At 43.9% G+C, this 288358-nt stretch overlaps 1 protein-coding gene across 2 annotated transcripts; it reads right to left on the bottom strand.

The window, feature by feature from the left end:
* Positions 1-83605: 83605 nt before the first annotated feature.
* RGS9 (regulator of G protein signaling 9) lies at positions 83606-216211 on the bottom strand. 2 transcript variants are annotated; one of them, XM_029597560.1, is made up of 17 exons: positions 216094-216211; positions 197401-197451; positions 195021-195127; positions 189433-189484; positions 175939-175997; positions 175080-175156; positions 171685-171766; positions 148816-148891; positions 144796-144818; positions 122949-123010; positions 122279-122392; positions 119656-119771; positions 113302-113389; positions 107500-107638; positions 105892-105978; positions 104137-104138; positions 83606-83759 (listed from the first exon to the last, which is right to left on the bottom strand). In XM_029597560.1, the coding sequence occupies exons 1-17, from the start codon at positions 216209-216211 to the stop codon at positions 83606-83608; spliced, it is 1407 nt and encodes a 468-aa protein (XP_029453420.1). The 2 variants fall into 2 exon arrangements, with proteins under 2 accessions (XP_029453420.1, XP_029453421.1); XM_029597561.1 differs by having other exon boundaries at positions 144796-144812.
* Between the last annotated feature and the right edge of the window lie 72147 nt (positions 216212-288358).

Raw genomic sequence — 288358 nt, 5'->3', positions numbered from 1 at the left:
CAATCAGGGAAATTGTGGTCCTTGCCCAGAAGTGTGTCTGAATGTAAGCTTTAATTTTGTCTGGTTTGCTCTCAGCCAAATACAAGGTTTGCTGGTTTTCTTTGGAGGAACCTGTCAGTGAATGGCACTGCAATCCAGAGAGCTATGTGTGTGTGACTGGGACGTGAGAGGGTGAGTGAGTAAGACAGGGGCATGCCAAGGGGTGAGTGGCAGGAGAAATGTATTCCAAAATAACATCAATAAACTTACGGATACTCAGGGCACAACGGCTGAGGAGGGAGAGAGGAGCAGGTACCCCCTACAGACAGTATACAGGACCAGGGCACAGTTTTTGAATCTGTCTGAGCAGCAAGTCATGCGCAGGATCAGATTCAACTTCTATACTTATGCCAGCAGTTAGAGCAGGACCTGCACTGCTCCACCAAGAGGGGCCACGCCTTAGCCAGTTCAGCTCAGGTCACTACGACTCTGGCCTTTTTGGCCACTGGCACCTTCCAGACATTTCTAGAGTTCTTGGGTGAAATAAACCAGTCAGCCATCTCCATATGTATTGATCAGTTTCTGGCTGCTTTTCTCAGGAAAACACATCAATATATATCTTTTTCCCAGAGAAGACAGTAAGAACAACAAATACTTCCATTCTGTTTTGGGGACTATTGATTGCACTCACATCCCTATAAGGACACAGTGGGAAATGAGACTACCTACTGCAACTGCAAAGGCTTCCACTCTCTCACTATGCAGATGGTCTGCAATGCCAAGGGGATCATCATAGACATAGTGTTGAGGTTTCCAGGATTCCGTCACAATGCATACATTCCCTCACAGTCAGGAATTCATGACCGTTTCCAAGAAAGTTACATCACTAGGGGGTGGCTTCTAGATAGGTATCTGATTCTCACTAAAAAGACACAGCTATTATAATCTTCCCCTTTTCTCTCCCTGATATCTAGGTGGACATATCGCTTAGGTCCAGGAAGCCAACTCAAGCCTTTACCAGTGAACAGTACCACTGCCTATCATCATGGGATATCTCACTCAACTTTTCTTTGCCTTCTCCCTTACAGGTGACTGAGGATATCCACTCAAAACCTGGTTCATGATCCCACTGGCACACCTACAAACTATAGCAGATGTGTGCTACAACAGGACCCACCAGCAGATTATGGCAGCCATCGAGAGAACATTTGGCCTACTCAAAACATGTTTCCACTGTCTGGACAGATCTGGGGGATGTCTTCTCGACAACCCCACCAAGGTCTGTGAGATCTTTCTAGCCTGCTGCATGCTTCATAACCTCACCAAAACCAGAGGTCTGCCTCCTCCAGAGGGACTAGATGATCATCTTGATGAGGAGGATAGGCAGGCATACGACCTGAGTTCTGAGGAATTGCAGACTAACCAGCAGGCTGTAGAGGAAAGGAATACTCTGTTTCAAAGACATTTTCAATGGTGAAGGTGCATTTATTTTTTAGAAAATGGTGATATTTGAGCAAAGAAATAAAAAATTAATGCTTCCTAGGCTGTCCTCCCTTTTTGGTGGGAGTGTCTGGTACCTTGGATTGGCCTAGTCTGGTGCTCCTCTGCTGCAGTAGCCGATCACTAATTACAGTGCCTTTGGGGGACACAGACAATGAGGGCAGTGGCAGGGGGGAGGGGTCAAAGCTGACATGGGGAGGGGGGGGGGGAGGCCAGAGACTGAAGGCCTGCTGCTAACTGTCCTGTTCAGCAGCGGCACATGAAAATTCCAACCCCATGATAGTAGAGGGGGAAGCCCCTCCTGTGTAGTCATAGAGGGGGAAGCCTTCCTCTGAGGTGGTACAGGTGTAGCTAGACAAGGCATTGGTGTAACCAGTAGAGGATGAGGCATGGGTGGTCGCAGACCCATGGAGGATCCATCCACCAGGCTGGTCAAACAAAAGCAGGCAGTGAAACAATTCAGGGTGGTGGTGGCGGTGCTGCCGCACATGCTGGGGGAGGCAACATCCAGGAGCCCAATGTGGCTGCCATGGAGCATTCCATGCAGGTTGCAGTTCACAAGGTGGCATCCATTGCAGTATCTCCCTCCAGACAGTGGTCATACCCTGCAGTTCCTCCTGAAGCATTCTACCAAGGTCCTGGCTCTCCTGATGGACACTCTACATTTCTTCATGGAACACTTCCCTCAGGCCCTGGATGTCTTGTCATCAGCCTGCAATCTGGTCTCCCACTTTCTCATTTAATTGCAGCATATGACTGACTGCTGGAATACAAAGCACCAAAGTTTTTCTATCAGAGAAGCTGCCTTCTTCAAACTCCCTGTTCTGCCCCTCATCTCCAGCATGCCACAATACCTCAGGAGTAAGTGGTTGGGTATAGGTGGCCCTCTGTTCCTCCTCTTCATCCTCCTCCTCCAACAAAGTCTGGTGGCACTTGATGTCTATTGCCACATTCCTTTCGTTATCCTCTCTGTCAGCCATGGACTCTCTTGACCCCTCCTCTTCATCCTTGCTATCCTGAGTTTTCTGGCAGCAACAAGTGTACGCTGTCTAGCTCTTCCAAGACCACTGGTTCCGGGACCGTCAAAATCTTGGTCAGCCTCTTCCCCTGCAAAAAGATAAAAGTATATACACTGTCACTACAAACACTGGGGGTAATTTTCAAAGGAGTTACGCATGTAAATGTGACATACTATCGTAGCAATTTTCAAAAGCTATTTACTCGAGTAAAGTGCACTTACTTGAGTAAATCCTATGGACAATTCAATGGCATATATTGTAGCAATTTTGAAAAGCCCACTTACTTGAGTAAAGTGTATTTACTCGAGCAAAAACCAGTTTTGCTCGAGTAAATGCTTTTGAAAATCTGGCCCACTATCTAGCAGTTTCTCTTTTCTACCACTGTACCTTCCTTATAAGCATGGAGAACAGCTCAAAAATTCTAAAGTCTAGAGCCTTCTGCTACTCAACTAACTTCTAATCTAGGAATCCCAAGGGTGTCAACGCTTACATCGTATATTTTTTTCTCACCTACAGGTATGCACAAAAAGAGGACAGACAGCTTGGTGTGGCTATTGACAGCTGGACCTAGCACCCTACAGCAACATATCTCAACAAAGGTAATATGTATTTATATATATATGGTATGATACATTATTATTGTCATGATATGCAGGATCTTTAACACACTTTGAAGGGATTTTTTTTAATAGCAAATAAAAATATTCAGTATACTTTCAGTAAAAGTTCGCACCTTGTTCTATGGAAAGAGAGCAGAGTATTTCAATTCTCTGAGAACGTTTAGAGGAGAAAGGCAAAACACAATGAATAATGAATACAAATGGTTGTGTTCTTTATACCTGATCAGAGGAATGGAGCTTTTTTCTTTTTTTTTTTTAATATCACATCTATTACTATCTACGTGACTATTACAAAAAGATATATTCTTTTCATTATGAAACTCTTGATGATATATGGAAGATCCAGAGATGACCCCCTTAGTTATGTGGGGGAAAAGGGACTTAATAAGGCTTAGTCAAAAGACTCTGAGGGACAATGTGTGGGTGTTCTTCATTTATCTCATGATTTCCATAAGTCTGGTGCATTAATGATGGCTGCTGTACCCCTTGACAAAGTCATATTGAACTAAGGAAAAACGCAGCGTCTTCTGAAATCTATCGTTTGCATTTTTTTTTTTTGAGCCTGAGAAAGAAAACGCTGGAACATGAATGATCTCTTATTAATGGTGAGAGCACCAAGTTTCCATTGGTGACTTTTTTTCTTTCACATCACTATTGCCACACTCAAACAGGTGAGCCACTTATCTCTAGATCCAACAATTTATAATCATTTTATTTTACTAAGGCCCCAGAAGGGTCCTTGCCATTGCTTGAGGGACGCTGGGACTAGGAATGGTGAAGCAAATTTGAGCAGTCCTGCACCCAGTCCAATACAGGAGAGCACTTTCGACTGGTTTTGGTAGGCTGCAAAAGTCCAACCTTAAAAAAAATGTCTTGTATGTCTCTGCAATGCATAAATTCTGTTTTTTAAAAGTTGTATGCATGTCGCTTTCTCATTTCTTTATGTTTCTCTTCATTTTCAGTGTTACTTAATGTGACAATTTTAGGCTTCCCACTGACATTTAGATGACTTACAAAAATTGGTATCTATTCAAATGGATAAAGAATTGGACTGAAATCTACAGAACTGCTCAAAGCACTGTACCCTTTTTTGGCTGGGGGGGAGGGTGAATTCTATTAAAAAAGATAGCTAAAACAATTATTAATCCTCCACATTTTAGAAGCTTTGGAAAAATGGCAGCAGTGAGACACAAATAGTTTGCATCTTATGTCATGATAATGAAAAAAAGGTAAAATGCAGACTTCCAGCTGTGCCATGTTGATGACTCAGAAAGCCGCACGTTCTCTAGAATTTTTCATAGTTAGGGGAACTAAAGGTCCTAAAAAAAACTTATCCTGCTTTCTGCCTATTAAAATAAATCCTTACTGAATATAATAATTGAATATATCTTAGCTTGAGAAGGCATCCGTACATTTAGTTTGACCTTTTTCTTATACCCGTAACCTGGAGTGATGATGGAAATGGGAAATTCCATTAGCATAATCCAGTCTCCAAAAACTCTTGTAATTGAGATTCTTGGGACACCATCCAACGCTGTGGCTGCTTTGGAACTTTAAGTACTTTTTGTACATTGATATATGAGTAACCGATGCTGTGTTGCAGTGGGGGGTTACGTATCTGACCTTTCCTACCCCCTTAGTAAATCACAGTTAGGTACTAAGCTCTTAGTGAGCACAGGGGCCCTCAGTCAGCACATGCCAGTAAATCAAACATAATAGCTTTTCTAGGGGATAAACCATCTCGTCAAGGTTTCGGGATAAAGTAATTGCACACCGTGAAGACTTGTTCTTCATCAGGAGTACCCACTTCATAACTCAAGTCACTTTCTTCTGATTTGGGGTAATGTTTCCTTCACAAGAAGGATGTTTAAGTTCCAAGAACCCTACCCACATATCCATTTTCTATCACCAGGACTTGTTAATCATAAGCGCTTTGGAAAGAAATCTATAACCTGTTATGTACTGTGCCATACTTTAGAGGGAGTACTAATGAATAGCCCACATCGAGGCTCATTGACTCAAGTGTGCAGAATTATGCATGCTATTTCCATTTTAGTATGTGCTATTTTGCAGTGGGGACTTATATGCAAATAAGCCCAGTAGCAAAATAGCGCAAGTAGTTTTCCTGCAGAAACGTTTGCTAAATCTTTTAACTACACCTCATTGAGATGCAATTCATTTTTTTCATGAAATTTCATTTGCCAAAGGGGTTTTCATGCATATTGTAGCTATGCTTTCATAGCTAATTAGCTGCTTTGCATAATGGTGCATTGTAATCACTCATTATCTATGAATTTAAATACAATTTCAAAAGCATAAAACTATGTGCAAAAAATAACCATTTGTGAATCATATACTACAATTTTGTTTGCAGAGAGGGTAAAGTCTGCAAGTAATTTCTATCCACAGATTTTAGCCCAAATTTTCAAAGTTGACTTAAGTGCTTTAAAGAGAAAGAGTGCATTTGATTCTGGGCGAGGTCTTTTTCAATTATTGCACCCTACTGGTACTACATTTCCTATTGATATCAGATTGGAATAGAACTAATATACATTCTGGAAAAGGATAAAGGCTTGGTTTTTCCTACAACTTGGATGGTAGGAGATCCTTCCCCTGGGAGGAATTGACAATAGTGAACACACAGCTCATATCTTAAGGTCGGGTGTGCACTAATGAATGTTCATTTTGTGGAATTTCTAAAGGGGGGCAAGTGACTCTGGTTAGTATGCTAGGGTTATAACATCAATTTGTGAAGTCCACTGTCATGTACTGATGTTTGTGTGGTTCTGCCAATTTTGTATTTTTAATGTCTGTTTGGTTTTTTATGTATTGTAATTTTTTGGCCCGGAGAGGCATTTAATAGATATTTATAAATACATAATTTGCAGATTCACTGTTTATGTGCGAGGACACACACACACACACACACACACGCACTCACAGTTATACCTGCTCTCAGCAGGAACAGGGAAATACCTATGGCACCTGAATGTAATCCACTTTGACCAGTCATGAAAGGCGAAATACAAATTTAAAAAGATTAAATTAAAATCATATTAAAGTGACTGAGCCATGTTTGTGTCTTTTTGTTGCAAGCTATGATTATTTTTATCAGCCAAAGTCAATATCTTTTGGTAAAAACGTTTTCTGAGTCCTGAATTTGGATGAACTGAGTCCTGATTGCCTGAGGTGTATGTGCAGTAATTGTTGACACTGCCGAAAACACTGCTCCCCAGGGGTCCCCGAGGAATTACAGAGGAGAATATTATCTTTAAAAAATGTAAAAGCAAAAGTTTAAAGTAATTCAGCATAGGTAGTGCTATGTGCAATATCTACTTTTGAAATATTATACAATACCTGCTGTGTACCATTTTCATTTTTGTGACATGAATTTTAATTTTCAAGTTTCTAGCATCTTTGTAATTCTTGAGACTTCCAAGCAAACACTTTTAATAGGCTGAAGGCCAAGCCAGAATCAAATTATCAGATTTGGTGGGGAGGGGGTAATTTTCAAGCTATGCCTTTTGGGACAAAATCCATGAGCACTTTTCCCCCTTGGAGGTCAGACCCCAAGTTTCAAAGAGAATGCAGACAGATACTTTTGCTTTGAAACCTGTCACAGGTACAAAATTTAGGAAAATCGGTTCTTACCTTCTAATTTTTGATCCTGTAGTACCACAGGTCAGTCCAGACTCCTGGGTTTTGCCTCCCTGCCAGCAGATGGAGACAGAGAAAGTTTAACTGACACTGCTACATATCCTAGTGTGCTACCTGCAGTCCCTCAATATTGATCTGTACCCAAGCCAAGATGAAGGCACCACCAAATAAAACCTAAACAAAACCTTTCCCTCCCAAAAAGTAGGAGAAGGAGAGATTACCCAAACTGGAAAACTTTTTCCCAATATAACTTAAGAGAATAGCATTAAAAAGCTCCAACAATTCTGTACTATATACACCCCACAGAACGAGCAGAAGACTACTATTAGGGTAGGTCTCTGGACTGATCTACAGGAACAAAAATTAGCAGGTAAGAAACAATTTTCCTTTCCCTGTATGTACCCAGATCAGAGAAAAGACTTAAGGATCCACCAATGTAAATATAAGAAGAAAAAAATGGTTGGTTTATAATGGGAATAAATTGAAACTACAATCTGAATTATGCTTTCATGATTTTTTTTATAAACAGTTTTTAACAAGAATTTTTAACAATTGGAGGAAAAGACTCAGAGCTGGTTTTTTTTATCTGAATCAGTTATCAGGTTATAGACCAATAGATGCAATCATCGGTCATAAGCCCAGATCAGTCCAGACTCCTGGGATGTACCTAAGCTCCTTCATACTAGGTGGGACCTTGAGAGTCCTGCTTACAGAACTCTCTCACCAAAGATCATGGAAGTCAGAGCTCTGACATCCAAGCAATAATGCCTAATGAAAGTGTGTAGTAAACTCCAAATAGCTGCTCTGCCAATCTCCTGCAGCTACACTTATTGGGACTCTGCCCAAGAGGTTGCTGGAGAATGAGTCAAGAGAGCACTCAACCCCTCAGGCACAGGGCAACCCTTAGAAATATACTTCAATTCGAACATATCTTTCAGCCACCATGCGATCATAGTTTTTGATGCTTTGCCTCCTTTCTTTGGACCACTATTTATTTATTTATTTATTTTGAATTTTTATATAACTGACATTCCTGTAAAGAATACAGATCACACCAGTTTACATTGAAACAGAACTTTCGCTGGGAGGCGATACATTAAACAATGAACATTAGCGTATTATAACATTCAAACATTTGGAAACAAGGAACAATTACAAACCGAAAGCAGCTTCAACGCAGAATTAATAAAAAATAAAAATGAGAATAAAAATAAATATAAATACTTTAATACAAGATACATTAAAACAAGTAGGAAGGTTAAGTAGCTTGGATAAGGGGGGAGAGAAGGAGGGAAAGGATGGCAAAGGGGGTGGGAGGGAGGGAGCAGGAAGGAATAAGGGGTAGAGCCTACGGAAGAAAACTATAGGAGGGAGAAACCCGGATGAGTCCTGGGAGGGCTGTGTAGAGAAAACGGTGTGCCCATTAACTGTTGGCCTTAGGCCTTAGTCCATGTCCTAAGACCAGCATCAGCGAGAACTTGGGTTTTCAGGGAAAGCTTGACTGAAAAGCCAAGTATTTAAGTCTTTCTTGAAAGTTTGGAGACAATGTTCTTGACGGAGGTCTGGTGGGAGAGTGTTCCATAGAGTCGGCCCTGCTGTAGATAATGCTCGTTTACTTAGAGAAGATTTAGCAGGGGGGGCATACAGAGAGCCTTTGTAAGCTCTTCTGACTGGTCTTTCAGAGGTGTGCGGACGGAATTGATTACTGAGTTTGAGAGGGGCGATGTTATGGATGTCCTTATGTATCATCATGAGTACTTTGAACGAGATCCTGGCTTTGATGGGAAGCCAGTGAAGTGACTGCAGTATGGGAGAGATATGATCTCTTTTGTTTGAGTTGGTGAGTATTCTCGCAGCGGCATTCTGTACCATCTGCAGTGGTTTTATTGTTATCGCAGGGAGACCAAGCAGGAGGGAATTGCAATAGTCTATTTTAGAAAGGATAATGGACTGCAGCACCAGACAGAAGTCTCGAAAGTGAAGGAGAGGTTTAAGTTTTTTTAGTATTTGTAATTTAAAGAAGCATTCTTTGGTAGTGTTTTGGACAAATGATTTAAGATTGAATTGGTTGTCTAGTTGAACCCCTAAATCTCTGACATAGGGGGAGTGGTTGATAGCAGTTGTGACTGATTGTGGCGTGTTTAGGGAGTTGAAGAGAACTTGGTTTTCATCTGGAGATATAATGAGAATCTCTGTCTTGTTTGTATTGAGGATCAAGTTAAGGCTGGTAAGCAGACTGTTAATTGATTGCAGACAGATATTCCAGTGGGACCAGGTTTTATGAAGAGAGTCTGTGATAGGGAGAAGAATCTGGACATCATCCGCGTAAAGGTAATACGTTAATTTTAAGGTGGAGAGTAATTGGCAGAGTGGGAGCAGGTAGATATTAAAAAGTGTAGGGGAAAGGGCTGAACCTTGCGGGACTCCTAGGTTTGATCTGATGGGGTGAGATACCTTATTGTTAATCCTCACCTTGTAAAATCTATTGTCCAGGAAGGATTTAAACCAACTGAGTGCCACTCCTTTGATACCAATGTCAGCTAGACGCTCCAGAAGAATGGAATGATTCACAGTATCAAATGCCCAGATAGGTCGAGTAGTACTAGTAGGTACGACTGTTTCCTCTCAAGATTTAGGAGAATGGTATCCGCCAGTGATGTTAGAAGGGACTCTGTGTTTCGAGTTTTGCGGAATCCAAACTGGAAAGGGGAAAGGATGTTGTTCTCCTCCAGGTATTCTGAGAATTGTTTGTTTACCATTTTCTCCATAATTTTGGAGATCAATGGTAGGTTAGCTATAGGTCTGAAGTTTGCAGGATCAGTAGTTGTAAGGTTGGGTTTTTTTAGTAGGGGTTTAAGTATGGCTAGTTTTAGTTGTTCTGGAACCATCTCTTGTGTCAAGGAGCAATTATTTATGTCTGCTAAAGCTTTTGAAATAGTGTTTGGGATGGAGAGCAGGAGGTTTGAGGGTATTGAGTCCAGTGGGTGGGACGAAGGTTTGAACTTCCTGAGGATGTTTTCGATTTCCAGGGAGGAGGAAGTCTCGAAAGCTTCTAGGGTGGAGTTTCGATTAGGAATATTGGGTAAAGATGGGGGGGTTCCCACGTTAGAAGCGGTAAGTGGCTTTATGAGGTTTGCTATTTTTCTCTCAAAAAAGATGGCCAGCTCTGTGGCTTTGTTAAGAGCTAGGACATCTGGAATGGTAGGAGGGGAAGGTTTTGTGAGTGATTAGACGTAAGAGAATAAGGCTTTGGAATCGAAGATGAAATGGTGGATTTTTTTGGAGAAGAAATCTTTCTTAGATCTAAGAATGGCATTCCTGTAGGCTTTCAACAGTGATTTGTAGGCTGATAGAGTAGAGGTTGATGGGTTCTTGCGCCATCTGTGCTCTTTGCTCAGTAGCTCTTGTTTGAGGGCCTTTAGTTTTGGGGTGAACCATGGTTTCCTGTTATCCTGGTGTGGGTGTAGCGATTTGGTAATGGTTGGACAGGCTTGTTCTGCAACTTTGCTAGTTATCTTGAGCCAGGAGGAAATCGCGGTGAAAGGGTCTGAAAGATCAAGTTCAGCTAGATCCTTTGAAAGCATATTACTTAGGTAGTCTGTGGAACAAGGTTTCCTGAACTGAATAGTGGTGTTAGGGAAGACAGGCCGGGGGTGATCTTTAATTTGTAGCTCTGATGAAATGACCTGATGGTCTGACCAAGGGACTGCAGTACATGTTGGGCTGGTAGCAGAAATAATGCCTTCGTTTATGAAAATAAGGTCCAGTGTATGGCCTGCTTTGTGAGTGGGGCTTATAACAATTTGTCTAAAGCCCAGGTGACTAAGTGCAGAGAGTAGAATTTCACAATTGGGGGAATGCGGTGAGGCATCCACGTGAAGATTGAAATCTCCCATCAAGATGGATGGTTTATCTATGTTAAAATGTTTGGTTGTCAATTCGATCAATGGAGAGGGGTCGGATTCAAGAATTCCTGGGGGTGCATAGATGAGGCCAAGTTGGAGATGATCTGATTTGAAAAGGGCTAGTTCAAGGTTGTTAGTTGTGGTAGATAGTTGCAAAGAGAGGCCAAGACCTTTTTTTACTGCGAGCAGTAGTCCTCCTCCTCTTTTTTTAAGTCTTGGGATTGAGTGGATATCGTATAGTTGATTGGGGAGCTGATTCAGAAGTACTGTATCCGTTGGTTTCAACCACGTCTCTATAACTGCACAGATGTCTGGTTTAGAGTCTAACACGTGATCATTGAGTAGGTGAGTTTTTTTGGAAATGGACTGAGCATTGAATAAAGTAAGCGTGAAGAGAGAGAATCCGAGGAGTTGAGTGACTGGAGCAATCATGATTGGAATTAGCCTTTGTTGTCGGAGGCCAATAGCTCGAGGCCTGTTGATTCTCCGATTGTAGTAAATGGGTATAGTAAACGTGCACATATTTAGAAAGGGACGATGAGATGTAACGGTGTAAGCAGTCAGTTGCTAGAGGTGATGAATGAGATACAGGGTAAAGGTGGTCTCGCAGGGCCAGGTGTCAGTGACAATATTTAGGATGTGCCCAGAATGATGATAGATATTGTTAGCTCGGTCGAGGAGGTGGGTCCAGGCGAAGGAGTGATACTTGAGGGGACATAGTACCCTAATAGCCAAGACGTGGATCGAGGAGGGTTGAAGGTGACACTGTTGCCAAGGTAGAAGAAGCGGCCGAGAGAAAAGTAGCGGGGTAGCACTCTGGGGCTGCACGAAGGGGCGCACAAAGGGGCCTGCCCCTTTGACGCGCTCCTTCGGCGCACAGCGCCGAAATGGAGATTGAAATTTAAAGCTCCACCGTCACCAAGAAGATCCGACTTACAGAAAGCATAGTAACCTTCAGATAATGCAAAAAGACTTGTCAAACATCCAAGAGCCTATGCTCCCTCGCAAGAGGCAAAGAAAATTCCAAATCTGTTAATGATGGAAGATCCACTGCCTAAGAGGGAACGCTGAAACCATTTTGGCAGAAAGGACAGTTCCATACACAGTGATATCTAGAGATGTGAATCGTGTGCCCGATCGTCTTAACGATCGGGTTCGGCTAGAGGGGGGAAAAAAATCTGATCGTGGGTGATGTGAATCGGAATTGGTTCCGATTCACATCGTTATTTTTTTTTTTAATGAGGCCCGACCCTTTAAAATTAACCCCTTACCTTCCCCCACCCTCCCGAACCCCCCCCCCCCAAAGCTTTTTACGAGTACCTGGTGGTCCAGTGGGGGCGCGGGGACCGATCTCCCACTCACGGTCCATCGGCGCCATTTTGGCTGCCACTCAAAAATGGCGCCGATGGCCCGATAAAAAAAACCCCCACCCGACCCTTTAAAAACGACCCCTTAGCTTCCCCCACCCTCCCGAGCCCTCCAAAACATTTTAAATTTACCTGGTGGTCTAGTGGTGGTCCTGGGAGTGATCTCCCGTTCTCGGGCCGTCGGCTGCCACTCATAAAGATGGCGCCGATGGCCCTTTGCCCTTACCATGTGACAGGGTATCCGTGCCATTGGCCGGCTCCTGTCACATGGTAGGAGCACTGGATGGCCGGAGCCATCTTTAAAGATGGCAGCGGCCATCTTTACGATGGCGGCGGCAATCTTTAAATACGGCGGCGGCCATCTTTAAATACGGAGGCGGCCATCTTTAAAGATGGCGCTGGCCAGCCAGTGCTCCTACCATGTGACAGGGGCTGGCCAATGGCATGGATACCCTGTCATATGGTAAGGGCAAAGGCCATCGGCGCCATCTTTATGAGTGGCAGCCGACGGCCTGAGAACGGGAGATCGCTCCCGGGACCACCACTAGACCACCAGGTAATTTTAAAATGTTTTGGGAGGATCGGGAGGGTGGGGGAAGCTAAGGGGTCGTTTTTAAAGGGTCGGGTGGGTTTTTTTTTATCGGGCCATCGGCGCCATTTTTGAGTGGCAGCCAAAATGGCACCGATGGACCGAGAGCGGGAGATCGGTCCCCGCGCCCCCACTGGACCACCAGGTACTTGTAAAAAGCTTTCAGGGGGTTCGGGAGGGTGGGGGAAGGTAAGGGATTCATTTTATAGGGTCGGGGTGGGTTTAGGGGTTTTTTTGGTGTGCCGGTTTTCCCCGCCCTCCCCCCTCCCCCGATTTATGATTTTTCACGATAAATCGGGGGAATTTCTATTGTATCACGACTCTTAACGATTTTTGACGATTTAAAATATATCTGACGATTGTTTTAAATCGTCAAAAAACGATTCACATCCCTAGTGATATCCCCAAATCCAAGATCTGAAGAAAAGGATCCAGACATGACAAAGTTTGAATCCTTAACATACACCTGGCCAAAGCAATAGCCACTAGAAACAACTCTCTCAAGCATTCAAGCTTTTAATGTGCCCTCCACAGGAGTTTAAACAAAACCTCACTATTCCTTGTAGCACCAGACTAAGATTCCACAATGGCCAAATCTTCCTCACTGGAGGATGCAAATACTTAACCTCCCAAAGGAAGTGCATGACATCCGGATGAGCCTACAGAGGATACCCCTGCATCTTACCCCGGAATCAGGCAAAGGCCACTGTTATAATCTGGTATGGTTGTGGACCCTGGATCATAGTGAGAGCTGACTCCACCCACATGGAGGAGCCCTGTGGGGACTCACTACGATGGGCGTGATCTCAGCAGAGACGGACACAAATATGAGAGACTTTATTGTACTGGAATTGTGGGTGATATCCACAGCATGGAAAGAGACACAGTCCAGAGTAGTAAGGCTGCTCAATGTTGATATCCCTGGTAGTGGCCCACAGAGCGGGGTATGCCAGGGAACTCCTCTCAATATGATATCCCTCAGGATAGATCCAGTAGTGGCCCGCAGCACAGGGTATGATGAGGATCAGCGAGTAGTAGTTCAGAGAGGTGCAGAAGGTCAGCAGAGCGAAGTAGATGATGGTACTTACACCGGAGTGTAGACAGGTAGCTGGGATGAGCACAGTAGTGGCCCGAGGCATGGGTTACATTGGTGGTTCCATCAGCAAGATGGTGGAAGCGATGATAGAACTCACAAAGCTGAACTGGCAGTGTCCTGAATAAAGATGACAGGAATCTCCAGGCAGGAAGGCCCTCCGAGGAGCGGATAGCCAGAACGTAACAAGGCCCCCGAGGAGCGGGTACCTAAGGCGTTCTAAGTTCAGGAAGCAGTTCAAATAGTGAAGCGAAGCGTCTCCGAATAGAGTGGAATAAGCAGGAAGGAAGTCCTTGCTAATTCGAAGGAAGCATAGTCAGGATGAGTTAAATACATGTGGCGGGTGATGTCATGAGGAGGGGACGCCCCCGAAGTTCCCGCCATGACGTGGATAAGAGAGGGCCTGGCGCACGAGCGCGTGTGCGCACGCCCTAAGTAATCCCCTACTCAAGATGGAGGACGGGATCACCCACGCCATCCCGGGGATGCCGAGGAAGGCGGCGTTTGCAGGCTGAGGCCGCCATGGCCTTGAGAATTGCTGAAGTAGGGAAAAGAGAGGTGATCAGCAAAGGTCGCAGCCATCTGCGACCGACGGGAGCAACAGTACCCCCCTTCTTAGGGTCCCTCCCAGGGGGTTTCGGCTTCCTTGGGTGAGTTAGATGAAATTGTCGAATAAGATCCTTGTCAAGGATGTTATTAGCAGGTTCCCAGCTGTTTTCTTCCTGCCCATATCCTTCCCAGGATAATAGGTATTCCCAATGCTTTCCACGTTTGCGTACATCTAAGATTTCATCCACTTGGTACGTAATGTCCTTTTCAGCAGACAGAGGCTGTGGATCCGGAGTCTTTTTTGAAAACTCGGAGAGGATGAGTGGCTTCAAAAGAGATACGTGGAAGGCGTTGTGTATCTTCATGGAAGTGGGTAATTGCAGGATGTAAGTTACAGGTCCCAGGCTGCGGAGAATAGAGAGAGGGCCAATGTAGCGTGGAGCGAATCGAACAGATGGCAGCTTGAGATGGATGAATTTGGAACTGAGCCATACCTTGTCTCCTGGTTGGAACTCAGGGGCTGCTCTGTGATGAGTGTCATAATATTTCTTGACCCATTGTCCCGTCTTCTGCAAAAGGCCTTTCGTTTGTTCCCAGAGATGATGGAGTTCCTCAGCTGAAGCCTGGGCTGCTGGCGATGGAACTGATAAGGGTATTGGTAGCGGAGGTAATGGCTGACGGCCATACACTATCTGGAAAGGTGTTGATTCAGTTGCGGCAGATGGGTGCGAATTTAGGGCGAACTCAGCCCAGGGGAGCAACTCTGCCAGGTCGCTTTGTCTGGAGTTGACGTAGGAGCGAAGGAACTGTTTAAGTGTACGATTCATTCTTTCGGTTTGACCATTTGACTGAGGATGGTATGCTGACATCAGGTCTAAAGAGATATCAAACTTCTTGCAAAGAGCTCTCCAGAATTTTGCACTGAATTGTATGCCTCTATCTGAAAGGATATGCTTCGGCATGCCGTGCAGGCGAAAGATATGCCGTATAAACAGCTTTGCCAATTCTGGAGCAGATGGGAGTCCGGGTAATGCCACAAAGTGCGTCATTTTCGAGAAGCGGTCTATAGTGACCCATATGGTGTTGTTTCCGCTGGACGCTGGCAGGTCAACGACAAAGTCAGTCACGATGTGTGTCCACGGTTCCTCTGGAACTGGTAAAGGCTGGAGAAGGCCCCAAGGGCGACTGGCCGGAGGCTTTTCTCTTGCACAGGTGACGCAATATTCTAATCTACGTACACTTATACATCCTTGTTCATCGAAGGCCACCAGTAGTAAAAGATATTAAAAATAAATAAAATAGTATCTCTCTAGGGTGGATAGCGTACGAGCTTGCCCAGGGTGACCGGCAGGTCGAGCATCATGAGCCCATTTAAGAAGTTTCTTTCTTAAGGTCCAAGGAACTACCGTCTTCCCAGCTGGAACGGAATGGGTAGCAGCAAGAATCACTTTCGGGCTGATTCAGTAAAGTCCGCAGGAGAACGGGCGAATGCCCATTCTCCCGGCGCACGTACAGGCCACTCACCTGTGCACGCGATTCTGTATTTAAATTAGGCCCGGCGGTAGAAACGGGCAAAAGGAGGCACTAGCGCATCCCTAGCGCCTCCTTTTTGACAGGAGCGGCGGCTGTCAGCGGGTTTGACAGTCGACGCTCAATTTTGCCGGCGTCGGTTCTCGAGCCCGCTGACAGCCACGGGCTCGGAAACCGGATGCCGGCAAAATTGAGCGTCCGGTTTTCGACCCGACAGCCACCGCCTGACTTCAAATTTTTATTTTTATTTTTTTTACATTTTTTAGCCTTCGGGACCTCCGACTTAATATCGCCATGATATTAAGTCAGAGGGTGCACAGAAAAGCAGTTTTTACTGCTTTTCTGTGCACTTTCCCGGTGCCAGAAGAAATTAGCGCCTACCTTTGGGTAGGTGCTAATTTCTGAAAGTAAAATGTGCGGCTGAATCACGCGTGAATACCTAATAGGGCCCTCAACATGCATTTGCATGTTGAGGGCGCTATTAGGTTTGGCGGATTGGACGTGCATTTTCCGCCCCTTACTGAATAAGGGGTAAGGGAAAATGCATGTCCAATCAAGGGTTAACAGTGCGCTCTGTCAGAGTGCACTGTACTGTATCGGCCTGTTTGTTAGGGTTGATTATATGGCGAGGTGCATCCGGAACATCCTCAGCAGTGAAGGATCTTAAGAGAGCATCTGCACGTGTATTTTTGTTAGCAAGGCGGTACTTGAGTAGAAAGTCAAACCAATTAAAAAACAAACACCATCGGGCTTGTCTATGATTAAGTATTTGAGCATGATGCAGATTTTCCAAATTTTTGTGGTCTGTGCATACAATTATCTGATGTTGAGCCCCCCTCTAGCCATGGGCGCCACTCTTCAAATGCTAGCTTGATAGCCAACAGCTCTTTATCTCCTATGCCATAATTTCTCTTGGCAGGAGAAAAATGCCGGGAAAAAAAAGAGCAAGGGTGTAGAGTATGGGTATCACTGTTCTGGCTAAGAACGGCCCCTACACTGACATCGGAGGCGTCCATCTCGACTATAAATGGACGTCGAGGGTCCAGGTGGTGGAGGCAAAGCTTTTTTGAGGAAAGCCTCTTTGAGGGTTTGAAAAGCTGCAACAGCTTCTGGAGACCACTGTGAAGGGTTGGCTCCCTTCTTCGTCATGGCAGTAAGTGGTGCAGTCAAGGTAGAGTAGTGTTGGATGAATGTACGATAATAATTAGTGAAGCCAAGGAAGCGGCGGAGTGCTTTGAGATCAGTGGGTTGAGGCCAGTCTTGTATACTTTTGGTCTTTTGTGAATCCATCTGGAAACCTCTGCTGGACACCACGTAGCCCAAAAAGGGAACAGTTTCCTGATAGAAAGCACACTTTTCAAGCTTGGTGTAAAGACGGTTATCACATAATCTTTGCAGGACTCTGGCAACATCTGCCTGATGAGTTTGTAAATCCTGGGAAAAAGTCAGTATGTCGTCTAAATGCACAACCACACATTGGTAAAGCATATCTCACAGAATCTCATTCATTATATTTTGGAATATGGCCGGGGCGTTACACAGGCCAAAAGGCATGACCATGTATTTGAAATGGCCATCGCAACTATTAAAGGCTGTCTTTCACTCATCTCCTTGTCGAATATGGACCAGGTTGCATGCCCCTTTTAGGTCTAGTTTCGTGAAAATCTTGGCTGCCTGGAGTCTGTCAAATAACTCTGAAATCAGAGGTAAAGGATATTGGTCCTATATAGTAATTTCATTAAGTCCTCTGTAGTCTATACAAGGATGAAGAGATCCATCCTTTTTGCCAACAAAAAAGAATCTGGCTCTGGCAGGTGACTTGGAAGGCCGGATAAAACCTTTTTGCAAATTTTCTTAAATATAGGCCGACATGGCCTCAGTCTCTGAAAGAGAAAGTGGGTAAACTCTTCCTCTAGGGGGCTCCGAACCAGGTTTTAAATTAATAGCATATCTGCTGCTTGTTTCGAAAACACATCTTGAAATGATGATTATTGTGATGGCAAACCAGGGAGAGAAGTAGAGGTTGACATGCAGTGCATAGGTGTTACTCTTTTCAGGCATCGGTTGTGACAAGCCGCTCCCCATTGTGATAGTTCCAGAGTGCCCCAGTCAAACTGGGGTGTATGGTCTTGCAACCAGGATAGTTGCAGAGCGGGGTATGTCAGGGTAGTTGCAGAGCGAAGTATGCCAGGGAACTCCTCTTAATATGATATCCCTCAGAATGGATCCGGTAGTGGCCCGCAGTGCGGGGTATGCCGAGGCTCAGCGAGTAGTAGTTCAGAGAGGTGCAGAAGGTCAGCAGAGTGAAGTAGATGATGGTGCTTACTCTGGAGTGTACACAGGTAGCTGGGATGAGCACGGTAGTGGCCAGAGGCACGGGGTACACCAGTGGTTCCATCAGCAAGATGGTGGAAGCGATGATAGAACGCACAAGGCTGAACTGGCAGTGTCCTGAATAAGGATGACAGGAATCTCCAGGCAGGAAGGCCCTCCGAGGAGCGGATAGCCAGAAAATAACAAGGCCCCCGAGAGAGGGTACCTAAGGCGTTCTAAATTCAGGAAACAGTTTAAGTAGTGAAACGAAGCGTCTCTGAATAGAATGGAATAAGCAGGAAGGAAGTCCTTACTAAATCGTAGGAAGCATAGTCAGGATGGGTTAAATACATGTGGCGGGTGACGTCATGTGGAGGGGATGCCCCCTAGGTTCCCGCCATGATGTGGATAAGAGAGGGCCTGGCGTGCACGCGCGTGCCCTAAGTAATCCCCAACTCAAGATGGCGGACGGGATTGCCCATGCTGGCCCGGGGACGCCGAGGAAGGTGGCGTTTGCAGGCTGAGGCCGCCATGGCCTTGAGAATTGCTGAAGCAGGGAAAAGAGAGGTGAGCAGTAAAGGTCACAGTCATCTGTGACCGACGGGCGCAACAGCCGCTAATGAAACTCTCAAAAGTTGAAGGCTAGACCTTTGACCAAAACTTCTTGGAGAAAGGTCAAGATATGTGACACAGTGGTTTGAACTAGCTGCTCTCCGTTAGTCACACACCAGGACTCACAGTCCCTTCAAACTCTACAATATACTAAACATGCAGAGGGTTGCCTGGCCTGCAACAAAATGGAAATAACTGCTACAGAATATTCCCTTCATGCCAATCTTCTCCTCTTAAAAGCCAAGCTGCAAGACAGAATAGCCTAGTGCGAACATATTGGGCCCTGATGGAGAACATCCGACAGGTGGCCAAATCTTACTGGTTTGTCGATGGCCATATTCAGCAGATCCGCCGAAGAAGCCACTCCAAAGCTATGAGAATTACTTTGCCTGAATGCTTTACTATCTGGCATTGCCTGAATTATCCACTATCTGGCATAACACCTTGCCCAATAGAGGCCAAGGAGGGAAGACAAAGGAGAATTCCTTGAGGCCATGGTAGAACTAGAGTGTTGAATCTTCTGCACTATGTTTCCTCAGTGGCGTAGCTACCTTGGATTTATGTCTGGTCACCATTAAGTCCATAAGGGAATATCCTCATCTCTGGTGAATGAGATACATTGTTTCCTCCCCTAGGTCTAATTTTCTCAGACAGAGAAATCCACCGGAACCTTTCCTACCCTAGGGATGTGAGACGCCTCCATCGTCGTCAAGTGATACTCCACCCAGAGAACCAACCTCTGGGCCTCCTTTAGCTCTGCCTGGAGAATCAACTGCCGGGTTTCCAAGCCACCACTGGACACTGGGTTCATCCATGCCAGATGATGAAGACTGCCATCATTGCATTGAGTGATAAGATTCTCCTTGCACAACCGTGGCTGAAAGGCAAGCAATGCGCATTGTACCACTTCTGAAAACTGCTGGTGCTTCAACCTGATGGCTAAATGCTAGTAAGCCTTTGACCAAGCCAGAAAGGCCAAAATCCACCTCTGGAATAGAGGAATTATCAGAGCCACACTTAGCTTTCTCCAAACCAAAAGTCAGATGAAAACATCCTTTCCTTCTGTGGCACGATGAAAACTAATGGAACATCAACATGTTCATTGTTCCTCTCGGGGAACAGGCTCTAATGTTGTCAGTCGCCAGAAGCAATCCAGCATCTCCTGAATGGTGATCACTTGGCGAGAGAAGCACAAGTGAAAACCGGATGAGCAAATTCAAAATGTGCAGCCATCTTTAACACCTTTAGGACCTACTGGCCCTTGTTAATTTCGGCCCACTCTTCGCAAAAAAACAGCGTGAAATGCTGTCCAGTGGCAACTGACTAGTAGACTGTCCTCATTACATCGTGAGGACCTTACTTCTCCTGTTTCTGTACCTGGGTTGTCTCAGGGAGGTGCCTCCCTAGGACTGAGCGCTGGCCAAGGTTCGCCTGTGAGGACCTGAAGAATATTTAGCCCGAAGAAAAAGCCCTTAGTCCTGCCTTCTGGCACGTTATGCACCTGCACCTTAGACTCTCCCAGATGATCCGTTATCTGCTCCAGGTTGTCCTTGTACAAGAGCCTGACCTTAAAAGGAAGAGCTCCCAGTCAAGAATTGGACCATCTCCCTTGACCAGTCGCACAACCACTGCAGTTTTCTGGCCAACCTCACAGACATCTTGATCTCAAAAGATGATCTAACCAGGCCATACAAAGCATCTGCATCATACACCAGAGTCGCCTTAACCCTTTTTTTTTTTGGCTGCCGCACCTGACGCAGCTTGCGACTCCAACACAGACATTCTCTCTGCATAAAACTGCTGCAAATCATAGTCCTTATGCTCAGGGCCAAGTCTTCAAACCTCCTCCTGAGGCGAAGCTACACATCTCCCAATGTAGTGGGCCCTGTTGCGCCCCTGCCCGCGCTTCACGCAGACAGGGCCTTACCTCCGCGGCCTGTGCTGCTGCCGACGCTGCTCTTCATGGCCAGGAGGCCGCAGCTGAAGCCAGGACCTCGCCTGAGGCGGCCGTCGCCGGGTGCACCCGCAGCCCGGCCGCCATCTTGCGACCTTAGAGAATCCAGGCCTTAGTCACAATTTTATTAAATTCTGGCTCCAGAGCATCCACTACTGCAGTTTTAAGCTCCACTATAGCCATCTTATGGATAATATCTGTCTCAGGACTCTGCCATTATGCTCTCCCCTGTCTTCACCTTTTCTTTATCCTTGTCTTTTTTAGCTAGGCAAGCCAACATTCCACTGTGGCCTCCCAGAGCCTTCACCAGTATATCTTTTCTCACATACAGTCTGATACAGTATGGTATGCTTGGCCAAGTCCACCATTTAGCACGCGATTGGCCGCACGTTTTCGACATGCATTTATTACCCCTTACACTGTAAGGGGTTTAGCTCGTTGAAAAAGCGTGGCCAACCCCCCCTGAAAACTAATGGCGCTCATCACATGCAAATGCAAGGGCAGGCGTTAATTTCTGAGCAACCCGGAAAAGTGTACAGAAAAGCAGAAAATACTGCTTTTCTGTACACACTCCGACTTAATATCCTAGCGATATTAAGTTGGAGGAACCAAATTTTTTTTTTTTTTAAATCTGCCCGCAGGTCAGCAGGTTAGAAAAACGGACGCTCAATTTTACTGGCGTCCATTTTCCTAACCCGTGGCTGTCAGTGGGTTCGGAAACCGATGCCAGTAAAACTGAGCGTTGGTTGTTGGAGCCTGCTGACAACCACCTCTACGCTAACAAGGAGGCGCTAGGGATGCGACATTGTCTAGCGCTTCCTTATTATTGAGACCCCTCATTTAAATAAAGAATCGTGTGCCCAGGAGAGGTGGCTGGGCATGTGTCGGGAGAGCGGGCACTCAACATGGAGCACCCGCTCTCCTGCGATTGTTACAGTATCGGCCTGTTACTGGTGTAATTCTGAGCAGGTTTAATCATGGATGGAGGGGGACTGATTGGGTGGAGGCACAGAGCAAAGTGAATCACACCTCCCTTCACCCACTACATCACATGATCCATGCAAAGGGTTTTAAATGGTTGCATTCTTGCTTTTGCTGTGGTTCTTTCCACTGGGCAATATTTCAGTCTCCCAGAGGGCTGCCTCATCAGGTGTGTTGCAGAGAGGAGAGGGGGTTGGGGGGGGGAAATTCATTTGTCTGCTCAGTCCAGGAAAATGAGCAAAGACTGAGAAAAAAAAAAAAAAAAAAGCTGCAGCAAGACCATTAATCCGGCCCAGGTGCACAGGGAAACTGTACGGACATTGTGTGCACTGTGAAATCATTCAGAGTTCAAAGCCAGAAGAAAAGGTAAAAAGCCAATTCCATTTGTCTTGCAAGGACTGATCAAGGAAAGTGTAGCCAGAGAGAAAGCTCCTAGATATGATTTATGAAATTGTTTTTAATTATTAGCCTGGCTTTCAACACTCTTTCATAAGATGAATATCATAAAGCCTCTGTATTGATCCAAGGTGCAACTGCACCTTGAGTATTACATGTGGTTCGGGTCACCTACTTGTGGCCACTGTCAGAGACAGGATGCTGGGCTCGGTGGACCCTGTTATGATCCAGCATGTCACATTTTATTTTCTTTTTTTTTTTTGTTTTTATTTCTCAAACTTTCACATATAATACATGAAATACAACATAATAAGATTACGGTACAATATCTGGAAACAAGGTGAAGACACCTTTCCTTATTTAGAACTAATTAACAGAAAAATTTTACAGATATTTTATACCTTAATATAGGTAACTTGGGGGCAAGTGAAACAAAAGGAGCGAATAACTTGCAATTTACTAAGGAAATAGATAGGAGAGTACCCTATTCTTTATTGTCGATTACGCTTCTGGAGTAATATTAGGATGTCCCACCAAGAAATCTCACAGTTGTTTGGGGTCAAAGAAGACATAATTATTACTTTGATATCTAACACATCCTTTACAGGGAAACTTTAATACAAATCGGGCCCCCATACTTATAACCCTTTCTCTTAAGGCAAGAAATTCCTTCCTGCGAAGCTGTGTTGATCTAGTAAGATCAGGATATACCCAAATCTTTGCCCCGTAAAATAATGCTTGCCTATTTCTCAAAAACATTTTCAATATGTAATTACATTCAGATAAGAACGCAAAAGATATTAGCATTGATTTCCTTTCCCTTATTTCAGTTTCTATCGAGAGTTCTAAAACTTGAGATATATCCAGCGAAGGTAAATCTTCTCTCTCTGCCTGAGGTGTTGCTCCTGGGAGGTAGTAGGCTTTTGTACAAACTGGGAGAGCCGCCTCTGGAATCTTAAGTATTTCTTTCATATATATTTTGAATAATTCAATAGGTGATATCATTCTAACCACCGGGAAGTTTAAGACACGGAGGTTTAATCATTTTAAATTGTTCTCAAGTTTTTCTATTTTCCTTTCCATGGCTATTTCAGATGTTGTAAACTTTTTCTGTAAAGTCTCCAAGGCACATTTTATTTTCTAATGTTCTTATGATCGATCTGGGTGATAAATTCCTGGGTTTCCCCAATTACTTAGTTATTTGATTTATATTCTGCCTTTCAGACACATCAATGCATGAAATAACTCTCAGCATAATTCCCAACAAAATACTTGCAAAAATCACATTTTCTCGGTGTAAGAACATTAAGAATTGCCAATTTGGGGTAATGTGAAAGGTCGATTGTGCCCCGTGTTCTGCCTCAGACTGTGGCCAACACTGATATAACTTTCCAGGTTCCAGTAGTTTTGTATCATCTGCAGACTTTGCTTCCACACTGTTTACTCCCTTTTCTAGATAGTTGACATTCATTTCAATATTATATCCTGCTTTTTTCAAAAAGAGCTGAATGACTAGGCGCAGAATAAGAAACAATAATAAGAGCATTAAATCATATCAATACAATTAAACACATTTCAGTATATCCCAAAATACAAAATAAAGCACTGCACAGAAAAACCTTCCTACCCTATCATAAAATCTCTCCAATTAGAAAGGGAGTCGGGATGAAGAGCAAACACCCAGCCAAAACTAAAAGGCTCTAGTACACAAGCTACAACACCCAGAGCATAAACAAATCCCCACTTCTCCCCACTGGATTCAGCACAGATCCAGGGGTGAGACACCACTGCTCACCTTTCCTTACCATGTTGTCCTATCTTTTGTTTCCCATCTTTCGACCGGCTTTCGATCCATGAAAGGGCTTTTCCTCGTGTCCTAAAACTATTTGATTTCATTTAGCGGGGGGACCTTATCAAAAGCTTGTTAAAAATCTAAATATATTTTTTAGTTAGTTGGATTTATTACCAGCCTTTGGGGTAGATTTTTAAAAACTGCGCAATTGCGTACTTTTGTTTGCGCAGCAGGCGCAAACAAAAGTACGCTGGATTTTATAAGATACGCGCATAGCCGCGCGTATCCTCTAAAATCCTGGATCGGCGTGCGCAAGGCTGCCGATTTTGGGCAGCCGGCGCGCGCCGAGCCGTGCAGCCTGCCTCCGTTCCCTCCGAGGCCGCTCCGAAATCGGAGCAGCCTCGGAGGGAACTCTCTTTCGCCCTCCCCTCACCTTCCCCTCCCTTCCTCTACCTAACCCACCCCCCCGGCCCTATCTAAACCCCCTCCCCTCACCTTTATCCATGGATTTACGCCTCCCGGAGGGAGACATAAATCCACGCGTGCCAAGACCCGACCCGGGGCGGTTCCGGAGGGCGCGGCCACGCCCCGGAACGCCCCGGCCCGAAACCACGCCCCCGGGCCCGCCCCAAAACGCCGCATCATTCGGCCCCGCCCCCGACACGCCCCCGTCCAAAAACCCCGGGACCTATGCGCGTCCCGGGGTTCTGCGCGTGTCGGCTGCCTATGGAAAATTTACGCGAGCAGGGCTTTTAAAATCCACCCGTTTATGAATAAGAAATGCACCCAAGGCAGGGTACAGCAGTGAAATGGCTACATATAGGGGTAGATTTTCAAACAAGGCGCGTTGGCGTACTTTTGTTGGCGCTCCAGGCGCAAACAAAAGTACACGGGATTTTAGTAGATACGCGCGGAGCCGTGCGTATCCGCTAAAATCCTGGATCGGCGCGCGCAAGGCTATCAATTACGTATAGCCGGCGCGCGCCAAACCGCGCAGCCTACCTCCGTTCCCTCCGAGGCCGCTCCGAAATCGGAGCGGCCTTGGAGGGAATCCTCTAACGCCCTCCCCTCACCTTCCCCTCCCTTCCCCTACCTAACCCACCCGCCCGGCCCTGTCTAAACCCCCCCCTTACCTTTGTCGGGGGATTTACGCCTCCCAGAGGGAGGCGTAAATCCCCGCGCGCCAGCGGGCCGGTTGCGCGCCGGGACGCGACCTGGGGGCAGGTACGGAGGGCGCGGCCACGCCCCCGGACCGCCCCGGGCCGTAACCACGCCCCCGGACCCGCCCCAAAACGCTGCCGACACGCCCCCTAAACGCCACGACAACCGGGCCCGCCCCCCGACACACTCCCGACACGCCCCCCTCGGAGAACCCCGGGACTTACGCGAGTCCCGGGGTCTGCGCGCGCCAGTGAGCCTATGTAAAATAGGCTCACCGGCGCGCAGGGCCCTGCTCGCTTAAATCCGCCTGGATTTGGGCGGATTTAGGCGAGCAGGGCTCTTAAAATCCACCCCATAATCTGGGCTTATGCAGCATGACTTTGAAAAAGTGCATAACGTCGCTATTACTTCTGCTTCAGATAAAGACATATCAACAGCCACAAGCTTAATTTTGGACTAAATATATATCAGCTGGGTCCCCTTTCTCCCTGTGCTTCAGATTTTATTTGGCTGAATCGGGTATGCTGGCCTAGAAACGAAGCTCCCTGCAAATGCTTTGAGGGGGTCATTTTCAAAGGAGTTACGCATGTAAATGTGACATACTATCGTAGCAATTTTCAAAAGCTATTTACTCGAGTAAAGTGCACTTACTTGAGTAAATCCTATGGACAATTCAATGGCATATATTGTAGCAATTTTGAAAAGCCCACTTACTTGAGTAAAGTGTATTTACTCGAGCAAAAACCAGTTTTGCTCGAGTAAATGCTTTTTAAAAGCTACCCCTGAGAATTTAGTAAAATCTTCTAGTGAGGTCATGAGCAATAAACCGAAGGTCCCTCTTCCCTCATCCTTCTACCCCCTCCCTGAACTGATAAACTAAAATCATTTGGATATTCTTATTTCTACTTTTATGCTGGGATGGAGGCAGGGCTGGGGCTTTTATAGGCTAGCACAGTGTAGACTCCTGTATAACAGTAAAGATAAAAGAGAAACAAGAAGCAGAGTTCACAGAAGCTGAAGATCTAACAGACAGCAGTAGCCTGCCGAGATATGCTGGCCCAGCCACTAGAATCCTACATATAGTATTCTTGAAGAGGTCCATAATACAGTGGATCCACTACCCTCAAAGGAGAGAAAAAATGCAGCCCAGTCTGTATTTCCTCTATAGACCCTGCAGACTGCCAAACACTAAGGACACCTCATACCACGAAACTCCTGGGCAGAGTGCATTGGCATTTTTTTTTTTTTTTTTTATTCTTGCAAGTTGAACGGATAGTCCTGTGCAATTGCCTTGGAGAGAAAACACTGTGGTTCCCTCTAAGATGCCTTTATTCTTGGGAAGGCAGTCCATGTACTTATCTAACAGGTTGCTTATGGCCTTTCCTGGGAACTTTTGGGGAGGGGAGAGGAGAGCAGAGATGGGGAGGGGGAAGTGGAAGGGGGAGTAGGGAAGGGTGGTGGTATATACACACACATTTTCACTCTCACACACATTCAGTACATATTCATTCTTCCATAAACACTCCCTCTTATTCTCCCGCACAAAACTCACATATGTGCTCTCTTCTCTCCCTCTTTCATGCACATGCCCGCTCGCTCACGCATAACTATTCTCTCTCATACGTGCCCATACCATCTCATGCTCATCTCACACATGCCCATACATACTCTGCCTCTCACTCACTCTTTCTTTTATAAAAGCTCATTCATCCTCTCTTTCCATCCTGAACCCACCAGAAGCAGCAGTTTCCTCCTCCTTCAGGCCCACTGGACAATGCAGCAGCCTCTTTCTAATTATTTTTGGCCTGCGAGGCTGAGCAGCAGCATCCTCCTTCGGGCCTGCGCAACTGAAAGTAAAGTTCCTTCTGTTTTTGGCTGTGGAGGCCGCTGCTCTCACTGCTGCTTCCTCCTTCCTGCCGCGTGACTGTCATCTCCTCCTCATTCATGCCCATGTGGTCAGGAAAAAATTAACCTGGGCCACACTGGTGCTTTCTTGGCCTACCCGGAGCTTTCTCACATTGGCCTGGAGACCTGGCAATTCGTTTAGCATTACGGAGTCTCTGGGCCAAACCTGGAGAGTTCCAAGGTATGCTTATGGCTCCAGGCACACTGACTCCATGACCTAAAGGGAACTACACGTTCCAGCAGTTTGCTGACCTATATATTCTTCTCAGCTATCTGTGAACTTCTGCTTTGTGAGTTTGGAATTTTAAATTCAATTCTTGATCATTGAAGACTTTGGTTGTCATCAAAATTCTTCTTAGGGCTATAGATCCATTTTATTAAGAAATCCAAGATAAAAAAATAATCTCAGAATGATTTTAGATGACTGCTACTGTAGGATAAGTCTAGGCAAGAATGTGCTCGTGTTAATGAAGTCAAAAGGTTGAACACAGCAGAGGTTGCTGGGTCCTCTCTGTCTTCCGCTAGGTAGAAAATTACATTCTGCAGGTAGGGGGGCCTGTGTTATTTCACCCCAGATCATTATTTCTCTTTTTCTACCTTAAGTCACTGGGCTTATCATGTTCTGTATCAAGAATTACTAGGAGGGTCAGACTAGTGTTGCAATGGTGCTTTAAAAATGATGAGACCAGGCACTTTTTAGACTAACCTATTTATTGAGGCATATTGGAGTTAGTCTATAAGATACCGCCTGCCTCTTGTCATTTTTTGCCACACCAGACTAACCCGGCCATCCCTCTGAAGAAAGGTGTCAAACCTCTCATGCAAGTTTAGTTGGGATCTATAATGGTGTCACCAAAAAAAAAAAAACCTAAAAAATGTAATGCAAACAAATTGAAGCTGCACAATGACAAAATTATATATAAAGGGAGAGTCATAGAGTAGGAGTTAATTCATTGAAGAAAAGGTGGATGTACTCTTGGGGTATGGTTACCTGCCCAGTTTTCAATTGATTACTATAAAGTGTTCATAAAAAAATAATGTGCATTGTGCAACAATTTCTTCATGAGAAAACTTCTTAAATTCAAAATTATTGTCTTTAGATCGCTGCAGCTGTTCCACTTCTGCTGGTCCTGACATGGACTCTGTTTCGGCACATCACACCTGCCTCAAGGGGACAGCGTTCCCGCAATCTCATGCAGACTGCGACAATGATGCATTTGTTTATTTGACAAATTGGCCTCTGAAAAACCTGAATCTACCACTAGTAGAAATCTCTGTGATTCGGTAACAACAGGTAAGTGAAAACTCGTGGAAGTGACACCAGGGTTGGGGTAGTGAGATCTTGGTAACCTTATAACCCACTAAACTAGGATGAGCACTTTTCATAGTAGGTTAGCCAGGACCTGTAGCCCCATGGTAGAAATTGCACAAAAGTCCAAGGGTTTAAATCCCAGGAGGGGAGATGAAAAGTCAGCAGGCTCTATTGCACCAAATTCTCAAAGTAACTTTCTTTTTTTTTTTTTTAGAATTTCACTAATAAAGCATGACGGTCAAACCTGTCAAGAAAAATCTAATGGAAGGGGAGGGGGGGGGGGGGTGCTCCGGTGCACCATGTTCACTTGCTTCCCCATCCTTTTCCAATAATCCAATTGAGCTTCATGCTGAAAAGACATAATTTTGCTATTGCCTGTTCATGCTGTGGCATTTGTAGCAAACCTAAGCAAAAAATTAAATCTCACTGTCATTCTATTAAAAAACGTTCTGCAACCTCATAAGTCTTCTTTTATTTTTCCTAGCCTCAGTACGGAACCCTTTATTGTGATAGTCCATTTGCATTTACCTTGTGATTAATAAACCTTGTATTCATTACTCAAATCTATTACATTCTAAAATCAGTTCTGGTAGCTTTACTTGACCAGACATTCCGTCCAATTATTATTTCACCACTTTATAATATTTTTGTGTAATATATTCTAAGTTTTCTCCCTCTTCTCCCTGAGCATGGGGCCCTGGCACAACTCTGCCCTCAATGCCCCAATCTCGTCAGGCCTCACGACAGCACATATTGTAGGGCTATTATCAGACCTGTCAGGCTCTTGAAGACACTCTGCCAATGGCCTTGAGCCTCACCACACACCTGAAGCATGCGATTATGGTGAAACAATACACTTCCTTGTTGTGCCTGAGAGATCAAATATAAAATGCTAATGCCATGGATCAAAAAGGCAGCATATTGGTGTTAACCCCTTCCCTTGGTGGTTTAGAATATCCTCCATAACATAACAAGTGGGAAAGTGCACACTACAAGCACTGCAGAGAGGTACATGTTCCTTCCTCAGTTCTGCTGCTACTACTACTTAACATTTCTATAGCACTACATGACATATGCAGTGCTGTATAAACACCACAAAAAAGACAGTCCCTGCTCAATAGAGCTTACAAACTAATCAGACAAACATACAGGACAAGGGACTTGGGGCATTTCATAAAGCAAGACAATGGTTAAAAAAGAAAAGAAAGTTAGTTAATGATGCTATAAGCAGACAATTAGGCCTAAGATTTAAAAGCAGTCTCAAAAGGGTGGGTTTTTAGATGGGATTTAAACATGGTGAGAGAGGGATCATGACGTACCAGTTCAAGAAGACTATTCCAAGCACACAGTGCAGCCAGATGGAAAGCAGGGAGTCGGGAATTGGTGGTAGAGGAGAAGGGCACGGATAGTGACTTGTCCGATAGAGTGCATGAGGAGGAGTGTAGAGAGAGATAAGAGATGAGAGGTAGTGAAGGTGCTGCAGAGTGAAGGCATTTATAGGTGAGAAAGAGGAGCTTGAACTGTATGCGGGAGCAGAGAAAGAGACAATGCAGTGACTTCAGAAGAGGGGTTATGTGTCTGTAGTGACTCTAGAGAAAGGTAAGTCGCGCAGGTAAATTTAGGACAGATTGCAGTGGAGAGAGATGGCTTGCCGGGAGACCTGTGAGGAGCAGGCTGCAATAGTCTAAGCAAAAAAAAGATGAAAGAATGGATATGGTTCTAGTAGTGTGCTTAGAAAGGAAGGGACAGATTTTGGCATTGTTATAGAGAAAGAAATGGCACATTTTAGCTAAGTTTTGGATATGCATAGAGAAGGAGAGAGAGGAGTCAAAGATGACGGATAGGTGACGGGCTGAGGGGACTGGGAGGATGACCGTGTTATCCACAAAAGTGGAGAAAGGAGGAAGAAGGGAGGTGGGCTTTGGGGGAAAGATAAGGAGCTCGTCTTGGCCATGTTGAGTTTAAGGTGGCGGTGGGACATCCAGGCAGCAATGTCAGACAGGCAGTCCTTGTGAAATTCGGCATGAGGGGGGGGGGGGGAATTAACAGTAAAAGTTGTAAGGCAATTATCATGTTTGCACCAATTCCAACCAAAGTTACAATTCCCTGACAACTTTTTCTTCCGATCCTCTTTGCCAAATTTCAATAACATCTGTTCAGCAGTTCCCAACTTCCACCACACAGAGAGACCAAGAAATAAACCTTCGACAAGAGGTGCTTTCGCTCCAGCCAAGAAAATGACTGTGCCACACTTAACGTGGGCACGCAGCCTCCTCTGGTAGGGACCACTGGCTTGGATTCTGCATTAGCGACGGGAGAAGAAACCTTGTATGATCAAGTAATTTTCCATCTGATTACCACTGAGCAAGCTGTGCCACGGGGAAGTCGAGTCACTTTTACAGGTCATGCAGAGAGAGAGAGAGAGAGTCATTAAGCAAAGCTGGAATCAGAATCCGATGAGGTTTCGCTTCCCCATTCCTGTGTTTTAAATACTGTAGCCCATTATTCTGTCCTGAAATCTTTAGTTATGTGTGACTGATACAGTGCCTCGTTATTACTAAACATGTTACACAAATCATATGAGTTCATACCTTCAGTCGCATGAAAGGCTGGGAGAACTATACTTACATAAGCAGTAGACCTTAGCAGATGATGCTAAGGAGGAGGGGAAGTGGAGGTTCTTTGAGATTTGTTCAAACATTGTAATCTGTAACAATTAGATAGATACACAAGAAACAAAAAAAAAATCATTTAGAAGTGTTTTCGGGTCCTCTTTCTGATCCCACGTGCTCTGTGAGCAGCCTGTCTCTCATTATCAATAAGGAGGCCATAAAAACCTCACCAAACAGGAACTCGGAGACTAAAGACATGTAATTTAAACAGGCTCAAAGCAAAGAGGCCTTTTTAGTGTGAGGGTGGTCTGTGTAAAAGTAGGAGGCACCTGCTAGGAAGTCCTGGGACACTGGCATCTGTGTAAACGTGCCCCCTCCCTGTGCCCACAAGCCTTATAAGGTGTTGAATGAATTGGCTTCATGAAACAAGCACTGTTATAGCAGAGCTCCAAAGCCTATGTATATACCTAAATAAAACAGGACGGGTGCTGTGCTGCGCTGGGATGGATTACAAGGGACCACAGGGAGGCCCATTAATTATTGTGACAAGATGATCTACTCCCTGACTCATGGATTGGGTTCCAGGGGTTTTCCAATAACAGACTCCTCTGTGCAAACCCATAAGAAAGTGCAGTAAAGTTTAAAGGGATTTGGGGGAAACAAGAGTATGAGATTAGAATCCTGAACTCAATACTTGCCCCGCTCCTCCTGCCTCTGGAATCCCACTCTGCAGAACAAGGTCACTGCTGAGTCCTGAAGATTTAGTATTTCCCAGAATCCTATTTGACTCTCTGTAGTACATCTGGAGGTGAATGGTTATGGCGCAGCCTTTGGAGAGTGAACTCATATTGTCTGGCACGGTGAACATTTTCCGCTGTAGCCTGTTTTCTTCTGATGCATTTTATTGCATCACAAACCTTATTATAACATGAGCATAACCAGTTCTTGCCTCTCTCAGCTGCTATGTACCTATGTGGAAATCTCTTTTACCGAACAGGGTGCCCCATGCCGGCTTGCCTTAGTGAAGAAAAGGCACAGTCCCCAGTGCTGTGGGGAAAACACAGTTCTGAAGAGAATAGACTGCAACATCTCTTCACTAAAGAATAGAAAGTGAACATGGCCACACCCTGATCTGAAAGACTTTGGCTCACCATCATTTCGAAAAAGACAATATCTAACATAACACACAGAAGCAGTGACTTCCTATATGTGAGTGCAGTCATTAAAAAAAACAAAACAAAAACATAAAGAAATATTGAAACTTTTTTTTGTTAACTATCAGCCCTGAATTTAAATTAACGAGGATATAGTACTTTAAAAAAAAAAAAAAAAGACCTGGAATGTTTACCGCTTTCTTTCTCCCTTTTCCTTGGTCATCAGAAATCAAGATCTTAGTCCCCAAGTGGCTACTTTTTCCTCGTAATATGAAGTGTTGCTTTGTCAATAACGTCTAGTGCTCTTCTTTCATGTGTCCCAGAAGCTGGTCTTAAATGAGAAATGACCACGATTCACAATCACATCCTAACGAAGACGGGAAAGCCTCAGCACTAAATCGTTTTGTGTGTGTGCGTGTGTGCTGTGACTGTATCTCTGCTACTTTTCTCATGTTTCGGATGACAAAATGGGAAGCTGCCCCCTCCTAATAAGATAGGGCCATGCCAAGGTGCACAAATACTCACTAGCGGATGGTTCCCCTGGGATTATCATTTCATTCCTCGGGTCTCAGACTCTAGACGCCATCTGGTTCCAAACTAAAGGTACACTGTTCCAAGCAAACTCAGAATAGGTCAGGGCTTCTTTACAAATTAAGTATTGAATGGACCACCTAAAAAAAAAAAAAAAAAAGCACAAACTACCCTAAAATATCAGGCAGCCAAACTCCCAGGTTATTTTAATACCTTAGAACAGAAAATGGGACCGTAAAATGCATATATATTACCAGAGAAACTTCAAAAAAGACAGATAACGATGTTACATTGAATATTAAGTCTTTATTTCAGCAGTACTTCACATATAGGGCATGTTATATATCTTAAAGGACATTTTCTTCTTTCTTGTCTGGTAAAATTGTCAAATAACACTTTGTTGAGAATATTGAAACATGGAGGTCACACTGAATCCAACTTGAAAAGGGGGGAAAAAAATCCCTTTCGTCTCTGGTGAGGAAAAAAGTTCATATTTGGAATTTTATATGTAAATTCTTTGGAAAAAGGAGAGCTTTTCTGGTGGCCCAGTTTAGTTGGATCATTTGAAAGAAGATTTTGCAATAGTTTTATGACAAGTGCTATGAATAGGTACTGCTCTCAGCTTTGTAGGAAAGTCAAGGAATGCAAACTTTTTTTCTTTGAAATGGTCTTGTAATGCAGCAGCAAAACATTCTGCATGGCCATGTTGGAAACCTCAGTATAAGAGCAGTCTGGGACGATCAAATTAGTAGTGCAACTGTTGACTGATGGTGAACTCACTGAGTCTCTGTTGAGCGGGTACTTGGTACCCTGGCTCCTTTCCTTGCTAAAACGTTAGAAAATCAAAGGCCTGGTGAGTAGATATTTATTTATTTATTTATTTTTAATTTTTATATACCGGAATTCCTGTATACAATACAAATCAATCCGGTTTACATTAAACAATAAGTTACCCTGGTTGGGACGGTCCAACCTGGGCTTATTGCAAGGAACATTGAAAAGTAACCATAATAATTAACAATTAACATTAAACAGAACGTGTGTTCAACTTTTTACAAAGAACTATAGTAGCGACAACCGGGCTACCAAACATTATACAAGAATACAATTATATATTATATGATTTGTGTTTGTTAAGATCAAATTGCGAATAAGAAGGTGTAAAATTAAGTGACTGTGGTGTTAGTGATATGCTGCAATGAAAGGATCTGAAAGTCAGGAGGAGGTGCTTAGTTACACTCTGGTGATTGGAAAGCCTGCCTGAAGAGCCAGGTTTTTAACCTTTTTTTGAACTCTGGTAGACTGGGTTCGAGGTGTAGGTCTGGTGGGAGAGCATTCCATTGATGTGGTCCCGCAGATGAGAGTGCTCTTTTTCTTAGTGTTGATTTAACTGGAGCTGCGACTAATGTGCCTTTGTAGGCATTTCTGATGGGTCTGGAGGATAAATGTGGACGAAGTGGAGTAAGTAGTGATATAGGTGCGACATTATGGGTTGCTTTATGAATAATGGTTAAGGTTTTATATAGGATTCTCTGTTTGATGGGAAGCCAGTGGAGACTGCTCAAGATGGGGGTGATATGGTCTCTTCTATTCGTGTTAGGATTCTGGCTGCGGCATTTTGTACCATCTGTAGGGGTCTGATGCTGTTGGAGGGGAGGCCAAGTAGGATTGAGTTGCAGTAATCGAGTTTAGAAAAAATAATGGATTGTAGGACGAGGCGAAAGTCATTGAAGTGAAGGAGTGGTTTTAGCTTTTTTAGGACTTGAAGTTTAAAGAAGCAGTCCTTGGTGGTTGTGTTTATGAATTTTTTAGGTTAAGTTGGTTGTCAAACCATGCTCCTAGATTCCTGACATCTGCAGAGAGATTCTTGTTTGAAGATGTGGATTGTGCAAGGCTAGGTGTAAATTGTGCCATGTTAGTAGTGTGGGTGTTTGGGTTATGTGAAATAAGAAGCATCTCTGTTTTGCTGGAGTTTAGAATCAGGTTCAGGTTGGAAAGTAGTTGTTTAATTGGTTGAAGACAGTTCTCCCAGAAGGTGAAGGTTTTTTGGATTGATTCTGTGATGGGGATGAGGATCTGGATGTCATCTGCATAGAGGTAATGAGTAAGCTTTAGTTGTGAAAGCAGATGGCAGAGGGGGAGGAGGTAAATGTTGAACAGGGTGGGAGAGAGGGATGAACCTTGTGGTACGCCTTGGTCTGATAGAATGGTCTGATAGAACAGATTCCTTGTTGTTAATTCTGACCTTGTAAAACCTGTTTGATAGGAATGACTTGAACCAACTTAGGGCTGTGCCTTTTATTCCTATGTTTGATAGTTGGTCTAGGAGTTGTGAGTGATTTACCGTGTCGAACGCTGAGGATAAGTCTAACAAAACCAGTAAGAATGACTGTTTTTTCTCAAGGTTCAAAAGTATTGTGTCCGTGAGAGAAAGCAAGAGGGACTCTGTGCTTAGTGATTTACGAAAACCGTATTGTGCAGGGGAAAGAATGTTGTGTTCCTCGAGATAATCGGAAAGTTGTTTATTTACAGCTTATTTACAGCTTATTACAGTTTATTTACAGATGGGTGGGAAAGCTCCCAGGTATGTTGGGCACTACAGAAAGAGGTGTTATTAAGGCTCAGATGAACCACTGCCCTGACATGGTGTTAATGGGCACCTTCCTCTCTGGAGCTGGTGCTTAACCAGTGCTCCAGCATGGTGTTAGGGATCACTCTGAGCTGCTGCTAAACCAGTGGGCCTGCTGTGATGAAACTCGGTAGGAACGTTTCAAGGCAGAGACATTTAGCCATTTGGACTAACTAATAAAATAATCAGGTTAGTGTACCTAAAATATAATGATTTATATTTTACGCATAGCATGAATATTTCTGTATAGCATGTGTTTTATCCCATGTCCATTGTTTTTCAAGACTTTCTGTAGGTTTCTGGTTCAAGTGACTGAGGGGTGGATTTTCAGAGCCCTGCTCGCCTAAATCCGCCCAAATCCAGGCGGATTTAGGCGAGCAGGGCCCTGCGCGCCGGTGAGCCTATTTTACATAGGCCTACCGGCGCACGCAGAGCCCCGGGACTCACGTAAGTCCCGGGGTTCTCCGAGGGGGCGTGTCGGGGGCGGGCCCGGTCGTCGCGGCGTTTAGGGGGCGTGTCGGCAGCGTTTTGGGGGCGGGTACGGGGCGTGGCTACGGCCCAGGGCGGTCCGGGGGCGTGGCCATGCCCTCCGTACCCGCCCCCAGGTCGCGTCCCGGCACGCAAGAGGCCCGCTGGCGCGCGGGGATTTACGCCTCCCTCTGGGAGGCGTAAATCCCCCGACAAAGGTAAGGGGGGGCTTAGACAGGGCCGGGTGGGTGGGTTAGGTAGGGGAAGGGAGGGGAAGGTGAGGGGAGGGCAAAAGGAAGTTCCCTCTGAGGTCGCTCCGATTTCGGAGCGGCCTCGGAGGGAACAGGGGTAGGCTGCGCGGCTCGGCGCGCACCGGCTATACAAAATCAATAGCCTTGCGCGCGCCGATCCAGGTTTTTAGCAGATACGCGCGGCTCCGCGCGTATCTACTAAAATCCAGCTTACTTTTGCTTGCGCCTGATGCGCCAGCAAAAGTAGGCCAATTCGCGCTATTTGAAAATCTACCCCAGAGGGAACTGCCATACCTTGAGAAAGTAAATTTCGACTAGTTATGGAAGTATTTCACCATAGTTTGTTACAAGGTTAACAGTTTGTTCCTATCTGACCCATATACTTATAAAATCCATGCATCACACAACATCTTTTCCATTTTCCTTCTCCACGCGGCGACCGAAGACCTGCGCGACCGGCGCCGGAGCCCCACCGGGGGAAGGTCAGGTCAGTGCTCGGCCTCCCCACCCGGGGGACCCCAACGCCAGCCGCGCGTGCCGAGGCCCAATCCGGCGAACAAAACAAAAAAGGGAAAAGAGCTTAGGCCCGCCCAAAAAAGAAAAAATCAGCCAACCAGATAAAGCCCGGCAGGGCTTTAAATTCAGACTGCAGGCGCCATTTCCTCCTTCTCCACGCGGTGACCGAAGACCTGCGCGACCGGCGCCGGAGCCCCACCGGGGGAAGGTCAGGTCAGTGCTCGGCCTCCCCACCCGGGGGACCCCAACGCCAGCCGCGCGCGCCGAGGCCCAATCCGGCGAACAAAACAAAAAAGGGAAAAGAGCTTAGGCCCGCCCAAAAAAGAAAAAAATCAGTCAACCAGATAAAGCCCGGCAGGGCTTTAAATTCAGACTGCAGGCGCCATTTCCTCCTTCTCCACGCGGCGACCGAAGACCTGCGCGACCGGCGCCGGAGCCCCACCGGGGGAAGGTCAGGTCAGTGCTCGGCCTCCCCACCCGGGGGACCCCAACGCCAGCCGCGCGCGCCGAGGCCCAATCCGGCGAACAAAACAAAAAAGGGAAAAGAGCTTAGGCCCGCCCAAAAAAGAAAAAATCAGCCAACCAGATAAAGCCCGGCAGGGCTTTAAATTCAGACTGCAGGCGCCATTTCCTCCTTCTCCACGCGGCGACCGAAGACCTGCATGACCGGCGCCGGAGCCCCACCGGGGGAAGGTCAGGTCAGTGCTCGGCCTCCCCACCCGGGGGACCACAACGCCAGCCGCGCGTGCCGAGGCCCAATCCGGCGAACACAACACAACGAAAATATAAGAAAACCAAAAAGTAAACAAAAACAAATCAGGGAAACACGCTAAGACCCGCCCAAATTAAGGAAGCCGGCCAACCAGATAACGCCCTGCAGAAATTTAAATCCCACCCTGATAGGCGTCGCGCGCCGAAGGAGCACGACAAAGGGGCCTGCCCCTTTGTGTGCCCCTTCGTGTGTTCCTGAGCATAACCAGAAACAACTACGCTAAACGACTCTGCCACGTTACTCTGCCTCTACAACCAAAGCACGCTACATCAGCGTCACCCAAGCTTTCGTCCAGTGATCTCATTCTCCAGGTCTCATACACATACCTGCCCCTCTAGCATTCTTCCAGCCTCTCCAGCACTCCAGCATCCATCCAGCCTTTCCAGCTATCATCCAGCCTTTCCAGCTATCATCCAGCCTCTCCAGCATTCATCCAGCCTCTCCAGCACTCCAGCATCCATCCAGCCACCCCAGCTATCATCCAGCCTTTCCAGCATTCACCCAGCCACTCAAGCACTCCAGCACTCCAGCCACTCCAGCATCCATCCAGCCACTCCAGCTTTCATCCAGCCCCCCCCAGCTTTCGACCAACCTCTCCAGCATTCATACGGCCACTCCAGCATTCATCCGGCCACTCCAGCATTCATCCGGCCACTCCAGCATTCTTCCAGCCTCTCCAGCATTCATCTCAGCTAATACCATCTAACACCACTTTCGCTCCTAACAATGCAAACAATGTACCACGGTCTCCCAATACCGATTCTCCATCACAGAACGCTACTCACAGGAAAATCAAACATAATCTACAATCAACGCACCTACAAATCACTTATCCCCATCATGATTACTCCAATCACACAACTTCTAGGATTCACTCTGTTCTCATTGATATTATTTAATGCTCAATCACTATCCAAGAAATCACTAATTTTAAATGATCTTCTCCTAGATGCAAACCCGGACTTATGTGCTATAACAGAAACGTGGTTTAAATCTACAGATATAGCTTTAATTAATCAACTACCTACTCAGACATACGACTTTTTCTCAATCCCACGACAGAAAAAAAGGGGTGGGGGCATTCTCTTAGCAGCTAAGAAAGATCTTAGATTCACTCATCTCCCAATCAAATCTGACTCGAAATTAGAAACAGGTCTCTTCAAATCAGACTCACTACAAATCCTTCTAATATATGCCCCTCCAGGACTTCTAGAAACGGACCCATCACCCTTCCTAGAAATCCTAGCATCTTATCTAAAACCAAACTTCCCAACGATAATCCTAGGAGATTTCAACTTGCACGTTGATAACCCCACACTCTCAACCAGCTGCGAAACCATTCTTACAGCCATGTCTGCAATGGGATTCAAACAAATAATCAATGAACCTACCCACAAGGCAGGTCACACACTGGACCTTATCTTTGTGAACTCAGGTATAACACATTCAGTACATCCCACTTACAAAAAAGTTCCCTGGTCAGACCACTCTTTAATCTCCACCACCTTCTCAATGACCCAAATGAACAATAATCACGCCCCACAACACTCATTTCTCTACAGAAAAGTATGCGCCTCTGATGAACTCAGCAATCATCTAATCACAGAACTTTCACACATGGACTTCACATCACCCAATGCAGCCGTTAACTCCTGGTCCTCCATAACAGAAACCGTGGCAAACAAACTATGTCCGTGGATAACAAAAAAAGTCAAACAAGGTGCGTCAAAAAGGCAGCCATGGTTTACAAATGAACTTAAAAACCTCAAACTCGACCTGCGTCAAAAAGAAAGTAAATGGCGTAAAGCCCCTTCCCCCTCCACACTCTCTACATACAAACTCGCCCTCCAATCATACAAGAGCTCCACTTTAAAAACAAAAAGGGACTTCTATGCACACAAGATTCATAACATTATATTCGATTCCAAAGCGCTATTCACATTTGTCTCCAATCTAACTCAGGCAAACCCTCCTGACATACCACCTAACCAAGCGCAAACAAAAGCTGATGAGCTGGCACTCTTCTTCAGTAATAAAATCACCAACCTACTAACACAAATAAAGCATAATACCGGCACACCAACCAGCAATTACATTCTGCATAATAAAGACATCTCCCTCCAATCTCTTGAACTCACCTCCTCCTCAGAGATCCAAACACTTCTTAAGAAAATGAAACCCTCATCGCATCCACTAGACCAGATTCCGTCTAAATTACTACTGCTAATCCCGGACACCATAACCAAAACCCTAGCAGACATTATAAACTGCTCATTCATCCAGGGTTTCTACCCAGACGACCTCAAAATAGCATCCATCAAACCGCTACTTAAGAAGCCTAACTTGGACCCCAAAGATCCTAACAACTTCCGTCCAATCTCAAATCTGCCTTTCATTGCCAAGGTGATGGAGAAACTAGTTAACACACAACTAGCAGATTACATAGAAGAACACAAAATTCTCTTCCCCACTCAATTCGGTTTTAGAAAAGCCTCAAGCACCGAATCCCTTCTCATCTCACTGACTGACTACATTATTTTGGGCCTCGATAAAGGACAGGCCTTCCTTCTGATCTTATTGGATCTATCGGCAGCGTTTGATACTGTGAACCATGCCATATTACTAAATCAACTAGCGAACATCGGTATTGCAGGATCAGCACTAACATGGTTCAAAACATTCCTAGAAAACAGAGGTTTCAAAGTTAAAATTCACAACAAAGAATCCTCCAGATACCCATCATCACAAGGAGTTCCTCAGGGTTCCTCTCTCTCACCAACACTTTTCAACTTATACCTTCTCCCGCTCTGCCAACTGCTAAACAAATTGAACCTAAAACACTTCATATTTGCCGACGACGTCCAGATTGTGATCCCTATCAAAGAATCCATCACTAAAGCGCTAGATCTTTGGGAAAATTGCTTTCAAGAAATTAACGAGCTCTTATCCAGCTTAAATCTAATCCTAAACCAATCAAAAAGTGAATTCATTCTAATCTCTCCAGATAACTGCAAAATCACTACAAATCCGCCAGCCAACTTGCAAACCTCAAAAGTAAGAGATTTAGGAGTCTCCATAGACAACAGGCTAAATTTGAAATCGTTTATCAACCAAACAACCAAAGACTGCTTCCACAAACTGCACGTATTAAAAAGAATAAAACCCCTATTTCACTTCCATGATTATAGAACAGTGCTCCAAGCAATAATATTTGCGAAAATTGATTACTGCAACTCCATCCTACTAGGCATCCCATCATCACATACTAAACCGCTCCAAATGATACAGAACACCGCAGCAAGAATTCTAACAAACAAAAGAAGAAGAGATCACATTACACCAGTCCTTAAAGACCTACACTGGTTACCAATCCACTACAGAATAATTCATAAATCCCTCACCACAATCTACAAGAATATTCATGGACTGGCTCCACTCCATCTACAAATAGCTCTTAAAAAACACTCCTCCAACAGACCCATCAGAGAAGCATATAGAGAATATCTACAGGTACCACACAACAATACCACCCAACATATAACATTGAGAGATCGGGCCTTCTCCACAGCAGGTCCCCCACTGTGGAACTCCATCCCCCTAGAACTAAGACAGGAACCATGTCTTCAAACCTTCAGGAAAAGACTGAAAACATGGCTGTTCATGAAAGCATTTCCGGACCCTTAAAGATTCACTACCATCAAATGCAGCATTACTGATCATTTCCTATTAAACTGAAACAGTCTCTATCTACCAATCATTACAATGTTTTACTTCTCGTTAAACTGTTTATCTTTCCTCTAACTCTAATCCCAGTTAGAATGACCCCCGTTTTATTGTAACTTTTTTCTTCCATGCACTTGTTTTACTTTTTAATGTATACTCTTATGTTATTAGTTATTTACGTTATAATGTATTTCTCACCCCTTGTTTTATGTAAACCGACATGATACGAACTCCATGAATGCCGGTATAGAAAAATACAAATAAATAAAAAAAATCTTATCTTAGTAAAGGTGTAGACAGCCTGTTTCATTAGGCATATGCAAACATGAACCACCTGAGAATCTGAAACACCAGGAAGCGCTACTCGCTTCCAACCATTCTGTGAAACCAGTCTCTATGTACATTTCTGCCTTCTGCATGCCTTGCTGGAACTTCTCCCCGGACAGTACTGGAGTTTATTAATGAATTGTTATGCTGTGTTGTTAGGATTATTATATGCCTTTTATTTTACATTGTATTTTGATACATGTTTCATGAAACTCGCCTACTGGTCCTTTTGAATATAAGATGAGAGAGCAATATGATCGATAAATAAAAAAAAATAAATGTGGATAAATAAGATTATAAGAATCAGATGTACTAACGGATCTCTCCCATTTCGTGTCTATGGGAAAAATGCTTGGTGCATCTAGCCCATATCTGACACATGTGGAGAGATTGAATTACACTTCAGTGAAAAGAAAACAAATGTGATAGGGCAGTATAAATCCTGCTGGAAAACTTGCAAAGAGCACCACAGTTCCCACATCTGAATCATTTTGCTTTTCACTCAGAAAAAGAGAGAAAAAAAATTGGTTCAGATTAAAACCATTTTATTTCTTTTAAGTCACAAATTGGATGTAAATCAGAAGAACGTTTCAGCGTTGTAATACCTGCTATTTATGAGCAAAACAACATTGTGGAATTGTTTTTTCTATAAACAAACTGTTATACCGAAATATTCCCCTACAGAAATCCATGCCTGCAGTGCACACTGATTGCTTTAATAGCATGTGCTGTGTATTATTCTGGATGCATTCATTTCTGTAGGGGATATAAGGTTATGCTATATAATTAGTGAGTTTTCTTATCTAATGCTGAAATGTGCCCTCAAAAGTTCAGTTTATATAATGTATATAGATATATACTGCATACTGCCATACAGCAAACCCTGTCAATGTTCACCATTGGCTGTACACTTGTGCACTATTATGCAGATTTCTCAGTACTTATTTGCTGGTAAAATCCATAGTACATCCAACTGAGTCTTTTATCCCAGGACTCTCTTCGTGACAAGTAGCACAGGTTTCATTGGGCACATGGATGCAATGTTTTCTTCACTGCTGCCATCATTAGCATAAAGTCCTTACCTACTACAGTATAACCTGGGGAAATCCTTCGCAGCGGGGTGTTTTTCTGTAGCTCTAGTGTCTGAGGGATTAACTGTATTCTACACTTATACACAGAGCAAAGTTGAAGGGGGTCTCAGAATGCAGCGTGATGGGGATGGGAGCAAATCAGGACACCATCAGCTTATCTGAAGCCACAGGCTCAGGTGGAAACATGAGCACACTCTGTGTTCGACCCGCCTACCCACAATTCTAGGCAGTTTACAAAACACATACATAAATAAGAACAAACTCAAAGCATAAGAATTGTTAAAACCATTGTCAAACAGAAGTCATAAATAATACTTTAAACAAATACATAAAACATGTAAATCAATAAAAAAAATTCTAAATTACATATATCATAAAACAAAGTAATGAAAAACAAAAATCAGCCAAAAGACTACAAAGATCCAAAGGAACAGTGTCCAAATGAACTCAGCCCTTGAGAACAAGCAACAGAAGCTTGTCAAAAGCTGTATACAGGTAGGTGGTTTCCAGTAAAAATTATTTTAATAGGTGTCTGTACTAACTCTGAAATATAAGTCATTATTGATTGATCTTTTCAATTCCAATGCCTAACAAGGAGATAAGGAAACAAAAAAACAAATACTAGCCTGCAGAAGGGCCAGAAGAATCTTTAACACTTCTCAGGGATATCTCTTGTTCCAGAGCAGAGGGAACATGTAGCACTCATTGCTCTGAGTTCATGCATGGAACACTCTAGGCAGGCCCCTATTCGTCTCTGTAGCTGTGGATAAGAAAAATCAATTGTTTTCGCATGAACTCATCCATGCTGACAACTTATGTGCTACTTTCTACATTGACAATCCCAAGTCCTGGTTTCATTAATTGCCCCTGAGGCAGCTCTGTGCAAAGAGCGAAACTCGGCCAGAGTCGGGCGTTTCAATAAAGGGCTTGTTTTTATCCGATTCCTATTGTCGTCACTGCTATACAGCTCACTGGATCGGCTACCGATTTGTTTTTTGGGTCCTAACTTTTTACATTACCTTTGATTTTTTTCCATGGTTCCTGCTTTTTATTGGCCTAGTTTCCTACAGGGAAGCAAATTTTATAAGCTCATGTCTGTGTGTCTGTCTCCTTACCATAAGTATGCCCCTCCCCACACACCAATAACTTTTATACCGTGCATCCAATTTCATTCATGTTTGTGCCACAGATAGTAGAGCACCCAGTAACCCCTGGTTCGCACTTTTCATGTGCCCTCAATGCTCTCAGCACTTAATATCCACACTTTTTTTTTATTTCCTGGAGGGAAATCATCTAGTGTGGTTCAGTTAGAATCTCAGGGAGGCCAGAGCACACTGTGACATCACAAAGCATTTTGAAAACTGCCCTGCCATTGGTTAATAGTCATAACTATATGTAAATTCTCTACCAAAGAAGAAAACCGGGCATCATGAAATGTTCACATATCTCCCTGTTTGAACTTTGTTAACAAATGCCCTCAGCTGACCTAAAGATCATCTTTCTACTTTCAAGCTTTTGTTTGTAATGGTATAAATCTTATATTGCTATTTGAAGATAGTGCTCTTTTCAAATGCCATAGCTTTCAAATTATTTTGTATGTTCAAAGCACCTTTTAAAAAGCCAGAAAAGCATAAGAACATAAGAAATTGCCATGCTGGGTCAGACCAAGGGTCCATCAAGCCCAGCATCCTGTTTCCAACAGAGGCCAAACCAGGCCACAAGAACCTGGCAATTACCCAAACACTAAGATGATCCCATGCTACTGATGCAATTAATAGCAGTGGCTATTCCCTAAGTAAACTTGATTAATAGCAGTTAATGGACTTCTCCAAGAACTTATCCAAACTTTTTTTGAACCCAGCTACACTAACTGCACTAACCACATCCTCTGGCAACAAATTCCAGAGCTTTATTGTGCGTTGAGAGAATAAGAATTTTCTCTGATTAGTCTTAAATGTGCTACTTGCTAACTTCATAGAATGCCCCCTAGTCCTTCTATTTTTCAAAAGTGTAAATAACCGAGACACATCTACTCGTTCAAGCCCTCTCATGATCTTAAAGACCTCTATCATATCCCCCCTCAGCCATCTCTTCTCCAAGCTGAACAGCCCTAACCTCTTTAGTCTTTCCTCATAGGGGAGCTGTTCCATCCCCTTTATCATTTTGGTTGCCCTTCTCTGTACCTTCTCCATCGCAACTATATCTTTTTTGAGTTGCGGTGACCAGAATTGTACACAGTATTCAAGGTGTTGTCTCACCATGGGGCGATATAGAGGCATTATGACATTTTCCGTTTTATTAACCATTCCCTTCCTAATAATTCCTAACATTCTGTTTGCTTTTTTGACTGCTGCAGCACACTGAGCTGACGATTTTAAAGTATTATCCACTATGATGCCTAGATCTTTTTCCTGGGTGGTAACTCCTAATATGGAACCTAACATTGTGTAGCTACAGCAAGGGTTATTTTTCCCTATATGCAACACCTTGCACTTGTCCACATTAAATTTCATCTGCCATTTGGATGCCCAATCTTCCAGTCTTGCAAGGTCCTCCTGTAATGTATCACAGTCTGCTTGTGATTGAATAATTTTGTATCATCCGCAAATTTGATAACCTCACTCATTGTATTTCTTTCCAGATCATTTATATATATATATTGAAAAGCAGATTTGTTATAAAAAGAACATCACCATGGCTATTCCGAATTTTCCACATATGACTTTGGACTTTTTAAATTATGACTATTAAAGTTTATACCAACCTTCCACTTCCACCTGGCAGATTTAGAGTGCACTGAAATAACACTGCATGCTCACAGACTGCAAAAGCAACAAACACTGCATCGATAAAACTGAAAAGGAGCCAGTTTGCCTAGAGAATGTAAACTACAGGACCAGATAATTAGGAAGCTCAGAGGATATTGTGATCTCTTAGATAAAAAAAATGCTATTATATTATTATATAGTAGGGATGTGAATCGTTTTTTGACGATTTAAAACAATCGTCAGATATATTTTAAATCGTCAAAAATCGTTAGAGCGGCGATACAATAACAATTCCCCCGATTTATCGTCAAAAAATCGTAAATCGGGGAGGGGGGAGGGCTGGAAAACCGGCACACCAAAACAACCCTAAAACCCACCCCGACCCTTTAAAACAAATCCCCCACCCTCCCGAACCCCCCCCCAAAATGTTTTAAATTACCTGGGGTCCAGTGGGGGGGGGGGGGGGGGTCCCGGCGCGATCTCCCGCGGGAGATCAGATTTCCCTCCCCCCCCCAGCCAAAATCTATTAAGTTCACTTAGAGAATAGCCACTGCCATTAGCAATGGTTACATGGAATGGACTTAGTTTTTGGGTACTTGCCAGGTTCTTATGGCCTGGATTGGCCACTGTTGGAAACAGGATGCTGGGCTTGATGGACCCTTGGTCTGACCCAGTATGGCATTTTCTTATGTTCTTATGTTCTTATATAGTATTATATAATATATATTATATATTAAGTTCTTTTTTTGGTGAGGGGAAATAATATTTTGTCATATAAATAACTAAACATAATACCATTACCTATGATCCTTTACACATGCAAAAAAGGGGCGGGACAGAAGAGAGTAAAAGGTATTAGCAGGGGTTAGCTGAAAGTGAAAGGCTGAGTGTAATTCACCTGAATCTTTTTTTTTTTTTTAACAGGGAAACTCATTGATAAGGAAAGAGCCTGATGCTTTCACAAATTAAGAGGAAAAAAAAAGATAGCACTGCCCATGGGTTGACATCTATCTATCTATCTATCTATCTATCTCCTTGCTGCCCCCGTCCCCAATGACTGAAGTGCACGCTCCGTGAGGCCCCTTATGCTCCGACCTCATCGGTAATAGTAGCAATGCTTTGATGTGCCCTCCTCATTCAACAGAGCGCTCTTTGGTTCAAAGCAAAGAACAGAGGCGATCCCTCTGCTTTTAAATTATTAGCCTCCCCGAGTCTCCCGTAATGATATAGTTCGACTGAAGTGTGCAGTTTATTAACTACATAAAGACGATATTATTAAAGCCGTGAAAGGCGGCTGCAAGTTTTCAGCGGCAGGGGTTCCTGGGACTTTGATCTCAATCAATGCTAAATGGCTTCTGTGAGGCGGGAGGGAGCAGCTGAAATTACCTTGGGCACTGCGGCTTACATTAATTATTTAGCTCCCCCTCCCTTCTGCCCCTTACAAATTAAAGTGTTCTTCAACTCCCCCCCCCCCCCCCCCCACACACACACACACACACACACACTTTTTTTCGTTACAGAAGATGTGTGATTCGAATGAAGATCCCTCTGTGCTAATAATTCCGGTCTTTGGTTTGACCTTTGTGGAATTCTAATGCCATGCGTTCTGTTGGAGGTAGGCATCCCCCCCCCCCCGGGTTAAACAAAGGATTATTAAGGGGGGGGTGGCTTTTGTTTCATTCACGTTCAGACCACGTTGCCTGCTGCTGAAAGCACTTTGAGGGATTCTGTGCCTCATTACACCTGGGTGCAAGCAGTCGGCGTGCAATGGCAGAACGGCGCCCTCCAACGCGGCGACTGTATTTTTAAAAGCAAGTCCGCGTTCAACGAGGAAAACCCCATCATATACTTTGCGTCAGGACCACTCATCCAGGCATTCTCATTTCCAAACGTGGCATAGCATTAGGCAGGCAACGAGAAGTTTCATTTTTAAATGTCCATATAAAATGCCTCCCTCAGCTGTACCCCATAACCTGGCTGCAGTGCTGTGGTATATATAGGGGACTTGGGTCTGAGTCTCCCAGCCCAGCCCGGGGCCAGCGGAGGAGAACATGGCTCTAGCCCAAGAAGGAAGGAAAAGCGGCTTCTGCTTTGATGGGACCCCCTTCTGGCACGAGGCAGGCACCGAGAGCTAGCCCTGGGGAAGAAGCTAGCTGTTACCATTGTTGGCACCTTCATTGGCATCATTAGGAGTTCGTTCATATTTGTAGGCCAACAATTTGCAGGTTTTTTTGGTGCTATGTAATAGAATCTGTGCAGCACTGCTTTAGACAGGTAAATAATTGGGGTTAGGTTGATTTTTGAACTGGAAAAAGACAGCAGTGCTTTGGGATTGGTGGGGAGGGTCCGGCCAGCGGATGTAACAGAATTGATTTATGATGACATAAGGATTCCAATTATAATGGAAACACGAAATGTAGGGATTTATATTGATTGTTAACTTAATATGAAATCTCAGGTTCAGAAGGTTGCTAAATCTGCCTTTTTCAAGTTAAAAATGATGAGACATTTAAAATATTATCTGTCACCTGGGGACCTTTGGTCAGCGATGCGGGTCTTAGTACTTTCAAAAGTGGATTATTGTAATTCCCTTTATATTGGTTTTCCTAAATATTTAAAAGCATTGCAGTTGGTGCAGAATGCTTCTGTCAGAGTAATTTCAGGCACAGGCTTTTGACAGAGAATTGTGCCAGTATTGAGCAACTTCATTAGCTGTCTGTGAAGGGAAGGATTCAGTTTAAGGGGCTTTGTCTGCTACAAAAGGCTTTGTACAATGATGTACTGACTTGCCTTTCATCTGTAATATCTCCTGATGTAGCTGTTAGACAGTTACAATCAGCATCATAAAATATGGGACTTCATTCACTAAGGGGGTCATTTTCGTAGCGTATCGCACGCGATAGCTAGATCGGGGCGGAGTCGGCCCCAGAAGAGGAGGAGCTGGGGCGTCGGGGCGGACGCGGCGGAAACTTCGCTGGCGGCGAAAAGGTATGAACCCTTTTCACTGCCAGTAGCGTGCCCACTAGCACCACCTTTTAAGATGGCACTATTAGGTGCGAAAGCCGGCAGCGATCGCACCGCGGAGGTGCGATCGCTGCCGGAGTTCGCAGGTCCGCCCCCCCGCTTCGCGCCCCCCGTTACTGCTGGATTCTCTAAGGTCTGCGACCTTAGAAAATCCAGGCCTAAGTTGCTCATTTTTAGCACAGTAAATAGCTTAACATGGGGACAACCCAAGATATTTCAAATATCTCATGTTACTCCAGGCCCGGCTCCACACATATTTAAATTATCTCATTAGCATGCAAAAGCATGCAAATGAGCTCATCTATACTCTAAACTGTGCAAATCAAATAATGCCGCTTGCTGAATCTAGATGTGACTGCATGACCCGATGCATCTACGTTCTAGCCTTAAAAGGGCCACTCTGCCTTGAGAACACCTCCTGCCCAAAGTAATGTAAAAACCTGGGGGTCTGCATAGATTGCCTGTCCCAAACCCCCTGCCACCCTTGCAGATGGCCTGCAGTAGTGAAAATAAAAAAATACATTTTTTTTTAGGATGAAGGAAGCCCCGCCCCTTCACACAAGAAATCTTGTCTCCAGAAGCTGGGGACTCCTTCCCCCCATTTAGCCCCCCTGGACCCCTCCCTCACACACAAGAAGATCTCTGGTGGTCTAGTAGATCCTGAATCCGACCTCCACGGACCCTCTTTACTTGTAAAATATGCAGAATGCCTCCTAGGCTCTGGGCCCAGGTGGCAGCCATTTTCCAAAATGGCACTGCCCATGCCTTTGCCCCTAAAGAAAAATGGCTGCCATCTAGGCCAGGTGCCCATCAGGTACACCTGGACCCCACTGGGCCACTGCTGCACATTTTACAAGTAAGGGGGAGGGTCCAGAGGCTGGAGGTTGGGCATCCATTAGATCACCAGGGAGCTGCTTATGTATAAAGGAGGAGTCTGGGTGGGTGGGGACCAGGGTGCACTCCACTAGACTGCTAAGGAACTTGTGTGAAAAGGAAAAGTCCTGAAGGGGGGCTAGATTGGGGGGAGGGGATCCCAGCCTCTGGAGGCTGGATTTTTTGATGTGGAGGCGAGTCTTCTGTCATCCCAAAAAAGATTACTATTTTTTATTTTCATTACTGCAGACTACCTGCAAAGTGGTGGGGGGTGGACAGGGGGACTACGCAGACCGCTGGAGGTTTTTACATTACTTGGGGGGGTATTCTTGAGGACAAGCTGCCCCTTTAAATAATGGTGGCCCTTTGATCCTGGGGCTGCCATTGCTCATTGGTGGGGGGGGGGGGGCTTTTGCTGAACAAAATGTTTCCTGCAGTATTTTTCTGCAGGGTCATTTACCGTGGCTTGGTGATTCCCACAGATTTTTTCCCCTTAAGGGGAAATCAGTGATGCCTTCTGATCTTGTAGGAGAGGGGAATTTTGCAGCTGCAGGGGTGACTTCTGCTGACAAACAGGTTTGGACTTCATGGAGGTTTCCCAAGCAAGGAGGCTTTTGACATTGGCCTGCTAACTATCCTACAAGGGAGGGTCGAAAGAGGGCAACAAATACAAGCAAGATGCAGCTCCAGTATTGAAAATGTTCATACTTCAGTGCACTCGAGAATAAGAGAGTGTATATGAATGTGTGAGAGATGGATGGATTGACTAAGCGTAAGGAAGACCAATGTTAACCATTTACTTTAGTGAGTAGAGTACTCTTGAGTTGAAGATTGATTGTAATGTTGTGTAGCACCATTTGTTGTTTGCACTGCTAAAATTAATAAAATTGATTAAAATAAAAAAAAAACTTTGAAGGTTAAGTGACCCAAGCCTCTAACTTTCATATTTGCATGCTCTAAGCATGAGACTACACTTCGACTAATTAAAGGATTAGCTAGGAAGTTGTTTGGTGAGTTCACACATCTCAAGACGCTTTCTGATATCCCAATATTAAAACATCTTATAATGGTACTTGAAGTTTTGAGGTCTTTTTTTTTTTTTTTTTAATTGAATACATCTTAAACTAGAACAACCAACTTATTTACATCCTTGATAGCTGCCATCACGGTTTTATGCCACTATATGTCATCATTTCATGATGAATGAATTGATGCTCTGTTAGACTGAGTGTAGATTCATCAACATTGCCGGACCTTTATTGGTCCTACTTCATCAAAAGATGAATCATGATGAACGGAAATTGAGAAGTTCACCGGCACAAAAACTTGCCATTCACTGGTCTAGGGTGTAAGACATGTGGAAAAAAACTGAAGGGGTGGTGGGTAAAATTTTTCAAGTATGAAATGTTATCATAAATAATGAAAAGTCACAAAATTTCAACACACTGCAATCATTTACACTGATTGTGCAAGCCTTTAAAATCTTCACTGGTACATTTGTATGCCGCTCTATTTTTAGGTTCTATCTGTGAAAGAAAACACATTTTTTTGGTGAACGAATTGATGCCCCATTATTTATGTATTTATTTATTTATTTATCTATACAGTTTTTATATACTGTTGCACAGAAACCAGTTCCATCTCTACGGTTTACAATGATTCATATAATAAAAACATGATAAAAGGAATAAAAATGAAACAATACAATATCAGTTAAGATCAAATTAAAATAGAAATTAAATTAATATTAAAAGATAAGAACTGATTAAGAAAAATAAGATACTCATACAGAAGACCCAAATTAAACATCACTGTCCATTTCAAAAGTTTGCCTAAAAAGCCATGTTTTCAGATCTTTCCTAAACCTCTATTAGACACAAGTCTCTGCAGGTCACCTAGATTTTGGGATTGTGCGACATATAAATGTCGTAAACAATCAAACAAGTGTCAGAGTGCAGAAAGAAGTCAAACCACCTCAAAAGATGAATCAGGATGAGCGCGGAAATTAAGAAAATTCACTGGCACGAAAAGCATGCCTTTGGCAGTTCTAATGTGTAAGACATGTGGAGCAAAAACTGAAAGGGTGGAGTGGTAAAATTTTCAGGGACTCAAAGGTCATTATAAATGATGAAAAGACAAAAAATTGTAAACCTCTGCAATTGTGTAGCTGATTGTGCAAGCTTTTAATATCTTCGCCGGCACGTTTTTATGCCACTATATTTTTAGATTCTATTGGTGAAAAGAAAACAATTTTTTTTTGGTGAATGAATTGATGCTCTGTTAGGCACAAGTGTCAGACTGCAGACAGAAGTCAAAGCATCTCAAAAGATGAATCAGGATGAGCGGAAATTGAGAAAATTCACTGGCATGAAAACATGCTGCTGGCTGTTCTAGGGTGAACGACTTGTGGAGTAAAACCTGAACGGGGTAGGGGTTGGGGGGGGGGAATTTTCAGGAATCAAAGGTCATCATAAATGATGATGAAAAGTCATAGAATTGCAATGCGCTGCAGTCATTTGCATGGATTGTGCAAGCCTTAAAACCTTCACTGGCATAAAAACGTGCCAGCCAGTTGTTCTAGTTAACAGACAAAACTAAACTACTGGTGATTCTCTGACTTTGGATGCTGATGGCTAAAAATTTCAATGTAATTGATCAGTGAAGAACCATATCGAAGAGAAATATTTTGATAGCTGCAGTTTATCCCATCATGTCCTACTGTTTCATTGCTGTTCAGGTTGGAGGAGAATATTGGAGACAATTTTTTTTTTTGCCTATAGACTATTTTATTACACAGAATCAAACATAGGTGAATAAGCAGGGTGAAGAAAGCTGTGACTCTTCAACCTGGAAAAGAGAGCGAGTAGCATCGGGGTGAACAGACCTTGATTGAACTGTGAGGAGGCTTTGGCAATGAGTGGAGATATAGAGTACAACGACAGCATTGATGGGATGGTAAGAAGTGTAGGAAATCTGGAGAGATTTGGCCACAAATAAAGTCAGAGAAGGTAGGGCCACCAAGAGCACATGCAGAGTTTTCAAGAGAGGCCAATTTGGACCTGGACTTGTAGACAAAACAGTCAACAAATCGTCTGTAGGTGAGTAACACCATACTTGTAACTAGCTTTCAAATGCTCATCACAAAAGTTAAGTTAGTCCAATAAAAAGGTTTCACATGCAGAATCTTTCTTGAGCTATATTTTGAAAATGTCCAAGGGGATTAGAAAGATGTCGACCAGTTGGACTCAGAAAGGAAGAAGCGAGTTCTCACTCGAGAACCAGAATAATCTGATTGGACACCAGAAATCTTACAAATTCCCGAGGTAAATCATGGTTCTGTCATCACGGTGATCAAAGTCTTGTAGGAAACAGGGAGGGTATAATGAGTTGTAATCAGTTGCTATGGCAATGGGGCAATAAAAAAATTGTAAACAGATTAGAAAGCGCTTCTTCTCAAAGCCTTGTAAAACATTTTCCAGAGCAAATACAATATTTATTATTTATTTATGTAGGGCTTTTTATACCGACTTTCTTGATACAAATCAAATCAACTCGGTTTACAGAGAACAAGATCTTAACAATAACAATAGAACATTAAACCATAACTCGAAGAAGAAAAGTTACAATAAAACAAGGCGATACAACTGGGAATTGAAGATGAAGGGGGGGGGAGAACTTAATACTAAATATTTGATTAAACCAGAGAACTGCAGATAGAAGTCAGACATTATGATGTACAGTTATTCTTCAAATGCCCCAAATGTAGAGGAGACAAGGAGTAGATTTTTTTTTCCAAATGACAAATTTCTTGCTACTTAGGGAGAGCAAACAAAAAATACCTTCAAAAAATGTTCCCTCGGCTCTCATTTTTTAGTAATCAAAATTCATGTGCAAAGCTGTTTCTAAATAGCATCGCTAATCAGAGCATTTAAACATGAGCTTGGCATGCCTCCGTTTCCGACGTCGCCATAGAGTAGGTGGCAAGCAGAAGCAACGACAGGAAACAATTAATTTTCTTGGGCAACTAGTGACTAAAATTTCTAGGCCCAACTGAAAACTTGTATCTGGCTATTTGATGGCAGGATAGAGGCATTATTCGATGTAAAGCCTATCGATGCAATTGCTACACAGTAGAGCAAAGAGCTGTCCAAGTGTGGGGGTTGGGGTGAAGAGGCATGAATAATAAAAATAAAGGTTGTTCCCTGCCCAACATCTGCAGTGAATGGAGAAGACATGCCTGGAACCTGGCTTTCCAGCTTTCATAGCTCTGGGGACTGGGATAGACTGCCAGACCAAGCAGCAAAAACAGAGTAACTGATTCAAATGCAAAAACACGAAATGTCTAGGCCCAGGAATAAGCCTTGCATCTTAAATCAGCCCTTTTACCCATGGCATCTATTTTTCTTCCATCCCACCCTGTTTTATTCTGTTTTATTCCCTCTTGTCCTATATTATACTTGCCTGTTCTACATCAATTCATATTTACATCACACAGTTTCCACCAACCTTGAATAAACTGACCCTACATTCAAGCCGATACAGTAAAATTCGTGGGAGAGCGGGCGAGCGCTCGCTCTCCTGTGCGCGCGATTCAGTAAAAAGAAAATATTTGGATTAGGGCCCGCAGTAAAGAAGAGGTGCTAGGGACACTAGCGCGTCCCTAGCGCCTCTTTTTTGACAGGAGCAGCGGCTGTCAGCAAGTTTGAAAGCCGACGCTCAATTTTGCCCGCGTCAGTTCTCAAACCCGCTGACAGCCACGGGTTCAGAAACCGGACGCCGGCAAAATTGAGCTTCCGGTTTTCAACCCGTGAGCGGCGGGCCGATTTTACTTTTTTTTAAAAATTATTTTTAACTTTTGGGACCTCCGACTTAATATCGCCATGATATTAAGTCGGAGAGTGAACAGAAAAGCAGTTTTTACTGCTTTTCTGTGCACTTTCCCGGTACAGGCAGAAATTAACGTCTACCTTTGGGTAGGCGCTAATTTCTGAAAGTAAAATGTGCGGCTTGGCTGCACATTTTACTTACTGAATCGCACGGAAATAACTAATAGGGCCATCAACATGCATTTGCATGTTGCGGGCACTATTAGTTTCGGGGGGGTTGGATGCGCGTTTTCGACGCGCTATTACCCCTTACTGAATAAGGGGTAAAGCTAGCGTGTCAAAAACGGGGGTTAACAGTACACTCCGCCGGAGCGCACTGTACTGTATTGGCCTGATTATTAACAGGGAGGTTAAAGGAATCCAAGGAGCAAGATAAGATTATTTTGGAAAAGCAAAATGTAAGGGATGAGATTTCAACAGCGATCTAAGGGAGGATGGAGAGGAATTAGAAGGGGCAGAAAGAATCAAAAAAGGATGAGACAGAAAATGAGGGCCGTAGAATGTTTAGTGATGTCAGCAGAGAGACAGGAGGTTATATAGGAAGGTAGAGGGATGATAAGCCAGGGAGGGCATGGAAGGCTGTAAACAAGAACTGAAATTATGGAATTGAATGAGAAGTCAGAAGAAAGAACAGGCAAGGGGAAAAAGCGAAAGGCTATGGTTTCCGCTGAATTCTGGACAATCGAAAGTGGAGAGAAATAGGATTCAGGGAGACCAGCCAGAACTGAATTACAGTAATCTGGACAAGTGATCACCATGGAGTGCAAAACTGATGCAGTGAGTAAAGACCATGTACAAGAGCAATTGGAATATAAAAACACTGTGGTCAAAATGAGAGGGGAAAGCAAAAGATGACACATTGAATTTGTACAGAGCAAACAGGATTTGACAGAATTAACTCCCTTTTGAATGCAAAGATTCAAAAACACTAATGTGCTCAACATTTTCCCCATGGATAAAAAATGGCATTTCATTGTTGGGTTGTTTTTTTGTTGTTTTATTTTAGTTTTGCTGTCGTTTCAGATAAGTGACACAAAACATATACATTATTATTTGCCCATGTGAAATGATATGCGTGGGCAAAACTAAACGACAGCTGCGAACAAGAATGATCGAACATAGATCTAATTTGCTAACTAATCGGGTCAATGCACCTCTTGTGATTCACTGCTGCGAAATGGGGCATACATTCGAAGAATTGAAAGTATGTGCAATTGAACAGGTACTTCCACACTGGCGGGGAGGAGATTTTAATAAAAAATTATTACAGGCTGAACAACAATGGATACACAAATTAGATACATTGCATCCAAAAGGATTAAATGCAGAGTTTGAATTGAATGTGTTTTTGTGAATGATTGACAGTGCACGATACATCATTTTACGTCATTACACGAATGTATCCCCTATTGGATAGTCGAGGTGATTTAAATTGACAGCTGACGTCTAGACGGTCTCTGTTCCTCCGTTTGGTTTTGAAGTTTCGTTGAGACCGGACTGGCCCAGATGAAAGGTTGGAGTGGATAGCCAACAACAGATAAGTGATGTATTCTGATTTAAGATTCTACACTAATAGTATTTTCTCTATATGATGCAGATAAATGAACAGAGAGAAATGAAAGGCAAATGAACAGAGGAAAATATAAACGTTGATTTAATCATGATAGAAATATACTTGGTCAGCTCCTGATAAAGCAGAGTTCCTGCGAAACATCGACCGTTTGTTGAGCTGAAAAAGTTTGCACAACTAAAGAGACTGTTAAAAATATTATTACTTATATTTGTGACCGCAAATGATTAGAAAACCGGACGGCCTCCGTTTGAGTATCAGGTAGGCACGTTGTCAGGCTTGATGATGTGGCCATAAAAATGATATACAAAAATTACATCAATAATAACTATACAAAAAATTATATTAAGGAGTTGTTCTTTTGAAAAATTGTGAGTGGCCATTGAGAGATAGATATTTTGATTTCCTTTTTGGAAGAATCAGTCATTTTGAGTGGAAATCATTGCTGTGCTCTTTTGGTTTTGTTATATTTAAATTGCTAACATCTCAAAATATTTTTTTTTTACCTTTGTTGTCTGATCTTTGTATTTTTCTAATTAGTTGGTCCTGTTCTCTTTTTTCCTATTTTTTCCCTTGTCGCTCATTTCCTAATTCCTTTTCAGTGTCTCTCTTCTACTGCTGTCTTCATCCCTTCCACACAAACACACACACACACACGTGTGCTTTCTCTCACGGACTCCTTCACACACTCAAGGTCTCACTCTCATATGCCCTCCCCCCACAAGCTCACATTCTCTGCAGACACTCACACAAGCTCTCACTTTCTCACCCCTCCCCAGACTCCCATTCTTAAGCACACACAGATGCACATCCAGGCACCCATTATCACCCACACACATATATATTCAAGCTCCCATTCTCACCCACACACAAATACATTCAAGCTTCCATTCTCACCCACACACATAAACCCAGACTCCCATTCTCACCCACACATACAAGCTCCCATTCTCACCCACACACCAAGGCTCACCCACACACAAACCCAGGCTCCCATTCTCACCCAGACATACACACATTCAAGCTCCCATTCTGACCCACACACCAAGGCCCTCGTTCTCACTCACATATATACATATTCAAATTCCCATTCTCACCCACACACAAACCCAGGCTTCCATTTTCACCCACATATACACACATTCAAGCTCCCATTCTCACCCACACATGCCCACATTCAAGCTTCCTTTTTCACCCACACACAAACCCAGGCTCCCATTGCCACCCACAAGCACACATATTCAAGCTCCCATTCTCACCCACATATGCCCACATTCAAGCTTCCATTTTCACCCACACACAAACCCAGGCTCCCATTGTCACCCACAAACACACATATTCAAGCTCCTATTCTCACCCACACATGCCCAAATTCAAGCTTCCATTTTCACCCACACACAAACCCAGGCTCCCATTGTCATCCACACATATACATTCAAGCACACGTACAGTTTCCACTCCCCCACAAAGCAGGAAGATCGGTTGGCCTCTCCTGCTGCCACCGGCCTTATGCTATCTTCGGGCTATACGGCCCACCGATCTTCCTGGTTGGGAGGGGGGGAAGGGAGGGATAACTGTGCGCAGCACTTCCGTTCTCTCCCCCCCCCCAAGCAGGAAGATCAGTGGGCCGTACAGCTGCATACAGCTGCATTCAGCCACCGACCTGCAGCCTCTCCTGCTGCCACCAGCCCTCTGCCTCTCCATGTGTGCCATTCCATGGCCGTGCAAATACACAGAATGGCATACCCGGTTGCACCGGGCCTGGGTCCACCTCTTCGCCGTCGCAGCAATGGGATCCCACAATGGCCTTGCAGTTCCAGCGCTCTTCTTCCTGTTCCAGTTGGGTGGGCCTGGGTCCAAATTGGGTAAGCAACTGCCCACCCAGGGCCACCAGTTGCTATGCCACTGCCTCTAATCCTTGACAATCTCAGGGTGACTGGAAATCAAGAGTTTCCAGGTATGGACAGCAGTGGCTTTTTTTTTTTTTTTTTAAATCCTTATTAGTTTTAATTATTGAGTGTTATTTAATATTTGTGCTGTTTTGAAATATTTTATTGGAGCTTGGGAAATTTTAAATGTATATGACTTCAATTAATAGAAGTTATTCTATTTTTCACTAGTTTTAAAATATTCTTTTATTAGTATGATTTTACTAATACAATTGATGCTTTATGTTTCTTGATTTATATTTGTTTTATGAGAAATAGTGGTTCTGTTTTTCCATTGTTACACACAGCATCTGGCTTCTTGGGATTTCCTTTTCAGTTTTTGTCTGCATATTGCTAGTTTTAATTTGTAATCCTTTATTCTGTAATTGGTGAGAGTCTATCTGTATTCTGCAAGTGTAATTGAGGTTAAATATTCTGCTAATGTGTCATTTCTATGTAAAAATCTATAGAAGGTTGGTTTGTTCAGTTTACCTAATAGGAGTTATATTGGTGTTTTAGGGTCTAGTTTATGTTTGCAGGGTCACCTTTTCATAGGGTTGTAACTATTTGAGTGCTGATGGATAGTCCTGTTTTGGAAAGGGAGGTTTATTATATTGTAATTGTAATTTAGGGGGTTATTTTCTAAAGGCTTATCACATGCGATACGGCCCTATCACGTGCAATAAGCCTCTATTGCACGCGAAAAGGCCCTTTTCGCGTGCGATAGCATGCAAAATGGAGTCGGGCTGGAGTCAGGGCAGAGTCGGGGTGGCAAGGGGAGGAGTCAGGGCAGTGAGGGGGCGGACTCGGCAGTGTCTTCGCTGGCGGCGATAAGGTTAGTAACGTTATCATCGCCAGTAGTGCGCTGAATAGCACCACTTTTCACGCTGGCGCTATTCGGTGCGAAAGCCGGCAGCAAACACAGCGATGAATGATGAATCCAGGCCTTAGTTTGCTCATGGCTTTCTGAAGACCAAGCCCACATCCAACATGTGTTACAATAGCCCTAATACCATATGTGTTACAAGGGTCTTTTTGGCTTTTCTGCAGGGTTTTCTGGTTGACACCACAGCTATGCATGTAAATATAATAAAGCAGAAGCCGATCCAAGATGGCTAGCAGCAATGGACACGAAGAGATGGATCAGTAAAAAGGACTTTTATTGAATTTGGCCAAGTTTCACTCTTCTAGGAGCTGCCTCAGGGGCTATTGTAAACAAGTATAAAAACACACATACATAAATATGTGTAACAGCAAATTAAATACAATAAAATAAATATAATAAAATATAATAAATCCAAACCATAAAAACGTACGAACACATAAATACCTAAATACTTCCAAATATAAATTTACATTTGTATGTGTACAGACATATAAATATTGTAAAAACATATGTGTGCGTATAAAATATCAGAATCGCAGATAAGAACAAAAATGAATAAAAATGATTGATGAGAGGGGAGATAACAGTATGTATGCATAAACAACTTGAAATGGACAAATAATATTACATAAAGTAACAGGTATTACATATGTTATATATTATAAGAAACAGTTTGGTATTATAAAAATATGAAATAATCAAAGATATACAAAGGAAAGAAAAATAGGAAACAAAAAATATGGGTGTATTTAGCCAAATAACTCTTTTAATGACAATGTGGCTGATAAGGTACTTAATATATATGTTTTCTGCACATATGTACACTAAAATATAATAGTCATTGAAAGAGTTATTTGGCTAAATACACCCATATTTTTTCTTTCCTATTTTTCTTTCCTTTGTATATCTTTGATTATTTCATATTTTTATAATACTGAGCTGTTTCTTATAATATATGATGGCTTTATGATGAATCCGAATGACGGTATATAAAACGTGATAAATAAATAAATTTGTCCATTTCAAGTTGTTTATACATACATACTGTTATTTCCCCTCTCATCAATCATTTTTATTCATTTTTGTTATCTGCCATTCTGATATTTTATACACACACATATGTTTTCACAATATTTATTTATATGTCTGTACACACACACGTAAATTTATATTTGGAAGTATTTATGTGTTCGTACATTTTTATGGTTTGGATTTATTATATTTTATTATATTTATTTTATTGTTCATTTATGTATTTAATTTGCTGTTACACATATTTATGTATGTGTGTTTTTATACTTGTTTACAATAGCCCCAGAGGCAGCTCCTAGAAGAGCGAAACTCGGCCAGAGTTGGGCAAGATTCAATAAAAGTCCTTTTTACCGATCCATCTCTTCATGTCTATTGTAAATATAATATACATGCTGTTGTGATATTCTTACTTCAAAAGATTGCTCTTTGAGTGTGTTTTTTTCATGTAAAATCTTTTATTATAAATGCATAATTTGAAATTGTGTGTGGAGAAGGCCATGGTAAGGGGAAGGCTAGGCACAGAGCTGTAAGATTCACTTAGGGTGGCTAATATCCTTGCACTGACCCTGATTAGTAAAAGAATACAAATTAAATGTTAAAAAAAACGAGACAGAATGAGGAGGGGCCAGCCTAGTAATTGTTTGCACAGGGCTATAGAAAAGTTAACATTGGCCCTGCATGGCATTGCCATGTTGTGATGCATTGGCAGGGTTCCCATCCCTCCCTAGTGAAGAGAACCCATGCAGTGATGCACTGGTGGCTGATGGGGGGAGGGGAGAAAGAGGGGGGGCCCCACAGAGGAGACAACACTGAATGCTTTGAAAGGAATATACATTTTAATAAATAAATAAATTGGCCCCTGTGTGCCGGAGACCCTCACTATGCCTCTGCTCATCTGTAATAGGAAAGAGGAGTTGCAAGAGAAACATTGAGCTCATGCTAATACTGCTAGATCTCCTGAACCTGCTTATGTTTACTGTGTAACTCTGCATGTTAAAATGGAACTTAATGTGTTAATGCCAAAAATTTTACCGAAGCCACTACCACGGCTCTCGATATCATGGCCTCACTACTTACATAAAAGTTAACACAAAAAAATGTAATGTCCGCATTAGCTGTGGCTCAAAATACTCTATGCCAGTGGTTCTCAACTTTTTTTTCCATCAGGGCACACCTGAGAGGAGATGATGACATGCGTGACACACTGAACACATCCACAGGAGTCCCCCGCTTCCTATGGGTGCAGAGCAGAACTAAGACAATTCCCAGTACAACTCACCATACAAAAAAGACATCCTGATTCTGGTGTCATCTTAATAACAGCAACACAAACTCCCTCTATTACCAGGTGCATTGTAAAATAATACAAACCCCATTCTGTACACGTCTATCAAACCTACCCTACCTCAGCAGCACTAACTCCAAGAAATGAAACAAGCAGCATAGCCCTGCCCATGAAAAGGCAGCAGTTCACCACTGGTGCAATATCATATTGAGAAAATACAACAAATAAGGCTGATACAAACCTCTAGTAAAGTACCTCATCTCAGTCACATACAGACAGACCTGCCTTCACCAAATATAGAATAAAAGACCACAAATTACAAATATGGAAACAAAACCTGGAAGGGAAATCCCAAGACATCTTCTGCATGCAGTGCAGAACTGGAGACCAGAAACAAATGTATGTCCTTCTACACTAATCAAAGATCAAAGAGAGAAGAAATGCATATTCTCAAATCTGACATAGTACGGCCCTTGTACCCCGTCACTCCCCTCCACGCCCCATCACCCCTCACTTCTCCCAACTACTCAATTGTCCCTTCACATGCTCATATCCCTGTCCAACATTCCCAACACCCCCACCCCTGCATCCTCTTCCCTGTGCCGCCTCTCTCTCCTGCTCAACTCTTTCTGCCCTACCCTCCCCCTTCCCTATCCAAAATACCTCTGACCATCTCTTTCCTACTCCTTCCTGCTCAGCATCCCCCACTCCTCTCTTCCCCAACTCAGCAGCCCCACACCTCCATTTCTCTCTCCACTTCCATCTCTGTTCCCTGCCCAACCCTTCCCAGAAACCCCAACCTCCTTTCGCCTACCCCTTCCTATCCAGCAGACTCCAGTCTCCTTATCTCCCCATGCCTTCCTGCCCCAGTACATGTCCCCCTCCTCCTGACTCCCAGCCAGCAGAAAAGGCTTCAGTCCAATCCAGAGTCTCCCTGCCTCTTTATCAGCAGTAGATGAGGGGCAAGAAGCATGGGGAGAGGAAGATGAGGAGGTAGCAGCAGCAGATCTACAGAGATTACTCCTTTCTCATTTATGCTCTTGCTTTCAGATCCAGGTCCCATGGGGTTAAGAGAGCATCAGCAGCCTCACTGCCAGGCCAGGCAGGGGAAGATAAAGTTGGTGTCCTGCTGGGCCCATATGAACAGGAGTTGGTGATATTGAGCTCTGACCTAAGTGAAGGAGGAGGGAACAACCTCCCACTGGCCAGGAAGAGGAGAAGAAAGCAAGAGCAGCTTCCTGTCATACCCAATAAAAGAGAAGTCAGCCAACTCCTGCCCAGACTGATGAGGAAAGATCAGTCTTCTGCTGGATCTATGACACACCTCCCGGGACTTCGCAACACATTTGTTGAGAACCACTGCTCTATGCTAACTGGTCCTTTCACTTTGAGCTAGTTAGCATTGGGAGATTTCCTCTCCACCCAAAACATAGTGAAGAGAAATGGCCACTCCCCCCCCCCCCCCCCACCCCTTGAGCACCATCAATTCTCCTGATAACTCTCATCTTGATAGACATCCCTCCCCAAATAGGCATTCTTCCCCTGCCTCCTGGCAAAAGAACCTTTGACTCCACCCGTCCCTTTGGAAACATGCCTTACCATTCTGGAGCAACTGATCTTCATAGGCGGGAAGGACCTTAGAGCCCTCCTACTGACACTGCTGCTAGGGGTGTTTCATCCCTGTGTGGGCTGCAGCAGTGCGGGCAGGAGGGTTTTGATACCCCTCCAGCCCATCCAGAAAAGAAAGGCATGTTCCTGGAGGGACCGGATGGGATTTGGGGCAGGTTGGGGAGGGGGAACTTTCTCATCGCTGGGATTTGAGGGGAAAGGAAATCCTCCCCATGCCAACAAACCCAATGTGAAAGGATCAGTTAACATAAGGGATTTCAGACCACAGTATAAATGATTTGAGGTAGATATTAAATTTTTACCATTACTGGGCATACAGTAAATAGTGGATGGAGGGTTGGAGGAGACTAGGTAATGGGACAAAGTGGGCCATTTTTGAGAAGCGGTCAATAATGACCCATATTACAGTATTTCCTTTTGAAGGAGGCAGGTCCATGATTAAAATCAGTATAGAGACTTGACCAGGGTTCTGTGGGCGCAGGAAGAGGTTGGAGGAGGCCCCATGGGCGGCCAGTTGGGGGTTTTTTGCTGCTTGTAAACTGGACAGGAGTCCACGTATTCGTGGGAGTCCTTTATCATACTAAGCCACCAATAGTACCTTCGAAGCATCTTGAGAGTCAGGGCTCGGCCGGAGTGACCAGCTTAGAGTCATGAGCCCAATGGAGCATATGCTCACGGAAATGGCGGGGACCACTGTCTTCCCGGCTGGTACTGTGGTGGTGATTGCAATTGATATGTAAGTTGGATCGATGATGTGTCTAGGAGTCTCGGATGTATCTTCTGGCTTAACGGAGCAAGAGAGCGCATCTGCCCAGAGGTTCTTAGCTGCCGGGCGATAGTGGAGCTTGAAGTTGAAGCATTCGAAGAACAGGGCCCAGCGGGCTTGTCTGGGGTTAAATAACTGGGCCTCCTTTAAGAGTTCTAGATTATTGTGGTCAGTAAATATTGTGAATTTGTGTTGTGCCCCTTCCAGCCAGAGGCACCATTCCTGGAGGGCTAGCTTCACGGCTAGGAGTTCGCGGTCCCCTACAGTATAATTTTCTTCAGTGGAGGAGAATTTATGTGAGTAGAAAGAGCATGGTACTAAAGTTCCTTTAGTGGAGTATTGACTCAAGTCCGCTCCTGCTCCGATGGTGGAAGCATCGACTTCAACGATGAAGAGACGGTTGGGATCCGGATGACGTAGCATGGGCCGGTATAGAAGGCTTCCTTCAAGGCGTGGAATGCTGACTGGGCTTTGAGACTCCACACTCGGAGGTCACATCCCTTCCTAGTCAAGGCGGTAAGTGGAGCGGCCAGAGTGGAGAAATTAGCGATAAAGTTTCAATAGTAGTTTGTAAACACAAGGAATCTTTGTAGGGCATGGAGGCCCACTGGTTGAGGCCAATCTCGAATACCCTGGAGTTTATCGGGGTCCATGGTGAAGCCACGGTTGGAAATGATGTAGCCTAGAAATGGAAGACTGGGTTGTTCAAAAATACACTTCTTTAATTTCGCATAGAGATGATGGTCTCTGAAATGTTGGAGGACTGTTTGGACATGAGAACGATGGGACTTTAGGTCTTTGGAGAATATTAGTATGTCGTCCAGATATATCACGACAAATGAGTATAAAAGGTCCCGAACGATCTCATTCATTAAGCACTGAAATACTGTAGGGGCATTGCAAAGCCCGAAGGGCATTACTATGTTCTTGTAGTGGCTGTCTCTTGTGTTGAAAGCGGTCTTCCATATGTCTTCTGGTTGGATTCGTACAAGGTTATACGCCCCTCGGAGATCCAGTTTTGTAAAGATTTGTGCGCCCTGCAAACGATCAAAATAGTTCACTAATCAGTGACAGTGGATAACGGTCCTTACAAGTTACTGCGCTCAACCCTCTGTAGTCTATGCAGGGTCTCAAGCTGCCATCCTTCTTCTTTACGAAGAAGAACCCGGCTCCTGCCGGAAAATTAGAGGGTCTGATGAATCCTTTATCCAAATTCTCCTTGATGTACTCTGACATGGCTTGTGTTTCAGGAAGTGAAAGGAGATAGGTTCTGCCTTTGGGAGGCATGGTTCCGGGTAATAGTTCTATGAGACAGTTAAATTCTCGGAGTGGAGGCAGGATGTCAGCATTTATTTTGGAGAACACATCCTTGAATTCCGAGTATGGAGCAGGTAACCCAGGAAGGATTGTAGAGTTTAGAACGGTCACGGATGGAGACACTTGCCGTAAACAGTGATTTTGACATTGAGGACCCCACTGAGTTAGTTGTTTATGTTGGTTCAGTAAAAGGTGTCCAAAATATTATGAGGTTGACAAGCATTTCAAGCCACAGAAATGTGTGTGGGGGGGGGGGGGGTTTGTGCAAAATCTATGAAAATGAACATGTCTGAAAATGAAATGTTTGGGGTTTACACCGAATTTGCAGAGTACAAGGCCTTAGATGCAGGCTGGCTGGGTCTATAGAAACCCTGCAGTCCTGAGGAAGGCAGGATGATGTGAATCTTACAATGAACTCCTCAAAGAAAAGGGCCTTTTCAGAGCTGAAACTCCTCTGTTTCAAAATGCTGTAAGATGCCCAATTCAAAACACTAAGGGAAAAATCTGTGCCTTAAATAGGTTTTCCCCTATATAACTTCATATGCAAAAGGCATGTGATTAGGCTCACCTATATGTCTTATTGGATTTAATTCCTATAAGACAGTGTGTGTCATAGGAAGCTCATGGTACTGAATACTAGGGATGTGAATCGTTTTTCAACAATTAAAATTATCGTCAGATAATTTTAAAATCGTCCAAAATCGTTAGAGTGCACGATACAATACAAATGCCCCCGATTTATCGTCAGGGGCATTTGTATTGTATTGTTAAATAGGGCGCGGGTCGCCCGTATGACATACTGAGGGCAAAGGTAGCGCCGGCGCCATTTTGAAGATTGGCAATAAGGCCCGCGTGCAGGAGGTCGCTCCTGGACCCCCGCTGGACTTTTGGCAAGTCTTGTGGGAGTCAGGAGGCCCCCCCAAGCTGGCCAAAAGTCCCTGGAGGTCCAGCGGGGGTCCGGGGGCGATCTCCTGGATGCGTGACGTCGGGAACCAGGAACCAAAATGGCGCCGGCGCTACCTTTGCCCTGTCACATGATAAGGGCAAAGGGCCACCGGCGCCATTTCTCTCAATGCAGTCGTGGCCAGAGAGAGGGAGATTGCGTCGGGACCCCCCCACTGGACCCCAGGTAATTTAAAACATTTTGGGTGGGTTCGGGAGGGTGGGGGATTTGTTTTAAAGGTTCGGGGTGGGTTTTAGGGTTTTTTGGTGTGCCGGTTTTCCTGCCCTCCCCCGATTTACGATTTTTAACGATTTTTAAAAAAAAAAAAAAACACGACGATAAGATTTCCCTCCCCCCCCCCCAGCCAAAATCGATCGTTAAGACGATCGATCACACGATTCACACCCCTACTGAATACCATTTTGGTGTATTGAGTTTATTGAGCTGCCACACTGTGCATGGGTAGAAGAACTTTACTGCTCAGCAAGGTTTTGATACATCCTCACAGCCCACAGAACTAAGCTACCATAAAGGAGAAAAGAGCCTACATCCCTGTTCCAAGAGTGAAACTCCCTGATCACCAACACATTTGTAGAGGATTGGTCAGGAAGCCCTTCAGTGACCTATAACCCCCTAACAAAGCTGAAACAGGAGCCAGAGCAGGTACACAGAGTGCTATTCACTGGGCAATGCAGTCCACACTGAAATTCAAAAGCTGCCATTTGCTGTGTGCATCTTACGTCAAAGCACCTATTTTCTTTCATGCATTAATTTAATCCATACCAGACAAGTGTACTTACGCCTCGTTTCCAAGATTTATGCCTTGTGGGAGAAGTGCTAACCTGATAAAAAGCAAATGAGCAGTCATTAGGGATTTGCATGATAGCTCTCCCGCAGACAGGATCCCACAGTGCTCAATGATCGCAGCATTTTGGAAGCACATGTGTGGCTATGTATAGGGCAGAAGTAAGGGTTTGGATGCAGAGGGGAGCAAATTTGCAATTGTCCATCTGACCACAAGGTACGTGGGCACATTTGCACGTGGTTAATTTTCAACCTAGGTAGTTTCCCTTTGGAAATAAACTGCACATGCTTGCGTGCAAATGGCATGTGTGCTTTGCACTCCTTTCTGCAGACAGCTGATCAGGGGGTATAAAAAAGCAAGCAGAAATTTGAAAATCAAATGTGCGCGAGCCGTTTTCCTCTCCGCTACCTAAACATCCACACATACACCCAGGATTGCCTCTTTTTTACCCGGATAAAAGTGTGCCATTGTGAAAACCTTGCACACTTTGAGGTGGGCAAAATTTTCAACTGGGTCATTCTAGCTGGTTAAATGCCCTTGCAAATTGTCCTCAGAAAGCGCATCAACCTGATGGTGTAAAACTCCATCCTTATGGATTGAAAATAGGAACTGTGAAATGTATGATGTATTGATAGACTATATTTCATACAACATCATAAACACAAGCTGAAACAAAATTTTTTTCAAAATATTTTTGGCAAGAATGTGATACCTCATATGTCAATTGAGCTTCTCAATGTTTATCAGAGAATGCTCACAGTGAATATGTCAAACTTGCACAAATACTGTTCGCCAGTATGTTTGAGAGCTGTTTGACTAGATTAACCTTGATTTTAATCATTGGTATCCACATTCTATAGTTTGCATTTTTTTCTTTTTTATGTTTTGTTATTTTAAGAGACAAGACGCTTATCGTTTTGCGTAGCCTAGGTGGTGACAGCTTTTTGACAACACCGGCCTGACCCGACACGATACGTGTTTCGTAGGCTTCTTCAGGGGTAAGACATTGTTGCGCTGTATTTATGAAGTCTCTTGTCTCTTAAAATAACAAAACATAAAAAAGAAAAAAAATGCAAACTATAGAATGTGGATACCAATGATTAAAATCAAGGTTAATCCAGTCAAACAGCTCTCAAACATACTGGCGAACAGTATTTGTGCAAGTTTGACATATTCGCTGTGAGCATTCTCTGATAAACATTGAGAAGCTCAATTGACATATGAGGTATCACATTCTTGCCAAAAATATTTTGAAAAAATTTTTGTTTCAGCTTGTGTTTACGATGTTGTAGGAAATAAACTCCATCCTTAAACACAGGATTCAGCATGAAATGAGCTAGCACAAAAGTGGAAGGCCATCTGATATTTGACACGAGAAAGGGATGTTATGTAATAATACGCAACAGATCACGCAAGCTGCAAAGGCATTGGTACCTAACAGTTTATTCCTGTTAATTTAAAGGTAGCAGGTACAAAATACAGTGGTGCTGGCAGTGTTTGGACTGAGCTGGTTACAGTTACTTGATACACATTACAACACACCTAGAAACGCTTTCTGATCCTACACTGCTCATTCATGGTACTGCTTTGCTTTTGCGTTTCATGAGTCAATCACAAAAGCAGCCTGCCAAAGAAGAACAAAGAAACCAAGTGCAGCGTTAACAGTATTCTCGCTCGTAAACAGATTCGGTGCATTATAAAGATGGGATATGTCTCAGGATTCAAATGCATTGCGCCAATGGTGCTGCAGATCCCATCTTCATCCGCATCTAGGGAAAGAATGGTTTTTTTTTGCTGAACTTTAAGCAAAAGACCCCCCTGTGCCCCTCTCAGCTCCCTCCCTCCCTAAATAAATTATTTTTAATTTAGGCACCAGAGTCATATTCTTTTGCCCCCCACTCAATCTTAGAAACAGAGTTTCACTTGATCTACATAAACTTGAGGTTTGAAACTGGGGCCTCATCCATTAGATCCCATTGTGATTAAATGGAATATTTAAACCCCTACCCATCTGCATACATAACTGGAAAGTAAAGCAGGCAAAATATTATAGGAGGTATATGTAAGGTACAATTTAGATTGCTAGTCCTCTTGGCAGGGAAATACTACAGTGCCTGAGTAGAAATTTACCTTGAACTCAGATTTGGAAAAGGTGAGTAACTGAATCTCAAATCCAAATCCGCTTCGTCTATACAGTATATTTCTATCCATTAATAACTTGAAGATAAATGTGTATATATTCCTGTACAAGAAGTAAGGTGGACACAAAATCCTCTGTACCATTAGCCTAGAGTGCTTAGGAATCCTGTCCTGGTGGCACACTTAACTCATCTGGTTTTCAGGGTATCCACAAAGAATATGCATGAGATAATTTTGCATACATAATAGACTCCGTTTATATAAATCAGTCTCGGGGAAACACTGACAATACATTTAAGACACTGATACACAGCTAGGTCCACAGCAAGATTTCAAACTATTTTCAATTGGTCTTTGGAGGGTTAAAAGTCCATAAAACGGACTTCCTTCCTTGTTTAAACAATCAAAGCATTTTGCACTGCTGGAGACCTGTATAAGAGAACGCTCTTGCTCCTAAGGTTGGATGGATGAACATTTAAACATCTTTGAGTATTTTTGCTAGCCCGTAATAGAGCAATATTGGGTTTAACCCCCGAAGAGCCTTGCCATTCATCAGCTGGAAGAGGCATAAGGGAGTAAAATGATGATGATAAAAATTTGGTGGCCTCCATTAGATGAAACACAGGTAGAGGAATTCTTAGGGCTTCACATCCTTTCAGCATCATTTCCTCGACACAGCCGGAGCTTGATGAAGGGCCCTGGTATGTCAAGAGGAAGTTTTCATGCAGTATTTACCACCAAGTTACCTGCTCCTTTCTAGCAGAAAGCCACAAGGATTCGCTGGTCCTACCAGAGGGACACTATCACATGGTACAGAGACCGGGATTCTTCTCGGTCAATGGTCTTAACCTGTTTTCCTTTTTTAATTTGCTAGTGCTTGCTTACTAAATCATCCATCCTTCTGTTCTAAACTTCTGCACCTTGACTGAGTCATCTGTCATTAATGCATGGAGCATTTTATGGACTTTTCAGATATTCTTGGGATAACAGGCACTTTGAAGGGGAGAAAGCTAGCTTCCAAAGGGCTAATGTGGTTCAAAAGGGGAGTCACATAGATATTTCCATTATTACATACTAACGAGGCTACATACATGTACAGTATTCTGTGAGTGTACGTATATCTTGCGCTACCATTGAAAAGGCGCGAGCTAAATATATAAAATATATAAATATATTTCATCTGCTCATGGTTTCAGATTCACAGTGAAAACAATTAAAAAAAAACAAACCCCAAAACAAAACAGAATCTCATTTACTTCTAAGACACACTTTAGCAAATATAATAAGGCATTAAACATGTCCCTAACTGCTGGCCTAATTTTCCAGAGACATACAGGAAAAGAGAATTCAACTCACAACACATGGACTGACTCGGGACGGTCACTAAACTTATTAATTCACTACTGGTGTGTCCTGTGCTTCCTTGAAAACCGAAGCACTGCCCTCTTGGACATCTTGCTCATAGACCGAACCACCGGGTGTCCTTTGTAGTGTATACATCTTGAAAGAAATTATCCATTTCTAAGAAAGCTCCATCCTGAGTGCCCCAGGCCACTTGCCATTATCCTGCCTTCCCTTCTTCCGTGAGATTCTCCCAAGGGCAGATTACTTCTTTCACAGAATCCTTAAGTTCATGGCCTCCATCCTCCTCTTCCTCCTCCGAGTCAACTGGATAGATTCGACACTCCAAAGGAATGTCCACTTTTATCTGGAAGAAGCTGGGTTTAAAAAATGAAAATGCATAAGATGGCATAAAAATACAATACATCTGAGACAATAATGTGCGTGTAGATACAATGATAAAAAAAATAACATGTGCACATTTATTGTATGTACCTGTATATGGTAAACTAATGTACATTTCATTTTTTTTTTGTGCTTGATCCCCATCCTTGGCCCTCATTTCTTCACTTCCTACTGCATTGAACTTCACTTGATAAGATCCATGCAGACCTCCTTCCAGACTAACCCACTCCTCTCCCTCAATTCCTAATGCTTGTTTATCATCCCTCATTCAGCTACTACTCTATTTCACTTAAGAGTTAACTAACCAGCACGTTCCTCTGAAAGCTGCCTCCTTTCCACCTGCCATCTTTTTAAGCCAAGAAACTATCCATTTAGTCTCAAACCTGCCAATTTTGGAGGTGTGCAAAAAGAAATCATGTAACGATGTAGAACTCCATGGGAGAGCCATGCATTCACCTAACTGGTCCTAATGTCTTTTCTTGCGACATGACAAAAGTTGCCAATAACCGAGTGTCTCCAGATATGCACAGAACTGAGGCCTCTGTCACTAATGAAATGGAGAGCAACAAAAAATAAGCATTACGAGTGGCCTGGCAGTTTCCTCCTACTCCTTTAGAGTTTCAGTTCAACCTGAACCGGCTTCTGCTGGGCAGCATGCCACAGACCTTCATTTGCTGCCACTCTGGGCATTTTTCTCTCTCTTCATAACCTTCCCTAGCTCGGCCTTTGCAGTGACAGTCCTTGGCTGGGAACCACAATTCCCACCGTAGCCCTGTGTGCACTCAAACTAGCTCAGGGATTCCCAAGCTTTTGGCCTCTGAAAATGCACACGACCCCCCAGACAACAGACAAAACAAATTAGCAGGGGAGCAGTCCTCCAACAATCCCGCTACCCTTGCCCTCCCCCCACTCCAGCTGATCCCCTCTTGCATCCCCCAGCTTCTCTCTCCTCCTCAGCCTATCCCTCCTCTCTCACATCACCTCCAGCCCTTTTTGCATCCTCCAGCTGATCTCATCCACTCCCAAAGCCCCTCTTATAACTTCTCTCACCTCTCAGGCTCACCTACTCCTCTCCCAACCTTCCCTCACATCCCTCCCCAACTGATCCCCTCTCACTGCCCAACTCCTCTTACATCCTACAGTCAATGTGTGATTCCCCCCTCTCTCACCACCTCCACAGCCAAGCCCTCTCCAGCCGATCACCCTTCTGAAACCCCAAACTTTGCAGCTGATCCAATCTTCAAAAACCTCCTGCACCTGATCCTTCCCTTCAAATACACCTCCTCCAAACATCCCCCTTGACCAAGGTCAGTGGCAACATTAATTTTTGGGCCCCAGGCCAATGGTGGATGACATTTGGTGGGAAGGGAGGGCCGGCTGATGCAAGGGCAGCATTTTCTCTTTTGGGTAGGTTCAGCAGTGGGTGAGGAGAGAGGAGCAGTGGCAATCTCCACTGAGCTACGCACACTGGGATTACCCTTCCCTCCCACTCCCCTCCAGTCCTAATCCTGATGGTAATCTATATGCGGCAGTGGCATTAGCAATGAAAGTCAGAACGGGGGCCTGTGAGCCAGTGCAAGTCCACAAACTCTGCAGCAGCTCTGATCCCTCCTCACGCATGGCTTCCTTTTACCGCAGAACCCCCATGTAAAGGCAGGGCCAGTGCAAGACTTCTCAGCGTGTGCTGGCTTACAAGCTCCACCCGGACCTCCACTGCCACTGCTGCTGCTGCTGCTGCTGGTATCCGAAGGGCACTGCTGTTTGAGGCATTTGTGACCCCAGCTGAAGGTTCTGTGACACTCTGCCTTTGGGGGGGGGGGGGGGGGGGTCACAATTCACAATTTGGGAAGCAATACCCTAGCTCCAAACAGTAAGAGGTCAATCTCCAAAACATGTTCAGCACTATTTAGCCGTATAAGTATAGCTTATACATTCAGCAGCTGCTGCTTAGCTGCATAAGTTGTGGGTATGTAATGGGCAGATCGGGCGGAGCGAGTTAGCCATATAAGTTATGCGGCTAACTAGCCATGTTTGGGGTAATTTTCAAAAGGATTTGCATGTTGAAATGTAATTACTATTGTAATTTTCAAAGCCATTTACCCATGTAAAGTGCACTTACATGGGTAAATCCTAGGGATAAGTTTATGGCATATATTGTAGCAATTTTCAAAAGCCCATTTACATGGGTAAAATTCACTACAAGTATAAAACCCATTTTTAAGCTTGAAAATCAGGCCTATGCAGTCTTAGCCACATAGGTCTAACTTTAGCCGCATAACTTGTCATAGAACAGGTCTATTCAATGCATACATTCAAAGGCTTAGCCATGTCATTGGATATCGCATCTAAGTTAGCTGCATATGTCTATCCAGCTTAGAAAAACGGCTAACATTTGAATATCTACCCCTAGGGATTCACTTTTGACCAATGACTGGGAACTACCTCCTCTCCAGAGGCTATGAATGCTGCCCCCATGACATCTCCAGATGACCCAGAGAAGGAAATGTGGCTCTGGGAATTAAACCCGGGTCTTTTACACAGCACAGCAGCTGAGCCACTGGGCCAGCTGAGAGAAATTTTGAAAACAAAACATATTCCATTAAAACTCCAACTAGAACATGTCAAGACAGAATCCTTACAAACAGAATCTATAGACCCAGTCTATTCAGACAACTGGAGAGAAAAGTGATCAACCAGAGAGAGTCTCACAGGAGACGTTTCCGACCCATTTTATAATTATTAGCACCCTGCATTGTAATCTTTTGCATAACAGGCTGTATAAGGGAAAATCATGCAGTTCTTACTTAGACACTTTTTTGGATGTCTGCCGTAGTTGCTGCTCTAGGTCATTCAATGGCTGAACCTTCCCATGGTTCACTGTAGGGCACTTTGGCGAAAGCGTTGCAAAGACTGGCGAGTTGGCACATCCTCGTTTCAAGAGCTTGCTAAAAGACAAGGTCATCCTGGACTTTGGTGATGGTCGGGCTTCTACAGGCACGCAGAGCTGGCTGCACGTACCGGATTCGGAACCCGTTGAGACATCCGTGCTTTCGGCGATGGACGGAAATTGGCTGGAGTTGGCACCGTCTCCTTCCCACTTCCTTTCCGGGACTGGGGTGCTGTCTAAAGCTACATTAATAGGTGAGGGGCAGGCAGCACTGTTTGGCAGGGTGATATGTCCGGGGGACTGGGAGGGAAGGTCGCTTGGGGCATGGCAGGATAAGAAGAGGCTTGAAGGAGATGGAGGAATGTTGGCACCGGTGTACACGGTCAGGTGAGGGACAGGAGCTGTAAAATGACACAGCTGTAGGGAAAGGAGAGGAGATATTTTTATAGCAAAAGTACAATCTATCAGGCAAGGGGACACGAGGTGGAGGCAAACTGGGCTCATGCTAGTGACTAGAAGGCTTGAAATAAAATAATTGTACATTTTGATCAGCACTCAGTTTGATTGCTAGAAAAATCAGGGAAACACAGGAACAATTCACACTAGCTGAGGTTAATGAAGTCTTCTCTGCAGTAACCAGTATATCATTAACACCTGCATCATAAATTCCTATAAGCAAGAGAGACATGCAGACTTAACCCATCTCAGCATTCCTTCCAAACCCCACAAGATGCTGGGGCCCGTCCGTGCCACACGGAAGTTCCTTTTTCCATAGGCACTAATGACTTCCAGTTGTACCAGGGTGCATCGCACTGCTCTGGTCATGCCCTGCCCTGTGATGATGTCAAGTGAATGCTTGTGTCTGCTGTACAGCTGAGATGTGAGTCACCTTCTTTTTCCAATTACCATAACAGAGCATTTCATAAGATGCAAGATCTGGACAATTTCTTTCAGCAGAAGAGATCCTGCTGATCCAAAATAAATAGGGTAGCATATTTCCATGGTAGCATAGGGCCATGCATCCAGATACTATTCTACAGAAACATATGAACTGGTCACGCCAATGTTTAGCCACATCCATCAATTACTGCAGCCAACAAGAATAGTCTGAGTCTGCTTATTATAACATATAGCATGGGACCTGGGAAAGGGGGTCTGCAGGCCATGGGCCCAGAGGGAAGGCCCTCTTGGTAGCCATTGGCACATATGACTGATGAAAAGGCAGAAAGGGGATGTATGATTTACAACAATTGCCAATTTTGGCATTGGTCCTGGGGTTTGTTTGTTTTTCATTCCCTTCTTAAGAAAGTCTGGACTTGTAGTCTTGCTTTTCTGTGTCTAAACCAGAATTTTGCTTCCCATTGGGCCTTTAAATGAGCATTTTAAAAGCCAGCATCCAGCAGCATATCTTTAAACTTTGAAGGATTTGCAGTAACCTGTATTTCTCTCTCTTTCTCTGTCTGGGCAATGGGTGGCAAAGTCCTTGATAAGCAAGGCTTAGTTTTTGAAAGGAGTTCCCAATGGTATAAACTAAAAAAAAAAAAAAAACAACAAAAAACAGATTCCAGCAATATAAGGAGATGATATGATGCAGACATGGGAAAAGATGCACACAGCCAAATGAAAAGCAAATAATGCAGCACAGTGAATGGATTTCTTTATTTTATAAATTAGCTTAAACAAAACATAAAATACTTAGGGATATACAATTTACAAAATAAAAAAGGGATTTTCTTTCACTTTCAATGGAAACAAAATATTTATAAATATTCTGGATTTATCGGTTTTGTACACAAACTCCCCAAATTACTGTTTGCAGTATTGAGGTAGTAATTACAAACACATCTCAAGAATTTCTACACAGCACTTGTAGGCAGCGGATCCGGTCCTGGTTTTGCCCTGTGGCATGCAGGGAGATCTAGTTCTGATTTCCCTACAAAAGAAGCAGCGCTTCATCGGACTGCACGCGGTGAGGTAAGCCCGGGACCGGATCACCCCGTCTTGAGATAACTGAGCCTCCTGGCCATGCTACTACAATTATATATCTATAAGATCCTTGCACTTGACCAGCTTGGTTTGATGACATCATGAGTCAGGCCAAAGTTGTGCTCTACTTCAAGCAAATTCATGCCATTAGGACTCCCACCTCACCCTGTCAAACCCGAAGAGGCTGATCCAGGTTTGGTTTTGCCCCGCACTGCATACACAGAAATGTAATCCAAAGAAAAGACTAACACACGCAGACCCAAAAAACAAACAAAAAAAAAAATCACAGAAATGTGTTGAAAGCTACCATGCAATGTAAGAAAAGTGGAAGACCCAGGTTCAGGAACAATTGCCCTGTCTCTGAAATGCACAGACCCCCCAGCTTCCAGTTCCATGCCAGGGTCTTCCTGGAAGTGCATTCCAGTAGTTTAAAACAAAAATAGTGCATCAGTAAAGTGCTCTTAATCATTGTGCTCCTCAGTTGCTGGGTGCACCCTGGAGTGGAAATGGTGATGGTGGCTCAGCAGGGTGGGAGGTAAGAGATGATGTCGCCGCTATGGACCCATGCCATCTGGATAAGCCGAGCCAGCCCTAGTTTTACCCTCTCAATATCTATAGACTGATTGTATAGCTCTAGTTCTTAGGGAAGGTCATTTTCATAACAGCCCGCGTAAGGCCGCAGCCTGCATGCAGAAAGTCTATGCGGGCTTTAGCGTGTAAGCCCGTTTTGAGAATTAGCGGGCAGACGCTCACATATTTACACTTGCTTGAGAGTGGGTGTAAACGTGCACGTGCATGGTTTCCCTGACCTCCTCCCTCCCGCCGGAATGTGTCCTTGCAGTGCATGTAAAAAGTAAGCGCAGAAACCGTTCGGTGTGCGCTTTTATGTCGCAAACCCCCAATTTTCAAAAAGCCTGATCTGAATGCAGAAAAAAAACAGGTTTTATCTGCTTAGTGATTTTGAAAATTCAGCCCTAATGGGCAGGAGCACTGAATGGGATAAGGCTCAGCCTGTCCAGACAACACAGAGCCATCATTTAACCCTATACACAATAAGAAAAAACATAATTTTGATGTCAGTTTAGTGGAAAATTCTTTTTTAAGAACAAAAATGTGTTTAAAATCATATACAAGTTGTGTCTTGAGTATGGCAGCAGGTTCTTCCAGGAGTGCTAGTGAGCTCTAAATATGAAAATAAGATTTTAATATTAATGTCATTTTTCATAATCCGAATCATTTTTACAATAGAAGACAGCGAGCAAGCGAAAATAAATTTTCCATGTACATAAGATGTTTCAGCACAGATGAAAGCATTCCTTCAGAGTCTGATTGAATATGATAATGCTTCTGCTGACAATCACACGAGGCATGTACTTCAAAGGGGAGATTATCAAAGAGATTTCCACCAGTAAACCGGTGTTTACTCATGAAAAAAAAAAAAAAAACAACTTTAAAAATTGTCCTGCCCCCTCTGCTCATGACAACGTGGGTACTTTTCCCTAAAGGAGCTGGGGATGGGGGCAGGGACTCCTGAAGTACATGCTGAGATTTCAAAATATAAAATATGCAGAGTGAGAAATCCCCGTGGCACCAGCCCTGCCAGCAGATTTTTAAAGGGAAACCCCTGTGGAGAGTTTCCCTTTAAAAATTGGCTTGCTTGCTCACAGGCCTGCAACCTCCCTTCAGTCTCTAAAAATTGCCCTTTAAAAAACCAATTCCCCAATAGGATGAGATAGGGCTTTGGTGCTAAAGAAATCCATGAGATAGAGCCCTTACTGGATAGATGGTTTCTAAATATGAGAATTAAAAGTTTCAATACTAAAAAAAAAAAAAAGTATTTTTGCCAGTGCTCTATAAATCCCCAGTTACCTTCTCTTTTGAGGGAAACAGCAGGACTGTGCAGTGATTCAATTAACAGGACACAATAGGATACACTGTGTTCTAAGAATAACACACCTGGAAGAATTGTGAGGCCCAGGAATACACAGTATAAGCACTACTGAATCAATAAATAAAGTAAGCTTTTTAACATAAACACAGAATGGGAGAAAAGCCTTCGTGAACCAGACCGTATGAGTTTGTTCCAGCTTGAGTGAACTATTGGGGCTTTGTGATGCCATTGTGTAGGTTATTGACTTGTGCTAATAATGAGTATTGTGTATTCGGCACTTGAGCACCAATTAGATTGCAGCATTTCCACCCAGATTCATGTATAGCTGCAATCTGATAACTTACAATTTCTTTCATCTGAAAATGGATTATACCCAGACATCTACTGGGCCTCTCTTTAGAAGGGGTATTTCACGCTATTCTATGTTAATTATAATCCAGTGTTTAAAATAATGCAGATCTTATGTGAAAATTTGCTTAACTGGAAGGTGTTTTACAACATCCCAGAAAATTTTATTACACCATTTGAGGTCTTGTTGACTTCACCCAAACATTAAAACCAGCAGTTTCCTCCAGGACTGACATTATTCGGGTTTATATAAGCTGCCGTCTTAGCCAAACAACTAAGGAACACATATCCCCTGTGCAAGGAGCAAAACTCACCACAAGTAATAATACTCAAGCTATCTCAATTTAAAACATTATTAAACTTATTCTTTTCAAGATGTTAAGCCACTAATTTTCCTGAGCCTGCAGAAGCAGCCCCCATTGGAAACAGAGTCACCAATTTCCTGACTTGGTATGGGATCTGATTGCAATATGTGTATAATCGCATAGTACAGATCAATTATATTCAGCAAGTGAAAGGCAAATAGATTCTCCAGCTAACATACAGCAGTGGAATGCTTCTGAAGATTTACAATTAAGCTGTTTAAAGAGGCTCAAAGAATGACAATTAATAGTAACATGTTACTGGCTAAAGATCCGGTATTACAGAGATACCACTTTATCTTTCTTTATGACCTGTATTGTGAATTATATGCTTATTTTTGAATCTCTTTAGTCTCTTTTATGTTATTTTTGGAGAATCTTAATAAGTGTATCTTGCAATTTTATGTTATGATAAAAACTTTAATAAATAATAAATTAAAAAAAAAAAAAAAAAAAAAAAAGAAGATCCGGTATTACTCCTTGCAGAGTTTTGAAATACTGAGCAGTACACATATTAAGGAAAGTAAATACCCTCATAATAATACTTTTTCCAATAATTGATGTACATGCTCAGCAACAGTATGCAACATCTGTCCACCAGAAACCATCTTATCTAATTTTCTATTATCCATTGAGAGAGACACCGACCCATATCAAAAGGCCAGACAGAAGTGGAAGAGGGGAAAGTTACAACTTCAAGACAATAGTGATGGGTTAATAATGCTGCAAACCAAGTGGTGCTTATGCCTGAGAGAACCTGAAAGCTGCTAGGCTGAGTATGCCACATGTGGAATGTAGCCCATGGTATGAGGGAGGCATGGAAAACGAAGCAACGGTGACACCTTGTGGTAAGAGAAGGAATCTCAGCTCTGCTCTGGGTCTCCCTCTTGTCTCCTTGTCTATTTCTGCCCCCTTTGTTCTGCATTTCCACATTCTGCCACATTGCATTTTATGTAGAACCCTTCATTTTCAGTTTGTTTGTACTTGTTTTAATAAGTTTGCCTAGGCCTTCATCAACATTTACCACTAAAATTTTCCAACACATGGTAAAAATTCATATAAATGATTTCTTCACAATATTTTTGGGCCATGAGAATAAGAGTTAATAATTGCCAGAATCACATACAGCTGCTCATTTTCAATCCACCGATAAAGATGAAATGAAAGAAAAAGTCCAGAAACAGTAATAAATGTACAAAATCACTGCAAATCGTCAGAAGTTTTGTCCCATGCATTCTTCAATGTTAGGGTGAACAACTGTCTTTTGTAAGAACAGATTCAGTCATGGTTTTACCCTGCCCTGTCCCAGTACATGATGGGACTTATAGTTCCCTCAGAACGTTAGGACTACAAGTCCATACATGCTTGATCAGTTCTGTTACAGAACAGACACGCTTAAGGGAATAGACGAGATGAGACGGGATCCAAGGAAGCTCAAAGAGCTAAATTTTAATACTAAAAAATTCACAATTATACATTTTGGAGTGAATTTAAAAAAAAACATTGCCTGCATAAAAATTAGCATATGCGTGCATAAGTAGCCTCTACTGGCATATTCCATATTTTATAAAAGTAGAAAATTATTACGTATTTTCAGTTTTGCATGCACACATATGTGCATAAAAAAAGGGGAGGCCTAGAGGCTTTCTGGGGAAGGCCAACACTTCCGTGCATAAGTTGCTGTTTAAAAGACACATGCTAATTATTTATTTCCAATACTTATATTGTGCTTAAATCATCACAGTTGTACAAAGTGGATTACATATTTATCTGGCATGATACTAAACATAATTATTGTGTAGAGCTGACTGGGCAGGAACTGGGGGAAGTTCAGGTTGAAGAACCAGGAAGCTCTCAGTGGCCTGGAGAAGGACTGGGCAAACTGGTGGACTAATTGATAAACTGACTAATTTCACTTACACGAGCATGTTTTAAAATTGACCAACTTAACGCAAATCCTACTTTACTTTCATGCATAAAATATACAAGAAATCTTTTTGAAATAGGTAGGAAAAGTATTTGCATTTAATGCATTGATATATGTGGTTTCAATGCATTGTCTATATTCGCGCAGATGTATGTCGTGGGGTAGAGATATTTTATATGCATATTTTATAAAATGCACATATATCATATGCGTGGATTATAAAATACTTGCATATATCTGCTTTGGCCATATACACACATATGTGCCACTGCATACATTTCTTTGGGTGCAGAAATCTGAGATGCAGTATATGGCAGGGAGTGAGTTTCTGATGTCCACCAAACAGGAAACAGACCTCAGGGTGATTATATATGGTGATGGCAAGGTAACAAAACAGTGCAACAGGGCAGTGGCCTGAGCTGGAGGGATGCTAAAGTGCATAGGGGGATGCATAACTAGTTGAAAATTGGAAGTGATTATGCTATTGTACAGGTCGTTTATGTCCCATTTTGGAGGCTTTACCTCCAGAAGGATGTAGACAGAGTGGAAACAATCCAGCGAAGTGCTACTAAAATGGTGCAGGGTCTGCATCAGAAGCCCTATGGTATGAGACATAGGGATCTAAATATGTATATTCTAGAGAAGAGGGAGAGACGGGAATATGACAGAATCATTTAAATACCTGAAATAGTGCACAAGTTGCAAACTTCCTTCAATGAAAAGGAAGTTTTAGGACAAGGGGTCATGATGTGAGGCTCTAAAGAGGAAGACTTAGGAGCAACATCAGGAAATATTTTTTCACAGAAAGAGTGGTGAATGTGTGGCAGCCCTCCTAGAATGGACGGTGGTGGCTAAGATGGTAATGGTCTTCAAGAAGGCATAGGATCAGCTAAGAGGTTGCACAGTTGCAAAAAAGTGAAGAGGCAGCAGAAGATTTAATTAGCAGCTGGGCCTGTTTGACAGGCTGGAAGCACTGTAATAACAAGAAATCTTAGTGAAAACACGAGGCATTCACCTAGCCAGGTCTTCCTGTGTTGACCAAATCAGCACAATAGATTGGTGCTGGCAGGTAACCATCTGAGAAGGTCATGGGGGACCTAGGATGCTGGATGTTCAGTTAACAGCGGTGCTGGTGTTGGCGGCTGTTTGGATTATTGTAGGACCGTGTAACCATTTAGAGTATTACAAAGCTTTGGGCCTGATTTTCAAAAGCCTTTACACGTGTAAATGCACTTTGCCCATGTAAGTGGGCTTTTGAAAATTGCTACAATAGTATGTTACATTTACACACGCAACTCCTATGAAAATTCACCTGCTAGTTTATTTATTTATTACTTGGATTTATATCCCGTCTTTTTGTTGTCAGACATGGGAGGGGAAGAGTGCTAGATGTAAATTAAAAAGGGATCGTGCATGCCCATGAACCCAAGAGGGTGGAGACCAATGGAGGAAAATGAAAAATATTGTCTTAGATAAGGAGTGACATCCTACAGGTAGTCACACTCTATGGCTGGCAGTAGGCATATATTCTTGGGGCATGTGGATGGGAGGAATTAGCCAGACTGAATGGAACGCTTGGTTTTTTTCTGCCTTCATCTACTATGTTACTATGTTAATGGGTAAAAACCAGGAGTTAGCCCTGGGGGAATTCTGCCCTACTGCGGAGCGCAGAATTTGCACAGAATTCCCCCCTCCCCCCCCCTGCACAGAATTGCCATTTTCTTCACAGAATTTGGCAATTCTGCGCAGAAAATGGCAGAGGAGACCCTAGCATGCTGTGAAAGGAGCGCACGATGACGAAGGCCCCGGTGCACCATGGGACGAGCTCTGCTTGCAGCGAAGATGAAGGCCCCGGCGCGCCAATCGCAGTGAAAATGAAGGTCCCCCGGTGCCATGGGACGTGTGCCGTTCACCACAAAAATGAAGGCCCCAGTGTGCCGCAAACAGAGTGTGCTCCGCTCGTGGTGAGTGGAGCACACTCTGTTCGGTGCTAGAGCCTATATGAGGAGATGGTGAAGGAGTGAGTATGTGTTTGAGAGACTGGGAGCTCGTGTGTATGAAAAAGGGATTGTGTGTATGTGAGGGTGCTAGCCTGTGTGAAGGGATTGTGTATGTGTGAGAAAGAGCCTGTGTGAATGGGTACATGAGAGAGAGACATAAGTAGCCTGTGTGAGGATGTATGTGTGAGAGAGAAAGGGAGCTTGTGTGGGTGTCTATGCAAGAGAGAGGGCCCTGTAATGAGGGGATGTGTGTGTGCGAGAGAGTGAGGGAGCCTGTATGAGGGTGTGTGTATGTGTACCAGAGAGAGGGAGCATGTGTGTGAGAGAGGGAGGGACAGAGGGAGCTTGTGTGAGGGGCAGTACTGACAACGGGGTCAAACTCTGATACTGGCGATAGAGTGGAAGGGGTTGAGCCTAGAGGTGGAGGGGAGAGATACTGGCAGTTGGAAGAGTTGGGGCCTGAGAGGGCAAAGTGGCCAGGGGAGTAGGGAGAGCGAATGGAAGGGACACTGTTACAGTGAATTTCTATGGAAATTCTGCTCAAAATATTTAAAATTCTGCATCTCTAAGTAATAACTTTTTTCTGTATTAATTTAAAATGTAATTACTTAAAGACTGTCATGTAAATTGTGTTATTTTGACCAATATAAAGTTTGCAGAATTTTGCAGAATTTTTAATTTTTGTGCGCGGAATTCCCCCAGGACTAAGGAGTGGATAAGCCTGTCCTAAAAAATGGAGTCAGTTGCTAACCCTAGTTTGCCAGTATCGCCCCCTTTTTTCAGTACTGTGCATCTGAGTCTCCAGCCAAATTCCTGAAAACTCTGCAGCCTAGTCCTGGAAGTCTTTGGAAGATGTAGTGCCAGATATTAGAGATGTGAATCGGAACCGGAATCGGTTCGGATTCCGGTTCCGATTCACATGTGGGTTTTTCTCCATCGGGCCTGATCGCGTTTTGTTTATTGGCTGCGCCCCAGCCGATAAACAATAAACCTACCCCGACCCTTTAAAAGTAAGCCCTTAGCTTCCCCCACCCTCCCGACCCCCCAAAAACCTTTTTACAGGTACCTGGTGGTCCAGTGGGGATCCCGGGAGCGATCTCCCGCGATCTCCCGCTCTGGGCCGTCCTCCGGCTCCTGGGCCGTCGGCTGCCACTAATCAAAATGGCGCCGATGGCCCTTTGCCCTTACCATGTGACAGGGTATCCATGCCATTGGCCGGATCCTGTCACATGGTAGGAGCACTGGATGGCTGGCGCCATCTTGTGCTCCTACCATGTGACAGGGGCTGACCAATGGCACCGATAGCCCCTGTGACATAGTAAGGGCAAAGGCTATTGGCGCCATTTTGAATACTGGCAGCTGACGGTCCGAGTGCAGGAGGTCGCTCTCGGACCCCCGCTGGACATTTGGCAAGTCTTGTGGGGGTCAGGAGGGTCCCCCAAGTCTTGCCAAAGGCCCCTGGTGGTCCAGCGAAGGTCTGGGAGCGATCTCCTGCACTCAGGCCATCGGCTGCCAGTAATCAAAATGGCGCCGATAGCCTTTGCCCTTACTATGTCACAGGGGCTACCGGTGCCATTGGTCAGCCCCTGTCACATGGTAGGAGCACAAGATGGCGCCAGCCATCCAGTGCTCCTACCATGTGACAGGATCTGGCTAATGGCATGGATACCCTGTCACATGGTAAGGGCAAAGGGCCATCGGCGCCATTTTGATTAGTGGCAGCCGAAGGCCCGGGATCCGGAGGATGGCCCGGAGCGGGAGATCGCGGGAGATCGCTCCCGGGACCTCCACTGGACCACCATGTACTTGTAAAAAGGTTTTGGGGGGGTTGGGAGGGTGGGGGAAGCTAAGGGGTTACTTTTAAAGGGTCGGGGTGGGTTTAGGGGTTATTTTTGTGTGCCATTTTTCCCGCCATCCCCCAAAACGATAAGGGAACCCCCACGATCAATATCGTGGGGTTTTCCTATCATTTTGGGGGAGCCCCCGATTTCTGACGATTTTGAAAATATCGACGGTATTTTCAATCGTCCGAAGCCCGATTCACATCCCTACCAGTTATAGATACCGTATTCCAAGAGCTATGTAACACGCTCGCTGCAGGCCAATATTAACCTTTCGGTGTTACTTTAAAGTACTCAGATTGTTTTCAGTAAACCATGACAGATTTGTCCTATGGTCAGAATTCAGGTAAAAAAAAAAATATCATTAAATTCCCAAGGCTAAAATTCTAGATGCCCAGGTATTTTACAGTAAACACTGAAAATGAAGGGTGACAGTTTTAGGTTCGTTTCGGGGGCTCCTATCTGAGCTGACTCCTACGGTCTAACTTGCTCAGAACCTGGGTGATGTCCACTGTATTTGCCGCCTCTCTTGCTCGGGCCTCTTCCTCCAGCTGCCTCAGAATCACCGGGCTAGGGCTGGACCGGCGGTGACGGCGCATGAGCGGGAAGTTACTGAAAAAGAAAACAGCAAAAAGGTAGAAGAAATAACATGTGTTAAGCATGTGAGGAAGAGGAAGGGAGAGGTAACAGAATACCAGTCTAGATTTCAAGTGAAAAAAAAAACAGTCGTATGCAAAATTAATCCCATGCAGAGCTGTGGTATTCAGATATGCCACATACATGTGAATACTGCAGATTATAAAAACTTACTCAGAACTGTCCAGGCTCAATACCACATGTGAAAAGCTGCAGCTGAAACTGGAAGCTGCAGGTTAAAAACCCCCAACTTGGAGGCTATACAGCCAGGGCTGGTACAAAGGTGTTAGGCATCCTAGGCAAATGTTACAGTTTTTCGTGCACCCCCCCACACACACACACACATAATTAAAATGTTATGCTTTTATAATAGATTTTACATGAAAAAGGACATAGTACAGTCTTCTGAAGTAAAAATATTACTTACAACGAGATGTATATTATATTTACAAGCACTGCTTTGGTGCCATTAAAACAAACCTACAAAAAATACGCACAGAATCCATATGGCATTAGGCCTATTGTATATAAGATGGTGGACACAAAAGGTTCAAATGGAAAAGAGTTATTTAGTGATATACTTCTTCTCTTCCATTAGGTCTATTGTAATACATGTTGGGTATGGGTTTGGCCCTCAGAAAGCTATGTGTAAACTCAATTAGAATTATAATATAGTAAACCTCCCATACCAAAACAGAACTGTCAGCATTCAAAAAGTAACAACCTATGAAATAGTAACACCTCAAATATTATATCAGGCCCTAAAACACCAATATACTTCCTGTGTATTGGTGAGTGCACACATGCGTTCTGTTTTCTCAATAATATTAATAATATTAAAACAGAACAAGCCAGGCTGCCTACAGATCCCTACATAGAAACTACATGCTAACAGAATATCTCACCTCAGTCACATATACACAACATAGACAGATCCTCACCCAAAGCAGAATAAAGAAATGTGCACACAAACTGAACTGGAAACTGCAACAAGTCAGACTCTGTATGCAGTGCAACAATGGAAAAACAGAAACATGACTATTCCTTAAAAATATCAGACAATAAAATCAGGAAATATAAAACATCAATCAAAACAGTAAAACCATACTAATGAAAAGAATATATATTTCAAACAAGCTGATGACTAGAATGTCCAATAATTAAAAACTTGTAACAATTTTCCAAACACCAATAACATATTTCAAAACATCAGACACAGCAAATATCTATAACACCCAATAATGTAAAACTAATAAGATAGAAAAAAAATCCACGGCTCCACACTTGGGAACTTTTGATTTTGAGTTACCCTGAGATTGTCACAGATTAGCATGGGGGGTGGGTGATGCACACAGACTTTCTCTCTCTCACCCACACAGGCTGTTACTCATGCATACACATATAGGCTCTTTCATACATATACACACACACTCTGGCTCTCTAACACACACATACACAACTTTCTTTCACTTTCACACATGCTTTCTGTTACTTGTGTGCACACACACACACATACCAAACACATGCACATGAGCTCTCTGTCACACAACACACACAAACATGCTCCCAATCATACTCACACATATGCTCTTTCACAGACAAATGGTCTCACAAACGCATACACTAGCTCTCTGACTCTCACATACAAGCTATCTCTCACACATCCTTAAAAATATCAAACAATAAAATCAGGAAATATAAAACATCAATCAAAATAGTAAAATCATATTAACGAAAAGAATATATATTTCAAACAAGATGATGACTAGAATGTCCACACACACACACACACACACACTCTCTCTCAGTTACATACATGCACAAACACACACGCTCTCAGTTATATGCACACATGCTCATTCACTCATACATGTTCTCAGTCTAACACACATACTCTCTCAGACACATATTCTGAATCACACACACACAAATGGTTTTTCATTCACTCACCCTCCCCTCCAAAAAAAAACTACATCAGGCAGCAGCAGCAGCCTCCCCCTTCAGCCCCCATTGCCACAGAACTCTTCCTGTGATTTTTTGGGCCATGGGGGTTGACAATGCTCTGCCTCCTGCTTGTACCCGCATGCAGCCCCCCCACCCGCTGCTTCTGATCTTGACTGGGTGTGGGTGGATACCTAGTCCGCTTAGTGCTTCCACTGGCCCTGTGAGCACAGCACCCTACACCCTTCAAAGGAGAAAATGGGGTAATTCTACAGTAAAAAGTTACTTTGTTTATACGGTAGTTTAGGAATCACACCAGGAACGTGTTTTTTCTATTCATTGCTCCCATCAAGACATGCAAGTTTGTCGAGCTACTCCCTGCTAACCCCAAGAAAGGGTCAGAAAGGGGATGGCAACATGGGACCCGCAAGCATTCGTCGATCTGTGAGGGAACTTTAAACATTTTAATCTTATGCAGCTCAGGAAGCAAGTGGCTTAGGGGAGATGGATGCAGACCATGAAACAAGGTTTCCTTCCTCTGTCCCACACTCAAATTTTCGGGCCGATGCAGTGCAGTGCGCCCAGCCTAGCGCACAGGTTAACGAGTGGTTGGATGCGCATTTTGGACATGGTAGACTAACACCCCATATCCCCCCCCCCAATGCAACAAGGGGATCAGTTCATCCAAAACACGCATCCAAACAAAGACATAGCTAATAACATAACATAGTATTGTCGGCAGAAAAAGACCAAATGGTCCATCCAGTCTGCCCCGCTTGTCTGTGTGCGTTTCAAACACTCATTGCTTTGCGGTTTCTGCTATAACATCCATCCTAATGAGTTATTTGGGTGGATTCCTTTCCTTAGTCATTACAAAAACATAGAACATGATAGCAGATAATGACCATATGGCCCCATGTGGTCCATCCATCCACATCTGCTCAGCTTCATAGTCCCGTCCTCTCCCTCAGAGATCCTCCCTGCTTGTCCCATGTTTTCTTGAATTCTGATCACTGTCCTCATCTCCACAAATATTTCCTCAGATTACTTTTGTGTCTACCCCCTTTCACCCACAATTCCTTTCTGTTGAAAGTGGCCCACCTCCTGTGGTTTAATTCCTGGGAGCTATTTAATACTATCACACCTTCTTTTCCTCCTTTCCTCCAGGGTATACATTTATTTATTTATTTAACTCTTTTTCTATACCAACATTCATGATGCATAGAAACATATAGAAACATAGAAACATAGAAATGACGGCAGAAGAAGACCAAACAGCCCATCCAGTCTGCCCAGCAAGCTTCACACATTTTTTTTCTCTCATACTTATCATTTTCTCTTAACTCTTGGTTCTATTTCCCTTCCACCCCCACCATTAATGTAGAGAGCAGTGATGGAGCTGCATCCAAGTGAAATACCTAGCTTGATTAGTTAGGGGTAGTAGGGGTAGTAACTGCTGCAATAAGCAAGCTACACCCATGTTTATTCCCTTTACCCAGACTATGTCATACAGCCCCTATTGGTTGTTTTTCTCCTCTCCTGCCGTTGAAGCGGAGAGCCATGCTGGTTATGCATTGAAAGTGAAGTATCAGGCCCTTTTGGTTTAGGGTAGTAACCGCCGTAACAAGCCAGCTACTCCCTGCTTTGTGAGTGCAGAATCCTTTTTTTTTTTTTTTTTTTTTCTTCTCCCCTGCAGTTGAAGCTATTCTGGATATGCGTGAAGCCTCAGCTTTTCTTATTCCCCTGCTGTTGAAGCAGAGAGCTATGCTGGAAATGCTTGATGTATCAGCCTCTCCCATGCCATGAAGCAGAGAGCCATGCTGGATATGCATCGAAAGCGAAGTATCAGGCACATTTGGTTTGGGGTAGTAACCGCCGTAATAAGCCAGCTACTCCCCGCTTTGTGAGTGCGAACCCTCTTTTCTTCTCCCCTGCCGTTGAAGCAGAGAACTATGCTGTATATGCTTGGAAAGTGAAGTATTAGGCTTATTTGGTTTGGGGTAGTAACCGCCGTAACAAGCCAGCTACTCCCCTCTTTGTGATAGCAAATCCTTTTTTCCACATTTCCTCTTGCCGTTGAAGCTTAGAGCGATGTTGGAGTCACAGTAAGCATCTGTATGTTTATTTAATAAGGGTATTGTCTCCGGGCAGTAGCCATCTTTCTGGTGAGCCACCCACTCTACATTGGCGGTCTCTTGACTTTATGGATCCACAGTGTTTATCCCACGCCCCTTTGAAGTCCCTCACAGTTCTGGTCTTCACCACTTCCTCCGGAAGGGCATTCCAGGCATCCACCACCCTCTCCGTGAAGAAATACTTCCTGACATTGGTTCTGAATCTTCCTCCCTGGAGCTTCAAATCGTGACCCCTGGTTCTGCTGATTTTCTTCCTACGGAAAAGGTTTGTCGTTGTCTTTGGATCATTAAAACCTTTCAAGTATCTGAAAGTCTGTATCATATCACCTCTGCTCCTCCTCTCCTCCAGGGTGTACATATTTAGATTCTTCAATCTCTCCTCGTACGTCATCTGATGAAGATCCTCCACCTTCCTGGTCGCCCTTCTCTGTACCGCTTCCATCTTGTCTTTGTCTTTTTGAAGATACGGTCTCCAGAACTGAACACAGTACTCCAGGTGAGGCCTCACCAAGGACCTGTACAGGGGAATAATCACTTCCCTTTTCTTACTCGATATTCCTCTCTCTATGCAGCCCAGCATTCTTCTGGCTTTTGCTATCGCCTTGTCGCATTGTTTCGCAGACTTCATATCATTAGATACTATCACCCCAAGGTCCCTCTCCTGCTCCGTGCACATCAGCCTTCCCCCCCCCATCGAATACATTTCATTCGGATTTCCACTCCCCATATGCATGACTTTGCATTTCTTTGCATTGAATCTCAGCTGCCATGTCTTCAACCACTCTTCCAGTTTCCTTAGATCCCGTCTCATTCTCTCCACTTCTTCCGGCGTGTCCACTCTGTTGCAGATCTTAGTGTCATCCGCAAAAAGACAAACCTTACCTTCAATCCCGTCCGCAATGTCGCTCACAAAGATATTGAACAGGACCGGTCCCAACACCGATCCTTGCGGTACACCACTTATAACCGCTCTCTCCTCAGAGAAGGTTCCATTTACCATCACACATTGTCTTCTGTCCATCAACCAATTTGCAATCCAGGTCACCACATTGGCACTCACTCCCAAGCTTCTCGTTTTATTCACCAGTCTCCTGTGCGGAACCGTATCAAAAGCTTTGCTGAAATCCAAGTATATGATATTGAGTGCTCTTCCTTGATCCAATTCCTTGGTTACCCAGTCAAAAAAGTCAATCAGATTTGTCTGACAGGATCTTCCCCTGGTGAATCCATGTTGCCTCTGGTCCATCGATTCTCCGGACTGTAGATTGTTCACTATTCTCTCTTTCAGCAGTGACTCCATTACTTTTCCCACCACCGAAGTGAGGCTAACTGGTCTGTAGTTTCCAGCCTCCTCCCTGTTGCCACTCTTGTGAAGCGGGACCACCACCGCTCTTCTCCAATCACTCGGCACCACTCCCGTTTCTAGGGATCTATTGAACAGGTCACACAGTGGAGCCGCCAGAACATCTCTGAGCTCCCTCAATATCCTTGGATGGATACCATCAGGCCCCATGGCTTTGTCCACTTTCAGGTTCTTTAGCTCTTCCCACACATTTTCTACTGTGAAAGGATTTTCATCTATTCCACTTCCCTCCAGTTTCTTGTTGTGTAGAGATGGTCCTTCTCCAGGGTCTTCTTTAGTGAACACAGAGCTGAAGTATTCGTTTAATATTTCTGCCATTTCTTCGTCACTCTCCACACATTGATCATTACCACCTTTCAATTTTGCTATACCACTTTGGACCTTTCTCTTTTCGCTGATGTATCTGAAAAATGTTTTGTCACCATTTTTTATCTCCTTGGCAATCCTCTCTTCCGCTTGACTTTTTGCCAACTTGATTAATTTCTTTGTCTCCCTCAGTTGATTCAAATATGCTTCCTTGTGCTCCTCCCTTTGGGATCTTTTATATATCTTGAATGCTGTTCTTTTAGCTTTAATTTTGTCAGCCACCTCCTTTGAGAACCAGATAGGTTTCAGTTTCCTTTTGCTTTTCTTTACATTTCTAACATATAGAGCAGTTGCCTTGGTGATTGCAGATCATATCATATCGGTTTACCTGTTTAGATCTTTAAATCTATCCCCATATTCTTCATGATGAAGACCAATGACCATAGTATTAGTTGCCCTCTGGACCGACTCCATCCCGAATTGTACACAGAGACTTATATAGAGGCAATATAACCTTTTTCTTGCTGGCTATTCCTTTCCCTATGCACCAACATATCCTTTTGGCTTTTGCTGTCACTTTGCCTGCATGTTTCGTCACTTAAGATCACTGGATATCATCATCCACAGATCACACTTGTGTTTTGTGCACAGAACTTCACCCCCTATACTGCACCATTCTCTTGAGTTTTTGCAACCCAAAATGCATGACTCTGCATTGTTAGCATTAAATTTTAGTTGCCAAACTCTAGACGATGCTTCTCCTCCTGTTTCCCTTTTTGGAGATTTTAGTATCATCTGCAAAAAAGGAAAAAAAACTTATTGATAGTCCTTTCACAATTTTGCTGATGAAAATGTTGGAGAATCAGACCAAGGACCGATTACTGTGGCACACCACTGATAACTCCCCCTTCCTCAGACTGAACTCCATTCATCACTATCCTTTGTAGCTTTCCATTCAGTTTCTAATCCAGTCACTTTAAGGTCCACATCTAAGATGCTCAGTCTGTTTATAAGTCATCTACGCGAAGCCATGTCAATGGCCTTGCTGAAATACAAGTACTTAACATCTAGCACTCTCCACTGAACTAACTCTTTAGTCACCCAGTCAAAGAAATTGATTTGATTTCTCTGAAAAGGCCTGCTTCTGGTGAAACCATGCTGCACTGGATCGTGTAATCCACTGTATTCCCAAAATCATACTATCCTCTGTTTTAAGGCTCACCATAGTGGGTCAGTCCAAGGATCCATCAAGCCCAGCATCCTGTTCCCAACAGTGGCCAAGCCAGGTCACAAGTATCTGGCAGGATCCCAAAGGATAGATAGATTCCAGGCTGCTTATCCCATGAATAAAGAGTGGATTTCTGCAATTCCAACTTAATTGTTAATGGACATTTCCTCCAGGAACTTGTCCAAACCTTTTCCAAATGCAGCTACACTAACAGCTTTCACCACATCCTCTGGCAACAAATTCACTCATCACATGTAAATGCCATGTAGACGAGGCTATTAGATATTATCCCTGATGCAAAAAATCGCCGTGCACCTGCTGCACACTTTTTAACACGTTAAATTTAATGCCTGCCCTGGAGCTGGCGTAACGTCTTGCCCCGCGTCAAGGGCTCATCTAAAAAAAAAAAAATACTGCTTTTCTGTGGTCGCTCCTACTTAGCATTATCGCAGCATACTAAGTAGGAACAACCACAGAAAGCAGCATCATGAAAAAATTAAAAGTCTTGATGGAAAAAAAAATTTCTGGGCGCATACTATACACACGCTCCAAGCTTGACTGGAGCGTCCGTTTTCCTAACTCACACACAGCCACGTCTCCTGGGCACCCAATGCCGCGGACGCGCTAGGGACACACAATTTATCCCCTAGCGTGTCCTTTTTACTAGCACGCTGGCTCATTTGACTATTGCATTGGGCGCCCGGGAGTGGAAGACGTGCGCGCGTTGAAAAATCGGGAGCCCGGTTTGGAAGCGCGTTGAACAAAACGGGCGCCCAGTTTGGACGCAGGTTTTTACGCGCAGGATATCGCATCGGCCCCCTCCCTTTGTCCCTGTTCCGTTAGCTCGTTGCCTATGGGTCTTTTTGGCCAAGATCCAAGTGCAAGGTCTGAGCTGAAGGTGTTCCCTTCTTGGCCCCATTTGGCTGAGATTGAGAAGCTGTGCGACATGAGGAGGCTACTGCCCCACCACCCCGACTCCATTTAGGACACGATTATTTTACGACCCACAGCCAAAGTAGGACGATAAACTTCCTGTTATCAAAAAAAAAAATAAAAATAAAATAAAATTCCATCAAGAAGACGACTCCCTTCCACCCCCCTTTTGCTTAAAAGGTTTTATTTGGGGGAGGGGGTGGAGCAGCAATCTCTGCCATCAGCCTCCACCCAGGACTGCCCTGCCAAGTACAATTTTTTGCCTTTCTAATCCGCAAAAACAAAAACAAAAAAAAAAAAAGTCAAAATAACACTTCAATGCCCTTGAAATATATTGTACAGTAAGACACTAGGACTATGTGCTAATAACAAATTTAGAGAACTGTCGAGTAGTTATCGCACCGAGGGACAACAAAGCGTTACATTTATTGGGGACATAAAATAAAATGCACACAAAAGTCCCTGTCCTTCATTTTTATTTATTTATTTTTTTTCAAAGAGTTTCCCTGTCGATTCAGACTGCCCAGACTAAGGGGGGATCAGAAGAACGAGGCATTTTTGTGGGGCGGGTTCAAGTTACTCGAACAATAGCATCTGCAACATGCATCTGATACTACCGGCGTAGCAAAGCCAGGTGCGCTGAGCTAAAGAACCCAGGTAAATAGACCAAGAGAGGCTCCGGGAATACAAAGCTTGCACTTCAGTGCAGGTGCATCCAGCGCAAACACTTCCCACTGGCCTCAAGGGCACCTTTGTGTCAGGTATATTGTGGGAGCCCTGCAGACCTCTGCCAGCAGGAGGAATATATATTCCAGTGTCACCACTGTGATGGGCGCTACAAGTCTGTTCCCACCTCTCACTCCCTTCTTGCTAAGGGATGCCATTCGTTCTACAGTTAAAGCACACAGGATGCCCGATAGATGCCTGGAAACTGCAAAATGAGACAAAATCTCTATATGTAGGATTGATTTTTTATTTATTTATTTGTTTTGGGTGGGGGGAGCATTTTCTAAGGCTGATTCCTGACATTAGGTGTAGCAGTTAGTGAAGTAATACTAGATTTGTACGCGCGCACACAAACACACACACACACACACACACACACACACATGATAATACACTCTGTTACGAGAAAAAAAAATCGAGCTCCTGTTTTTCATTCTGAATTTTATTCCATCTTTGGGGGGGCAGCAGGGATATTAGCGTTCAAAGTTTTGAAAAGCTTCACCTGACCTATCTATGTATTATTGATCTAAGAAAAGCTGACGTGCAGTAGAAACTCGAACAGGGGGGTCACACCAATGCGCACCGGCACACGGAGAGGGCAATATTCCAATGCCTGCGGGGTAGCTAAAAGTCAGTCGGTGCTTTTCCCCGTGGATTCTGCATTGGTTCTCCCCCGGAAAGTGCTCGCGTTGCATTCCCTGTGAACATTGCCTCACACAGATTTCCAAACGCTTTATTTTTTTTCTCCTGCAGATACTATTTCCCTTCAACACTGCAATGCCCTGTTGCATTCCCCGCCCCAACTCCTGCCCCTGGGAATGCACATATCCATGGAGAGGATGGGTAATATTCAAAAGTCCATTGGCCCACACTATTGGTCTCTTAAAATTGCCCTTGCACAGCACTAATATTTTAAGAGAAAAAACTCTGGGGAGGAGGTCATTTAAAACAAAATGCATGGTTGTAAACAAGTGATGCAGGCTCCCTCCCTCCACCAGGGTTAAAATACAAGAAATAAACTAAATTTGGACCCCCAGTAAAAGGAAAACTAGGAAGAAGGCAAAAGGGAAAACAATAGAACCATGACATAGGCAGGTGGATATTTTAAAAGATCTTCCCAAGTAAGAAATTTTTCAAAGCCGTTTCCTTGGGTAAAATAAAAGTATTTTACCTACGGAAATGGGGGCTTTGATAATTGCCCACCCTCCATGTTGTCAAAATTACCAGAGGAGTCCTCGCAGGTAGGAGAAAACACGTCACACAATGAACATACAAAACTGCGCACAATCAGAACTGTGTGCATTGTTTCCAAGGGAAAAAAAATCACCCTCAGAAGGAGCAGGTGCACATTTTTGTGGGTAATTTTTTTGCCAGGGGGGCAACAATCAAAGCTAAACTACCTACATAGTTTAACGCTGAGTATTTATGCAAAGTCCATGGGTAAACAATATCCAAGAGGTTTGCACAGGTGCAGGTGGTTTGATTATTGCCCTCTTGGTTTGCATTCATTAAATGGATTATTCTTTTTTTGTTTTCCTATTATAATTTTCTTTTTGGAGCTGAGGGAGATTTTACCTCTTTCAAGTATTTTCTTTTACTCAGCAGACTTCCTCTTTTCTTCTTCCTGTTAAAAGTAGGTCAGGGCTCATGTAGACCCTGCTGTCCCACCTGTGGATGGCACCACAGCTAAAGGGCAATGTCTCACATCTCTCCCTACAGTCAGCAGGGGCAGTGCTATGAATGTCCTCTTACTCACTGTTGCCCTAAAAAACCTCCATCCATTGACCTTTTTTTTTTCTGGGTTAGTAGTGGGACCCTTTCAATGCACAGGTTTCTAGGGACCCCCTTGGAGTCTGTCCCATTAGGCTGTACCCTAAGTAATATCTATTTTAACAGACAGGAGGAGTTAAACTTCTGACCCCTGTTGATAGAACTCAAGCCTGGATTGGTGGATCAGAGATGGTTTAGACTAATTCCACACGCTCTGGGAACTGGGTTTCCGGTACTTTACTAAGAAGCAAATTAATAGAATCTGAAACTGAGATTTGAAAAAAATAAACAGAAACAATAATGAATACAGACGCAGCTGACTACAGAGCTCCCTGACTGCTGACAGAAGGCAGAAATAGCTCCTCTCCAGCCCGCCTTCCCAGGCTTTGATATGTGATATTATTTATAATAACTGTGAATGTGATGTTAAGTGTGGGCCAGCTGCTCCATGTCCTCTCCTTGACCCCTTAATCAGTAATGTGTCATCTTTAAATTCCAAAATGTCTATTTGTAACCTGTGAGTCTACATTGAATCCACCCGCTGAGGATAATGAGAGTAAGTTTTTTGTTAGGTGAGATTTTGTGAGTGACCTAAAATAACCACTGATCAACCTGTCTATCCACCACAGAGTACACGCTGCCACAAATACCGATATGTTTTTTTGTAACCAGTCCTGTTCCTTTTCATTTCTATCCTAAAGTATTCTGGGACCTGCTTTTCATTCCACTGAGCCAATAAGACCTCAAAATATTTGAACAGTTGTGTGTTAACAAAAGAGAACAGAAGGAATTCCACCACAGAGAGCCATCTTCAATGATTACTAAAACAGTGACATTTATATCCTTGTGGTAAAACACCATCAATACCCTGGTGCACATGTAAGGGTGTCACCAAAGTGTCTCTTACTATATGCAACAGAGTCTACAAAGATGCTGAACCAACAATATCAAAGAAAGTAGGGGTGCACAGGCATCTTTTTCATTTTGTTTTTCGTTTCAGTTCTTTTCATTTCGTTTCAGTTCTTTTCATTTATTTAAAATGAAAAACAAAGAAGCTAATATTCCAAGCTACTTAGCTGGATAATTTACAAATTATCCAGCTAAATGGCAAGTTTTGGAATATTTACCCACTTATCCAGCTAGGAGGGTACCTCGCTCCCAGCTGGGTTTTTCACTATCCGGGGTGGGGGGTTCATGTCAGGAGGATGGGATAGAGGTGGAGGGTTGGGAGGACAATAGGGACCCCTTTTAAATTTGAAAAGAACCAGGAAGGGGGTCAGGAGTCCCAACCTGTGGTTCCCACAACATTTTCTTTATGACAGTTAGGAGGGGATTTGTGGTGTGTGGAGTGCATAACCTGGCAGAGTCTTTTGTGAATTTTTTTTTTAAAGATATCCAGTTAAGGAGCAAGTTATCTGGCCATACAAACAGGCCGATACAGTACAGTACGCTCCGGCGGAGCGCACTGTTAACCCGCGATTGGACGCGCGTTTTCGACGCGTTAGTGTTACCCCTTATTCAGTAAGGGGTCGAAAACGCGCATCCAACCCCCCGAACCTAATAGCTCCCGCAACATGCAAATGCATGTTAACAGCCCTATTAGGTATTCCCACGTGATTCAGAAAGGAAAATGTGCAGCCAAGCCGCACATTTTACTTTCAGAAATTAGCGCCTACCCAAAGGAAGGCACTAATTTCTCCGGACACCGGGAAAGTGCACAGAAAAGCATGGCGATATTAAGTCGGAGGTCCCGAAAGTTACAAAAAATACAAAAAATAAAAATTTGAAGTCGGCTCGCGGCTCGTGGGTTGAAAACCGGATGCTCAATTTTGCCAGCGTCCGGTTTCCGAACCCGTGGCTGTCAGCGGGTTTGAGAACCGACGCCAGCAAAATTGAACGTCGGCTGTCAAACCCGCTGACAGCGTCCCTAGCGCCTCTTTTTATCTATTTTTACCGCCGACCCTAATTTGAAATCTAAATCATGCACACAGGAGAGTGGCCTGCTCTCCCGCGGACTTTACTGTATCGGCCCGAAAGCCAGATAACTTTAACTCTTAACTAGTTATATTCAGATATAGTCAATTACGTTTTAAAGTTATCCAGGAGCATGTGTGCACGCGTTCACCGGCTCATGCACATGGACATGGCAATTTTATAACATAGGCATATATATTTGCACACCTGTTATAAAATCGGCTATATGCATGTACATTTTATTCTATTACCATCCCTTTTACCCTATTAGCCCCGACCCTTAAAACCCTGCTAACTAGCCTATTGTTTTTGTTTCATCCGTAGCAGAAGTAAGGTTTCGCAGATAGGGACCCCAGGTGTGCGCTGGTTCATTCATATTTCATGGAATGCCCACGCCCTGCCATGTGCAGATCACAGCCATGCCATGCCTCTTTTTATTTAAAAAAAAGCTATTTTTACTCACGTACCAGGAGATACACGCGTAACCGTGAACATCTTCAAATCCACACGGTGCGCACTAGGCTAATACAAATGCGTATTTCCCAGCTTTGGCATGCCCAGGGCTTTTAAAATTCACCCATTATTAAAGAATCTACAACACTGAGTAAAAACAAAAAAAAAAACAAACAACAAAAGGGAAGGAAAAATAACAGTGTCCAACAGCCATGAATCTATTCACAGAGAAACCTGGGTGTCTAACACCTCAGAATCTTAAGGTTCCTTCTTCGGCTGCACCTATCTTAACTAAGGCTTACTATTTGCCTCAAGCCCAAAACGTAGAGGCATCTAGAGATGATACGCATTTGGAGTCGTCATTAGATTTAACCAATTTGCTTCAAGATTCTCTAACAATGGAGATTAAACATCGTGGAACCTTACTGGTGACGTTCGCTTTTCCTGCAGATCGTGATACTACTTTGCGGTTTTTCCTGCGTAACCGTACAACGCTGTTCTATGGCCAGAAGCTCTGGATGTATCCAGATTTAACCAGGGTTACCCAACTTCGTCGTAAGCAGTTTCTTGTTATGTGGTCAGAAGTTATAACTAAAGGGGGCCATTTTTTGCTTCGTTATCCCTGTAAATGCTCTGTTAAAATTAATAATGTAAATGACCTTTTCTTTGAACCATGGCAACTAAGGGCCTTACTTGACGCTCTACCTTAATTGACTGGCAAGTAAAAGTAACTGGCTGTTTTTCAATATTACTATTTTATTTTTTAAATTTCCTCTAACTGCTCCCTCATCTCCTCCTCTTTTTCCTAGAAACATTTCTGATGTAAACTTTTATTCTGTCAAGTATGATGTGTAAATGATTATTTCTGTATACCTCATTATTCAATGCAAGGAATTCTTGTATGTATAATTAAAACTGCATAAATAAAAAATGGAAAAAAAACAATCTACCAGATTCTAAATAAGGAGACTCCCCCTTCAAGGTTAAACATATGGCAGCATGGGAGGAAGATATGGGTGTGCAATGGGAGAAAGAAAAATGGGAGGAATGTTTTGGGTGTTTGAGCAAGTCCTATTTATCGGCTGCTATGCCAGAAAATAACTATAAGGTACTTTTTAGATGATACCTTACACCGATAAGGATGGCTCATTGGTCCCCTTTAAATAAACCCACTTGGTGGGATTGCCACAAAATTAGGCCTTTTTGGGAGGATTGTCAGCATCTGATAGGTGAGGTGTTACGACACCCAGGTTTCTCTACGAATAGATTCATGGCTGTTGGGCTACCACACCCGGACCTAAACCAAGATCAACAACGTTTGTTTTCTTATTTTATAGTTACAGCTAGAATGCTGGTAGCGGCAAATTGGAAAAGCGACAAGATCCCTACTAGAAGCCAGTTATTAACCAGGATGCAAAGAGTTGCGTATATGGAAAAATTGATAGCTATCCGCAGGGACAAACTACCTAAATTTTATAAAACCTGATCACCTCTGGATAAATAGAAACATAGAAACATAGAAATGACGGCAGAAGAAGACCAAATGGCCCATCCAGTCTGCCCAGCAAGCTTCACACACTTTTTTCTCTCATACTTATCTGTTTCTCTTAGCTCTTGGTTCTATTTCCTTTCCACCCCCACCATTAATGTAGAAAGCAGTGATGGAGCTGCATCCAAGTGAATATCTAGCTGATAAGTTAGGGGTAGTAGGGGTAGTAACCGCCGCAATAAGCAAGCTACACCCATGCTTATTTGTTCTACTCAGACTATGTTATACAGCCCTTATTGGTTGTTTATCTTCTCCCCTGCCGTTGAAGCAGGGAGCTATGCTGGATATGCTTGAGGTATCAGTTTATTCTTCTCCCATGCTGTTGAAGCAGAGAGCCATGCTGGATATGCATCGAAAGTGAAGTATCAGGCACATTTGGTTTGGGGTAGTAACCGCCGTAACAAGCCAGCTACTCCCCGCTTTGTGAGTGTGAACCCTTTTTTCTTCTCCCCTGCTGTTGAAGCAGGGAGCTATGCTGGATATGCGTGAAGTATCAGTTTTTTCTTCTCCCCTGCCGTTGAAGCAGAGAACTATGCTGTATATGCATAGAAATAGAAGTAACAGGCTTATTTGGTTTGGGGTAGTAACCGCCGTAACAAGCCAGCTACTCCCCCCTTTGTGAGTGCAGATCCTTTATTCCACATTTCCTCTTGCTGTTGAAGCTAGAACGATGTTGGAGTCACAGTAAGCATGTGTATGTTTATTGAATAAGGGTATTGTCTCCAGGCAGTAGCCATCATTCTGGCGAGTCACCCACTCTTCATTGGCGGCCTCTTGACTTTATGGATCCACAGTGTTTATCCCACGCCCCTTTGAAGTCCTTCACAGTTCTGGTCTTCACCACATCCTCCGGAAGGGCATTCCAGGCATCCACCACCCTCTCCGTGAAGAAATACTTCCTAACATTGGTTCTGAATCTTCCTCCCTGGAGCTTCAAATCGTGACCCCTGGTTCTGCTGATTTTTTTCCTACGGAAATGGATTGGATAACAACCGCTGCCGAATTATAGAGAGAATCCCTAATGTATTATCATATGCACAGTTTTACTATGGATTATAGTGTTTGGTAAGATGTTACACTATAATAGACTCGGCTTTTTATCTAGGTTATTATAGCTAACATGGCTCCCTTAAGCACAGGGAGCGTGGGGAAGGGTAGATTGGGGGGGGGGGGGGGGGGTAATATGGGATAAATTAGACTAGTGGAATAATGCTATGTGCATATGACTAAATGTTTTCTAGGCTCACAATACTTGGTTATGTTTTGCCAGATTGGGTTCTTTCATTTGTATACCATGAATAGCTGTTTGTATGCATATTTCCCACAATAAAAATGTTAACAAAAAACCCAAAAAAAACAATGAGTCGATCTCGTTATAACCTCAGTTTCCTCTTCCTTTTCCAAAGCAGCTGAGACATCAAGGAACTGAAGAGAAAGTTGGGGAACCTCAACTTGGTCTCCTGAAGCTTCCTTCTTCATTTATGGAAAAATATAGTAGGCCTTAGAAATAGGAGAGCATGCATTCGCAGGAATTTTCAAAGTCTGCGTGAAATAACATTTGAGGAGAGCCAGAGAGGAAGATGTAGACAATCATGGAAAATTAACAAGATGTAAAGTCTTGCTTCTGACGATATTCTCTAATTGTTCCAACTTGTTATGAATCAATAAATTGTCCTTTACTAAACATTGTTCGTTTTCTCTAATTTTAGCCAAATTAAGTTCCAACTCCTCAGTTTTCTTATTCTGTTCTCACTGATTTATTTCAGTCTCATTAATTTTACCAGAAAAGCTTTGAAATGTATTTATTTACGTTAAAATTTTATTTCCTGCACCCTCCAAAGTTCAGAAATTGATTGGAAACATTTGAATATGGGAGATACAAACTCAAGGATTAGATAAGCAGCTAAGAAAACTCTGGTGTTCGGTATCTCTGTGCGGGGTCTCACGGGCATGAATTTATAAATTCAGAGGTAAAACGGTACCTGCTCTTGCTGGAGTCTCAACCGATATATGTGTGAGACCCAGGGGCGGATTGGCCTATTGGGGGATCGGGCATCCCCCGGTGGGCTGGTCGCTCTGGTCACGTGGTCTGCCGAGCGTGACCGCAACAGCGCTCGGCAGACCACGGGGTATCTCCTGGGCCGACCTGGGCGGAAAATCCCCGGGCTGATCTTTACCCAGAATCTGCCCCTGGTGAGACCCCATGCAGAAATACCAGACACCAGAGTTTTCTTAGCAGCTTATCTAATCCTTGAGTTTGTATTTCCCATATAAGTAACCAATGTTTGTTTGTGTAGCCACTTAAAATTAAGAGCACACATGCAGGGGCCTGGAATATTTTAAAAAGTACATGTGCAATTGCACAGCTGATTTAAAATTCCAGTGTAAATATGCTTGCACGCACATATGCACGGATATGGGTGCCCACTCGCTCATTTTAAAGTTACCATCCTAGTATATATGCCACCTATGCGGAACAATATCAAAGGCCTTGCTGAAATCCAAGTACAGAGTGTGCTATTTGCTGAAACAAATGATCCCAAGATTTTCAGACATTTTCAGATGAATTAATGTTTTAGTTTGGTTGCAACGAACTGAACCAAAAATTGACTCATTCATCACATTTTTCACATTCAGAGCATTCTGAATAACTCCTATTAGCAATGTTTGCACCAAAGCAAAACTCTGCTAAATGGACCCTCTGTGTCTGTAAGCACTTCCCATAGTCTTTTGGCATCATGTTAAACACTGCAGGAGCAATCACATGTACAGAATTCCTGCAGGCACAGGAAGTGCTCTTCTCTGAAATCTGCGCTGCCTGTATGGACTTTCAAGATACATGTGTTGAACGATCGCCTTTATACAGCTGAATCACTAAGACTGCCTTTCTGTTCCATGATCCTTTGAGTCATGTGAAATTTGCTGTCCCACCAACATCCCGGATGCACTGGTGCCACTGTCAGCCGCTTCCTACCTATTCTGCATAAAGCGACAATCCATAAAAATCCAAGTCTGTGGTGCAAATCAAAGCTTTGAAGTTCCTAACTTTCCCAGCATAGCTCTGAGCAACTGTACTCGTTTCAAGCAGTGATCAAAGCAACAGATGTGGAAGCAGCCAGACTCCCATCCCCTGTCCTCCATCCTTCCGCTCCTGTCCTCGTGACTGAACCATTTCATCAAGAGTGAAATCCAGTAAACATAAAAATAGACAAAACTTTGATCTGAGTCACTGGCATATTTTAGTCCTTTTAGCTTCTTCAGCATGTTGTCTAGAGCTTGACTGGTTGAGGAACTTTGCCATCTGAGAGCAACAGATGGCAAACAGAAGCCCAATCTCCTTCTCTTTAAGTAAGCAAGGTCCAATGGATTCCGTGGCCTGGTGGCATCTGCATTTTGTGGGTAAGTTGCATATAGTTCAACTCTGCTTCTGGTTTGGACCCCCTGGATCCTCTGCGACTTTACTAATTGAGTTTGACATTTGTGAGGGGGGAAAGGTAACATTTTGACCTTCTGTCCAAAATGTCCTCAAAGCTTGGGAGGCTCGGAGAGAGGTCTGCGCACTTTGAGGGCGCTGCCGGGGTAGAATGCCACAGTTTGACCAGCCACGTCCTGAACATCATCGAAAAGGGACAACTGAAACCCGCCCAAACTCCAGCCCGAAGCAGCCCAAAACTCCTGAACCGAGCTGGCACCCCCAGCACCTAACCAGAGGTAGAGGAGGAGTGTGAATTTGGAGGGCGCGGGCAATAAGTAATTTTAAATAAATAAACAAATAAACGTAAAAAACAGCCAGGCCATCTCCTCGTACTGTATCACTACATCATTGTGGTCGATGGAGAAAGAAGAGTTTGACTGATTCTATGTACCTGAAATACCCTTTACAGGTAGGACAAAAAGCCTTTGTTCTTCCCTTCGCAAAAAAAAAAGGATTTTCCATTCGGAGACTGAAATGCAGGTATTTGCTTAATCACAGAACAGAATGTAGGAGGATTGCAAACTCTGGCCAGAGGTGATCTGCCTTTCTTTCTTTCTCCTCACAAAGACCTTCCGTCAGCCTCCTGCCATGATCTGGCGTTGCAAGCTGGTTCTCTCTGAAGCGACAGGACAAAACAGCTCCTCCTGTCTCTTTGGTAGGAATGGGGAGGAGGGGCTCGCTCCTGAATCCCTCCCCCCCCCCCCCAATTCTTCTTCTAGGGTGGCAAAATCAAATGTTGCTTCCAAATCCGCCTGCTTGCATCCATACACTGGAGGACTCTCTTTTCTGCAGTGGGAAAACATGCAGACCTTCAGCCCATGCAAAAGGTGGGATGAAGAAGTAGGCCACTCAAAAGAAGTTGCCCTCTCATTCTCTTTGGGGGCCGACGCAATAAATCAGCGCGGGAAACGGGGGCGCAGGGCTTTCCCAACGCGCGCCCAACCACCTCTCTGAATATTTAAATGAGAGGGGGGTCGCGCTGCCAAGGAGGCGCTAGAGACGGATGTGCGCCCCTAGCGCCTCCTTGGCAGCGGGCGCCCAGAAGAGGTGGCTGTCAGCGGGTTAGGAAAATGGATGCTCAATTTTACGAGCGTCCGTTTTCCTCACCTGTGCACATCCATGGGTTTAGAAAATGGTCGCTCGTTAACTGAGCGTCGTTTCCCTAACTTGACTGCTTGCACGATTTTTTTTTTTTTTTAACTTTTGGTCCTTTTGGTCCCTCCGACTTATTATCGCCTCGATATTAAGCTGGAGGAAATACAGAAAAGCAGTATTTTCTCTAAATAGCTCTCCTTGCAATTCTCTGGTTCCCTTGGCTACCAAGTTGCCGAAGGTGTCACAAATTGTATCCCATGGGCTGGATTCAAATGGTCCATCATGGTAATGATGTCACAAATGGCGCCAGACTTACAGAATGGATCAGTTCAGGCAATAACATACATGATGATATTTGGGAATTTCCTCAAAAAGGTACTGGATTTGCTGAATCAGTGGAAACAATGGGTGGCCAGTTAATGAAACTCAAATGGAAGACGCAATAAGGTGATATCTTAAAAATGAACAAAGCTACTTGTAGTACTGTGAAGGTTCTACTCTGATAGGCTGATGCAATAACCTGTGTGCTGGATTTCAGCACACAGTTTTAACGTGCAGGTTAATTTCTTTTTAACACCCGATGCAGTAAGCTAACGCTATGCTAATGCATTAGCGGGCCTATACAATATCATGCGCGCAAAAAATGTGCGTCCGAGTTGGACACACATTTTTTTTGAACGCCCGCACATCTCCTCTCTTGGGCGTTCAATCTAATAGTCTAATGAGCTGGCACGCCAAAAGGGACTCGCAATGGACAATTTGCACGTTCCTAGTGCATCCATGTCATCAGGCGCCCAGGAGAAGTTGTTGTTCATTGGTAAGGAAAACAGACACTCAATTTTCTTACCATCCATTTTCCTAGCCCGTAAATTGAGTGTCCCTTTCCCTAACCGACTGCTGTCAAGATTTTGTTTTTGTTGTTGCAGCTTTCTGTGGTTCCTTCTGCTTAGTATCACAACAATATTAAGTAGGAAGAGCCACAAAAAACCCTGTATTTTTTGCTCTTCTGAGCATGGCTTGGGGGTGCCTCAAAACTTAACGACAGCTCTGGCCTGGCGTTAATTTTTGAGGGTTAAAATGTGCACATCGGCCGCACATTTTTTTAAAATCGGGAGTACTAGCTAATAGCGCCCATCAACATGCCATTTGCAAGTGATGAGTGCTATTAGCTTCGCACCGGTATGGACGCACTAATCTCGATATTGCATTGGGCGTATGTCTAGCGCGTCCAAAAACACGTGTCCAACCGGGTGTTTAGCAGTGCGCTAAGCTCAGCACCCGATATTGCATTGGCCCCTAGGAGTTTAAAAAAAGTGAGCAGACCGTAAAATGTACAGTCAGTGCAGACTGAATGCACATTTTGGGATAGGAGCACTAAGAGGTAGTCAGTAAACGTGCTGACTACCTCTTAGTGCTTAGTGAAAAGGAGCCTTCAGTAAACGTGCTGCTGCCCTCTTACCGTTTTTTTGGTTTCTGTGGCCTTGCCTTTAACAGCAGGGTGGGAGGAGCTTCAGCAAAGGCACAAGTTCTGGCCGGGAGAGGAGGAGGGGATTGGGAGTCTGGGGCTATATCTGTCCAGGCTTGAGGAGGATTGGGGATGTGGTCCATCGGGGTGTTACCCCCCTCCCTTTGCCCTGCTCCTCTGTTTAGTGCCTAGTTTTTGTTTTTCGGGGGGGGGGGGGAGAGGGGGTTGTGTATTGAGCTGTCAAGTAGAAACAGAGACTTTGCAAAAGTCAGCAGTGGGCCTGTTATTGCACTTCTAATCAGCACTCGAAACTTAACTCCTCTGACCTGGAATTAAGTTTCCAGCATTAAGAAAAATCAGGTTAGGTCACTGCACTGCTCTACATCGGGGAGTAATGCTTAATGCCCTTATTTGCTTGGGATTTCCAAGCAAATGAGGGCATTAAGCATATTTTGTGCAGGTAAAACTCCTTCCTGCATTAGCAATAAGCGTTACCTGCACAAAATGTGCATTCAAGTGACGGTAAAATGGTGCATAATGCACCTTTCTGCAGCAGCCTGTTAAATTGCATACTCCTTAGCGCATTTTTATTTTCAATTGCGGATGTTGGAATTTGAAGCGTGACTGAGCTAGAAATGGATCTGGCTGCTCACGTAATCCCTTCTTTCCCCACCACAGCACCCCAATTTATAGTCACCGACTGTAAGACAAGTGCAGAAGTTTGCAACCAAAGAACCCCCCAGCTACTTGCATGCTCCATTTTTTTACTCTCCAGCAGTCCCATGCATCATTCAGCAAGACAAGAAAAAGGATATGTGCAAAAGGAAAAGATGAGTGTGACACACACTCATCTTGGCCACTGGGGATCACTGGTTTGCTCCCTTTTGAAAACAGTGTCCAGAAAGGGTGGTGAGAAACGTTCCCCTTAAGTGTAGTGCCCCTTCATATAATTGCAGGTAATACAGCAAAACAAATGACAGACTTCAATGCTGGATATACCTTAAAAATGATAGGTAGAATCCTAAATTTCATCTCAGTCAAATATAACTTTTCTCTTTTGTCCCCCACAGTTGTGAATTGTAGAAAATAGGTCTGCCTGAACAAAGAACTGCCCTGGTCCTATGTTTCCTTTTGCAATGCAATCACACTGAGGGATTGTTGACATCATAACTGTGTGCATGGAAACAGAATGTGACATCATCAACACAGAATTATGACAAATGCACAATTAAGCAGAAGACAAAGCTGGATTAAAATTCAGACTGATGTGACAAGATGGAGAAAACAGACACGTAAACTTGTTGTTTTATCTTTCCTCTCATTGTCTTACTTTTTCCCCCATTGTAACCTATTTGACCATGCATCCCACCCCTTCCCCTATGAAAAGGAAGATGCTGATATAAACTGTAAGCACTTTTCTCACTATTATTGTGCAGGTCTTGCTGGTGTGCCTACAGCTTTCCCGACAGCATCTCTAAATTATTACCAAGTAGCTATGGATTTAGAACATGCCTGTTTGAGTGTCAGCGAACGGGTTATAAGTAATTCTCCCCTGTCACTGAAGAAAAACATGCTTTAATTAAATAAAGGTCTTAATCACAGTCATTTTGCTTGGTCACGAGTTTTTTTCTGTGTGTGTGGGGGTGCCACCAGTACAACAGGCAGCGTGTAACCTACAATTAGAAGCTTTCAGACTTGCCTTTTCTTGGTCTCTTGAGGGAATATGGCCTTAAACAGCATTTCCTTGTATATCGGAGACTTTAAATAACGAGCGTAAGAATCCTACTGGGAACAAAAACAGAGAGAGGTGGTTATACGCCGAGATCAAGACAGTAGCTTCCACAAAGAAGATACCCACTGAAGCTATGTGAAGTCAACCAAAGGTATCTATCACTTAATGGTAAATCCTAATTATAATACTAATGCAGATTTATGGAACACCTCTCCACTAAGTGCACCAGATATCTTTGTGACTGAGAAACATAGACAAGACCGCTCGCCTCTTAGTCAAATTTCTAAACTCCTGGACTTCAAGGAAAGAAAAAAGAATATCGGACAGGTTTCCAGTGGGAGGAGCCTCATTTGTGCACGGGACATTGGTGCTGTCCTGGCTTAGAATCTCAACAGTGTTGGATGGGCTCTTCTAAGGGAATTCTCTGGCAACTCTACAGATATATGCACACATATCAAGGGAATTGTTATTCAGGTCTCCTGTCTGGCAGGGTATGATGGCGGCGAGGTCCCATGCACAGGACTAGCGGTGCCACAGGGAGGGAGGGGCAACCCTTGCGGGTGCAGAGCAGCAGCAGCAGAGTGTTCATTTATTTATTTATTTATGATTTTAATCATTTCCATTTGATGTCCCATACAGACCTCATCCAGCAAGAGGCAGCCTGTGTTACCCCAGCAATCATCCTGGGGAGGGTACAGGGAGGAAAAAGATAGACAATGAACCCTGGATTGCAATTTTTTTTCTTTCATGAAAAACAATGTGCCCTTCTTGCAGTCTTCAGAAAAATTAAGTAAGGTGGGGGGTTTGCTGTGGGCCCAGGATAAATGCCTGTGCCAGATTGCTTTATACATAGTGCTTGCGGTTCTACTTAACACCAAAACAAAACCACATTAACATGAAAAAACCTGCGCCTTTTTTTCTGTTCAAGGTGACTGCCAGAGCCTGGGTGTTTGCACCAACCAAAAGAGCACAACAGCATTCTGTGGATATTAACATACTAATCAGCCACTGCCTGTGCAAGGGAGAGTCAGCATTTTGCAGGGTCATCCTTGGGGGGGGGGGGGGGGTAACAGGCGGGGACTGACCTAAGCCCCACACTTTAGAGGGGCCCTGCTCCACCATGGTTGCCGTATCCCCAACACTATCCTTCCTAAGGTCGGCCCCGAAGTCCCATTTTTCGTTATCACTCGCCCCCGTTTCTGCTTTTCATGCGTAGATTGTTTAGAATGCGGAGGGACCAATCTTTCTTAGCTCTGCTCAATTAAATCCCATCTATAACCCACCTGGTCTAGTTCTTCCCAATCATGTCCTCATTGGTTTACCCCAAAGCTTCTTTTCTTTTGGTCTGGGAGTCTTTTTTGACTAGGATTGCAAGCTCCAAGGGGCAGGGACTGCTCACTGCATATGCCTGGTAGCGCTATGCAAATTGTCATAAGGAACGCGGCTTCTGTGCATAATGTTAACAGCTTGCAGTAACAGACCCTGCTACTGCTGCAAAATGATCTTCTCCCCCCCGGACACAGCAGCTTGAATCACTTAAGGGCTCCGGATTCTGAAAGCAACAGACAAACCTTTTTCATAAGCATATAAATGTGAGTCTGAGCGGCGTCCAAGACATAGCGGTGAGGATGCTTCAGACCTTTTACGGTGACGTCCATGGTTTTGCCATCGATGTTAATCCACCGCCTTGCTCCCGGAGCCAAGAAAAGTCTAAAAGTCAGAAAAACAAAATATTTAAGTCAAGCAAGGTCCCCAGAAGGGAAGAGATGCCACCCCCTGCAATGCCATCCCTAAGCGGGATAAATCAGAGACGCTTCAGGCAAGGGAAGGCCCTGCTCATTCCACCTTCAGGCCTAACCCATAATTCACCTCTTTGGAAAGCATTTGCTGGCCCCAGGCTAGCGTTTCTCTTTGGAGGAGGTAGGGTCAGGGTAATTAGCTCTTTTTCTCAGATGATGATGGATGCCAAGAATCAAAGCCATAGCAAAATTCAAGAATTGCTTTGGACAGAGGCATAAGGAGGAGGGAAGGGCAAGGGAAGAACATGAGTGGACACTGAGCAGACTCTGCAGATACATAGTGGGCAGGGATAACTGAGCAGACTGAGAGGGTCGAGTGGTCCTTATCCACCTATGGCCATCATGCTGTTATGTTTGCTGAAAAACACAATCTGTTCAAAACAAGTGATGGAATCTTATACTGTGAAATTTCTAAATGCTGAGACATCCATGAAGCTTTCCCTGTTTTGTTACCTTCCCTGTGTACCTTGTCTCTCTTCTCTGAAATTGTAAGCCCTTTCGGGTAGAAACCTGCAGACTGTTGTGCATGGGTGTCTCTTTGTTGTCTGTTAAGTACTAACTCTTGGCGGGTTTTCTTTAACTTGTCTTGTTTACCCTTCCTTCAGGTGTGTCGGACAGCTGTCTAGCAGAGGTTTCTCCAAAAAGAGTGGCGTAGCCAGAAATGAATTTTTGGGTGGGTCCGAGGTTAACTTGGGTGGGCAGTAGACACATAGATCTAGGCCCTGCTAGTTGTACTCTTATCAACCTAATAAACGAAGCTTGACCGATGTGCCGCAAATGCGCAGTAGAGAGCAGCTCTACTGCGCATGTGCGGGCAAGCACGTCGGTCTCAGCGAGCGTCAGCTGGATATCAACATGGCAGCGTCGGGCGGCATCGAGTGGTAGCGGCGGCGGTGGTGGCGAGCGGCGGCGACGAGGGGCGGCGGCCAGTAGCGAGGAAGGAGAGAGTGAGAGGGAGGGAGGAGAGAGTGAGAGGGAGGGAGGGAGGAGAGAGTGAGAAGGAGGGAGGGAGTGAGAGGGAGGAGGGAGGGAGGAGTGGGTGTGTGGGTGGGGGGGGAGGGAGGAGAGAGTGGGTGGGAGTGAGGGGAGAGGGAGAATGAGGGGGAGAGGGAGAGGGAGAATGAGGGGGAGGTGAGAGACAGAGGGATGTAAGTAAGTGCAAGGGTAAGAAGTTGTGGAGCAGAGAAAAAGGGTGTGGAGGAGGGCTGAGGGTGAGAGGATGGGATTGAGAGAGGGTGGGGAGTGACTGAGGGAAGGGGAGGGAGGTGAGAGTGAGGGGAGGGAGGCAGTGGGAGACAGAGGGTGAGTAAGACTGAGTGGAGGGAAGGGGGTGAGTGAATGAGGGGAAGGGGGAGTGAGGGAGAAAAAGTGTAGAAGGGTGCTGTGTTCGAAAATGGACTGAAAAAAAAATTTAATGTAGCCCGTTTTAACGGGCTTAACGGCTTGTCAATAAATAATGTCTTAGCGTGCACCCTACAATGGATTTCTGAGTAGTCTGCAACAGCCATCGTGCATGAGTGACATCTTGAAATATTTTAATTCTATTACTTCAAGCATTTGCTAACATTAAAAATGCCTTATTAATCTGTATTAATTTTATAAATACACATTATCATGAAAAAGTAAACAAAGAACATTTAACAGAAACATCAGATCCAATCACAAAATAAAACAAATATCAATATTTTCTTTTATGAATCCTCTTTCCAAAAATGCAAAAAACTACAATAAAACAGCAATAATCACAATAATCATCATAAAAAGATTTGCAACAGGTGCAGAACAGAACTAGGACATGCAAAAAAAAAAAAAAAAAATCAAATTCTCTTGTCACCTCAGTGACAGCAAAACAATTCCGTTCACTGCCAAACACTTTGAGAAATAACACAAACCCTGCAAAAAAAATAAAATAAAATAAATACCTAGAACCTTACCATATCATAACAGCAGTAACTTTCAGGACTCAAAGAGCAGCAACCTTACTTATGAAAAGGCAGTAAAGGCAAACATTACACCAGGCCCTAGAACATTAATATACTATCTAGTGGGCAAATAGAACATACCAGACTGTTACAAACCCCTTCAGAGAAACTACATGCTAGCCAAAATACTGCATTTCTGTCACACATGTGCAACACAGACAGACCCTTACCTGATACAGAATAAGAGACTACAAATTAGAAACAAACATGTAGACAAAACTGAAATGGAAAGCCTGAGAAACCATACTCTGTGAGCACTAGAATACTAAGGAATCAGCAAAATACAAATATATAAGAAATGCACGTTCCCAAAGATGGCATATTCCAGTTGCTGAAAGGCAAAATATTTTTTTTTACCTTTGTGGTCTGATCTTATTTTTCTAATCAGTTAGTCCCAGTCTCTTTTTTCACCGTGTCTGTCTTTTCCTTATTCCTTTTTCAGGGTCTCTTTTATTCTGTTTCTTCTCTCTCCTTCTGTCTTCTCTCCTTCCTCCTTCATACACACACACAAACTCTCTCTCACATTCTCTCATACACACATGCTTTTTCTCACACAGGATTCCACTCTTCCATGCTCTCTCTCACATACACATAGGCTCCCACTCCCACAAACACACATAGGTTCTCATTCTCACATGCTCTTACACACATGCTCCCATTCCCACAAACACAACACACATGCTGTCTCTCACAGGCAGGCTTCCATTCCCTCTTACAGACACACACAGGCTCTCACTCTTACATGCTCTCTCACACACAAACACACAAGCTCTCACATGTTTTCTCACACATGCAGGCTCCTACTCCCAATCATACATAAACACAAAGGCTCTCACTCTCACATGTTCACACAACAGGATCTCACAAGCTGTCTCCAATTCCTCCTCACAGACACACACACAGGCTCTCACTTTTACATCCTCTCTCACACACAGCTTCATCTTCCCACACAAACACACAGGTTCTCACATGCTCTCTCTCACATGCAGGCTCCTGCTCCCACTTCCATACATATGTATACACACAGGCTCTCACTCTCATATGCAGACTCCCACTCTCACACAAACACACAGGCTCCTACTCCCACATGCACTCTCTTACATGCAGGCTTTCACTCACACATGCTCTCTCTCAGACATACACACACTCCCCTAAGTAGGCACCCATTCAAACATACCCTCCAAGCAAGCACCCATTCATACCCCCTCCAGCCCTCCAGGCAGCTCCCATTCATACACCCCCCTCCACCCCCTCCCCCAGGCAGGCTCCAATTCACACACACATACACCCTGACAGCTAAAGTTCACACACACACACCCAGGCAGGCTACCATTCACACACATTCACCCCCAGGCAGGCGAAAGTTTTCATACAGGCAGGCTCCCCATTGGGAGCACAAAGGGGAGCCTGTTCTGCTGCTGCTCCTCATGTGCCTGCCTGTGGCATTCAAACTCACAGGGCTAACTCATCCTCTATGCTGATCTTGCGATGCACAAGATCAGCACAGAGCACTTGCTGGCCGCATATGTTTTGAATGCCCCAGGGCCAGCGCACATGGAGGAGCAGGAGAACAGGCGCCTTCAGGTGAAGGGATATTTTTCTTCGACCGCCAGCCTCCCAGTGCTACTCCTCTTTTTTGGCCACTGGTCAGATAGGGTGCACCGGCGGCCTTGCGGGCCTCATCCTCTTCTCAGCTGCCGGTGGGATGGGGTGCACCAGTGGTCTCGCAGGCCTCATCCTCTTTTCAGGCCAGTGGGATAGGGTCCACTGGCAGCCTCGCGATCCTGTCTTCTCGGCCACAGGTCAGATGGGGTGCACTGGTGGCCTTGCGATCATCTTCTCGGCCGCTGGACAGATGGGGGTCCACTGGCAGCCTAACCCTTTCCCCACTCCCGTCCTGCAGAGCTTTATTTTCGAGGGGGGGAGGGGGGCTGCTCCTGAGGCTCAGTCTTTGGGAGGAGAGCAGTTGAAGCTGAATGTGAATGAGCCGGTGTCAGACTTGAGTCAGGACTGGCTCCCATTCAGGAGCCAGGCAGGGGGTTGGGGGCCATGGCGGGCCCCCCCGAGAGTGGAGCAAACATTGAATCAGTCTCCTGCTGGCTTGCTAATATTCAACTCCTCTCACAAGAGATTGGGCCTCTGGACCGTCCCTGACTGCAAAATAAATCCAGAGGGAAAGGTATTCATTGTAGTAATGTTTCTGGCTTGCAGGTGGGGGAGGTGGAGAGAGGGGGGAAATTTCTAAACTTTGTCGTCTTTTAATGAAAAGCTGACTGGGGAGAGAGATTTTTTTGTTTCAGTGATCAACTAGGATGGAGAAGTATGTGCTTTTTCTCTTTTCTGGTGACAATACTGTTGATTGGCTGGGGGAAGGAATGGGGGAGAGAGAGGGGGGACTTTTTAAAAATTGTATTTTAATAAGAGCACTTCTTAAAATAACACAGACCAACTGCATGAGATTAAAGGCCGGGTTGGGGAGGGGCTCTATTGTCCTTACCCCATCCGTTCTTTCATTTTCCGGGTGACCGCTGTGCCCACCCCCACTCCTCAGCACTGCACTACAGGAAAGTAGCTAGCCGGCCCCTGGCATATAAAAGATTGAGAAACAGGTCGACTAGAGGCAGGGGGAAGTGGAAAGGTTAGGATGAGGTATGAGAGGGGGCTGTTTCTTGAGCTAAAATTGAAAAGAGAAGTTTAGAAATACAAAATAAAAATATTAAATCATTTAGAAAAAACAAACGCCTTTCAGCTGCAGGTTCAAAATCTTTTGACCTTAGTTGTATAATTCCAGAAAGCAGAGTTATTTAAAAAAAACAAAACAAAAAAACCCAGCTCCCTTCCTACAGAAATACATGCATTGCACATGCTTTTAAGATGTGTAGCATGCATGCGGTTTGCACATATTTCTGCAGGCATGTACATAGAAGATTGCCTCAAAGCTCAATGCAATGAATTTGTGTTTTGTTTCTAGGAAGGAACTTCCGCTGTATACATCATTAGCCAGACTGGAACCAGCAGGCTGTGAGTTCTCAAGGAAGCAACCGGATTGATTCAGGAAGGGATTCAGGCGGGGACTGGGGACTGTCCAGCAATGCAGCTGGAACTTGGGAGGCCAGATGTTCATGCAGCAACCCTGCCAGTTTTGGGAGCTGCATAGATTATTACAAAACTCGGGGGCAAGACAAGGTGGGAGGTGGGTGATGAAGGGACCCTGAATGATGGATGGAGTATGGGAACCGCTACGCTCCTGTAGCCAGAATGTAATAGAGAGCCAATGAGGAAGACAGCACAAAGTCACTAGGAGAATGAACTTGTATCCCACAAGCACCCAAACAGCTGGGATAGCTTCTTATCCAAGTAGACCAGGCTGACCAGCAGACCAGATGGAACAATTAATCTTTATCTGCCATCATCTACTAAGTTAACTATAAATGTTACGAGGATGACTCCGTCTTTCGAAAATTCATGGGGCATAAAAGAGCCGCAAATGAAATCCTTGTGTCTGCTTCATGGAGAAGTAGGTCACGACGGCGCATAGCAACGAACAATCAAGGACTGTGTCTACGGAGCGGTTCATCTGGCTAATGCTCACTTGTAAATTTCTTCTGCTTTTTCTTTGACCTTGGATTGATCTCCATACTTCAAATCTTCGCAGGCTTCCCAGAAGCCCATATTCTCACCTAATTAAAGTTATAAAGAGACGAGGTTTAAAAGGAAAGAAACCAGGTTAATTCAAATGCCGTTTGTTACTGTTCGACTTGCTGCTGAATTCGACATTCTTGTCACTCTATTTTTCATTCTCCACTTCCCAGAACATAGTGAAATGTTACAAAGTTATCACTGTGCTTTACATTTAAAGAATCCTTCCCCTACAAAGGATTTTTGGATTGCCTTTTTCCAGCATGCTGTTTTTCTCTCGAGCACAACCATTCAGTTTTCTCACATACATTGAATATTTAAATTATTTCGAGGTTTGCCGTGGACAACGATGCCACATGGTTTTGCATAAACTGGCTCGTCCTTGGGAGAGAAAGAGCAGCATTATACAGATGTGAACTAAACTTTATTTAATGAATTTTAAGCTAACGGCAGAGCCACCCTGCCACGTGGGGCAAAGTCAGGACTGGAAAACTGCCTTCTTTCCATCGCCTTCTGCCAAAAATAACCCCAATGCATTCTCTGTTCCTATCATTTGGGACATCAGTAAATATGTGTTTTAATACATATTTAATAAGGGCGATGGGGGGGGGGGGCTTTTGTGTTCACACATTTTTATTGAATTTACCTACATTTTTGTATACCTGCGTATACATATAGTTAATATAACCTTAACTGGTCTGGGAGGATACTGCTACCCAAGAGGTAGATTTTAAAAGCCTGGCGCACGCATCAAATGGGGGGTGCGCGCACAAGTCAGGCTTGCGTGCGCCGATCAGATTTTAAAAGCTGGCAAGATGCACGCAATATCTCCCGCTGCGCGCACATCTCACGTGATTTCAAAAAGGGGCGCGGTGTGGGCAAGGGATGGGTGTTATGGGGCGCGGCCAAGAGCTGTGCACGTAAATATTTATGCACCCAGGGTCCTCTGCCACGTAACTTTACTTCTCTTATGGAGGAGGTGTAACTGTAAATAAAACAAACAAAAAAAAAAAGACCCAGCCATTTCGAAGGAATTTAAAGGGTCTGGGGTAACTGGAGGGAGTGCAGGCTGTTAACCATGGGAGTTTGGAGAACCTAGCTCGACACTGGGTGAACTGGTGTGAAACTGGTGAAACTGGTCATGGAATGGACAGTTTTAAAATCCCCTGACTTACTTGGTAGAAACCCGATTTAAGCACCTGTGCATGTACACGGAGAGTCCATTTTATAGCATGTACGCATGGTATAAAATGGCCATGTATCTGGGCACGTGCCAAAGTGCACCCGCATGCCGGTTTGAAAGTTATCTAATGAAGCAAGAAAAAGTCTGCAATAATAGCACTCATAATAAATAATGATCCATAAGTTTCCAGATTTCTGTAAATTTTCAAAGTCTGATATATTTTTCAGCTGTATCAGCTGGCGCGCGCATGTTATAAAATTAGGGGTCGGTGCGCACAAGGCGGTGCACAATTATGCACCTTGCACGCGCTGAGCCGCGCCTCCTTTCCCCATTCCCTTCCCCCTAACCTAAGTTTCCCACCCTTTCCCTGACCTTCCCCCCTCAGCCCTACTCTAACCCCCTAAATTATTATCTTACCTTTTGCACCTGCCTACAGGCAGCTTGCCGGCATGCGATCCTCCAACACAGCGGCAATGGCCGCTCTGTCAGAGGCCTATGGCTCCGCCCCCACCCCCGGACCGCCCCTTTAGTAAAGCCCCGGGACTTATGCGCGCCGCCGGGCCTTTTTAAAATAGGCCTGGCACGCGTAAGGCCGGTTACATAAGGCCAGAGGACTTACACGCGTAAACCTTTAAAAATCTGACCCTATATCTTTAATCCTTTCCCATATCCCTGTCCAAAATGTCCTTATATTGTTACAGAAGATGAGAACGAGCGGTGATTCCCACAGGCCTCAAGAGAAACTAGTATGTCTCCAGCCTTTCTTAAAAGATTAAATCTTTATTACAGCTTCAATCATGTACACAAAAGTAAACTGCCTTTACCTTCAGACAGTGTACTCTCTCTACTCACAGTTTGTATTGCTTTGTCTCCACTCAGTGTTTGGACAGTGTTACGTTACAGGAGCTGCCTTCCTCCCGGAGACCTCCATCTGGATCCCAGCTCTTATTCTCGGGTTTCTGAGCCCCACCTGCCCAGCAGGATCCCACCCATGGAGCATACTCTCCTTAAGGTATTTAAGGTGGACCAAGTAAATAGGGGAACACTAGAGGCACTGCCCCACACAGAAATATAACATAGGTGAGAACATTCCTATCTCTGTGTGGCAAAAAACCCATCATTAATTATCTTCCTAAGCACTTTGCCTGGAGAATTTTACTGGTGTCCAGACTAAGACAATAAAAGCCAACATCTGAGTGAGGGGGACAGACACTGAAACCCAAAATGACTCGCTCCTAAAATACAGCTGATTGTGCTTGTTCCCTACAGACGTCTAAGTCCTTTTCCCACACTTTCTACGCCGTCGGCAAGCTCCAGGAAGTGTTTTCTGCAAACCCTGATGGAACCCCCAAATCTCCCTCACATTTTTGAAAGGCCACGTGCACAAAAAAATGTTCTTTTGTGCAACTTTTTATAAGTTGAGTTCAAATTTGTGTGCTCCAAGGCAGTTATAATGCAAAACTCATTGAGATTTCTTGTGCACACTGAGACGGTAACTTTTAAACCAGTGCACGGCCGCACATCTGCACGAGTGCACCCATTGCTATAAAATAGCCTGGCTGTGCACACACGTGCACCCAAATCCCACTTCTACCGGGTAAGCCGGGGGGATTTTCAAAAGGGAATGTGCCCACACCATTTCCAGTTTACCCAGTTAATAGCCAGCTCCTCCAACCACCCTGGCTTGTTAGCCTGCACTCCCCCCAGTTACCACAGACCCTTTAAACCCCTCACAAATGTCCAGATCCTTTCATTTTATAACTTACACGCCATCCATAGCAGAAGTAAAGTTACGCGGCAGGGGACCCCAGCTCGTGTCAGGGCACATAAGTATTTACGTGCACATCTTTTGGCCAGGCCCCAAAATGCCCATGCCCCGCCCAGACCATGCCCATGCCCCCTCCCCCCCCCCCTTTTATAAACTTTTGAGATGTGCACGCAGCAGCATTTACATGTGTATCTGGGGGCTTTTTAAAATAAGATTGGCGCGCACAAGCCCGACTTCTTCGCGCATCCCCAGCACACGCTGGGCTTTTAGAATTCATCTTTAGGTTTTGCCATCAGTGCAGGGTTCATGACCTGTGTGCATGTGCACAGCTTAAGATGAAACAGTGCCCACAGCTGGCACCTTATCACAAGTTTTAAAAATCTCTGATACATCTCGCAATGAAAGGATATCGGTTTTTTCCTGCTCATATGCAGTGCCTCACCTGAAGCTATTTAAATTGCTGTAAATTCACCTTTATCTCTTGGAAGGTTATAAGCAATTTATCTTATAATAACTGAGCCAGTTTATGAAAGGGTAAATAATAGCCTCTGATTTCAAGGTGCAGACCAGCTAGCACAAGTTATGAGAAATCAGTTTTCATAAAATATTCCAGAAGTCTTGGGTGCCTCACGCACAGCCATTTCCTCATTTAAGGTAGCACTATGGGAGAGCATGTTTCCCTCAGAAAACCTTAAAGGACTGGGTACAGCTATCTGTACTGGTCCTCCTTAACGCTCAAGCCTGCAAGGGATTCTGGGATAGGGTGGAGCCCTGCAAAATGGGACAAGAGACCAGGGCCAGAGAGATAAAGGAGGTCCAGAGCAGAGACAGAAGCCTCCAGAATGCAAACTGGAAGATACCATTGTTTTTGATGAAGTGCTCAAACCAGCTAACTGTTTTGTTTTGTTTATTACTGCTTAACAATAAAGATGCTTATAAAGATTATTGCCAGAGGCTAGCCTGGAGTCTGTTCTCTGGCTAGTCCTGACTGCTGGGCATCAGAAGCACTTACTCTGGAAGTGATTTCCTGCCGGGGCCTGGGATACTATCTGCAAAATCAGGCATGGGATGCTGGGCCAAAAATGGTTTTAGGATTTTTACATATTAAACTTTTTTTTTGTTTGTTTATTCTTTATCTATGCCTATACAATGCTCTGAAATTTCCTCCTGTGTCTTTGGCCTGCTAGCTCAGATGGAAGTGGCCTCTGCTGGGGCTACAGTGTTATGAGACTTCATTCACAACTACCTGTGGTTTTTCTCCATTTTCTTTTTAACCCTTTGCTCCTACCATCTATCCACGTGGCTGTGGCAATAATTCTCGATCAGGGACTACAGACCACTGCACCCTCCAGAACAAAAACAAAAAACAAAACAGGGATGGGATCCATCAGGTCTAGAGGACACATATAAAGAGCAGGTAGTAAAATACTGCACGGAGCGGCAGTAGCCACAGAGGCATTCACGGAGCGGGATGCCAGTGGCCAGTGGTAGGTGTCCATATAAAGAGCAGGTAGTAAAATACTGCACAGAGCGGCAGTAGCCACAGAGGCATTCACGGAGCGGGATGCCAGTGGCCAGTGGTAGGTGTCCACCTTCACGGAGCGGAAGGATGGAGGGCTGTCATCTCCCAATTAAATAAATAATAAAAAAACCCAGGGATGGGATCCATCAGTTCTAGAGGACGCATATAAAGAGCAGGTAGTAAAACACTGCATGGAGCGGCAGTAGCCACAGAGGCATTAACGGAGCGGGATGCCAGTGGCCGGTGGTAGGTGTCCACCTTCACAGAGTAGAAGGATGAAGGGCATCCATCTCCCAATTAAAAAAAGAAAAGAAAAAAAGAAAAAAAAACAGGGATGGGTTCATGGGCTTATAGGTATTACCAATTATTAGGCTTTTCAATATTTGATGATAGTTAATGTGACTTTCAAGGCATTCTTCACTTTCGGTGCATGTCCGGCATGACTCCTTGCTTCAATGACAGGGGAAAAGAAAAACTGATACTTCACACATTTCCAGCATTGCCCTCTGCTTCATGGCAGAGAGCTATGCTGCCACTTACCCAACTAATCAAACTTAATATTTCACTTGGAAGCAGCTCCAGCACTGCTCTCTACATTAATGGTGGGGGTGAAAAGAGAATTAGAACATAAGGTTACTAAGAGCCAAGAGAAACAGTTAAGTATGAGAACAAATGTGTGAAGCTTGCTGGGCAGACTGGATGGACCGGTTGGTCTTCTTCTGCCGTCATTTCTATGTTTCTATGTTTCTATGTATGTACCCTGAATCCGGCCACTAGAAATCACCATCGTTGCACACACACACACACCCGTCCCCAGCCCTAGCTGGGTATTATCTGGGTGCTTAATAGAAGCAAGGCTAACCATTTTCTTTGTTTACTATGAGAAGTTTTTCATATCTGTCGCCATTAGGTGGCAGTGCATTCCCTGACTACAGTCTTATTTTAACACTGCACACTTTCCTAGTCTGTGTCTCTAGGGGAAAAAAAAAACCCCCAACATCTTTATTGAATAAATAGCTGTGTTCAAGTTTTCAAAACAGATCAGAAAAAAAAAAAAAGAGTTCTTCTGAACCAAGGGATATAAGTTGTTAAAACTGTAAACCGGAGTGAAGGCAGCCTGCTATACTTCGGTATATAAAAGAGTCCAAATAAATAAATAAGATATGATTCACCAGCAGGCCCTCTTCAGCATCCCCATGCTAATCACACGGGTGTTGTGTCTAGTTAGTGTTACCTGACTTTTCATGGGAATGTTTTGTTTGACAAATTTCTCCTAAATGGCTCATTTTGCCTTTGCATGTATTTTCCTTTTTATCACAAAGTCAACAACCCAGCTAATAAGCCCAGCGTCACTCTTCAGGGTGTTGGCTAAACCATGTGCCTCAGAATTTTGCAGATCCAAGCCAAACGCCCTGTGGTGCCCAGAGATACTGTGCGCACTGCTATTGCCTTCTATATCATTCCAGTCTGCTGAAAATGAAAGCGTTTCTCAAAGGCAAGGATTCCCAAACCTGTCCTCAGGACCTCCCAGCCAGCTGGGTTTTCAGGGTAACCTCAATGCATAAGATAAATGTGCATACATTGTAAACTCAATATATGCAGATTGATCTCATGGGTATCCTGAAAATCCGACTGGCAGTGGAGTTACCCAGGAAAGATTTTGGAAGCCTTGACTTTTGGAGAACACGTATTGGAGAGATTTGTCCCCATAATGTGTCTTAATATCAAAGGCTGAAGAAAAACGCCCCCCATTGTTTTTCCCTACTATTTGTTCCTCTTTACTACACGAATGCCGTCTAAAAGGTTTACAGAGGCGGAAGAAGTGCCAGCGTACCACTGAATTCTTTCTTCAGGAAAAGCTGGAAACTCTGCCTCCCTTTGGGGTCCCGGATCAGTTCGCTGAAGTTAAACGCCCACCGCTCCACCCGCAGCTTGGTGGGCACCTCCACCCTGAAAGAAAATGAAAGAAGAAGAGGAGAAGTGGAACGATGCCCTTGACCAGCACTGGGCGACTTGAGCAAAAGCGAAAGGACGCAAGGCTTCCCATTAAATGCGGTAAACCATCAGGGACCCGCTGTCATGCTCAGTCCAATTACTGGCACTTCTGGTCAGTCCGGCCAATAGGCTTCAGTTACTGACCGGAACTGGGGAAGCCAGGGTTCAAATCCCACTGATGCTCCTTGTGACCTTAGGCAGGTCACTTCACCCGTCATTGTCTTAGGTACAACCTTAGATTATAAGCCTTCTGGGGACAAGAAAGATGCTTCCTCTCCCCGAATGTAACTTGCCTTGAGCCTCCAATATGAAGACATGAGCTAAATAAATAAAATAATACTGTACACAGAACTGATTGGTGGGAGCCAGGGCTAACACACACACACACAAAGCTGAGCTCTTAAATCTGTCATCAGCAGAATGCAGCCAATCGCACCACAGAATGAGGGCCGACAGTAAATAGGGCGGTTACGGCTGCACGTGCAATTTCCTCTTCCGTTCTAACGTTTTGCCTTAATGCATCTGATTAAAATGAACAGCTGGCTCCAATGCAAGAATGGTGGTAAATCCGACAATGGAGTACACTAGTCCAAGCCGCGGTAAGCTGGAAGACTCTGGTTCAAACCCCATCTTCACTACTCACTGGACAGCCCTGCCACCCAGTCTGATCACTTAACCACAGCTATGCTATCACCTCACTTGTGAAGTGGGGAACTGGTGATTATACGGTTTATGTTGTGCAGCTCTATATCCACGTACAGTGCTACATAAATCATACATTTTTAAAAATTATCATCATTACCTACTCTCCATTGAGAAATTCACCTCAACAGCTGAACTGCATCTCTCTTACAGTACAGATGAGAAATTACAGTGTTCTAATTTAAAAAGGAAACAGTTTATTTCCTAATATCGATAATACTGAAAGGAGGATATTACTTATGTGATAATTCCCCAATAGGGAAGGGAGGCACTGGCCACAGCCATACCTGGGAACTTTTGATTTCCTGTCACCCTGAGATTGTCGGCGGGGGAGCGGTAGCAGCAGGCACACAAACTGTCTCACAATAGCACACTCACATGTTCACTCACACACACACATGCACTTTCTCACATACACATACACCCTTCTCTCCCTTTATCGTACACATGCACTCACACACATGGACACTCACTTCTCTTTCTTTTCCACACACATATGCACACTAACTTCTCTCCTTCTTCCACACACATGCATGCACTCACACACATGCACTCACTGCTCTCCCTTTTCGCAAACAATCACACACACACACACTTCTCTCCCTCTATCGTACACATGCACTCACACACATGGACACTCACTTCTCTTCCTTTTCCACACACATATGCACACTAACTTCTCTCCTTCCACACACATGCATGCACTCACACACATGCACTCACTGCTCTCCCTTTTTCACACACAAACACACACACACTTCTCTCCCTCTATCATATGCATACATGCACTCTCACATACACACATGCACTCTCACACACATGCAATCACTTCTCTCCTTCTTCCACAGACAGTCCTCATCCCAAACCTACCAATGACAGCATCCTCTTCCTCCAGGGTGGACAGATCTCCTTCAAACTCCTCCTCTTTCCTATACGCTTCCTCCTTGGAGCTGCATGGGCAATGGATCTCTTCCCTTTTCAGGGGTGGGGGGGGAGGGAAATGCTCCTTGTTCTTCTGCATGTGCGCACTCGCAGCCCATCTTCATTCCAACGTGGAGCCCATGCTCCTCCTCCTCGCGCATATGGCTTGATGGGTCTCTTCCTTCTGGCGTGGGGCCCACACTCCTCCTCCTTCTGGGTTGTGCAGCCCCGATAGATCTCCCTTCAGCCGCACGCCCGGTGACTTTTTTTTTTCCCAGGGTCTGCTTCTGCAGCAGGACCCGGAGTTTTCTGATGTTGGCCCAGAGACCCCGGCAATTCCTTTAGAATTCCGGCGTCTCCGGGCCAAATCCAGAGAGTTCCCAGGTATGGCCACAGCACTCCACTGGCTGCTTCATGCCTGACCTTCTCACTTCACCCACAGAGCTGCCCCAAAGCAACAACAATATGCACACTATCTGGACACATTTGCTTGAATGTTTTTCTGACACAAGTCAATGTCAAAAATATCCACTTGTGGGTTTAGAAAAATAACTCAGGGCAGACCTAAAAGCACTCCCTTCAATCTCTGTCTTGCTTAATAAATTTTGCAGCTCAATGACAATTAAGGTGATCAGTCAGGGAAGCCCTATGTCTGCGCCACTGGCTGTGCCAACAAAGTCAGTGACCAGTGAAAGATGTTCGTACATGATTTCCTGGATTTCCTCAGGTCACACAGCAGGGAGGAAGAGGGAGAAGAGGAGCAAGGGACGCTGCAACCCCAGCTGTCCCAGGGGGTCCTAGGATACAGATGCAATGCAAACCATGAAGCACCCACTTACAGTTTAGCATTGAGTTCCCAGAACGTGGTGTCATCTGTAATCCAGGGGTTGCTAGGGAGACATCCTGACATGATGGGGTCGTGGGAGAAATATAACTCGCTGTACTTCAGAATTCTGAGAAGAAAAAAAAAATTGCAGGAATTTATTTTATGTATTTATTTACAAATATTTATATACCTTCTTTCCAAAATGTCTGTCACTTCATAATCAGATTCTATTCCCCTTCGCGTTACCTGATCTTGGCCTCCAGAGGGAGTGCCAACACCTAGACAAGCAGCTTTTCATACCTCTAGTACAACTTCCATAGCGCCATCCCATGCCCTGTTGGTGAAGTGCACATGAATAGCATTTGCAAGGCAAATTGGGTAGTAGAAGGGGAACTCCTGAAAGGGGGGCGCCCTTCTAGCCTTGGCAAAACGTACATTGCCTGGGTTTGGGACACTTAAAGACAATGCACCACAGGGGAACCGATCATTTGTGCCACCAGCCCCGAATGAACTCTGCTTTATCTACTTAGGGTTCACCCACAATGCACTGAAAGACATGGGTGGGGTTCCAGAGAAACTTCATGATTATTTGTTAACCAGTCCTCCCTATCACACATAGCGCACTGCGTTCCCACCCACTGTCTTTCTGGTCAAGGCCCTCGCTGGGGTTTTAGGACACTTACCCTCCCAGTGAGACCGAAGACTTCACTGTGGATCTCATAAGGGCCTGCTGATAGAACATGATCTAGGGGACACAGATGACATAGCAGGGTTTGTTTAACTGCCGACACAGTGAAATGGCGAGCGCTCACTGCACATAAACATTTCTCTGACAATCTGTGAGATACATGTGGAAACGCGCTTTAGATCTTCCCTCCACCCTTGATCCAGATGCCAGGGAGATGATTTTAGCAGATCTGTTTCTTGGGATCCATGGACTCTGTTCTGGGGCGGGGCAGTTTTCTAAGGCATGTTCCCGGATAAAATGTCCTGACTGAAAACTGCCTTCCTCAAATGCATGCGGGGGCTCCTGTTCCAGGGAAGGACATGGGTGCGTGCATTCGGTTTCTCCAATGCACGCACGCTATTCTGCACTCCCTTTCGCTGTTCGCAGAAATAACAGGTGCAAGATATGTTGTGCAGGCAGAAAGTCATAAAATTACCCCCCAAAAGCGAACATGGGTCTTGTTCAATAAAAAGAATAATACTAGAACAGACTATAAACACTTTTTATTTTTAAACAAGTCATTTCAATTTTACACCAAAGGGAGGTAATTTTGTAACAGACCGCATATGGAAGTCGGCAAATATGCTCAGGACGCTGTACCCCAATATTCAGAGCAGGTCTGTGTCATACCTTTGTTTTGAAAATTATGCCACCAAAACTACCCATGCACAGGAAACGTTTGGGAAAATCCAAAAGGGTGCGCGTTAAATCCCAACCCTTCCCTGTAAACACAGCACATACAGGACCTACACGCATACGTTTACCCGCATATTGGATGGACAATCATAAAGTACTATTTTACCTGCAGAAATGCCTTTGAAAACGACCCTCCCAAGGTTCAAAATGATAGAGTTGTAGAATAAAATCATACAGATTGCATTTGATCCTCGACTTGAAAACGTCAGTCAAAAACGATAAATAAAACGGTATGGCTGCAATAGCGACAGCATGAAGATGAACAGCAGCTTCACTAAAATATACAGGGTGTTTCATAAAGATGGACCCATTGTGAAACATATTGCTTTGAAATTGGGTCCATCATTTTGAAACACCCTGTATAATATAAAGATATCCCTACTCTCTGCATCTCTTATTATATTATTTTTGTTGTGAAATCTTATAAAACAAGCAAACCAAATTGGCAAATTCCATATAACAGTTTATAGCCAGGGCTGAAGAAAGCACTAGGTGAGCTAGGCCTGGGCCTAGGGTGCAGACCATTCGGGGGCGCTGCCGCTGCGAGCGGTGGCGGCAAAGGGGAGTGGGGATTCGAATTTCCACTCCTCTTTGCCGCCACCGCTCGCGAGAGGTAGACAGGGTCGGTTCTATAATGAGGCAGGGTGAGGCGGCCGCTTCCGGCGGCAGAATTTTGAAGCGGCAAAAAGTGCCCTTTCATAATTCTGCCCAGCCCCCGCCTCACCCTGCCTCCCCCCCCCCTACTGTCATGCCACCCTCCCGACCCCCCAAGACTCACAAAAAACCCCTGTTGGGGGGGGCGGCGGCATGTGGTCCCCGCCTCAGGTGGCACATTGCCTTGAGCCACCCCTGAAGGTAGGAGTCGGGGCTGTGACCGGGGGGCGGGGCGGGGGTGTTGGCGCGACCAGGGGGGTCCAGCGCAAGGCAGAAGATGCCTAAGGCACCTAATTCCCTTGCACTGGCCCTGTTTATAACTAGGTGTAAGGTATGTGTGCATGTGTGTCCTTGCCATGCCTTAAAACAGTGCTTCCCAAACCTCACATTTTTTGGGAAGCTCTGTTTTAACGATATCCACAATGAGCCCTGCAGGTTTTCAGGAGATTCACAATCAGGCCGATACAGTACAGTACGCTCCGACGGAGGGCACCATTAACCCGCCACTGGACGCGCTTTTTCCCTTAGGGGTAAGGGAAAAAGCGCGTCCAGTGGCGGTAAGGGGCCGAAAATGCGCATCCAATCCGCCGAACCTAATAGCGCCCGCAACATGCAAATGCATGTTGATGGCCCTATTAGGTATTCCCACGCGATTCAGAAAGGAAAATGTGCAGCCAAGCCGCACATTTTACTTTCTGAAATTAGCGCCTACCCAAAGGTAGGTGCTAATTTCTTCGGGCACCGGGAAAGTGCACAGAAAAGCAGTAAAAACTTAAGTCGGAGGTCCCGAAACTTTCCAAAAGTAAAAAAAAAAGAAAAAAATAATTTAAAGTCAGCCGGCGGCTGTCGGGTCGAAAACCGGACACTCAATTTTGCCGGCGTCCGGTTTCCAAGCCCATGGCTGTCAGCGGGCTTGAGAACCAATGCCGGCAAAATTGAGCGTCGGCTATCAAACCCGCTGACAGCCGCCGCTCCGGTCCAAAAGGAGGCGCTAGGGACACGCTAGTGTCCCTAGCGCCTCCTTTTGCCCATTTTTACCGCCGGGCCTCATTTAAATACAGAATCGCATGCAAAGGAGAGCGGGCATTCGCCTGCTCTCCTGCGGACTTTACTGAATCGGCCCGAATGAGAATATGTGAGATAAGTCTGCATGCACTGGATACCCATCATATGCAAATTTATCTCATGCATATTCACTGTGGATCGCCGGAAAACCTAACTGGCTCTGAGATCCCCAGGACAACCTGCCTTAAAATGTCACCAGGGGAAGGCCACAGCCTACCTCTCCGTTACCTCATGTTATTCACCTATCCGCCGTCTGAACTCTAAACTTCACATCCATGCACAAACCAAGCACTGGCTCACTTTCATGTTTGCTCCTTGCTAGCTTCTCTGCTGCGGAACAAACTCTTCTCTGGCATTTCAGGATTCGTTATCCCTTCTCACGATTTGATCCAAGTTAAAAACTTAACTAATCAAATAGAATTTTTAAACATTTACCTGCTCCTTTGATTTTTTTTCCTGCATCACCTTGCTGTTGGTATGTACCTTGCCTAGTTTAATTTGCTCACAAGGAGGCCAATATTGAAACACTACTTAGCTGGATAAGTAGGGACTTATCTGGCTAAGTGGTGGCCGCTGAATAATCGGCTGTGCTCAGCTGCCGTCACTTAGGCAGATAAGTCACTTATCCAGCTAAGCAGGTAGCCGGATATTCAATGGGTGAGGAATGGGTGGATCGGGATGGCGTTACTTATCTGGTTAACGTAAAGGGATAAGTGCCAATATTCAGATGGATCCAGTTAACTTAATAATGGAATGTAAACATGAATCAACCAACCTCAAACCCTCTCTCACTAATTCCTGCTGAATATTTATCATACTATTACCATTCACAACTGTGTCATATTTATTCATTTGATTACCTATGTACCGTTTCATAGTCTTATTTTTTCACTTGCTATTCTAATGTATCAATAGGCTGAAATGTAAATATTGTGCTGTTCAATTTCTCCCCTTCCATCCCAAGTTTATTTTCCTTGTTTTTTGTAACTTTCCCTCTCCCTTTTTCTGATTCACTGTATTTAAAGTTTAAGGTTCTTATTGAAAATATTGTTTTTTACGTTACGTTATGCTTTACACTCCTTGTTATTTGTAAACCGGGTTGATGTGATGCCTATCATGAAACTTGGTATAACAAAAACAATAAATAAATAAATAAATAAAATAATTGGATATGTTAGACCTGCTCCTGAAATGTATACACGGATATCCAGCAGCATAGCCATGCCGAATATCCCATTTAAGTTAACCGGATAAGTCTTATCAGATTGTAACCCACATGATGTGGAGAATGTTAATAGCATTATAGTATAGTATAGTATATTAACACTCTCTCCACACCATGTTTTGTCTAATCTGCCTTCTCTTTGTTCTGTATATATTTTACCTCTCTCTTGTACATCATTTCATGCATCTGACATAGTGGACACTGTCTTCAAAAGCTTATGCTTCAATAAATTGGTTAAGTCTAAAAGGTGCCACCCAACTCCTGTCACTTTTTGCTACCCCAAACTAACGCTGTTATCCCTCTGAAGATTATTACACTATATTAACCATGGACGTATATAAAATTGTATGCAAACATTTAATATACACTGTGTAGAATATATCACGACTCTAGCTAAGATTAGTTACCTGTCTTCTGTAAAAGTCAAATGTTTTTTTCTGCAAGACAAAAGTGTAAAATCATTAATCATAAGTTTTTATTAAAATAAAAACCCACAGAAACGCAACAAAATGTACCTAACCCAAGATTATTATTAATAGTTTATCGTTGCCCTTGATGATTTTTATAAGCAGCAGCACAAAACATGAATTTCCTCGATCAGTCCAAGGGTGTGCAGGAGACCCAGCCAGGTTCAATTCTAGAGAACAATGCTGGCTTTAACAACAGTAGTTAAATTTAAGAAAAATCAGGCTAAACACAGAGGGCCCCTAGCCACAAAGAAATAAAGGAAACCTGAGATCAGCTGGGATCTACAGAGCAGACTGGTTGGGTTTTATGATCCTTATCTGCAGTCAACCCAGAGAACAGGAACCAGGCCAGGAACTGAACCAAGCTCTCCCCCATAGCAGTGCACAATATCTCCCACTCTTGGCCCCATGACAGGAAATGTTTCTTAAAACAGGGACCTGGGTGCCTTTGCTTTTATTAAACCAAGGCTTCTCTGTTGTTTTTTTTACAAGTAAAGTTTCTTTTTTCGTACTCAATAGGTACTGTAATCTTGAAAAGTCAATGTCTAATGAGCCAAGAAGAGTGCCAGCAGAAGGTAAAATAGCTCAGTGGATTATTTCAGCTCCCATCCAGGAGCATTCTGGAAATTGTAGTCCTGCTTTTCCAGGAGAACAGGAAAGCAAACTCAGCCTCCCATAGCCTCACTTCAAACTAGAAATTTGAAAATGTAGAACAATAAAATTTTATGGCATGTTTTTGGAGTCATTTGCTTATTGTAAAATATAAAAGACTTTAAGATTGTTTGTATTGCAAGATCGCTTAGAAAGGTACCAACAAAAAATATGATTACAAAGTTTGTGTATCTGTGTGTGCGCATGCACACCTGCCTGCCTTATAATCCATGCTGTAGTTACATGATATTAGGATCCATATTAGGAGCTACCTCCCAAGAAAAAGATCCAGGCATCATAGTGGATAACACATTGAAATCGTTGGTTCAGTGTGCTGCGGCAGTCAAATAAGCAAACAGAATGTTGGGAATTATTAGGAAGGGAATGGTGAATAAAACGGAAAATGTCATAATGCCTCTGTATCGCTCCATGGTGAGACCACACCTTGAATACTGTGTACAATTTTGGTCGCCGCATCTCAAAAAAGATATAGTTGTGATGGAGAAAGTACAGAGAACGGCGACCAAAATGATAAAGGGGATGGAACAGCTCCCCTATGAGGAAAGGCTAAAGAGGTTAGGACTGTTCAGCTTGGAGAAGAGACGGCTGAGGGGGGATATGATAGAGGTGTTTAAAATCATGAGAGGTCTAGAACAGATAAATGTGAATAGGTTATTTACTCTTTTGGATAATAGAAGGACCAGGGGGCACTCCATGAAATTAGCAAGTAGCATATTTAAAACTAATTGGAGAAAGTTCTTTCTCACTCAACGCATAATTAAACTCTGGAATTTGATACCAGAGGATGTGGCTGGGTTTAAAAAGGTTTGGATAAGTTCATGGAGGAGAAGACCATTAAATGCTATTACTGGCATCAGTAACATGGGATCTACTTAGTGTTTGGGTTCTTGCCAGGTTCTTATGGTCTGGATTGGCCACTGTTGGAAACAGGATGCTGGGCTTGATGGACCCTTGGTCTGACCCAGTATGGCATGTTCTTATCTTCTTATGTGGACCCTGTGTGTCACAGAGAAGTGTAAATGTTGTTGCTCTAAGGATGTGTAGTATAAAGTGGAGATTTTCCCCTAATGTCAAGAATTCAAAGGCTGTACAAAGTTGCAAATGTTGGAAGGGTTGCAGGAGGTATAAGGTTCCATTGAAGGGAAGTGAGAAGGTTCCAGTGAGAAAAGGTCACCTTTTGGGCAGGTGTTACAAATAGCTCCCTGACAGACAGTTCAATGCAGCCCCTAAGGGCTTGGTTTAAGGAGACTATGCTTGGTTTGGGGCTTTTCTAGGGTTGCAGATCTAAAAAGAGGATGTTGTGGGCATGGACCCTTGGACCGAGGTGGAGTTGGTGCAACCTGCAGGAAGGAGCCCTGCAGGTTGCCACCATCAGCTGGTGGAGCTGACTATAGCAGAGGCCCAACTGGAGCTTCACCTATACCAGCCCTCATTCCTCTTAGGTTGAGCCCTCAGGTGTCGGGGTCAGCAGGACTTAAGCACGGGCCTCTGTGGATGAAGTGGGGATTCATGGAGATAGATAAGTCACAGGCCAGGGTCCAGAGCAGGTTTAGCACAGGTGTTGTCGGAAATAGTCAGCGTTCAGTACAGGCAGTGTTCAGATGTGGTCGAGAGTCAGACAGTGGTCAGAGGCAGGCAGAGGTCAGTTGAAATTGAGAATAAGGTGTGGTCAGTGGCAGGTGGAATTCAGTGATAGTCATGGTTCAAGCAGGCCAAGGTCAGAACCAGAGATCTGTCCAAGGGAAGAAGATACGGGTAGGCAGGCAGGGAGATGAGAAACAGCACAGGCAGGCAGGACTCAGGAGAAGATACTGAAGAACAGAAGTCTAACCCCAGGACGAAGACGAAGAACTCAAGAACAAAGACCAGGGACTGCCAAGATGAAGACTAGGAACACAGGAATGAAGACCAAGAACATGCTGAGGGAACTTGCTCTACTAGATACAGTCAACCTATTGCTGAGGTGTGGACTGATGGGAGCAAGGCCCTTTTAAGAGCTGAAGGCAGTGACGCCATATGTGGGCAACATGGGGGATTTCCCGTGGTGGGCTCTTTAAATCTGAGGCAGACACACGCATGCCTAGAAGCTGCATTGAGCGAGGTCGGCGGCGTCAGACCTGTTGGAGCGCAGCAGTCGGCTGCGTCATCGTTCAGGGGAACCACCACGGCACTGGGGATGGAGGTAAGCGCAGCAGTACACAGCCTTGTCCCGTGGACCACCAAACACAACAGAGGGTGTAACTGTGATCTTCTCCCAGGGTTAAAAGGCGAAGGCCAGGAGTTAAGGCAGAGATTCTCAACCAGAATCTCAGGAAGCCTGACGAGAGAGAAACTAAGATTTTTACAATACTGCTTTGACAATTTAAAGAAACTTGCACGTAACTGTGGTGGGAACTTGTTTGGAGCAGGAGGCAAAACTGTGCCAACAGGAACTTGCTGCAGGGCTCAGAATATTCCTATCTACTGAACAGAGGAATTTTCTCCTTGAGCTCAGCAGGACATTGTGAGCAATTGATTTTGATTATGGAAAGGAAAATAGGGCCAAGTCAGGCCTAAGAAGATATGGACTAAAGAAGTAAACTAATATTAAGGACAAAGCAAGGATAAAGAAGTAATTTATGTTTCTGGCCGCGGGGAGAGAAGATTTGAAAAGGACTTTTATTTTCTATCGGACTGTCACTGTTTCTGTTAGAATGCTTTCTTCAGAATCTTATTCAGTAAATTATTTTTTGTGTTGGAGTTGTCCTTGGCCCAGTACTGGCTCTGTAGGTTATCCTGCCCCCAGCTCACAGCTCCGGATATATTATCTCCCATCTTGGGAGAGTAACCCCAATGCCCCCCCCCCTCCCTCCAAGGCTGGGAAGGTGACCTCAGTGGAAATGAGGGTTTCACTTATATTGCACCATCTGACCAAGAGTTAACAATGTCATAATGAATCAATAGGGAAATTCTTTTTGATGACGACATTTCAAAGAATGCAATCGCCTTGTGCAAGTTAGATCCTATAACACATCTAATGTTACTTTGCCCCATAACCATTCTGAATTTCTGTCACTTGTATCCTCTGCGGCTGGAGACCCCCCTGATAGTTTGCCTTCGCCACTCTGCCCACTCCTCTGAAGCCCTTCTTTCCAGCAAGCAAGGATTTATGTAATGCAAGGCTCCTTCAGACACAAGCAGAGCTCGTTACCCGCCATCAGGCGCTACGTTTTTACTATCCCTCCTGTCTGTCTGTCTAAAGTCATAATCAGAAAACCACAGCTCTGGCTCAGCACAGGCAAAACTATTAATCTTTGCAACACGGACAATCAGGTTTTCTTCTAGTTTCAGGAGAAAAGCAAATCACGGAACAGAAAAAGTGTTCACATAGCTAAAAGAAATATAAAATAAAACTCTCTTAAGATCTTAATCCTTCCCTCTGCCTAACAGCTTCGAGCAGATATTTTCCTTTCGTTCCTTCAAACACGTGACAAATATTGATATGTTTATACGATAGTGCATTGTTCATTTAAGCTCCATAATACCACAATCTAACTTGTACCTTTTTGTATATAATTTTTTGAATATAATTATCTGTATATAATTTATCTTATTTCTCTTATTTCTCCTATGTAAGCTCAGTTAAATTCATTTTTTATTTCCCTTGTTCCCCTTGCCCCCCCCCCCCCCCCAATTAATCTGTTATCTTCACCTCAGTTAATTTTTATCTGTAAAGCTCTGTTGCTTTCCCCTTTTTGTAGCACGGTTGCAAATTTATGTTCTATGTAAACCGATGTGAAGTTACTAAACAAATGTCGGTATATAAAAACTGCAAAAAAATAAATAAATTATATATATATAAAATAAATGGTGGGTGGTTGATGAGGGAAGCCCCTAATCTTAAATTGAAAGGGGTTTCAGGTAAATATGGCTTGTTTGAATGAGGAAATCGAAAAGGATGGAATGGCATCACAGGCACACATGTTTACAAGTCTTCATTCTTGCCGCTGCTTGAGGGACACATTCATCTTGCGAGCAGGCAGTCATGGCAGGCAAATGAGATCAGAAGAAAGAGACAGAAAGCTGGTGAAAGAAGAACAAAGAGATCAAAATGAAATAGTGTACATAGATTTAGGAAAAAATAAAATTTTCAAATTAAGCTAAGTAAGAGCAGCAGTGATCTGGGGAAGATGAAACAGGCTCTGCATGGGAGCTGGGATCAGCAGCTGATGCCAGTTCCACCATCTTGGACAGGCTCATCCAGTTCTGGTTTTCAACAGCCTCCCTGCTCCACTCCCCTTGACTTTCTCCTCTTCCTCCGCCCCACCCATGAAGTCACAGTCCTGATGTACTCAGCGCAGTTGCAACCACAAGACTGTAGATGTCTGCGTGGTAAAAACAGGACAGAATCAGGCTGTCTGAGAAATAATGGTACCAGTTGGCACCCCTAGTAGTGACCACTCAGGAGGTGGCTTACAACGGCTCAACCTGGAGGACCTCGCAGTGAGGCAGCAGCAAGGTCCCCCAAATTTAAAGCATCAGAATTGTGAAGTATCCGCATCGGGAACAATTTTTATTTTGTCACTGTGTCTTCCCGTTTCAAGGTGGCCCCATAGGAAGAGTCTCAGGCCCCTGCCTCTTTGGAATCACACCCAGGCAGAGACAATCTCCAGACCTGGTGGACGCCACTCCACTCAGGTTTTCATGCTATCTCTAATGAATATGCAAGGAATAGGTTTGCATACAATTAAAGCAGTCTGCATGCAAATCTCTCTCTTGCATATTCATAAGGGATATCTTGAAAACCCAAGCAAATTGGTGTCCTCCAGGGCTGGAGGTTGCCTGCACCTGATCATAATCACTGACATTTGTAATTTAAAAAAAAAAGAGAATAATTAAAAAGCCTTCATAAAAATTACTTAATCTTTCACTCCCTTTTCTCATTTTAGTCTTTTGTTTCATTTTATGGTACGGGCATTCCAAAATTAAATCTTTTCACTAGGGGTCTTGTTAAAATCAATATTGAATTCAGATTATAGATTTAATGTTGAGCATTTAGATGTTACATTTTTGCAAAGCCAAGTTTCATATTTTCACAAATACTGCAGGGACTGGGAAGTTTATCTATGGCTGCCAAAGTCACTGGCACGGGGGTGCCAGAGGGTAGCAAGCCAAAGAATTTGTGCAGTCAATAACTGGTCACATATTTCAGCCTCATTTGCTGGGAAAAAAAAAAAAGCCAAACAAGTTAAATTAGGCCATGAAATCCTGCAAGATTTGTCTTTTATACAGTCACAAGAAAATTATGCTGTTGCCATGGAACCATTCCATGTGTAAAGCCCCTGTCGGTTCAAGTGATAGCCCTATCACTGCACAAACCAACAAATAGCTCTTTTATTTTCGTGGGTGATGGAAAACCCTGATATTTTCAACAGCCAGAACTGCTATGCTTGAAGCTGAATAAAAAAATGCAGTTCTTAATGTGAGTGCATATATATATATATATATGCTTATAGATAGATATTTGGTTTCTCAATGGTGCACACCTTGATAACACTGAAAAGGCACCAAAATATCCCCCAGGAGTATACACCTAAGTAGCTGCCCTGATATACAGATTTATTTTATAATTTTTTGCCTGGACTGTCGGTCTGAATGTCGACTTTCTGCAAATGTTACCATCTTTTTAGTCGAGGACTGTTGCAAAGACAAAAATGACCTGGTTGGTACGTTTCCTAACATAGCTTTGCTACAAGGAGGCAGGAGATCTGTGTAATTCGGGATAGGCTATTCCTCAAAGCCTATCCCAAAAACAGCTAACCCCACATCAGTGCCCTCCAACCCCTGCCCTTCCAAATCACCTCTTCAAACCGCCCTCACGACAACAGAATTTCATCCAACCAAACTGCCTCACCACCTCTTAAACCCTTACTGTTACATGGCTAAAACATCAACTTGCATTTGCTGTAACACCTAGCCAACAAGATACAATTGACACTCAACATGATAGCGTTAAATGATTACAATCAAACACATAATTGCAACCTTATTCGATGTTACTGTATATATTTACAATGTTTTAGAAAATACTGTTAGGAACAATATTACAATATAAAGCTACTTTTACCTCGTTTAAAATGTTACAATTTAGAGACTATACTGTTAAATTAATAATGTTACAATGTAAAGATAATATGACCCGTTGTCATTCTATCACACAAGTTCCCATGTAAACCAATGTGATACCCATGGCTGAACATCGGTATAAAAAAGCAAACAAACAAACAAACAAATAAATAAATAATTCAGTTCATGTGGCCTCCTGGTGAAAGTTTTCCATTCCCACTCCAGTCCGAAGCACAAGGACTAGATAGCTGCCGCTCATGGAGATACAGGAAGCCAGAGTCAGTCACAAGCCTTGGAATCCCACAATATTCTGGGATATTTCAAAAAGTATCAAGACAGCACACACCAGTGACAAAGATGAAAGGTGAAAGGAAGGACTAATTTTTTAGCTTCAGTTAGCTGCACCTTGCTTCTGACAGGTTGAATAATATTACGGAGTCCATCCTGTCAATTTGTTGGATGATCCCAAAGATGGTCAACATATCCATCTCTGTCTCTGTGGCTTTAGGTTAAATGTATTTAGAATAGGGTTGTGCATAAAACAGGATGAATGAATTTGGAACAAACCAAAAATGGCCTCGTGAAAATACTCAAATATTTTCAGGTATTTTTGTTTTCATGTGAAGGGGCAACATTTGAAAAAAGATGTCTTGGAGGCCCTCTGGCCTTCCTTCCACCCCAATAAAAGCCCCAGGGCCCTGGTCAATTCTCTCTTCCAAAAAATAGATCCAGGCCTGGGCCTAGCCAGCTGGGGCCTAGCTGGGGTCCTTCTGACTCTCCTTTCCCATTAAAAAAAACACTGGCAGAGGCAGACTGGGGATCTCTCCAGCCCTCACTTTCCCATTCCCTGGTGGTCTGGTGACTCAGAAGGACAGGAGCGATGTCCAGTTGATCCTGCCCTGTCCAGAGTTCTTTAAAACTGTCTGTGTCAATACCTATCTTCCCTGATTGGTCAAACTGTGGTTTTCACACCGGAAGGGATGCTCTTTGATCTAACGTCTTCTTTCTAAGTCCGGGGCAGGGATAAGTGCCTCCTGATTCGTAAAGTATGTTTGGTGACTAAATGGGCCATTTTGTTGCATTGGTGTAAATCAGAGCCTCCCAGTTTTTGGTCATGGAGGAATAAGATTCATTCAGTAATGCAACTGGAAAATCAATCCACCGTAAAATCTTTCGAGCATAAGCGTATCTTTATAAATGTATGGCACCCCTATCTTCAAAAATTATCCCCCAGGGCTAGAAGGGAATTAATAAACTACCCATAAATATAATCTTTATGGGACCCCTTGTCTGATCTCCGAATACGTCCCATCGGGGGGACTGGGTTTGACTGTTGTATAATGTTATGCTAGTTATAATTTCGTAGTGGGGTGTATCAGAAACCAAGCACCCTGCTATGTTTTGTTGTTAAAGATTTTGATCCAATAAAAAGATTTGAAATAAAAATGTCTGTGCCAGACCTCCTGAGCGGCACCAAAATGACATCACTTGGGCCCCAAGATTTCAGTTGAGGCAGGAGGGGGTTTGGGCGATTAGATGGCCACCAGGAGGCCCATTTCGATTTGTTTTTGTTTCAGGGAAGTGAGGTGGATTTGGCCATTTCATGCTTGTTTTGGTTCAGGAAACAAACCAAATAGAAAAAACATCTAATCAATAAACAAAAAAACATACAAAACGAAAAAACAGATTGAAACTAATATATTTTGGATGCACAATCCTAGTCTAGACTGGCCAGTCATCTCTCATGCAGGAGATTTTATAACATACTTTTTAGTAATTCTGTATCCCTGTGCCACAGTTTTTCATAGGGATGTGTTGTCATTTCAAAACAATATGGAAACAATAACAAAATGTGTTATTTTATTTTGTGTTGCTTTCAATCCAAAATGACACACAAAAAAATAATAGAGTTTTTGTTCATTTTGGGGTTTTTCTGTTTTAATGTATGCTAAAATAGAAACATAGAAAAAAGAAAGATGAGGACAGAAAAAGACCATATGGCCTATCCAGTCTGCCCATCCGAACAATTAATTTAGCATTATAATCCTCATCACTTCCTTAGAGAGTCCTAATTTTTCCCATGCATTCTTGAATTCGGATACTGTTTTTGTCTCCACCACCTCCATTGGGAGGCTGTTCCATGCATCCACCACCCTCTCTGTAAGAAATATTTCCTAAGATTATTCCTGAAACTATCCCCTTTCACCCTCATCTAATGACCCCTCATTCTAGAGCCTCCTTTCCATTGAAAAAAGCTCACCTCCTGTGCATGGAAACCTTTGAGATATTTAAATGTCTCTATCATATCTCCTCTATCTCCACCTATCCCCATAGGCTTTACAATAAGACCACTGATTATTTTAGTAGCCACCCTCTGGACAGACTCTATCCTGTTTATATCCTTTTGAAGGTGCAGTCTCCAGAATTGTATACAGTATTCCAAGTGAGATCTCACCAGGGACCTATAGGGGCAATATTACCTTCCTTTTTCTGCTAACCATTCTTCTCCCTGTGCAGCCAAGCATCTTTCAAGCTTTTACCATCACTTTATCCAACTGTTCGGCCACCTTAAGATCATCAGATAAATTATCCCCAGATCCCGCTCTTCCTTTATGTTTAGAAGAATTTCACTTCCAATACTGTACCTTTCACTTGGGTTTTTGCATCGTAAATGCATTCCTTTTCGTTTTTTAACATTAAATCTTAGCTGCCAGACCTTAGATCACTCCTCGAGCTTCTCTAGATCCCTCCCTCATGTTTTCCACTCCTTCCTGACTGTCCACCCTGTTACAGATTTTGGTATCATCAGCAAAAAAGACAAACATTTCCCGACAACCCTTCCATTATGTTGCTCACAAAAATGTTGAAAAGAACCGGTCCAAGGACCGATTCCTGAGGCACTCCACTAGTAACAACCCCCTCCTCAGGGAAAAGTCCATTTACCACTACCCTTTGTCACCTCCCACTCAGCCAGTTTTTAACCCAGTGAGTCACTCTAGGAACCATACCAAGGGCACAAAAGTGTTGCTGAGGCACCACCTGGGAATGCAGCTGGGGTTTAAATCCCCAGCCTGTGCTGACATCATCTTCCAGCGCCACACCCGGCAGGGTCTATATCATTTAGTGTGCACACCTAAGGAGAACCCTGATGGAGGCAACATGGCTGCGCGTATCTTATAAAATCCAGGGTCGGCGCGCGCAAGGCTGCGCAAAATCGGCAGCCTGTGCGCGACGAGCCGCGCAGCCTGCCTCTGTTCCCTCCGAGGCCGCTCCGAAATCAGAGCGGCCTCGGAGGGAACTTTCCTTCTGCATCCCCCCACCTTCCCCTATCTAACCCACCCCCCAGCCCTACCTAAATCCCCCCCTACCTTTGTTGTACGAGTTACGCCTGCTTCAGGCAGGCGTAACTTGCGCGCGCCGCCTCGCCATCCCCCGGCACAGGCCGCAGTGCCGGGGGACTCGAGATCGCCCTCCCGGCCCGCTCCCAAACCGTCACCACGCCCCCGGACCTGCCTCGGACCGCCCCCCTGACACACCCCGGACTGCCGACATGCCCCCGGACACCCCCCCTCCCGCCCCCTTTTACAAAGCCCCGGGACTTACGTGCGTCCCGGGGCTTTGCACGCCAATGCACGCGCACAGGGCTTTTAAAATCTACCCCTATATAAGCAAATCTATAACATTACTGTACTTTGCAAGTTACAGTATATATTCCAGAACCATTACTGAGTCCCTGTCTTCCACTGTCAGCCTAATTGAGCCATAGGATTTCTATGGATGTAACAAGATACTACTCATCCTAGGATCCAATAATTGTGACTGTAGGTGCCAGTGTGTGTACCAGGTTGGTTTGCCCTAAAGCATGGCATTTTTTAAAATTTAATCTTCGGAGAAAATTGAGTTATTTAAATTAATCCTGAATTTTTCCAGATTCATCACCAATGACTACACTTACACACATTGAGACGTAAGTTGTAATGGAGATTATAGCAAGCTAAATAGCAGCTGCTTCTTCCCTCATAGCCACCCCTCGCTACTCTCTAGAAAATTGGGCAGTACTGTAGAACAGCATTTGGCTCTAGCACAGGTGCTGTTCACCAAACTGGCTGATCAATGTTGTGCTAGAAGGCAGTTTTCAAAGTCACTTACTTGGGTAAATAGCGATTTAACCACCCAAACTGACCTGTCTGAAGACTGCTCTTCTCTGCCAAGCTAAGGGCAGGCATGAGCACCACCTGTTAGACTGAGATAGTAAAACAGTGGAAGCGCACTTTTCATTTTCAAAACACATGCACGCTATTTTGGCATCCACTCAACCAGGCACAAAAGTTCCTTGGGAGTTTTTCTTTGAAAACTGACTCCAAGTACCCGCAGTAAAAGCAACCTGCACACTTTGCAACTGTTTGAAAACTGCCATAAGACATAAGAAAGGCCATACTGGGTAGGCCAAGGGTCCATCAAGCCCAATATCCTGTTTCCAACAGTGGCCAATCCAAGTCACAAGTACCTGGCAAGTACCCAAACATTAGACAGATCACAAGCTACTATTGCTTATTAATCACCGTAATAGCAGTATATGGATTTATCCTCGAGGAACTTATCCAAACCTTTTTTTAAACCTAGTTACACTAACTGCTGTAACCACATCCTCTGGCAATGAATTCCAGAGTTTAACTATGCGCTGACTGAAAAAGAATTTTCTTCAATTTGTTTCAAATGAACTACTTGCTAACTTCATGGAGTGCTCACTGGTCCTTCTATTATCTGAGAGAGTAAATAACCGATTTTCATTAACTTGTTCAAGCCCTTTCATGATTTTGTAGACTTCTATCATATCCCCCCTTCAGTCGTCTCTTCTCCAAACTGAGCAGCCCTAACTTCTTTAGCCTTTCCTCACAGGGCAGCCGTTACATGCCGCTTATCATTTTGGTCACCCTCTTACCGTTTTATTTATCACAGCTTTTCCATGAACAATAATTGACTGCTAGCCGATTTTAATATAATAAAACTGTTTTCTGGCAGATCATTCCTTGTGAAACGGAACTTCTGCACTAGCCTATTGGAACCAGGGTAACATTGCTAGAGGTTTTCGTATATCCAGAATAAATACAGAGCGTCACTGCGGCGTCTTTGATGGTTGTTATATCCACACACAAACTACGATGTCTTCAGCCAAGTGATGGCTTTTCCATTTTTTCACATGTTCTTAATTTACTATTTTTCTGTAGACAAAAAAAAAATAAAAAATGGAGAAACTACTGACTAAACGGGTAGGATGGAGGCCTCCCCAGCATTTTAGAACAAAAGATACTGAATTTCAGGAGACCTAGAGTTATGATAAAATTCAGCACACAGGAACAGATTTATCCTAAGATTTTAGGTGTAACGTTGACGTGGTTGGTACTACTAGATATATTTCAGCAGCTGCTGCTGACTATAAAGATCTACTTTAAACCCTTGTGTTTTACTCCATTTTTCTGTTTCCATGGCAACAGAACTGGTGAGACCAAAGCAATCTTTTTTTTCTGACAGACGGAATTCCAAAGGACCTTTTATAAAAATGCAGTTTGTTAATAATATTGTTCTTATGCCACACTTTAGCTTTATCTATGGCCAAAGCCTCCACTCAACCCTGTGTTGACCCTCAGTAACATGAAAAAAGCAAGACACCTTAAAAAGACTTTTAATTTATTAAAGTGGGAGATGATGGTTTCACATTTTAGCAAATACTGGTACCATCTGGGTTATTTTCACTATTTTTGTATTAAATAATCATTAACTACCAGCCAACTGCCTTGTTTTATCATTACCAACAGTGTCCAGAGTATTGTATAGAAAATTATTTTATTATTTTTATTATAATTTTTTCAAATTTTTAAATTGCAATTAAAATATTTTAAAGCTTTTTATCATTTGTAAAATCTTATGAAGAAATTATAGGAAATCCAATAAAAAGTCCTGCAACAATAGAGCTAACTCCTTAAAAAATAATGCCAGAGTTTAAACTTGATTGTAGACTGTCAAGAAAGTTACATCAGATTTTTAAAGAATTTTTGAAAACAATTTCAAAGATGACCTTAGTTTGAACATCCCATCCTATTGTGGCTGCATTTCAAAGTGAGTCCTTCCTCAGAGGATCAAATTTATCTTCTTTACTTAAAAACTGGCTCCATATGTTTTCTTCAGCGAGAAGCGTCTGAACAAAAAAACACTCCCATCTTTTTATTCAGAACAAAACTCTATCCATGTGACCCAGAACCAACCAATCATCAATCTTCAATAGGGGAATTGTGTCATAATGATGACAACCAATCAAGGGGGTCATTTACCAAAATGCACTAAGGCGTTTTCGCATGCGTTAAGGGCTTATCGCATGCGAAAAGCCCCATTAACGCATGCGATAGCACCATATTGTATGGTGCGATGCAAATCTGAAAAAGAGGAAGGGTTAGGGGCGGGGAGTGGGCTGGGTTTGCCAGTCTGCGAAATGCTATCGCACAGACTTAACGCCGATTTTAATTACACCTTTTTTAATAGTGTTAAGCCATGCGATAGCTTGCGTTACCGGGTGGTAAGGTATTATCGCATTTTGTGATGTCTCTTGAAAGGCCTGTTTGAGTAGTTTTAAAGCTCCCAGAGAAAGAAAGAGAAAGAGAGATACAAATACCTACTAGGGAGAGGACACTATGGCTAGTCTCTCTCTCTCTCTCGCTCACACATTAACAATGGTCCCCCAGTGGTTGAATGCAGGAAATACAACAGGTCTGGCACTTATCGCAATTTCTGCTAACTTAGCTCTTCACATAGGTAGTTAGCACAAATTGTGATAAAACGTATATTAGCATAAAACACGCCCCTTTTGCTATCGCATGCGATACTTAATCGCATGTTGATAAATCCAGGCCCAAGTTCTTTATTCATTCCCAATGGGTAAACTGACTTACTGATTATCCAAAATTGTTTGTAGTAATTTAAACTTGCTGCTCTATCACCTCTCCAAATTCCTATAATTTCTTCATAAAATTTTACAAAATGATAAAAAAGCTTTAAAATTATTTAATTGCAATTAAAAATAGAAAAAATTATAATAAAAATAAAATCATTTTCTATACAATACTCTGGACACTATTGGAATTGATAAAGCAAGGTGGTTGATTGGTGGTTAATGATTATTTAAGGTAACCTGGATGGTACTAGTGTTTGCTAAAATATGAAACCATTATCTCTCACACTTTAGCTTTATACATGCCATAAATATACATATTACAGTATACCAAACTAATTCAGTGTCTTTTTCATGCTCATATGCTTACTAGAAATGTTGAGGATCAGACTAGAATCTCGAATTCTCTTGAGCCAAAGGAGTATGATTAGTTGCAAAACTGCCCAGCTCAACTATTTAAATGCCTAAGGAGAACCATAAGGTCATTATTTCACCCTTTCAAGACCAAGCTAAAGACCCTCATTAGTATTTAAAATGTCTTCTATACTTCTTTAGACCAAAGCAAGTCACAGTAAAACATGAATAAACTTAAGACTGACAAGACAGCACATATACATCATCTACATAAAATGACATCAAACATCTCATTGGAATATTTGACTAACTTAAAATCTCACTTGCAATTAAAGATCAACATAGCATTGCCAAAAGTTGACAGACTCTTAAATTCTTATTCATTTAAAGGTAAGAACATAAGAAATTGCCATGCTGGGTCAGACCAAGGGTCCACCAAGCCCAGCATCCTGTTTCCAACAGAGGCCAAACCAGGCCACAAGAACCTGGTAATTACCCAAACACCAAGAAGATCCCATGCTACTGATGCAATTATTAGCAGTGGCTATTCCCTAAGTAAAACTTGATTAATAGCAGTTAATAGACTTCTCCTCCAAGAACTTATCCAAATCTTTTTTGAACCTAGCTACACTAAATGCACTAACCACATCCTCTGGCAACAAATTCCAGAGCTTAATTGTGCATTGAGTGAAAAAGAATTTTCTCCGATTAGTCTTAAATGTGCTACTTGCTAACTTCATGAAATGCCCCCTAGTCCTATTATCCGAAAGTGTAAATAACCGATTCACATTGACTCGTTCAAGACCTCTTATGATCTTAAAGACCTCTATCATATCCCCCTCTTCAGCCTTTCCTCATAGGGGAGCTGTTCCATCCCCTTTATCATTTTGGTTGCCCTTCTCTTTACCTTCTCCATCACAACTATATCTTTTTTGAGATGCGGCAACCAGAATTGTACACAGTATTCAAGATGCGGTCTCACCATGGAGCGATACAGATAGGTAGATTTTAAAAGGGCTGTGTATGCAAAAACACATGCTATTTTATAACCTATGTGCATGTCTGGAGCTGTATGCACACACATGTGTGGGCTGCTGCTCCTTATTAGGCACAGGATGTTACGAGCGCGTCCTCCACACTGCTGATGAACCAAGGGTTTGGGGACTTTCGGATTTTGTTGCGAGCGCGAGGAGCGCGGTCGCCTCTAAAGCAGGTGTAGTGAGCCCTTGGGCCACGGCGAGACTCAGGGAGGAGCCCCAAGCCACACCGTGGGAGGTGAGCCGGTGCAAGCATGGAGAGCTAGGCGAGGCATAGCTGGAGCAAGGAACAGAGAACAAGGTCTGACCCTCAACCGGACCTGCACGCCCACGGCAACCAACAATGCAATGTTGATTGATGAACGGTCCTCCGACTGTTCCAAGCCCTTTCGGACCTGCCGCTAAGTAACGGTTTTGGGCAGCAGGCCGGACAGAGGACGAGGACAGACGAGGGCTGAAGCGAATACATCACAGACGAGGGCTAGGAGGGAAGACATTGGCACCGTCTCTCAGGGCGCCCTACTCAGCCCACCTTCACGGGCAGACCCAATGGGCTGGTCGCGGACCACCCTGTCCCACTGCGTGCCCTACACAGCCCAAGAAGGCTGGTTGCGGACCACGCTGAGAACGGGACAAGCGCAGGGAAGAAGCGGGTTACTGCACTCCTGGCAGTCTGAAGCGGGATACTGCACTCCTGGCAGTCTGAGGCAGCATACTGCACTCCTGGCAGTCTGAGGCAAGCAGAAACATCAGGAACAAGCATCTAGGAACATCTGGAACCAACATCAAGGAAACAGGCAGAGACACAGGACAGGGAGCCGTCAAGACAAGCGAGACCACGGAGGACCTGGATCAGTCAGCAAACACAGGCAACTGTGGAACCCAATCCAAAGGCAAACAGGAACTGAAGTGAAAGTCCTTTTATACTGCTGTATGCAGGCAACTCCCTGGGAGGAGTTCACCTGGACCGCCACTCACTGGCCCTATAACTGAGGAGGGATGCCGCGGGCCGGCCCCTAGGGAGAAGGGCATGGCCGAACCAGGAAGTCCAAGCAGAGCCAAGCAAGCCACAGGCAGGCCTCAAGAACAGCGAGGCCTCCCAGGCCCTGGAGCAAATCCTGGATAGTTCGCAGGTGAGGCCCTGGCTTCGGAGCGGCCTCCAGAAGAGAAGGTAAAATGCCTCCTGTGCCGCAGCACAGGAGGGATTGCAACACAGGAGTCTGGTGAATGAGAGAGAGAGAGTCTATAAGGCTCAAACTGATACCGTATACATTGTAAGGGGGCACTTTGATTCGGGGTGAGTTTTCAGGAGGTGGGTTGGGGTTAGTGGGGTGTTGTTACAGACACATTCAGAGGTATCCATTGTAAAATTGACCTCATTAAAGTATTTTTGACCTTATAAGTGAAGAAAAGGAGTTGATTTGTACAATGTTCTCCAGTGCCTAACAAGGAGCAAAAGCAAAGTGGCACGTGCATGTTACACACGCCAGCTGAGGAAAATTAGAGGCTATGTATGGCCTCTGGAACACACATCGAAAAAAGGGGGTGTCACTGGTCTCAAATAATACACACTCAGAATAACCATGTATGCAATGCTGGAACACCCATGCCCTGACCCTTTTCCGCCCACCTTTTCTGGGCGCATGTACATCAATGTACGTGCGCCCTTCCCGGCTATTTAAAATTTGCCTAGCTACCACTCGGGCCACTTACACGTATAAGTGGCCATTTTTGCACACGCGAGGCTTTTAAAATCTACCTTTAAATGCAGCTGAAACAACCAGGTTTTAAGCCCTTTTTTAAATGGTTTTTTATCGACTGTTGATCTCAGGGCTTCCGGCATTGTGTTCCAAAGACTAGGTCCACCCAAAAAAGTGCTTGTTTAATGGTGGGGACAGGTAATAATCCTTTATGTGCTGAGTGGAGATTCCAAGACGGTGTGTAGAATATAAGATCAGCTACAAAGACACAGCAGGAATTTCTTCAAATCCTCTTTATATATTGTCATATGGACTACTAGCAAACTAATCAGTGCATGAGTGACATCCAGTGACACGAAGAGTCGATCAGAAAGCCCTGTTGGTGTATGTAAAGAGGCTTAAACAGTGATGTCCAAAGCTCTGATTTTCCTTTTCGATAGCCTATCATTTTAAAGTTATTTCACTGGCCGTAACCAAAATAGGCACAGAATACCCCAGAGGACAGAGCTAAGAAGACCTGTTTCATATCCCATTTCTCACACCATCCAAGGCCATTTTTAGCTGGAGCAAGCCCTTGTGCGAGGCTTTTCACAGGCCCCCCTGCTCACTGACAATCTGCCACCATGGTGCTTTCCTAGCAGCCGAGCCCACAAGAGGTTTCAGCAGCTTCTCCCACTTTGAGGGATAGCTGGTATGTGGACACACAGTCCAGTTAAGAACACAAGAAGTGCCATGCAGGGTCAGACAAATGGTCCATTGAACCCAGCATCCTGTCTCTGACAGTGGCCAGTCTGGGGCACTAGAAAATACCTAACAGATCCTAATGGGCAATGGTGATTTTCTGCCAAGTCTCACCAGGGTCACCAACCTGGGCCCTTTTTGAACTTGCTTCCTATTCTCTACTGCAGCTGGAATAGAAGGTAGAGGCTACTGCTGGCCCTAATTTATGAGCTGATGCAGCAATCCGGGTATTAAAACAACTTGTGTTGGATTAAAAGCGCAAAGTTTTAACGCTCAGATAAAAAAAAATTCTAACTACCGATGCAGCAAGCTAATGATATGCTAGCAGCTAATGCATCGGTAGTTTAAAAAGTATGTTAAATGTGCATTCGGTCTGTGTCGAACGCACATTTTAACTCAGGAAGGGAGGGGGAGCGCCCCTATCAGGGACGCTGACTTATCCGGCTATCTGGCAAATTTTGCTGTCTTGTCCAGCTATCTGGCGCAGGGTCGCTGCTATTTAGTCAGATAAGTAGTGGCAATCCAATGCCAGATAGCCGGATAAGTCAATACTTATCCAGCTAAGTGGTGGTAACAGCCACTATTTAGCCAAATAAATCATTACTTATTTAGCTAAGTAATGACACCGTGTAGGAGTGCGGCCAACAGCAATGCGCTGTGGAATCTGGAGGAGCTTGGCTAGGTGGACCCAGGGCTCAAGGAGGAAGAGACTGGTGGTCAATCGGGCAGTTTGGGCAGGGGCAGGTCTTACCCAGCCCAGAGTGAGTCGAACAGAGAGGAAGGAGAAACAGAACAGCTTTCCCCCTCCAGTCCCAGCTCAGGCAGCCTGGCAGGATCCCGGAGGGCTGGTCCACTTCGATCTGGGGTAATTACGGGCTTTTTCCGAGGATGGCTGCCGCTGCTGCTCTCAGAGTTGCTCCGGTTCAGACGGATCCGCAGCACCCCCTCATGGTAGCCTGGGACGAGTTTGAGGAGGGGCTGGGCAGGGAGGTGCAAGAAAAAGCAGAGCTGAGGGGGACAAAGGTTTGTCAGCAGGGTCCTGGACTGAATTACAGAGACATCTAAGTCGAATATGTAATTTTTTTTCAATTTCTTTTTCTGTTTTTTTAACCTATTTTTGTGCCAGCACAATAGTGCTGGAAACTTAACTCCATCTCTGACCTAGAGTTAAGTTTCCAGTGCTAAAAAAAAAAAATAACAGCCGACGGAACGCACTGCTCTACATGGGGGAGTAGTAATGCTTAATGCCATCATCTGCATGGGATTTCCATGCGAGGGTGCTAAGTATTACTCTCATTACAGAACATTCATTTTGTGAGCGCAAAACTTATTGCTGCATCGCCGGTGAAGTTTACACTCACAAAATGAGTGTTGAATGGCAGGCAGTGCTGTGCGTTGGCCAGCACGCAACCTTTCTGCATCGGCCTGTTAGTGCCTTTTTTTTTTTTCCAGAAAATTACGACTTTTAATGAGGAGATTCATTCCATGTTGCTCATTCCCAGAATTAAGAAGTGGTGATTAATTCTCCAAGTCCACCTGGCTAATAACTGTTCCTCCTGAACCTGTACAAATCTTTTTTAAAATCCAGGTATATTATTAAACTTGACCTCATCCTCTGGCAACAAATTCCATGTCTTTATTTGTTTATTTATTTAAAAACTTGCATACCGCAAACTTCCATGCAACTTTGTGTTCAGAACGGTTTACATAATGCATACATAAAATACACATAAATAACAATAAAAAGTCATAAATCAATACTATATAGACATTTCATACATTATCCTGTCCAAATGCCTCCTGGAAAAGCAATACCTTCAGTCCTTTTCTGAACACCTTGACACCTGCCTCTTGAACTGTACATTGACTGAATAAATACTTTCTTACATTTGTTTTAAATCTGCTACCAGTTAGTTCTGTGGAGCGTCCCCTAGTTCTTGTACTAAACTTGAACTAAACCACTCGTCTGTTTTGTCTGCAAGCTAAAGAGCCCTAACCTATTAATCCTTTCTTCATAAGGGAGTCATTGCACACCCTTCTCTGTTCCTTGTCTATTTCTGCTATAATCATTTTTTTTAACATTATCGTTACTAATTTATAACTTCTCAAGGAAAAACCTTGTACAGATATTATTGGAAGCACTCCAAGAAATTCATCCACCAAAAAAAAAAAAGGAAAATATATAACAGAGTCTGCACAGATTCAAACCCATAATTTAGCAGTGGGACCCATAACCATCAAAACCATAAGGTGAATAAGAAAGCACAGTGGACATAAAGTTACAGCGAAGGCTTTTAAACAAACTGGAACAACCACATTAACCAGAGCTGGAACACAGATCTACAATTTTATCACTAAAAAAAAATAATATAGGCAAAACATTATTATATTTGAACAAGCACTTGCATGGAAATTTGAGGAAAAAAGAGCCACCAAGGTCTCCTCAGTCATTCTACTTACGTTTCATTCGCCAACATTACCTTTCTGTGGACATTTAATTAAATTTGCTCTGTTATACTGATATGTATCAGTGTATATACCACTTCATAAATGTATAAATACTGTAGCAGTACTAGAAAAGGGATTTATAGCTTCATCTAACTGCTCTATCTGGCAGATAAAGCCAACTCCATTAAAAAGAAAAAAAGCTTTAGATCTCACCACAAAGAAGGTGAAAGAGTAAGCTAACATGCACTTTTTCTACTATATCAACAGGGAGCTTCAAATCCAGTTCTGCAGCCAAGTCTTCTAAATCCGTGGGATTTGGAAAGGCTGTCAATTAGTCTGTAGCTTATCACGTCAAGTCTTTCGGAGGCAAAGGCACTGATTCTTTCATCATGGTAATAACAGTGGAGAAACGAAGCGTGTAAATCCACAAACAGAAGCGCTGCTTTACAGGACAAGCACTATATACTACAAATATTCAATCGCACATCCGTGGTTAAAAAGCAGGACTGAAGGGGGTCAGTCAGACATCGCAGCTCGTGTATGTGCTGCCTTGCATGTAGTTACAAACAGGCCGATTCAGTAAAGTCCGCGGAAGAGCGGACGAACACCCGCTCTCCTGGCGCGCGCACAGGCCACTCGCCTATGCACGCAATTCTCTATTTAAATGAGGCCCGGCGGTAGAAACGGACAAAAGGAGGCGCTAGGGACACTAGCGCGTCCCTAGCGCCTCCTTTTAGCCTGGAACGGCGGCTGTCAGCGGGTTCGACAGCCGACGCTAAATTTTGCCGGCGTCGGTTCTCGAGCCCGCTGACAGCCACGGGCTCAGAAACTGGACGCTGGCAAAATTGAGCATCTGGTTTTCGACCTGACAGCCGCCGGCCCATTTTAAAATTTTTTTTTAACTTTTTTTACCCTTCGGGATCTCTGACTTAATATCGCCATGATATTAAGTCGGAGGGTGCACAGAAAAGCAGTTTTTACTGCTTTTCTGTGCACTTTCCCGGTGCTGGCAGAAGCTAGCGCCTACCTTTGGGTAGGCGCTAATTTCTTAAAATAAAATGTGCAGCTTGGCTGCACATTTTACTTTCTGTATCGCGTGGGAATACCTAATAGGGCCATCAACATGCATTTGCATGTTGAGGGCGCTATTAGGTTCCGCGGGTTGGACGTGCATTTCCGCCCCTTACTGAATAAGGGGTACGGGAAAACACGCGTCCAAGGGCAGGTTAACAGTGCGCTCCGTCGGAGCACACTGTACTGTATCGGCCTGATTGTAGGCAAGGTCCTTTGAAAGCAGCCTTCTTCTGACTGCAACAGAGCTCTGTCTACTTGGTAATTCAGGGAAAGACTATAAAACCACAATGATCAGAGGATCACACTGCATTGTTATAAAACAAACTTGGTTTCAAGAAGGATTTTTGTTCACGATAGTAACCAGCATGGCTATAAACTCCCTGTTACAAAGTCTGCTGGGTCGGCTCATGGTTCTGTCCCTCTCGCTTGGAGCAATCCCTTAACCCTCTCCATTCCAGAATTCACAGGTTTGCACCAACACTGGAAACCATTTGCAACAGAAATCTTAAAACCATGGTTGTAGGCCCTGCATACTGTGCGGAAGAGGTTAGCTGCTCCCAAGCTGTATTAACACACTGAGACTAACACTGTTTATTCAGACTACTAAATGGAAAGAAAATATACATTTAAAATCATGGAGACTTACCTGTTTTACCTTAATTGTATTAGGATCAGTTACACGATCCAGTCCATATTCCAGAACATCCAGTGCTCCTGGCTGTCACACAAAGGAAGTATTAGTAACACTGGTCTGCCCTTCTTAAGTGAAAGTCTTAATGTGAAAGTTCATATCCCTTGAGTTGATGCAAAGTTTCAACAGCTTTAAGGTACGTGGCAGAACCAACTTTTCATGTGACCTCAGGGACCCTTATCACTTGGCTTAGAAGGCTTAAAGCATCCCCCACGTTGAACTTGTACCTTAAAGGGTTAGCTTATTGCTCTTGCACAAGCTCTCAGCTGCAAATAAATGAGCCCAACTAAACAGAGGTGAGGTGCAAGAATAAGAAACAGGACACCAACAGAAAATTGTTTAGTGCTCATTTTAAACTATGGGCCAACTCTACTAAGAGGTTTTTTTTTTCCCATTTTGTATCTCTGAGAAAAATTCTTAATGCATTATGCCCTATATATGCCATTATGTGATAGGAAAGTCTGATTCAGTCAGTTGATCCATTCAGGCTTTTCCTGTGAATCAAGCTCTGCATCAATAATTTGAATTTGCACCCTGCTTTTATCACAAGGGTTCCAGATGCATCAGTCCTGTTTCGTACGCCAACCCCTCTGATTAGTATTCCACTGTGAGCAGCTATTATTCTCTATGAACAGGTATTATTTAGTATTGGGTTGCTTGGATTCTACCTATCCACAATTTATAAACCAATCTATTAATACAAGCAATTCAAAGGCCATGTGTTAAAGGAAGAGGAATGACTGTGGGGAATATGAAAGGTTCTCAGTGAGTATGAGGAGCCAATCAGGAGACAACTGTTGTGACATCACAGCACAGGCTATTTTTTTTTTTTTTAAGAACCAGGGACTGCTTTCATCATCCATCGCCACCTCTTCCGCCCTTTCTCTCCTGACACTGAGCTTCTGCATGATTGAGCTACTAGCCGAAGAAATCAACAGAGCCTCGTGTCAAGACGACTTTCTTTTCGAGTTCTCAATGAATATAATTTGTCACCAAAGACTAATATCATCCAAAAATAAAATCTGCATACAACAAGCAATATGACATTGGTAGAGCAGCACGAGCAAAGGGGCTGCAGATAGCACAATCAAGGCTTCAGATGTGATGTGCTTTCAAAGGTGAGAAGAGGACATGTGACAGCCCATTCCTGCTTCTGGTGCAAGATTTTTAAGCACTACCAGATAGAGATATGCTGTCTTTTTAAGCAATGTGGAACTCATGACGACATTTGTTTCATTTTGTGTCTTTTTCCCATCGTAAACAAAACAAAAACCAACAAAAATACAGTTTTGTTTCACTTCATTTCTGCTTTTTGGTGCACATTAAATGGTTTTAGTTTATACTAAATCATTTCAGCACACACTAAAATGCAGACATGAAATGAAAAATAAAACAAAACAAAGGGTTTTTTCCATGCACGCCCCTATTATCGGCATGGATGCTAAATGTGATGGCTTGTCATCACTGTTGTTCCCTGATGCTTGAGTTTATTATGATTTGAGATGGTACAGGCTTTTCATATGAAGTAAAGGCACTGTTTTGCAATACATCTGTTCAACAGGGAAATTCTGTAGCACAGACTAACAATGAGATAGGAGTGAATCACAGGGAGAGGTTATTATCAAAGCTTCCAGCTTAAATATTCATAGCCATGTTCATGTTTTATTCTCTTTCATTTTCTCTGCCTCTGTTTCTGATTCTCTCCCTCTTATTTTTTTTTTGTTCTGAGGCACAATGAGAAGGTCATGAAAAGGCACTTCTGTTCGAAGTGTAGGGTATGGCCAAGTCCATGTTATGATTGTGAGATCCTCTGTCATTACCGATTTGTGTAGCTTTTATTTAGTTAGTAAGTACATTTACAAAACGTCTGTCCAGTCAGGTAGAGGAGGTCCTTCTCCTCTACCAATTCCCAACTTTATGCTTTCCACCTGGCTGCACCGTATGCTTGGACTAGACTTCCTGAGCTGGCGCAACATGCTCCCTCTCTTGCCTTGTTTCAATCCATCTGAAAACCCACCTTTTTGAGGCTGCCTGTAAATATTAACCTTTCATTATCCCATTTACAGCCTTATCAATTTTATCCATTTTCTTAATAAACGAAATTCCCAAAGTCTCTTCTGAGCAAGGACTGTCTCTTATGTGTTTTTGTATAGCACTGCATTATGTCGAGTAGCACTATAAAATTGATAAGTAGTAGTAGTAAAGCAGACATAGGAAATAAAATAATAAAAACAAGTATAAAATAAAAATACAATATCAAAACATAATAAAACTGGACCTAGACACCTAAAATCATAAATAACTAAACTCAGTCCTCATCTTCATTCAGTAAAACTCACAGCTCTTTCTCAGTCAATTAATAAAAAGCAGTAAAAAAAACAAGTTTTACATTTCCTAAAAGATAAATAATCATCATTAATCCATATATGTTTCAACAAAGAATTCCAGAGCACAGTAGCCGCATAAGGAAAGGCTCTATTTCTAGTTTCTGTTACGAGCGCGCGCGGGCGCGGTCATCTCGGGCGGGTGGTGAGCCCTTGGGCCACGGCAGGACTCAAGGAGGAGCCCCAAGCCACACCGTGGGAGGTGAGCTGAGCAGGCATGGTGAGCCAGGCAGGCAGGAACAGAAGCAGGGAGTCCGACCCTCAGCCGGACCTGCATGCCCATGGTAGCCAACACGGGGAAGTTGACTAATGAACGGTCCTCCGACTGTTCCCGGCCCTTTCGGACCCGCCGCAGGGAACGGCAATGGGCAGCAGGCCGGACAGAGGCGAGGGCAGACAGAGTCCTTATACAGAAGACGTCAGACGGGGGCTGAAGCAGACATCCAAGACAGGCTGAAGCAAGACACTGAAGACATCAGGGCAAGGGCTGAAGCAAGAAGGAAAGGTCCAGGCGAGCAGGAACTCCGATGCTGGGATACTCACATCCGAAGCCCCTTCGGCTGGCAGAAGCTCAAGAGCCCGTGGGACAAATCCCTCCTGTTGGCCACTCCAGGGCCCAACAGGACAGAAGGCTCAGGAACCAGACGAGGACGAAGGTCAAGGCAGAGACACGAAGACATCAGGAACATCAGGCAGAGACAGGACAAGGTGCCATCAAGACATGGAGGACCTGGATCAGCTAGGTTACAGGCGACTGTAATGCTCAGATCCAAGGCCCTCTGCAAGTGAACAGAAAGTCCTTAAATACTGGAGGTAGAAGGCAACTCCCTGGGAGGAGCTTGCCAGGACCGCCCACCGCTGGTCCTATAACTGGGGTAGAGAGCTGCGGGCCAGCCCCTAGGGAAACGGGCGTGGCTGGAAACCAGGAAGTCCAAAAGCAGAGGCAAGCAAGCCACAGGCACAGCTAGGCTTCTCAGGCCCTGGAGCAAGTCCCGGATGGAACACAGGCGAGGCCCAGGCTTCAGAGCGGCCTCTGGAGGAAGGTAAGAGACCTCCTGTAGTGCAGCAACAGGGGGGATCGCAACAGTTTCCATATTTTTTTTATCTTTTCAACAGAGGGGATACACAAGATATTATTAGAAGCTCAAAACATAAAGACTGAGACAGTCCTTTAACAAAACAGAATTAAAAACAAACATTTAAAAATTAAAACAATTGTCTCAGACTTTATACAGAGCTCAGCAGGAAGCCAATGAAGGTCATCCAAAACGGGAATGATACGATCATTCAATCTGAGTCCTAACAAAATTTGAGCTACTGTGTTCTGAACATATTGAAGACGAGAGAATGATTATTTTCTACAATCCAATATATAAGGCACTGCAGAATCCAATATAGCTCATTACCATTGCATGCATAATGGTTGCAGGATGTCTTTCAATAAATAATGGCAAAGGATCCAAACTAGTCTCAACTAATATAAAGCAGACTTTACAACACTGTTGATATGGGGTAACATTGAAAGACCAGCATCTATAATAACTCCCAGCATTTTAACTTTTGATTTCATGGGCAAACAATGACCATAAGTGTCAGCTCTGTGGATGCAGTGGGTGCTTGAGCACCCCCAGTATTGAGCAAACTCCTTCACTGTGACCAGAGGGAGGTAATTTGTGTGATTTTGCACCCTCTAATCATTTTGAAAAGCTGGAAGACCATATTCAGCTGCCGTTCGACTCTTATCAGGTTAATTAGTGCTGTATATTTAGTGATGCAGCATGATACTGAATATACCCAGATATCCTAAAGATGCACCAAGAGAGAATACCATCATCCATGGCATCAAAAGCAGAGGAGGGATCCAACAGAATCACCAATCTATGCCCCTATCCGAACTTCTACGAAGCAAGTCCATTAATATAGTTAAAGCAGATTCCGTAATAGGCAATGACCAAAAGCACATTTGACAAGGATCAAGACAGGTTTTTTCATGTAATAATTCTTTGTTCAATTAATTTTCCCTAATATGGCAGGATAGAAACTGGTCTGAAATCAGATAAATGTATGGATAATGGACCCTTGGCTGTGGTGTGGTTGACTCAGCCTAGTAAGCGAACCTATCAGGCCCATGCCGGCAGCTGGCAAATGTGCCCTGGTCTAGGACTAGGCTGGAATTTTACCTATACTAGCCCCGTTCCCTGTGGGTTGAGCCTTTGGGTTCCAGGGGCCGGCAGGACTTAGACGATGGTCCCATAGGGCAAGGAGTGAGAGAGAATCTGGGACCAAGCTGAGGTCTGGACAAGTAGCAATCAAAGAGACTCCAGGTATAGGCCATGGGTAAGGGGAGGCACTGAGCAAAACATAATCCGGTTCCATAGCAATGGTCAGGGGCAGGCGGTAGACAAAAGGGTAGTCCAGGTCCAAGCAGAAGTCAAGTCCTAGAAGACAGACAGAGGCAGGACGAAAGCAAGCAGGACAAACTGGAGAGGCAGGGCAGAACAGGATGCTGGACAAGGCAAGAAAGAGACAGGATGGACGAGGCAAGCATGAGGCAAGGATGAAGCAAGTTGGACAAGGTAAGGATGAGGAACACATGGCAACACGTACTGCAATCAAGCAGGTAGATCTGTTGCTGAGGCAAGGCACAGCCAGGCCTTAAATAGGGGAGCTGGTGATGTCATCAATAGGCGTCACAAAGAAGCTTTCCCGCCGCGAAGCCTTTAAAATGTGTGTGGTTGTGCATGCATGCCTATGGGGGAGGCATGGTCTGGGGAGGGTGGCATTGGTGGCATCCTTGCTGCATTGATGGGCCGGGGCCCGCATGGAAGTGATGACTCCGTGACTGGCAAATGTTACAATAAATCTGCAACATCAAATGCAGGTTTCTTTAAAATAGGGTAAACAATCACTTCTTTCAATCTTTGGGAGAAAATTCCACAGCACAGGGAAGCACTGATAATACTCCCCCCAATTGAGCCACTAAGCCCAGTCCACATTCTTTCATTGACCAGGCTGGGACTGGATCAAAGGAATTTCCTCTAGGCTTGGATCGTGACAAAACAGACTGAATTTCAGCTGGTGAGACTGCCCTAAAAGACTTTATAGCATCTTCTAGGGGAATACGATCAGGCCCCTCCCTACAATTTCTGCAGTACACATTGATCCAGCTTTTCCCTCAAACTATTAACCTTAGAAATAAAATAGAGAACTCAGTAGCACTAATGAAAGGATTCTCCTATTTATAGTATTGAAGACTGCCCTAAGAGAATTTTTAGCCAGTCTAAATTATTTTGAAAAATAACTTATTTTCCCTTTTTTAATTTTCAAATTATAATCTTTTAAATGCCATGTGTACACCATCCTATCCTCATCTTTTAAAGAACGTTGCCATTGTCATTCAAGCTGTTGTCCCTTCTGCTTAAGAAATGCAAATCTGCAGAAATCCAAAGAGAGGATTTCTGTACAGATACTGTAGGTATTTTGTTTTCTCAGAAGTAATAGTTATCTAGTATGAGATGTGTGGCTAAATGCCAAGACTGAACACAGAGGGTCTTTACTGTCCTGAAAAAAAAAAAAAAAAAAAAAAGAGTAGTCTAAAAGCTCCAGAAATTTAGAGGGTGGCACAACTATTCCCATGTTGCCAAGTTTTTCCATAGCGCCTTATCTTTGGTAATTATCTATCATGATCTTCCTTTTCCCTTTACTGTTATTTCTGCTTTGGGCAGATGTGATTTGAGCAATTGTTAGAAACCCCCCACCTCCCACGCCCCTCTGGCCTTAATTTAGATCTGCAGGAGACAATCGATGCTGTTTAATATAAGAGAACGAGAGAGAAGAAAAGGGAGATAGAGAATGAGAGAAGAGGAGGAAATGCATTTCACCAGCTTTATTTAGCAGCTGACCTGAAAGCTAAATGAATGTCTCAGTTCATCAGAAGATGCAGTTTTATTATGCCAGTCTTAAAGCCTTTCCAGACAAGCTTATTTTGTACTAAAGATTTTCAGTTTCTTTTCTGTGTGCTCACTGTTAAAATGGACAATTTTTCAGGCTTAGAGCCTAGGGGTGTTTTGTTTTTTTTATTCCAGACAATCCATGAATGTCCAGGTACAGGCTGTAGCTAAATCTGCTTTCTTCAATCTACATCATGTGAAACGCCTCTATCCCTTTTTAGATAATACTGCATTTGTCTCCGTAATCTATGCTTACATTTTCTCCAGAACAGATAATTGTAACTCTCATGATGTAGGGTTACCACAGAACATTTTGCTTAAATTGCAGTTAGTGCAAAACTCAGTGGCATGGTTGTTAAATATTCCTCAATTCCAATGAACCAACCCAGTTCTAAAGGGCCTGGCTTCCAGTGGAGTACCAATATATATTTAAATTGTTTTAACCTTTAAACTTCTGCATGACATTGCCATCATTAACTCAGAAAGCAGCTAGTCCACTACACCCCAACTTGCTTTCTCTGCTCCTCTAAGGTTTTTTTTTTATTAGAGATCCTCTCTCTTAAGGCCCTCAGGTTGGCTACCATGAGGCAGGTGGCTATCTCAATGATAAGCCCCATTCTTTGGAACTGGATCCTCTAAGGTCCATGTTTATACAACTATGGGCACAGCGTCCATAGTGCACAGTGGTGCACAGGTATCACCAACTTTAAAACAGAGTGTGCCTTGCACCACCAACTGCATGCACATCCAGGAGAGCAGCAACAGAGAGGAGGAAGAGGCCCATGAGGCTGCCAGTGCACCCCATCTCACCAGTGGCCGAGAAAAGGAGCAGAACCAGGAGCCACCGGTGGTCCCCATCTTGCCAGTTGCCATGAAGAGCAACAGGACTAGGAGGCTGCCAGCAGACCCCATTGCACCAGCAATGAGAAGAGGAAGAGGCTGCCGGCGGACTCCATCTAACTGGTGGCTGAAAAGAGGAGCAGGATTGGGAGGCCACTGGCAGACCCCCATCTCACCGGCAGCCAAGAAGAGGAGCAGAACTGGGAAGCTGCTGGCGGAGCCCATCTTGCCGAAGGCCAAGAGGAGAAATAGGCCCGGGAGGCTGCTGTCATATCCCATCCCACTGGCGGCTGAAGAAAGAAGAGGTCCAGGAGACCACTGGCGGTCGAGAAGAGGAAGAAGCCCATTCTCCTACTTCTCTAAGTATGCTATTTTTCAAACCACGTGCAGCCAATATATGCTCTATGCTGATCTTGTGCATTGCGAGATCAACACAGAGGAAGTGCTAGCCCCATGACCGTAAATTTTGAATAGCGTGGGGCAGGCACATGAGGAGCAGCAGAGAACGGGTTCCTTCCCCTTCTCGGCTGATGGTGGCATCCTAGGCCTGCTCCTCTTCTCGGATGCTGGCAGCTTGTCTTTGTGTATGTAAGTGAATGGAAACCTGCCTGTATGTGTGTGTGAGTGTGTGTGTGTGTGTGTGTGTGTGTGTGAGAGTGTATGTGTGAGTAAGTAGATGGTAGCCTGCCTGGGTATGTATGTGTGAGAGAGAATGGTAAGCAGCCTGGATGTGAGTGTGGATGTAGTGTGAATGGTATGGTAACCTACCTGTGTGTGTGTGTGAATATGTGTGTGTGAGTGTGTGAATGAGGGCCTGTTTGGGGGGGGGGGTGAATGGGAGCCTGTGTGTGTGTGTGTGTGAGAGAGAGAGAGAGAGAGAGACAAAGCATGTGGGTGTGAGAGCCTTATGTATATGTGAGAGAGAGAGCACGTGGGAGTGAGAATCTGTGTACATGTGTGTGGGAGTGGGAGCCTGTGTGTGAATGAGAGCATGAAAGAGTGAGAGCTTGCATGTGGATGTGGGAATGGAAGCTTGCATAACAGAGATAGACATGTGAAATAGAGAGCCTGCATGTGTTAGAGAGCATATGAGAGTGGGAGCTTGTGTGTTGGAGTGGGAGCCTATATGTATGTGAGAGATCCCACTCTTGTATGTGAACATACAAGAGTGGGATCCTAAGAGAAAGCTTGTGTATAAGAGCACACATGTAAGAGAGCGCCTGTGTGTGTGTATGGAGAAAGGAAAGAAGACAGGAGGAGAGAGAAGAAACAGAAAGAATAAAAGAGATCCTGAAAAAGGAATAAGGAAAAGGAGTCATGCGCTGGCCGCCTAGAGGAAGGAAGCACGTTTGAAGGGCTCCCTATGTCCGGCTCCAATTATCCTTAATCATTTTGGTCCTGCATCTGAAAACAGTTCAAGCTATAATAATTAAAAATGTTCCGAAAGTCTCAAAAAAGGCAAAAAGGCAAAGATCCGAAGAGATGCGGGCAATGCAGGATGAAAACTCAGTCTCAGATGAGGAATGGCCAGTGCTTCAGACACCACTGGATGCTATGAAATTTCTGCAAGAAATGTTTGAAAGATTCTCGGACAAAATAATAGCAAGTATAAATTCTAAATTGGAAGTAATGGTAGAAAAAGTGTTACAATTAGTCTCCTCTGTGCAAGAAAATATGGCCCAAATTGAGGAAACACTGAGAAGGGTGGAGGAGTTAGAACTCTTTCTGACGAGTGTGCATTTGAAAATAGACATGCTGGAAAGGAAACTTAAAGGTGCAACAGAGAAGCTAGATGACCTGGAGAACTGGGGGAGAAGAAAAAATATTTGGATTGTTAGTTTTCCAGAAGCAGCAGAGGATAAAGATCCTGCTTGGTTCCTTGCAAAATGGCTGCCAGAGGTTCTAAGCCTACAAACCAAGCATGGCCTCATTAAAATCGAGAGAGCTCATAGGGCGCTGGCGCCTCCTCCATCAGCTGGGGTCCAGACACGAATGATCATTATTATATTTCATTATTATTATGATAAAGCTCGGATTTTGGAGCAAATGAGACACCAGAAAGAGAGTTTTTTTGAGAAACCAGAAAATATTTTTTCCCCTAACTGTTCTCAACTGGTGCAGAAGAAAAGAGTAGTATTTACTGATGTGAAAAAGTTACTCCATGTCAAGAGGTATTCATATGCCCTTAGGTATCCGGTGTGCATGAAAGAAATAGTCAATGGCCATGCTCGATTTTTTGAGACTGAGGCAGAGGTTCGGAAGTTCCTAGGCTCCATTGGAAGGCTGTATAACTGAAGGAAACTAATTGACGAGCCGATACAGTAAAGTCCACAGGAGAGCAGACGAACGCCCGCTCTCCCGGCGCACGCGATTCACTATGCAAATAAGGCGGCGCGGTAGAAACGGGGAAAAGGAGGCACTAGGGACACTATCGCGTCCCTAGTGCCTCCTTTTTGACAGGAGCGGAGGCTGTCAGCGGGTTTGACAGCCGACGCTCAATTTTGCTGGCGTCGGTTCTCGAGCCCGCTGACAGCTACGGGCTCGGAAACCGGATGTGGAGAGTTGACCACATGACAAAAAGATTACACACAGCACTGAAAGGTCAGGAAGCAGTGGCGCAGAGGCCAGTGGCAGAAACAGAGATTAGTTAATTGCAAAGAGATGCATACTGGTTTGCGGGCTGGGAGAGACATAAAAGAAAATCAAGATCCAATAATTATTATTCGATCATGATGGCAGTAAGGGTAAACAATGGAATTGGGTCAAGCAGAAAAAATTCAGAGAGGAACTGGGCACCTATATCGGGGAATATCAGTTGGTATGGAGGTGGACTATCACGTGCGCTATATCTCAGCATGGTTAAAAGGGGAAGTGAAAGAAGCTATTTTAGCCAAAAGATCTTCATTCAAAAATTGGAAGAAGGATCCAACAGAAGAAAATAGGATAATGCATAAACATTGGCAAGTTAAATGTAAGACATTGATAAGACAGGCTAAGAGAGAATTTGAAAAGAAGTTGGCTATAGAGGCAAAAACTCACAGTAAAAACTTTTTAAAATATATCCGAAGCAGAAAGCCTGTGAGGGAGTCAGTTGGACCGTTAGATGATTGAGGGGTTAAAGGGGCACTTAGAGAAGATTAGGCCATCGCAGAAAGATTAAATGATTTCTTTTCTTCAGTGTTTACTGAAGAGGATGTTGGGGAAGTACCCGTACTGGAGAAGGTTTTCATGAGTAATGATTCAGATGGACTGAACCAAATCACGGTGAACCTAGAAGATGTGGTAGACCTGATTGATAAACTGAAGAGTAGTAAATCACCTGGACCGGATGGTATACACCCCAGAGTTCTGAAGGAACTAAAAAATGAAATTTCAGACCTATTAGTAAAAATTTGTAACCTATCATTAAAATCATCCATTGTACCTACAGACTGGAGGATAGCTAATATAACTCCCATATTTAAAAAGGGCTCCAGGGGAGATCTGGGAAATTACAGACCAGTTAGCCTGACTTCAGTGCCAGGAAAAATAGTGGAAAGTGTTCTAAACATCAAAATCACAGAACATATAGAAAGACATGGTTTAATGGAACAAAGTCAGCATGGCTTTACCCAAGGCAAGTCTTGCCTCACAAATCTGCTTCACTTTTTTGAAGGAGTTAATAAACATGTGGATAAAGGTGAACCAGTAGATGTAGTGTACTTAGATTTTCAGAAGGCGTTTGACAAAGTTCCTCATGAGAGCTTCTAGGAAAAGTAAAAAGTCATGGGATAGGTGGCGATGTCCTTTCGTGGATTACAAACTGGCTAAAAGGAAACTGAGAGTAGGATTAAATGGACAATTTTCTCAGTGGAAGGGAGTGGGCAGTGGATTGCCTCAGGGATCTGTACTGGGACCCTTACTTTTCAATATATTTATATATTATCTGGAAAGAAATACGACAAGTGAGGTAATCAAATTTGCAGATGATACAAAATTGTTCAGAGTAGTTAAATCACAAGCAGATTGTGATAAATTACAGGAAGACCTTGTGAGGCTGGAAAATTGGACATCTAAATGGCAGATGAAATTTAATGTGGACAAGTGCAAGGTGATGCATATCGGGGAAAAATAACCCATGCTATAGTTATACAATGTTAGGTTCCATATTAGGTGCTACTACCCAAGAAAGAGATCTAGGCGTCATAGTGGATAACACATTGAAATCGTCGGTTCACTGCGCTGCGGCAGTCAAAAAAGCAAACAGAATGTTGGGAATTATTAGAAAGGGAATGGTGAATAAAATGGAAAATGTCATAATACCTCTGTATCGCTCCATGGTGAGACCGCACCTTGAATATTGTGTACAATTCTGGTCGCCGCATCTCAAAAAAGATATAGTTGCGATGGAGAAGGTACAGAGAAGGGCTACCAAATGATAAAGGGAATGGAACAGCTCCCCTATGAGGAAAGACTAAAGAGGTTAGGACTTTTCAGCTTGGAGAAGAGACGGCTGAGGGGGGATATTATAGAGGTATTTAAAATCATGAGAGGTCTAGAATGGGTTAATGTGAATCTGTTATTTACTCTTTCGGATAATAGAAAGACTAGGGGGCACTCCATGAAGTTAGCATATGGCACATTTAAAACTAATCGGAGAAAGTTCTTTTTCACTCAACGCACAATTAAACTCTGGAATTTGTTGCCAGAGGATGAGGTTATTGCAGTTAGTATAGATGTTTAAAAAAGGACTGGATACGTTCTTGGACGAGCAGTCCATTACCTGCTATTAATTAAGTTGACATATAATAACCATCGCTATTATTTGCAATGGTAACATGGAATAGACTTAGCTTTTGGGTACTTGCCAGGTTCTTATGGCCTGGGTTGGCCACTGTTGGAAACAGGATGCTGGGCTTGATGGACCCTTGGTCTGACCCAGTATGGCATGTTCTTATGTTCTCTAGCGGTGACTTTTTTCTTTTCTTTTCTTTTTATTATTAACAGGGGGATTTATTTATTTATTTATTTATTTATTTCGAATTTTTCTATACCGACATTCTTGAACAAAGATATCAAATCATATCGGTTTACAATTGAACATAACTGTCGCGGCTATGGCGTTACATCGAACATAGAACATTGAGCAATAAACAATAAACATAGAACAGGATGGGGATTAACAATAAACATAGAACAGGGATGGGGATTAAGGTTTTGAGTTGGTGTTTTCTGGATGGGGATGGGGATTTCTGGACACCAACAGAGTCTCTGGAGATGAACGCCACTCATTGCTTTTGCTGGACATGGTCTAGAGGCCCCATGTCATGGGGTTTCTGTCTGGAGGAGCAGCGAACGGGAGATACAAAGGCATACCACCAGAACAAGGGAAGGGGTCTGAGAGTCAGTGGAGGGGAAGTCAGGTGATATGCTTGGGGGGATTATTTGGGTTATTTGAAATAAGAAGTTAGGAGGGGGGCTTTGGTGGGTGTGGGAATAACAGGAGGATGAAACAGAAATTTGGGGATGTTATGGGTTTGATAAAGATAAGTTCTAGGAAGGGGAGAGGGGGGTATGAGGGAGTTTAGGGGGTATATTATTGTTGTTCTGAGGGTTGGGGAAGAAAGTTTTAAAAAACACACATGGTTGCAACGTTGGTTTCATGGAAAGGGTTCACACAACTAGAAGTATGAATGGCTAAATGGCCAGCTAAATGCATATGATATATTGGTTTTCCTGCATTATAAAATGTCAAGATGCCTAATGACCTGAAAACAATCACTTCAAATGTTAGAAGTATTTCTTCACCAGTAAAGAGAACTAGAATTCTGCAATGTATTAAAAAACAATGGGCTTCTGTAGCATTTTTACAGGAGACACATCTACTGGTTAAAGAACATGAAAAATTAAAAAGATCTTGGATAGGTCAGGTTTACGCTGCCTCTTATTCCTCAAACAGCAGAGGTGTGTGTATTTTGATCCACAGAGATTGCCCGCTGCAGATACATCATTCCCGATGTGACCCTGAGGGGCGTTATGTTATTCTCTTTGGTCAAGCTTTGATGCTTATGGCAGTGTATGGCCCTAATAGTGAGCAGTCTGACCTTTATAACCAATTGTGTAAAACACTGCTAGAGTTTGACACAACTAGATTATTTGTGAGGGGAGACTGGAACAGATCCCAGGTTGATGCAACCAGCTGTGGTCTAAGGGAAGAGGTCTCTTCAATTTTATACACTTCTTTAATTTGGTAGCTGTCTGGAGAGAACAGAACACCAATAATGGGAATTATACCTTCTTCTCCCCTAGACCCCACACTTATAGCCACGTCGATTATTTCTTATGTAATGGAACCTCAGCAGCTACAGTTCCGGATGCAGATATCCTCTCGTGCACCATATCAGATCACTATGCAGTCTCCATTAGTATTGGGTTTCAGCAAGACCGGGGATCCTTTAGGCCATGGAGGCTGAGCTCATCTCTGCTGGGGGGAAGGTATTTAAGGGTAAAGTGAGGAAATCTATCAAAGAATATCCAACGCATAATCTACCTGTGCGGTTTAAAATAAAAAGTTAAAAAAGAAAAAAAGAAGAAGGAAAAGACAGACAAGGGTATAAAAGAGGCTAGGACCAACTGAGTACAAAAATGAGATCAGCAACAAAGGTAAAAAAACAAAACATTATTTTGCCTTTCAGCAATTAGAATATGCCATCTTTGGGAATGTGCATTTATTATATATTTGCTTTTTGCTTTTTCTTCAGAGTTCCAGAGTTCACAGAGTCTGCTTTCTCTGTCTTTCCATTTCATTTTTGCCTACATGTTTCTGTTTCTAATTTGTAGTCCCTTATTCTGTATTAGGTAAGGGTCTGTCTGTGATGTGCATATGTGACAGAGGTGCAGTATTGTGACTAGCGTGTAGTTTCTCTGAAGGGATTTGTAGCTGTCTGGCTTGTTCTATTTGCCCAATAGGTGGTATATTAATGTTCTAGGGCTTGGTGTGTCACACACAGGCTCTCAGGCAAATGCGTGGGGGAGAGAGCCTATGTGTGTGAGAGAGAGAGAGTGTGTGTGAGCATTGGCATGTATATGAGAAAGGGAGTGTGTGAAAGAATCAATGCATTAGTATGCGTGAATTAATGAGAAAGAGAGGAGATAGTATGTGTGGCCCTACCTCCCCCAATTTATGATAATCTCAAAGGAGCCGATGCAATAAATGTGCGTAGAAAACTATCGCGCGCACATTATAAAATGCCAGGTCGGCGCGGGCAAAGAGGGGGTCTAATTCTGCAAAATTGCACGGCGACGCATTGGGGCCTTCTCCAGTTCCCAACCCCCTACCCTAACCTCCCTTCCCCTATCCTGCCCTCCCCCCCTATCCCTATCCTAACTACCCATTTTTTTGTCTTACCTTTTGCTCCTGCCAAGGAACAGGAGCAAGAGGCTTGCACCGGCACCCTACCGGCGTGCGATCCCCCAGCACAGAGCAAATGGCCGCTGTGCCGGACGCCTCTAGCCCCACCCCCCCTCCCCACCCCCCGGACTGCCTCGCCCCAGACTCCCCCCCCCCCCCCCGGAGCGCCCCATTTTAAATCCCTGGCGCTTACATGCTTCCTGGGGTTTACGCGCGTGGCCAAGCCCATTTGAAAATGGTCCTGGCGTGCGTGAGTCCCAGCCACGAACGTAAACCCCGGGATTTACGTGCACCGGGGTTTGAAAATCTACCCCTTTATTAGCATGGTTTTAATACTAAGAGTGATGTTTTCTATCTCTTGATTTTATTGCTTGATGTTTTGCAAGGAATGACGAGGTTTCTGGTTTTCCATTGTTGCACTGCATAATATAGTCGGGCTTCTGGTTTCCAGTACAGTTGTTGCTGGCACATTTCTATTTTGTATTTGGGGAGGGTTTGTCTGTATTTTAAAGGTCCAGATTCTTGTGTAACTTTAATTCTTGCTGTGAAAATTATGGTATTTATCACTGGTTTTTATGGCATTATGGTCCTCTCATCCTCGTTTCTATTTTAAACAGGTTTGCGCTTTATTAATTTCATTTGCAAGCAGAAAATAGTTTTGAATGTTCTTGTGGAAAATATTTTTTCATTCACATTTTATTGTTACTGCTGTTAATAGATTAAGCAATTATTTTAAGGGATAGATTTAGCTACTTTTCCCTCTAAGGATTGGGTTGCTGTGAACATAAAATTGATAAGCTTTTTGCATCAAAGAAAGTAGTGCTCACAAGGTAATGTGGCAGGGTGGACTCTGTTCTAGGGCATCTGGCAGCAACAAATTTTCTGGTGAACCATCAACTTCAGCAGTCATCTTCTGCCCCTGTATACAACTCTCTCTTGCCTTTCTGGAAAGATGCCAAAACAAAGTCAGCATGGCTTTACCCAGGGCAAGTCTTGCCTCACAAATCTGCTTCACTTTTTTGAAGGAGTTAATAAACATGTGGATAAAGGTGAACCGGTAGATATAGTATACTTGGATTTTCAGAAGGCGTTTGACAAAGTTCCTCATGAGAGGCTTCTAGGAAAAGTAAAAAGTCATGGGATAGGTGGCAATGTCCTTTCGTGGATTGCAAACTGGCTAAAAGACAGGAAACAGAGAGTAGGATTAAATGGGCAATTTTCTCAGTGGAAGGGAGTGGACAATGGAGTGCCTCAGGGATCTGTATTGGGACCCTTACTTTTCAATATATTTATAAATGATCTGGAAAGAAATACAACGAGTGAGATAATCAAATTTGCAGATGACACAAAATTGTTCAGAGTAGTTAAATCACAAGCAGATTGTGATAAATTGCAGGAAGACCTTGTGAGACTGGAAAATTGGGCATCCAAATGGCAGATGAAATTTAATGTGGATAAGTGCAAGGTGATGCATATAGGGAAAAATAACCCATGCTATAATTACACAATGTTGGGTTCCATATTAGGTGCTACAACCCAAGAAAGAGATCTAGGTGTCATAGTGGATAACATATTGAAATCGTCGGTACAGTGTGCTGCGGCAGTCAAAAAAGCAAACAGAATGTTGGGAATTATTAGAAAGGGAATGGTGAATAAAACGGAAAATGTCATAATGCCTCTGTATCGCTCCATGGTGAGACCACACCTTGAATATTGTGTACAATTCTGGTCGCCGCATCTCAAAAAAGATATAATTGCGATGGAGAAGGTACAGAGAAGGGTTACCAAAATGATAAGGGGAATGGAACAACTCCCCTATGAGGAAAGACTAAAGAGGTTAGGACTTTTCAGCTTGGAGAAGAGACGACTGGGGGGGATATGATAGAGATGTTTAAAATCATGAGAGGTCTAGAACGGGTAGATGTGAATCGGTTATTTACTCTTTCGGATAGTAGAAAGACTAGGGGGCACTCCATGAAGTTAGCATGGGGCACATTTAAAACTAATCGGAGAAAGTTCTTTTTTACTCAACGCACAATTAAACTCTGGAATTTGTTGCCAGAGGATGTAGTTAGTGCAGTTAGTATAGCTGTGTTTAAAAAAGGATTGGATAAGTTCTTGGAGGAGAAGTCCATTACCTGCTATTAAGTTCACTTAGAGAATAGCCACTGCCATTAGCAATGGTTATATGGAATAGACTTAGTTTTTGGGTACTTGCCAGGTTCTTATGGCCTGGATTGGCCACTGTTGGAAACAGGATGCTGGGCTTGATGGACCCTTGGTCTGACCCAGTATGGCATTTTCTTATGTTCTTATGTTCTTGACTCTTTCAATTGGTGTTTATTTGGCAGAGTTATTATTGATATGATACTTTGCTGTCTAGAACCTGTATTATGGCCTTTCATATGATAAAGGGGCAAGTTAACTTTGTCATTACCAGTCTCTTTTTTATTGGAAATTTTAAATTGCTCTTGTTTTTCAGAATGTTTATATTGCTTTCTGTGCATTATTTCATGTTTCTTGGTGCTTTATTATATTCACTTGTTATTTTTGTTATGTATTTTGCTTTGATATTTGTTTACTGATATACTTTACTGTATGAATTTTTAATAATTCATTTTTAATTGTTGTAATCTGCCTTGGGCACTAGAAAATGGTAAGGTGGAAAAGAAAAAAACAAATGTTGATAATGACTACCTGGTACACCATAGACTCTAAAAAAAAAAATCAGGTCACAGCCCTCATAGCCGAAAAGAAACATGAGGCTACCAGTTTCCCATATTCCAAACATTATTGAGTTCCATAGGGTTGCTGCTGCGACCAAGAAGGCACATTCACGAGTCATGTGAAGCTTTGCAAATTTTGGCGATGGAACTTCAAGTAAGCCTCTTTATGATGAACGAAGTAGTCTGGTTGGTTGGTAGAATTTGAGGATGGCATTTGCCCAGTGGCATTTTTGGTCATTAAGAAGTTTGTGTACCAGCATTCTGATTTTATATTTCATGTGTTCATTAATTGATAACCAGTGTAGCTCTATTAATGTGGGAGTGATGTGTTCGTATCATTTGGTACCAGAAATGATACGTGCAGCAGAATTCAGCAAGAGTTGCAGTGATTTGATATGAGTTTGTGAAATGCAATGTATAAGCTATTGCAGTAGTTGAGAATTGGAAAAATGGATGCTTGAAGTACAGTATGGAAGTCTGATGGATAAATCTACAGTGAACTAATTCATTTTTTTTTATATCTGTATATGACATCCATATTTAAAGTGACTCTCAGATGACCAAGGAAAGACCTAATGAAGGCTTATGGTGCCAGATTCCAGTCCTGGTTATGACCGAGGCAGAAATACGAAGGAGCAGGAGGAAACTGCTGCGTCCAAAAAAAACAGAAAGGAAAGATCGGAGTTCTGGGTAACTGTTTCAGGAGTCACATGACAGAGAATAAGACTGGATGGACTGTGCTGGTCTCTATCTGCTGTCATTCCCTGGGTTTCTATGTTAAATGATGTCAGTAGATGAAGGGACCATCCTATGACCCAGTGCATTGGCACTACGTGGTCAGTGAGCATGTGCAAAATGCTATTGGCAAGCAGAAAACTGGCGCAAGTAAAACCTAAAAACTAAACAACACCCACAGCCGAGGACTCTACCGATAGATATTAGTGATGTATATTTTAATTATATATGACTAGCTACCTCTAATTATTGACAGATATCAGCAGATCACGCTGATTAACGTAAATTGCAATAATCTTCCCATGGCTCATTATGGGTACATGATGCCAAATTATAATTATTTTAAAATTCTTCTTCCCTGAAGTGGTTATTTGTGTACAGATTCTTAAAAACTGTATAATTAAATGAGCGATATAGACAACAGAGACTGAGATCGCTAACTGAGCCTCATTAGGTTCTTTCTTCAAGGGGAATTTTAGTAAGTGGCAAGTTGTCATGACTTAATCCCAAACACAGGTTGAACGTCAGAAAGTGTATCTCTGTGTAACCTGAAATAGAATGCAGGTCAGACCTTTCTAACCTTACATGTCTGTGTGTAGCTTGAGATCGCCATACTGCCTTTGATTAGATTTAAGTGGACAAACAAGAAGACTACTTTAGTGCACGAAACAGCGAACTGAAAGGCTTGCTACATATAGAGGAGACAGGACCTTTATTCAATATCTTTAGCGCGGAAGACAGGTTTCCAAGCTATTTATGCATCGGTAAATAGCAATTTATTCATGTAAACTGGGCCTATCTGAAAACTGCCTTCCCTCCATACAGGTAAAAGCACACTTGCTGCGGAAATTTTAGCCACATTTACGGGAAGCGTTCCCGCCTGGGGACAGAGAGAAAGTGTTTTAGGCAGATTGGAAAAACTACATGCATAAATTGTATTTTCAAGTCTATACCTGTGTTATTTTCTGTAGAAAATCTGCCCGCAGACAAACAGCAAGCGCCCAAGTCTGAGGGAACTCTGCAGCTGTGGTAAGTTTCAAAGGAAAAGTATGCGAGAGCTCTCTTCTGGAAACTGGTGCCAAGTTCAATTGGGAATTTTCACAAAAGTGGACAGTTTGAAGATTGTCCCCCTAAAAGATTGCATCCTCAACAGGAAACAACTCTAAGTAATGTTTATATTTCCATATCATATCTTTGGAATAAAGTCTGGGCATCATCTATTGTTGGACACAACCCTGTGTGTTCTTCAAAATCTCCTTTCCTGTGATTAACCAGTGGTGCTATATAGGGACCCTCCTGACCCTCACAAGACTTGCCAAAAGTCCAGTGGGGATCCAGGGAGCGACCTCCTGCACTCCATAGCCTTTGCCAGCATTCAAAATGGCTATCGATAGCCTTTGCCAGTATTCAAAATGGCGCCGATAGCCTTTGCCCTCACTATGTCACAGGGGCGACGGTCGGCGACGGTCCGAGCCAGCATGGACATCCCTATCTGCCATGCTTCTTCCTGAGGCCTCCTAGGACGCGTGCACGCATAGTGCCCAAGTTCTTAAGCACGTCATGACGGGATCCTCGGGGACAGCCCCCCCGCATGACGTCAGTACCTCCGGGTATTTAAACCTCAGCTCCGCTCCAATGCAGCGAGTTAGCAAGGACTTTGGTTTTGCTACTCTGACCGCTTCTAAGCTGCTCGCTTGGATTCCTCACTACCCTCTGGGGTATTTCGCTACCTACTGAAGCTCTGGGTACCCGCTCCTCGGGGGGCCCCTCGCTTCTACTTGCCCTCCGGGGTTATTCAGCCTAACCTTCAGGACACCAGCCCCTCGGGGGTCTTATCTGCTTTTTACCAGGTATCCTTGGTGCTCCTCAGTGCTCCTAGGTACTCACTCCTCGAGGGCCTATCCTGCTCTGTGTATCCTGCACCTCAGATCATGGGTCCTTCTCTTCACTCGACTACCAAAGGAAGCTATCATCGCTGCAACCTTGTGAGTACTACTATGCTCCAAGATCTCCTCGCTCCACCCTTCAGGTTCATGGCCTATCCTGCATTGCGGAACACTACCAGACCTTCGCTACATCTGGGTAAGATTATCAACTACATTACTACTGAGACTATCTGGAGCCTTACTGCGATATCGCTGGACTACAGCACTGTCCGTTCCTCGGACAAGTATCATCTTCATCACAGCAGTATAATAAAGCTCTATTTCCTCTGTGTCTGCTTGCTATTGAGTCTAGCCTATCGTTGTGGTTCCCCATGGGGCCCCTCCCCATGGGAGGAGTCATCGCCACTTCGACCAAGAGTCCACATTATGTCACAAACTCAACACTTTTGAAGATATGTGCTTTCAGCAAACTGTGACCAAAGGTCTGATTTCCAAGATTTACATATGGCTTTCACCTAAGCAACTATCTCACTTCAAGCATCAGGTGGGTTGGGAGTCAGACTGGGGTCACAAATGGTCTTGGACAATGGCTGGGATGTTATAAAGGTAAAGCAAAAAGCTCAATTTCGGCTAATGTTGTGGAGATTACTTATAAAATTATGTATTGTTGGTACCTTACTCCAGCCAGGTTAAATAAGATTTTTCCTGAACAGTCAAATCAATGTTGGTGAATGTGCAACCTGGAAGGTACATTTTATCATGTGTGGTGGTCTTGTCCGAAAATTGTTCTCTATTGGAGATTGATAGCAGCAGCGATCTTGGAGATGACAGATATAAATATTCAGCCTCAATTCCGAGATTTCTCCTCTCAATATCCTGATGTCTGGCCCCGAGATATAAGATCCATAATTAATCACATCCTGTGTGGGGCGCAACAGGAATTGGCAGCCCATTGGAAAAGTGACCTACTCCCTACAAAAACGTCACTACTTCGAAGACTATGGAAGGTTCACGATTGGTCTTATTTGATGGCTACTCAGAGGGATATTGTAGCTATCCATGCCCTGGTAAGGGAACCCTTTATTCATTGGTATAATTCATAAGTCAAAACTGATTAATAATAGCTGTTACTGAGGATGTTAATGAATTTAGTATAATCTGGTTATATGTATGTCCATTATCATGGATTCTTTTGTTTCAAGTGTTATCACTCCTGTTCCTAATCACCCATTCAATCAATCTCTCAGATCTGAGGGGGGGGGGATAGGGTTATATTTAACTTTAATTGTTCATTTTATTATTTTAACCAGGGGGTTACAAGAAAAAACACCTGTGGTTAGCACATCCAGCTATCAGTTCTGTTGTCTTAATACGGATTTTATATGTGATGGAGAACTAATTTTATCCAACAGTTATTGTACTCTGTTTGAATGTTCTGCTAACGCTAATAAAATTTAAATACAAAAAAAATTCTCTCTTTCTCTCTCTCTCAAGCTGTGAAATACACGTATCATAGGGTGCAAAAACTTTAACACCACCCTGCAATACACTACCGGTGCAGTAATTCTAAAATTAGCATAAACATGCCTCTTTTTCTTATCGCTGATGTTACCCATGCAAAATAATAGCATTTTGATAGACGCTATTGCGGTAAGAAAGGAGGAGCTTTCTCAACTTTAAACGTCTCCACTAGGTCCTCGGGATCGATACAAGTATCAAAACAGAAAAGGAGAATGTCCATGATCTTGTCTGTTTCAAGGGTGGACTAGATTATCCAGACTTTTAACTGTGCCTCATTATAAACAATGTGCGACTTCTCTAAAGAACCTCAGAATCATAAATGTAATATCAAAAAATATTAGAATGATGGTGATGTACTGCATAATAAACATACCCAGCCAAATTTTAAATCTCTTAGAAGCATCTGGGTGCCAGACTTATACCCTCACCTTGGTTTTATGCATGGGGAAAGCTGTATGTAATCTTCTAATTAGCCACTGCACAAAGCAGCCTGACATTTTCCTTGGCCTTAAGCTTTTCTGAAAAAAAAAAAAGAGTCTGCAAACTGCTGGGTTCTTTATTAGCTGCCTCTTGGTATTTAAAATTAACGATGGCTCATTATCTACGGCTTAATGAATGGAGAAAGCAATTGCTGTGGCTGGAAATGTGCTGAACTCTGGCAGTGTGACAAAAAAAAAACAAACCATGCAGAAGTCCCTGAAACAGTGCACCACACTCCCCCTGCCGCCACCTCACCCCCACCTGCAAAACTCTATGGCAGCCTTTCACCAGGAAGTTGGAATCTGCTTCTCATGCACAAACGTTTCCCCAGGAAGCCAAGCCACAGCAAATGGGCAACTGGGAAACTACCACTTCTCTCTCTCACATTCAGACATGACAGCGCTTGAAAGACCTCACAACGGAGTTTTTGGAAGTACAGGCAGATGTCCTGGGGTGGAAAATTATCAAAAGCAATTTCCACGAGTAAAAAGCTTTTTACCTGCCTAAGTCGCCCACTCTCAATGCTGCTGAAGGTTTGCATGTTTGGGAAAATTATCATCCCCCTACCCACCCCCTACTCTCTAGAAAACAAACAATTGATAAACTTTCCAGTGCATTCAGTTATTACAGAATTATTTTTCAAGTAAATAAAACAATCCTCCTTTACAAGTGTTAAAGTGAATTTATCCTTCCATTATATTATGATATGCAGTTAGGGTAACATTTACTTTGCTCGCTAACCATGGGATATATCCCAAAACGGTCCATGAAATTCTGTTGAACATAAAGAGCTATCCTGCAATAAAAAGGAAAATAATGTTGTATTTGCACTTGTGTAAGGGACAGGTATATAATAACTAAAATGTAACAAATATACTGTGTATTTAATAGTGAACCACAGTACTTACAGGTGGCTGATGGACCAGCCAATAAGCCTTTTCTTGACATTCTAAAACGACCTTGTCGGCTTTCTTCCGTTCTTTTCCTGCCCTGCAAACCCAAGGAAGAGTTAGAAATCTGCAGTCTTTTGAACTGAATTATTCTATTTACTAATGACAGCACATGAGGAGGCAAATCTTCAAAAGCCATTTAGCCAGGTATGTTTATTTATTTATTTATTTATTGTGCTTATATTCCACCACATCTAATAAATTCAATCTGTATTGATCACAAATGAACACACATAATAAATCCAAAACATAAAAACATCACACAAACATAAAATTAACTTCCATTCACTTTTGTATAAAATATGTTTTGACTTTCTTTCTGAAAAATGTATATTCACCCTCTTCAATGAATTCCAAACCGCAGGACCAATTACAAAGAATACCCTATTTCTAGTAACCTGAAAATGGTACTGTCTGTAAGTTGGGATTATCAGAAAATGTTGATCTGTTGAGCCAAGAGCGTGACCACAGGTATACTCCTTTACCAAGTCTGCCAAAGGATATCCCTCTACATGCAAAGGTAAATTTTAAGACTCGAGTGCGGGTGTCCATGTGTGCGCAGTTGCCAAAGCTCGCATATGGACGCGCCAATTTTATAACATGCACGTGTCGAAAGCACACATGTTATAAAATCCGCTACCTGTGCTCATGAATCCTGTTTCGATCGCGTAAGGGGGAGGATTTTAGTAGATGCTCGCAGAAACGCAATATGCCCTTTTCCCTGTTCCCTCCCAGTCTGCTCCAGTAAAGGAGCGGACTTCCTAAACCCCTTACCTAACCTGCCTCCCTTTTACCCTAACAGTCCCAACCCCTAAAACCCCACTAACTACCTTTGATTTTTTTGGTTTTTTTTACTTACCCACATTCCAGAGCAGCAGCAAGTTCCACGTGTCCGTTGTTGCCGGCGCGCGCTTAATGGCACAGTCCCGGCCACCCATGCCCCGCCCAGACCCCGCCCCGGCCCACCCCTTTTAGCAAAAATCTTTCCAGCGCATGTACCAGGAGAATATGCACGTGACTGCGGGCCTGTGTAGATCCGCGTGGCGCGCACGCAACCCAGCAACACACGCATATCTCCCCGATTTGGTGTGCATAGGCCTTTTAAAATCAGCCTCATATTGTTTTAGAAAGCAGAGTCGAAACCTTAACCTGTATCCTTTCTCTAACCAGTAACCAATGTAGTCTCCTCAATGCCAGGTGTGATATGGTCATGATGTTTTGTTCCTGTGATCACTCTTGCCATTCCATTCTGTATGAATAGAAGCACTCTAATCAACTTTTTAGCTAATAATTTTTAGATTTTTTTATTGTATATTTTTGTAATTTTGAGTTTTTATAATTTGATAATCTTTATGTTCTTTTAAATTTAAATCTTTATTTACATTTGTTTTTTTATTTAGTTATGTAAACCGTTTTGATTAAACACTGTTTGTAAAGACGGTATACAAACACTTTTAAATAAATAAATCCCATAAATAGAATGTTACAATAATCTATTCTAGTAGTTCTCAATCCAGTAATCGGGACATACCTATCCGGTCTGGTTTACACGATATCCACAATGAATTTGCAAGAGAGATATTTGCAAGCACTATCTCCAATCTATGCAAATCTATCTCATGCATATTCATTGTGGATATCCTGAAAACCACACCGGGTAGGTGCGTCCTGAGGACTGGGTTGAGAACCCCTGATTTATTTGATTTACAAACTAAGGGTCTCATTTATCCCATAGACACAGAATTAGAGAAAAGCCTTAGGGGTAGATTTTAAAACATGCGTGCGGTTCCCAGCACGCGCATACGGGCATGCCGATTTTAAGGTTTAAGGTTTAAGGTTTATTATCATTTATATACCGTTGTCTCAGCAAGCCTTCACAGCGGTTTACAATATAAATAAATTTATTTATTTATTTATTTATAAATTTTTATATACCGCCGCTCATCAAAGATATCACGTCGGTGTATAAATAAAACAGTGAGGAAATAACAATTCAAACATAAAAGATAAAACTGCTCATGTTATAAAATACGATGCCCGCACACACATGCACACTCAATTTTGTATCAGAGTGCTCATGTGCGTGCGGGTTGCCCACTCGCACACGCGGGGGGGGGGGGGGGGATTTTGCAAAGCAAATGCAACAACAAGTTCGGGCCTATGCCCAGTTCCCTATCCCCCTTCCTACTCTGCCTCCCTTTTCCCCTCTCCTCCCCGACCTCCAAAACCCCTTTTCCTACCTTTTTTGTTTTTTATTTTGGATAGATGAAGTAAATTCCACGCACCGGCTAGCTGCTGGCACATGTTTCCCCGGGACAGGGCCTAAAGGCCGCTATCCAGGTTGGCCACTGCCCCACCCAGACCCCGCCCCCGGTCCGCCCCTTTCAGGGAACCTGGCACTTCCATGCAATCCAGGGGATATGCACGAGGCCAGGCAGTTTTTAAAATGCACTCTCTGGTTGCACGGCCCGGCCACGCGTGTATGCCCCGTTTTTTGCATGCACCGGGCTTTTAAAATTTGGGCTTTTGTAAATAAGACCTAAGACAACATTTCCATGGGTAAAAGATTTTTGAAACTTGCTCACCCTCCCCGCGACAAGGACATGCATGCTGCTCTGCAACACGCATACTTTTATCAACATTGTGTGAAGGTGGCAGTAGGTCAAGGGAAGAAGTGATATATGCATAGGTTTGCATTTTCAAAATTGCACATGTCGTTTAATGCAGGAGAAATTACCTACAGAAGAAGCAGGTGCAAATTCATCTACTTAATTCCAGGACAGTTTTCCAAGGGAATGTCTAGTTGCACTTTCTCTTTGAGAACTGGTGCGAAGTCCATGGGTAAAAGTACCCATAGGCTTCACCATAATGCGAGCAGCTATGAAAATTGCCTCTGATTATGATCGCCATAATTGTGCAAATATTCAGGGTTTGCCTTCTTTATTTTTAATAGTACAGCGCTCTAGTTGCTCAATTGGTCCAGCCTGCACAGGTTGATAGCTTTCACTGGAAAGCCACCAGCTGGAAAATTATAGGAAGACAATATTCTACATGAGCTTCCAAGACCATCTGGGTGCCTTCTCCAGATCTGGCCAATATAAAAAAAACAGCCTACAGGGGAAGTGGGGGCCAGACTAGATGTATCAGAAAGTCAGTGTTGGGCTCACAGCAGAGGAGTAAAATGAGCGCAGCTGGAAAAGCTGCAGAAAAGGTTTGGAAATGTTGTCATGGATATAGTCAGGAAGACCAACAAGGATGCTTTTACAGCAGTTCAGCTTTGACAAGAAGACAGCATGGGGCAGAAGTGAGCAAACTTTAAAAGGATAAAAAGAGCAAGATTCTTACTAACTCACTTATACTGCTCTTTAGCCTGCATGATGACAAAGTCCCATTTATGGTTGATTTTTTTATTGAGAAAGCTGTAGTTTTCCTGAAAATAAAAAAGAAGACATGAAGGAAAAAAACTGCAAAATTTGTAAAAATATACCTGCTGACAATCTAAGCATTCCCTTTTGTATGAGTATGGGATCCATATACCATTATTTCCAATTAAACATGAGCACCTGGTGACTGAATTTGCACACCTGCAGGTTCTTCAGCTGCCCAGGTGACATGAGTTTGTGGGTCCGTATCACTATAAAACCCTCTATCAGAACTGATGCTGTTTGGCACCCCTTACAGGCAGAGGCCAGGGACTGAATGATTCTGGAAACTCAATTACTCCCTAGTCCTAGAGATCGTACCTCCCGAAGCGGACCGAGGAACATTGGGAGGACAGTGCGTGTCAGAGGTTTGCATTTCTGTTGTCTGTGCTACATGTCCTTGTGCACAAATGGAGGACTTATATTTCCGGTGCTGTCAATATGATGCCTACCATAAGCACCAAATTCATTAAAGAAAAATACAGAAGGAAGAGAAAATAACTCATGACTTACTCTAAGAGGTCTGTTTATCAAGGCACATTGTTAGTAAATAGGCCCCATTTAAATAATGGGAACTGGGATAAATAACACGCGTGCATCATACCTTGATAAATAAACCCTGAAATGAGATAAGAAATATGCTGACATAATTTTACTATCAAAATGCCATTTCATGCTTAGTTAAGTTATGGTAAAAACAAAGTATGAGTGCCCTGCTGAAGGGCACACTACCTACATTTTGCCAAAGAAAATAATATGCAAGCTTTAAAAGAAGATAAGATTTTCAAACCTTTTCATATTCTTCCAAAATGCCCTTCTTCCGAATATTTTTCTTTGCTAGGTAAATTGCTGGGGAAGAAAAGGATTTCACACTTAACATATCACTATTAACAAAAAAACAAAAAAAAAAAGCATTTAACTTAGTACTTTGTAAGTTAATTGTATTAAAATACAAATATGAAATTTCTCGCAAAGACTGAGGTCCCAAAGAGTCAATAGCCAATGGTCTCAAAGTTCAAAACATCTTTCTGATTTTTTTACCGATATATGGATAAACTTATGTACATGTATCCTGTTTGTGCATAAGTTTACCCAGACAGAATGGGAGAGTTCCTGTGGGCGGCGTCAGAGCTGAGTTTGGACTTCTATGCACATACTTTGTAAAATTCCACGAGTGCACATGTATGCGCATATGCCGGCTTGCGCCAAAGGATGCAGCCATATTATAAGATACATGCATATATGCGTGTATGGTATAAAATAAGCTGTACGTGCATACATATGCATAGAATTTTATTTGGACATGTGCATATGTGCACAAATGCCACCTCTATTGCGTAAGTTGGGGGATTTTAGTAGACACGCACGCTGACGCAACTACCAGTTTCCCCAGTTCATTCCCAGTTTCCCAGGTAAAGGATAGGACTTCCTAACCCCGCTAGTTAATTAGCTTCTCTTTTACCCTGTTAGCCCTTCCCCTAAAACCCCACTGACTAGCCTGGTTTTTTTTTTGTTTTAGGACTTACATGCCATCCATAGCAGAAGTAAAGGTTCGCAGTAGAGGACTCCGGCGTGTGTTTGTGCACATAAGCATTTATACACTGGTTTCATTCATAAATCCTGGACGTTAATGCCCCACCCCTTATTTAGAAAAAAAATTTGTGTGCATACCAGGAGATCTGCGGGTACGCGAATGCCTTCTAAAATGTGTGCAGCGCATGCCAGCCTGACTTCTGCACATATCTCCCAGCTTTGGTGTGTGCCCGGCTTTTAAAAGTCACCCCTAAGCGCGTAAACTTACAGGAAAATTTTGTGAGCACCAAATAGCAGGCATTACTAGTGCAGATTTGATGGGAGAATTTTCAAAGCAGATTTATGCACATAAGTCCACTTTGAAAATTGGTATAATTTATTTGTGTGTTTACAGCATACACTATGCTGGATGTTTAAAAAATTACCCTCCCTATGTACAACATGCTATAGAAATAAGGGTGGATCTTATTTCACCATAAAAGGGAGAGTCATTATTTATATTATAAAATTATAATCTGATGAAGCATTTCTTACCAAAAGGCAAAATTAGTGTGCTGTAGAGTGCAATCACTTAAAAAAAAAAAAAAACCCTGTAATCTGGCAGGCTCGTCACCTGGCTTTTGCCAATTCAAGCAGTTGAGCAGAGATTGTCAGGGCATTCTGGCTATATTATAACTCTTGAAACAGAAGCAAGGTTGGATGCTGGTGGCTGGCAAGATTTAAGACAGGAAGCAAGGAGACACATCAGGGTACTGAAAGGTACCCACAGGAGTGGGACAAACCCACAGCAGGAACTGGAACAGAAGGATGCCCACATAACAAGACAGTCTAGGACATAGAAACAAAAACAAACCAAGAAAAGGAGAAAACATGGCCCAAGAGTAGGGCCAATCCAAGGACTCAGATTAGGGCCACAAGAACCAGAGTTACTCTGGAAGTACAGGGAACAAGACAAGACTAAAGGCAAGACTGTAACTAGGACCCAAAGCTCTGGCAAAAACAGACCAGATAGATAAAAAATCAAGGATACAAAAACAACACAAAACATGAGGCCAAAACTAGGACCGTGAGTGAACTAGATCTGGGACCAAGATTAAGGCCAAGCTGTGGCAATGCATATCGTGCGAGGCAACATTAACACTGCATGGCCGCCAACATGACCTACAACCCATAGAGCCTGAAGGATTAGGCAGCTAGTTCACAAGGCCCACTGAGAACCCCTGCTGGTGAGAGGCAAGAACTGCCACAGAGCCTCACAAACATGAAACCCTACTCACTGAGAAAACCACATAGGGTAGAATTCAAATCTACCTTAGAAAATCACTATAATCTGGAATTGAGGATCGACTTAAATAAAATATTTAAAGTAACGAGAGATCATAGACGGACACATGCTATCAGCACCGTACTCATAGGTTTCCCATTTTAATCATCCCACACACAGGGATGGCAATTCTCAAAAAATCCATTTCCATAGATAAAACACAGTTTTACCCACAGAAATGGCTTTCAAAGTAACTCTCCCTGTGAAAACTTCTGTATCTCCCTCCCATTTCAGCAGGTTTAAATACCATTGATTTCCCTTTTTATTCACATGCTACTGCAGTGCTCACTGGTCTTGGAATCTATAAAGCCAATATTCCACCAGTATCCAGCTGAGCAAGTTAGCCAGATAAATTTATCTGGCTAACTTGGTCAAGATATTCAGCGGCTTAGCCACTCCATTGAATATACTCAGCTATCTTATAATTAGCCAGGTAAGTTTATCTGTCTAACTATAGGACAGCTAAATATCTGTCCTAGACTTACCTGGCTGACTAAACCAGTGAAGGCTGAAAATAAAGGGGCAGATTTTCAAAGCCCTACGTGCGCTGGGCCTATTTTATAAAGGCCCAGCAACACGCGTAAAGCCCCAGGACGCGTCTAAGTCCCGGGGCTTTGAAAAAAAGGGGCCGGGGGGAGGGGCAATCCGGAAGCGGGGCTGGGCCAGAGGCCGCTGTGTCGGAGGATCGCGTGCCAGCAGGTTGCCGGCGCGCGCAAGAAGTAAGTTAAAGAAATGGGGGGGGGGGGGGTTTAGAATAGGGCTAGGGGGTGGGAAGGTTAGGGGAAGGGGTAGGAAGGATAGAGAGGGCGGAAAGGAAGTTCCCTCACAGGCCGCTCCTAAATTGGAGCGGCCTGAGAAGGAACGGGTGAAGGCCGCAGGCATCCTGTGCGCGCATGTTATAAAATCAAGCGTCCATGTGTGCCTCCGGGTAGCGCGCGCACATGAACGACCCGCGCGTATCTTTTAAAATTTACCTCAAAGCATTTATCCGAATAAGGGGGGTCATTCATCAAATAGTGTTATCGCGGGCATAAGGGCCCTAACGCTCGCAATAACACCATAACACCCACTATACATAACACATCGTGAGAAGCGTATGCACATTTTAAAAATTTTCCGAACTGGGAGGAGTTAGGGAGGAGTAAATTAAAATGAGGGGTGCTTAGCATTGATAGCAGTTGGATAGAGAGTGCATCAAGCTAGGTCGAGAGTATAATGTACAAATTTCATCTTTGTGTACCTTTCATCACTCCAAATCACATCAAATCTTCACTGATGGTAACTGTTCTGTTCGTACATATCACTGTGCATGTAAAACTGCCCCCCAGAACCCATTCCACCCCACAAACCTCACCCCGAGTTGATAATGGCCCCTCTTACAGTGCTATAAATAGTTTACTTATATAAAGGCCTTATAAAGAGTCTCTCTCTCTCTCTCTCTCTCTCTCTCTCTCTCTCTCTCTCTCTCTCTCTCTCTCTCTCTCTCTCATAAAGGCTTCTCAGCACATGATGTGAAAATATCACAGGTGAAATAAATTTTACTCACATTGCTATGTGATGCAGTATGTAGAAAATTACCTTAACCATGCCACTTTTTTTTTTATCGCGAGTGATATTTTTCACAATTTTATAGCAAAATGATGAATCTAAATTCTAAGCTAGCCAGATAAGTAGCTCCACCCCCGAATGTCTCCATTCCATCCCTCACTTATCTAGCTGGTTAGCCAGATAAACACTTACAGGCGAATTTTAAAAGCCTTGCGTGTGCCAAAACCAGGTGATATGTGCACAGGTTGGGCCGGCATACACTGAGTGCATTTTATCAGCTGCCCAAGGATGCGCATATCTCCCAGTGGGCGCAAAAGTGAAAAGATCCTAAAAAGGGGCGGGGTGTGGGCATGGGCGGGTTGGGGAAGGCCAAGAGATATGCGCGTAAATACTTAAGTGCACAGGCGTGAAGCAGGGTCCCCTGCCGTGAAACTTTACTACTGCTATGGATGGCGTGTAAGTAATGAAACAAAAAACATCTAGGTTGATCCGCAGGGTTTTAAGGGGGGGAAGGGTGGCTATTAAATTAGGGGTTTTGGAAGTCTTATCCCTTAACTGGGTGAAGTGGGAATGTACTGGAAAAATGGCGAATGGTGTTGGCACATGTCCCTTATAAAATTCCCCCAGTTACACAGTAGAAGCGACATTTGCGCACCCATTTACAATTGTGCGCGCATGTATGCGTGTCCAGGCTATTTTATAATATGCGTGCATATACGTGCGCATTCATAAAATGGAGGTGTCTTTAGATACAAGCCGGCAAATGCCATGCACCCGTGCGCCTGCGAGCCTGTTTCAAAGTTATCATCCCTGCCAGCTAAGTAGTTGCTGTTCAATGTGGACGAAAATTCATACAGAACTATTTCGCTGGTTAAGTCGGAACTCAACCAAGTAAGTGGCACTAAATATGTGAGTCTTGCGCATTGCATTCATACTGGGCTAGAATTTTTGGTTTTCTCTCATTTAGAGTAGCTTACATTTTTTTCCCCTGTTTTCTTTGGTCTGATCTCTCTCACAGTTAATTTGAAGGCTTTTTTTGACAGAAGGTGATTTTATGTTTTTTATTTTGGTTTTATAATTGTTTTCTGTATCATAGCTTTGCTATATTGTTTTAAGAGGATTTCTTTGGAGTTTTTGCTTCAAAAATATATAAAAAATAATACTAACAATATTATTCTAATTGTTCCAAAATAATTTTTTATTCTATTTTTTTGCATGTTTCATCATAAGGATAGCTGATTAAATAAAGACAGTGTCTTCTCAATGCACATTTATTCCAATAGACAGAGCCATTCCTTCTCTGATTTGCCTGGTGCAAACAGGAATTTGAAGATGAGACTTTCAAAGATTATTTTGTCAGTCACTCCTAAAATCTCTCCCTACTAACCTGGCCTGCACTCCTTTAGCATCCCTCAAGGATCCCAACTCTGATTTCTTGCTATATACTCCCCACTAAAATACAAACACTGAAAAACAGCTTTGCTAACAGCTGCCCGTTTTCCCATTTCACTTCCAACTTGACTGCTCAATGAAAGCAATGCATATGAAAACATAGTTGTTGGCATAGCAAGGTAATTCCTCTGCATGAATACATAAAGCTACAGTTTGGGGGCATTGAAGGATACTGATGAGCAACCGGGCTATTTTTAAAGGCTAGAAATGCAAGGCAACGTCAGCACTCAGCATGTCTACAGGTCCCATGGGTATCACCCTCTTACAGATAAGATGGATTTTTAATTAAAAAATCTTACTGGTTTCATAGTTAAACAGCAATGCGTTCATTTTCAAAGGCATTATCGCATAAGTAGCCCGTACTCGCAATCACACTATTTTTATAAGCATCAAAAGTACGTGTGTAAGGGACTTCCAGTGATGTCAGCCACCTGATTGGATGCAGGGGCTGCAGCTCCCTCAATTTTCCTGACATATTGACTTTTATAACCCCCAATTTTTTTTTCTTCTATGGATGGCTTTATCTCATTTTAGACTGAGGACATGGAGTGTCTTGGTGAAAACCGTGCAAGTGGTGGTATGTTTTTAATTTAGTTTAGTTTTGGGTTGTTTTTTTTAATTTTTTCTTCATTGACTTTCTTTAAAACAAATCAAAGTGATTTACAGATAAAATATAAAATTCAGGTAAAAAATAAAATATACAAATAATAATAAAACAAAACCAACTAAAACCAGTCACAGGAATGTACACATATATAGGGAGGAGTACCAAAACAATAAATCAGTTCTAAAACTATGATTAAGAGAATGTTTTTGAAAAAAAAAACCCAACAATCCTTCAAGCATTTTGTAAATTTCAGATAGTCCTTCTCCAGTCATAACACCAATAGCAAAGAATTCCAAAAGCAAGGTGCTAAAAATGAAAGTCTCATTTTTGTAAGTTTTTTAGACAATTTCCTTAGGAGAAGGGAGTTTCAAAAGTTTTTGTTGTGAGGAGCATGATGTACAACCTGGTTGATAAAGTATAATCATATTTCTCAGATAAGACAGTGAACCTCTACCTAATGCTTTAAAAGTGAGACAGATAATCTTGAATTGAATTTGTAAAGTAATTGGTAACCTGTGCAATTCTTGAAAAAGCGGAGTCACGTGATCAAATTTTCTTTTGCCCATTATTATTTTAGCTGTGGTGTTTTGAACTAATTGTAAACGGTGAATGGTGCATGCAGGGAGGCCATGAAACAAGGCATTTCAATAGTCTACATGACTAATAACCAAAACATGTACCAATTGTGCATCTTGTGCACGCCGAGCCCACGCCGAGCCGCACTGCCTTCCCCTGTTCCCTTCCCCCCACCCCACCTTCCCTTCCCTTCCCCTATCTCCCCCGCCCTTTCCCCCCTACCTTTTTCTTTTTTTTGCTTCTTTTCAAAACTTACTTCAGCCCTGGCCAACTGCCGGCGCACGCTCCCAGGCCGCTGTGCCTGGAGCCTCTGGCCCTGCCTTGCCCTTACCCCAAACCGCCCCTATTTGCAAGGCCCCTGACTTACATGCGTCCCAGGGCTTTATGCGCGCCTTTTGAAAATAGGCCCGGCATGCGTAACCCTTTGAAAATCTGGCCCTATACTTTTCTAAAACCGAAGGGCCGGATTTTAAAAGCCCTACATGTGTAAATCCAGGGGGTTTACGCATGCCGGGCCTATTTTATAAATGCCCAGTGACGCGCGTAAAGCTCCAGGACATGTGTAAGTCCCGGGGCTTGCAAAAAGGGGTGGTCTGTGGGCGGGGCATGGGCGGGGCGAGGGGCGGAGCAGGGCCAGAGGCCTCCAACATAGCGGCCATTTACCGCTGTGTCGGAGGATCGTGTGCCGGCAGGCGCAAAACGTAAGACAGAGGTCAGGGTGGGTTAGAGTAGGGCTAGGGGGGGAAAGGTTAGGGGAAGTGGTAGAAAGGAAATGGGGGAAGGCAGAGCGGCTTGGCGCGCACAAGGTGCACAATTGTGCACCCCCTTGCGCGCGCCGACCCCTGATTTCATAACATGCACGCGCCTGCGCACGCATTTTATAAAATTGGGCGTACATGTGTGTGCACTGGGTAGCGCACGTACCTGTATGCCCGCGTGAACCTTTTAAAGTCTACCCCGAATTGTTTTGGGTGAAAGACAAGCGTCTTCTCTAAAAAGTCTTGAAGTTGAGTCAGAACAACCTTTTCAATATTTTTAGAAAGAATGGGTAAATTGAAAACAGATAGGTAATAATTATATCTGGATCAAGTTTGTGCTTTTTCAAAGTAGGACAAACTTTAGCAGCCTTTAAATTATCAGGAAAAATTCCCTGGTCTAAACTTTATTAATACATGTTAAATAAGAACATAATCCTAAATCTGGATTTTTCTGGAATTTAAAAGGTTCTAAAATCAAATGAAGAACTCATTTAACCCAGAAATTCCCACACTGGTAATTTGTTTGAATAACGAAAAATTATCAGTACAATCATGGGACATTTCACAAAGCCTTCGCAGCAATAACATAACCCATCCCACTCAAGACCCTCTTCTTCCCGCATACCGAATTCAAACTTAACATCCAGAACTTGTTTGTTTAACCTCAAATTCCAAACAACTACTCGAAGCGGTTATAATGTCCCTGTACTAAACAAAGGTGACCTTTTATGTTCCTGTACCAATCAAAAGTGACCTTTCAACCATCAATCATTTGTACCAAGTGATATTTAATTTAATTCAACTTTTTATCTGTAATCCGTTCAAGGCACTTTATCTATTATCCGTTCAAGATATTTATAAACGTTCAGTGTATTTATCTGTTAACCATTCAAGATATTCAGAAACATTCAATGTATTTAATATTTACCTATTACCCTATATAAACGTTCAATGTAATTGACAAAAGGGAACTCCCCATTTCCTGCAACACTCAGTTTTCTGTAAACCGATGTGATATGCAAAATTGAACATCGGTATATAAAAAACAAATAAATAAATAAATTTCAGAGAGTATGGTAATCCATATCTGGCTGTGCCACAACTGAATCCTGTGTCGCCAGGGAAAAACTGGCCTGAATCTTTCTAATTTTGTCATCAATAGTCATTGCAAAATAATTAGCTGAAAACATCATAACTGTAGAAGTCTGTGGAATAACAGACGCTGGTTACACTAATTTAAAAAAATGGCTGAGATTGATTTTCTGCTTTCTTAAGTTCTTTTTGAAAATAATCTTTCTTAGGTTGTTTAACTTTAAAAGGATGGTGCTTAATACTATTCTTAAGCAGTATCTCAAGTACTTTAGTTTTAGCTTTCTTACATAATTTTCATAATGACTCATCTATCTTTTTAATAAACAAAGTTCTGAGTGAAACCAAGGGTACCTATCCTGTGTCTGTATATTTTGAATTAAGATGGTCCTCCAGTTTTAGATCTGAAAAGTTTTTCTGAAAAGATACACTTGTCCGCTAGCTCGGCTCTATCTAGATCTTTAGTTTTCCTAATATGTATTGTCTTCCTAATATGTACAGCATAAGAAAAATTCCAGTGCCAAGAAAAAAGCACTAAATGATGATCTGTCCATGCCTTAAGAGATAAGAACATAAGAACATAAGAAATGGTCATACTGGGTCAGACCAAGGGTCCATCAAGCCCAGCATCCTGTTTCCAACATTGGCCAATCCAGGTTACGAGTACCTAAGTACCCAAAAACTAAGCATATCCCACGCTACTGTTGCTAGTAATAGCAGTGGCTATTTTCTAAGTCAGCTTGTTTAATATCAGGTAATGGACTTCTCCTCCAAGAACTTATCCAAACCTTTTTTAAACTCAGCTACACTACCTGCACTAACCACATCCCCCGGCAACAAATTCCAGAGTTTAATTGTGCATTGAGTGAAAAAGAACTTTCTCCGATTAGTTTTAAATGTGCTGCATGCTAACTTCATGGAGTGCCCCCTAGTCTTTCTATTATCCGAAAGAGTAAATAACTGATTCACATTTACCCATTCTAGACCTCTCATGATTTTAAAGACCTCTATCATTTCCCCCCTCAGCCATCTCTTCTCCAAGCTGAAAAGTCCTAACCTCTTTACTCTTTCCTCATAGGGGAGCTGTTCCATCCCCATTATCATTTTGGTCGCCCTTCTCTATACCTTCTCCATCGCAACCATATCTTTCTTGAGATGCAGCGACCAGAACTGAACACAGTATTCAAGGTGTGATTTCACCTTGGAGCAATACAGAGGCATTATGACATCCTCCGTTTTTTTCACCATTCCCTTCCTAATAATTCCTAACATTCTGTTTGCTTTTTTGACTGCTGCAGCACACTGAGCCGATGATTTCAAAATATTACCCACTATGACGCCTAGATCTCTTTCCTGGGTGGTAGCTCCTAATATGGAACCTAACATTGTGTAACTATAGCATGGGTTATTTTTCCCTATATGCATCACCTTGCACTTATCCACATTTAATTTCTTCTGCCATTTGGATGCCAATTTTCCAGTCTCACAAGGTCCTCCTGCAATTTATCACAATCACGCATCATATTCCTTTCCAGATCATTTATAAATATATTGAAAAGCACGGGTCCTAGTACAGATCCTTGAGGCACTCCACTGTATACCCTTTTCCACTGAAAAAAATGTTTCCTGTCTTTTAAATAGTTTATAATCCATGAAAGGACAAGAGGCAGGAGCAGAAGGTAAGATAAACATTTTGGGGGGGTTAAAGTAGGGCTGGGGGGGAAAGGTGTTATGCTCAGGCTTGTGGACCCTTGGGCTGATGAAAGGATGGAATACCTTACGGAGGTTCTGTAGGTTCTCTCGTCGGGTGGCGAGGCAGAATGGAAGAGGAGCGCAGTTGACCCTCGGTTCTGGAGGCGGAGATGACTGTAGACAGATGAAGAGGCTAGAAGAGGAGCTGTGTCTTCACCCCTGGAAGTCTGTGGCCCCCCAGGAGGAGCCCGTAGGGACCCAGACCGCTGGGACTTAGGTGGACCCCGAGGAGTCGCGGTATCGGTGCAAGGGCTGACTGGAGCTTTGCCCTGGAAGTCCGCGGTCACCCCCAGGAGGAGCCCGTAGGGACCCAGACTGCTGGGACTTAGGCGGGCCCTTGGAGACGGAATCCAGGAGGGGTCCAAGATCAGGTGCCAGAGAGGCGTCGCTTACCAGTCCAAGGTCACACACCGAGGGATCACCACTTGCCAGTCCAAGGTCACACCAGAGAATCACCGCTTGCCAATCCAAGTCGCACACCAGAGAATCACCGTAAGCCAATCCAAAGTCAGGAACCGAGAAGACCAAGACGAAACAGGAACAGGGATCTGAAGCTCAAGAACTCACCGAGGCAAGCAGACTAGACAGCGCTGAAGGACATTGCCAAGTCAGGGAATGAGCAGAGGAAGCTTCCCTTTATACTTCCCCTGCTCAGGCTGATTAAGGACAGGTGAGGCTTGTTAAAGGGATCAGGTCCCTTTAAATCTCTGAAGGGGGCGTGGCCTCACGCCTAAGGATGGTGGCGGCCATCTTGAATTTCCTCCACGGAGGAAAGGCTGCAGGAACGGCGCAGGGACAGAGCAGAGACGGCTCTCCACCCGGCGGTCAGGCCGGGGACCCGAGCCGGGACAGCACGCACCCGGTCAGGGGTTTCCCCCAAGGCTGCCACGCCCGCGGGACACAACAAAAGGTTAGGGGAAGTGGTGGGAAGGTTAGGTTAGCGGGAGGGAACAGAGGAAGGCAGCGTGGCTCAATGTGTGCAAGGTGCACAATTGTGCACCCCCTTGTGCGCGCCGACCCCCAATTTTATAACTTGCGCGCCTGCGCGTCCAAGTTATAAAATCAGGCATACATGTGCGTGTGCACCAGGTAGCACGCGCACATGTACGCCACACGCGCTCCTTTTAAAATCTACCCCAGAGGATTTATGCGCGTAACTGGTCATACGCGCGCGGGGCCTATTTTCAAAAGACCCGGTGACGTGCATAAAGCCCCGGGACGCTTGTAAGTCCTGGGGCTTGCAAAAAGGGGCAGTCGGGGGTGGGGCGGGGCAGGGCCAGAGGCTCCAGGCACAGCATCCATTTGCTGCTGTGCTGGGGATCGTTTTATTCCAAAACTTACTTCAGCCCCAGGGCTGAAGTAAGTTTTGGAATAAAAAAAAGAAAAAGGTAGGGGGGAAAGGGTGGGGGAGGTAGGGGAAGGGAAGGTGCGTGCACATGTTCTAAAATCGCTTGTCCATGTGCGCGCGCACACATGGACGCGCTCGCGCTGGTTTGAAAATCTACCCCTATTTTTCTCCGCTACAATGGGTAGAGGCTTATTCTTAAAAAACAGTGGAACTGGTGTGATGAGCTCAAAAGGTTTTATAGGCAGCAAGAAAAATTTAATTTCACGATGGCATTTATTATATGGGCAAAATACTTCTACATTGGTGCTTCTAGACTTAGGTAGATACTGGGAGAAGGAGCTTGATATCACTCTAACTATCAACAAAACGCAGCACTGTTTTCAGCTTTCCCATAAGGCCAATGAGGATGTCACAATGAAAGAGATGAAGTTCAGATTATTGCATCATGTATTTATGGATAATATGAAAAGGCACTGGATGAAAATAGCCAGTTTGTAACAAATGTAGACTAGTCCTTGGTACCATGCTTCTCACATTTCTGACTTATCCTGTCATCATTCTGTTTTTGGAGGCGGTACTTTATGAAATACAGCAATGTACTGGAGTGCTGGTTTCTCAAAGAGGTGAATTGTTGTTATGGGGAGATAAGGATATGAAAAAATGTATGTTATTAGCATTTTAAATAGCTTGTAAATGTATATTGACCACTTGGACAGAGCCTACACTGCCTACTATACAAGTTTGGTGGACAAAGATGTCAGAGCTTATGCACTTGGAAAGTTTAGAGGTCAAGTAGTCCAAATGTTTTTTTTAAATGAACATTTATGCGTCAATATGAGGAACAAAGTGATTGATTTGGGTTATTTACCACAGTAGTATAAGTAATATGATCTGCAAGCTCTCCCCCAGTGGTGAAGTGTGCATGTGTGAATGCAATGTTGGATGTCTTATATGTGATGAGCAGATCTAGTGTTATTCTGTCTGAGCTGTTATAGGTTTTGGTTTCTGTTTTTCCATATAGAAAATGACAGGCTATGTGATGGAAAATAATTGTATTCACACGATAGCTTGTATTTTAGTCCTGGACAAAGGCATTTTCTCTATGATGAGACTGTTTTTGTATTATGTCACACAAGCTTGATGTGTATATTTGTGATTGTATTGCATGTTCTGTTTCTCAATAAAGAATATGCAAAAAATAAGTACATGTGTATTTTCAGTTTTGTACACATGCTTGTGCAAAAAAGGGGCGGGCTAGGGGCATTCTGAAGCGGGACAAAGAGCTATGCGTGCAAATTGCTATTTTTTGTAAGATACGTTAGGCGACTTATTCATGCAATTTTACAATGCTAGTTAACTAGTGCAATTGATATCAGACTCGTCTTTTGTCTGCTATTTTTGAGTGGGAAGTTTGGGAGAACTGGGGGGGGGGAGAATTCAAGGTGACGTACTAGAAGGGTCTCAGTGAACTGGTGAAGACATCAGCAAACTTGTGATTTCAATACATGCACATTTTTAATATATCTACTTCTGTGTATAAATCAGGGTTATATGTGAATAAGGCGGTTTTTTTCCACTTGTTAAAAGGATGCATGTATGTTTGTAAAATAGGTAGTAAAATTACATGCTTTCAAATGCATAGCAAATGCTCACATATACTGAGACACACACACATATTATAATCTGCATGGGCCAGATATGTGTAGCTTACAAAATACTATAGTAGATCTCTGCATGCGCATATATGGAGCCACACGGAGATCTTTGAAAGTTATCCACTTTGAGAAGACTCTTGTGTTTTCAGAATAACCACCCACCATACTCCCCCGCCCCCCAAAGTTCTATCTGTTCTCAAGAATTAATTTTACAAAGCTTTAATCCTGAGATACAATGGAACCAGAAGGAGCAATGCATGAAAATAAAGCAAAATGGGACCCCTAAGGCCCTATGTTATTCTGCAATAGTTAAGGCTGTTGGTCAACCAACATATGACATGGGAGGGAAAAGGGCAAACATCAGAAGTAAGTGGGTTTCCCATCGGAGAGAAGAGATTTGCCAGGGTCATGCTGGAGCACGTTTGCTCTCCAAGAAGTGCTACAAGATGGTTCCAGGAAGTGTTCACATAGCTAGTGTTACAAATGACAGGCTGAGCCAGACAAGCATGTATGGCCTTGTAGCTCCAATTTTCAAAGGAAAAGCAGGACTTTATATCCATCAAAATGATGGGGTCATAACCAGGACTGTCCTTGAAGATCTGAGCCATTTGATGATGGAATGTATTCATCTGCTTGACTTACCATAGTCTGTATCCTCTGCTGGCCACTGCTGGGTAGGCCAGAAATATGGAGTCTAAGGGGGAAAAAGAAGCAATTGTTTAACCAGTCATGAAAATATCCTACATTCTCAGGATAAAACCTACAGTATTGGATTTGTGTTTTCCCACTTGTACAGTGTTTGTTATGAGGGAGCTTTTTACCCTTCTTAATTGCAATACACCTAAAATCAGCTCTGGCAGACTTCGGTTCCTCTCCCACTTTAAAGATGTTGGGGACATTTTTCAAAGAGATCTAGGTGCCTTCAGGGCCTAATCCCTGTGTTTCAAATGCATCCCAGGTAAAGTGACTAAATAGTACTATTTTCACAATTTGGGCTAATTAATTATTTAACCGTTTTTCTGTTCTACTGTTCCAAAAATGTATTGTTCAAAGCAGAAAACTACATTTAACAGTTATTAAAGGAGGCATTCCTATGTGTTTGGGTCAGGGAAGAAAAGTACATGTACATAATTGGATTTTCAATTATACATAAGTGGTTTCTCCTCCAGAACCCCCGGCCACATAAATAGCAAGAACAAAGTCCATGGCGGCATCTGTATTCTCATAATTTTATCCAATTTTCAAAGAGACACTACTATTTGAAAGCTTACAAAAGTATATAAGTACAAAAATCCAACATGTCATTTATTGACATTTGGCCCTAAAAAGGTACAAGTCAAGTCTTCCTCTATCTTCCTTCTGCTGTGACAAGCAGGAAACACAAAGAAAGACATCTCCACTTAGAGCAACCTCAAGTCTTCTCCTATTGGTAACTGTGCCAGAGTGATGTATTTTCTATTGATGCATACTTCAGTGGAAAAGCTGTAAACTGTTTTCAAAGAAGAAAACAAAAGTCAACTATTTAGAGAAACAATGGTGTTTAGAAGGGTGACCATAAAGCACTTTAGCTACGGCTATTGTGAAGCTTCTATGGAATGAAAAAGCTGTCCTCTGAGAAACACCTGAAACAGGTGTTCTCCAAGGACAACAGGATGTTAGCCCTCACACATGGGTGACATCATCAAATGGAACCTGGCACGGAAAGTTCAGGTCAAAGTTTCTAGAACTTTGACTTGGTTTCATTAAGCATGCCCAGCATGCATTAATCCATGCAACCATGCAGGGTCCCCTTCAATCTTATAACATAGAATAAATGAAAAATAAGAAGAATATATATATATTCACTTAGTGGAACTCCAACTCTGCGGCATGGTGGGTGGGTTTCATGAGGACAAACATCCTGCTGTCCTCAGAGAGCACCTGTTAAAGGTGAGCAACTCTGCTTTCTCCAAGAACAAGCAGGATGGGTAGTCCTCACACATGGGCATATCCCTAGCTACAGGCTGTCCCCCAACATAAAAAGACAACCAATAAAACACCCAAAATAGGAGCAGGCACAACAACAAGGGTTTTGTTGATAACAAGAGGGGGGAACAACTTGAACACAAACAACAGCTTTTAGGCGGGAACAGAGTTGGGTTCTACACCTCAAACAAATTCCAAAAGACAGATTGGCCAAACTTACTATTGCGTTGGCCATCCCTATCCAAGCAATAGTGAAATATGAATGTGTGAAGAGAACTCCATGTCTCAGCCTTACAGATCTCCTCCATGGGAACTGCTTACAAGTGGACAACCAACGCTGCCATGGCTCGAACAGAATGAGCATTGACATGGCCTCCAAGATCCAGTCCTGCCTGGGCATAACAGAAGGAAATGTGGTCTGCCTGCCAATTATAGAGTGTCTGTTTGGCAACAGCAATGCCCAACTTATTACTAGCAAAATAAATAGTTGAGTGGACTGTATGGGCTTCTGTCCACTCCAGGTAGAAGCTAAGGCTCTCTTGCAGTCAAATTGAGCAGGGTTTGTTTGAATTGGTGTGAATGGGGCCTGGGAAAGAATCTTGGCAAGACAATGGACCGGTTAAGATGGAAGTCCATCACCACCTTAGGCAGGAACTTAGGGTGCAAGACTGTCATGAAAGAACATAGTATAAGGTAGATAAGTCACTAAAAGGGGACCCCACATGGTATAATGCATGCTCAATAAAGCCAAGTAAAAGTTCTAAAAACTTTGACATAAGTTTTCCGTGCCAGGATCTATTTGATGCTGGGGCAGACAGAGAGGTATATAGATGAGCCCTTCAGGGGCATAGTAGCCTAGTCCCAACTTCTGACTGGCAGCCCTGGTGCTACCGTGGAGGAAGAAAGTCTCATGATTGGAAAGCATCAATATGGTGCAGCAGGAAAGGATCCTGTAGCAAGGACCTGCTCTCCAGGTGATGCATTGTCCTTTCACACCGAGGATGTGTCTCCAAGGCCTACTGCCCAGGAGGGAAGGGTTAGATCGGCCGACATAGTTGGATATTGCATTATTAGGAATGTAGACAGCCAGGTGGCTGGTGGGCGTGAGGATCACCTGGTAACATGCCTACCTGGTGCGAAGGTGGCGGACCTCACGCGTCACCTAGATAGGATTTTAGACAGTGCTGGGGAGGAGCCGGCTGTCGTGGTACATGTGGGCACCAACGACATAGGAAAATGTGGGAGGGAGGTTCTGGAAGCCAAATTTAAACCCAGCATCTGACCATAGCAAATCGCCTTGCAACGAGGTTCCTGCTTGATCCTCATTGTGCTGTGCTGCTCCAGGTGCTTCCAGCCTGTGCTGATCCTTGTTACTGGGGCTTCTGTTCTGTGTCGGTCCTGTGACTTCGTTCCTGTCCTTGGACCTTTGCTTGCCTTCCTGGTTCCTGACTTCGGCTTTTTCTTGACTCTTCTGCCTGCCGCCTGCCTCGACCCTGGTCAGTCTCCGGTTTCTCTTCAGCTTCCTAGGTCTCCTAAGTCCCAGCGGCTCAGGCCTCACGGGCTCCTCCCGGAGGGTTGCGGGCTTCCAGGGCAAAGCCATCTCTTCAGCATCCTAGGTCTTCTAAGTCCCAGTGGCTCGGGCCTCACGGGCTCCTCCCGGGGGGTCGCGGGCTTCCAGGGCGAAGTTCCACATCCACGCTTGCCTGGCATCACCTACTGGCCTTTCTCATTACGGCGGAGTGCTTCCCATCATCTCCGCAAGGTCGGTCCAAGAGTTCACTACTCCGCTCGCAACACAAATAGCAGATGAAATTTAATGTGGATAACTGCAAGGTGATGCATATAGGGAAAAATAACCCATGCTATAGTTACACAATGTTAGGTTCCATTTTAGGAGCTACCACCCAAGAAAGAGATCTAGGCATCATAGTGGATAACACATTGAAATCATCGGTTCAGTGTGCTGTGGCAGTCAAAAAAGTAAAAAGAATGTTGGGAATTATTAGAAAGGGAATGGTGAATAAAATGGAAAATGTCATAATGACTCTGTATCGCTCCATGGTGAGACTGCACCTTGAATACTGTGTACAATTCTGGTCGCCGCATCTCAAGAAAGATATAGTTGCAATGGAGAAGGTACAGAGAAGGGCGACCAAAATGATAAAGGGAATGGAAGAGCTCCCGTATGAGGAAAGACTAAAGAGGTTAGGACTTTTCAGCTTGGAGAAGAGACGGCTGAGGTGGGATATGATAGAGGTGTTTAAAATCATGAGAGGTCTAGAACGTGTAAATGTGAATCAGTTATTTACTCTTTCGGATAATAGGAAGACTAGGGGGCACTCCATGAAGTTAGCATGCGGCACATTTAAAACTAATCGGAGAAAGTTCTTTTTCACTCAACGCACAATTAAACTCTGGAATTTGTTGCCAGAGGATGTGGTTAGTACAGTTAGGGTAGCTGTGTTTAAAAAAGTATTGGATAAGTTCTTGGAGGAGAAGTCCATTACCTGCTATTAATTAAGTTGACTTAGAAAATAGCCACTGCAATTACTAGCAACGGTAACATGGAATAGACTTAGTTTTTGGGTACTTGCCATGTTCTTATGCCCTGGATTGGCCACTGTTGGAAACAGGATGCTGGGCTTCATGGACCCTTGGTCTGACCCAGTATGGCATGTTCTTATGTTATCTCAAAAAAAGGTATGTGTAGTGGAGCAATGAGTAAAAGTCCAAAACAACAAAATAACGCCACAATAATATTTATACACAATCAAGAGTGTCCACCTACCCAGATATTTAAAAATGGAGGAAAAAGACCTCAGAGCTTCATGTTAGTTCAATTAAGAACATATAACATTGCAAACCACCTCACCAATGTTATATGTTCTTAATTGAACTAACATGAGGCTCTGAGGTCTTTTTCCTCCATTTTAAAATAGCTGGGTAGGTGGACACTCTTGATTGTGTATAAATATTATTGTGGCGTTATTTTGTTGTTTTGGACTTATGTTCTTATGTTACCCATGTGTGAGGACTACCATCTTGCTTTTCCTCAGAGAAAAGGAATCCCATGGTATTTCACTTTGCGGGAAAAGGTAATGCACAAAAGACCATGTGGCAATAAGCAACTCTCTAGAACAAGATTTGTGAGTGACAGAATGAGAGATGTAGACTGATATTAGGGAGTAAATATGTGTCATTTTCTGGATATGTAAAAGGCCCAATGTATGGTTATGAGCAAACCAAAAGTGGGTTTTTTAGGCCTCGATAGTCCCATAAACAGGAGGTTTTCATATTAACTAGAAGAAGCATTTAGCTTTCAGCTCAAAATTACAGTATCAGCTCGATCCAGTAAAGTCCGTGGGAGAGCGGACTAACGCCCGCTCTCCCGGCGCGCGCACCGGCCCCTCGCCGGTGCGCGCGATCCAGTATTTAAATTAGGCGACGCGGTGCAAACGAGGAAAAAGAGGCGCTAGGGACACTAGCGCGTCCCTAGCGCCTCCTTTTGGCCTGGAGCGGCGGCTGTCAGCGGGTTTGACAGCCGACGCTCAATTTTGCCGGCGTCGGTTCTCGAGCCCGCTGACAGCCACGGGCTCGGAAACCGGACGCCGGCAAAATTGAGCGTCCGGTTTTCGGCCCGACAGCCGCGGGCCGAATTCAAAATTTTTTTATTTTTTTTTTTACTTTTTTTTTACTTTTGGGGACCTCCAACTTAATATCGCTATGATATTAAGTCGGAGGGTGCACAGAAAAGCAGTTTTTACTGCTTTTCTGTGCACTTCCCTGGCGCCGGAAGAAATTAGCGCCGACCTTTGGGCGGCGCTAATTTCTTAGAGTAAAATGTGCGGCTTGGCTGCACATTTTACTTACTGGATCGCTCAGGAATATCTAATAGGGCCATCAACATGCATTTGCATGTTGAGGGCGCTATTAGGTGCCGCGGGTGGGCCGCGTGTTTTCCTCCCCTTACTGAATAAGGGGTAAGGGAAAACACGCGTCCAGAGCAGGGTGACAGTGCGCTCCGACGGAGCACACTTTACTGGATCGACCTGTGTATTAGATAATGCAAATATTGTATCCCATTCCTGCCAAGTGTGTAATTTTGTGTTAAATGCATTACATTAACCTGTAGCATGCAGTACTCATGTGTTGCTGATGGTGAATAGCAGTGAATGAATTGACCTAGCATCTGGTTATGATAAGCAGAAATAGAGAGTTAGTAAATGTATTACAAAATTGTTGGATGCAACTTGTACACCACGTACCTGAAACCTGTACAGACTATGATCGACCTTGAGAACGAGGTTCTTTGGTTCCTGCAGTGGGTAGATGTAGCCATACTTGACCATCAAGTTCCCAAAGTTCTGGGCCTCTAAAAATAAATACATGAAACAATAAGCAAACAAACTGAGAACTAAAATGTGATGTAGAACTAGTAAGGACTTTGATACCTCTCTGAGAAAAATCCAGTTTCCATATTAAATAATAATTTCCTATAAACCTAAGAATTTATTAAATTGTGTTTCATTGCTGTTCAGCACCATGATTTGGACATTTCCTGTGACAGACAGTCTCATAAATATTAATAGTGCTTCTCTAACGTTTGAAGGACACTGGAGAGTATGTCACATAAATAAAAACTGCAAAGTTAATAGGCAACAGGAATGAAGGAGAAAATGTAGAGTACAACAAGATTAAGAAATCTGGCCCTGCATTTTAAAACTTGATCACAGGCTGGTACTTTTGAAGGGCTGGTGCTCCACCAAACAGGAGACTCTGATTTCAGTCTCCTGCCTCCTGTCCAAAGATGATCAGTTGGCATTTTGGCCATTTTGGGGCTGTAAGTTTCCTTGTGATTATGATTTTGGGTTGAGGTGATATACTGCTATTTCTGAGTCATCAATTTAGCACATATTCATTTTTCAGTTTCCTGTTGTAGTTTGTTATTAAGAAGGTCTGGAGGTTTGAAAGATGTATTTTTATGCTAGTTATTTTCTCATGATTGTTGCAAGGTTTATTTAATTTTGTGTTTTAGATTTTACTGTTATTTTTTATTTTTTAGTCTTGATTTCTATTATGGGTTATTAGAATAGAGAAGAATTATTCCACTTTTCATTAAAAAAATGAAAATGGTTGTTTTCTCACTATTGAGGATTCTAATTCTGTTTTAATATACTATTGTCTGTGATTATTCTGTGAGATGTTATGCGATTTGGTAGAGATGAGGAATGGAGGGAACTAAGTATCATGAAGTAAATGTATGGGATAGGATGTGGTTTGACTGTGGGTTAGGTGGACATCCATGCTGATGTTATTATTGATTTAAGCTGGTATATTTTATTTTGCATTTTTATATATTTTATGTTTTGTTTTGTATTTCATTTTATTTATATTATTTTACTTAGTATATTGCCTTGAGTATCCCTTAGGGCTAAGAAGGCAATTAATAATTTTTTAATAAAGAAAGACATTTTCTTGTATTTATTTTTTTTAGGCTTATTTATTTTATGATGTGATGTAGTTTACTCTTTGGTATGTTATTAATTATGTTATGATATAATCCACTTTGTTTGGGTCTTTGACCTTGGAAAGGTGAAATACAAATGTCTAAATTAAATTAAATCTGTTTGCAAAGGTGGTGTGCTTGAGTTCTGGAAGGGGAGGGAGGAGGGGAAGACAGCTGCTGCTGTTACAGTGACCCCTGCTGGCACAAACAGTGATGCTAAGGAACAGTCTCAGAGGTTTTCTTCCTGCCCTTAGCCAGGAAAGAAATCGGTGCCTCTTGATTAGGCCATCTGAAAAAGAGGTGGGAGGGATATAAAAGTTGGGATTAAAATGGGCAAAACAGAAAATGGATCCCTGGGTAGGCAACTTTTGACCCAGAAAATCTTTTCCTGGTATAGGGTAAGGTATAGTTGAACAGGATGTAGAAGTCACTTACTGTGGAAAAGGTAAGTGTTAATTAATTGTCTTTTGAGAGATTAATCAATTTAGAGGAAACACTTTTGTGACTGTTATGAATATAAAATATGATGCTTTAATAATGGCAAGAGTTAACATCAAATGTTAATGGCCACACTAACCATGTAGCCCAGATGAGTCTGAGACTTTTGATTTGCATACAGAAAAGGAACTATAGCATTCTTCAACACCTCTTACTTCAGGCACACATACTCATAGGGTGGGGTTTATTTTTTTCTGTTTTGTGACTCTGAGAAAAATGTTAAGTAAACAGATCCCCAAGTCATCTTTCAGTGTTGGCACTTACCTGAATAGTTATGTGGCAGTCTCTCTGACTGAGGCCTATCAGATGCCAGTCAAACTGGATGGTGAAAACAGATACCAGCATTGCGGGTTTATGATATCATCCCTGTATAATCCATGTGTCATAGCAAAGGAATTTTGATTTTCTTTGCTCGGTAACCTAGTTGAACTATTCTGTAAATCAATGACAGCTGGAGGCACCCACTTAAATCTATCTAGCATTGCAAATGCAGTTGAGAATAAAATTATGGAAGACCTTGATCAAAGACCCTATCCTTAATAGGAGCCCTGGAGACCACATTATTTCAAATTATTTAATGCATGAAGATGATAAAATAAGCAGTGATATAGTCAAGGGTATGAAATCAGTACTGTTCCTACCTTCATCAGTAATTTGTAGTCGTTGAATAATCCATTCCAGAATATCATGACCTACAAGGAGATAGTGTTGTTTTAAATCAAATACAAAGGCATCTACTTAGTTTTCTCCTGTTTGTCATGCAACAGTGAAAATAAAAGGACTTTTTTTTACCCTCAGATGAATAGTTGAAATATTAGGGTTGGGGTTAAAGTTAGATCAGCTAGCACCAAGGCATCAGAAAATCCAGTTGCCAAGGTCTGTTTCTATTTTCATTCCATCCGGCAACAAGAGATAATCAATTTCATTCCTGAGAATAGCAGTGAGAGGTGTGTGCACCCGGCTTTTCTAAGGTGTAAGGAACAACAAACTATGTGGTATACTTTGAAAATCCTCAGCATTCTGCTGAAATCACTGGCATAATCAACACTTCAAATGCTTTCTAGTGTTTGAGTCTCCAATAAAAAGTAGATCACCAGCAGAATTCCTGATATTTGTTTGTTTTTTTTAGAATACCTACCACCACCACTATGTGAGGAAAAGATCATCTAGGAAATAGAAGCAGTAAACTTCTGGTCTGGAGTCAGTAGTTTGGCCGAGCAGCCAAAAATGGAGGCCTGCTAGTGGGCTACCCCAGAGCCTCCCTCATCTGTCCTACTGACCTCACAGGCAGTCGGGTTTTCAAGATAACCACAATGAATTGGTATAAGATAAATTTGGATACATTGGAGACTTAGTATATGCAAATTTACTTTATGCTTATTCATTGTGACCATCCAGAAAACCCGACTGGTTTCGGGTCACCATGGTGTGGGTTTACCATGACAGATTAGGGAAGTCATGAGTTAAACTGTAGTAGCTCTCTTATAATTTCTAAGTTGTAGCTATTCTCTCTTATTACGTAACTAGAGGGAAAATATCACAACCACAACTTCAGGTCCTTTTCTGTTTTTAATGCTATTTTGCCTTAATTCACTTTATTGGGTCATGTTAAAATCACTTTTCATAAGCCGCCTGATGATGGAAAAGAGATGGGCATCTCATACTGATTGCTTTTATTGAAAATTCAATAGTCCTACTATGCCAAATAGGCCAGTACAAGCCAAGCAGATTTGCTAGGCCCACAGTGTGTTTTATATATGCAAAATCTCAAACCGAACAATCTGAGAGGATGATCTTGGTAATTTACATGTGATGCTTCCTGAATGGCCCAAGACTTTTATGTACCTTGGACCCTAAATGCATCCTCCCTTCCCCCGCTGAGCCCTTGATCCATCTCTAAATGTGAGGAAAAGGTGGAAACATTAAGATGGTAGTAGGGGGAGATTTCAAAAGTAGTAATTGTTCTGGGGTTCTGTGCTTCCTGGGATCCCTGTTTGTTCCCTGGGCAGATGTACCAAAGTGTTCATATATTCATGTCAACTGGCTCTCACGTTTATCACTGGCCTTGTTAAATTTACTAGTGTCAGTATGTTGAAATTAATCCATTATCATTTCATCATTCAATCTTCAGTGTCACTCATCTTGGTTCTCCAGCAACTCTTTGAATAAATGGGGTGCCACATCCAGGAAAACAGGAAAAGGGGGGCCTGCAGCCTTAATCCACTTCTGAACTTCTGTAAGCACTAAACTATAGCCACCATAGACACCAAAGTGATTGGTTTCTCTTCCTCTCCACAGTTAAGCCCCACAAAGGTCCTCCATAATTCAGACACTGTACACAATTCTTCCCAAGCTTTAGTCAAGGGGAAATCAGTGTATGCCTAAAATGTTGTTTATTGAGGAGCCTTTCCATGTTGCTCACACATAGGAACTATCCACTGCTCCTATATAACACTGCCCTAGCATCACCAGTGCTGTTTTCTTCTCTTGGATGAATTAATTACTTTTTCTCTGTGTGCCAGCACCATAAAATATTAAAACAAAACTATGTTAAATAAAAAATAGTGTAAGCAGGCATCTTGGATAAGCCAGCAGAGGCAGTTCAAGTCTGCAGTTCCATGTAAATATTACTGAACATATGGAGGTTCTCAATGACAGAATCGAAAAAGGATAACTTATGTTACCATACTTTGGCGAGCTCTTTTAAAATATACTGCATAAGAAGTGATAGTACTTTTTAGAGCATACATGTTAACTCTATTACACACATAAATGTGATTTTGTTTATTTTGATTTAATACCTTCCTTTTAAAATATAGAATTCATCCAAGACTGGATGCAACATTTTAGAAATCAACTACAGTTATTTTGTTAAGGTTTTCATTTTCTGTTTAGCATTATTAAGATCAGGACTGTAATTTGGCTACAACCAGGCCTCCTGACCAATCAGTGGGGGATATTGTTTAATTTTGCCCTTTTTAGTATTTGATTACATATAACTTGCCTATGCTTATGCTTTTTTCCTATTCAGTTGGATCTGTAGGAATAAAACCCCCAAACTGTACTACTGTAAATGCAGCAAAACAGATTATCTGAATCCAATGGAGACTTGGCCTGTATTTCAGAAAGACTCAGAAATACTGAATTTCTAATTAGCTGCAGTTGTGACTGAATTATCTGATGGCCAAGCAGGCACTGGTGTTTACATGGACCACTGATAATGAAAGGAGTCTTGTCTTGCTCAGCAGGCAGCACAAGCAAGCCTATGCTTACTAGGGATGTGCATTCATTTCATCTGTTTCATACGTTTCCTATACAAGCATGTAATATGAAACGTATGAAACGAATGCACATCTAATTGGCATGTAATGGGAAACGTATGAAACAAATTAAACGAATGAAACAAATGCACATCTCTAATGCTTACATGCTGAGTCCTTCAAAATGGGAGCTCAGAAAGAAAATACCGGCCAGGTGTGTATGTGTAAGAATAGTCCCAAACCTGTCAGCAGGGCTCAGTTCTGCTGGAGATGGGACCCTCCAATCTCGAAAAGAGGCCTTATCAGACAGGTCAGCGGTGTCAGAAGGCCTGGTCAGCTCAGTCACAAAAAGGGTTGCCAACTGGCTTCAGATTTTCAGGACAGGTTGATCCAGTCCTGATTTTACCCCATTGCATGCTGGGACTTATTCTGATTTCCTTATTGCATTCCCTATGAAAATCAAGACTATAAGTAATTGCATGCAGGGGGAGTAAAACCAGGACTGGATTAACCTGTCCTGAAAATGTGGAGTCAGTTGGCAACCCTAGTTACAAGACCTGGTCAGCTCTATCACGCACCTGCCTGATAGTCAAGCTGGGGGGGAAGGGGGTCAAGAAGTCTACATGAAGAAGGATCCAATCAGAATTGGACTCATTAGTATGCATTAATTCTTGGAATAGGCATGTATTGGCTTTTAAAATCCATCGGGAAAAGGGGCTTAGGGCAGCTTACCAGATTCTACACACCGGCGAGAAGATGTCTCAGACATTGCTCCCTGCCCTGCAACTACACTGACCAACCAGATCCAGTGTCCTGAAGGGCAGTATGGAAGAGCTCTCCAGCCCTGCTATTGTACAGAGTCACGCCAGGGGTCTTCCCAAGGAACAAGGCAAGTCTTCTGCCATCATTCAGGGGCGAGACTCACATCTTGCTTCAGAGACAGAGGACGTATTCAGTACTGTCAGCTTCAATGTGGTAAGAAGGGATTAATTCCTGGCTTACTATCTATGGACTAGCAAGTTACAACTGCTTCAAAGTATGAGCAAGTTGCAGCCAAGGTAATGAGTTATATTTCTTCTTATTTATTCATATCTGCTAAGCTAATTTCCAGAAGTGCATTCTATGCTAAGGATTTATTATACGTTTCAAAGATCGCTATGTTGTTAGTATTAATTTGGTAACAACCTTGTATATCTTATAGGTGGTATGTAAGTAAGTTGAAATATCTAAAATAAATAAATAAAATAATCTATGTCTTACAATAAAAAGCTCCTTCTCCTGAGACAAACAAATGTGAATTCCTGGGCTGATTGGCTCATATAGAAAGGTGAAATAAGTGGTGACTGTCAGTAGTACTGCCAGTCACTACAAGAGAGGGGGAAGGGAAGCAGGCAGTATCGCATAGGCTACAGATTACTCTTCTAATCCTTATAGATCCTTTTTCCAATTTTTTGAAAGAAGTTCTTTTGGCTAAATAGCCTTTTTCACCTCACCTTTTAACCATGCTGATAGCCATTTGGCCTTCCTTCTGCCTTTTCTAACGCATGGTCTGGGCTTCCAGTGTGGTATTTTTAAACAATGTCCATGCCTGATGTAAACTCTTTACCTTTGCAGCTGCACCTTTTAGTTTTTTTCTAAAACTTTTCCTCATTTTATCAATCTCCCTGTTGAAAGCTAAATGCTAGAGCTGTAGACTTAGTTAATATCCTCCTTCCAGCCATTAACTCGAATTTGATCACGTTATGAATACTGTTGCCAAGCGGCCCCAACATTGTTACCTCTCACACCAAATCCTGCATTTCACTAAGAATTAGGTTTAAAATGGTTCCCCCTCTTGTCAGTTCCTGGACCAGCTGCTTCATGAAGCAGTCATTTATTTCATCCAGGAACTTTACCGTCCTACCATGTTCTGATGTAACATGTATCCAGTCAATACTAGGGCAACTGAAATCTCCCATTATTACTGTGCTGCCAAATGTGTTACCTTCTCTAATTTCTGCTAACAGTTCATCATCCATCTGTTCATTTTGGCCAGGTGAATGGTGAAATACCCCCACTGCTGTACTCCTCCCCATCTCAGATGGAATTTCCACCAATAAACATTCTACTGTGCATTTAAGGCCTGATTTTTAATTCCCTGTGCATGGGGAAAACAAGAGTTATGTGCTTGGCTGGACCTTGGGCGCACTGTGCGCTTTTTAGAAGGGGCCCAGCCGCGCGCATAACCCCTGTTACACGCACAAGAGCCAGGCCATTTCCAAGGGGCGGTCCCAAGGGCGGGCCAGGACAGCGCCATTCATCACTGTCCTGGACCCTTGCACGCCGGACAGCTGCCAGCGCGTGCAACTTATCTCAGGTTGGGCCCTGAAGTAAATATTGGAGCAACAAAAAAAAAAAAGGGATCAGTAGGATTTAGGGGTTGGGGAGGAGAGGGGAAGGGAAGGGGAAGGGGAAGGGGAAGAGGAAAGGGAAGGGAGGTTAGGGTAGGGAGTAGGGAAGTTCCCTCTCGGTCCGCTCCTTAATTGGAGCAGACTGGGAGGGAACTGGGGAAGGCCGTGATGCTTCGCTGCGCAAATTTGCCAAACTTTTCCCCCCTTGCACACACCACCAACACATGCGCTTGCAGATTATAAAATCCGGCGTGTCCATGTGTGCGCACCAGGAAGCGCATGCACATGGACGCACACACCTTACAAAATCTACCCGTTAGTCTCCTGCAGGATCTTTATTCTGTTGGACTCTAAGCCATCCCAGGCATAAAGCGCAACCCCCCCCCCCCCCCATCCCCCAACAAGTTGATCCACCCTATCACTGCAGTATAATTTATATTCTGGTATATTGCACCGTCTACTGGTTATCCTTATTCCACCAGGTCTCTGAGATGCCAATTAAGTCTACCTCTTCATTCAGTGCTATACACTCTCCCATCTTTCTAATTAGACTTCTGGTATTAGCATACAGTCATTACAAGGTACATTTTTTATTTGTTATATACAACTTTCTTAGCATTTGACATGGATAAGTTGGAATCTTTTAACGCAATCTGTTCTTTACTTATAGGCAAATGGGCTATGTATGCTTTTATTGGAACCTCTCTATTGGGATGCCCTAACTCCCCTGTTATTTTAGTATCCTTTGACAATACCTCACTCCAAACCATGCGCTGCTGAGTGACTGTCAGCTTTCCCCATGTTCTAGTTTAAAAACTGCTCTATCTCCTTTTTAATGATTAGCGCCAGCAACCTGATTCCACTCCGATTAAGGTAAAGCCCATCCTTTTGGAATAGGCTCCTCTTCCCCATAATGTTGCCTAGTTCCTAACCAAACTAAAGTCCTCTTTTCTCCACCATCGTCTCATCCACAGATTGAGACTCTGGAGTTCTACCTGCCTCTAGGGTTCTGCGTGTGGAAGGGGGAGCATTTCAGCGAATACAACTCTGGAGGTTGTGGATTTCAACTTTCTACCTAAAAGCCTAAATTTGGCTTCCAGAACCTCCCTCTCACACCTTCCTATATCAATGGAGTGCCCACATTTACCACAACAGATGGCTCCTCCACAGTTTAACTTCAGATTTAAAAAGGCAGCAAACAAAATTCAAGTGCAGGCATTTGATTGGCTTATTTTTATCTTAATTTCTGGAGGAAAGGAAGGTTTATGGAACAAAAGAAATGCCATGCCTGGTCAAACCAATGGTCCATCAAGTCCAGCATCCTGTCTCTGACAGTAGCCAAACCAGGTCACAAATACTCCAGCAGATCCCACAAAATACATCTATTTCATGTTACTCCCTCTCAGTTATAGTGCTGGCTTTCCCTGGCCTATCTGGATTTTCCTCCAGAAACATGGATGAACAAGGGGTTAAAGGAGCTCTTAGAGAAGATAAGGCCATCATGGAAATATTAAACGATTTCTTTGCTTCAGTGTTTAGTGAAGAGGATATTGGAGAGATACCTGTTCCGGAGAAGGTTTTCATGGGTGATGATTCAGATCAACTGAACCAAATCATGGTAACCTGGAAGATGTGATAGGCCTGATTGACAAACTGAAGAGTAGTAAATCACCTGGACCAGATGGTATACACCCCAGCATTCTGAAAAAACTAAAAAATGAAATTTCAGATCTATTAGTAAAAATTTGTAACCCATCATTAAAATCACTAATGTACCTGAATATTGGAAGATGGCCAATGTAACCCCTATTTTTAAGAAGGGATCCAGGGTGATCCGGAAAACTATAGACTGGTCAGCCTGACTTCAGTGCCAGGAAAAATTGTGGAAACTGTTATAAAGAATAAAATCACAAAACATTTAGATAATCATGGTTTGATAGGACACAGACAGCATGGATTTACCCAAGACAAGTCTTGCCTCATAAATCTACATTTTTTTGAAGGAGTGAACAAACATGTGGACAAAGGTGAACCGGTAGATGTGGTGTATTTGGATTTTCAGAAGGCGTTCGACAAAATCCCACAAGAGAGGCTTCTAAGAAAACTAAAAAGTCATGGGATAGGAGGTGATGTCCTTTTGTGGACTGCAAGTTGGTTAAAAGACAGGAAACAGAGAGTAGGATTAAATGATCAATTTTCACAGTGGAAATAGGTAAACAATGGAGCGCCTCAGGGATCTGTACTTGGACCGGTGCTTTTTAATATATTTATAAATGATCTGGAAAAGGGTACAACGAGTGGGGTGATCAAATTTGCAGATGACACAAAATTATGCAGAGTAGTAAATCTCAAACAGATAGTGAGGAATTGCAGGAGGATCTTGCGAGACTGGAAAATTGGGCTTCCAAATGACAGATGAAATTTAACATGGACAAGTGCAAAGTGATGCATAAAGGGAAAAATAACCCTGTAGTTACACTATGTTAGGTTCTATTTTACCCAGGAAAGAGATCCAGGCATCATAGTGGATAATACATTGAAATTGTCGGCCCAGTGTGCTATGGCAATCAAAAAAGCAAACAGAATGTTAGGAATTATTAGGAAGGGAATGGAAAATAAAATGGAGGATGTCATAATGCCTCTGTATCGCTGCATGGTGAGACCGCACCTTGAATACTGTGTGCAGTTCTGGTCACCGCATCTCAAAAAAGATATAGCTGCACTGGAGAAAGTGCAGAGAAGGGTGACCAAAATGATAAGGGGCATGGAACGGCTGCCCCATGAGGAAAGGCTAAAGAAGTTAGGGCTGTTCAGTTTGGAGAAGAGACGACTGAGGGGGGATATGATAGAAGTCTACAAAATTATGAAAGGATTTGAAAAAGTTAATATAAATTGGTTATTTACTCTCTCAGATAATAGAAGGACCAGGAGGACACTCCATGAAGTTAGCAAATAGCTCATTTAAAACAAATCAAAGAAATTATTTTTCACTCAGTGCATAGTTAAGCTCTAGAATTCATTGCCAGAGGATGTGGTTACAGCAGTTAGCGTAACTGGGTTTAAAAAAGGTTTGGATAAATTCCTAGGGAATAAATCCATAAACTGCTATGACGGTAATTAATAAGCAATAGTAGCTTGTGATCTATCTAATGTTTGGGTACTAAGTTGCCAGGTACTTGTGACTTGGATTGGCCACTGTTGGAAACAAGATACTTGGCTTGATGTACCCTTGGTCTGATCCAGGATGGCATATCTTATGTTCTTATGTTATGTTCTATGTTCATCTGAACCTTTTTTAAAACCCGCTTTGCTAATCGCCTTGACCACATCTTCTGGCAACAGATTCCACAATTTAATTGTACACTAAGGGGTAGGTTTTAAAACATACGCACCGATTTTATAACATGTGCGCGCTGGCGCACGCATGTTATAAAATCTGTTGGCTGCAGGCACATGCATTTCGTATTTTATAATCCATGCATGCATGTGCGGACGGCGCGAATGGTAGGGGTCAATTTTTGCAAATTTCACACGGCGACACAATGGGGCCTTCCCCAGTTCCCTCCCAGTCCGCTCCAATTAAGGCACGGACCGGGAGGGAACTTCCCTAACCCCCTGCCTAACCTTCCTTCCCCTCTCCTCCCCACCCCCTAAACCTAACCTACCTTTCACTATTTTTTTTATTTTCTTACTTACTGCTCCTCAGGAGCAGAAGTAAGTTACACGCACGGGCCGGTTGCCGGCGCCCACTTCCCCGGGACAGCGGCTAATGGCCGCAGTCCCGGACGGCCTCCATCCCGCCCTGCCCCTCAGCACCCATACCAAGCCCTCCAGCCTGCCCCTTTTATAGGGCCCAGCACTTGTGCGCATATCGCCACTTATGTGCATGGCCGGGCCCTTTTGAGAATGTGCGCGGTGCGCTCAGGGCCCAGCCACTAGCGTAAGTGGCGATTTTTTTACGTGCACCATGCTTTTAAAATCCGGCCTTAAAAAGTTCAATTCTCAAACCTATCAGTGGTACACCATTTGCACATGTAAAAAGGACGTTCAAAGAGTAATGCTAGAATTTTATAAACTGGGTAGCTGGAGCTGCACAGTTTATAAAATGCAACGTATTTCTGCTCCAAAAGTATCCACGTAAATTTCCAAAGCAAGAAAATGCATACTTTCTCTACCCATTTTATAAACAGACGCGTGTAGACTTTTTGTGCGTGTAACCCCTGCTCCGGTTTTAGAGCCTAGAGCAGGGGTGGGCAATTCCGGTCCTCGAGGGCTGCAAACCAGTCGGGTTTTCAGGATATCCTTAATGAAAATGCATGAGAGAGACCTGCATACACACTGCCTCAGTTGTATGCAAATCTATTTCATGCATATTCATTAGGGATATCCTGAAAACCCGACTGGTTTGCAGCCCTTGAGGACCGGACTTGCCCACCCCTGGCCTAGAGGGTATGGATACAAGGGGTTCCAGAGCAACTTCTCCATTTCTCACGTCCTACAGGCTATAAGGAAGGGTTCTTTCCACTAGGGGGAGAAATCAGTCCTCCAAGGCCCAAGGTGATAGGTAGTTCAAAGTTTTTCTGTCCTAGGGAGGTAATAGTTCACTTTCACCATTAAGAATGTGAGTGCCAACAAAATATTCTGGAGGCTTTAGTTGAGTGTCCAAAATAAATCTTTACTGTAGAAGTTCTTAGATGGCAAAAATGGCACTGTAGACATCCGATCTTGGCATAAATAGTTTAAATATATCGACAGATATATTTTCTATCATCCTTTTGGGGTTTTTTGCTTTAACGTAAATGGTTTAAAATTATAGTTCTCCAATTTTTTTTTTATATCTTTGCAAGTGTCTCTCACTTGCAAAGATAAAAAAAAAACTCTCAGCCTCTAGGGTTTGGAAAAACAAGGCTTCCCAGGTAGACAGGGGTATCCTAATTGGGCAGAAAAAATCCCCTTACAAAAAAGATAAGTCCAAGCGCCTCTTAAACAACCCTTGAGACTAATACTAGCATTACTTGCCTCCTTCCTACTCAGTAAAAGATCTACACCGTGAGACCTAGTACATCATAAAAGGGTAACAAACAGCAACTTAGGAAACACTTCTCTGATGTTCAACTCAGAAAGCCTCACCCAGCCATGATGCAAGCTCCTTTTATACCAGCAGGGGCTAGCTGTTCCAGCAATGTCTGTGGAGGAGCTGTTCTGAACGGGTGAATCCCTCCTTCCACTACCTAACTATAACTCAGCAATGCTCCTTACCTCCGAGAAACGTCCCACTCCATACTACAATCAAGGACTGTGTATTGTACTTCTTGCACCAAGTAGCTCCTCTTATAGGCCTGCAACCAGCACTGGCTGATGACATCACATCCTGTCTACGTATATAAAGAAGTCATCTGCAACCAGCCAGGACCTCAGCAACAGCTCCTCCTGCGCTTGTCATTAGTGTTACATTACTACTGTTTCTGCCTTGTCTTGCCTTTCCATCAGCCTTTCCTTGGACTGTTCTGTGGTTGATGCAGACTGTCTTCTGACCTTGCTTGATCTCTGCCTGCCTCAGCCCTTGCCTGGACATTGCCTTTGCTAGATTTCTGCCAGCCCTGATCCTTGCCTGTTCTTGACACTGCCTGAACTTCATCGGCCCTGACTCCAGCTTGCTTTGTCCTGTCTGACTCCTTGTTCCTTGCATCCTGCCAGAGAAGTCCTGCTGGCCATCAGAATCTGTGGGCTCAACCCAAGGTAGATGGGGCCAGGCAGGCAGAAGACCTGACTTGTGACATGTTAGCTGCCGCCTGCTGAGGCCTAGTCCCTGTTCACATGCATCACTATAACAACAGCCCAAGGGTTTGCATCCCTTGGAGTCTGACAAACTGTTAGCTCAAAAAAGGGTTTAAGAACTAGGGTCTTATAGTGAGGATCCCAAAGGGGTTGTCACGCACAAAATAATTGCAACACTCTGCAAATAACCACCCAGAATTAAATGTGGAGGCAGGTATTTTATATACCATGCACAAGAACTTGGAATTGCCAGTTCACCAATACCTCCACCAGTTCACCCAGATCCTCTAACACGTCACCACCAATCTTCACCAGTTGTCCAGAACTCCCATCCAAAAACTTCTGACAACAGACAAACCTGACTTCACTTGCACCAGTCAGTTAGAAGGTGTAAAAGTGTACATATAAATTTGGCAATGTATACACATATATCTCTTTCAAAACAGCAACTACTATGTGAACTTCTTAATCCCAACCTGGAATGTCCCCAGACTGCCCCTTCCCCCCCTAGTAAAATGCACGTACTCTCGACATTTATAAAATAGCATATATGTGAATACATGCTACTTATGTCTGGAACCTGTTACGTTTCCTCCCGAAGTTGGATCTACGGGAGGCCTCTCACCTTTCTCTGGAGACCGCTCCGAAGCCGGGGTCTCACCTGATCTGGTTGCCCAGGTTTTGCTCCATGGCCTGGGAGGCCTTCGACATCCTCGGGGCCTGCCTGAGGCCTTCTTCAGTCTTCGCCTGGACTTCCTGGTTTGGGCCACACCCTTCTCCCTAGGGGTCGGCCCGCAGCTCTTCTCTCCAGTTATAGGGCCAGCCAGGTGTGGCCCATCTGAACTCCTCCCAGGGAGTTGCTTGTTTCCTGTCCTATAAAAGGACTACCTTTTCACTCAGTCCTTGCTTTGGCAATGGGGCTAGTTTGGGGCTAGTCTCCCTAGGCTATGTCTCCCTTGGACTTCCTGATGTTCCAGTCCTGATGTTCCAGATGTTCCAGTCCTGATGCTCCAGGATGTGAGACCCATACCTCTGAGAGTTCCTGCTTCTGTTCCGAGTTCCTAGATTCTTGCTTCTGATTCCTAATTCCAACTCTGGAGGACCCGAGGGGTTTCCACTACCCTGTGCTGAGTGACTTCCCGAGCTTCTCCCGCTCTTCTCGTGGTCCGCGACCAGTCTCTTGGCTGTGTAGGGTGCGAAGGAGACAGTGTGGTCCGCAACCATCCATTGGGGCCGCCCGTTGGCAATGGATTGGTAAGGCGCCTGAGGGTCCTGCTCATCCCTCTTGTTCCTGTCTTCATCCTGACCTCCTCTGTGCTTTGCACCAAGTTCCAAGGTCTTGCTTTCTCCGCTTCAGTCCTGTGCCAACCTGACTTCTGTCCGGCCTGCCGCCTCTGCTGCTCCCTGCGGCAGGTCCGAAAGGGCTGGGAACGGTCGGAGGACTGTTCAGAGACCACCATAATAGTGTGGTCTCCCGGGGTGTGTAGGTCAGCAGAGTGGCCGGGACCTGGACCATCTTCACCACTGCAAGGGCACACCTCACTTCTCTTCCACCTAGAGAGCCTTGGTATGCCAAGCCTCCTTGCTCGAGACTGACGCTAGCCATAACAGTTTGCTGAAACCCCTTTGAAAATTCACTCCTTTCCATGATTTATTTTAAATCTGCTGGTTGTTAGTTTCATGGAAGATTCCCTTGTTGAAATGGTAAATTACTGTCCTTTATTTATCTATTCCACCCCACTCATCATTTTATACACTTCTATCACATTCCTCTCAGCCATCATTATCCCAATCTATACAGCCCCAACCTGTGTAGCTTTTCTTCATAAGGGAACCATTCCAACCCCTTTATCAGACATTTTTTTTGTCATTTTCTGCACCTTTTCTAGTTCTGATGTGTCTTTTTTTGAGATGGGGGGGGGGGGGGCGGACCAGAACTAAATTCTCAAGGTGCGGTCTTACCAGGGATTGCACCAACCTCCAATTTGCCTATAGGTGCCATAATCTTAAATCCAGCCCTGTGTATGTGTCTCCTTTATGAGTTTTGTGTTTGGTGTCCTCTCCACACCAAATTATCAGAACACACCCGGGAGGACATGAGGATTCTAACAGGTGAGATGTTTGGTTTTTTTCTACCCATGCCTATGAGCAGACTGCAGATGCCCACTCCAGAAAGAAGGCTCCATTAGTTCTCAATGAAACGTCTTTTTTTATTTAACCCCTTTTTTTTTTGGAGGATTGTTCCTCCTAAGGGCACACAACTGATTTATTTCTTCGGGGCCGCTCCGGCTAACCATTCCATCCCACGCTGACTCTTAATCCCTGGGGGGACTCCTTTTAAGGGGAGAAGCTCTCGCTGATGGCCAAGACGATGAGAAAAGGTTGCCAGTGTATGTGTGCTTTAGTGATGCTTCCCATGAGGTGAGAGGCTGTAATAACTTAGACAGGACCAGATCTGGGTGTTAAAATAAATCAGGATAGCCTGGGTGTGTGAAGGTAATACTGATTGGTAATAATAAATTAAAGTCCATTATTCAGAAGTGTGAGTTTACATCTGACTGATAGTATATTACTTTTTCTCCTCTGTTAGGGAGGTGTCCTTAATCCAGACCTCTGGGTAGAGCCCATGGTGATTTTAAATGCACATAACCTTCCCAATGACTGTGCAGGAATCCTATTGGAGGTGTCCCCAACTTTACTGAAAAATCCTACCTTAAGACACCTCCCTTCACACACCCAGGCCATCCTGATCCTTTGGGTGGAAATCCGGATGGGATCTCCTGGTCTTCTTCTTCCTTCCTTTAGTTTGGTTGCTCTTTCATCCTTTATTCTTGGATCTTTCTGGGGGCCTTTATCTTAAGGAAAAGTCAGTGGGAAATCCCAGTGAGGAGGGGGGACCCAAAAACCTCCCCATGCTGTTTGAGTTCAAAACATACTTCTAATGGTAAAACTGGATATCTCTTCTGCATCCACTGTCTCTGGCAGCAGAATCCGTCACCGGTGCTTGCCTACCTAGGGTTCAGAGGAGGCTCACAGGTCTTTGCTTCCCTGGTGAGCCCTTTTGCCCCTAAAGGGTATCAGGCTTAAAAGTCTATCTCTCTGTAACTTATAAGAAGGACCCTCAGGCAGGGAGTGCACTGGAGGTATCACTTCTAAAATAAACTCCTTTGGGTGAAGCTGGGAGGCCCCACCAGAGTGTGGAAAAAAATACATCTTAACTCCCTAACTCTTCCTCAAATTGAACCCACAGGGGCAGATTTAAAAAAAAAAAACGCAAGCGTGTACTTTTGTTGGCGCACCTGGCGCAAACAAGAGAACGCCAGATTTTAATAGATACGCGCGTAGCCACGCGTATCTTTTAAAATCCGGGGTCGTGCGCGCAAGGGGGTGAACATTTTTGCACCTTGCGCGCGCCGAGCCCCGCGCACGCTGCCCGTTCCCTCTGCCTCCCCCACCTTCCCCTCCCTTCCTCTACCTAACCCACCCCCCAGCCCTATCTAAACCCCCCCACCTTTATTATAAAAGTTACGTCTGCCCGAGGTAGGCGTAACTCGCACGCGCTGCCGGCTGCCAGTGCGCGATTCCCCAGCCCGGGAGCAGTTTGGAGGCCTTGGCCATGCCCCCGAAATGGCCCCAGGCCGGAACCACGCCCGCGGCCCCGTCCCCGGATGATGCGCCGCCGTGACACATCCCCGACATGCCCCCCCCCCCCAGGAAAGCCCCGGGATTTACGCGCATCCCGGGGCTTGCACGCGCCGCCAAGCCTATGCAAGATAGGCTTGGCGCGTGCAGGGAGGATTTGAGGTAGGTTTTCGGGGGTTACGTGCGTATCCCTTTGAAAATCTGCCCCACAGTGTATTAATATGGCTGGGCCAAAAAGTCTTCAGGCATCCAATCCAGAACCTCCAGGTGGGAGGAACTGACGGGTATAGATGGCTTCTTACTAGAGTGTTATAATACAGAGACAGAGTCATCTGGTGGCCAGACCAGGAGGGTCTGCCACATTTAAAGCAAAGCACCATGTCTTTAGTAAAGTTAATGAGGATGCTAAATGGAAGTCTTCTGTTTACAGGAGCGAGTCATACACACCCTTCAGTTGAAAAACCTGAGATGTTTTGACTCTGAAATCATGCAAGCAACAGGAAGTGGATAAGAGCCATTCTTTAGATTAAAACTGCTCTTCAAGAAAATTTGTAGGCAATAACCAATGTTTTAACATCAGAGGTCCTTTTGCTATGGGGAATGCTTTTGGCCAAGATCATTGTGCCAAAATAAGAGGGTCTCAGATGTTCAAGAGGCATCTGATTGACCACTATCTTGATTAAAATCTATATACTGTGGTGGTTTCCATAGTACACCTTCACATCAAACCCTAGATTCTCACAAAGGCAGTTTATCAATGAAACAGGCACAGATACAAGACAAGTGAAAAGTGATCTGCCAGAGGAAGGACGAACAGACACCAGCTCATCAGGATTCTAGCAGTGCAGGAGGTTTCCTTGCAGTAATATTTAAGTGTTTGTTTTTTCCAGCACATAGGGGCTGATTCATGCTCTCCACATGACCAACATGCAGCCCCATATTGAGGATACATCCTGGAAATAAACGACTTGGTCCATGATGTGTAGTCAAGGTCAGATGAGTCAGCAGCACTGTGTACGGCACAAATCTACCAACAGGATTCAGGATGGCTGAAAATTCTCTGGCCTGCACGGATTTCTGCTTTAAATTCAAACTGCAATGAAATCATCTTTTCATTCAGACTGACAAGCCCATCTTTCCCTTGTACAATAGCTGTGAGATCTAGAGATGCATAAGAAAGAGCAGGCAGGAAAAGCTGAATGGAATCCATGCCGACATATCATTTTTGGTATCCAAGATACGTGTCTAGATTAACCCAGAGAGCAGGTGTGCTAGCCTTTTTATTATTCTGTGGCATTTCATGTTTCCTGCAGGGAAGGATTTCACTGCATCCTATTCATAGAGGTAACAAGGCATAAGTCCTTGATAATCCAAGGAAGCCGATGAAATATTTATGCCCAAGTATTAAGAAGGGTGACAAATGACATTGACCTGTTTTCCCCTACGACGAGAGTTTCCTTCTGTATTATAGTGGGATAAATGTCATGATTACGCTTCTGTGTACCTGGAGGCAACTATCCATTTTCCTGTGTCACACACTGAGCTCTCGTAAGAGGGAGGGTCATGGAATTGGGATATGAGTTACAGTAAAACAAAAACAAATGGAAGCGTTACTGCAAATAATTAGCTATTTATAATCAGATACAATATCACCAGAGTGGGCCTGGTAAAGGGGAGGTTTTATATGCTGTGGAAGAGGATGTGGTCCCTATAAATAATGAACAAAATCCAAATTCTAACAGTGATAGGCCAGGAGTGCTAGGTAGCAATCAGAGCATAGCATTAGACAATGGAAAACCCAAGTTCAACTTCCTCTCTCCGCCACTGACTGCAGGATCTTCAACAAGTCGCTTCTAGGGTTGCCAACTGGCTGATCCAGTCTTGGTTTCACCCCACTAGATGCAGGGACTTGTACTCTTGCTTTTCTAATTGACTGCAATAAGGAAGTCAGAGCAACAAATCCCAGCATGCAATGGGATAAATACAGGAGTGGATCAATCTGTCCTGAAAACCTGGAGCCAGTTGGCAAACCTAGTCGCGTCTCCTCCCTGTGCTGACACCTAGATTGTACGTTCTTGCTGGTAGGAAAGGCCTTGTATGGTACGATGCGCACTGACGGAGCTCCAGCTCTGAAGTCTTACGAGTCCTACATAAAACCAGAACCTAAAGGTCAGATGTTTTTCTCACTGGATGGCTCTTTGTGCTTCTCTGCTGGTTTATCTTGCTGGAATGAAAACAGCATCAGCTGAGCATCCTTCATGTCTGGCTGAATAGAAGTGACAAGCACAACAGGGGAGCGCTATAGCTGACTGCCACTTTCACAGTGATTATAACTTTAACACGTTAGACTGGAACTGTCTATGCCTTGTTCAATGTATTTCTCTTAAAAAAACAAAACTTTAAACAAACGGGCTTACTATTTGGGTTTTCCATAGTGAATCAATGACATTTGATATGCATAAATAGGTGGGTTTTCAAAACCTTACCTGCGTAAAAATTAGCATATACGTGTATAAGTAGCCCCTACTCACATATTCCATATTTTATAACATTTGATAATATGCTCATTTTCACATGCACATACACGTACATAAAAAAGGGGGAATCCAGGGCAGGCCAACAGTTCCACGTGCAAATTGCTATTTTAAAAGACAATAACACACCTCCATTTGCCAATTTACTGGCGTATTATTACACCGACTAATTATCTGGTGTAAGTGATATTAAACATGTTTACTCTGTAGTACTGTTTTGGTGGGAGGTCTGGGTGAAATGGGAGGAGTTCAGGCTTCAGTAATTACAGCATTTGCAATAACCCAGGCAAGACAAAAAAGCCTTGCACAACGCATGCCCAGTATGTCTCTTGGGCAAAAGAAAGAAACAAAGCCATTCCTGACTGCAGTAAAGCATCTCCCTGAAAAATAGAATCTCAACAAACTTAAAGACGCAATAATACGATTACCCTCTATAATCTTCTTCGTGTTTACTGAGATGGGTAGCAGTGTCACCATGGGCAACATATTACATAGTTTAATTGTTCACAACACAAACCGCCCTGTCCTCTGAATGAGTCTGGGCTGATTATTTGTTCTGCTATTAATGGTGGGTGGCTCAGTGTCTACTCATTGTTCTAGATGTAAAAAGGTCCCTCTACCAGCAAATTCTGCATCTTCCAAGTTTTCCTTGTGCCTTGTTTGTTCTTATTTCACTACTATATTCTCTTTTTTTATGACAGTTTCATCATCTGTTATAACTGGATCAGGCTTCATGGTGTCAGTCTTCCCTGAGGAGAAATGGATAATAGGGGCGAGACAGAGGTCACCAGCTCTGGGGAGACAGGGCAGAACCCATCCAGCTCCATAATCAAGTCATGGAAATTTATGTGTGGCCAGCCTGCACCACTGGGGGTCTTCATGAAACCCCAGACTGCGATAGCCATGGTAAAAACACAAATCCATGATGCAGATTACTGATGACTGCCCAGTAAGTTCCATTCCGGATTACAAGAACTGCATATGGCCACCATGGATAGTCCTGCGAGGCTCGGCAATTTTGCACAGGCCGAACAAATTAATGAGTGGAAATTTTGCAAGAAATATATCCAAACATTACATTTTTATGAGAAAAATCCTGCATATTTCTTTTTCCATTGGCTCTGGTCATCAGACAAGCTTTCAGTCTCCTTTCCCAAGATGGCACTACTCTACTATGGCATCTCCATGAGATAACCCAATCTGTGAGCTGGTTTCTAATTTTTCCAGCTCCTTAGGGGCAAGCTAGAGCTGTTCAGCAGCATCAGTACAAACCATTGACTCTATAGCATAGAGGTAACAAGTATGCTCAATCTACTCTGTGAACAGCCTACGTTCAATGTTTAAGTACAAACAAAGTACAAGTAGCACACTTTGAGTTTTCTACCTAAATGATGATGATTTGAGTATTAAATCGTGACAAAGCTGAATGCAGTGCATGATAAGAGCTTATTGCTAATTTCTTACTATTATGAAAGAAAGCGATTATTTTTCTTCCTCTATTCCAGCCTTAAACATATGCTTCCTCAGGGAGAAAGATCTTTGTATTTATCTTCATCCGTCACAACGGCATCATTCAAGACACTTGATTCATCAAAAATCATTTCTAACGCCATAATGCAATATTCATCTCTGAACGCCATTAGAGAATTATTTGAAATATACTTTATTTTCAGAGTAAGCTCTGAGTAAAGTGGGTCAGAAGAGACATGACTTGTGGGGAGCTGGTTTACCTGTTACAGCATGGGGAATGGTGGTGATCATCAGTCTCTGGATGTGTGTTTTGATTCCAGTGTCTGGATCCTGCATCTCTACCAGCAGCGCTTCAATCTGTAGAAAGAGAAACAGCATTGCTGGGCGTGAATGGTGCAGAGACACTGCCGTAAAATCCTCTACATTGACTTAGTTGTTCACAGTATCATTTTCTTTGACCTGGCAGTTTTCCTCCTGCTCCTTTCTTTGTACTTCCAGCTCAACCGGAACAAGGTCTGGGGTCTGGCGCCATGACCCTTCATTCGCAACTACCCAGGGATCTTTCCCCATCTTTTATATACCCTCCAAATGTGAGTTTAGTCCAGGCACTCTCTGCACAGGAAGGAGCCCTACACTCATGAGCCCTGAACGTGGCCACTAGTTGTCATTCTTAAGCAATGACCATGACCCATGTTCCCTAGGATTCTCAGCCCAATTGGGGAATGGAATACCTGACCCAGGGGTCAAAGTGGGAGTCTTCTGTTTGGCAGGTGTGCAGCATTTACTGACTGAGCCACCAGGCCAGGCCCAGAGTACCATTTTTAAAGGGAGATGCGTTGGCAGCTCTCCTTTTCCTAGGCATACTCTATTTTAGCTCTTTCATTTCATATTTTTTTTTTTTTACAAACACTCATGATCCTAAGGTACAGTTTTATCTAGGACCAATATAGTTGCTACAGTTCTCTACTAAGCTATATTGAATAGGTGTCAGTTTGAGGTTTTAAGTTCTTCTTAAAAAAAGGACCATAAAATCACAATGTTGAACTACAGTCCAAAATCCCCCATTTATTCCTATCAGGCAGAAATGATCTGAGAGAGTCTGGATGTAAATAACAAAATCCCCCAACACAATCTACTTCCCCCTGGCCATTTTTGGTCTAGATGTGAGAGGGGTTACTGCCTATTGTAGTAATTACTTTCCTTGTATGTTATTTTTTATTGGTTAAGTTCTTTATTTTTTTTCTGCAGGTCTTTTTTTTTTTTTTTTTTAATTGTGCAAGGTGCAGAGTTCACCCCAGCTATACATGCATGTTCTCTGGACCATCAATTGCTCTGATATGTCTGTATGGTCTGAGGTATTTGCCTTGCTCTTCTCTTATGAAGGTTTGAAAGAAACCTCAATAAAATGCTTTTAAAAATAAGCTGCCTGAGTTCCTTCTTGAGAGGAGTCAACTAGAAGAAAACAGTCATCCTTTTCCATTCTGAGCAGCTGAAAGGGGAATCTATCCACAAACATTTCATCAGCGATTGTGTAGTAAAGACACAATTAATCCTCATCAACACCTACAAATGCTGAGGGGTGATTAAAGGGCATTGAGAAGAAAGCATACTCTGAAATGCCATCTGCATATTCACAAGTCCAAGGTCAGCATTTTCGACATTCCATAGCATGCAAAGTAAGTGTTAGCACTCATCAAGCACCAATTATATTTATTTTTTGAAACTATTGATTTTAAATTTCTTTAAAATATTTCCTTGCAATGTGCTGGCTCCCCTAAGAACAGTCATACTAGTATGAGGATTGCAAATAATAACAGCGAGGCAGATAAATGTAACTGCACTGGGGACCAACCAGAGTTACACAGGTAACTTTGGCCAGCCAGCGTTGAATATCAGGGCTGACAGGTCAAAGTTCAACTGTGCCCCGGGAATTCACTCAACACTGCTTCTTTTTGTCTGGCCTCGTGTTGTGCAGGCTACAGTTTGCCCAAACAAAATTTAGCCAGTCAGCCAGAAGAGAATTTAAAAAATCTCATAAAGTTAGCTGGACAAACACTTTGAATAACAACCCCATAGGAATATAGTAACTGACAGCAGAAAAAAAGATTACCTGGGCCCATTTATTCCTGTCCAAACTTCTAAGGATACATCCCAACTGTCAGCCACAGAGTATGACCACCTGCAAGATTTCTTCTTATCCAGGACAGTCTTTTCTATCTTCCTCCTTGGTACTCCACTATCTGGATTAGAAAAACATACAGTTCGCTCCTACACCCAACTTTCCCATGCTTAACCATACAACTAACTTTCATCCAGTATCCAGTCTTCCTTTTTTATCAAAAATCTTGGAAAAGGTTGCTTGGTATCAATCATTTTTTTGGACAAAACGTTAATCTTAGGGGGTCATTCTCTAAAATGTGATGGGCATATCGCAGCCGTAAAATTTTAATTAGGGGAAGGGGTGGAGTTTCGGAGGGGTTTAGGGAAATGGGGTGGCGACACCGCTGCTGGCGATAATGTTTTGGACAATATCGCTGGCAGTAGCGCGGGAAATAGCACCACCTTTTGACGTAGTGCTATGGGGGTGATAGTGTGCGGCATTGCCGCACCCACGGCAGGCAAAACTGCACCGCCACAATGCGGCCGACTGCACACTTTCATGCCCCTGCCCCTTTTTTTCACCGCAGCTCATTTTACTACATTTATAGCGGAATGATGAATCTAGGCCTTAGACAAGTGTCAATCTGGGTTTCGGAAATGTCACAGAAATGAGAGTGTTCTTATAGTTTTGCTCAATTCACTCTACCAGAATCTGGACAAAGAGGTGGATGTTGCAGTGCTCCTTTTGTACCTTATTGCCATGTTTCATATGATCGATCATCAGATTTTGATTGATCATCTTTCCTCCTTAGGTATTTCTGGTGTTTGAGTTGGTTTGCCTCTTATTTGGAGGACTGTACACAATGCACAGTCTTGGGGGAGTTCTTGTCTTCACTGATGCCCCTTAGTTGTGGGATAACTTAAGGGGCTGTTCTTTCCCCAGTTTTGTTTATTCTGTATCTCACCCGGTTGTCTAGATTGATTTGGAACTCAGAGTTAACTTTTTTGATGTATGCTGATGATATACAGCTAAGTGTACTTTTGGCTAAAGCTATTCTTTGACTTTTTCAGCCCCTTCTTTCATTTTGGATGGCTCACAGTTGATTCCTTCCAATACTGTTTGTATTTTGGGAGTTCCTGTGGATTCCCAATTAAAAATTGTTACTCAAGCCTTTGCACTCATTAGGTCCACTTCATATTATCTCCGTATGATGAGGCAACTGCAGCTTCTATTGTGTAAGGATGATTTGATGTCTGTTGTGCTGACTCTGGTACTGTCTAGTCTTGACTATTGAAAGAGTGTGTACGTAGGGCTTCTGAAACATACTTTGTATGGACTTAAAGTCATTCAAAATAATGGTGGTCAATTAATGAATGCTTCTCTTTATGGAAACATGGAACTCCTTTGTTGGCAAAACTGCATTGGTTAATTTTAAAGTTTTGTATTCAGTTTAAAATACTTACTCTAGTTTTTAGAAATGTACTTGATCTGGCACCAGTTTCTGTGAGGGATATGATCTCCCCTTATTTGCCTGCGTGGGATCTTGCATCTTTCAATGAAGAGCTTCTTGTATTACCTTCATTAAAGGAAATTAAACCGACAGGGACAAGGAAAAGATATTTCTCTTCTGCAAACCCTAGATTCTGGAATCATATTCCTGCTTCACTATGTAAACTAGATAATTATCTGGATTTTAGGAAAATGATTATGGCTTTTTGCTTTACTATGACTTTTGATGCTTTTATTCCCTAATTATAAGGGGTGATTTCTATGTTTCTCTGTACTATGTCTTCTATGCTCACAGCTGAGTAGGATTGCTTCTGCTATACCATGGGGGATGATTAGGATTATTTTGGTTTATTATGATTTTGTTTTTGTATTTGTTATTGTCCTATTTGTGTCTTTTTTATGATTATTAATGTGCCTCTTTGCTGTATTATCTGCTGAGAGCACATTATTTTTTATAAATAAGGCAGGCTACAAATGTAAATAAATAATAATAAAGCTTTGTAATAATCTAAATAGCCTTGGCCCAAACATCCAGCTTCCTAGGTTCCTTGCATAGCCTGCCACAGAGACCTGGCTATGTGAGTGCTCACATCTCTGCTAGGACTTCTTGCAGCCTGCCAGACAGACCCAACTGCTAGTGTAACCAAGAGTCATTCTTTGGTTACCAGTATGCCCAGGAACAGAGGCGTACCTAAAGTATTTGGCACCCCCCCCCCCCCCATATATAATTTTAAAATTTCCTAAACATCAATAAAATATTTCAAAACAGCAGACATCAAATAACACCCAATAATTAAAATAAGGATTTAAAAAATCTCCCGCTCTCCATATCTGTCATCCTAAGATTGTTGTAGACTGGGGGCTACGCATGCACACACACACACACACACATACATGCTTGGTGTGTGTGTAAGAAAGAGAGATAGAAGAAGCATGTGAAAAGTGTGTGTATGTGATACACACACACAGACACTTTCTCTGTGTCTCTCTCACAACACAAACATGTTTCTTCTATCTCTCACCCACACACATGCTTCCTCTCTCTCACACACTAATACACACACATACATATGCAGACAAAAACTGAATTGGAAACCACAACAAGCCAGATTCTGTATGCAGGTCAATAAGTGAAAAACAGAACATCACTATTCCTCAAAACAATACAATCAAGAAATATAAATCAAGCAGAATAGTAAAACCATACTAAAAATGTATATATATCAAAACAGATGATGAATAGAATTACCAAACAGTAATAAAATATTTCAAAATAGCAGACACATCACATCTAATTAAAACTAACAAGGATAAAAAATATCTCTCGCTCTCCATACCTGGGAACTTTAGATTTCTAGTCATCCTGAGATTGTTGTGGATTGGATGAGAGCACAAAGATTTTAACCCCTCTCACACACATAAATACAGGCACACATGCACAGGCACAGGCATGCTATCTCAGAGAAACCCACACAGGCACTCACAGACAAACACACAGGCCCCCTTATATACACGCACAGGCATCCTCTAATACACACACACCCAGAGACACCCTCACACGCACCCTCACTAACATGCACACACACAGACACCCTCTCATACACACACATATACACTCTCTCTCATACACACACACTGACACCCTCTCATACACTCATCCTCTCATATACAAGCACCTTCTCATACACACCCACACACACGCCCTCTCATAGACACACACACCCACACACACCCTCTCAAACACACCCACCCTCTCATACACACACACACCCTCTCTCATACCCTCACACACCCTCTCAAAAACAGGCACTTTCTCATACACACATACACACCCACATACACACCCTCTCATACACAGGCACCTTCTCATACACACACACACACACACACACACCTTCATACACAGGTACCCTCTCATATACATATACACACACACATACACACACACACACACACACACACCCTTTCATGCATACCCACCCTCTCATACACACATACATACATACACACCTCTCATACACAGGCACCTTCTCATACACACACACACACATACACCCTCTCATACTCAGGCACCCTCTCATACACCCACACACACCCTCTCATACACACCTACCCTCTCATATATACACACATACACACACACAAGCACACACCCTCTCATACAGTCATACACACACACTCACACACACACCCTCTCATACACAGGCACTCACTCTCACAGGGCTAATCTCTCACTCTCTCACACACAATTTAGACCTCTTCTTCGGGGGCTGGCTGCAGAGTAAGGCCTCTTCATCTGCTGCCGGCTCCGGGGAAGGGCCAGCAGCATGGCAGAGTTTCTTCATCTGCCACTGGCTCAGAGAAAACATTGGTGGCACCACAGGGCTTCTTCTTTTGCCACCGGATCCGGGGAAAGGTTGGCGGCATGGCAGGGTTTCTTCATCTGCCGCAGGCTCGGAGGAAACGTTGGTGGCATGGCACGGCTTCTTCTTCTGCTGCCGGCTCCAGGGAAAGGCCGGCACCACAGGGCCTTGCTTTCGCTGGTGGAGTGTAGGAGCCCCGTCAACACGTTACTTATGTGCGTTGCCATGATTCCATGGCAATGGCACCCCTGGCCCTCTTAGCCCCCTTGGCGGACCGCCCCCTTGTCCCCCCTTTAGTACTCCTCTGCCCAGAAAGCACTAGGTAGAATAGGTTAGTGGATGGGAGGAGGACCCATTCAAATTCATCCCTCCCTTTGAGGGATTTTTTGCCCATCCGTGGAAGGGATTTTCCTTCCCAGCTTAAAGACTGCTCTACTCATCAAGACCTCCATCTCACCTAACCCAGGAGGGTAGTAGGATCCCTTACTCTTTCAAAGATTCCTGCACAGATAGAGGAAAAGTTGTAATTGAGAAGAGAAAAGACTGTAGTGCTGGAGCCATAATTATTGTGCCACTTGAAACTATTTCATACAGTAAATTTAAGCTTGGACACTAACCCAGTGCATCCAGTGTCATTATTTGGACCTACAGCACTCGCAGAGAAGAGAGATTCCCCCTCTTTCAAAGATAACCAAAAGGATGTCAGCCAATCCTGCACTGGGACCCAAAAGGATTCCTTTGCCCCCAAGCCAAAGGATCCACATCCTGGGAAAACAGGCACAGAAAAGAGCTAGTCAGGTTTTCTGCCCCAAAGAACTTACAAATGAATTGATGGCCCCATCCATGAAGGACACGCACACCGGGGTGGGGTTACACTAGTTTTATCTATTTGTTTCTATTTAATTAGTTGCTATATCAGGGAATTGCTCATAGGAACATACACACATGGGATCAGACTGGTCCATTGTGACTACAATGTAACATTTCATACATTACTTGAATCCAATCAGATACAGCTGTTTATGAAACAGTTGTGATAAATGTTACTATAAGCAGCTCGGGGGACCATCCCATGAATCACCTCACTTACCCTGATGTCATAGACAGGGCCCGACACTCGTGCAGCAGGAATGCTGCCCATCGCCATGCCAATGCTCCCCGGGTCTCCCTAAGGCGTGCACACCCATGATGTCACAAGCTTCTGACTACTTAAGTCAAACTTAAACCCTGCCTCATTGCCTCAGCAACAGGTCTCCTGGTATCCGTGTGTCCCAGTGTGTGTTGCTTTCCGTTTCTTGTTCCTTGCCTTGTCCTTGCCTTCTCCATGCTCTGACCCTTGTCCTATTCCTTGCCTTTGTCTTGTTTATGCATTAATCCTTGTCTGATCTATCCTATCCTCTGTCTCCCTGTTCCCCTTTGGCTTGACTCCCTGGTTCTGATCCCGGCTTGGATCTTGTCTCTGCTCTCTGCCTCGACCTCTGGCTTGCATCTCATCTCTGCTGTCTGCCCTGACCTTTTCCTGGACTGGGACTCTCTCCTCTCAGATACCCCTAGGAATTCACCTAAGACCTGCTGGCCACCAGAACCCTTGCACGTGACCCAGTTGGTCACGTGCAAGGGCTTCTCTGCCAGCTGTCGGTGTAAGCCTAGTGGGCTTGCCCCCTAGGTAGCACCAATCACACCACAATACCAAGCGTACACTTTTCCAGGTAGTGTTACAATGAATTCCCTTATTTACTGCTGTTTTGGGAACTCACCATTTGTTTTGCTCTTCCACCAGCCTGCTGGGACATCACAAGAAACATCCTAAGTGAAAAACTCAGAACATATGTCATCAGGCGTTTAAACTAAAGATGGAGATGGTAGAAGGAGGCCAATGGAATTGAAATGTCACCCTCAACGCACAGAAATACTGGAAGTGGGTGAGGAAAAGAACAAAATCAATCCAATTTTAGGCAAAGGCGCAGAAAAGGTGTCTAGTAAGAGCTGCAAGCCAAGAGAAAAAACTGGAAAGCTATGTGTACAAATGCTCACAGTCTGAGCAACAAACTTCCAGATTTGCAGGTCTTGATGGTAGAGGCAGTCTTGGATATTGTTGCTATTACAGAGACATGGTTCAGAGAGTCTCATGAATGGGATACGGCCATCCCAGGCTATAACCTGTTGAGGAAAGATAGAGAGTGCAGAAAAGTAGGAAGAGGAGATCTTTATGTAGTAACTGAAATACTGGGCGTGTGGGGTAAGGAGGAAGCGCTGTGGGCCATCTTTAAAAAAAAGATAATGGCACTTTTATTTACACTAGTGTGGTCTACAAGTCTCCAAATCAGACAGAAGAACTGAACAGAGATTTGGCTGAAGACATACAAAAGGTAGGAAAGAAGGAAGAAATGTTGCTCATTGGAGATCTGAATCTGCTGCATATGAATTGGTGTCTCTCTTCTGCAGAATCTGTAAGGCAGAGCTTTCCAAAGTGTGTGTCGGGACACATTAGTGTGTCGCCTGTAGTGTGGAGGTGTGTCGCCCGGTCCAGAGGGCCGGCGGAAGCAGGGAACTATAGCAGGAAGATCGGCGGGCAGTGGTGGAGCTTACATCACCACGGCCCGAAGAAAAGGGTCACGTTCACTCCTCCTCCTTCCTGCCTGTGCAGCCCCAGAAGAAAAACGTTGCCGGAGCCGCGTGGGCAGGAAGGAGGAGGAGCATCTGCTGCATACAGAAGAGCAGCATTAATGGGCCGCTGCGGATCCCACGTCGCGGCGGCCCAAGAAGAGGAGGAAACCCGATAGCAGAGCCACTGCAGATCCCATGTCACGGCCAGGGAAGATCAGGGCCTCTGCAGAGAAACCCGTGCAGAGGGACAGCATGTGCCAGTGAGAGCCTGTGCTTGAGCAAGAGAGCATGTAGGAGTGAGAGAGCCTGTGTGTGTGAGAGTGAGACAGCATGTGCACGAGAGAGACAGTATGTATGTATGTATGTATGTATGTATGAGAGAGAGGCATGTGAGGGTGAGAGCTGTGGATGTGTGAGATTGCATGTGAGTGTGAGAGCCTGTGTGTGTGAGAATGTGTGAGATAGACAGCGTGTGAGAATGAGAACCTGATTGTGTGTTTGAGGGAAGAAGACAGATGGAGAGAAAAGAAATAGAAAAAAAGACCCTGTAAAAGGAATTGGCAAAAAAACAAGAAAGGAAAGGTGGAAAAAAAAAGCCTGTGACCAACCGATTAGAAAGCTAAGATCAGACAGCAAAGGTAAAAAAAAATATTACTTTTTAGTGATTGGCACATGTAATCTTTGGGAATGTGCAAGAGTAGCACTTTCTCTATGCCGATCTCACAATGTACGAGATCAGCATGGAGGAAGTGGAAGCCTGCAAATATTTATTATGAGATAGGTTGTGTTGTGAAACATTTTATTTATGTATATATTTAAGGAAACATACATAAATTGTTGAAATACATTTTGTTCATTTAACCTTTAACTTCTGGTTTGCTGGTAGACTGAATTACTGTGTCACGAAATTATGTTTGTCTAAAAAGTGTGTCACTAACATGAAAAGTTTGGAAAGCTCTGCTGTAAGGAGTAGGGAAATTACCTTTCAAGGGACTCTGCTTAGACTAATGGTTTTGCAACCCACAAGGATCTGGTGCTCACAAATGGAGATGATATCTCTAATGTCCAGGTAGGTGCTCATCTGGGTGCCAGTGATCATCAGACAGCATGGTTTGATATAGCAGCTTAGACAGAGAGAAATTACACCAAGATCAAAGTCGTGGTTTTCAGAAATACAGACTTTGAAAAAATGGGGAAATACCTTGAGAAGGAGCTAGAAGGCTGGGAGGAGATGGGAGAAGTGAAACAACAGTGGTCTAAATTAAAAGGAGCTATAACAAAGGCAATAGATCTTTATGTAAGAAAAGTGAATAAAAGTAAGAGGAAAAGGAAACTGATCTGGTTCTATAAAGAGGTAGCAGAAAAAAATAAAGGCAAAAAGATCAGCGTTCAAAAAGTCAAAGGAACTGAAAAAGAGGAACACAGGGAAGAATATGGTGAAGCTGAAAGAGATGAGAAAAGAAATCAGGATTGTGAAAGCTCAAGTGGAAGAAAGGATCGCCAAAGAGGTAAAGCGAGGTGACAAAACATTTTTAACATAGAAACATAGAAACATAGAAATGACGGCAGAAGAAGACCAAATGGCCCATCCAGTCTGCCCAGCAAGCTTCACACATTTTTTCTCTCATACTTATCTGTTTCTCTTAGCTCTTGGTTCTATTTCCCTTCCACCCCCACCTTTAATGTAGAGAGCAGTGATGGAGCTGCATCCAAGTGAAATATCTAGCTTGATTAGTTAGGGGTAGTAGCCGCCGCAATAAGCAAGCTACACCCATGCTTATTTGTTTTACCCAGACTATGTTATACAGCCCTTATTGGTTGTTTTTCTTCTCCCCTGCCGTTGAAGCAGGGAGCTATGCTGGATATGCGTGAAGTATCAGTCTTCTCCCATGCTGTTGAAGCAGAGAGCCATGCTAGATGTGCATCGAAAGTGAAGTATCAGGCACATTTGGTTTGGGGTAGTAACCGCCGTAACAAGCCAGCTACTCCCCGCTTTGTGAGTGCGAACCCTCTTTTCTTCTCCCCTGCCGTTGAAGCAGAGAGCTCTGCTGGATGTGTGAAGTATCAGTTTTTCTTCTCCCCTGCCGTTGAATCAGAGAACTATGCTGTATATGCATTGAAAGTGAAGTATCAGGCTTATTTGATTTGGGGTAGTAACCGCCGTAACAAGCCAGCTACTCCCCTCTTTGTGAGTGTGAATCCTTTTTTCCACATTTCCTCTTGCTGTTGAAGCTTAGAGCGATGTTGGAGTCACAGTAAGCATGTGTATGTTTATTTAATAAGGGTATTGACTCCAGGCAGTAGCCATCATTCTGGCGATTCACCCACTCTTCATTGGCAGCCTCTTGACTTTATGGATCCACAGTGTTTATCCCACGCCCCTTTGAAGTCCTTCACAGTTCTGGTCTTCACCACATCCTCCGGAAGGGCATTCCATGCATCCACCACCCTCTCCGTGAAGAAATACTTCCTGACATTGGTTCTGAATCTTCCTCCCTGGAGCTTCAAATCGTGACCCCTGGTTCTGCTGATTTTTTTCCTACGGAAAAGGTTTGTCGTTGTCTTTTGATCATTAACACCTTTCAATTATCTGAAAGTCTGTATCATATCACCTCTGCTCCTCCTTTCCTCCAGGGTGTACATATTTAGATTCTTCAATCTCTCCTCGTACGTCATCCGATGAAGATCCTCCACCTTCCTGGTCGCCCTTCTCTGTACCGCCTCCATCTTGTCTTTGTCTTTTTGAAGATACGGTCTCCAGAACTGAACACAGTACTCCAGGTGAGGCCTCACCAAGGACCTGTACAAGGGAATAATCACTTCCCTTTTCTTACTCGATATTCCTCTATGCAGCCCAGCATTCTTCTGGCTTTAGCTATCGCCTTGTCGCATTGTTTCGCCGACTTCAGATCATTAGACACCATCACCCCAAGGTCCCTCTCCTGCTCCGTGCACATCAGCCTTTCCCCCCCCCCCCCCCCCCCCCCCCCCATCGAATACAGTTCATTCGGATTTCCACTCCCCATATGCATGACTTTGCACTTCTTGGCATTGAATCTCAGCTGCCATATCTTCGACCAAATTTTCAGATATATCAGAGAAAGGAGGTAGGCCAGAGGTGATATACTGTAATATTGAAAGGAGACAAGGGTCATTGTGTGGAGAAGGATAAGGAAAATGCAGAAACATTAAACAAACACTTAATTTTGGTGTTCGATAAAGAAGACCTTGGGGAAGGACCATTGCTGGTTGGTAAGAGCATGGATGGGAGTAGGCAAAACTGAAAATGAATAAAGCCATGGAATCGGATGAGATATATTCTAAGGTACTGAAAGAGCTCAGAGAGGTGGTGGTGGGTCCACTGAAAGACCTATTCAATAGGTCATTGGAATCGGGAGTGGTGCTGCAGGATTGGAGAAGGGTGATTATGGTCCAGCTTCACGAAAATGGTAGCAGGGAGAAGCCTGGAAACTACAGGCCACTTAGATTTACCTCGGTGGTAGGAAAACTAATGGAGACACTTCTGAAGGAAAGGATAGTATCTGCAATACGGTGGGTAGCATGAACCAAAGGCAACATGGTTTTACCAGGCTAAGATCACGCCAATCAAATCTGATTAATTTTTTCAATTGGGTGAGTAAAGAATTAGATCAAGGAAGAGTACTTGATGTGATTTATCTGGATTTCAGCAAAGCCTTTAACACGGTCCCACATAGGAGGCTTGTGATAAAATTGAAAAGACTGGGAAGGGTCCCCATGGTGGTGGAATAGATCAGAAATTGGTTGACTGACAGACGACAGCAAGTAGTCGAAAACAGAATCTACTCTGAGGAGGGAAGAATGATAGACTAGTACTGGAACTGGTACTGGAACCATTTTTATTCAACATCTTTCAGGCCGATACAGTAAGGAGCGGTAGGAAGAGCTGTGTTAGTGCCGGGTGCACCCGCGGTTGCCGCAAGCACAGTCCGGCTCACCTACCACTCGATACTGTATTTAAATTGCTTGCAAATGCAAGCCGCGTTCAAGAAGCATCCATGAAGCGTTAGGCCCGCGCAACCCATTTTACTGTATAGAGCGCTATACAGTATCCTGGGTGCGCTGGCCTAACGCTTCACGGACACGCTGGTACCTGTCATTTCAAATGACAGGTACCAGGAAGTGGACGGTTCTCCTACGCTCGAGATTGCCAGTCCTCTCTCCCCTCCTCCCGAAGCAAGGCGCGAAAAGCAGCCTTGCTTCGGGAGGAGGGGAGAGAGGACTGGCAGTGTAAATCGAAAAAGCCAAAAAAAAAAAGTAGCAACGAAGTGCAGGCATCCATCTTCGCCTCCGGGAGGCAGGGGAGCCGCGATCCGTCTCTGCCGATGTCCGTCTCCGGAGGGGGGCTGCGAAAAAAGTAAGTCGTTGCTTTACACTGCCAGTCCTCTCTCCCCTCCTCCCGAAGCAAGGCTGCTTTACGCGCCTTGCTTCGGGAGGAGGGGAGAGAGGACTGGCAATCCCGAGCATAGGAGAACCGTCCACTTCGTTGCTACTTTTTTTTTTTTTTTGGCTTTTTCGATTTTTTAGATTTTTTTCCGCTTTCGTTGCTTCGGGAGGAGGAGGAGAGGACTGGGGCTGCCCCGGAAACCAGCACCCATTGACGCGGCCAGGGCAGGTGAGCGGGGGCTGTGGGTAAGTTTGCCGCCTACCCTTACCCCTGCCTCTAACGCAGGGGTAAGTGTAGGCGGTAAGTTAGCAGGTTAAACGCGCGGCAAAATGGCAGGGTAAAAAAGCGATAGTTGGGGCGCGCGTTACTGTATGGGAGGGAATAGCTAATCCGATCGTTTACATCTCATATACATGCCGCGGGCGGAAGGGGTTACCCAGTGATTTAAAGAGGCGGTAAGAATCGGTTAAAGGGGATTGTGTATTGCAGGAAGGGCTAACACGGCCGGAAAGTGAGTAGAAAGCGGGTTAGGAGCGGGGTAACCGCGGCCGCACTTTACTGTATTGACCTATTTGTGAGTGATATTACAGAAGGCTTAGAAGGAAAAGTTTGTCTTTTTGTGGATGGCACTAAGATCTGGAACAGTATGGAAACACCTGAAGGACTAGAGAAAATTAAAAGCAATCTAAAAAAATGAGAGGAGTGGTTGAAGCTTTGGCAGCTGGGATTCAATGCCACGAAGTGCAGAGTCATTCATTTTGGGTACAGGAATTCAAAGGAGCTGTACTTGATGGGGGGGGGGGGGGGGGGGGCGGGGGTGAAAGTCTGTTGTGCACAGACTGAGAGAAAGCCCTTAAAGTGATAGGGTCCGACTATCTGAAGGCGGTGAAGCAATGTGACAAGGTGGTGGCTAAGGCCAGAAGGATGCTGGGCTGCATAGAGTGGCATAAGCAGCAGAGAAAAGGAAGTGATAATGCCCCTGAACAGGTTATTCAGGCCTCACCTGGGATACTGTGTTCAGTTCTGGAGACCTTATCTGAAAAGGACAGAGACAGGATGGAAGCAGTCCAGAGAAAGGCGACCATAATGGTATGGGGCCTGCAACAGAAGAGTTATGAAATGAGACTGAAAGACCTAAATATGTATACACTGGAGGAGAGGAAAGACAGGGAGGCTATGATACAGACTTTTAAATACTTTAAAGATATTAATGTACAGGAATCAAAACTATTTCAACAGAAAGAAACTTGTAGAACAAGGGGTCAAGCCAGGACCAATGTCAGGAAGTGTTTCTTCATGGAAAGGGTGGTGAACGCATGAAATGCCCTCCAGGAAGAGGTAGTGAGGACAAGGACAGTAATGGAATTCAAAAGGGAATGGATAAGCACAGAGGATTAAATGATAGAGACGATGAAAAGGGTAACCTGTGTTGAGTAGGGTAACCTGCACAGAGCAACAATTACCCTAAAAATTAGAAAAAAACAAAAGAACAATGCTTGTTGGACAGACCAGATGAACCACTTGGGTCTCTTTCTGCTGACATTTACCATGTTACTATGTAAGTATTTACAGAATCAAGAATCAGAAATTATCATGCATTGCACATACATCGAACTAATCATGTGTACAGAAATTTCTTGTAGATACTTCTGGTACTTTTTCTTTAACACACATTAAACATCAAATTTGTAACATGGGAGCCTTTTCTTTAAAGCAGCTAGAAACCAAATTTGAGGAGACAAGAGTGTAACATCAGAGGCTACTGAAATTATACAGAGAGAAGACTGGAAAAGGAAACAGGTTTAGTAGTGGCCAGTCCCCTGTCTGCTCCTGGAATCACTAACAATGTAACCTGCCAGAGAGCCCACAGCCTGCGGATAAACAGGTGCACAGGGCTGATAAGGAATCATCTTTGCCTACCACACTCTTCAGGGGTTAACACTTACATTTGAATAAAAGAAATAAATGCGAAACAGGGTCCAACTCTGTGCCTGGCGGAATACGTAACACAATTCTTTGGTGTTCACACGGAATTTGTGCACCTAAATTGATAAACATTATGCAAATTAATTTTTTTTTTCAGGCCTCCCAGAAAAACATTTATGTCTTCAAGAGCTGCCCGGGCTAATGACCCAGTTTCCTTTCAGTCTTGTTGTCCTTTCTAACTGGATTATCCTTATGTTTTTCCTTGCTACTTGCTACATGAGGATATTAGGCAGGCATTCGGCATTCACTGAGGCGCGGCAGGGGATATGGGCAGATATGCCACCCAGTACCATTCTCTGCTTTTGAAAATAATTGTAGGGCTGCAATATTTCCTTTCCTACCCCAGGACCTCATTGAGATGAAGTTATATCTATTATCATTCTCTGCTTGAAGGAAATGGACCCCTCTTGCCAGTTTCAATCACCCTTTGCTACAACAGAGCATACTATGGTCAACTGAGCAAATACAGTCATAAATCTTGGCCAGCAAGGCTAGTGAACAAAATCTGCCTTTACAGCAGCAGAGCTAGAAACCACTATTTTAAATACTTAGATTGCCAGCTAGCATTATTAAAATTCCCCATTTTAATTCTTAGTTATAGTTAATTACCAAGGACATGTTAGTGTTCATAACTCTTCCTGTGTGGGCTTTTCCCAGTATTGACAGAACAGTGTACTAATTATAAAGTTCTTTACCTGGAGTGTGTTTCACACAATGCTGGAAATTAGAGAAAGGTAATTTGCCAGGCACCTGAAGTCAGAGAGGAAGAGAATGGGCTCACTTATAATACTGCAGTGCCTGGTCTTATAAGGCCACTTATTATATTTTCTAAGTTGTTTCACATTATTGCTTGATATTTTCACATATCATTTGGCTGTGTTTCGTCAGGGGATAAATTACACATCTTTTTTTTCTAACCTGGCAGTTTCTTCCTGCACCTTTGTACTTTCTGCTCAGTTGGATCCAGGGCTGGGATCTGCCACATTACTCGGAGATTTTTTTTCCCCCTTAAATTACCTAGAGTAAACATTGCAATAGCGGTCTTGGGCCAAGGGCCCTATGTACCAGAGATCCTTTCAGAATCCTGCAATCATGAGCCCTGAATCCAGCCACCAAGTGTCACCCTTCAGCAGTGACCAGGACTCCCTCCCCCAGGGACTGTGAACACTGTCTCCACGGCATCCCCAGCTCCAGCCCCATCCAGAAAGTGGAACACCCGACTCAAGGATTGAGCTGGGGAACTTCCACATAGCCATTCACAGTAATTGCCACCTGAGCCCAATTATGTCTTTTTTTTACTTAAGATTAATCCTACAAAGATATAACAGATGGTCAGACTAAACCGCACAACTCTGAATAGATGTGATGAACAGTACAGTCTGCTCTTGAAGACACCCATTAGAAATGCAGTCCAGCACCTCTAGAACCAGCACCACAGGATGGTTTTGCAAACAATTTCCCAGATGTCTTGTGTATTCAAAATCTGTTTGAAGTGCTCCAGGGACTCACTGGAGATCTTACTTAAGAGAGTTCAATGTATCATGTCGCTGTCACTACAGAAGAATTCTTATGCTTTGCGACGGAGCCACTGAAAGCACTCAGGGAATGGGTAATGCGAATAATGTATTTGCAACACTCCAAGGTCAGCAATATCCTTCCATTATTAGTAACATGCTTTATGTGGGAGAAATATGTGATAGACAGAACATCACAAAAAGTGAGGACTTTGTTAGCTGTGCCCTTGTAATGGACGAGAGCAAAAAGACTTGTTTCCAGGAGATTTTCTCCCTCTCTGTATCCACTGCAATACTCTCCAGACAACAGAGAGTCTGACCACTGCTATTTATCATTACAACAAGGCTAGTAGATATGCGCAGCATTGTACCACTGGTGTTTGTGTCAGACCTTTAATGAAATGACTCTGAAATCTTTGCAATAAGCCCTGGAGTTCTCATCTGAATATTTAGAAAGCAATACTCTTCAGCATCCCAACCAGTGCAGATTTTGTAAAACTCATAGCACCGAAACTCTACTATTATCAAATCACAGATACACTGTGGCATGGCTTTAACAGTGGTCAGAGTTACATACTGGTTCTGTTAGATATCTTGGCCACCTTTGACACCATAGACCATAGGATTTTATCCACACATCTCACTGAATTCGGTACCTCCAGAACAGTTCTAATATGGTTTGTTTCATATCTATCAAAATGTACATAGCAAGTTCAGTAGGTAGTTCCTCCTCAAAATGGACAACAATTGCAACAGGAGTCCCTCAGAGATCTGCTCTCTCGGATATATCTATCCCCATTATGTAAGTTACTGGATGGGTTGGATCTAAAGTTTTGCATATACACCAACGATATTCAGTTTTTTCTCCCAGTTTCCAATTCCATTGCCAATATCTTTAAACATCTTCAGATTTATTTAACTGCCATCAACAAATGGCTATTTCACATCCAACTAACTCTAAATAACACCAAAACAGAGATAATATACTTAACACAATGCACTTTGACCGAAAAGATACATAAATTTGTGTTTGAAAATCGAACGATCACTGTCTCCTTGTTTGTCTGCAACGTTGGAGTACTTCTGGATGCCAATCTGAATATGAAAATTCACATCTACAATATGATAAAAGTTGGAAATTACAAAATCCATATGTTACGAAGACTTAAACCATTACTAGTACTTTCAGATTTCAGAACAGTAATACAGCAATTAGGATTTTCGGGAATCGACTATTGCAAGTCAATGCTGGGTTTGCCTGAATGCAGTATGAGAGCTCTCCAGTTGCTGCGGAACTCGGCTGCTTTGGTACTGATGGGATGTTCAAAATTTGACCACATTACTCCAATATCTTCAATATACTGGTTACCAGTATGCTTTTGAATAAAATACAAACTACTAACCCTCATCCATAAAATAGTTTTCAACAAGTACACCCACTAGTTGGGTGCTGCCCTTCACGTGTATACACCACTAAGAGCACTTACTTATTAGTTATACCTACTGTGCATCGGGCACATTTAGGAGAGATGCAAGAAAGCGCGATATCAGTAGCTGGGCCCATACTATGGAACTCCATGACAGAAGGGCTACGATTAATGTCTGATATAAAGAAGTTCAAGAAGAACTTAAAGACTTGCTCTTTAAATGGGCATTCCCAAGCTGACTGGGAAAATCCTTTCCTCCTCATATCCTGAGTATTGCAGAACAACAATTGTACATGCTGAGGGAAGTTTGTTTGAACTATATCTGTTTTTTGACTGTGTCCTTTTATGATTGTTTTTATTATTGTAACTCACTATGACCTTTGGAGTAGCGAGTAATAAATACTTTTATATAAATAAATAAATAAATAAATAAATAAATAAATCTCCAGTCCTTGAAGGCCAGAAACAGGTCTATTTTTCAGTATATCACCAATGAATAGGCATGAGATGTATTTGCGAACCTATCATCTAAGGAGGAAACACTTTGTTTTAGCAGAAATATTGTGTCCTGTTCTGTAAGCTATACCTCCAGAAGGATATAGACAGAGATGGAATGGGCTGCAGTGACCAATGCAAACCATGTGATCCTCCTGACCGGCCCACCGGGGCATGCCCTAAAGCCTGATAAGCCAATTGGTCCCAGGCAATAAAGGAACCAGAGGGATAATTGGTTGGTGTTTAACCAGAATGATCTGAGATATAAATCACTTTCTCCTTGATAAATCCATAATCCGGAAATAAATACTTCAAACTGAAACTGTGTGGCCTTCCTTCTCTTTTACTGGGATCCCCACTATTTCCTCTTGAAATTAGGGACTCCACCAGCTATTCCTTCTGGAAATTTGAGGCTTTCAGGACACTGTACACAAACACTCCCTCCAATTTAGAGTTCTTCGTAAATGGTACATGAGTGTTACAGGTGCTCTGGATGGATCCTCTCCTTTGCTTCCACCCCTCTATTTCTCTGTTGTACTGGGTAGGTACCTCCTTGAATCTCCTCTGTATACTGGGTGGGTATGTACTGTGAGTAAGCACCTTGTGGATGTCACTTCTCCTGTCTCCTGCTTCCTCTGCCTTCTCTAGACACTGGATGGGTATCTTCTCTTTCTCCAGGGTTTTGCGGTTTGGACACTCAGTTTCTCTGGCTGAGAGAACCAGATGGGAAATAAACAAATACCCAAACAAAAAGGGTGACAGGAAGAGTGGAAAACTGTCTTTCAACAGAAGCTCAAAAATGAAGACTCTTTTCTACCCAAGAAAAGGTAAAATCAATTTGAAAGGCTCTCTAACCTCTGAGAATCTGTCCCGCTGAATTGAGCCTAGGGTTTCTCCAGGAAAAAAAGAGAACTGTAAAAAACTCCTTTCCCTTAGACTTTCAACAAAACAATCCATAACTCCTCTAAGGGAGGAGTTATGTCTAATACAAAGAGAGAAAACAACCACTGCAACAGTCTCATAGAGGGGTGCTGTGGCATAGATGGTAAGATCTTCTCTCCTTCTACAAGGCCATGCCATCATAGGCATCCCAATAGGGCCCTACATAAGCTACAGAATTTGGAATAAATTATTAACCTGTGTGGAACCAATAGACAAGATCTTTATCTTTATTCAGATTTATAAATCACCTAAAACAATACACTAACTGATGTACAAATAAAACAAACTAACTTTCTGCATCTCTGTCTTTTATTTTAGTTACTTCTTTCATTGTACAATTCAATTGGAACCAGGGCTGGGATCCGACACCATGAACTTTTCCCATACTTTATATCCCCTCCTATCTTAGCTCAGTCCAGTCATTGTAGCAGCAGAGCTCAGCTGGGGACCATGAACCCAGTCTTCTACTGGAACCTGGCAATCACAGACCATAAATCAAGCCACTAGGTGTCACCATTGCACAATGACTATGATTCCCTTCCTTTTTCTCACTCCTCAGGAGCCAAGAATGCTGCCTGCAAGGCGTCCTCAGACCCGGCTCACCGGGGAAGCAGAAGACATGAGCTGACAAACAAACTGTCACTGAGCCACCAGGCTGGCCCTGATTTGTGTCAACTAATGATAGATTAGAGCAACGTTTCCCAACCGGTGTGCCACTGCTACAGGTCAGGTGTGCCATGGCTGATTTTCCTCTTTCAGTCCGGGTCTCCTGCCAACGGGGGTGGAGGGGGGGGGGGTGTCAGAGACCAGGTTTATCTGCAGCTGCTCCAGCTTTCTTCTCTGCTGGCTTTCTTGTTTGGTAGAAACTAACGGGCCCTGTACTCTTGCCAGACCTGCTGGCCCCCTGCAATTCTGATTTCAGAACGAAGCTGACAGAGGAGAAAGAAGCAGCACTAGATAAGCCTGCTCACAGACTTCTGCCGTTCCAGGACTTGGGATGGGGAGGGACAACTGAATGTGCCATGGGGTGTGGGGTGCGGGGGGAGAGAGAAGGGGTTGATGATGCCAGGGGTTTGGGAAGATGTGTGAAAGAAGAGGGAAAGATGAAGATGATGAAGCCAGGGAGTCAGTGAGAGGGAAAGTGATGCCAGGGGGTGAAGAGAAAGGGAAGAGAAGGTGATGATGGGAGGGAGAGGGAAGAGAAGGTGATGATGCTAGGGAGTGAGGGAGAGGGATGGAGGGAGGGAGAAAGAAGATGATGATGCAACGGGGTGGAGTGAAGAGGTGGAGAGAGAGAGAGAGAGAAGGTGATGCCAAGGGGTGGAGGAAAGGGGGGAAAGAAGGTGATTATGCCAGGGGTGGAGGGAGAGAAAAGAGAAGGTGATGAGGCCAGAGGTGGAGGGATGGGGAAGGTGATGATGATACCAGGGAATGGAAGGAGAGGGAAAGCGATGATGAGCATACCAGGGGTGAGAAAGAGAGGGGTGCAGGGAGAAGGAAGGTAATGATGATGCCAGGAAGTGAGGGATAGGGAAGAGAAGATGACTATGCTGGGGGGTGAGGGGGTGGAGGGAGAGGAAAGGGAAGAGAAGGTGAAAGGTGATGACGCCAAGAGGTGAAGGAAGAGGGAAAGTGATGATGACGCCAGGGGTGAGGAAGAGAGGGAGGTGGGAGAGGGAAGAGAAGACGATGATGCCAGGGGGTGAAGGAAGAGGGAAAGTGATGATGACGCCAGGGGTGAGGAAGAGAGGGAGGTGGGAGAGGGAAGAGAAGACGATGATGCCAGGGGGTGAAGGAAGAGGGAAAGTGATGATGACGCCAGGGGTGAGGAAGAGAGGGAGGTGGGAGAGGGAAGAGAAGACGATGGTGCCAGGGGGTGGAGGGAGAGGGAAAGTGATGATGATGCCAGGTGTGAGGAAGAGAGGGAGGTGGGAGAGGGAAGAGAAGACGATGATGCCAGGGGGTGGAAGGAGAGGGAAAGTGATGATGCCAGGGTGGGGGGGGGGGGTGAGGGAGATGGGTGGAGGTAGAAGGAATGGTATGATGATGCCAGGAAATGAGAGAGAAGGAAGAGAAGGTGATTATGTCAGGGGATGAGGAAAAGGGGTGGAGGGAGAGGGACGGTAATGGTCATCTCTGGGGTTGGGGGTGGGGAAGGGAAATGCAGGGAAAGGAATGATGATAACAGGGGCTGTAATGGAAGATAACTGAAACTAGTTTGAAGGCCACAGGTCAACCTCTTCGTGAACTCATATTTACTACTTTGCACTAAAAAATGCTTATGAATAGGCAAGAATCTGAAAACTGTAGTTATGCCAGTAGTTCCAAGGTGGGAGATTAAACAGAACACTCACAGCAGTGCTTGGAACTGATAAGAGCACAGAGAGGGAAGGGACATTGCTCCTATCCCAAGCAATTGCCAGTTTTTAGTATATAAAAAGTGAGAAAAGGGAGAGGAGAATTGGATTCAGATAGCAACCAACATGGGCCCCGACTTTTACAGTCTGATACTGATATGCAGACAGAAGGGAAAAAGCACAGGACTGCTTCTACAACCAAGTCCAAAAGCAAAGCAAGTCAAGCAGCATTGTCTGAATTTTCAAGAAGGCTCCTCCTCCAGCAAAAATGTTTCTAGTAGTAATTTTTTATGGGTTTGACAGCTGTTTGGTTTTTGATTGCAGATATTGCTACCCTTATCATAAGGATTGGGGGTAATTGCACGATTCACCTTTAAGAGAAACTTGGAAGTAACCTGCACACCGCAGCAAATATTACCAAAAGAAGCTTGCTGGGCAGACCGGATGGGCCATTTGGACCTTTTCTGCTGTCATTACTATGTTACTATATATGTTACTAAGCAGCAGAGTCGATGTTGGTGGTGATGAGCGGTCAGGGAGAGGGAAGCAAGCAGCCAATTGTCCTAGGCCTCATCGAACTCTTAGAAGCTGAGCGACATCACCGAGAGATCTTCAGCTCGCTTGGCACAGGCTGGTCTCTAGTGTGTCTAGTAATACTTAGCATTTTTTATAGAGCTACTGGACATAGGCAGCACTGCACAATAATGATAAGTATTCAGGCGTGATAAGTCCCTGCTCCAAAGATTTTACATTCTAAGATTTTACAGGAGATAAAGTGGCTTGCCCAAGGTCACAAGAGCATCAGTGGGAGAAGGAGGATTTGAACCCTGGCTTCCTTGGTTCTCAGCTCTGACTACTAAACAAACATTGACCCTGCTGGTCAGACATTGGCTGACCTCTGACCTAGCACCCACTGAAACTAATAAAAAGGTACAGAAAGCCAAGTCGATTGATGTTAGAACACAGTTACAGAGTGTGCTTGGACACTGAAACTACAAAATAGCACAAATTAAATTCCCAGGGTGAGAACACTGAATGAAGAAAAGCTGCAATTACCCAAGCTTGCTTGGCCACTTTAGACTTTCTTATTTGAAGGAGAGGATGATGATCTTAAAGTGGTCAGACCTTAGCAGAGGGGGGTGCAAATAAAAATGTGCCAACAGGTGAAATGAAGGTAATTAAAATGTTTTGTCAGAACAAAAATATTTCAAGTGCTGCTGGGAATCTCAGAGACTGCAAAGGAAAAAAAGAAATCAGACTGAATACAGAGGTACCAAAGAGACTGTAATCACAGCCACAGGCAGGAAATATACATTAAATGAGTCATCAGGCTAACTGAAAAGTACACCTGAAACACAACAGAAGTTCTGGATAATGGAAAACATCGCAAAATTTTCATCAATAACTCTGATGCTATAAAAGAAACACGTCCACGATTTGCCTTCTGGTTTCCAAGTGTCTCACGGAGCAGACACCCAGGAGTACCGGGGGGGGGGGGGGGCAGGGGAGAAGAGTCCCTCAGATTTTCAAATCTTTCCTCACGTGAAGAGACTCACTGTCGGCGTTCAGGAAGCTTTCGCTGCAAAATCAAATCAATTAGGTCTTAATTATAAACTGCTAGCAACAGCTCACTCGCCCTAATCCACCAAATGCTCACTCGCTGCTATACGGATCAGGGATGGGTGAAACTATGACGAAAAAAAATCCTAACCTCCCTCGCGAGCACTTCCCGACAACACAGGGAGACAGGATCTTTGTTTAATATAACGGATTATTTCGGCTCCATTCTAGCACTGGGAGAGCAGCTTTCACTAAAGCCATCTGGCTGCAAGGTCGGTCAGGGAGCGCCTCGTTTCACTCCGTTCCGCTGCCCACGTAAATAACAGGGGCAAAGTACATGCGTACTTCTATATGTGCCCTTTAAGGCATGTCCAAAGGGAAAGTATTAAGGTTTTCTCTTTGAAAATTTGCCCAAAGTAGGCACGTACAAAGGTACCCTTGTATGTTGCTCCTGTTATTTATCTGGGCGGTGGAACAGGGTAAAACGATGCGCACAGATTCGACAATTCAGTTCTACCCCCAACCTAAAGACGTCCCTCCTTAAAAGTCCCTTTTTAATCCAATTAAAAATCCATTTAATGTGAAGGTACACCCATCTTCACCTGGGTGGGATCTAGTCTGGTAACTCCTCCCTTACCCTAGCTCCTGCTACAACTTCTCTGGACTCCAAAATGGCTGCTAGTCTGGGGCTTCTCAGTGCTATGGGCTCAGCCTGTACTAGTTACTGGTTAGGGAAGCAGGCTTCTAGGCGTGATCACATAGAAAAGTAGCCACCTCCTCTCAACTGGCTTCCTCCGTGGTACCTCAACAGAACACGCCTTAAAAAGCACAAGAGAAGGCTGAGATGCAGCAACATCCGATATTGCATGGAAGATGAGATGAACCTGTCTCGTAGCATTTAATATCAATATAAATAAAAAATAAATAAATAGCCCTTTCGCATAAAATGAGTTTGTTTCTCATTTCCGAGATATTGCATGTAATTTTAACAACATCAGTTGTCATAAACTGCAGTCTGATGGCTATCATTATACATACAAGAGAAACTCCCTTTACCATTAGTTCATTCCCCCATGGAGCAAACACTTTGAAAGCCTCTTGAATAGAGATATGAAAGCATGCAAGAAAAAACATTGAAACAGAGCTTTCAGCCTCCCGCCTGGCACACAACACACCTGTAGGATAACAATGCTCAGCTATCTTGCCATGCAATGCAGCAGGAGAATGCTACACCTCGCATGCACATCGGGGGTATCTGTGATAGGTTATTAAATCCCAGAGTATGTATTCTGACCAGATTGAGAAACCAGTGTGTCAAGATGTGTTAAAATCATCCATTAACACATACTAAATGGAGTTAAATCTTGTGTTTGTGGAAGATAACTCCAAACCTGCCCAATGTAGGAGAAGGCCCCTTACTCCCAACCCCCCCCCCCCCCTGCCAATTCACCCAATGGAGAAGGTGGCTCCCTGGGTCAACTGCACCTCTCCCAAGCCAGGATCCCAGCCTACCCTCACCATGTGAAGTCAGCTGTTGCCATTTTGCGTGGTGGAGCTGAGGGAGAAAAATGGAGGACGGCGCTGTCCTGCTCCTTTTAGCTTCTGCACAGTCACTAATGGGGTAGGCTGAGGGTTCTGGACTAAGGGGAAGGAAGTTCCGCCTAGGAGACTTTGGGGAAGGGAGACAGGGGTGATCACTGCCTGCCTACATTAGGCCTTACATTTTCCCCCAAAATGTAATGCAAAAACGTAACTACATCTTCCTGAGCATTATCTTCATGAGTTCTGACCAAATTGAGCAGTCAATGAATTAAGATGCACAGCAAAAATGTTGTATTAATCAGTGGGCGAATGCAAATCAGGCAGCTTAATGCAATTTTCATTAGCCTATTTTAATATTAAAAAGGTACTTTGTATGCATTTGCATGCAAAGCAGCTTGTTAATATTTTTATTGCATCAGACTGCGCTAATGCCACATTTGCATGGACTAATGCACAAGTGCAAATAAGGTCTGACTAAAGTGGCATTAATGTGCATGACTGCTGTGTCAGCCTTAACATGTTAGTATTTTGGTCCCCAATCCGAAACTGCAATCCAGTTCAAACAATTTCAAATAGCAAAACACGATTAATGTTCTATATACAGTAAACTGACCAAGCAACCACAAAGTACATACACCTCTTTGGCCTACTTTCTGTTGGAGGGGAGCGCTAGGAAGCGCTCCCAATTCCGGGGAGATGTGTGCCCTTGGACCACGACGCGACTGCAGAGAGGAGCTCCGTGGAAGCACCGCAGCAGGCAAGACATGTCCAAGCATGGGAGAAGTAGGCTGACCATTGCCCTAACCTCTGCCGAACCTGCATGCACTGGTAGAGACCCAGCAATGCAATGCTGGTCTCTGGCATAGCCCTCCGGCCACTCGATAGCCCTTTCGGACCTGCCACTAGGCAGCGGCAGATGCGGCAGGATGGACAGAGGTTGAGGACAGGTGATGGTACTGGAACTAGGAACAAGACGGGGCCTCGGACTTGGACTAAGCTTGAAGGCTTGAACAAGGCGAAGTAACTTGAGACTTGGAACTCAGACAAGACAAGGACGCTTGGAACTTGGGACTTGGACCTCAGATGAGACGAGGACACTTGGAACGTGGAACTTAGATGAGACGAGGACGCATGGAACTTGGAACTCAGATGGAAGATGCACAGATGTGGAAGGAAATCAGGCGTAGACTGAGGAGAGGATTCCGGTTACTCAGACGAGGACTCTTGGAACTTGGAAGGACTTGGACGAAGACCTGGAACTTGGAAAGGCTCACACAAAGACTTGGAACTTGGAAGAACTTCAGACAAGGACTTGGAACTTGGAACTCGGATGAAACGAGACAAGGATTCTTGGAACTTGGAACTTGGATGAGACCACTTGGAACTTGGAAAGGATGAGGACAAGGACTCAGGATACTCGGAGACTTAGACAGGCACTGCCCCTCAGGGCGCCCTACACAGCCGAAGTGGGCTGATCACGAACCACTCGGTCCCATTGCGCGCCCTACACAACCTAAGGAGGCTGGTCGCGGACCATGCAGAGAGCGGAACTTGCGCAGGACTGAGGCTCAGGAAGAAGGAGGAATCCGGGCAGTGCTCGAAGACAGATCCAACCAGAAGAAGACTCCAGCCACTGGAAATGGACACCGGATTGATACAGATTTACTCCCAGAAAAGGTCAGCTAGAGACGAGGACCGGGGCGAGGCAAAGCTGGACCCGGAGCTAGGGACTGACGGTACTTCAGGGTCAGGACTGGACGAAGGACATCGGGATCGAGACATGGAACCTGGAACATCAAGATCAGGAATTGGAACCCAGGACATCAAGGTCAGGACTTGGAACATCAGGACTGGAACATAAGGCACTGGATACGAAAGGACACCGGTACCTCGGAACATCAGGACATCTGGACATCTAAGGCATCAGGACATCAGGGACCTCTAAAAAGGAGGACCACAGGGATGTCTGGAACACAACGGATGAAAACATCAAAGAACAGAGACGTCTGGACATCCAGAGACAAAGGGACATCTGGACATCCGGAAACAAGGAGATGTCTGGACATCTGGAGACACGGAGACATCAGGACATCTGGAGACAAGAGGACAGGATCTGTCGAGAGACCAAAACATGGAACGAAGATGAAGATGGATGCCAGGAACCATGGATGAAGACAAGGAGGACCAACGAGGAACAGAGTGCCTTGAAGAAGTGAAGAAGAATCATGGAGGACTCCTGGAATGAAGAACTGGAACTGAAGATCCAGGAGAGGTCCGACTCCATGACCAACTCCTTGTGAAGGCAAAGAAGAACTGAAGGCTGAGCCCTTTTGTAGGGCTGAAGAGGAAAAGCCTTGGAACATCAGCAGGAGGAGCCCAGGAGGACTGCCCACTGCTGGCCCTTTAAATCAGGAGAGGAGGCGCGGCCTCGCGCCTAAGGAGGCAGGACCAGAGACAGCGACGTCCTACAGGGAAGGAGGAAGCAAGGCCTTCACGACGGCAGCTCCCTGCCGCGAAGAAAGAGGATGATGGTGGCTTCCAGGCCGTGTGAAGAGGAGCTCCAAAGCAACATCCAGGAAGAGGACCCAGACAACAGTGACCTCCTGGCTGCGGAAGAGGAGCTTCAAGGTGGTCTCTAGGCCACTGAAGAGGAAGAGGACAGCGGCTCCCAGGCCGTGTGGAAGGTCTGGTTGGCAGCGGCTCCCAGGCCATGTAGAGAAGAGTAGCGGCGGCCTCCAGGCTGCGAAGAGGAACGGCGCCGGCAGCTGGCTCGCCACGTAGCAGAAGATGGTTGGTGGTCTCCAGGCTGTATGGAGGCCTGGAAAATGGCAGTTCCCTGCCGCGGGCAGCAATGTGACTGACGGTGGCCTCCAGGCCGCACAGGGACTTCAGTGATGTCAGAAGGCTGGCAGCGTAAAAAAGGTGAGAGCCTACTTGTGGGCTTGATGGGCATAACTTCTGCAATATTTGCCTGGGCCCTGAGCATGACCAGGCCAACTGTCCGGACTGTGGTCAGATGTCGCCAAGGGCCCAAAGGCAACGCGCAGAGAAGATTATGCATCTGAGAGATGAAGCTGGGTCCTACACTCCAATTCTGGAGCATCACTCTTCACACTCTTCCTCGGAACCAAAGATGCATAGACCGGCGAAAGAAAAAGGTCTTCTCTGGGAATTCAAAGTAAGAAGCGAACGGTTCCAAAACCCCCGTCGCTTTCTGTCCCCATGCCCCGTAAAGCCATCGGGTGTCAGGTGAGGCACTGCTGGCCATGCCGCTGCTCACGAATTGCAACCCAGAGGCAAATGAGCCAAGGAATGCGCCGCATCAACACAGGACCGATGCTCCATGTCTTGGAGAGCCGGTGCAAATGTCTAAGCCCACCAATCCCGAGGTGCGATGTGCTCATGCCTTGAAGCATGCATCGACACACTCCCCCGCTCACTAGATGTCGGCTTGGCCCAGTGACACCTTATTGGAAGCAGCGGCTCACACGGCGCAGATGATGCATGCATCAGACCACAGGGGAACCCCGAACAACACATGCCTGCACCATCTAAGACTGTGTTCATGAAAAACCAGGACTAGATCCCCAATCTGTATTTACTACACAGGAAATGCGTGACATGGGGTTCTTGGATGCAGTAACGCCCCTGGATTCTCTTTCATTGGGGAGCTCCTCTGTAGCATCAGGGAGAGTGCCTCACGTAGAAAACGAGATTCATCCCAACTTCAAGAACATTTATTAAAGAGGCACAGGCCGTCTAGCACCCCGGAGACAGCATCTTCTTGGCTTCGATACCAACAGAGACCAAAAGAACAAAGTCCAGCCATGACAAACAACAGCAGTCCCACAATGTACCAACCGAAGCTAAGGACTGACATACCACCATAAGGGGTGGTATGCCAATGTCCCAAATGTCCCAAATCTCAGACATTCTTAATAATTTTTTCACATCTATGGAATCGGGGACCGAAGAGCATCCACCTCCAAGACTCTCATCGATGGAATTGTCCCTGCATGAGGCCTCCTCTCCTTGACCGCAGGATTTTCAGGGACAGGGAGGATCTCGCCCAATGCCATCGCCACAACTGAGCTCAGAACCCCCTAACTCTCCGCAATCTTCACCAGGATCTTCCACGGGCATCCAATCCAATCCCCCTGAGGAATCCCCAGAGCCATTGTCGCCACCCAAAAACCTTGCTTACTCTAAGTTTGTAGTGAAAGTAGAGTCTCTGCTCAAGGTGAAACCTAAGAAGATACCAGACCCTAGAGCAGAGATCCTGGGCATCCTGAAGATTTTCAAGGTCCCGTATGAGCCTACAGCACTCCCTTCCCATACAGTCTTGGATGCGATTATGGAAAAAACCTGGGAGTCTCCTTTCTCGGGTCTTCCTGCTTCCAGGAAAACAGACCTAAAATTTTGAATGAGGAAATCACCGTACTTTAGTGCGGTACAGTTGCCACATGCCTCCATTGTGGGAGAACTGGCCATGAAGAAGGCGAAGAAATCCAGACTACATTCTAAAGCACCTCCCGGAAAGGACAACCACTATCTAGATGAGTTTGGGAGGAAAGTTTTCCAGGCAGCCATGTTAAACACAAAATCCAACAACACCAGTTCTACATCACTCAATATCTCTTCAAATGTTTGCAATTGCTCAAACCTCTCCTTCGATGTGAGTCCAGAGCAGAGCACTTCCTCGCCCTTTTGGAGACATGGAGGAAGGATTACATCACCTCTTACGGACAGTGTATGAAGCATTTGAGACTTTGGCCCATACATCAGCGGTGACTGTAGGAGCACGTAGAATGGCCTGGTTAAGAGCAAGTGCCATCCGGAAGGATGTTCACGAAAAGTTAGCTGATCTTCCGTGCAAGGGAGATAATCTTTTTGGAGACAAACTAAGGGAAGCAGTCTCGCAGCTAAAAGAGCAGAATGTAGCAGTTCAATCCCTGGTTTCTTCCTCAGATCAACCATCTATGTCCAGAAGGTATTACTCCAGTTACCGAAGACCCAATTACCAACGATATCCGTATCGGTCATTTATCCCTTACTGAACGCAATCCTTTTCACAACCCAAGTCACAAGTGTAGCCAGAGCCCCCCAGAAATAGATCTAGAGCACAGCGTCAACAGAGACAAACGTTGGCTAGCACACAGAAGCCGCCACAATGTTTTTGAGAATAACCATGCTACTGCCACCGCCATCTGTGGGAGGCCGATAGCCCATATTTTATGACTCTTAGGAAGCAATCACATCGGACTGTTGGGTTTTAAACATCATACATGAAGGCTATCAGTTAGAATTCAAAAAGACCCTACCACTTCCGCACCTTATACATTCTTTGCAGAACCATGCCCAGACAACACTTCTACAGAAGGAAGTATCCTCTCTTCTATAGCAGCAAGCCATTCAGGCGATGCCTGTTCGCAAACGCAACTTGGGGTTTTGCTCCCAATATTTTCTCATACCAAAGAAATCAGGAGATCGCCACCCAATCCTGGATTTAAGAGCCCTCAACAAATTAATTCCAAGAGAAAAGTTCAAGATGACCTCCCTAAAATCCATTCTAGCCTTCCTTCAATGCAACAACTGTACGTGCTTGATAGATATCAAAGATGCATACTCTCACATTCCAATGCACTGTTCCTCATGGCGTTACTGTTGCACTCACCGGACGCTCTGGACCTGCCCCTCGCGGCTGCCGGCATCGCACTGCTGGCCCGCCTATTTCCGGACCCTCTGCAATGCTCTCCTGCTGCTCAGCCTTCACTCTCTCTGCGCCAGGCCTCCGTCAGCATGCAGGATGCTGCCAGTTTCCCTGCCTATTGGGACCTGCCTCTATGCGTGCGCACGTGGCTATGGCCACAATTTAAAGGGCCAGCAGTGGGAAATTCCTGCGGGCCCCGCCAGATGACGTCACCACTCCTGGCCTATTTAGGCCTAGTTCCACTGCACCTCCCTGACTTGGCAATGAGTCTCGTGCCTTGCAAGGGGTGCTTTCAGTGTCTCTTCTTCCCAGTTCCTGACTTCTGTTCCAGTTTCCGCTTCTGTTCCTGCTCCCGGCTCCTTGCTCTTCGCTCCTTCTCCCCTCGGACGGACCTTTTGGCTTTTGACTTTGGACCGGACCTCACGCTGTTTGCTCGCTGTCTGCCCAGGACTTCGGATCGGACTTCTTCCTTCCTGGCCACACCGCTCCTTGGATCTCGCCCCCAATACTTCATCAGAACTTCCACAAAGGGGCCGACCTAAGCCCAGCCGGTCCCAGCACCCAAGCGCCTAACCCGTGGGGAATGGGATTGGTAGTGGTGAAGCTCCAGCTGGCCCCTGTCTTCCGCCAGTCTTGCCTCCTGTTGTTGGGAACCTGCGGTAGGCCTTCCTCCCAGGTTGCATCAATCCTAACTCAGGCCAGGGGTCTACATTTCACATCGAGGTCCCAACGGTTACCTATGTTTTCAGGTCTATGGGCATCACTACCAATACAAGGTGCTCCCCTTTTGTCTATCTTCCGCCCCGAGAGTCTTTACCAATTGTTTGGTGGTAGGAGTGGTCCACCTTCGGGGATAGCAAATCCAGCTATTCCCCTATCTGGTAGCCTCAGGAGCAAATTCTCTACAGGATTGCTTAACTCCAGACAATTCATTGTCTGGAGAATCTGGGCTTCCTAATAAACTATGAGAAATCACACTTCCAGCCCACATAGCTTCTGCAATTTATTGGAGCAAACATTGACAAAGTTGCAGGGAGGGCTTATCTTCCAGTGGACAGAGCAAAAACCATTCAATCATTAGCACTGCAATTGAAAACAATAACTCACTCATCTGCCTGCCAAATTTTACCTCTCCTGGCTCACATGGCAGCAGCGATCTATGAAGTACCACATACCAGACTCCATATGAGGCGCCTACAATGGGGATTAAAGTCATAATGGACTCAGTTCACTCAGCCACTACACATCAAAGTGAAGTTAATGAACGCAATGCGCACGAGGAGCTGGAGCCTGAAGCTTGTGTAGAGAGGTGAGAGGGCCGCACCGCGGGGCTGCCGCGGGTGGCGAACGTAACATCTGCAGCCCAATGCATTAGATGGTTCTGACCACAAATGCCTCAATGACGAGCTGGGGGGGGGGGGGGGGCACACCCTGGGCCGACTAAAAACCAAGAACTGTGGTCCCCATCAGAGCCAGTTATCAAATTAATCTGCTGGAGCTAAAAGCGATTCAAAATGCCCTTCTGACCTTCTCAAATCAAGTTACAGGGAAACATATCATGATCCACATGGACAATCAAGTAGCCATGTTTTACATAAATAAGGAAGGAGGGTCAGGATCCTGGCCTCTTTGCAAGGAGGTGATTTGGATCCTCGAATGGGAGGAGACATACGCCATCTCCCTGCAAGTGACTTACCTTCCGGGAATGGCCAACCTCATAGCAGACCATCTCGGCACGAATGGTTGCTAAATCAGAGCATGGCGGATGACCTCTTTGAGACCTGGTGTCTTCCCCACATGGATCTTTTCTCCATGGAACCAAAGAGAAAGGTTCAGGCATTCTGTTCCGTATATCCCAGCCGAGAAAGATTTGCACAGGATGCATTCTTCATCCCGTGGACAGGGGTTCTTCTATACGCTTACACTCCAATTCCTCTCATCTCCAGAACTATACAAAAATGCATCAAGGATGTTGCAGACCTAATACTTAGGCATGGCCAAGACAACCATGGTACGCCTATCTGGTTCGTCTTTCCATAGCTCCTCCTATCTCATTGGGAGACAGTGCGAATCTGCTAATGCAGGAGGGAGAAACATTACTACACCCCATGCATTCTTCACTTCATCTCACAGCATGGAGATGAAAGGACAGTACTGAACCATCTGCACTTGTTGGCAGGGGTTGAGGACTTATTTATATCGTCACAAAAGTCTTCTACCAGAAAAAATTATCGAGGAAAATGGTACCGATATTCGAATTGGTGTTGGGCAAAAGAAATAAATCCATTCTTCTGTTTGCCAGAAATCTTGCTGGAGTATCTTCATACTCTCTACAAGTCCGGCTTGGCAATAACCTCTATCAGGGTTCATGTGAGTGCTATTGCGGCATATGATCACCCACACAATGGACTTCCAATATCAAACCTCCCCTAATTTTTCATTTCATGAAAGGGATCTCGAGACTAAGACTGCCAGTGACCAAGCCGGCGGTCCCTTGGGATCTTAACTTAGTGATAGAGCAACTAATGCTACCACCATTTGAACTGATGAGATGAACAGTAGTTACATAAAGTACCATTCCTGGTTGCCATTACTTCTGCCAGGAGGATCAGTGAGCTTCAAGCTCTTGTTCATTACGAGCCGTGTTTACAATTTTTTCATGACAAGGTTACCTTACGAACCCACCCCTCCTTTTTACCCAAGATGGTATCGCCTTTTCACCTCAACCAAATCATTACCTTGCCAACCTTCTTTCCAAGGCCACACAGCAATGATAAAGAATGTCTCCTCCACACCTTTTTATGCTACCTCCATACAGTCGTAAGAGGGCCTTAGCATACTATAAACAAAGGACACATTCTCCTATCAGATCTTCTCAGCTCTTTGTGTCTTTCAATCCGAATACCCCTGGCTGACCAGTGGCAAAAAGGACTATATTGAGCTGGATATCACAATGCATTCATTTTTGATAGACAAAGAAGTCAGCAATTCTCCTGGACAAGGTCCGAGTGCACCTAGTTCAAGCAGGTGCCGCTTCATTGGCGCATCTTTACAATGTGCCATTGCTGGATATTTGCAAAGCAGCTACCTGGTCATCTTTTCACACCTTCACATCCCACTACTGTCTAGATCAGCAAACAGCTTCCAATGCAGCACTGGGTTTGGTGGTGTGGTCTGCTTCAGTAAGGAAATGAGCCTGTCCACCTCATGAGCAAGTTGTGCATAGAAATTTTTCCATATCTGACACTGTGCCACTCTCCATTTCAATGTGCAAATGTAATGGTCCGCACCCATACAGCATGGCTAATTTAGCTCTGCTATTGATGAGAAAAAGCAAGTTTGCTTACCATAAATGGTATTTCCATAGATAGCAGGATGAATTAGCCATGCTGACCCGCCTGCCTCCCTGGACAGCCTCAAAGAAGTATCACTTCACTGAATGCTCTATGTTACAGACTGAGGAGAAGGAGCCGATTTGTGTGGGAAGACACATGCAGCTGCACAAAGCCAAAGCTCTGTAATCGCTGAGAGAAACTCTGTCTAGAGGCCGCTGGAGGACGTCCCATACAGCAGGGCTAATTCATCCTGCTATCTACGGAAATACCATTTACAGTAAGTAAATTTGCTTTTAATATTTATATAATTTCTGATCAGAAAGAGTACTTATATTTCCCTTTTGTCATTCTTAACAATAAAAGTAATACTGGGCCTTTTTTTTAATTTCTGCTCTGGATTATAATGAGCAGTGTATCACACATGTGAGCGATTCCGTCAGGTGTATCACGATGGGAAAAGATTGAGAACCACTGGGGTACATTTTAAAAGAGAGCGCGCGCGTGTACTTTTGTTCACGCATCAGGTGCGAACAAAAGTACACTGGATTTTATAAGATACGCACGTAGCCGCGTGTATCTTATAAAATCCGGGGTCAGCGTGCGCAAGGGGGTGCACATTTGTGCAACTTGCGCGCCGAGCCTGTGCGTGCTGCCCGTTCCCTCCACCCCCCGCACCTTCCCCTCCCTTCCCCTACCTAACCCACCCTCCCGGCCCTATCTAATCCTTCCCCCTATCTTTATCAGAAAAGTTACTACTGCCTCCGGGCAGTAGTAACTTACGCGTGCCGGCGCAGCAGGCCCCGACACAGGCCGCTGTGTCGGGGCACTCGGCCATGCCCCCGGACCGCCCACACGCCCCGAACACGCCCCCGATCAAAAAACACGCCCCTGGCCACGCCCCAAACTGCCCCTTTTTGCAAGCCCCAGGACTTACGCGCGTCCCGGGGCTTGTGCGCGCCGCCGAGCTTATGCAAAATAGGCTCAGCGTGCGCAGGGGGGTTTTAAAAGGGTTACACGCGTACCTTATGCGCTTAACACTTTTAAAATCCGGCCCACTGTGTTAGACGATCAAAGGGTTAAAGGGGCACTTAGGGAAAAAAAGACCATCATGGAAAGAATAAATACATTCTTTGCTTTGGTGTTTACTGATAAGAATGTTGAGGAGATACCCGTTCCAGAAACAGTTTTCAAGGGTATTGATTCAGATAAACTGAACTAAATCACAGTGAACCTGGAAGATGTAGTAGGCCAAATTGACAAACTGAAGAGAAGTACATCAGCCAGACTAAATGGTATACATTCCAGGGTTCTGAAAGAACTAAAAAATGAAATTTCATATATATTATTAGTAATTTGTAATCTATCATTTAAATCGTCCATTGTACCTGAAGATTAGAGGATGGCCAATGTAACCCTGATTTTTAAAAAGGACTCCAGGGGTGATCCGGGAAACTATAGACCGATAAGCCTGATTTCAGTGCCAGGAAAAGTAGTGGAAACTATTCTAAAGAACAAAATCACGGAACATACAGATAGACATGGTTTAATGGGACACAGCCAGCACGAAGTTACCCAAGAGAAGTCTTGCCTCACAAATCTGCTACGTTTTTTTGAAGGGACTAATAAACATGTGGATAAAAATGAACTGGTAAATATAGTGTATTTGGATTTTCAGGAGGTGTTTGATAAAGGCCCCCATGAGAGGCTTCTAAGAAAATTAAAAAGTCATGGGATAGGAGACAATGTACTTTTGTAGATTGCAAACTGGTTAAAAGACAGGAAAGAGAGTAGGATTAAATGGTCAGTTTTCTCAGTAGAGAAAGGTAAATAGTGGACTGCCTCAGGGAACAGTACTTAGACTGGTGCTTTTTAATATTTTTATAAATGACTGGAAAGGAGAATGATGAGTGAGGTGATCAAATTTGCAGATGACACAAAATTATTTAGAGATGTTAAATCACAAACATATTGTGATAAATTGCAGGAGAATCTTGCAAGAGTGGAAAACTGGGCATCCAAATGGCAGATGAAATTTAATGTGGACAAGGGCAAGGTGATACATATAGGGAAAATAATTCATGCTGTGTTATATGGTTTTAGACTTCACATTAGGAGTTATCACCCAGGAAAAAGATCTAGGTGTCATAGTGGACTATTCATTGAAATTGTCAGTTTTGTGTGCTACTGCAATCAAAAAAGCGAACAGGAACTATTAGGAATGGAATGGTGAATAAAACAGAGAATGTGATAATTCTCTATATCGTTCCATGGTGAGACCTTGAGAACTATGTGCAATTTCTGTCACCGCATCTCAAAAATGGTACAGTTGCACTGGAGAAGATACAGAGAAGAGTGACCAAAATGATTAAGGGGATGGAACGGTTCCCCTATGAGGAAATACTAAAGAGTTTAGAGCTGTTCAGCTTGGAGAACAGTCAAATGAGGGGAGATATGACAAAAGTCTATAAAGCCATGAGAGGACTAGAATAGGTAAATGTGAATCGGTTATTTCCTCTTTCAAATAATACAAAGACTAGGGAGTACTCCATCAAGTTAGCAAGTAGCACATTTAAAACAAATCGGAGAATTTATTTTCATTCAATGCACAATTAAGTTCTGGAATTCATTGCCAGGGGATGTGGTTAAAGCAGTTAGCATACTTGGGTTTAAAAAAAGGTTTGGACAAGTTCTTGGAGAATTAGTCCATAAACTGCTATTAATCAAGTTGACTTAGAGAATAGCCACTGTTTATTACCAGCATTAGTATTCATGGGATCTATTTAATGTTTGGATACTTATCAGGTACTTGTATCCTAGATTGGAAACAGGATGCTGGGCTAGATAGACCCTCAGACTAACCCAGTATGGCAACTTCTTATGTTCTTATGTAAAAGAGGATTCCTGTCTGTGTGTGTGTATGTGTGTGTGTATGAGAGGAAGCCTGTCTAGGATGTGTGTGTGTGCATGTACGTGTAACTATGAGCCTGCTTGAGCTGTCTGTGCGGTGAGCCTTCCTGTCCTCTCCCCTATTAATCAGCAACCATCTCAGCGCATCTGGAAATAAAAAGATCCCAGGTACAGAAGCAGGATTTTTTTAATCCTCATTTGTTTTAATTATTGCTTAGTTCCATATGAGTTCCAAGTGTCTTTTTTGCAGAGTTTTCTGGTTGGCACCAGAGCAGTGCATGGCTGCATGCACTTTGTAAATGATATTTTTGCCTCAGCAGACTGTATTTTTTAATGTACTTTTTTTCATGTAAAATCTGTTATAAATGCATAATTTAATTGTGTCTGTGGAGGGTGTTCAGGGTCATGTGTGCAAGGCTGCAAGGTTTGCCTAGGTTTCCCCCCATGGAGCCCACTGACCATGGGTTCTGTGGGGAGGGGAGCGGCAGGCGGCAGATATTAAAAATATAGATTGCTGGAGGGAGCTGGGCTATTTTTGATGGGTCCGGGTCAGAGACTTAATTAATTCGGGCAGGGGAGAGGGGTTGGCAGCATCATACTAATTGTTTGCACAGGGCAGCAAAAAAGCTGACACCGTCCCTTCTGCCACCCTTCGTTACCCAGAGCTGGAAGCTTTAAGAACAAGTTCTAGCTAGAGGCCTTTCCTCCTGGAAAGCTGAGTCTGTGTAATTGAAGAGGAATTTGAGGGAGAGAAGAGGAGAAGGACATCTGGAGACCCTGGGGACACAGGACACAAACAGGTTGGAGTTTGGGAGTACCAACTGGACCTCAGGAACCCATGGGGAAGGGGACATCCGCTACTAGGACACTGCTGCCAATTTGGGACAATTGTCTTTCCGCCCTATGGAGGATAATCAAGTTCCAAGCCCCTGCCCGGAGAGAAACCTCCACAATAGAAACCTGTATTTCTGTATGGCTACAAAATCTGGATTATTTATTTATTTATTTATTTTATTTTTAATTTTTATATACCGGAATTCCTGTATACAATACAAATCAGTCCGGTTTACATGAAACGAAAAGATTGCCCTGGTCTGGGAGGTCAGACCAGGGTTTTTTTTACAAAGAACACTTTATTGTTTGCTCCTAATAATTATTTTGAAATCAGCCATTTAATTTGAAAACCCTACCAGTGAATGCAGCCTGGTTTGTACCTGTACCTGCCCCAATGAGCCATGGTTCCACATACACACAAGGGACTTCACCTATTCCTTAGGCCTTGAAGGTTATCCTTCTCCCCAACAGAAAGAACCCACTCCTTGGGAAAGAAAGATGGGAAAAGTGCCTGTGGAATTAGCCCTGATTTACAAATACTTTTATGGCCCTTTGGGATCCAACATATCCACGAAAAAAAGGGTTACACAGAGATAGATGCCATCCATTTCATTGCCACCAGAGCAAGATGGCCTTGTAGAATCCAAATTCTAAAATAACCAGCATCCATTATAGCAAAAGGAAACGATGAATTCTTCTATCTGCAGAGATATAAAGAACAATGAGTCTGCAAACAAACAGTCCTCAATTCTGTAGGGTGAATTCTTGTTTCTCCTGTAGTCACGCAGAATGCTAATTTCCATTATATAATGGACTTCAAATACAATATAGTGGCATAGAAACCATTAATCCAACATTCAAGCAGATTCTAGATCTTGAAGAAATGTTCTGGCTTCCTCTGCTGTCACACAAATGTGCACCTTGCCGTTATGAATTAATCTCACATGTGCAGGAAAGTATAATGTCAAATGTATACCCTTCTTCACCAATTGCTCACAAATAGGGGAAAACACTATCCATTTCATAACTACCATTGCAGAATAGTCCTGGAAAATCAAGATTCTTTGCTCCTTATATAACAGTTCTCTCTTCTTCCTGTATGCTTGCGTCACTTCCATTTTATGTGCAAAGTTAAGGAATTTAGGAATCACGAGGCCATGATTCAGATCCAGATTTTGGACCTATATGATGGGCCTACTCAGTTTTCAACACACCATGCTTCAGTCCCAATTACAGCTCAGTTATTAACCAGATGTCCAGCAGCCCCATTAATTCACTGTCTGAAACTGTCTCCAGGAACCCTATAAAGCACAAATTGTTCCTATGGGAATGATTTTCTAAATCATCCTGCAGCTCAGCAACTTTTACCTCCAGTGCATGTCCCCGATCCTCCATCCTCAAAATGCATGATACAGCTGCAGATATTTTTTTGTTAATAACTGCTAATTGCAGCTGGGTCTCTCTGATTTTTTGTATAGTTTTTCAAATTTCTCCTCCAGCACTGAGATCACTGCTGCCGTCACCTTGAATACTGGAATGACTTTGACTGGGTCTCCCAGAGAGGTGTCCGCCATTTTGCTGTCAAACAGTTTTCAATTGGTTTTTGTCTCTTCAGCCAATTTTTGTAGCCCTAATGCTGCAGAGAGTGCCCGGAGCTTTACCACCTAATAGAGGAATGTTGGTAAGACCTTGCAACACATAAGTTGCAAATGTTCACCAAGTTTTTTCACCAATTTTAGACAAAAAAAACGGAGGAAGGCTCCCAGAACAGTAAAGAGCAGTCTTTCCCCACTGAGCACATCACGTAATCCCCGGAATATAATTTTAGAAATTACATTTAATTAATTCAAATATATATCATGTTACGGTTGTGGACCCTTGGGCCGGTTGGGACAGAAGATGGTGCACTGTGGAGGACCACGGCAAGCGTCCCAACCGGGAGGCGGCTCGGAGGACTCAGGGAAGTCTTCGGCACTGGGACAAGGTGGAGTCCTATGCGACCAAGGACTTGGCAATGGCTGAGAGGACGGACGATGTTGGGCCCTGGTGGCTGAAGAGTCTTCACCCTGGAAGCCGGTACTACCCCAGGAGGAGCCCGTAGGAGTCCAGCCGTGGGACTTTTGGAGATTCACCTTGGAAGCCGGAGCCCCCCAGGAGGCGCCCGTAGGGGCCCGGCCACTGGGACTTAGGCGAATCTTCTGGGCCAGCGAGGACCAGGTACCAGAGGAGCAGCGAAGCCCAAGGATGGAGTCAAGGAAGAAAGCCGAGTCGGAAGCCGGGAGTCAGAGGAGAAACCAAGCCAGAGATAAGACAGAAGACGGAGTCAAGGACGGAGCCGGGTCGGAGCCAGAGGTCAGAGCAAGCCAAGCCAGGGACGAAAGCTGAAGGTGAAGTCGTGGACGAAGCCGGGTCGGAACCAGAGGTCAGAAGCAGATACCAGAGCCAAGGGATGAAGACGGAGAACGAGTCAGGAGTCAAGCCGGGTCGAAAACAGAAAGCAATCCAGGAGAACGCAGCAACTAGTGATCAGGGAACCTGAGGAACCTCGTTGCAAGGCACTGGAGTGATCCAGGTGCAGGATACTTATACCCTGAGGGTGTCTGACGTCACCTACAGCAGGACTGAGGTTTTTCCCGCGCTGGCCCTTTTAAGTGGAGCTCCTCCCTGCACGCGCATGTCGGGGGCGGGGCCAGCCGCACCGGAGAGCGCGCTGGAGGGCCTGCAGGCCCGTGGAACCCCCGAAACGGCCAGGGCCGCCCCCGAGATAGGTGGAGGGACCGGGGCATGGCCCGGGACCTTAACATATCATGTATATTCCTAGAGGATAGTCTAAAAACCCAGCAGGCTAAGTCTGTCTGGCAGGCTAAAAGATCTGTAATTAACTAGAAGTCCTGTCAGAAACACAGGCAACTTAGGAGGCTGAATCTTTGGGCAATAGCCATGCTGATATAACTGGCTGTTTAAACTATTACAGGCAGATATTTGTAGTTAGGCATGGGAAAGGTGGATGCCGGAGGGAACCATGTAGAAATCTTGTATGCTCATCTGTCCTAGATGCTGGAAAACCAAGAAGGAAGGGAAAAAAAAAAAAGACTGTTCTGGATAAGGAAAAATCTCGTAGGTGATCATACTGTGTCTGGGCAGATGGATTTTTTCAGCCATCATTTACTGTTACTATGTCCCTGCTGGACAGGTTCGGGAGCCATTAATCTAGAACAGATGGGGTCTTTTTTTCAGACTAGTGAGACTAGCTACTGTAAATAGAAAGCGCTTTCGTAAACTTCAAACACTGGTGTCTTCTCAGGAATGAAACAGAAATCAGAAAAAAGCAGATGGACCTTAAGGAGTTTGATCTGTTTTAACCATGGACGTCATTACCTAAAACAATTTTGCTGGTCTTACTGCTTTGAGAAAAGTTAACTCTGTGGCGTGTGCTGCCTCACAGGGCTTTCTGGAATAGGGTTCCTCCAGTGTTTTGTGTTTTATGGCAACCCAGCACTGCAACGGGCAGCTGCACTTGTCACTGTGAATTCAGCTAATTCTATCCAACAGGATAAAGCCACGAATAAGAAAAACCGAGACTGCCCCATGGAAGAAAAGCCGGATTACTCCCTGCTCCTTCATAAATCTCTTCAAATACAGCTGAAGTCTCCTGTGCATGTCTCTATTTAAAACTGGTGTTAAAAAACACCCTCCGTGAAACAAATAGTTGATGTTAATATTCATAAAATGTTCATTTAGTCCCTGGGATTCACCTGCGAAGATCTGTTAACAGTAGAAGCATAGATCAAAACCCTTTGTGGGAATATGTCAATGACAGCTGTTTCCTGATGAAATTAGTGAAAAACACCAGAGGGAGAGTAACTGTTTCAGCATTTAAGCGATTGTAGTTAACATTGATCCTGGGAACAAAAAATATATCTGGTGTGAGGATATTTCACTCTTTGTGTGTACTGGGCTGACCCCAGAAATCAAATGTATCACAAAGATATTTAACAGCAGGTCAACAGCAGGATTTTCAGTATTGCCTAGTACAATTTGTGATTGAATGAGGCAGAATGTAGATGTTTTAAATATTGTTTTGATTTTTTTCTGCAACTAAACGGTTAACGGACAGTAATGTTGTATAGTCTGTGTAAACAGTACCGAAGTCTAAGATCTGCTGTCATTTGTGAACGGAAGGAGGAGATGGTTCTCTGCCTATGTGTAATTGTTCAGCAATGCAAGCAAATAAGATTTCATCTTAAGAGCATTCAACAACCGACATGATCCAAGATCGTTGTGAGCAGAATGAAAGATATTTTAGTCAAAGTGCTAAATACATTAGAAAGCAGGTGTCTGTCCCACATCAATTTCATTCTTTCTGTATTCAATTACTCCGCTACACGCCTCCTAGCTGCTCATGGCAAGTAATTTGTGTTGTTTTTTTTTTCAAATCAGAGAGAAATATATGCGCATATATTGGACACATGGGACCAGACACAAAAAGGGGTTGAATTAGCACAGAGAAAAACAAGCAGAGAAAGTGTTACCTTTTTCAGGAAAGCCATCCTTGGCCTGTAACGCTGGCCCTGATCGAGTTGTTTGACCGTCATCCTCCTGGACACCTGCCACAACTCAGACCAAGAGAAATGAAGAGAAAGAGCGAGACGGATGGAACCGAAACGAGCGCTGGAGTGGAATGGAGAGGAGGGGAGGGGAGGGAGAGGAGCGTCTGTGCCTGCCAGCGGGTCTTACTCTCTCTACTGTTTCTAGTCTGGAGACGGGAATCCGAGGCTGGTCTCGGTGGCCAATCAGAAGATGCCGCTGTGGGAAACTCTCTCCTGCAGCTCAGAAGAGTCGTCCTCCCGGGGAATCTGCACAGCTCCCATACAAGACCACTGCCAGAAACCCAGCTTTCTTTCCTTAATCTTTTTAGCCTACTTTCCAAAGAGAAGGCTTATGAGACGCGTGTGTGCGTCCATCCATTGTCACCACCCTGCCCCCAGGAATGCCTCTCTGGTATGAGGGTCAAAACGCATGCATACAGACTGAACACGCATATTTTCACCTGCATATCAGGGTTGCAATTTTATAAAAGCCCTTTTCCATAGGTAATGCACTCTCTTCCTATATTTACTGTGCAAGTCACACCAGGTTTCCAGACGTGTTTGATGAGGGGGGGTCCAAGGAAATCATGATGGGGTATTTTATTTTAAACTCACTTATATGCATGGATGCACCTGTCCCGGAAAGAAGGCTTCATTAGTTCTGCGTGGAATTTCTTGCTTTTTTTTTTTTTTTTTAACTGAGGTTGATGGTATAAGGACATTTCAGCAGGGTTATTTTTTCAGTATCCTGAATAGAATTAAATCAGAAGATACAACCGAATAACTAATGAAGGAAAAAAGAAACTGAACAGTGTTCACCCTTTTGGAGTGCACAGAAATCAACAAATTCAGGATTCATTGGTTTTACGCACCAAGGGACTGATGCACAAAGCATTTATCCCATGGACACAAAATGGGGAGAAGTTTCAAAGCCATTTACTTTCACGGAAGCTGGTTTTATGTGCATAAATGGCAGTAGTAAAATTGACCTTCCCTCCCCCTCATTTCAGTGCACATAAAAGTACGCGCGTAACTTGGTTTCGTGTCTATTTGAATGCCCAGTGCAGACAGGGACGGAGCTGGACGAAGTCGCAACCCACACGTGTGCTTTTCAATTTCGAAAAATTTGCACCTAAGTCATCCTCTCGTAAATTAAGTCCTCCGAAGAGCTAGTATAACTTCACCCGAGGTAACATGTGGGCATGCTTGGACAGTTTCCCAAGGATTTTCCAAGCGAACTTTAAGTCCACGTGAACAGTGTAAATGCAGACTTTACCACTCATCGGGCTCTTTGAAAATTACCCTCAGAAGGGGAAAAACTCTTTAGTACATCAGGCCCAACATTCTGTGATATTCATTTGTCTGGAGATGAGAAAAAATAAGATTGTCTCTTATTGCTGGGCTTGATGGTCCCTTGGTCTGACCCAGCATGGCAATTTCTTATGTTCCCTCAGGTGCAGAACCATTTTTTTTAAACTATATTTAATAGCACTATTGCAGAATGGTGACTAGAATTTGTTTGCCTTGGGTGCAATGAAAAAGTAAGTTACGTTAAGTACTGAAGGATGCTGCTGCCAACCTCCCTCCCCCACCCTACCTTGCCATGGAGCCTTTCAGTAGTACAAGCGCAGTTGTATATAATATTATTACCATCCACACCTCAAAGTGATTTACAAACACTTGCAGCCATTTCAAGGCAGATACCTTTGAGCATATGGCATAATAGGGACTGGGAACAGAGATGTAACTAGACATTATAGCACCCGGGGCAGGCAAGCATATTTTTGCCTTCTTACTCCTCCATCCTGATCCACAGTCTTCTTCCCCTCATTCCCTCCCTGGCCTCCACCCTTGATGGCAGGAGGAGAGCGACACTCTTCCCCTTCCTGGCTTTTCATTGGTTGCTGGCCTACACATGCATCTCAGTCATTTTCCACCTCAGCAGGCTTTGCACCCTGGAAGACTGCCCCTCTTGCTCTTCCATAGTTACAGCCCAATTAGGAAGGCTGCAGCAATGGAATTCACCCAATTCATTGCTCCCTAATGAGACCTCATTTAGAATACTGTGTACAACTCTGATGACCACACCTTCAAAAGGATATAAGCCGGTTGGAGTCAGTACAGAGGGTGGCTACTAAAATGGTCAGTGGTCTACGTTCTAAAGCATATGGGGGACAGATTTAAAGATCTAAACATGCACTCTCTAGAGGAAAGTTGAGATAGAAGAGGTATAATAGGTTCATTTAAATACCTCCAAGGTTTCCGTGCACAGGAGGGCCTCCTCCAAAGGAACAGAGGCTCTTGAATGAGAGTCATGAGATGAAGATGAAAGGGGGTAGACTCAGGAATAATCTTAGGAAATATTTCTTTACAGAGAGGGTAGTGGATATATGGATCGGCCTCCTAGTGGAGGTGGTGGAGGCAAAAATAGTGTTTCAATTAATGAAAGCATAAGAGATAAATACAGGGGATCTCTAAGAGAGTGATGGAAATTGTACAGATACATTAGTTGGGTGAATGGGCAGACTAGATAGCCATATGGTCTTTTTCAACTGACATGTTTCTATGTTTCAATGTTACTATTCTCCCTCTTGCTAAAAAAAAATGCTTTGGTACCCTGAGCTAATGCTTCCATTAGGAAAACTTCCATTGGTCACCTAGAGCACCAAAATTTTGGAAGTAGCAGAATCCTGCCAGAGTGAGTCCCAAAGAAGGGAACATTGTGTTGGCGCTACTGCTGCCAGCAGGAGGGAACACTGTGCTAGAAGTGGTACTAGTAGGTAAGTTGGGAGAAAGGCGTGCATGATGAAAGGTTCGTCTTTCTAGGATACCAAATACACTTGTATTGGCCCTGATGGTACCCCTTCAACTGTTCAGAACTGACTTCAGTCCCTCCTACAAACCTCCATGTGGATGAAATTCTGAACGCTCTCACTGTAAGGTTGGAGATGGTGGACAAAGTACTGAAAAGAGATATCTGTCAAAGTCTTGCTGAATAACTTCACATGATGGCCTTGCTGTATAATATCTATGTGAAATGTATTTATTTATTTATTTATTTATTTATTTATTTATTTACATACATCTTTTTGCTATACCGACATTCAGGACAAAGTCTTATCACACCGGTTTACATCGAACTGAACCTGGGGAAAGTTTCATATAACAAGGGAGTAGTCAAATAAATTCAGGATACTTAGATAGAATAAATTAGAACTTAACTCCAAACTTAACTTAGTTCTTAAGGAAGGACAAGGTTGACTGGGTAGGATCTATGCGGGGTAGGAAGGGGGGGATAGGAAAACTAAGAGGGGGGGAGGTAAGAATAGGGATGGCGGAGGTGATTGCAGCCTCATTATAGTGAGATTAAATCTCAGCAAGAAGGTTACTGCCCTAACAAGGTATGAGAAGAAGATAAAATTCCAAGTGTATGCTGACTGCTGATAGTACAGATTCTTCAGGTGAAGAAAACATCCCAGTTTCAGAGATAGGCCATGGTGATTCTCCAGCAGAAAACAGATCATGGAAAAATGAAAAAGACTGGATACACTCATGTGGATCCTGAGGATAAAATCCAGATTGACTAAGATCATATCCAACATCCCTTGACTTAAGAATGAGGTTCAATTCTATCATGGTACGTGCAAGTCAAATCCATTTGAAGACACTAACCCCAAGAACTATCATATAACATAGAACTACCAGAGAATTGAAATACCATAAGGTAGTCTGTAATATATAATAAACATATTTGTTCAAGTGAACATTGTGAATAACCGAGACCTGGGGCTGAAAAAAACCAATAAATGGTTCTTATATATCTATGGGCTTCTTGCTTATTCTACGTATGAGATAATGGATTCACTAGCATTTAAACAAGAGAAATCAGTCCAGCCTTATTTATTGCCATGAGAATCTGAGGTCTCAGCTGGTCCAAGGACACACCCAAGTCTTCTTTTCTGTAGCCAGCACAATTTGGCAGCCATTGCTCAGTACTGAGGAACACATTTCTTATAGTATATACAGTGTAAACATAAGCAATTTCCACTTTAGTGAAGGGCACTGTCTTAAGCCATCTCCTGGCTGGTTTCCATTTTCAGCACAGCTTCTTACATATACACACTCTCTGCCTGACATTAATAATGCCCATGAGCCCACATATCCTCTTTTCATTTCTTCAGGAGCTCAGTCTCTTGTCATGGCTCTGCTGCTGACACACATTTGACCATGCTATTAAATCATTTATTTCTGTCTCCCTTTTTAATACAGTAAACGAGAAGGGCTTAAACCTTAGTTAAAGCTAAAGCTTTCAAACGTGTGCTAATTGTATCTGGGTCTATGTGCCCAATGTGATGGTAACTTTAAAATAAGTGCGATCGCCCCTATGAACACTCGCACATGGGTGCACACACAAAGGAGGGCATTTTGTTATATCTATTAAAAAGCATATTTTAATATTTATATGACAGGCAAACATATTTACTCTGATGCTATATTTTGGCCAATTCTGGCCTTAATGTTTTTGCTTAAGTATTTTTATTGATTTCAAAAACAGGTACAAGTCATAAATAAAGAAAAAGTATTACAGAAACAGGATCGGGCTCATTGGTTGATGCTTTCCAATGCCCGTATACAATAACATATACCATAGCACACCCCATCAGAACCCTTTCCCCACTTGTATAACCTCCCTCCTCCCCTTAACCCATCCAGCATCCTTTCAACCCACTTTAATACCAAGATCCATTTTAGACATATATGGTGTCAACGAACAATAGGCAGTTAAAATTAGGCTCCTGGCCTGATGTAACAACGACTTCAAGTAAGCAACCCACATTAACAGAAAAGAGCTATGCTTTCTGGGTAGATCAATTTGGTCTACATATTTCTTATTCACACACACACATGATGAACTCGATTCTTGCATTACAGCAACGTCAGAGTATCCTTTCCCATCCAGCATTGCAAAATAGTAAAATATTCCAAATCTAAAGCACTAACACCAAAATTCCTATTGGATATATATGCAATGTCGGTAGTCAATAGTCATTCAAGATTAAGCTTCTGGCCTGATGGGATAGCAATTGTGAGTAGGTATCCCATACCAATAGGAAGGATCTATGCTTTCTAGTTGTGTCTACCTTGTCTACATATTTCTCGTTCATACATGAGATGTATTTGATTTTTCAATTGCATTAGAGATGAGGAGTCTTTTCCAACCCATTGCTGTAAAATAGATTTTTTAGCCAATAATAAGATCTTCTGAATCCAAAGCTGTATACATTTTTTACCTAATGCCACCCCCTGCAGATTGTCAAACAATAATACATCTGTATCCACTGGTAATTGTATTCCGGTGACCCCAAAAATATAACGAGTTACAGATTTCCACAAAGAGTTTATTTTAGAGCATCCCCAAAATTGATATCCTAGAGTTCATGGCATCTGATTGCATTTTTCCAGAGTTCAGAGGGTGCCATATGCATTTGAAATGCTTTCTTTTGAGAGCAATATTGCATTAAAAACGTTTACTGTACTTCCTTTAAATCTATATTTCAGGTAATAGATCTTATTTTCTTGAAACAGAGAGCATATTGAGATTCTGTAAGATTCAATTCAATCTCCAATGTCCAATTTTGCAATATTTGTCCAAAATCAATTTGTAGTTTCAACCTCAAAAGATGACAATAAAAGTAAGAGATAAAGTGCTGGGTAGGGGCCTCTATATCAAAGATTTCTGACAACAGCTCTCTGTTCTCCCCACTCCAATCTTGCATTTTTAGGGACCGAATGTAGCTCGCAGGCTGCATATAAGCAAAATAGTGTTTATTATCTAGCTCAAACTCCTCAGCCAGAGTTGGAAAAGTTTTCACACCCCTCTCTTCGGTCAAGAACTATGCTATCACAGTCAGTCCTTTGGTAGTCCATTGTGCAAAAATTGCACAATGAGTGCCAGGCAAAAAGGTTCTATTACCAGTCAAGGGTAAAAACTGAGAGATACTGTTCATTAATTTCAGAGAGGAACTGAAATAGTACCATGCTAGAATTAAAGGAGTGACTAAGGAACACTCCCGCAAGGCTCTTGGGAGCACCATCATCGGGGAATGCAAAAGATACCCAATGCTACCACAGTAGAAGAGTTCTCTCTCTATCTCAATGGGAGTATAAAAATTAGACCTCATCAACCAGTCTGCCACATGATACAGATTACAAGCCATGTTGTATAATTTCAAATCAGCTAAACCCAATGCACCATGGTTTCATTTACGCATTAATTTGGCCCAGGCTATTCGGGGCTTCTGATTCTTCCAAAGATATTGCCAAATCGTATTTTCTATCTGAGCCACATTCTGTCTTGATAGGTAGCGTGGTACTGTCTGAAATAAAAACAACCATTTTGGTAAAAGGATCATTTGAAAAAGATTAACTCTGCCCACCAGAGATAATGGAAAATCCCTCCAGACCCTCAATGATACAGTGGCAGATTGCAACATCCTCTGAAAGTTGAGTTTATACACTTTTGTTGGGTCTTTATGCAAAATAATACCTAAATAAATAAAATAATCTTCTACCCATCGCATTGGGAAATCCTCTCCCCAATTTTGCCTTAGCTCATTAAATATCAGCAAGTCCTCACATTTGTCAAAGTTTAATTTAAACCCTGATAATCATCTGTAAGACCCCTTTTCTCTCAGGAAGGTTCTTATAGATGTTTGCAGATTTACAATATGAAGAATATTGTCAGCAAAGATAGATAATTTGAAACATTCCTTCGAGCACTCCCTAATAGGGATATCGGCAATATCTCTATTATCCCGAAGCTTGCATAGGAATAAAATTGGTAGAACATTGGCTAATTTGAAAATGGCTCCAAGAAAGGATGAACAATAGGGGGGATAAAGGGCACCCCTGCCTCGTCCCCCTACCCAACTGAAATTCCTCCGAAGTATATCCATTAACTGAAATATAAGCACGGGGATTATGGTATAATGTCCGTACCGCCTGAAGAAAGTATCCCGAAATCCCAAAAGCTTCCAAAGTCTGAAGCATAAAATTCCTTTTCTTCTATTATACCTTTAGACACCTTTTCGGTGTCTAAAAGTATAATAGAAGGGATTTGATGCTGTTGGCTACTTATTAAAGAAGCAATAATCTTCCAGATATTCATAATGGTGTAGCGACCCTTTACAAAATCTACCTGCTCCCTTCCTATTATCTGTGGAAGAACTCCTGCTAGCCGATTAGCCATAAGCTTCGCTAAAAGCTTAGTGTCAAAATTCAACATGGATATCGGACGATATGAAGCAGGAGAATTAGGGTCATGTTCTGTTTTTGGCAACACTGTTATTATGGCACTATTTGCTGCCAAGGGAAATCTCTGTTGGTCACTCAATTGTGTAAACATATTTCCCAAGGATGTGACTAATTTTGACATTAATAACTTATAGAATTCTGCTGGAAGGCCATCTGGCCTTGGCGTCTTTAACAGCTTAGTGTCCTTAATTTCTTGCGCAATCTCTTGCAATTAGATAGGCCTGTTTAATTGTTCTAATTATTCCTCTGATAGTTGAGGTAGATGTTACAAAATATCCTGCTCTGGACCTGGGCATGCTGTATACAACTCCTGACAGAAGTCTTTGAAGACATTATTAATATCTTTTTCAGCATTGACTAACCTCTCCATCTTATCTCACATTGTTGTTATATATTGAGTTCCTGACCATATTTTGGTCAAATTAGCCAATGTTCTACCAATTTTATTCACATGCTGGAAAATGTACCCATATAATAATTCATTCTCTTTTTTGCCCTTTGGTGAAGCAACATATTTAAAGCAATCTGCACTTCAAAAACTTGACTTCTAGTGGCTGCATTAGGGCATTGATCATATTTTTTTTAAACCTATATAGATGTTTCTCCAAAGATAAAATTTCGGAGGACAAAACTTTCTGCCTGGCAGCCATATAAAAAAATAATATCCCACTACTACCCTATCTTAATGGTTCCCAAAATAGAATTGGAAAGACTTGATGTTCCTAATTGTATAATTCATATGCCTCCCACTTTTTGGCCAAATAAGTTCTAAATGCAAGATCACCATACAAAACTGGTGAATCACCAAATTGTCTTCAGCTCTTCCAGGCAAAACCCCTCTAGATCAAGTCAAGTTGGGGCATGATCAGAGATTATCAAGGGCCCAATTTTTGCTGCTGAAACCCGAGGGAAGGTTCACCTATCCATTAAGAGGTAGTCTATTCTAGACTTGTGGCATGAGCTCAAGATACATGGGTAAATTCTCTGTCTAGGGGGTGTAACGCTCTCCATGTATCAACCAAATCTACCTGACATAAATATCCAACTCCTTTTCTTAAATATGTTGGCATAACTGCAGTAATATTAGATTTATCCAAAGAGTTATCTAGCATGCAATTAAAATCCTGTGCTAAGATCCCCACTACATGCACGAAAACACATGATCATAATTGTTAGGCAAGTAGATATTGCAGAATGCAATCGGTTTTCCATACATCTCACACTCTACTATTACATCTTGACCTTCTCCATCTGTGATTACCCTTGTTTCCTGAAAAGGGACATTTTTCCCTATTAAGATTGCTACTCCCACTTTTTTGGTACCAGATTATGATAAAAATACCATACCCGCCCATTATCTATGCAACTTGCTAAGTTCAGCAGCATCCAGATGGGTTTCCTATAATAGTGCAAAATGTGCCCCCAACTTTGTAACGCTTGTAATACTTTATATCGCTTAATCGCGGACCCTTTGCCACCTACATTCCATATTGCACTCCTAACAGTAGCTATCATCACTCAGTCTCATCAGCCACAGATAAATAAAGAAAATTCCCGTGCATCCTATACAAGTGGCTAAGGCCCCCCAGCCTAGGCCTCAACCAACATTCAGGCTCACTATCTAGATATGTAGCCTGCCCATAGATGACACCAAGGTATTGTGGGAAATTACATCTATCAGGATCAGATATATTTCCTTCTATCCCACAACCACTGCTCTCCCTCCCTCCTCCCTCCTCCCACCTCCACGTCCTCCCTTCCTTCCCTTCCAACCCGCCAAACAACTTAAGAACCTCATTAAACAATTGCTCAACCATGAGCTAGGAGGAAGCACGTGATTTATGTGCTAGGGCCCCACTCCCCAACTAAACAAAGAGGCATATCCAACTATACGATTATCCCCCGGCCTCCCCATCTTATTATGAAGAATAAAAACTATTGTATCTGCTCTTCACTGAATCACTCTTGAGATGCCTCCATACCATAAAGTCTACAAGTCAAATCCACTTAGCTAATAGGTTGGCATCCTATAACTGCTGCTGTTGCTTCAGTTACAGAAAACCCATTGCTCGTCCCAATGGAGCGGTCTCAGTAGTAGTATCTTCTGTTTCATTTAGCTTGGTGTGAAAGAAAGCCTGTGCCTTCACCGCAGTGTCAAAGAAAAAAAACTGCATTCTTGTAGGTCACTTTTAATTTAACTGGGAATTGAAGCACAAAAAAGATGATGGCTCAGAAGCTCTGGGCATATGGCTGTGAATGTTTTCCACTGTGTAGACACCACCGCAGAATAATCTGAAAATATTCATATTTTCTGCCCCTCATACTCAATTGCACAGAGTTGCCAGTAGAGCCGCAGAATTTCCTCCTTATGGTGAAAGTTTAAGAGTTTTGCAATTACTGGTCTGGGCCTTTTCTGCTCGCTCCCTCACGCCCCTAAACAGAGAACGCATTCAACATATTCCCATCAGATATCACCGTCACCCCTTCAACATTCTTCCAGCTCAATCCTCTCCAGCAAGAATTCCCAGATCTCTCATCCCTATCCTGATCACTCCCCTGACTCAGCTCCTAGGTCTAACTCTTCTCTCAGTGACCCTATTCAATTCTCAATCCCTGACAAAAAAGACTCATATCCTCAACGACTATCTCTTAGACTGTAATCCTGACATCTGCGCCATCACAGAAACCTGGCTAAAAAACCCGGACATAGCGTTAATCAATCAATTGCCTACCCACAAATACGACTTTTTCTCTATCCACAGACACAAAAAACGAGGGGGCGGCCTGTTACTAGCCACCAAGAAAGAACTCAGACTAACATCTCATACAATCAAGACAGAATCCAAACTAGAACTAGGTTTATTCAAATCTAATCATCTGCAAGTCTTACTAGTTTATGCCCCCCCAGGAGTATTGGAAGCAGACGCCTCCCCCCTTATTGAATCCATCGTTAAACATATCAACACTGACTCTCCTACCATAATCCTGGGAGACTTTAACATACACTTTGAAGCCACTCACCATGCACCCAACTGTGAAGCCCTCCTCACCGCCCTCAATGCTATGGGATTCACCCAGATCGTCAACGGACCCACACATAAAGCAGGACACACCTTGGACCTTATCTTTATCAACTCTAACTTCTCCATCACCAAGGATCCGGTTTGTACCCCCATCCCCTGGTCAGACCACTATCTGATAACAACCACCTTCACCTCAAATAAACAGACACCTACCACCCAACACCTCTCCTCCATTCACTTCAGGAAATCATGTGCTTCCGACACACTCAACGAACAGCTCACTAACGATCTCAAAAATATAGATCTATCCAATCCCAACACAGCGGTGCTCTCCTGGCACAATATCACAGAAGCTGTAGCAAATAAACACTGCCCATCTATCTCGAAAAGAATTAATCCTTTAAAAAAAGGAAATCAACCTTGGTACTCCAATGAACTCAAACAGATAAAACAAGAACTACGTCACAAGGAAAACAAATGGCGTAAAGCCCCTTCCTCCTCCACGCTTTCTTCTTACAAAGGAACCTTACATCATTACAGGTCTTTAATTTTAAAATCAAAAAAAGTTTTTTACGCCTATAAAATCCATGATCTCCAATATGACGCGAAGGCTCTCTTCTCATATGTGTCTCAAATCACAAAGTCACTACCACCACCGATCCCAGACGAACAAGCTCAATCCAAGGCAAACGAGCTAGCCATTTTCTTTCAGCAGAAGATATCAAACACGCTCTCACTCCTCCCACCCAATAACAACACCCTCGCTTCATTTACCAATACCCATATGCTTAAGGGAGCCAAATTAGACAACTTCGAATTAACTTCATCTAAAGAGATTGAATCCATTCTCAAGAAGCAGAAACCATCCAGCCACCCCTCAGACAACCTACCAACCAAGTTACTCCTACTCATACCAAACACAATTTCTGGACCTCTGGCCAACATCATAAACTGCTGCTTAACCCAAGGTTTGTACCCAAACATCCTAAAAAACGCCTCTCTCAAACCCCTCCTTAAGAAACACAACTTAGACCCTAGTGAACTAGCTAATTTTCGCCCTATATCGAATCTTCCATTCTTAGCCAAAATCACAGAAAAGGTGGTTAACACCCAGCTCTCAGAGTATTTAGAAGATTACAATATACTATATCCTTCACAGTATGGTTTCCGCAAATCACGCAGTACAGAAACCCTGCTCATCTCCCTAACTGACCATATTATTATGGGACTTGACAAAGGACACTCTTTTCTGCTAATCCTCTTAGACATATCAGCGGCGTTCGATACTGTCAACCACGCCATTCTCCTGAATCGTCTATTAGACATAGGCATCTCAGGACAAGTCTACAACTGGTTCAAGTCTTTCCTTAGTGATAGAAGCTTCAAGGTCAGAATAAATAATAAAGAATCACCACCAACAAATTCATCACTAGGAGTACCTCAAGGATCCTCCCTGTCCCCCACACTTTTCAATATCTACCTCCTCCCCTTGTGCCAATTGTTAACAAGTCTCAACCTTATTCACTACATTTACGCAGATGATGTGCAGATCCTGATCCCCATAACGGAATCCATTACCAAATCACTCTCGATCTGGAACAACTGTCTACAATCTATCACTAGTCTCCTCAACAGTTTAAATTTGGTCCTCAATGCTAACAAGACTGAACTCCTTCTCATTTCCGCCAACCAAGACAACATCCAATCACAGACCCATCATAACCATGCCCTCACTCATACTCAGGTTAGAGACCTGGGGGTAATACTCGATAACCGTCTTAACCTAAAGAGTATGATTAACACTATCACCAAAGACTGCTTCTTCAGACTACTCTTATATTTCCTCTCTTATATTTCCTCTCTTATATTTCCTCTCTTATATTTCCTCTCTTATATTTCCACGACTTTAGGACAGTTCTTCAATCCTTGATATTTGCCAAAATAGACTACTGCAGCGCTCTCCTCACAGGTCTACCCAGCTCAACCATTAAGCCACTTCAGATGATACAAAATGCTGCTGCCAGAATCCTAACAAGCACCAAGCGGAGTGATCATATTACACCCATCCTCCGAAATCTACACTGGTTACCAATCAACCACAGAGTCCTTCACAAATCTTTATCATTAATACATAAATCCATCTACGATCTCCTTTATCTCGACCTTGAAATTCCATTAAAACTCCATACTTCTAATAGGCCAATGAGAGAAATATCCAAAGGAACACTACAAGCCCCTCCAACCAAAGCCACGCGACTCATTGCATCCAGGGACCGAGCATTTTCAACAGCAGCCCCAGCTATCTGGAACAACCTCCCTGCTGAACTCAGGTTGGAACCTTGCCTGCTAACTTTTAAAAAAAAACTCAAAACGTGGTTGTTCCGCCTAGCCTTCCCAGAACCCTGGGATACACATTAGACTTTATCTACTCACGAACAATTATACGAACAATTATACCTCCCCTCATCTGATTCCTGGACAGCATGGATACCAACTCTAACATGTGGACTAATTCTATTCTGAACTATCTCTAGTCCGGAAATTGTTATTTCTCTTTTCTTTACTTAACTTTATCTCTTTTCTTCCAGCTACCTAAGCTTCCAAGTTCACGGTCCTCGTTTAATGTAACTTTGTCTCTTCCTTTACCTAATTATTTTTATCCCTGTTCGATGTAAACCGTCCTGATATGGTATTTAACCATGAAGGTCGGTATAGAAAAATGTTAAATAAATAAATAAATAAATCTGCAAAGCCCCAAGTATCTCTGGGGATTGGAGGGCTCACGATAACTACCATTCCAACACTCCTCTCAAGTCGCGTTCCAAAATTTTCTTGGGCAGCCCAACAAAACAAAGATTATTCTGGCGGAAGCGATTTTCCAGATCCTCCAGTTTCTCTTCATGTTTTGTTGCATCTGCCCAGGGTACCCCCAAATCACACTCGCTCCTCCATCCCCGCGATCCATGTCTCGGTTTCAACAATCTGGCGCATATGTTCGGTAAGCAGGGATTGAAACTCGTTGAATCGCGAGTGTAGTTTGCCAATTTCACATCCATTGCAGACAGGATCACATCTGCTATATCCCTGGGCTCCTCTACGGGCCTTTTTGATGACAGGGGGTTGCTTGCAGCGTCAGCCAACTTACTCACCACCGCCGGCTTCTGCTTGTCCTTTCAGACCGATTTTGTAGCCATCAGCAATAATAATGTGCCAGAAAAAAAGTCACCAAAACTTTGCTCACTGACAAAGTCTGCACAGATAGCCATAACTTGTCAAATTTGCCACAAAAAAGGGGTCAATGAAGGTAGATTGGGCCCCTGGAGCAGCACAGAACCATGTGTGCAACCTCTCACTATATCATGTGACCTCCTTAATGTTTATATATAGCCAGTCATACATTGTTAGGGCCTCTTGCATAGTTCTTTGTACTCCACAAAGCTGTCCCCTCTATGTAAACAGATAAACCTGCTGCCTGCATTGCACAGCTACCTTAATAGTGATCTAGGGCAGTAGTTCTCAACCTTTTTCCCATCGTGACACACCTGACAGACCACACTTGCATGTGTGACACACTGCTCATTACAATTCACGGCAGAAATAAAAAATAAAGGTCCTGTATTATTTTTATTATTAAGAAAGACACAAGAGAAAGACAAGTACTCTGTCTGAACAGAAATTGCATAAATAGTAAACATCCCATACCAAAACACCAATTTCCAGCACACAAACAGTAACCACCTTACCTAAGAGAAGGCAACACTGAAAATATTACACCAGGCCTTAAGACACCAATACACCTTGTATGTAGATCATATGTATGTAGATTAAAACATAGCCTCGACTTTTGGTTGTTTACAAGAACAACTCTGAAACTAATGTTACTCTACTAATCCACAGTTTATTATTTATCATTCACAGCATACACAACATATGAGTAAATTCAAAATGAATATATAGTAAGTGACAGGAATTAACACATACTTACATAATGGTTATAGCTAGCACATCTCTCGCGCAGGAACAAATTTTTTTCTAGTCTAAACTCGCTTCACTTCAGTTCTGCTTTATATAGGTTAAAAGGCAAAGTCAGCAAGCTATCTGGTTTTCTGCTTGCATGTCCTCATACCACAAATCTTATTGCCTTGTCTTGCTTAGTCTCCCCCTTATCTCTCTCTTGCATTCCTTAATACAGATTGACTGTTGCGTACCCTCCACAAGTTGTCTCCAGCTTCATCCTGTGCCTTACCGGTTCTTCTGTTATCTATTTGTTTATGACTCTTCCTGCAGAGTCTGGCATTCCTCCTGCAAAGTCTGGCATTCAAGGTTTCTGGCATATTTTTCTTTAGCAGAAATACCATCAGTATATTCATCAATAGTGGATAAACCGGGGATTGAACCCGGGGCATAATCATCAAATCCTCCCTTGTGAGCCAGAAGGCCTGCTGGCTCACACTGGCATTCAATTCTTCACACAGGGGACTTAGCAAAGAGGTGGGGGCCGTTCTTCACAATCCGTGGAGAAATCTTTCCCTGAACCCTCCCTTTTATCTATTCTCACTTTCCTCAGCCCTTCTATCTCTTACATGATTTGTGGTATACACTATGCGAACAGTATCCAGGTTAATGTTGCTATAGGCTATCATATTGTTCTTGATAGATCTAGGTCGAAACCATCTCTGTACAGAAAAAATCAAACTAGGTATACATTGTACAAAACAGCCTACGCTAATCAGAATGATCAGAAAAGTTAAGATATATTGACAAGCTGTTCTAATCCACCCAATCGGGAATAAGGACCATATATTGTCCCACATATTGGACCAAGAATGCATTTTAATATTTTGGGCATACTTATGTAATTGCACAATTTGATTTTCAATGGCCCATGAGTTATCAGTAATATTAAAACAACACATGTCAGGCATAACCTCAAAACCAAATCGATGCTGCAATAATAAAAAATCAATAGCACCACGATTACTAAGAATAGCATTGCGGAGGGTAGCTTGCTCTTGGTTCAATAAAGCTAAAGCTTTAGAAGTAGTATTAATAGATTTTGCTAATGTACAAGCAAGTTTTGTGACTTCTATGTCGGCATGCATAGCCAAAGCAGGTACACTAATCAAAGTTAATGCTAATGCTAGTGATTCTTGCTTACTAAATAATGAAACATTTCCATCACATGTGGGTTCCAAGGAGGACAAATCATGTGTCTGTCGATGCTTGGAATCTAGTAGTTGTGGTTTCTGGGGCAACACAGGAACAAGTCTACTGAGACAACAGATACACTCGCTGATATTAGCTGGAATATAGTTAAATGTATTAAACAATTGGTGGAGAATGCTGGCATTTCCTATTAGGAAAACAGACTAAGCCAGGCTGCTATAGAGCCCTATACAGCAACTACACGCCAGCAGAATATCTCACCTCAGTCACATGTGCAGACCATCACCTAACAAAGAATAAAGAGACCATAATGCATAACTAGAAACATGCAGGCAAAAACTAAACTGGAAACTGCAACAAGCCAGAGAGACTGTATGCAGTGTAACAAAGGAAAAAGAGAAACTTCACCAGTCCTCAAAACAAATCAAGAAATATAAAATCAAAAGCAGTAAAACCATACTAACAAAAAGAACAGATTTCAAAATAGCTGATGAATGGACTATCCAATAATTAAAAACATATCAAAAATTTCTAGATACCAATAAAATATTTCAAAATAGCAGACACAACGACCCAATAATGAAAAATAAGGATTAAAAAAATGCTTTGTTCTGCATACCTGGAAACATTTGATATCCAGGTGCCCTGAGATTGTTTTGAATTCACAGGAGGGGGGATGGTTTGCTTGCAACTTTCTCCTCTGTCACACACAAGCTCTCTCTCTCACACTGGCTCTCAATCACACACATATATACACAGCTATCTCTCTCACCTACATAGGCTCTCAGTCACACACATATGCACATGCTTTTTCTCTCTCACTTATATAGTCTCTTAATCACACATTTACACACATGTTGTCTGTCTTTTCACAATTACACACATACAGGCTTTCAATTACACACATACATGCTGTCTCTTTCTCTCACACACATAGACTCTCATTCACACACTTACACACATGCTCTCTCTTTCTCTCACTTACACACAGGCTCTCAATCACATACTCAAGTGCTCTCTCACCTACACCGGCTCTCAAACACACACAGACACACATGCTCTCTCTCTTCCTTATACACACAGGTTCTTAATCATACATACACATGATCTCTCTCACACATACAGGTTCTCAATCATATACTTACATTCATGCTATCTCTCTCACAACCAAAGGATCTCATTCACATACAGGCTCTCAATCACCCACACATACTCTCTTTCACACAAAGACGTTTTCAATTACATACATACATGCTGTCACACACACAAACACACACATACACACAGGATCTCAAACACATATGCTTGCTCACTCACTCTCCCCCATTGAACTAGCGTGCTCTCTCTCCCCTCACCGAACTAGCGGCAGCAGCAGCCTCCTCCACTTCCAGCCCTTGAGGCCTCGAGAAGGGAGTCCCATTGGCTGCGGGGGCTGAGGTTGCTCCTCTTTTGCTCCGCGCTGCTCTTCTTCAGGCTGCGCCTCTCGTCTCCAGGTTGATGCTGTATGCACTAGCATGGCCTCTTCTTCCTGTGCGCGCAGCCGCTGCATACCACTTCCTCTTCTGGGCCGTGGGAGGCTGGAAGAAGAGTCCACGCTGCTGTCACTGACTCCAGCTCTCCTTTCGCCTTCTGCCCAGGCTATCAGCATTTTAAGCCTAGACGGAGGATGAGTTCCTATTTCGCTGGGGCAGGGGGAACAGTGAAGGACCGGTAATGTGCTTGGCGACACACCAATTGAGAACTGTTGATCTAGGGTATTAGGGCCCTTCATGCAGGCTGCCTGTACAGGTATGCTTTTGCTGCAGGTGTCATCACATCACTTCTATATACAGTAATAAAGTGCAAAGAACCATGCTACCCACTTCAGATATTAGTAGGGTACTTTATGACATACCATTACGGAAGTTCCTGTTACAGTTATGATACACACGTGCTTTTTCATCATATTCTTTCCTATAAATTGAGGACCTAAAGAAGAAGGCCTAGTGGTGTGTCATGTGCTTCCATTCTGTTAGAAGATATTGTTCACAGTTTCAACTAAAAAGGAGATGGCAGTCATCTCCTGATCCACCACATATGACAGCTCTGGCAACTTTCCAGGCCTGGCTGATCTCCACCTATAGAGCTAGAACCCAACCCTTCTATAATGCCACAGGTTTTAGTACTTCCTTTCTGCTGCTTGCCATGCTGGTGCTCAGGAGAATATATCATTAGCATGGGAAAGCTTTCAGTACTATTTGTGTGGTGTTAGAAAGTATGCTGTTGGGAATTATAGAGCTGCAGTTTTCTGAAGAAAGGAAAGTGAAGTACATGTTACACTTTTTGTTGCATAGGATGTATCTTAAAGGGACATGAAAAATGTTCTTTCTTGGGGCTACCTCTTCGGTCACTTTCCCCAAGGAGTAGGAAATTTATGTTGGGAGAAAGAGAATCTTCTATGCCAAGGGCAGAGGTGACCTCTAGTGTGTGTGTGTGTGTGTGCCATCGCTTTGGGAAAGGCACACTTTAACTACATAACACTTACAAAGGAGGCTGGATACATTGGATGCGTGTTTAAAACAAAGTTTACTGTTATAGCTCTGAAAAGAAATAAGTGCCTAAAATAGGTGTCCAAATACATCTAAGGCCCCCAGATTTCCCAGAGTTAGGATTGAAAGGTTTTCAGTCTCTAGGGATGTGTCCCTCAAGGTAGGGGCTGGGAATATGCTTATCCTCCATGGGGTGGGCTGGTACCAACTAACAGTGCATCCACTACCACAGCACCTGGTGTCCACAGTGAATCTCAGGGTCCAACCTGGCACTGTCCTGAGTCCCAGCGGTGGAATCTCCATTGGGAGTGTCCTGGTTACTTTCTAGCATTGTCAGGGAGACACTGCCCTATCTTTTGAAGAGGAATGAAAGAAAGGTTAGTGTCTCCCTGTCAGTGCTAGACTGGGGACCTAACATGTACAGCACACTGAAACAGCTCCTTCTCCTTTGAAATCCAAAATCCCCTGCCACTATCTAGTCTAGATTAGCCCCTCCGTCTGCCTCAGGGACTCCCAAATTCAGTCTGTTTCTGGGGAGATGCCATATAGAATGGTATGCCCCTTTATAGCTCTGTACTTGAGGGCTAGGAACTAGGGCCATCTTGTGGAGACCACTGGGGATCTGTGCTTAAGGAAAACACACATATCATGGCAGTGTTTGAAATGTAAGGGTAGATTTTTAAACCCCTGCGTGTGTAAATCCTGGGGTTTACAAGCGTGGCCGGGCATGACTCGCGCTGGACGGATTTTCAAACGGGCCCCGACCACGCACATAAACCTCAGTACTGGAATAAAGTGCCGGGGCCTGAAAAGGGGGCGGGGAGAGGGTGGGGCTGGAGGCGGCTGGTACAGCTACCATTTGCCGCTGTGCCGGGGAAGCGCACGCCAGCAGTCAGCCGGTGCGAGCAAGTTGCTTCTGCTGCAATGGAGCAGTAAGCAATGAAACTAAAAAATGGAAAGTAGGAGAACAGGTTTGGGGGGGTGGGGAGGAGAGGAGAAGAGGGAGGGAGTATGGATAGGGGGGTAGGGAACTCGGGGAGGCCCAATTGCGTCGCTGTGCAAAATCTTATAAAATTAGCCCACCTTGCCGTGCCGCCTGCACATGTGTGCATGGCCATGGGATGTTATAACATGAGTGTGCCGGCGCACGCATGTTATAAAATTGCTGCGTCCATGGTGCTTGCGCCAGGAAGCGTGGGCACATGGACACGCGCACGCACCTTTTAAAATCTACCCCTTACTTATTTCACTTTGTAGGGGAGTCTACTGAGGAATGCACTGGTCCTGCACCTAGAGGTACACAAAGGCCATACCACCACTTGCAAGTCATGTGTGCTATAAGAGAGTGAGGGAGAGGGAGCCCCTGCGGTGCAGAGATAGCCGATACGGGAGGAGGAGGAGGAGCAGCCAGAGGTGGAGGAGAAAGAGGACACAATGGCTGATCTCCTAGAGGGTGGCCTACAGGACAGCAGTTCATCTGACCAGGGGGTAAGGCCCTCAAGACAAAATTCTGGCCATCTAGAAGGAGAGGCTGTTGATACAGCAAAGCAGTAGCCTCTTGGAGAAGATTCATGGTCTCAAGGATGTGGTGAGGTAGGAAGAGCGGGGCCTCCATGACATCATCTGGGAGGAAATGAAGGGTCTGCAGCATGAGGTACGGGCCATTTTCCAGGCAACAAAGGCCCAAACTGCAGTCTGGCGGGAGTTGCTACAGAGGATGCCCCTCTTCCAGCTGCAGCCACCAGCAACTGTTGCATCCATCGGTCTCAGACAGCTTCGACCACTATGCCTCACCTTTCTTCATTCTCTCTCCTCAAGCCTTGGGAAGCTGGCTGTCACCGCATCCTCATGCCGCTCTCTCCGGCATCCCCGGATCAGCTATGGCGACGGCGTTCGCCATGTTTCTCCTAAGGGCCTCCTAGGGTGCACGGGCGCACGCCACCCACATCTTTATCCACGTCATGGTGGGAACCTCGGGGCGTCCTTTTCGAGTGTTGTCAGCACATCCTGGTATTTAGCCTGCCCTTCGTTTGCTAACAAACTGAGTTAGCAAGGATTGGAATGCTCCAGTCTAAGCTGCTCTGCCGCTTCCCAGCAACCACTGGAAGCTCTCTCTCTGCCCTTCGGGGTAATTCATCACTAACCTGGGTACCCGCTCCTTGGGGGCCCTTCTTCTCTCTTTCAGGTGCCTAGCTGGGAAACCGGGTTCTCGCTCCTCGAGGGCCTGCATTCCCTAACCTGGTGCCTGAATCTGCCTGCCAGGATCTTCATCAATACAGCCAACTGCTCAGTGAGTACTAACATTCTCAGTCTGTCTCAACTTCAGTTTCAGCGCTTGGAGTCTACATTCGGGTTCTGCTTCTACTACCCTGCACTGCCTTTCAGCTACCTAGAGTGGGACTGGTCTTCTCTGCCGAGGACCCCTGGACTGCTTCTACTGAGTTACCTTCACTACTGTCCAACCCGGGCAGTACCATCAAGCTGTATAATAAATACAAATTCTCTGTGTCTGCGTGTATAGAGTCTAGCCTAGTACTGCGGTTCCTCACGGGGCTCCTCCCCTTGGGAGTGGCCATCACCGCAGTACCCAAGAATCCACTTCAACACCTCAAAACGATAACAGTTTGCTAACTCCATGGATTCGGCTCAGCTCACTGCTTTGCAGGCCATTCCGTGCCTCGCCCAGTGAATCTCTGAACAACAGAATTCATTGAACAACTTTACTGTTGCCTTCAATCAATTACATGCACAGATGAATACACCGACGACCGCAGGTAAAGAAGCTACACAGCCAGAAGTGACGGTCAAGTCTACAGTGCCTCTGTCTGCTCCGAAACGCTTCGCGGGTGAAGCTTGGAAATGTAGAGGATTTATTAATCAATGTTGCATGCACTTCTCTCTGCAACCGAATCATTTTCCCATGGCGAATGCTAAGACCACCTATATTCTCTCGTATCTGGATGGAAGAGCGCTTGGGCCTCACTGCTGTGGGAGCACAATGACCCTATTCTGAATGATCTTGCCGGGTTTCTTGAACTGTTTAAGTCAGTCTTTGATGACCCTGCCTGGTACTCGACAGCAGGATCAACCTTGGTTCATCTAAAACAAGGTGATAAACCTTTACCAGACTTCGCCATAGAATTCAAGACGTTGGCTTCTGAATTACACTGGGACCTGAGGTGTCTGAAAACCCTATTTTTTTGAAGGCCTGAAGTCCCGATTGAAAGATGAACTAGTGACTCGTGAGATGCCTGAGACCTTAGTGGAGCTGATGAATCTGGCAGCAAAGATTGATTGCCGAATTCGCGACAAGGTTCAAGAGGTCAAGAGTCCCAGAAGACCACTTCAGGGAGAGACTCGTGTCAAGTCTGTACCCAGGTCTACACACCCAGAGCCTGATGTTGGCGAAGAAGAACCAATGCAATTGGGCCACAGTCATTTGACGTCTAAAGAGAGACGATTCCAGGATCTAAGTCCTGTGGGAAGACTCTTCTTAGGGCTAATTGCACCTTCTCCTCCACTCTCTCTTCCAGTATCTTTAATCTGCAGGCCCTTGGAATACCAGACCCTTGCCTTAGTGGACTCTGGGGCAGGGGGAAATTTCATTTTGAAATGTCTAGTGGAACATTTGCAGATCCCTACCACTATTATGACACCTCCATTACTTTTGTCATCTATTCATGGAGAGCCCTTAATGGATGAAGTTACCCTGCTGACAGAGCCAGTGAGCTTACGTACTGGTGCTCTTTATACTGAGACTATTTCCTTCTTTGTGCTAGAGAAGGCCATGCACCCCTTGGTACTGGGGTTACCGTGGCTGCAGAAACACATGCCACAATTCAATTGGGCCACTTTGGAGCTTTCACGTTGGGATCCAGATTGTCATGGCAAATGCTTGATGGAGGTCTCTCCAATACCCTGCATGCCAACTACTCCATTGTTGCCTGGGTTGCCGCCTCAATATGCATCTTACCAAAATGTATTCTCGAAGGAAGCTGCTGATGTGTTGCCTTCACACAGATCATACAACTGCACAATTAATTTGAAGCCAAATACGGAACCACCCAAAGGAAGGGTCTACCCTCTCTTCGTAGTGGAAAATAAAGCGATGTCAGAGTACATCCAGGAGAATCTCCAGAAAGGCTTCATAAGACCTTCTAAGTCTCCTGCCGGAGCAGGATTTTTCTTCGTGGGAAAGAACGACGGAACATTACGTCCATGCATTGACGACAGAGGTTTGAATGAGATCACTATAAAGGACCGCTAGACCCTTACCACTCAAATCGGAGCTCTTCGACAGGTTACAGGGAGTCAAGATATTTTCCAAGCTTGACCTCAAAGGAGCCTATAATCTAGTTCGCATCCGCTCTGATGACGAATGGAAGACCGCTTTTAATACCCGGGATGGGCACTTTGAATACCTGGTGATGCCCTTCGGCTTGTGCAACGCCCCGGCTGTCTTCCAAAACATGATGAATGTTATTCTGCATGAGTTACTCTATCAGTGTGTCGTGGTCTACTTAGACGACATCTTGATATTTTCTCAGGACCTGGAATCCATTCAAAAAGATGTCAAAAGAGTTCTGCAGAGACTTTGCGAGAATCGCTTGTACGCCAAACTGACCAAATGCGAATTTCATAAGGAATCGGTGCCCTTTCTAGGGTACATTGTTTCCAACCAAGGTTTCCAAATGGATCCTCAGAAGCTTGAAAGTATCAAAAAATGGCCACAACCCACGGGCCTAAAACTCTAAGATGATTTTTGGGATTTACCAACTCCTACAGGACCTTTATCAAGAATTACTCTTCTTTGACTGTGCCATTAACAGCAATGACTAAGAAAGGAGCCAACGTTGCTTCTTGGTCTACGGAAGCTGTGATAGCATTCCAGAAGTTAAAAGACGCCTTTTCAAGCAAACCTTGTCTCAGCCATCCGGACCCTACACGACCCTTCATTGTGGAAGTCGATGCCTCTGATATAGGTGTAGGGGCCGTGCTAAGCCAGACCAGTGATTCAAAGATCTTGCACACCTGTTCATTCTTTTCCCGACACGTCCCACCAGCGGAGAAGAACTACGGCATTGGGGATAAAGAACTGTTGGCAATAAAAATGGCATTTGAAGAATGGCGCCCCTGGCTTGAAGGTGCACAACATCAGATCACTGTTTTCGCTGATCACAAAAATCTGGAGTACCTCCGTCACGCCCAACGCCTCAACCATAGACAGGCAAGGTGGTCCCTGTTCTTCAACAGATTGACTTTCTGCTGAAATATCGCCCTGGTGACAAGAATGTTAGAGCAGACGCATTATCTTGCTCTTTCCTCTCGAAGGATGAACCTGATGAACCCCAGCATATTATCGACCTGAAGAGAGTCATTCTCACAGCTACACATCCGGTTCCCTCGAGTAAGACCATTGTACCCCGCAATTTAAGAAAGAAATTGCTAATATGGGCTCACGATTCAAGACTGGCTGGACACCCTAGTCAACGGAGAACACTGGCTAAACTACAAAAGTACTATTGGTAGCCCACCAAAAAGGAAGATACTCATGCATACATAGCCTCCTGTTCCAATTGTGCCAGACAGAAACCTCCACCTGGACATCCTTGGGGCCTGCTTCAACTCTTGCCAGCACCAGATGAACCCTGGACTCACATTGCCACAGACTTTGTGGTAGACCTGCCACTTTCTGGAGGTAACAATACCATTTGGGTTACAGTGGATCGATTCTCGAAGATGGCTCACTTCGTGGCCCTCCCTGGCTTGCCATCAGCCATGGAACTTGCTAAATTATTCATCAGTCACATCTTTCGTCTACACGGCATGCCTAAACACATTGTTTCTGACAGAGGAGCTCAATTTACAGCAAAGTTCTGGAAAGCCTTGTGTAAGAAATTCGACATCACACTTGATTTCACCTCTGCGTATCATCCTTAGTCAAATGGCCAAACTGCGAGAATGAATAGAACGCTCAAGCAGTTCCTCCGCGCCTATGTCGGTTCACGACAGAATGATTGGGCTGAACTGTTGCCCTGGGCTGAATTTGCCATCAATTCCCATCCAGCATTATCTACTGGATCTACACCATTTGAAGTGGTCTACGGATGACAACCTTTACCACCTTTACCACTTCCACTTTCAGTGTCATCCCCAGCAGCTCAATCTACTGCCAAAGATATACAGCAGCTCTGGAGAGAGACTAAAGAGATGCTCCAAAAAACAGGAAAGAGCAAAGAAAGGCTATGACGCTCACCGAAGTAAGGCTCTTGAATTCCAGCCTGGTGATAAAGTTTGGCTGTCTACCAAACATCTGAGACTTAAGCTTCCATCTGCTCGATTTGCTCCATGCTTTGTCGGACCCTTCCCCATTCTTCGACGATTGGGCTCACTCACTGAAACTTCCTCCAACTATGAAGATCCATAATGCGTTCCATGTTTCGCTGCTGAAACCGCTTGTCCTGAGCGAGTTCTCCACCACAACACCTAAACCTACTCCTGTTGATGCAGAAGAAGACATCGAGTATAAGGTTGATGCCATCCTTGATGTAAGAAAGAGATGCAGAGTTTAGGAATACCTCCTGTCATGGGAGAGATACGGACCAGAAGAAAACTCTTGGGAACCATTGGATAATATCATGGATAAAGAGATGCTTCGTTAATTCCATCGATCACATCCTCAAAAACCAAGACCAGGTAGGGGGTCTGGAGGGGGCGCTTTGAAGGGGGGTACTGTTGTGTCTGTCAGTCTCAGACGGCTTTGACCTCTGTGCCTCACCTTTCTTCTTTCTCTCTCCTCAAGCCTTGGGAAGCTGGCTACCACTGCATCCTCATGCTGCTCTCTCCGGTGTCCCCGGATTGGCTACGGCGACGGCGTTCACCATGTTTCTCCTAAGGGCTCCTAGGGTGAGCGCGCACATGCCACCCAAGTCTTTATCCACGTCATGGCGGGAACCTTGGGGGCGTCCCCTCCGAGTGACGTCAGCACATCCTGGTATTTAGCCTGCCCTTCATTTGCTAACAAACCGAGTTAGCAAGGATTGGAATGCTCCGGTCTAAGCTGCTCTGCCACTTCCCAGCAGCCACTGGAAGCTCTCTCTCTGCCCTTCGGGGTAATTCATCGCTAACCTGGGTACCCGCGCCTCAGGGGCTCTTCTTCTCTCTTTCAGGTGCCTAGCTGGGAAACCAGGTACTCACTCCTCGAGTGCCTGCATTCCCTAACCTGGTGCCTGAATCTGCCTGCCAGGATCTTCATCAATACAGCTCAGTGAGTACTAACATTCTCAGTCTGTCTCACCTTCAGCTTCAGCGCTTGGAGTTAACATCCGGGTTCTGCCTCTACTACCCTGCGCTGCCTTTCAGCTATCTAGAGTGGGACTGGTCTCCTCTGCCGAGGACCCCTGGACTGCTTCTACTGAGTTACCTTCACTACTGTCCAACCCGGGCAGTACCATCAAGCTGTATAATAAATACAAATTCTCTGTGTCTGCGTGTATAGAGTCTAGCCTAGTACTGCGGTTCCTCACGGGGCTCCTCCCCGTGGGAGTGGCCATCACCACAGTACCCAAGAATCCACTTCAACACCTCAAAATGATAACAGCAGCTCCATGGCATTCATTGGGCCCTGGATGCAGCACCCTCTACCTTATGCCGCACCATGTGCATCAATGGGACATCACCATGCTGAAGGTCCCGCTGTGCCCCAGCCATCTGTATCTCAGCCTGCACCACCTTGTGCCTGGATGCCACCTCTCCAGGCACAGGGTCCGCCTGCTCCACAGCTGCCTGCACCACCCATCATGCTGCCGCCACCAGCACCACAGCCTATGCTGCACTCAGCAGAACTCTCCTGCAGCCATGAACTGGAACTGCCACATGCTCCTCCGCCCTCTGAGGGTAGCGTTAGCAGTGGCAGAACTCCAGCATGGAGGAGATCCCGGTTAGGGCAGCCTAAGCCCTGGGGGCTTCCTGCAACATGAAAAAGAGGCTAACCAAGGAAGTCATAGTTTCTTTTCCTAGAGTTTATTTTGTTTCACCTTTTTTGTAAATAAATATACATTCAGCTTCTGAAATGTCTTTGTATTAGGGTGCTCCTTTCTTGTATAGCCTGCCTTTGACTCATGCGATGTATCTGCTGCGATTGTGCCTGAGTCAGCTCCTCTTCCTCCTCCTCATCCTCTGCATCCTGATTCTCTTGCTGTCCCTCTGGAGGAGGCATGCGTCTGGTTTTGGCAAGGTTGTGTAGCACACAGCAGGTTAGAAAGTTCTCACAGACTTTAGGTGGGCTGTAAAGAAGGCATCATCCTGATCTGCCAGATAGGAGAAATGTGTTTTAAGTAAGCTAAAGGTTCTCTCAATGACAGCCCTGGTCTTCCATTGTAGCAATACTCAGCTGCAGTCCCTGAGGTAGCTATGGAGATCATGAGTCAGGTTTTGAATGGATAGCTTCTGTCACCTGTAGGGGAGAAGCCACAGAAAAGTTGGGTTAGATATACCTTTTGTGTTTCGGAGTGGGACAGTTCACAGGACTAGTTTTTAGCAGGCCTGCAGTGCCAACACTCAGTCAATCTAAATATAAGGGAGATAATAGGAAGAATTGAAGTTGGTGTGTGGTTGAAGTGATAGGTGCCTTCCTATCTAGAAGCCATCCCCCAGTGATATGTTCTTCCTGGAAACGGTCCTGAATACTTGAGTGCGAGAAAATGAAGGCATTGTGAGTGGATCCTGGAAACCTGGGTACAACGTTCATCATTATACCCTTGGCATCACAGACCACTTGCTTATTGAGGGAGTGGAAACCCTTGCAGTTGCAGTAGGTGGTCTTATCTCCCCCTGGTGCCCTTATGAGGACATGAATGCAAGCAATAGCTCCCAAGACAGAGGAGAAACATGCAATTTGATAGAAATCAGTTATTATTTGGTGTTGTTGCTGTCTTTTGCGAGCAAAGAATATAAAATGTTGTGTCTTCCTGAGCAAGGCAGCCAGGACCTGCTCTATGCACATAGAGGTGGCAGACTGACTGATTCCAGATGTGAAAACCCCCCCCCCCCCTAGAGGTGTCTGGAAGGTGCCGATAGCAAAAAGGAAAAGACGGTAGTGACCTTGATGTATACTGGCAAGGCATGGCCCCTTAAGGTGATAGGTTGCAGATCCCGTCTAACAGCTGGCACAGGTACTATATGATTTTCTTGTTGAATCTGAACCTGTGCATGACTTGCTCCTCTGACAGATCCAGAAACTGCATCCTCATTCTGTAAACTCTGTGTTGGGGTACCTCCTACTCATTCTCCTCCTCCTCTCTCTTTCTCTCCTTATCCATATTGATCTGAATACCCATGTAGTTATTAGAACCATATTATTGAAAAGAGAAAATCCAAGAATGAAAAACTTCCTCAATATGGAGGTACAACATGCTCTCCTAGCCTTCTTTATAAACTCCCCTGTTCCTGTCTTACCCCTATCTATTCATCTAAGCATCAGTCTATACCTGAATATCTTATTAAATCAGTGTAACTCTCTTTATCCCTGGCTCACTAACTGCAAACCAGGTGGTATGTCCCTAAAATTCAGAGTCCTCCAGTAGGTCTCAGTCTGTCCATAATACAATCCCTCCCACCCCCTGACCTGCTTCTGTGTCCACTCACCCAGAGAGACCAGCCCACCAAAGGAAAACACATGATTGAAAATGAAAGTTTGCACTGCCTTGCATAAATAGACAGTAATAAATGTGTGTGCGTATATGCGCCTAAACGCACTGCGTCATAAACGTACATCGCTTATAAAATACATCATACGCGTGTATGTGTGAAGCCCGCCCCAACACACCCTAGACACATCCCTTTTTTGTGTGTGCCTATATGTGTGCCTATGACTACATATGCTCAGAAATGCCGGCTTTGTAAAACAGCGTTCTCGCATGCCCAGTACACATGCGCAAGTATTCAACTATTTTCACGTGCACCTTTTAAAATTCACCTGTATATGTGCATGTATTTTCATGAGTTAATGCAAGACACAACTAATGCAAGTCATGCAGATACAATGGGTCAGAGTTCCATGACCTTAGGTATTTACAATCTAAGTGGTTAACATTGTCGCAGTGAGCAAATTGTTGACATTTGTTATGGTTTTGTTAGCAACCAAAACAACTAGCATGGGCCATTATAAATGTAGATGCAATTTAATAGAGGTCTTGTGTCTGAAGAAATCTAATTTGTTGTGGAAAGAAGTACATACAAGTGTCCATTTTCCTTCAAAGCTTGCCATCTAGTGGAGATTTGTAGATACTACGCTTTTGGATGGTGGGCTATTACTGAATATTGACTCTGGGACTCGTGACTTCCTTTGCTCCCGGGCGCTCGCCCACCTGCAGTGCTTAATGACCACTCAAAACGTATCTTGGGTAAAACTGGCCGCAGCTTTTATTTAACCATATGTTTATATAACAGCACACAATGTAATCATAACAACCCACCACCCCGGGCCAATACATATATATATCTATTTATTGCCACACGTTCTGCCGGGACCACGCCCACCCCACGCCGCCTGCCGCACTCCAAGCAAGGCGACTTCCGTTCACCGGCCCCCTGCCGCGTAGTAAGCAGGGGGGCCCTGCCTCCGGGCGTGGTCCCCCTTTTCTTCCGGCAATCTGCTTGTCAGCCTGCGGCTGATCCCTTTACCCTAAGTCCTATTGGCCCGGGTACCCGCCACCGGCGCCGAGCAGTGTCTACACTTGCTCGGGGCCCCCCCAACAAGTAACAGGGTTTTTTAGCTGCGGCCCCGGTGCTTCTCTACCTGCGCCTCAATTGCTTCAGTTATGTCATTAATAAACAAATCGTACCCAATGTCCGAAAGGTGTATCTTATCCGCCCGATAGAAGCCCTCACACTGCTCGTCTGCCCACTGATGACGTATCTGACAGCCTCCCAGGCGCTCCAACCAGGCCCCCAACTGCCTATTGAGCTTCTTGCGGCACCTTCCCCATAACTTGGTCTTAGCGAATTTTATCCGGGGAATAATGTCTGACCAACATACTACCGCACCTGGGAACCATGTCTGCAACTCGCACAAGTCCCTTCTTGCCTCCTGCAACAGCTGCCTGCAGGTCCATGTGCCCAAATCGTTGCCTCCCAGGTGCACTATTAACATGTCTGGGGCTGCCAGCTCTTCCCTCCTGACTCGAATCATAGGCAGTAGTTGCCGCCACCGCATCCCTCGCTTTCCCATCCATGTAGCCTGCACTCCCCGCGGGGCCAAACCGAGGTGTACGCCGTGCTTGCGCTGTTGCGCCCTCTGCACTGCCCAATGAACGAAGGAATGCCCCACGATCCAAACCTTTTGCGGCTTAGCGGACGAGTCTGCAATTGAGAACAATGCCTGTTAGTTATCTACACCATGGGAGCCGACTCTGTCCAGCCTCACGTACGCATTAACCGCTAGGGAGCGCCACCTCCCTATTTGCTGGATAGTCTCCGTACCCAAACCTGCCTGAGCGGCGCTCGTCGCTGCCCCTATCCGAAAGGAGTGGGTCCCAAAATTCGCTGCGTCCCGCCCCACCTTGGCTAGCGCGCACCTAAATACTGCCGAAAATTGATACCTTGTTAAGGGGACACCGTTGTTATGTACTAACAGGTGGTTCCCCTTATTGGGACGGACTACCAAAAACGCTTCTAAATTAGCCAGCGGGCAGGTGACTTGGTTGTCTAACCTGGTTAATGTCACCGCAGCCCCTTTTCCCGATTGATCTGTCTTGGACCAAGGTATCAATATCCTGAGTGTGTTTCCCAATAGCTGTACATTCCGCAGTAACATCCCCGTATCGCCTGTATCCTCCTTACATGCTGCCACTAGTTCGCCTATGCGCAGCGCCCCAAAAAATGCCAGCGAAAATGCGAGCTGAAATAACCGTGTTTCAAATTGTGAGTCGCAAATCTCCTGAAGAGCATACCACAACTGAGCTAATAACTCGTGTGTAACTGGATGTCTCCCATCTTTCTTGTGCCCTAACTGCCGTCCCCAACCCTTCATTAATCTTTTAACCAGAAATCCCTTAGTGGGATCGCCCCATCCTTGCGCATTTGCGAAGAAGGCCAGTCCTGCCAGCTGCTTTATCACAATGCCTCTCGACAGTCCACACTCTTTGGCCCACGCGATGTAGTCCACTACTAAGCCCTCAGGCACTGGACCGTTCTCCCAACCGTGCTGGTTAAGGAAGGCTTGCACTTTTCTGTATCCTCTGGAATACGCACCCCATGTAGCGGGCGCTGCCGATCTCCGTAGTAAGTCT

This window comes from Rhinatrema bivittatum, chromosome 4 (assembly GCF_901001135.1).
Source record: "Rhinatrema bivittatum chromosome 4, aRhiBiv1.1, whole genome shotgun sequence".
Classification (NCBI taxonomy): domain Eukaryota; kingdom Metazoa; phylum Chordata; class Amphibia; order Gymnophiona; family Rhinatrematidae; genus Rhinatrema; species Rhinatrema bivittatum.
The sequence above is the reverse complement of the archived record's forward strand: the minus strand, read 5'-3'. Positions and strand labels throughout refer to the sequence as shown.

Coding starts and splice junctions, on each gene's coding strand:
- RGS9 (XM_029597560.1), bottom strand. CDS start 216,211: ATGCTGTTTCTCTTTCTACAGATTGAAGCGCTGCTGGTAGAGATGCAG. Junction 195,128..197,400: donor ACTACAAATTACTGATGAAG/GTAGGAACAGTA, acceptor ATTTATTTTTAG/AGGCCCAGAACTTTGGGAAC. Junction 119,772..122,278: donor TGGGAACTCAATGCTAAACT/GTAAGTGGGTGC, acceptor ATTTTCTTTCAG/GGTGGAGGTGCCCACCAAGC.